Source organism: Pseudorca crassidens, chromosome 8, assembly GCF_039906515.1.
Source record: "Pseudorca crassidens isolate mPseCra1 chromosome 8, mPseCra1.hap1, whole genome shotgun sequence".
Taxonomy (NCBI): Eukaryota; Metazoa; Chordata; class Mammalia; order Artiodactyla; family Delphinidae; genus Pseudorca; species Pseudorca crassidens.
Window position 1 is genome coordinate 100,932,920 of NC_090303.1, and position 268,696 is coordinate 101,201,615.

The 268,696-nt window shown below is 58.5% G+C and overlaps 15 protein-coding genes across 53 annotated transcripts; 5 read left to right on the forward strand and 10 right to left on the reverse strand.

The window, feature by feature from the left end:
• Nucleotides 1-533: 533 nt before the first annotated feature.
• Nucleotides 534-33,598, reverse strand: KCNH2 (potassium voltage-gated channel subfamily H member 2). Of its 7 annotated transcripts, XM_067747419.1 has the most exons (16): nucleotides 33,258-33,592; nucleotides 31,944-32,000; nucleotides 30,262-30,492; nucleotides 14,783-14,947; nucleotides 12,998-13,441; nucleotides 12,193-12,404; nucleotides 7,398-7,826; nucleotides 6,512-6,899; nucleotides 5,984-6,183; nucleotides 5,243-5,495; nucleotides 4,057-4,250; nucleotides 3,712-3,811; nucleotides 2,811-3,083; nucleotides 2,548-2,734; nucleotides 2,036-2,213; nucleotides 534-796 (listed from the first exon to the last, which is right to left on the reverse strand). In XM_067747419.1, exons 1-16 carry the CDS (start codon nucleotides 33,331-33,333, stop codon nucleotides 668-670), a joined length of 3,516 nt encoding a protein of 1,171 aa, XP_067603520.1. In that variant the 5' UTR covers nucleotides 33,334-33,592; the 3' UTR covers nucleotides 534-667. The 7 variants fall into 7 exon arrangements, with proteins under 7 accessions (XP_067603520.1, XP_067603521.1, XP_067603523.1 ...); XM_067747420.1 differs by lacking the exon at nucleotides 31,944-32,000 and having other exon boundaries at nucleotides 33,258-33,590; XM_067747422.1 differs by lacking the exons at nucleotides 31,944-32,000; nucleotides 33,258-33,592 and adding an exon at nucleotides 31,403-31,566.
• A 13,569-nt stretch (nucleotides 33,599-47,167) lies between these two features.
• On the forward strand, nucleotides 47,168-65,375 carry NOS3 (nitric oxide synthase 3). Of its 4 annotated transcripts, none has more exons than XM_067747427.1 (26): nucleotides 47,171-47,363; nucleotides 48,633-48,750; nucleotides 49,053-49,201; nucleotides 49,414-49,576; nucleotides 51,140-51,231; nucleotides 51,324-51,465; nucleotides 51,666-51,805; nucleotides 51,909-52,083; nucleotides 52,575-52,676; nucleotides 53,189-53,383; nucleotides 53,509-53,582; nucleotides 53,759-53,903; nucleotides 54,143-54,247; nucleotides 57,083-57,150; nucleotides 57,751-57,867; nucleotides 57,971-58,145; nucleotides 59,896-60,028; nucleotides 60,156-60,234; nucleotides 60,350-60,537; nucleotides 61,060-61,232; nucleotides 61,869-62,079; nucleotides 62,169-62,256; nucleotides 63,273-63,394; nucleotides 64,211-64,359; nucleotides 64,727-64,921; nucleotides 65,009-65,375. In XM_067747427.1, exons 1-26 carry the CDS (start codon nucleotides 47,206-47,208, stop codon nucleotides 65,168-65,170), a joined length of 3,618 nt encoding a protein of 1,205 aa, XP_067603528.1. In that variant the 5' UTR covers nucleotides 47,171-47,205; the 3' UTR covers nucleotides 65,171-65,375. The 4 variants fall into 4 exon arrangements, with proteins under 4 accessions (XP_067603530.1, XP_067603531.1, XP_067603528.1 ...); XM_067747428.1 differs by having other exon boundaries at nucleotides 48,648-48,750; XM_067747429.1 differs by lacking the exons at nucleotides 57,083-57,150; nucleotides 57,751-57,867; nucleotides 57,971-58,145; ... (8 more) ...; nucleotides 64,727-64,921; nucleotides 65,009-65,375 and adding an exon at nucleotides 55,434-55,889 and having other exon boundaries at nucleotides 47,168-47,363.
• Nucleotides 65,376-65,463: 88 nt separating this feature from the next.
• ATG9B (autophagy related 9B) lies at nucleotides 65,464-76,423 on the reverse strand. The gene is given in 17 exon segments (XM_067745621.1): nucleotides 65,464-66,838; nucleotides 66,925-67,048; nucleotides 67,843-67,873; nucleotides 67,875-67,934; nucleotides 68,115-68,248; nucleotides 68,414-68,710; nucleotides 69,272-69,451; nucleotides 69,632-69,795; nucleotides 69,956-70,456; nucleotides 70,459-70,690; nucleotides 72,449-72,583; nucleotides 73,086-73,257; nucleotides 73,449-73,513; nucleotides 73,659-73,702; nucleotides 73,817-74,041; nucleotides 74,044-74,312; nucleotides 76,419-76,423. Coding segments are annotated over 17 exon segments (2,760 nt in total). The 3' UTR covers nucleotides 65,464-66,716.
• A 160-nt stretch (nucleotides 76,424-76,583) lies between these two features.
• On the forward strand, nucleotides 76,584-93,425 carry ABCB8 (ATP binding cassette subfamily B member 8). 5 transcript variants are annotated; one of them, XR_010945690.1, is made up of 17 exons: nucleotides 76,584-76,781; nucleotides 80,388-80,700; nucleotides 81,036-81,191; nucleotides 81,268-81,362; nucleotides 81,512-81,617; nucleotides 82,475-82,636; nucleotides 82,734-82,819; nucleotides 82,945-83,042; nucleotides 83,479-83,584; nucleotides 86,657-86,690; nucleotides 86,908-87,044; nucleotides 87,239-87,333; nucleotides 87,479-87,612; nucleotides 88,315-88,462; nucleotides 89,845-90,095; nucleotides 90,785-90,988; nucleotides 92,907-93,425. XR_010945690.1 is itself a non-coding variant. In XM_067747435.1 (16 exons), the coding sequence occupies exons 1-16, from the start codon at nucleotides 76,687-76,689 to the stop codon at nucleotides 90,908-90,910; spliced, it is 2,142 nt and encodes a 713-aa protein (XP_067603536.1). In that variant the 5' UTR covers nucleotides 76,584-76,686; the 3' UTR covers nucleotides 90,911-92,905. The 5 variants fall into 5 exon arrangements, 3 of the variants coding, with proteins under 3 accessions (XP_067603536.1, XP_067603537.1, XP_067603538.1); XR_010945689.1 differs by lacking the exon at nucleotides 92,907-93,425 and adding an exon at nucleotides 91,205-92,905; XM_067747435.1 differs by lacking the exon at nucleotides 92,907-93,425 and having other exon boundaries at nucleotides 90,785-92,905.
• Nucleotides 93,426-94,544: 1,119 nt separating this feature from the next.
• On the forward strand, nucleotides 94,545-100,096 carry ASIC3 (acid sensing ion channel subunit 3). Of its 7 annotated transcripts, none has more exons than XM_067747443.1 (11): nucleotides 94,545-95,389; nucleotides 96,117-96,267; nucleotides 96,461-96,588; nucleotides 96,924-97,125; nucleotides 97,220-97,276; nucleotides 97,379-97,526; nucleotides 97,830-97,921; nucleotides 98,210-98,289; nucleotides 98,391-98,462; nucleotides 98,651-98,709; nucleotides 98,805-100,096. In XM_067747443.1, the coding sequence occupies exons 1-11, from the start codon at nucleotides 94,856-94,858 to the stop codon at nucleotides 98,938-98,940; spliced, it is 1,659 nt and encodes a 552-aa protein (XP_067603544.1). In that variant the 5' UTR covers nucleotides 94,545-94,855; the 3' UTR covers nucleotides 98,941-100,096. The 7 variants fall into 7 exon arrangements, 6 of the variants coding, with proteins under 6 accessions (XP_067603544.1, XP_067603542.1, XP_067603539.1 ...); XM_067747441.1 differs by having other exon boundaries at nucleotides 98,828-100,096; XR_010945691.1 differs by having other exon boundaries at nucleotides 98,391-98,709; nucleotides 98,828-98,918.
• CDK5 (cyclin dependent kinase 5) lies at nucleotides 100,090-104,029 on the reverse strand. 2 transcript variants are annotated; one of them, XM_067747449.1, is made up of 12 exons: nucleotides 103,872-104,029; nucleotides 103,185-103,273; nucleotides 103,022-103,089; nucleotides 102,829-102,889; nucleotides 102,674-102,730; nucleotides 101,941-102,036; nucleotides 101,730-101,804; nucleotides 101,497-101,593; nucleotides 101,255-101,324; nucleotides 100,678-100,738; nucleotides 100,485-100,565; nucleotides 100,090-100,370 (listed from the first exon to the last, which is right to left on the reverse strand). In XM_067747449.1, exons 1-12 carry the CDS (start codon nucleotides 103,906-103,908, stop codon nucleotides 100,284-100,286), a joined length of 879 nt encoding a protein of 292 aa, XP_067603550.1. In that variant the 5' UTR covers nucleotides 103,909-104,029; the 3' UTR covers nucleotides 100,090-100,283. The 2 variants fall into 2 exon arrangements, with proteins under 2 accessions (XP_067603550.1, XP_067603552.1); XM_067747451.1 differs by lacking the exon at nucleotides 101,730-101,804.
• Nucleotides 104,030-104,268: 239 nt separating this feature from the next.
• SLC4A2 (solute carrier family 4 member 2) lies at nucleotides 104,269-121,922 on the forward strand. 3 transcript variants are annotated; one of them, XM_067747433.1, is made up of 23 exons: nucleotides 104,269-105,223; nucleotides 108,153-108,266; nucleotides 109,932-110,097; nucleotides 110,257-110,495; nucleotides 110,576-110,694; nucleotides 112,233-112,465; nucleotides 112,565-112,707; nucleotides 114,120-114,300; nucleotides 115,598-115,733; nucleotides 115,853-116,018; nucleotides 116,164-116,278; nucleotides 116,400-116,584; nucleotides 116,668-116,893; nucleotides 117,043-117,258; nucleotides 117,341-117,489; nucleotides 117,616-117,810; nucleotides 119,473-119,733; nucleotides 119,847-119,936; nucleotides 120,138-120,304; nucleotides 120,639-120,892; nucleotides 120,990-121,159; nucleotides 121,415-121,588; nucleotides 121,686-121,922. In XM_067747433.1, the coding sequence occupies exons 2-23, from the start codon at nucleotides 108,216-108,218 to the stop codon at nucleotides 121,764-121,766; spliced, it is 3,717 nt and encodes a 1,238-aa protein (XP_067603534.1). In that variant the 5' UTR covers nucleotides 104,269-105,223; nucleotides 108,153-108,215; the 3' UTR covers nucleotides 121,767-121,922. The 3 variants fall into 3 exon arrangements, with proteins under 3 accessions (XP_067603534.1, XP_067603533.1, XP_067603535.1); XM_067747432.1 differs by lacking the exon at nucleotides 104,269-105,223 and adding an exon at nucleotides 105,757-105,917; XM_067747434.1 differs by lacking the exon at nucleotides 104,269-105,223 and adding an exon at nucleotides 106,080-106,102.
• Nucleotides 121,923-122,011: 89 nt separating this feature from the next.
• On the reverse strand, nucleotides 122,012-126,661 carry FASTK (Fas activated serine/threonine kinase). Of its 4 annotated transcripts, none has more exons than XM_067747447.1 (10): nucleotides 126,467-126,661; nucleotides 125,248-125,670; nucleotides 124,573-124,752; nucleotides 124,314-124,453; nucleotides 123,269-123,482; nucleotides 123,008-123,167; nucleotides 122,702-122,793; nucleotides 122,504-122,618; nucleotides 122,316-122,430; nucleotides 122,012-122,223 (listed from the first exon to the last, which is right to left on the reverse strand). In XM_067747447.1, exons 1-10 carry the CDS (start codon nucleotides 126,546-126,548, stop codon nucleotides 122,116-122,118), a joined length of 1,629 nt encoding a protein of 542 aa, XP_067603548.1. In that variant the 5' UTR covers nucleotides 126,549-126,661; the 3' UTR covers nucleotides 122,012-122,115. The 4 variants fall into 4 exon arrangements, with proteins under 4 accessions (XP_067603548.1, XP_067603547.1, XP_067603546.1 ...); XM_067747446.1 differs by lacking the exon at nucleotides 126,467-126,661 and adding an exon at nucleotides 126,212-126,441 and having other exon boundaries at nucleotides 123,014-123,167; XM_067747445.1 differs by lacking the exon at nucleotides 126,467-126,661 and adding an exon at nucleotides 126,212-126,439.
• A 244-nt stretch (nucleotides 126,662-126,905) lies between these two features.
• On the reverse strand, nucleotides 126,906-129,472 carry TMUB1 (transmembrane and ubiquitin like domain containing 1). 2 transcript variants are annotated; one of them, XM_067747475.1, is made up of 3 exons: nucleotides 129,320-129,472; nucleotides 128,018-128,436; nucleotides 126,906-127,720 (listed from the first exon to the last, which is right to left on the reverse strand). In XM_067747475.1, the coding sequence occupies exons 2-3, from the start codon at nucleotides 128,404-128,406 to the stop codon at nucleotides 127,369-127,371; spliced, it is 741 nt and encodes a 246-aa protein (XP_067603576.1). In that variant the 5' UTR covers nucleotides 128,407-128,436; nucleotides 129,320-129,472; the 3' UTR covers nucleotides 126,906-127,368. The 2 variants fall into 2 exon arrangements, with proteins under 2 accessions (XP_067603576.1, XP_067603577.1); XM_067747476.1 differs by lacking the exon at nucleotides 129,320-129,472 and adding an exon at nucleotides 128,790-129,168.
• Nucleotides 129,473-132,410: 2,938 nt separating this feature from the next.
• On the forward strand, nucleotides 132,411-188,784 carry AGAP3 (ArfGAP with GTPase domain, ankyrin repeat and PH domain 3). 9 transcript variants are annotated; one of them, XM_067747455.1, is made up of 18 exons: nucleotides 132,411-132,775; nucleotides 161,585-161,643; nucleotides 161,903-161,990; nucleotides 162,174-162,259; nucleotides 162,405-162,546; nucleotides 162,955-163,089; nucleotides 163,234-163,361; nucleotides 164,990-165,148; nucleotides 168,606-168,698; nucleotides 173,135-173,239; nucleotides 179,663-179,831; nucleotides 182,768-182,887; nucleotides 184,386-184,523; nucleotides 186,336-186,490; nucleotides 186,574-186,664; nucleotides 186,843-187,065; nucleotides 187,637-187,892; nucleotides 188,047-188,784. In XM_067747455.1, the coding sequence occupies exons 1-18, from the start codon at nucleotides 132,451-132,453 to the stop codon at nucleotides 188,251-188,253; spliced, it is 2,679 nt and encodes an 892-aa protein (XP_067603556.1). In that variant the 5' UTR covers nucleotides 132,411-132,450; the 3' UTR covers nucleotides 188,254-188,784. The 9 variants fall into 9 exon arrangements, with proteins under 9 accessions (XP_067603556.1, XP_067603557.1, XP_067603562.1 ...); XM_067747452.1 differs by lacking the exon at nucleotides 132,411-132,775 and adding an exon at nucleotides 159,359-160,406; XM_067747457.1 differs by lacking the exon at nucleotides 132,411-132,775 and adding an exon at nucleotides 161,403-161,468.
• A 151-nt stretch (nucleotides 188,785-188,935) lies between these two features.
• On the reverse strand, nucleotides 188,936-209,567 carry GBX1 (gastrulation brain homeobox 1). The gene is made up of 2 exons (XM_067747474.1): nucleotides 209,027-209,567; nucleotides 188,936-192,595 (listed from the first exon to the last, which is right to left on the reverse strand). Exons 1-2 carry the CDS (start codon nucleotides 209,550-209,552, stop codon nucleotides 192,036-192,038), a joined length of 1,086 nt encoding a protein of 361 aa, XP_067603575.1. The 5' UTR covers nucleotides 209,553-209,567; the 3' UTR covers nucleotides 188,936-192,035.
• A 7,640-nt stretch (nucleotides 209,568-217,207) lies between these two features.
• On the reverse strand, nucleotides 217,208-225,064 carry ASB10 (ankyrin repeat and SOCS box containing 10). 2 transcript variants are annotated; one of them, XM_067747473.1, is made up of 6 exons: nucleotides 224,652-225,064; nucleotides 223,578-223,845; nucleotides 220,362-220,881; nucleotides 218,146-218,259; nucleotides 217,701-217,886; nucleotides 217,208-217,537 (listed from the first exon to the last, which is right to left on the reverse strand). In XM_067747473.1, exons 1-5 carry the CDS (start codon nucleotides 224,920-224,922, stop codon nucleotides 217,701-217,703), a joined length of 1,359 nt encoding a protein of 452 aa, XP_067603574.1. In that variant the 5' UTR covers nucleotides 224,923-225,064; the 3' UTR covers nucleotides 217,208-217,537. The 2 variants fall into 2 exon arrangements, with proteins under 2 accessions (XP_067603574.1, XP_067603573.1); XM_067747472.1 differs by lacking the exon at nucleotides 224,652-225,064 and adding an exon at nucleotides 224,006-224,461.
• Nucleotides 225,065-225,330: 266 nt separating this feature from the next.
• On the reverse strand, nucleotides 225,331-242,730 carry IQCA1L (IQ motif containing with AAA domain 1 like). The gene is given in 25 exon segments (XM_067745622.1): nucleotides 225,331-226,913; nucleotides 227,482-227,720; nucleotides 228,085-228,259; nucleotides 228,530-228,588; nucleotides 228,591-228,609; nucleotides 229,056-229,254; nucleotides 229,913-230,021; nucleotides 230,177-230,259; nucleotides 230,869-230,927; nucleotides 231,009-231,108; nucleotides 231,756-231,819; nucleotides 231,822-231,854; nucleotides 232,247-232,318; nucleotides 233,047-233,119; nucleotides 233,121-233,180; nucleotides 233,647-234,252; nucleotides 234,373-234,699; nucleotides 236,098-236,120; nucleotides 236,123-236,169; nucleotides 238,262-238,446; nucleotides 238,739-238,858; nucleotides 239,803-239,903; nucleotides 239,906-240,108; nucleotides 241,861-241,974; nucleotides 242,726-242,730. Coding segments are annotated over 25 exon segments (3,183 nt in total). The 3' UTR covers nucleotides 225,331-226,805.
• Nucleotides 242,731-243,146: 416 nt separating this feature from the next.
• Nucleotides 243,147-248,639, reverse strand: H2BK1 (H2B.K variant histone 1). 3 transcript variants are annotated; one of them, XM_067747480.1, is made up of 4 exons: nucleotides 246,701-248,639; nucleotides 245,751-246,403; nucleotides 245,360-245,526; nucleotides 243,147-243,418 (listed from the first exon to the last, which is right to left on the reverse strand). In XM_067747480.1, exons 3-4 carry the CDS (start codon nucleotides 245,489-245,491, stop codon nucleotides 243,182-243,184), a joined length of 369 nt encoding a protein of 122 aa, XP_067603581.1. In that variant the 5' UTR covers nucleotides 245,492-245,526; nucleotides 245,751-246,403; nucleotides 246,701-248,639; the 3' UTR covers nucleotides 243,147-243,181. The 3 variants fall into 3 exon arrangements, with proteins under 3 accessions (XP_067603581.1, XP_067603578.1, XP_067603579.1); XM_067747477.1 differs by having other exon boundaries at nucleotides 245,360-246,403; XM_067747478.1 differs by lacking the exon at nucleotides 246,701-248,639 and having other exon boundaries at nucleotides 245,360-246,674.
• A 140-nt stretch (nucleotides 248,640-248,779) lies between these two features.
• ABCF2 (ATP binding cassette subfamily F member 2) lies at nucleotides 248,780-264,130 on the reverse strand. 2 transcript variants are annotated; one of them, XM_067747463.1, is made up of 15 exons: nucleotides 263,973-264,130; nucleotides 263,113-263,314; nucleotides 257,549-257,761; nucleotides 256,884-257,066; nucleotides 256,628-256,799; nucleotides 255,485-255,580; nucleotides 254,420-254,522; nucleotides 252,763-252,858; nucleotides 252,476-252,595; nucleotides 252,299-252,388; nucleotides 251,817-251,927; nucleotides 251,107-251,169; nucleotides 250,772-250,900; nucleotides 250,084-250,287; nucleotides 248,780-249,402 (listed from the first exon to the last, which is right to left on the reverse strand). In XM_067747463.1, exons 2-15 carry the CDS (start codon nucleotides 263,270-263,272, stop codon nucleotides 249,265-249,267), a joined length of 1,878 nt encoding a protein of 625 aa, XP_067603564.1. In that variant the 5' UTR covers nucleotides 263,273-263,314; nucleotides 263,973-264,130; the 3' UTR covers nucleotides 248,780-249,264. The 2 variants fall into 2 exon arrangements, with proteins under 2 accessions (XP_067603564.1, XP_067603565.1); XM_067747464.1 differs by lacking the exon at nucleotides 263,973-264,130 and adding an exon at nucleotides 263,841-263,935.
• Between the last annotated feature and the right edge of the window lie 4,566 nt (nucleotides 264,131-268,696).

The window sequence follows — 268,696 nt, forward strand, 5'->3', positions numbered from 1 at the left end:
CTGCCATCCTGAATCCAGGACCACATGGAAGCAGGGCGCTCCGGAGGCCAGAGGTCCTGGAGGTGACTTGTGTCAGCCCCGAGAGAGCACCCCGACGGCACAGACTCCACACCCAGACGTCGGAGCTGCCCCTGCAGGCCCTGTGCACACAGACAGATCGGCCTGGATTCCCTCAGAGAGGCCAGTGCACCGGACACTATGAACGTGAACGTGGGGTACAGCGTGCTGATGGCGGCACCCTCCCAGCACCCCTGGAGTCTCCTCAGGATAATTATTTATTATTCATAGTCATCAGCATCTTCATTAATTATTCATATGATCCTTAATTATTATCCTTAACAATAAGAGCAGTAAATAGCAGAAAAGTCCTTGAGGTGCCTGAGGCCCAGGGCCGGGTGCCTCCGGCAGTTAGACCGGCTACTGCCCCCAGGGCAGTGAGGGGACCACAGACCCCCATCCACTGCCCGGCCCTGTCCCTGCCCCTCCCCCCCACAACGGGGCCCAGGGGACCGCAGGAGGAGATGGTCCCAAGGGCTGGAGGAGGAGCTGTGCCTTCCTATTCCTCTCCCGTCAGCGGCCAGGGCCTCCCGGGCAGGGCCTCCACAGGAGGGGCCCAGGCAGCGCACTGAACCCTGGGTGAGCCATGTGTCCACACTGGTCAGCCCCACTAACTTCCCGGGTCTGAGCCGTGTCTGTGCAGGGGCTGGGAGGTGAGGGCCCCCAGCTGGCCCGGCAGGGAGAGGCGTCGAGCAGGGCCGTCTTGGGGTAGCTCCTCGCACGCCATGAACTGGGAAACCTGCAAAGAAACCGGAGTGTGAGAAGCTAGAAGCCAAGGGGCAGGGGAGGGTCAGAGGATAGAGAGGGTCAGGAGACCCTGGCGACAGACAGAAGAGGCCTGGAGGGCACAGGAGAAGGGCCAAGGCAGACAGAGCACGACTCCCACCGGCTCTGGGAGAAACGCGCTCTGGGTGGGCAAGAGCCAGACCGGGCATCTGGGGGCCTCGGGAGCTTCTGCCTGACTCAGGGAGAGCCTGAGGCCACAGCCGCTCCCCTTCCCAGGGAACATGGCTGCTGGATTCAAACCCAATCCAGAATAAGGGGCCCTGAGCTGGCACAGAAGCTGTACAGAGAGAGAGACAGGGTTCTTTCCTCCAATCTAGAACTCAGGGACCTAGAAACAGAGGCAGGCGGGCGGCCAGGCCTCGGAAGGCCAGGCAGAGTACCAGGGCCGGCAGGGGGGGCTTTGTGGGTGCTGACGAGTCTGCTGTGAGATCCCTGCGGAGGAGGCTGTGAAGGGAGACTGGCACATTGGCTGACGTGGGCCCTGGTGTCTGCAAACAGGAGCAGATGCCAGAGGGAGGGGAGAGCAGATGCCAGAGGGAGGGGGGAGCAGATCCCAGGCCACCTCTTGTCGCCAGAGGAGCCCCATTCTTGAGACCCAGACACAGCTGTCCCGTCAGGAGGCCAGGAACACACGTGTCCACTTGGGAGAGGACAAAGGGCAACAGAGGCCCATCTCTGGCAGGAGGGGAGAGATGCGGGCCGGAAGTGCTACCCTGGGGCTTAGCCAGAGCCTTCAGGACAACCCCGCAAAGCGCTGAGCATGAGAGTCAACGGTTGGCAGCAGAACCTGACCCAGCGGGTATCAGTCGCAGCAGGGGCTTGGGACCCTATCCCAAGGGCACGCTGGCACCCAGCACCACCACCAGGCCCCTGGCTCAACAGTCCCTCCACCCACAGCCATGACACAGGCACCCTGAGTAGATATGGCCATTCAGGTGACACTAGGGGAGCGAATGCCACTCGGCCTGCTGGCTTCCTTGGCCCAGCTGTCTGGGGGCTTAGTTGGGGGCTCTCCTGCTGTGCTCTGTGCTCGCAGCTCCTAGGGCAGCCCTCCTCCAGGAGTACAGCCTGGGATGAGGGCAGGAACAGGGTGGGAGGCGGCTGGGGCCCAAGGCCAAGCAGAAAGGGCAGCAAAGCCGGTCTGGGGTGGAATCGGTGCAGAAGAGGCAGGGCTGGGGTGCTTGGAACTTACCTGAGAAAGCGAGTCCAGGGCGAGGGTGGGGATGGGGCTGACGGGCAGCAGAGGGGAGGTGGAGGTGGGGCCGGGCCCCGGGGTAGTCACAGCACTGTAGGCAGGCGGGACCAGCGTCACCTGCCTCTGCAGCAGCTGCAGGACAGTGGCCATGTCTGCACTCAGCCGGGTCTCCAGCCTGGGGCGAGAAGGAGGAGGACGCCCTGGGTCTCAGGGAAGTGGAGACACCAGTGACTGCAACTTCAGGACCACCCTCTGGACAGCCAACTGGTCAACCCCAGGTCCACTCTTCATTCTAGGTGTGGCAGCCCCTGGCTCGGCTCTGAACACAAGGAGAGGGTCAAGCTGCTGGACACGTGGACAGGCCTAGACAGAGCAGACACCCACTTCACCCTACAACACTGCCCGAAACCCACAGGCCACACTGCAGTATGCCCATGCCCCACCCCTACTAGCCCGCGCCCCTGGACACACACAGCCGGGCCCAGGCTGATCCCAGGGACCACCGTCACCTGTTGAGCTGCCTCTGGAGGGCATCCAGCCTGCTCTGCACATCGCCCCGGGGCCGGCGGCCAGGGCTGGAAAGAGGGATGTTGAGGAGGCTGGGGGCGGGGGCGGGGCAGCGAGGCAGCTCCTGGTACTGGTGGCCCCGGCTGTCCCCCCAGAAGCTGAAGATGTTGGACACTCCTGAGAAGGCGCCTGGAGCCAGAGAGCTGGGTTGAGGCTGGGACAGAGGCCACGCCCCGCCCGCCTGCCCAGGGGGCCCTCCCCCTACCTGACAGTGGGTTACAAGTGTCGCTGCTCTTCTCTCCATCCTCAGTCAGGGGGTCCCCACCCGGCGGCTCTCCGGGGGGCCTGGGGCTGGAGAAGGGCACCAGGCGGAGGGGGCTGGAGCTGCGGCCTGGGCCCTCATCCTCACTGCTCTCAGGGCTGGAGGGGCCGCTGGACAGGCTCTCCCCCCACGGCCCCCCCTGCCGGCCCCGGCCACTCAGCCCTTCCCCCGCCCGGCTCGGCCCCAAGGCCGACACCTCCCCTGGCTGTTCCGGGTCTGTGGGAAACAGAGAAGGGGCCTCAGAGCAGGCAGGAGGCACAGAAGGGAGGGGAGGGGAGGGGAGGAGAGGGGAGGGGACTGGAGCAGGTCTGGGAGACGACTATGGCTGGACGCCCTGGTTTGTCCCCAGTTGTTTCTTCTGCTCTCTTTCCCCCACTTTCAAGAGGACTGAGAACTCGAGGGCGGGACCAGGTCGTCTGTGACCACTGGCTGCCCAAGCACGGGCAGTGGCACTGCTGGGAGGGGCTCTCTGGGACCCCGGGCCCTCAGCCCCCGTGCTGGCCTCCTTGCCCTCCTTTGTCCTGTCTTTCCTCCCCTCATCAGTTCAAAGCAGTGCCCACCAGGACACCAGCCCTGTGAGGACCAAAGAAACTTAGGCACGGCCCTGCCTTGGAGGGTGGAAGAGGGCTTCCTGGAGGAGGCGACATTTCCAGTGGGCCTGAAAGGATGGGGTGATGGGGTGGGGGGCGGGACACTGAAGGTAGGACCGGAAGGTCTGTGTAGCCTGGGGGGAGCAGACCCGCCGGACCCCGCGCTCCGCCCTCAGCCCCGCCTCCTCTAGACCCCGCCCCCACCCGCCTCCCGGCTCACCTGGACCCCGCCCCCTCCCCTCCCCCCGCCTCACCCCTGTCAGTGCGCCTGCGGAAGGACAGCTTGCGTTTGCGTTGCCGGTGGAAGCCGCCCTCCAGCTCCGCGCTGCCGGGAGAGCCGGGGATCATGTTGGTCTGGAACCAAGAACGGTGTCAGGGCCCTTCCGCGCCCACCCAGCCTGCCCGGTCCCGGCCAGACCCCCTGCCGAACAGAGAAGGTGGGGTTGGGGGTGTGAGCTCTGCCCCGGGACCGGGGCTGAGGCTGGGACGTTCACAACCTGGTCTGACCCAGATACCATTCGACAGACAGGGAAACAAGCCCAGAGAGAAGGTCACACGGCGAAGGGGCAGCCACCCAGCATGCAGCGCGGCCCACTCACATCCCGCAGGTTGAAGGTGATCTCCAGGCTGGACCAGAAGTGGTCGGAGAACTCGGGGTACATGTCCAGCACCTCCAGCAGGTCATCCCGGTGGATCTTGTGCAGGTCACAGTAGGTGAGGGCCCGCACGTCCCCGTTGGACTTCCCAGGGCGCGCATACAGGTTCAGAGGCTCTCCGAAGATGTCATTCTTCCCTGGAGGCCACCGAGAGGGGGGCTCAGCCCCTGGGGCGGCAGCAGAGGCAGCGGGCACCTGACTTCCAGGCATTCTCACCCTGGCCGGGCGCCTCCCCTCAGTCTGGTCACCAACTGCCAGGCCCCAGCCCCCAGGGCCAGGGAAGCATCAACCAGCCCATCCTCCCCCAGCTCGCAAAGGCAGGGCGTGCGGGCCAGCCGGCAGCTGCCCGTGGCCCTGGCTTCCTCCTTGGGTTCTAACTCCTCTGGTACCCCCCAAAGCCCGCGTCCCAAACACCCTCCTGGCCAAACACTGCACCCCCATAAACAATGTTCTTCAAACTACAGATCAAACACAGTAGTGAATCAAGACCAGCATTCTGTTTACTGAAAGAAAACAGGATAGCACAGCTTAGCACAGCATAGAACAGGAAACACCAGGATGTAGTTAAGGCGACCGTTGTTTAGCAAAACTTTGGTTTCAGTTGTGTTTGGGGGTGTTTGTGGCATAAGCACGTATTTATGCCGAACCGAGAAATAAAAAATCTATAAAGACCCTCCCCCCCGTTGGCACATCTGCCCTGAGGTGTCCAGGGCCAAAGGAAGGACAGGCAGAGGGCAGGGAGTCCCAGTGCCCAGGTACACCTGCCCACGTGCACAGGTAGGGCAGAGAAGGAGCGTGAGGGGAAGAGCGGCAGGACTCCCTTTGCTTTCGAGGCGAAGGCTTGGTTGTACTGCCTGAGGCTGTACAACCTCCCTTCACTGTCTACCCTGGAGCATCTGGATGTGGTCCTGTTTTAAGGAACAAGAGTGTCACTGCCCGTGAGGAGACCCTGCAGGGAAGCAGAATCTGGAAACCCCCAGAGTCCTTTCCACCGACCCCTTGGAAGGCCTGAGCTTGAGTGAGTTAAAGGAGCCCAAGGTCCCTGTGGGTAGTCCCGGGGCCACAGCCCCTAGGGCTGTGTCCTTAACGGGCTGGGTGGGACCCCTCCAGGCCTCGGTCCCTGCCGTACCCAGGATGGCCACGACAATGTCGCCCCGCAGGATCTCGATGGAGCCCCGGGAGATGAAGTAGAGGGCGGTGAGCAGGTCCCCGGCGTGCACCAGCGTGTCCCCTGGCGGCGCGTGCGTCGTCTTGAACTTCATGGCCAGGGCCCGCAGGCAGCCCTTGGTGGCCCCTCGGAAGGGCTTGCAGTGCTGCAGCAGCGAGCGATTCAGGTGCAGGCAGATGTCGGCCTGTAGGCACTCGGGGAAGCCCTTCAGCACCTGCAGGCAGGGGGCAGCTCAGCATGCCCTCTCCCGGGACCCAACTCCCACCCCCACCCGGAGATCCAGCGGGGAGCACCAGGGCGTCCGGTATCAGGAGAAGGACCTGGGTGCCCACTCCAGCTCCACCCCTTCCAGCCGTGCACCCTTGGGGACGACGCCTCACTGCTCTAACCTCCACGTTCTAACGCGTGAGGCTCGGAGACCAGCTCCTGCCTGGGGCTGTCGTAAGGATTAAACACGATCACCCACAGCCTGGTCTAGCACCTGCCCCAAAGCGACCGTTCACCCAGTAAACGAGCTCCATGGGCAAAAGGAGGGTAACGTTCCTCTCAGGGTCCCGCCTGGCGCTAACTGGGACCACCTGAACCACGGGGGAGGGTGACTCTGGCGGTCTGAGACGTGCCCGCTACATCAGGAGGAGTCCCTACCATCACGCGGCTCCCTCCAGCCCACCATCAACCAGAGGCCAAGCCCAGCGGCCTCACCGCATTCATGTCGATGCCATTGGTGTAGGACCAGGCGTGCTGGAAATACTCCTCGAGGCGCTGGCGCAGCGGGTTGGGGATCTGGTGGAAGCGGATGAACTCACGCACCCGGAGCATCTGCGTGTGGTAGCGGGCCGTGCCCGAGTACAGCCGCTGGATGATGGCCGACACGTTGCCGAAGATGCTGGCGTACATGAGGGCTGGGGGCGGGGTGAGTGGGGCCGTCAGCGTCTGAGGGGCCCCGCCCACCCCTGTACCGGGTCAGCAGCACATGCAGTCACGTCTCATTGTAAGCACACACGCGAGATGCACAAACACAAAAGCCCAGGCACACACACCCCTCGGCTCTGCCCTGCGCCTCTGCCCTGGTGTCCCAGCCCCAGACATGCCATGTGGAGGCCCCTGGGGTCTCTAAGGCCCAGGGCCCCCCTCTGGCTCCTCTAACACCCACCCTCTCCTCTGTCTCGGGCCCTTCCCAGACCCCGGGCCCCTGGCTGGCCCCCGCGCCCGCCCCAGGGGTGCACTCACAGCCAATGAGCATGACACAGATGGAGAAGATCTTCTCCGAGTTGGTGTTGGGCGAGACGTTGCCGAAGCCCACGCTGGTGAGGCTGCTGAAGGTGAAGTAGAGGGCGGTGACGTACTTGTCCTTGATCGAGGGCCCGCCCAGGCCGCTGCTGTTGTAGGGCTTGCCGATCTGATCGCCCAGGTTGTGGAGCCAGCCGATGCGGGAGTCCATGTGCGGCTGCTCCATGTTGCCGATGGCGTACCAGATGCAGGCCAGCCAGTGCGCGATGAGCGCAAAGGTGCACATGAGCAGGAAAAGCACGGCCGCCCCGTACTCGGAGTAGCGGTCCAGCTTCCGTGCCACGCGCACCAGCCGCAGCAGCCGTGCCGTCTTCAGCAGCCCGATCAGCTATGGGGGTCGGCGGATATTCAGTGGGGGAGGGGGGCAAACGAGGAGAGGGGGCGCTGCAGTTCTCGCGGGACATCGGAGGCGAGATCCCCGAGGAGCTCTCCCCGGGACCTCCTCAAAATAAAAGCGCCTCCCACTCACTGGGCGCAGCACGGAGCCCATTCACCTTCGTGCCAGCTCTGTGACAAAGGGCTCACGGTTCCCAGGGCCAGAATGAGGAAAGTGGGGCTCGGAAAGGTGCACCCCCCCTCAGGTGCCCGGCCAGAGCTCCCACTAGCTTCCAGGGCACTTCCGTGTGGCCACTTTGGACACAGACACATTAGGAAAAGGTGAGCCCTCTGGACCGCTCCAGCTGGGGAGTGGCTCACATGGAAAGGGGAGCAGGTGCGGGTTAGCTGGGGCTCTGCCATGCGTCTGCCACCCTCCCTCTGTCCCCACCCACCCCTTCACCCCACCCCCCGCTGCCCTCCCCTTGCCCCTGCCTCCTTGCCAACCCACCTCTTCAGAGCCAGAGCCGAAGATAAGCAAGTCAAAGGGGATGGCGGCCACCATGTCGATGAGGAACCAGCCCTTGAAGTAGTGCACGGCGATGCGGCCGGGGTGGCTGACCACCTCCTCGTTGGCGTTGACGTAGGTGGTGCGGAAGTTGATGAGGATGTCCACAATGAACATGATGTCCACGATGAGGTCCACCACAGCCAGCGGCTGGCAGGCATAGCCGCAGTCGGGGGCCGGGGGACCCTCTTCCGTCTCCTTCAGCAGGAAGGCGGCCGAGTAGGGCGTGAAGACCGCCGTGTAGATGACCAGCAGCAGGATGAGCCAGTCCCACACGGCCTTGAAGGGGCTGTAGTGCAGGATGGTCCAGCGGTGAATGCGCGGCGCCTGCAGCTTGTACTCCGGCAGCACGTCGGCCCCCAGCGACAGGACCTGAGCCGGCAGGGAAGGTGCAGGTGAGGGCATGATGTCCAGCCAGGGTCTGGGCAGGGAGGACGGACCGTGGGGCCCTCCAGGGCAGGAGCAGCTAGCATCTCTGCTGGGCCCTCCAGAGCAGAGGCCACGCAGAGTAGGCGGGGAAGCCCACCTCAGACAAGCGGACACGGCCACTCACCAGAGCTCCTTCCCCACGTGGCACGGGACCTCCTGGCTGGCTGAGTCCAGGGCACCGAGCAGTAACACCCACAGTACTGCTCCCCACCAGCAGTACAGACCGATAGCTATGGATGTAACTCCCACCATGAGATCTTACCCACCCCCCCAAACACCACACACACACACACACACACACACACACACACACGTCCCACATAACTACAGTCTCTGTCCAGATAATGCTCTAAGGACTACAGCTTCCGGCCTGGGCGATGTAAATGGTGGTGGTCACTGCAGCTCCTTACAAGTCCCATTGCTGGTGGCCCAGGGACTGAGGGCCTAAATGTCCCCTCATGCCTCTGGCCCAAGGATACCAGCCACCCAGCCTCAGGCCCTTTGGCATCCCGGAAAGAGAGACCATGACACTCACTCCCCCTCCCTCCTCACCCTGGCCCAGGGCAGCCATTCAGAAGTGACCACCCAGCCCCGCACCGGCTCACCTCCTGTCCTGCCCCTTCATCACCCAGGCAGAGGCAGGCTCGCCATCCGGACCAGGTGGCAGCAAGTCACACCCCTCTTTCCCCCCAAGCCAAACTAGAGGAGCCGAGACCAGCTTTCTCGCGCTGTCCCAGGAGCCTCTGTCTGTCCCCCTGCGGCCTCCTCCTGCCCCTCAGAATCCCCAAACTCTCCCAGCCTGGCCCTGCCATCCCTGGGCAGCCAAACCCAAGGCCTCACCCGCCCCCTTGAGAGCCAAGTTTGCCGGCCCCGCGGGAGCAGCGCTAAGCGCCAGGGCCCCGCATCCTCAGGCCTCTGTGCTGGGAAGGGCCGTGGTGGGTGGAGCCGCAGACTCCCATTCATATTCAAGCTGGGGACCCCCTGGAACCACCCTCACCAGATGGACTGTGTGGAGACCGTCATTAGTGGAAGTAACCGGAAGTTAAGATGGACCATAGTTAGGGGTTTGGCCACAGGGGCTCCAGAGGCACAGGATGGGTGGGGTGGGCAGCTGGGGCCTAGGGCAGGAGAAGGGGCACGTGGCTTCTAGGCCCCCGCTTCTGCCCTGCCTTCAGCCCGAGCCCCTTGCTCCTTAAGGCAGAAAACATGGGCGGTGAACTTTCAGGGGTCAAGTGGGGACTGCAAAGGGCCCTCAGAGACAAGGAGGCAGGAGAAGGTTCCCGGATGGGGCTCCTCACCACACCTGAGAGGCCAGGCCCCCGGAGGCGGTGCTGAACCACACCTGACAAATGGGATCCTGCCCCCTACGTGAGTCCGCCCACAGCAGGACCAGCACCGCCCAGGACACAAGCACACATGCCGGGGGCAAGGCCAGGGCACGAGGCCCGGCCCCGCAGCCCTCCTCCTGTGGGGGCCGGCCGGGCTGCTCAGCTCTGCAACCACCAGCTCGCCACACGGCCTTGCCGGTATATAACCTCCCCTGTTACATAACCTGTTGTCACACAGAATACTGAAGCTCATTTAAGCCAAACCCCGGGCCTCACCTGTGGCTGCGAAGAATCCCCTCCCACACCTGTCCCCCAGCTGGGAGGGTCACAGGAGCCACGGCAGAGAGTTTAGGTGCTGGTGGTGGCGACAGGGGTGGGATTCTCAGACCCACCCGTGAGCCGCTTCCAACTCCCCGGGCCATCCTCCCTGAGCTGGCTTCTGGCTCTCTGCCAGAAGCCCCCCAGGGGCTGGAGACGTGGCTCCCAGGAGGTGCCCATAGAGTCGGCAGCCTGGGGGACCAGAGCGTAGCCACCAGCACCTCAGGCTGCCCCAGAAGAGGTGGACCCGGTGCCCGGCTCAGCCTGCCCTCACCACTCAACCAGTGGCCTCTGACCCCAGCCTCCTCGGGTCTAGCCCCCCAACCTAGACCCCCGAAGCAGCCCACGCCTCCCTCGCCCGCCGCAGGGTCCGCTCACGACACACAGAGCGCTGGAGGGGTGGAGCCCCTGCGCCTCTGTGCCAGGCCCAGCTGCTGCCCGCTGGCTGGGGGAGGTGGGGTGGGGGTGGAAGCCATCCTCTCCTCCCCCGTCTCCCCGCCATCCCCTCCGCGCACCCACTTCGCTCCTGTTCTCCCCTCTCCTCCTTGTGCGTTTCGAGCTAGAAGGCTGGGCCACGGAAGCCCAAGGAGAAGGGAAGCACTGGCAAGAAAAACACTGTTCACCTAGGCCCAGCGGGTCTGGAGCAGAGCGAGCAAGCCGGAGCCAGGAGTGGGACGAGCGGGGCCACAGATCCCAGGGCTCCCAAACCATCCTGCATCTCAGAAGCCCTCTCCCGGCCTGGAGCCAGAGCCCTCTGGGCCGCATCCAACTCGGTGCCCCCGCCCCGGAGGGAGGGGAGGGGCTGGGGCGGTCACCTACCTCCTGGGCCACCAGGCTGGAGATGCGCACGGCCCGCCTCACCCGGCCTTTCTGGGCCCTGGGCTGCAGAGCCCCTGTCCTGCTCGCCTTCCCCGCTGGGGCCGCCATGGAGGACTTGGCTCCCCCCAGCTTGCCTGCCCGGGGCCCAAGGGCCCAGCCAGCGCCTCACCTGCACCTCAACAGCAGCCTCGGCCCAGGCTGCGCCCCAGCCGCTGGCGGCCTGGCTCCCAGGGCAGCCTCTGGCACGAAGCCAGGGTCACTGGGGCTGGGCCTCGGGGCTGGGGTCACCCTGGCAGTGAGCGCGGACAGCAGCCCGCCTGGCTCAGGCCGCCCATGGCCCCCTGGTGCCGGCCGCGCTGCCAGGGTGCTGCGCTCTGCCCGCTGCCAGCCCAGCAGCGGCAGGGCACCGCGGTAGGAACCTCGGCTCCTCCAGCCGGCCCCTCCTCCTCCCAGGTCCCCACCCCCGCCCCGCCGGCACCGGGCTCCCGTGCCCCGCCCGCCGGCCAGAGGCCCCCTCCCCCGCGGCCCGCTGCTCCGGGCTCCCGCTGCAGCCACTCCCGCGGCCCGTGCCCCTCCCCCTCCCCCCGGCAGCCCGGCCTGTCACCGCAGATTAATGGTCTCCCCGACACCCCCGCCCCGCCGGTCCAGTGCCCAGCCAGCCAGAGTCAGACAGACACCCAGAGATGGAGCGACCGGCCGGCCACCAAAGAGCCAGGAGCACAGGCTCACGCTGGCGCGCACAGACCACAACACGACAGCACACGCTGTGGGCACAGGGGCAGGGCAGCCGGCAGGGCTCCAGGTGAGGACGAGAGAGGCAGAGGTGGGAGGGGGTGAGGCCGAGGCAGCCAGATATGGGGCCTAGGGTCGGGGGGAACGTTCTGGAGTCAAGGCCAAGGGGCCAGAGACCTGGCAGGGACCCAGAGAGCCAAGGCGGCAGCGGAGCGGGGCCAGGAGGAGGGCTGAGGAGGCCCACGGCAGCGCGCGGACAGCTCCCTCACTCGGGCGGCTCAGGGAGCCCAAAGGAGCTGGAGGGGGCGGTGGGACTGAGGCGAGCCAGGTGTGGCCCGGGAGCCCCCTCCGTCCCCGGCTTCTCAGTCCTGACCTTCCCCCGCCCCACCCCCAGGCCAGGACGGGAAGGAGCTGGGATGGACTGGGCAGTGGGGCTGGCTTGCTGCCAAGAGGGGGCAGGAGACCAGGCTGGCCCTGCCACTGGGCAGTGTTGGGCAGTGCCCCCCCCGGGGCTGGCAATCTTCTCTGGTCTGGAATTCGGGGACTTGACCCCTCTTGTATCTGTGCACCCAACTCCATACCCTCCCCTCCCGACTTGGGAAGGAAAACTCTCCTCTCCCATGGTCTGGGGACAGGGGTGGGCACCTCTAGGCCAGCCTGGCCCTAGCACCGGGTTCCCACCCTCTGCCTGGCTCATCACATTGGCCTAGAAGAATCAGGACCCCCAACCTTGACCTCTGTGGCCCCTTCTAACGGGAAACCTCCCGTTGGTTTGCCCCCAGGACTCTGTTGTGCCCCGTGGCCACCTTCTCCCACCCACCCTCACCCTGCCAGGTGCCCGGCCTCAACTGCCCTGTCTTCCCTGAGCCCCATCCACCTGTCCTCTGTATCTGCCCCTCCCGTGGGCACCCCCTCCAGTCTCCCTTGCTCCAGGATCTCTCTCGTCCCAGCTCTGAAACGCCACCCTCACCCCCAGCCGGCACGTCCGCCACCTTCAGGAGGCCCTCACTGACTGCACCCCTCCACCCCCCCTTCTGACCACAGTCCACTCCCACTCCACTCCCTCCAAGCTCCTCCCACGTGAGCGGAGAGCCAGCGAGCTGGACACCTACCTGGGTGACCTTCTCAGTGACATTATGGGTCCGCTCCTTTATCTTGGGGGCTATGATCTCCCGGTCGCTGGTGGGCGAAGCCAGGAAGGGGTCGCCCTTGAGGTCCACAAAGTTGAGGGTGATTTGGGGAATCTTGCTAATGGTGCGGTAGCGCACGAGGTCCGAATCTGATGTGGAGTTAAGCAGGCCGCTGCGCAGGGGGTGCATGGCCCCTGGGGTGGAGGGGAAAGGGGGTCAGGGTGGCAGGCAGGCAGGGGCAAAGGCCGTCAGGTCGACGACACAGAGCTGAGATGGAGACGGGCCCTGCAGGAGCCAGGCCGTGGGGTTCACTGAGGCCAGCTCAGGAAACAGGAGTGGAGTCCCTGAGAAACAAGTGAGGGCAGGCCCCTCCCCACCGTAAGGAAGCGCGCCTGACGCAGCTATGAGATGACGAAGGGGAAAGAGCCTCTATACGGGTCTGTTCAGCAGGCACTGGGAGCCTGCCAGAGGCCCAGGTGGTGGCAGGGACCCAGATGCCTCTCCCGCCTTCCCGACTCCCGTGGGCATCCCCGCTCCAGGCCAGCCTGGGAGAGCCAGCTTCTCGGGGCCAGCACCTGCTCTGAGAGTGGAAGAATGCAACGGGATGAATGCACGTTTAATGGAATAAAAGGCTACTTAATGGGATTAAGTAAGCGCTTAATAGGATTTCCATCTCCCAGGCACACAGGACAGGGCGGAGAGGGAGGAAGCTGTGGGCCTGGAATGGACAGGCCCGCGGCTGAGGACGCAGCCGGGCAGTTGCTGCAGGGGTGGGGCCGACCCTCACCGGTGCTGGCGTGGCGCGGCGGCGGGGGCAGCGCCCCAGCGCGCATGGCCTCGATGTCGTCGGCCGAGGAGGCGCGGCGCACGCTGGCGCAGCTCTCTCGGGAGCGCGTCCGGGCCAGGCTGCAGCTGGAGCCCGAGGCGTCAGGGTTGAGGCTGTGCGCCCGGGGCGACGGGTGTGCGCCGGGCGCGCAGGCGGGCGGCGAGCCCGGGCCCACCAGAGCGCGCCGCTCCTCCACCGGCCCGAGCCCCACCACGTGGTTGTCCATGGCCGTCACCTCGTCCAGGGCCAGCGACTCGCTGCTGGGCGCCGCGGGCGTCAGGTCCATGTCCACCACCACGGCCCCCGGGGCACCGGCGCCGCCTGCGCTACCCGGCCGCACCGACGAATCCCGGGCGGTCAAGGCCAGCAGCGCGGGCAGCTTCAAGCGGAAGGTCTTGGCGCGGCCTGCGGGGAGAGGGGAGGTGCGTGGCGTCAGCAGCCCGGGAGAGGGCCAGGCCTAGCAGCTGCAGCCCAGTCACCAAGGGGAGGGAGGAGGGAAAGTGGGAGCCCCGAGAGCCGCCGGCACCCCTCCACCCCCACTCCTACTGCACAGAACTCAAGTCTCCAGAAAAAGTCTAGAGTGCAGTCGTATCTAAGACTCCGCCAATAATAAACCACCATTTCTTGAGCCTCACATCACCGGCAGTCTCTACATAAACCACCTGTGGCTCTCACCACTGCACCCATCGGGTATCATTACCTCCATTTAGACTTGAGGAAATTTAGGCGTCAGTGAGTTATGTGATTTGCTGGAGGTCACACAGTAAATGGCAGGGCCTGCATCCACATGGAGGAGTGATGCCACGGGTTCCCGCCGTACCCTGCCACCTTGGAGGTGGTACCCATGGAACAGGTGGGGCCAGTGTTACTAATGCTGCCACTTTAGAGCTTGAGAAACCAAGAGGTGGTTTCTTTCGCCATGACTCTAAGGGAACATTTAAAATTAAACCCAAGTGGGGCTTCCCTGGTGGCGCAGTGGTTGAGAGTCCGCCTGCCGACGCAGGGGACACGGGTTCGTGCCCCGGTCCGGGAAGATCCCATGTGCCGCGGAGCGGCTGGGCCCGTGAGCCATGGCCGCTGAGCCTGCGCATCCGGAGCCTGTGCTCCGCAACGGGAGAGGCCACAGCAGTGAGAGGCCCGCGTACGGCAAAAAAGAAGAAAAAAATTAAACCCAAAAAGGCCACGCAGGGGGAGGAGGAGGTGTCTGAGCCTTTGAGTCATGGGGGGATGAGGTGAGGCCTCCACGCCTCCAGCCACAGGGAGGAGTCCCCTCACATCCTCTTCTCAAGTAGCCGAGGCCACGGCAGGGAGCTGACCCGTCCGGGAACAAGGACCAGAGAGAGAAACTTCACAGAGTTGAGTCCATGAGAGACGGGGCCTTCTCACGAGCAGAGGGGGCTGCCCCGAAGTGGCCAGGGCCATCTGGGAAGGGTGAATCCCCCATCCCTGGGGCTGGAGAGAGGGTCACTCCCAGGGGATGCTGTGGTGGGACCCCAAGCGGGTAAGGCTATGAAACCAGCCATGCTCCTGCCCCAGGGACCTGTGAATCTGGGCTCAGTCACTCCACCGCACCTGTCCATGCTGAGCTGGAGGGGACCGGCCGTGTCCCCCATGTTCCCTCCCCCACCCCTGAAGGGATCCCCTCCGCACCCCTTCCTACAGAGCGTTGCCCTCGGGCAGCCTCACGGCCCCAGGGAAGGGAAACCGTGTATTCCTGCACCAGCCCAAGAGCACAGCTGCACTTACCGGGGGCCAGCCAGCTGGTGGGCGGGGCACGGTGATTGGTGTCACGGTCTGGGGGCCCCACCATGTCCTTCTCCATCACCACCTCAAAGTTAAGGATGAACATGATGACAGCCCCATCTTCGTTCTTCACGGGTACCACATCCACCAGGCACAGGAAGCAGCTCCCTGCGAAGCGGAGACACGGCCACTGTGCGACCAGGCGGAATGGGCCCCCGAAACCTGAAGGGGCCTGTCCACTTCTGCCTCCCCCACGGCTCCCACACACAGTCCTGCCCCTTCTCACCATTGCCTCCTGCCCCACCCCCTCCTCCTGCCACCTGCCGGCCAGAGCTGCTTCCCTAATCCGGCCGCTCCAGCTTTCCGCTTTCAAAGCTCTCCCTTTCCCTCTGCTTGCCTTGGTTCTCCAGCCCTCTCTCCCGATGTGCATTCTCCTCACACTGCCTTCTGCTCCTTTCTTCCTGGGTTGCCTCACCTTTTTCCCTATCCTCTCGCGCTCTATCTTTGCTTTTCCTCATGCAAGGCAGTGCAGCCTGGAGGTTAAGCCCACAGACTTTAAGCCCAGGATCTCAGGGTTCAGATCCCAGCTCTGCTGCCTTGTCATTGATGCATTTTTCTTACGTTTTTAACCTCCCTGTGCCTCATTTTCCTCATCTATAAAATGGGAACGATGATAATTCGTTCCTCATGAGTTGTAAAGATTAAATAAGTCAACACGTGCCAGCTACCTAGGGCAGTGCCTGGCGTGCGCCGAACACTAGAGACAGGTTAGCCATCACTCTCTGTCTCTCTGTCTGTCTTTGCTCCTCTTCGTTCGTACCCAACTGTTGTGTCATCCACAAGAAGATAAGTTCAGAACTTGAGAGCAAGAGCTTCAAAACCTTTACAGCAATTGGGCATTGCCGCAAAACCCAAGCATGTGATTTTTGTATTTCACACAAGTATTGGTCTGTGACACGTTAGAAACAAAACTGATCCTTCACCAGAGTTGAGAGGCGCTGCTTCTAGATCTTCCATCTGTCTCTCGTCTTTTTCTCTGTTCTTGATTTTTTTTTCCCCTCCCAATGTCTCTCTCTGGCCACCAGGCCCCCTATTCCAGCTGCTGTCAGTTCACCAGGCCAATGTACCTGTTCCGCCTCTGCCTTTGAGCAGTGCACGGCCCCCACACCCTCCTCTCTGCTGATTTCTGAAAGAGACCCTGGTGCGCTCTCAGGCTCTGCCTAAGGCCCAGCTCAGAACCCCCGCCTCCAGGAAGCCCTCCTTGATGCAACAAGAAGGCGCATTAACATTCTGTTCCTCCATGGACCTGATGGGGACCAAGCATGTTCCTCATCTTCTCTTCCCAGGGCAGAGACTTCTTTCCTGGTGCTCATCTGTCTTCTCTGCACTGCCGGGTCCTAACTCACCAGCGTCTGTGTCCCCTCTGAAGGGCCTAGCACCCAGAACAACGCACCAGGGAGCAGGCGCTGGCCAGTGGTGTTGGTGATGGGGTGGGGCTAACGGCGGGGGAGGAGTCAAGGATCAGGGCTGGTGGAGAGGACATGGCTGGGGTGAACTGAGTCAAGGCCAACCAGCTGGAGGGGCCGACGGCCAATGAGCCCTGTGGGCCAGCCCTGGGAAGTGCAGCCGCAGGTCCTCCACAGACCTGAGAAGGCCAGGCTTAAAGGGCCTGATTCCTAGGAGATGCTGGCCGGGCTCCGGAGCGATTGCTATAGGGACAGGGCCGAGAGGGAGCGGCAGGGGAGCAATTCTAACTGCTGTGGGATTAATCTCGTGGAAGGAGATCCTCCGAAACCAACGGAAACAGGATGGCACTGGGATGAGGGGAGCTGGGCCAGGGCAGGGGCTGGCCAAGAATTCTCTGCCCTACCCCAACGCCCTTCCACTCACCGCGTCCCAGGCCCTCATGGCTTGGCCCACGGGACCTGAGCTGGGAGGCTCTTTCAGGGTCTCTTTCCAGTAGCTGCTCCTGTCCCCTGACCTCCAGCCTCTGACATGGCCCGGCTGAAACACTGCCGTGGTGTTGGGAGCTGCAGGAGGCCGGGCCCAGCTGGAGACCGTCTGGCACCTAGACAGCCCGCCTAGAGTTTATGCCCTAATATGGTGATGGCCGGCAGCAGCCTGAACAGGGACCGGCCCTCATAGGGACTAAGGAGAGGCCAGAGACCAGGAAACCGTAGCCCTGGAGACCCCCCCCCCCAACACCCACCCCCTGGGAGCCCAGCGATCCAGGCCCCTGGTCTTGGTTCCTCGCTGGGAAACTCGTCTCACATAAGTCCAGAGTCTGGAACCCTGATGAGCCCAACCCTGCAGGATGGCCTGGGGATCCTGCCCCCAGGGCACGGCCTCAGCATTCTGAACTGGAGGCCTCAACACCCCGGGCCCACTTCAGTTCCAGCTTCTCAGCAAGAGAGGCCAGAACTGCATTCTGCAGCCTGGACAGCCCAGGACCCTGACATCCCATTGTGCCCCCCTTCACGCCAGGCCGCAGAAACTCCAGATATAAGCCCCCTTACAGCACAGGCCCACTCCCGGCCCTTGGACACAGACACACACTCACACACGGAGCCCCCTTGGTCCTCTCCCTTGGTGGACATTCAAGGAATTTTCCCTTTCAAATAACCCTGTAAAAGCCCTTGTTATACCGAAAATGTGAACTGGAGCCCTGCCTGATGGCTGGGGGGAGGCGGGGTGTTAGGCTCCAGCTACTATTTTCGAGTGGCCACGAAAGGAAGGAAAGCGGGTAGCCCCAGGTCAGCCAGGGCTCCGAGAGGCTCTGCCTCCCGCCCATCCTGCCTGGCTGGCTGGGTCTTCCCTGAGCTGCCGTATCACCCACCCCTAGCTCTTCAGCCAGACCTGCCAGGGGACCCCATCCCATCACTGGCTGGAATTCTGGCGGGGAGGGGTCCCTGAGGGCAGCTGGAGGTCAGCAGGCCAGGGGTGGGGCACAGGGACAGCCAGAACTGAGCAGCGGCACATCGCGGCCTGCAGGCAGCGGGGCTGTGACCTTCACACAACTTCTCAGCAGAGAAGAAATGTTCAGAGTCAGTGTCTGGGCCGCCTCCCCGGAGCCCTGGGCTGGCACCGCACGCCGGGACCAGTGCCTCGCCCCCCATGAGCCCTGCTCCTACGTACCCCAGACCCCGCTCATCCATGACTCTGTTCCTCTCCTGCCTCCGCCCCGCCCCACCCCCGCAGAGCAGCTCCGCGGAGCAGAGGCTGACTTGAGCCCAGAGCTGGCGGAGGCTGCAGTTCCGCCGAGAGCCGCTCTGTGGCAGGAGCGGCCCGCGCTCCCGAGACAGCCGGAGTCTGGAGCGCCCGGGGAAGGAGGGAACGGGGAGCGGAGGGCCCCTGCCCGGCCCGCAGAACGGCTGTGAGGCTCCCGGGCGCGAAAGGGCGGGGCACAGGCTATGGAGTTAAGTGGCCTTTGCTCATTGCATCAGAATGACTTTGGGCGAGTCACCTGCCCCCTTCCGGCCCCAGGGAGCTCATCTGTAATACAAGACGATGACCATGCCCCACTGGGCTGGAGGGATGAATGACAGAACACTGTGAAGCCGGAGGGCCCAAGGGAGGTTTTTTTGTTTGTTTTTGCTTCTGTTTATTTGCGGGTTTTTTTTTTTTTGCCACGCTGCGCAGCTTTCGGGATCTTAGTTTCCCCGACCAGGGACTGAGCCTTCGCTCCCTGCAATGGAAGCGCGGAGTCTTAACCACTGGACCGCCAGGGAAGTCCCCCAAGGGACATCTTGGTAACTGGAGAAGGAGGAGAGGGAGAGGGCCCTTGGGGCAGCCTGGCTCACGTGGCTGCTGCTGAAGAACACCCGGCTCACACACCCCCCACCCCCCCGACCCCAGCCCCAGCTGAAGACATCCGGGCACCCAGCCTCGGCCTGCCTCCTGGGCTTGGGGCACCCTGGGCCCTGTGAGAATGAAGACCGGGAGAGGAGAGGTGGTCATGGATTGACAGCCCCACACAAGTACAGGCTCCTCTGCGCCTCGGATCCTAAGGGCCGCAGAGGTCATGCAGCTCACCACAGGCCACTGAGGAAGGGGCAGGGGGGCAGTGGGAGGGCCCCAGGGGACCAGGTCTGGCTACCTTCCAGGTGCAGCAGGTCCAGTTCCTCCTGACCCCGGGGAAGGGAGCATCTTCATCAGAACGCAACGCTGGCTTGCTTTCACCTGGTGCCAACCCACACCTGACAGTGCACTTGGGGCACCGTCCCTGCCCTGCACCCCAATTCATCCAGGGGCCCAAACCCAGCTGCCCACCTCTGGGAACCCCTGGCTGGTCTCCAGGCAGGAGCCGCCGTGGGCTTTCGCGGGGGCAGGCCTTATCTCTTGGGGCAGCACCGGGCAGGTGGGGAAAGGGAGGCCTGCGAGTGACCTGAGTGTCCTTGGACAAGCTCCCCAGGTCAGAATCTCTAGTGGCTCGTCTGCACACTAGGTGTCATCGAGTTCCTTTGCAGGGGGCTCTTCATCCCCCTGGAGTATTCACCGAGCACACGCACATGAAGCGTTCAGGGCCTCATGAACAAGACAGGCGTGGCACCCACCCTCACGGAGCCGGGGAGTCAACAGGACCCCCAGTTTGGAGTCCGGGATGAGTTGGCAGAGAGCGGGGTCCTGGGGAGCTGAGCCGAGCTGATCTGCCCCGACCCTCAGGAGACCTGGGCGATCGCTGTGTGACTGTGGGCAGGTCAGCCACCTCTCAGCTTCAGACTCCCTGTGGGTGCTGCAGGGACAAGTGACTTGTACTCTGGGTACCAGATGAGATGACAGATGGCCTTGTGGAAGCATTCAGAGCTGTAACGAGGCGGGGTGCCGGGTCCTTGCAGGGAAGGTGACCTCGGGGAAGCAGCCATCCTCGCCCCGGTCGCTGTCCTGCCCTGCTGGGGCAGGAGGCTGGGGCTCCAGTCGGCCTGTCCGCCCCCAGGCAGAGGCTGTCTCCGACGGCGGCGGCCCAGGGCTGTGCAGTGTCAGGTTATATTTAGCCTGGTGGCGGCGACAGGAAGATGCAGCAGGAGCTGCTCCTGGCCAGGGGCCACCGTGTCGCTAACGTCGCTCTCTCGGGCAGTGGGGACCTAAGGAAGGCCAGGGACACTACAGGCCCAGGGGACAGAGCGGGGGAGTCTGAGAGGCCAGCCAGTGAATGAGTGTGCACGTGTATGTTCGTGTGTGTGTCCGTGTGTGAGAGAGAAAGAGAGGCCAATCCTATCCCCATGGCTCCAGGAGCTGAGTGGGACAGACTTCCCCAGGAATACTCACTTCAGGGCTGGGGCTGGGGAGCCCCGATCCAGACCCCAACTCACACAGAAGGAGCATCTCCAGACAGACCCTCCACGAGCCCCTCCAGCCTAACACCTTCCCAGAGATGTATAGGGCCATACGGAGGGCCTCAGGGCCTCTGTGGGCCATCCAGGTGCCCGCCCAAACCCACTGCATGTGGCCTGTCTGTGCTACCTTTCCCAGGGGCCACTGTGATGGCCTCGGGAGAAGAGCTCTTTCTAGAAAAGCTCTGGGGCTCAGCCCTACTCGACCTCCTTCGGGGCTGCAGCCTCACAGTCCGTACACTGGGAGTCACAGCCCCGGGAAGGTGAAACGAGGCCATGTTTATTCGGGGAAAGCTTCCCTTACGGCACCGTCGCACTCCCCACCTCCCTGAGGCCTCCACACTTAGCCTCCCATCCCCGGACACGCAGGCTGGCCCCAGTGCCCCCTCCAGTGCACCCCAGCTTCACAGGCCCTCCCACTCCCCACGGCACCACCCCACTTCCTTCCAACTCCTCCCGTCCCTCTAGGCCCCCGAAGGACCCGCTCTACAAAGACTTTCTGGCCACAGGGACGTCTCTCGCTGAAAACTCCTCTAACACTGGCTCCTAATGAGAGAGCTAACTGTACACTGGCTTTCGGGGGAGCTTCCTCCCTCTGCCCAGAGCCGGAGGCCTGAGGCCAGCGTTGCGCTGGCTTCACGGGACAAACTGGGTGAACAGGTGTCCAGTCGATCATGGACTGGGGCAGGGACCTGCCCGGATGGCAGATGGGGACAGGGCCATCTCCCCACGCTTTAAGCTCCCTTTCAGATCCAGGGGCACTGACTGACTACCCTTTCAGGACAGGATTGGCCCATTTCAAATCCACCCTGAGTCTGGACAGCAGTCAGAACCCTCAGAGGAATGAGGTGGCGTCTTCTGCTGAAGCACTATTCAATCTAGTCAACAGCACGGAACACGGAGGCTGACGGCCCAGGAATCCGGGCAAGGGGGCTGGGGTATCTCTGAGCCTCAGACCCCTACCAGCCCTCTTCTCTGTGACCCTCACACAGCCGGCCACGGGCAGCAAGGGCACAAAGGGCCGAGGTCCGCTAGGGGACAGTGGGGGTCCCTGCCCTCCTCCAGGGCCCCGCAAGCTTCTAGAGTGCCGCTCCCACCTTGGCTCCCGGCGTACCCCAGAGGGCCTGTCCCATCGGTCACCCAGTCGGCCGCAGCTTCTCAATCATTAATCCAAAACTTGCAATCCCTCCCTGACTCACCCACCTCACAGGACTCCAGCAAATAAATACAAGTGCATGTGAAAGCCTGCTGAAAAGGCAGATGGAACGTTCCAACGTCAACGCATATGGCAATGACCCAAACATACACAGAGAAAACCAGCGTTATTCGCAGATGATAGGATCATCTCCCTAGAGAACCAATAAAATCAACAGATAAACAAGTAGAACTAGCTCATGAGAGACTTCATCCAGTGAGGCTGCCAGATACAAGATCAGCCCCCTCTCCACCAGCAGAAGGCTATTAGAGTAGGTAGTCAGAAATAAGATCTCTTTCGGGCTTCCCTGGTGGCGCAGTGGTTGAGAGTCCGCCTGCCGATGCAGGGGACGCGGGTTCGTGCCCCGGTCCGGGAAGATCCCACATGCCGCGGAGCGGCTGGGCCCGTGAGCCGTGGCCGCTGAGCCTGCGCGTCCGGAGCCTGTGCTCCGCAACGGGAGAGGCCACAACAAAGGCCCGCGTACCGCAAAAAAAATAAATAAATAAAATAAATAAATAAGATCTCTTTCATAATAGCAACAAACACTATGAAGTGGGGACTTCCCTGGTGGTCCAGTGGTTAAGACTCCATACTCCCAATGCAGGGGGCACAGGTTCAGTCCCTGGTCGGGAAACTAAGATCCCACATGCCGCATGGCATGGCCAAAAAAAAAAAAAAAAAAAACTAGGAAGTGACCAAGAATGCACAAGGTCTCTATGGGGGAGAAAAAAGAAAACCTTAAACTAATAAAGGATGCAGAAACCATCTGATAAATGGAGAGACGCTACAGACTCTCAGATGGGACAAATATTAGAAAGATGTCAATTCTCCCCAAATTAACCCATAAAACCAATCTAGTTCCAGTCAACATTCTGGTGGGGTTTTTCTTCCCAGGAACTTGATAAACCTTCTCTAGAGTTTGCAAAGGAGAAGAGAGGTCCACAAATATGTATGTCAACCTTTCAAAAGAAGAGCAGAGAGGGAAGATTTGCCTTTCCAGATACTAAGACATACTAACTGCCGTATATTTTTAATATGGTTTTGATGCAGGAACAGACAAATAGTTGGAACAGAACGGAGAGCTCCAAGACAGACGCGTGGATATACGGCAAATTAACCAGGGATAAAGGTAGCCCCACAAGTCAACGGAGAAGAACAGGCTGTTTACTAGATGTGTTGGGAAAATCGGCTCAGTACACAGAAAAAAACACACCTTGATCCCTGTTTGACACCACAGACAAAGGTAGGGTCAGGATGGATTAAAGACCCAACTGAGAAAGGTAAAACAATTAAGGTAACAGAAGAAAATGTAGACCTCTGCAACCTCAGGACAGTGAAGGATTTCTTAAACAAAACTTCAAAAGCATGAAGAAAGCTAAAAATCCATGTATTTGTTTGTATCAAAGTTAAGAATTTTTGTTGGATAAATTTGACAGACGACTGAAGGGGAGCAGATATTTACGAGCTCTTGATTCAACGGGGATTAATATCCAGCATACACAGTGGATATTTAACTGTATGCGTTTGTGTTTCTAGAATCAATAAGCCACTCTTGCAGATCAACAAGAACGAAAGACAGCAGCTTCATGGAAAAGTGAGCAAAGGATATGAGCACGGAATTCACGGGAAAGAAACATGAACGGCTGCCTACACGATGTTCGGACTCGCGTGAAATCAAAGAAATGCAGATTAAAGCAGAAAGATATCACTTCCACCTATTAAACTTGCAAAAATGAGAAAGGTGGATAACGCCACGTGTGGCCGGATTGCAGGGGAATCCCGTGCTCTGCTCAGGAGGGTGGCAACAGATGCAGCCCTGCTCAGGCACAGCCGGACAGTACTTGGTTGAATTAAGTGTCCACATACCCTGTGATCCAGCAGTTCCACTCCTGGGGAGAAATCCCAAAGACATCCTCACATGAGTCCAAAAGGGGCCAGGCATGAGGACGTTCACCGCAGCATCATTTATAGAGACAACCTGGAGGGCCCTCCCCAGGAGAGTGGACAGGTAAAACGACGGGGGAGCACACCAGAGAACACGGAGCTATAGGCTCAAGATCAAGGAACAAGCTGGCTGGACTTAAAGGCGGACTCCTGTGCAACAAAAGTGAACACCAGAATACAATATATAGCACATATCATTTACATAAATTAAACCCATATGCAGTCAGACAAAACACACGTTTTGCAAGAACATATGCAAGCAACACATTCACAGGAAGTACATTTGAATGGCTGCCTAAGGGGAGGGTAACGGGACTGGGGAGTGAGAAAAAAGGAAAAGGAGAAAAACCAATGAGAGAGAAAGAAGAAACCCGTAACACAAACACCCCTGGTTTCTAAGATTTGTGGAAGAAGCGGGAGCTGGCCCAGCAGAAGCCCGTGGAGAGAGGCAGAGAGGCAGGCCGGGGCGGAGCAGGGCACAGGGTGGTGGCCGTAGGGAACACGGATGCTGAGACCCTTGGTCAGCTCACTTCCTTGGTTGACTAGAACCTGCGGCCACATGGGTGACGCCCTGCCTGATGGCGAGTAGAATGCCAAGAGCCTCGGCACCCGACACTGCTTTGCACCCACCCTCTTATCTGCCGAACCTCTCCCAGCAGTACGTGGGAGGACAGGTGTTTTGATCCCACTTAGCAAATGAGGAACTGCAGCTCTGGGAACCCAAGCTAAAAGCCAAATTTCCTGGGGCTCTGAGCCCATCATGACCCCAAAGGGCCCTCTGGGGCAAGACAGCCTGTGCAGTGGTGTTCCGTGTTGGGCAGGACTCGAGTGGAAAGAGGAAAACTGGACTGGAGTTCCCACTCAGGTACCTGCCAGCTGGCTAAGACCCCTGAGCCTTTCTAAGTGAGTTCGGCACCTGTAAAATGATGGCGAGGAGGCCCCATCTAAGGACCACCTGCCACAAAGCATGCGTCCCAGCTTGCAAACTATAAGTGCAGTCACAGGGACTTCCCTGGTGGCACAGTGGTTAAGAATCCGCCTGCCAATGCAGGGGACACGGGTTCAAGCCCTGGGAAGATCCCACATGCCGCGGAGCAACTAAGCCCGTGCGTCACAACTACTGAGCCTGCGCTCTACAGGCCGCGAGCCACAACTACTGAGCCCTCATGCCGCAAATACCGAGCCCATGCGCTACAATTACTGAAGCCGGAGCACCTGGAGCCCGAGCTCCGCAACAAAGAGAAGCCACCACAATGAGAAGCCCGCGCAAAGCGAAAAAGACCCAACACAGCCAAAAAAAAAAAAAAAAGGGCTTCCCTGGTGGCGCAGTGGTTGAGAGTCCACCTGCCGACGCAGTGGACACGGGTTCATGCCCCGGTCCGGGAGGATCCCACATGCCGCGGGGCAGCTGGGCCCGTGAGCCATGGCCGCTGAGCCTCTGCGTCCGAAGGCTGTGCTCCGCAACGGGAGAGGCCACAGCAGTGAGAGGCCCGCGTACCACACACACACACAAAAAGTGCAGTCACAACAGTGAGGGTGCCAATGAGTGCAGCTGCCACCACACGCTCCTCCAGCTCTGCTCCCCCATCCAGCCCTCCTCCGTCCATCTATGAGGCAGGAAGGCTGAGAATCCCCAGATGCCTTCCCTGTACCCCACAATGTCCCCCACACGGCAGGGGTGGAAGACTTGCAGCTCTCTCAGTGGCCACCTCAGGCCACCTTCCTCTGGCCCCAATAGCCTCCCCATCCTCTAAGACCCCTCCCAGCCCTGGCATTCTATTATTCTAAGGCTTTTCACAGAGGGAGAGACCGAGGCCCAGAGATGGGAAGTGATTTATCCAAGGTCACACAGCAAGTCTATAACTAAACCAGAAATTGCTCCCAAGGCTCTGACTCCTGGTATAGGGTTTCTGCAACACAGCACACTGCCCACCACATTCATTCAGTCCTTCATTCAGCGGGAGCATGAACTGAGCTCCCACTATGCAACAGACACAGAGATACAACAGAGAACAAAGCAGGCCGCTGTCTACCCTCCCAGAGCGTCCAATCTAGTGGGGGAGTCAGACACGGCAGGCTTGCCCAGAACTGTACGTGAGGGAGATGGTGGGTTAAAGAGAAGACGCTGCCCAGCCCTCAAGGTGCTTCTACTCCAGTAGACACGCGACCAAAACGGAACGAAGTCCGTTCAAGGCCAACCACAGTGCACAGCGTGGAGATCTTTATGGGCCCCTGGACTAAGGACAGGAAGGGACTTTAGGGGGACAGTGGTTCATCCAGAGCCTCTCCCACACTCATCACCTGTCCCAGGTGTCCCTCTGTGCCCCCTCTTCTGGCCCTGACCCCATGGGCCCCTCCCCATGTCAGGGAGGAATGATTCTGTGAAACTCCTTCACACTGAGGGCGAGCTATTTCCACACTCCTCCCTGCTTACAGGGGAGGAGTGATGAGAAGAGAATGTCTTTTTTTTTTTTTTTTTTGAGAATGTCTTTTTAAAGAAAAAGTTTCGTTCTCCACCCAAGCTAAAGGTTCCCAAATAGAGGCATTTCAAGCACCCTCGGGGAAGATGTTTAATCGTGAAAGGACTTTCCTGGACCCCTTGAAGTCCCACCACCCTGGAAGCCACCACTGGGCAGAAAAGAGGCTGAGGCTCATCCGGTCTCACACCCCCATGCTGGCCCTCCTGCTGCCCACGGCCCCCCTCCCCAAGCCCGAGGCCACTGTCAAAATCTGCTCCCATCCCAGATGCCTCTGCACAAATATTTACATAGCTCCTCTCAGGGGCTACGGCAGACACAACACAGAGGAGCCACCCGCCCGACACTCTCCAGACCCCAGAGAAGCCCAGGAGCGGCCCACACCCTCGGTCCTGGCAGGCCCGCCCGGCCCCCAGGGTGGGGCTGGGACAGGAAGGCCCCATGCAGGCCAGGGCACCCTGCTCCGGCTCAGCTGCCCTCCCTGGAGCCACGGAGCGAAGGTGAGGCTGGGCTCGGACGCAGCCCCCGAGCCCTGCTCCTGGCCACCATGGTGCAGGTGTGCGCACCTGCCGGACTCCTGACCAGAAGGCCCGAGGTGGAGGGGCCCCTCGATGGCTTCCCCACTGCCCCTAAGTAAAGTGCTGCCTGTGTCTAACCTCACTCCTCCGGGGCTCACCCCGGCCTGCTCCATCTCAGGACACAGAGCACACGCAGGTACCAGCCTCCACTTGACCTGCCTGCCAGCCTTAAAATACCCAAGGGCTCCTGCAGCAGCCACCCTGCCTGATGGGGGCCTGGGGACCTGAGGATCACAGCTTGGAGGCGGCAGGGCTGGGAGGGGAGGAGTGGATGTCTGAGCTTGGAGCCATGATGGAGAAGGCGGTGGTGTGGGAGGGTCACAGTGCAGAGTCAGATTTCAGCGACCAGGGAGGAGGCAGTGAAATGGCCTGGGGTGTGTGGAGAGTCACTGGTGCCAGGAGTACCTGCGCAAGCACCTGGGAGGCTGAGGTCCGAGTCTGGGGACCACAGACCAGTGGGTGTGGGGTCACCTCTGGGGCTCTGGCTCCCCATGGGCTCTGGGGAGCACGCTGGCCCTCTGTCCCCACCCCTCCCCCAGCCCACAGCTCAGCTGTTGCAGCGGGGGGCCCTCTGACCCTGTTACCATGACAACCGGCCTGCAGCTGGAGTGGAGAAGCCAACAGACTCTTCTCTAGAGACACCCCCATCCCCACCCACACACAGGCTCCCAGGGACACAGGGACATGGAGACCAGGCCAGGACAGGCAGAGGTACGGGGAGCCAGACAGAGACTTGGAGATGGAGCCCAGAGAGGCGGGGGCCACCGGGGCAGAGGGAGAGAGGCAGGGAGGAAGGCTCGGGGGTACTGAAGGGGGGGAAGAAGACAGCTGCAGGGAGAGGGAGATGCAGACCGCGGGGGACAGAGCCGGCAGGGAGGCTTGAAGCAGAGACCACGGGCACAAGCGGCCGCTGAGCATGGCAGGGGCGGGGCAGAGAGGTGGGAACAAAGAGCAGAGAGAACACGAGGGCCAGAGGGCAGGGGACCTCCCGAGGCCTGGAAGAGGAGGAGAGCGTGTGAGGAGAAGCCATGGTGGAAGGGCCCGAAGCCTCCCCGGGGCAACGTGGGAATGCAGGTGTGCACCAGCATCTCTTCCTGCCGAGGCACGGCCCAGAGCCCCAAGGGGTGCCGCCACTGCCGGCCCCAGGCTGCGGGGCCCTGATCCCAGCTGCACCTTAATCCCAGGCCTGACCTGAAGGAGCACGGACACAGGGCCAGTGAGGGCCTGGCACCTCGCGTCTCTCCCTCCAGCCCACACCCCCCAATCTGGCCTCCCCACCTCCCAGCAGTCCCAGCAGCTAAATAATGGGGCTGTCTGGCTCCAGGCCCTGAGGCTGCACAGAGCTAGGCTAGAGGCACCGACACAGCACAGCTGTCCACGGTGGTGCCTGCCAGCAAAAGGCCCCGCCTCCTTCCCAGCCACCCACCTCCCTGGGGCTAAAGCCCAGGGACCTGCTCTGCCGTGGCCGGCCCAGGCAAAGACCCTGAGAAAGGCCTGGACAGAAACAAGAGGTGGCATTGGGCTTCCTCACATCTACACCCACACCCACACTCACACTCACACACACACACACACACCACACACGCACACGCACACACACACACACACACACACACACACCCCGCCCGGGTCAGGCACAGAGATCTGCCCAAGGGACTGAGCAGAGGGAGAGGGAGGGGAGGCAGAGGAAATCTGTCTGCACCCGAGGCCTCAAGTGCCAGGACAAGTAGCGGCCCACATAACCTGAGGGCCAAGGCCAGCCTGCTGGCCACCAGGAGACACCTGATCCCCATGGAAACTAGGTAAGAGCAGAGAAGGGGGCAGGCCGAGATGGCTGGCATAGGACCTTCTGGGTCACAGCACCATTTGGAGCAGTAACCTGGGGTGGGGAAGGAGCTTGAACTTGGGTGGGAGGCCTGGGTTCTAGTCCCACACTCCCTCCACTGATTCGCTGGTAACTTGACCTCTGCTTCTCAGTTTTTCCATCTGTAATTTGAGTGGGCTGGATTAAGTGACCTTCAAGGTCACCAAGATTCCATAAGAGCACCTCTGCAGAAGGGGTCCCATGGCCATCCTCTCCCAAAGGAGCCAGCCTGGGGCAGGAAGGAGGGAGGGCAGCTCCTCACACACACTACAGGGAAGACAGAATCACCCAGGCCCCTGCCGCCGAGGGGTCCGGCGGGCACACTATCCCAGAAGTAGAAACGGGCTCAAGGCAGTAACCAACTTGATCCGCATCACAGAATTTCTGGTGTTAGACCTGAACCCAGGACGTGTGTATTCACATTCTTCTCATGACACCAATGGTTTGCGAACTTTCAAAATAAAAGTGCGCGTAAAGTAACGTGCGGTTTAGAGACATAGCTGCAACCATTTTGCCTCCTTTTTAATACATGACAGCAGAGCAGACTGGACAGGGCTCTGATCGGACAGACAGGGTTCCATTCCCAGCTCTGCGCTCTCTACAAAAGTTTCTTAATTTTCCTGAACTTCAGTTTCCTCAACCACAAAATGCAGAAAAAATAGTATCTACCTCCCAGGGTTGTTGTGAAGATTCCATGAGATGATGCAAGTGAAACATTCGGCCCAGTGTCCAGCGCATAGAAGGCGCCCACTGATATTAGCTAGTACTAGATAGCCAGGCAGATATAAAAGCACATCTGCTCTGATGAAGGTTCTGGGGAGATATCAGTGAAGAACCAGAAAGGAGGCCCTGCCTTCAGAGTTTGCATCTAATCTCCCAGCCAGAGGCCCATTTGCTGTGAGCAAACCCTCTTCCACAGGTCCCCAGTGACTGTCCCCAACTCTGATTCTGTCCAGGGATCTCACAGCTGGGCACCCCTGCAAAAGCAGGGTCATCAGGGCATGTAATCCTTTGCAGCCAACCCTGAGCATAGCATACAGGGGACGTTCCAAGGGACAGGGCCAGAGGCACACGGGGGCTGCTGGCTCACTGCCCCCAGGAAGAGACAGAGAGCGCTGTCTACAGCAGGTAAGCTTGCTGTGGGCAGGAACCTCCTCTGTCTTGAGCACTGCTCCATCTCCAAGACCTTGCTGCACGTGGCTCACAGGGGTTCGGTAAATGCCCATCAGATACACACTGGTGAGCGACAGGGTTTGGGCACCGATGGGCAGCCCTGCGGCACCTTCCAGAGCCCCCTCCCCAGCCTTCTGATACCTGCAGGTACCCCCAAGCCCTGCGGCACTGCCCTCCCTGAGCAAAGGCCACCCCACCAGGGCAGGGGCGGTGTGGGAGCAGCCCCGCCCATGGCTCTGTTTATCCGCTCGCCGGAAGACAGCGCAGCTGGGCGGGGAGGCGGTGGCTGAGCAGACACCTGGCGCAGGAAGGGGTGGCGGGCGGGGCGCTCAAAAGATGGGACAAAGGGAACTGAGGTTGTGGGGAGAGGCACACACCTCCCGCCAGGTGCAGCTGAAGAGCAGAAGAGAGAGGGGGCAGGAGAGGGGCGGCAGAGAGCCAGCCAGAGTCCTGCAGCCCTTCCCCGCCTCGCCCTCAGCGACGACTCCCCAGACCAGTCAGTCACCTGGCAGAGGCGAGGGTAGCTAGAGGCCTTGTGGGCGGAGGTCGGCGCCCAGCCACCGGCCTGGACTTCCATTACCTCCATCCATGCACGCACCTGCCATCCCGGTGCTGCCGTCAAACTCCAACCCACCTAGCTCAACGTGCCCACATCTGCCCAGGGAGGAAGGAACCAGAGACTGCAGACCACAACCAAGCAGCCCCTTGGGCACCCCGTAAACCACCCCACCAGAGTGCTCGGGATAAAGAGAGCCAATATCCAGCCCGCGCCTCCCACCTGGCGCACCCCATAGGTCCCTGCTGAGATCACGCCCCCCTGCAACAGGCCGGGGCTCCGGCCAATCGCCGGCCGCCCCCACCCCACCGACCCCGACCCCACCCCCAGCCTTTCGGCCCCGCCCCGCCCCAGCCCGCGCCTACCATCTTTCCGGTAGAAGGCGATCTCCACTTTGCGCTCCTCCGCGCCCAGCAGGGCCTGCGCGATCTGCGCGGCGGCACGGCGCTGCGTGCGCGGCCCGTGCAGGAAGTCGCAGGTGCACGGTCGCTGCATCACCTCGGCCCGCGAGTAGCCGCACAGCTCGCAGAAGCCGTCGTTGCAGTAGATGACAGCGCAGTTCTCCACCCGAGCGTTGGCGATGATGAACTTGCGGCCTGGGGGGCGGGGATAAGCAGGCACGTGAGCGGGACCCCTGCCCCCAGGGTTCCCAGCCCTTCCCCGCCTTCTCTTGTCCTACACAGTTGCCCGCCCGGGGACTCCCCGCCCCAGGAAGCACAGCGGGCCTGGGGTCCCCAGCAGGGGACGAACGCAGCTGTGCCCCGACACAGGTGCTTTGGCCGGCCCGGCCCGGCGGCGCGCCCCCTCCCCCGCCCGGCCCGCGGGCTGGCTGCGTGGCTTCCCCCGGGCGGACTGCCAGCGGCCCGCCGCCCCCTCCGCGCCCGAGGCCGAGGCCAGCCTTGGGCGGGTGTCAGCAACGCGTGTCAGCAGCCGCGGCGGAGGGATAAACACTGGGCCTGGAGAGGGAGCCTGAGAAGGGCCAGAGATGGCGGCCAGCATTCCCTTTGCACCGCTCCGGCTTCTCTTCCTGACCCCCGCTCTCTAGACTGGGGGGCGCTCCCTGGGCACTCCTTACCCCGGGGACCCCTAGGAAATCACTCCCCCAAGTATCTGTGGACCCTGCCAGGTCAGTACTTCCTAGGACTTCTGCGACCCCTCCAAGGGCAGTCAGGAGCTGGGGAGTGGGCGCGTCAAAGAGGATGAGGGAAGAAGTACCACGTGAGCACCTACGATCCTTTCTCTCATTTAATACTCTGACAACCCCATCGTTATCCTCGTTTTGTAGATGAAGAAACTGAGACTCAGAAGAAGTTCTTGCCCTCATCTTGCAGCTTGTAAAAGATAGAGCCCGCTTTCGAACCTAGGCCTGGCAGCTGGTGAGGAATAAGCGGGGCACTGGCGGAGGCCCAAGGTCATAGGGAGCAAGGAGAGGGACCTGCAGCTCCAAACCCTGGCAACACCTGGAGCCCAGCCTGGCCTGAGAGAGGGGCCCACTTGTAAACAGACCCATGAAAGCGGCTCTCCAGGGATGAGGCCTTCCTCAGTTCGGCCCCCTCAAGGGGAGGCCCCAGTGGACCCACTGCAGCTAGACTTGGCTCGTTCCCTCCACACATGCCCCAAGAGCCAGGCTGGTGGGTGAGCAGCAGGCGGGCGGCAGCCCCAGCTTGTGTCAGGAGAGATGCTCTGAGGATAGAGGTTTTTATAAACACAGAAGTTTCCGGCCACTTTGGCCTTTCCTGCTGGGGCTTTGGGTAGCAGTCGGAACGCTGCCCTCCCCCTTCCTAGTGGGCATAGCCCTCGGGCTGCAGCCCTGGGCAATCACATGTGCAAGGCCCAGGCTGCTGCACCAGGATCTGGCCTCGTCCTGCCTTCCCCTCCCTTACCCTGGCCTCCAGGAAATTACTTTTTTGAAGTTGGGTCATCTTTAGGTCAGTTCCCCAGGCCCCCCAGAACTCTCAGGCAGCCATCAGCCCCACAGGCAGGGCTCCCTGTCACAGGAAAAGACTCCTGACTGGGCCCGAGGCGGTCCCTCGTAGCAGCCACATACCAGCCACGTACGCACCATCTTCAGAGAGGAAAAACCACCTGGGCCCCGCTCCCAGGCCTGGAGAGGAGAGTGAGTTTCTTCGAAGGCAGGCCCCACCCCTGCCACCCCCCCACCACCCCGCCTCCTTCCCTGAGCTCCTAGAATAAGCGAGACAGAAGGGACCTGAAAGGCCCCTCTGGCCGCCCCCTCCTTCCCAGATTCGGAAGAGAGTCACTCAAGGTCACGCAGCAGTCAGTGGCAAGGTGGGGCCAGAGGCAGGCCCCCAGCCTCCAGCCTACAGAGCCTCCCCGAGCCTGTGGGAGTGAAAGCCCCGGCCTCACTGCCCTCCACCACCGCAGTCTCCTCCCCCTCAGGATCACCCTGTTCCTCTGCTTCAGACAATGCTGCCCAGCGCACTGACCCCTCCCTTCCCCCACCACGGTCACAAGCACACGTTGTCCTGTGCTCACAGGGTCATGGGCAAGGAATGTCACCCCCTCCCAGAGCCCTTGGCAGTCACACCCACCAGGGCACATGCAGCCTTGGGGACAAACACGCATGCCAGGAGGGTGCAAATACCCACACACAGAACATTCACCTAGCCTGGGACACTTCTGGAAGGCTCCCCTACCAGGCCAGCATTAGGGCTGCTGTAGTCCCCATAAAGGGGCTCAGGACAGGAAAAGCAACAACATAGGGTCATCGCCTGGAGACTGTTAGGCCCCCAAAGGCCAGCTTCAGCCCTGGCTCCCTCTCACCCCAGGGCCCACAGTTCCCAGCCTTGTCAAGGATGCCTCCCCACCGCCCGTGCAGGGTCAAAGGCATGGATGACACACACACCACACACACACCCAAGAGCGTGTTAGGCACTGACCCTACGTACTTGGCTTGCAGTCTCCGGCAACACAGTCTGGACGGGCACATGCACGGTACTCTTCGGGGGCCCACAGTTTGGGCCAGATACATTCTCCCCTTCTTGCGTCCACACAGCCCCATTCACACATCCAGGCACCCAGAGTTAAGGATACCTGCACACTCCCATCCCACCTCCCTTCCCTGCACACTCAGGTTGTCACATACACACACTCCCCGATCCCGGAAACCTAAGCTGAGCTTCCTGCTGCGCTCCCCAACACCAGGCCCCTTGGCCCCAAGCCCACGGCACCCAGCACCAAGCCTTGACCCCGCGACCCCTGGCCAGCGCCTTGGGGTCACCAGCCCCCGTAGACTCACTAGCAGGACGCACACGGCCCGGGCACGCCCCCCCCATTCACACTCTGGAGAGCTCGGCCCGCCCCCAGAGCCCCCTCCCCGCCGGCCCCCTCCCCCACTCACTCTGGCCCTCAAACTTGCGGATGATGGTGTCCAGGAAGGTGTTCTGCGGCGCGACGTGGCCCCTCCGCACCGGCATCCTGAGCCCATGGGCGGGCCGGGCGGACCCCCACCCACCCCGGCCCGGCCCGGCCCAACACAGGCTTCCGGTGGCCCGGCCCGGCCGTGGTCCCCGCACCCCGCGGCCAGGCAGAGCACGGGCGGGGCCCGGACTGGGGTGCGGGCGCGGGGTCTCCGCTCGGCGCCGGCTCCGGACCGTGGGCCCGGCCTGGAGCTGCCTGAGCTCGGGCCGCCCGGCCGCCCGCACACCTGTCTGCCGGCCCCAGCCGAGCCGCGGGCCCCCCTCCGCCGCGTCTCCGCGCTGCGCTCCGCCTGCCCGAGCGCCGGGCTCCCGGCTCCCGCCCGCTGCGCCGACAGCCGCTCCGGCGCCAGCGGCTGGGGCTGCGCCTGCTGCTCGGCCCGGCCGCGGAAGGGTTAACGCGGCGCGCGCCCCTCGGGCTCCGGCCCCCGCCTCCCGGCTCCCTCCCGCCCGCCGCGCGCCCGCAGCGCCGCCCTCTCCCCCCACACAAGCCGCGCGCCCGCCCTTCCCATTGGCTGAGCCGAGCCGAGGGCTCCCCCGACCCCAGCCCCTCGCTCAGCCCAGGAGCCCCCGGGACTCGCGCGCCCCAAGAGGGGGAAGGGGCCCTTAGGTAGGGGAACCGTGAGGACAGGTGCGACGGCCGGCTTTGAGGCGGCCAAGGAGGAGCCTGGGGATTCCGCCCCCGCCCCGCCTCCCCCCCCTCCCCGCTGGAAGGACCGAGGGACCTGACTTGAAGGGAGAGGGCCGGTCCTTTATGCCCTGGTCCCCCACCGCGCCGAGCACGGGCTCCTACACACAGCTTGCGCTCAGTGCCCGCTGCAGGTGACACGGGCGAGGCCTGGGCCCTGGGAAGACGAGCCCAGGGTCAGGGGAGACCCGAGAAATGTGAAGGGCAAGACAATCTGGGGGCCTAAGGCCACCGAGATTTGAAATAAGGGTGGGTGAGATTTAGGAGGGGCACGCACCCAGAGCAGGGGCGCCCGCCACCCAACGCGCGCGCACGCACACAGAGCCCTCCCTGGGGTTACTCCAGGCCCTTCTGCCCAGAGCGGGACATTGTGACAGGAGTTTCAGCCTCCTAGCCTCGGGATCAAAGAGAGGCCTCTGAACGCGAGGTTCCAGCCTGGGGATCCCCTTGTGCGAACGGCCCGCCCTCCCTCTGCTGCGCGGGGCCAGCGGTGCAGGCCCAATCGGCGGACTCGGGGCCCTGCGGCGCTGCGGCGGCCCAGCCCCTCGGAAAACCCTGGCCTAGCCGCAGGCCCCTCCCCGCGGCCGGCTGGCTCACTCCAGCTACAGCTCCCTTATTTAGGCAAGGAGGCCTGAGGATGCTCAAGGGCAGGCAGGGTGTCTGCCTGCCGCCTGCCCACCGCCTGCCTGGGTCTGACTGAGGGTCTCCGGGGCGCAGTGTCCCCGGCCTGAGCAGCCAGGCGGGGCCTCAGGACGGCCAGGGCCGGCAGGCGAGTGTTGACAGCTGAGCTGGCCGGTGGGGCGTAGTCGGCAACTGAGCTGCCCCCCGCGGGTCCCCTCCCCTGCAGCCCAGATCAGAGACGGGCCAGATGGATGGGGCCATGTGGGGGCCCCTGAGGGTTTGCAGCTGCCTCTGTCCTTGGAGCAAGGGGGTGGGTCTTGTCACCGGGGAGAACCATCCTGGGATGCAGGGTGGGGGGGAGGGGAGGAACAAAGGGCAGAGAAGGAAGCAGAGTCTGGCAAGAGAAAGGCCCAGGGGAACAGGTCTTGGTGAGACCACCCTACCCAGACTTTCACCTTCCACCCAGGAGCAAAAAGAGCCAAACCCTGGGGCCAGATGGGGCGACTGGCCAGCAGATGACACCCCTTTTTAATTTGCTGGTGGGTGGGCAGTGACTCAGGGAGGCAGCCAGTGGGAGAGAAGGGGGTGGTTCCACCAGCTGATGCTAAAAAAGACCAGAGGCTCTTATCTGTACAGTCATCCCCTCGGCCGCTCCACCTCGGCAGCTTCCTCACTCACACTTCAAGACGCCCAGGCCTTCTGTGGCACAGACTCCCCTTCCCCTGTGACCTGGCACCAGGCACATCACCCGTCTGGGTACTGCGAGGAACCTAGCTGATGACTGGTCCAGCTCCTCCCCCGCCCCGGGACCACCCCTGGATGCTGCTTTGACTGCACTAAGTCCAGCGTGATTAACCTACGACTGGGGTGTCTTCCCCTCCAGGTCAAGGGATTGAGAGAGTGAGAAGGGGCCTGCAGTGAGAATGGGCATGGGAAGAGAGGCAGTAGAGAGGGGCATCTCATCTAGCCTGGCCAGCTGTCCACACTGAGGTTCCCATGTTCCCAGGACAGGCCTCTGCTCTTATCCCTCGGGGGGATGAAGGAATCAGAGGGACCACTGATCCTCCCAACAGAGAGGAGACTGGACACAGAGTAGCCCTCGTCCTGTGTATTCCCTCCCTCTCTCTCTCTCTCCCTCTCTCTCTCTCTCTCTCTCTCTCTCTCTCTCTCACACACACACACACACACACACCCCTCAGAAGTCAGAGCTGAATGCAGATCTCCGCCTTCCTGGAGGCTGAGGAGAGAGCCTGAAGGAAGCCTCACGGAGCCCCTCCCACAGCCAAGCCTGGGACAAGCAAGAGAGACTGTGAGATGGGGATGAGCTCCCCCAAAGGCATCCTTCGTGGGGCCACAGGTACCAGCCCCCAAGAGGTAACGGGCAACAGAGGAGCTGATAGAGAAGCCTCCCTGCCACCCCCTCCCCACCTCCACTAACCTCAGATCCCTCAGAGAGAGGAAAGTGCTCAACCTTAATACCCGAGCCGCCAGAACCCGCCCCGGCCCCGCTGGGGCTCAGTGAGCCATTTGCAGGAATCAGTCCTAGGAAGAGCTACCCCCACCCGGCCTGTGATGTGACTGTGGACTGTGATGTGACTGTGCTGAGGCAGCGGGAGGCTGTACCAACTGTGAGACCCAGAGGCACTTCCCAGCTCCTAGAAAGAGACAGTTTGGGGAGAAAAGCCTTTGGAAAACATCCTGCCCACCCCACTCTCCACTCCCGTTCAGTGTGAGGTATCCTGTCCTGGGAAGTGAAAAGGGATTGAAGCCTGACCCTGCCGGTGTACCCCCGAGGGATGGGCCAGGCAAGATGCAGCCAGAATGGGACCCAAGAGAGCAAGTGACAATCACAGGGGGCCAGGAAGCAGTCCCAGGCAGGTGGGCGCAGGAAAGGCAGCTCATGGAATGGCTCCTCAGAAACCCCATGGGGAAGAACGCGGGACCGCCCCTCGCTGTGCCAGGGGAGGCTTAGCCAGCACAGCAGGGCCTGTGAGAAGGAAGATGTTCTCAGAAATGAACTGGGGTTGGAGGAGAGGAAGATCAAAGAAACAGGATGTCTCCCCTCCAGAAGTGGGTACTCAGGGCTTGCTGAGAAGAAGAGAAGGGACGGAGGAGGGGGGACCCACCACAAAGCCCTGGCCAGGAGCCAGAGCTCTGTCCATTCGTGGCCACCTGCAGCTCCACGTGCAGTGATCGTGTCAACTCCCGGCCACAGGCAAGGGCTTCTCCCACCCACCTGATACCCTCCACTGACGGGGCTTTTCCCCTGCCGTGGTAATATCCAAAGAAGCAAGTAAGGCACCGGAGAACACCTAACTTTCAATTCTGGTTCTGCTACTAGTCGCATCTACAGATGTTTACTGGGGGCCTCATATGTACTGGGCCCTCTGCGAGATGCTGTGAGGGACAGGAGGGACGAGCCAGGGCCCCTCCTCCAGGGGTTCACAGAACACTGAAGCTCGGGAGAGGTGGTGTGCAGACAGAAGATGTGCCATCTGAGGTAAGCGCCGTGGGAGTGCGAGGAGGCGTTGATTAGTTTCCGCTGGAGGAGTCGGGGCGGGGGGCGGCCTTGTGAGGGGACAAGGTTTCAGAGCGAAGGTCCTTGAAGGTTGAGGTGGGACAGGGCAGAAGCACTGCAGGGGCGGGGACAACATGAACAAAGGCATAGAGAGCAGAGGATGGAGATCAGATCTGGGGACAAAACAGTTTGGTGTGGTGGCGGTGGGTGACAGGCTGGAGCCATGAGCAGAGGGCTGAGGAGTGCGGGTTTTCTTCTGTGTGCGAAGGAGCAGTGGCGGCAGCTGACATGTATTGTCCTTGAATATAGAAGTCATGTCTGTCTTTGCACAGATCCTAGCATATGGTCAGTGTCTAATAAAGGTCTGTTGAATTAATGAAATGTGCATGATAGTTTGGAGAGACTGAGGCAGATATAAGGTGTTTCAATCATCCCAACCCTCAACGACTTAAATCAATGACAGCATTTATTTTGCCCATGGGTCTGCCATTTGGGCCGGTTCCACCAGGACCTCACTTGTGTCTGCTCCACTCAGCTTGGGACTGAAAGGCTCATTCACTCACATTTGGTGTCTGATGCTGGCTGTCAGCTGGGCTCTCAGGACCGGGGCCAGAATGCCTACATGAAGCCTCTCCTCGTGGCTGCCTGGCTTCCTCACAGCGTGGTGGCTGGGTTCCAAGGGCAAGTGTCCCAAGAGAGGTCCAGGCAGCAGCTGTACCACCTTTAATAACAACCTACAAAGTCACACAAAATAACTTCTGCCGTAATCATGGCCCATCAGATTCAACGAGAGGAACATAGACTCCTACTTCTCAATGGAAGAGTGTCACTGACGTAAGAAAAGCATGTGCAATGTGATCTACTGGCGTGAGCATCTTGGAAAAATATAATCGGCTACGTGACGCTGTGCAGTAGTCCAGGGAGAGATGCGGGAGACGTGAACGAGGTCAGAGGTGATGGAAAAGGGCCCGTTTGTTGGGTCATTGTAGGAGGATCGCTCAATCTCACTTTCCTTACCTGTAAAATGAGGAGACCAAACAAGCTGATCTCTGAGATCCCTTCCAGCCCCAACAGTGAGTGATTCTTTAATTCTACACAACCACATCCTCCACCCATCAGCCGACTCTCCATTTTCCCTCAATACCCGCCTCCACCTCCACCTCCTACCTTTGTTCTCTGATCGAGGTGCCCTTGAGGCCAGTGGTTACTCCACAGATAGGACCCTGGTCCATCCTACCTGTTTATTTCAGACTAAAAATAAGTGGAGTGGGAGACACCTTAAGGGCAGGTGAGAAGACCAACAGACCCATCCATCTTCCACTCCACCCTGCCGTGTGCTCCTCACTGGAGGGTCTCTTGAGAACAGACAGACATACAGCACGGACTCCACCACAATCTAACTGGGGAGAGAGAACCAATGGGCATGAAGTGTCATGAAAACGATCTGGTGTGACACTGTGCTGCTGACAGTATGTGCAAGGGAGTCCAGAGGAGGGAGGGCTCTGAGTGGGCTGGGGAAGCCAGGAGGGCTTCCTGGGAATACTGGGCCCTCCTGGATTGTAAGAGTTTTCTCAGGCACAGAGGAAAGGAGTGAACATCTTCATAAAACGAGATCCCATAGGAGTCAGGTGTTGAGTTCTCACATCCATCTACTTACCCTCAAATGACAAAGAGGAGGGGCCAGTTTAAGTTTACTCTGCCTGAGAGCTTAACAGCTATCTGTCCCTTTGATTTAAGGGTGGGGCTCAGCCTTCTCAGACACAAGAAGGGACTTAAGCGAGACTCCAAAACGCAGCAAGTAGCAGAAGCTCCAGAATTATTATATAGGTACTGGTGGGGAGGGACAACCTGATTAAAAGGGGGGGGGAAGGGAGACTAGGACACTCGTCTGGAGGCTGAATTTTTCATATATTCTTTAAAAATAAGTATTTACAAAGCACCTACTATGTACCTGACACTGTTGTAGGATATAGTTGTGGTGGGTGGTGGTTGTTAAATAATGCCCTCAGTTTGCAGCACAAGTGCACTCTTTTGACGTAGATTGGGGGGTTATTTTAGAATGTCTTTGAGAGGCTGAAAAAAATTAAGGAGTAAACCACGCTTTGGTGCCACTCCGCCAGGGAAGCTGGCCCGGCAGGCGATCCCAAGCGCTCTTGGCTGCCCAGGAGCTCTGTCTCTGTCCAAGGTGCTGAAAGCCCTTCATGCCAGGCTCAGCAGGGAACGAGGGAGGGCAGCTCAGGTGACCAAGACTGGGGCTCTCCTCCAGACACAGTGAATTAGACAGTCACCCCAAACCATGGAAATGCTTCTGGAACTGGACAGCAGCTCCAGGAGGAAGCATCTGGTGAAGCAAGAGCTGGCTTTGCCAGTCGGTGCCGGGAAGCCTCAAGTCTCTCTTCCAAACGTCCAGAAGGTGCCTCCCTTCCTCACCTCCACACAAGTCATCAAGGAAAAGATATGAATCCTCCTCTGACCTTTACGCCTGCACCTCTCTCCCTTGAAGGCTTCTGTTGCTTTATGAAATATTAGAGGCAGAAAGAAACACTTTCATATTTTAGATGAGAAAACAGATTCGGACCAGTACAGGCCCTTCCTCAAGGTTGTGCTACAAGTGAGAAACAGAAGCAGGTCCCCCAGTTCTCAGTCAAGCAGTTTCCCCATCACGTACACCAGGCCCGGTCAGGGATCATATGTCACATATAACAAGAGCTAAAAGAAATTGAGAATTCAAGATTGTGTGTGTGTGTGTCTGTGTGTCTGTGTGTGTGTGTGTGTGAGAGAGAGAGAGAGAGAGAAGATGTAAGACCCAGAGACCTCTAGATATAGAGGTGGCTATGTCAGCTTTCCAGAACTATTCCTTGTTCATTCTGCTAAACTCATCAGGCAGAATTTAGAGCCTACCCCAGCTTGGGTGGGAGAGATGAGTTTGGGAATGCTAACCCAACACTAGCTCCATATCCTGAAGGGTATCCATTCCACCCCATGAATCATCAGCCAACATGAAGGACCAGAGAAGAGAACTCACATCCAACCAGGTCTCTCACTCCATCATCTCCCCAATCTACTCACAAACAACCATCCATCACTTTCTATGTGTCCCATGCTGTGAGGGACCCCTAGAGAAATACATGGCATACAATCCAGCCCCCGGGCCTTAAAAAGTTTGCAATTAGTTGGGAAGAAAAGATGCTTACACGTGAATAGACAATATTACAGCAGCCAAATACAAAGAACGGCAGCCAGTACGATGAGTCACATGGTCCTAGACCCCAAGCGTCAGGTAATGGTTCAGACAATGAACTCTTTGACTTCAGAACAGGTTGAGATCATTTTCAGTCTGGAAAGGGAAGGAAAGTCTTCACAATGGAGCAGGGCTTGAGAAGGACATGGCTGAGCTGAGAACAGCGGTCAGGACACTTCATCTCTGTCCCTCTGAAGGATATCAGTCCAGCGTGGGGCCTTCTTATAGGAAGAAAAAGCTGGTGAGGGTGTGAAAGTGACAGCAGAGGCCAGTCATGGGGCAGGGGCCCAGAATGTCCAGGAAGCCAGGATTCTGTCTTTCTCCCCTGGGGAAGAAAAAAGAAGGGCTTGGAGCGCTTCCCCTTCTGGGGAAGGGGCAGAACACCATCTAAATCAGGCTCCTCTAAATCAAAGGTGGACCAATTCCTGCAGCAGCCTAGACTAGAATTAAGGAAGCCAGACAACAGAATGAGGACCCAGGAGAGTCCCAGATCACCGTCAACAGCAAATATACCAGGAATGGCTCGTTTGCTGGTCATTGGGCATCAGGGGGCTTATAATTTGGTTGGGAATATAGGAAAAAAGACAACACAATGACTGAAGGTGTATCGGGGTTTGGAATCAGGGTCTCTCTAGCTCACAAATCAGTAGCAGTGATATAAAGTCTTCTCCTCCCACACTGGTTTGGAGAGAGTGCCTGCCCCTGCCCCGGGCACCTGAGAGGCAGGGGGAAGGGATTCTGCCCAGCCAATCCCCAGTGATGGTTGCTACAGAATTTCCATGCTGGGCACACTTTTTGCTCACAGCCCTAGTTCCCGAGAGACCAAGCACCACAGCAAACCACACCAGCAAACTGGGCCAGACTGAGGGACTGAAGGAGAGGAGGAGAGGGGAAGGGGGTAGGGCCCGTCGGACTGAGCCCTGACATCCATGGCCTCCTACACAGGGCCCCCCTGGCCTCACATAGGGCCCCCCTGGCCTCACATAGGGCCCCCCTGGCCTCACATAGGGCCCCCATGGCCTCACATAGGGCCCCATGGCCTGACATAGGACCCCCATGGCCTCCTACATAGGGCCCCCATGGCCTCACATAGGGCCCCCATGGCCTCCTACATAGGGCCCCCATGGCCTGACATAGGGCCCCCATGGCCTCACATAGGGCCCCCATGGCCTCACATAGGGCCCCATGGCCTCACATAGGGCCCCATGGCCTGACATAGGGCCCCCCTGGCCTGACATAGGGCCCCCCTGGCCTCACATAGGGCCCCCATGGCCTGACATAGGGCCCCCATGGCCTGACATAGGGCCCCCATGGCCTCACATAGGGCCCCCCTGGCCTGACATAGGGCCCCCATGGCCTGACATAGGGCCCCCCTGGCCTCACATAGGGCCCCCATGGCCTTCTACACAGGGCCCCCATGGCCTGACATAGGGCCCCCATGGCCTCACATAGGGCCCCCCTGGCCTGACATAGGGGACTCCATGTTCATCAACCGAGAAGCCTCAGCCTGGCCCCAAAGACTCCTCGCTTTCACTCTGGATCCCAGGAACAAAGGACATTTTCAAGTCCCCAAGGATGTGAAAACATTTATATCCACCCTGATGTTCTCGGTCCAAATTAGCTTTGGAAGGTCAGGGACCAGAAGGAGAGGCAGGTCACGGACTGAGCCCCAGGTCACGCTGCCCAAGGGTACATGCACACGCAGACACACAGACACATGTACATACACCCTCAGATATACACACACATCCATGCACAATCACGAATACTCATACTTACACACACACACACACACACACACACACACACACACACACAGAATGCACTCAGGGCCGCAGTTCAGAAGCAAGAGTCTAGACCTCAAGGAGAATCAAGGCCTGGAGACACCCAGGTTTCCTTCCGGAAGTTAGTGCCCTCCCCCCAGGAGCTCCCAGAGGTCGACGGTCGCTGTCACTCCCAGGGCAAGGTGTTGGGATTCTCCCATGACTTTCTTACCAGTCTGAGAGCCAGGAAGCAGAAGTCTCCAGAACAGGGCCCATGTGCCCTAGGGAGCTCACCTGTGGGATGGGGTGGCATCTACAAGCACCCTAACCACGACTCCCCAGCAGCTGCCAGAACTGCGTCCTCTCACGGGAGCCAGGGGGCACCTGCTGCCCACACCCCGGGCCCCGCTGGACGTGCTCCCTGTGCTTTCAACTCACCACACCCCTGGGGTCTGTGCAGAAGCAGGGGGGTTCCCAAGGGAAGGTCTGGGGGTGGGCTGGTCAGAGTCATCATCAGGAACTTCAGGCTTACGCAAACGAACCACTTCAGGGTCCCAGAGGGGTAGTGTGGACCCACCACCCGAGCTGGGCCAGAGGCACACACCACTGTCCCTCCAGCACGCTGGGTCTCATTGTCTGAGGGTCTGGGTGTCTGAGCTCAGGCCTCTGCTCCAATCTCTTGTCTCCAGCTCTCTGCTGCCCCCATGTGGCTTCCTCAAGAAAGGCCGGGCTGATTGACGCTGCCCCAGTGCCAGCCAGGAGCCCCTTTCCGACAGGCAACATCTTCCAAAGCCTGAGCCCTGAACACCCCAGACCCTGTCCAAAGCCCCTCCCCAAACACCCAGCCTCCGCCTTGCAGTCTGGAAGCTCAGCAAACCTCTCTGCTCCCAACAGGAGTTACATCCTGAGGAGGACAGGGGCCTCCCTGGGCCACAGAGGGCTACCCCACTCCCCTCTGCCTGCTTCCCGGCCTCCCTTCCCTCGGCTTCCCACCCAGGCTTGCCAGCAGGCAGGAAGGAAGCTGTTCATAGTGGGGAGGGTGGGGCACTTCCAGCTCACACTGAACAACCCCGGGTTGGGCTATAAAGAGCAAGGGCCTTCCGCTCCTTCCCCCTCCACCCGCCACCTTCCACAGCCCCTGCACACACCCCAGGAGCCAGGCCCTTCCCTCCCCCAAGGTCAGCGCATCCCCCAAGCCCTGCGCAGCTTCCTGCTCCAAGAGGGAAGTCAGGAGCAAGGCTTATTGCCTTCTGAGGGGGCAGGAAGGGCCAAGGGCCTGGCTACTCACCCACAGAACGTCTGTCACCCTCCCGGACCAGGACTGATGGGGCTGGGGCTGGGGGCTGGGCTGCCCCCCGCCCCCGCAGTGGCAGAAAACACCGCCACTGTCAGAGACGAAGGGCTGGATTCCGAAACAGATCCTCTGCTGGATTCCTTTCAACAGATTCCAGCTTGAAATACCATAATTTGAAATTAAAATTCTTGGGAATTCCCTGGCAGTCCAGTGGTTAGGACCCAGTGCTTTCACTGTGGGGCCCAGGTTTGATTCCTGGTCGAGGAACTAAGATCCTGAAAGCCGTGCAGCGTGGCTAAGAAAAAATTAATTAATTAATTTAAAATTCTTTCCTACCGGTGGAAACTTCAACTCTGCGGGTTTTGAAATTATTGTTTTTTCAGCAATTACTTTTTTTTTTTTTTCTGGCCATGTGGCATGTGGGATCTTAGTTCCCCTCAGTTCCCCGACCAGGGATAGAACCCCGCACCCCCTGCAGTGGAAGGGCGGAGTCTTAACCACTGGACCGACAGGGAAGTCCAGCAGTTATTCTTTAAAATGCAATAGCTAAGAAGAGCAGTCAGCCGCTGAGCCTTAATGCCCAGTGGGGATGGCTGGCAAAGAGAAAGGCAGGGCCTGGGGAAGGATGGGAAAGGCCCCATCCCAGAGGTGGAAGAGTCAAAAACCGTCGGGCATGCCAGAGTCCATTTTGATGAAAGTTAAGACACGCGGGGCAGCGCCCGCCAAAACTCCAGGAAAAGCGGCCAAAGGGAAACCTCCTTGTGGTAAGAGCCTCACCTCTGATTCTCTAGCTCTACTTTCTCTCCCTGTCTTCCTAAAATCCCTGCTGTGGCTCCCTCTACCCAGATCCCCACCGAAATTTCAGGGCCCCCTGGTCCCCGCCATCAGTGCAGCTGCACTGAACTGTCCCCAGCCTCTCTGTGGCCAGAGAAGGGCCCCTCTTGCCTCCTTCACCAGCCCACCCCGTGCCTTCTGCCCACCACGACCTGCCAGCCTTGCTGACTCCCTTCTCAGCGGCCCCTCTCCAACTGCCCCTGGAACACTGTTGCGGGCCCCCGGGGGGCTGCACACATCTGCAGCTGAACAAGCCGATATTCACAAAACACCTGCTTGGGGCAGGAGATGCAGGCCCGAGGAGAGCAAATGAGCAGAACTTGCCCTGTGCTTCCAGAGCACACAAGTTCGTCTGGAAGAGAAATCGGACAGGGCAAGCTGCCCGAGAACCGCCGCTGGGAGGAACCAGAGCAAGAGATATTCCCGTGGCCCGGGGAGCCTGGAGAAGGGGGCTGGAGGAAGGCCTCACAGAGGAAACATAGCGGGGCCGTGTGCTGGTCGGATCCTCCAGGAAGTACACCAAGAAGGAATTGGAAGCATAGGAGATTCATGCCTGCGAAAGATAACGGGGAGGGAGGGAACGCCTCTGGAACAGGATGCAGGTCTGACACCTGTGAAAGGAGAGGTGGGGGGAGGACCGGATGGGAACAGCCTCAGACCACAGGGAGCCCTGAGATGGTCTCATCAGGCCAACAGGAACGCCGCAGGAAGACCACCTGGAGAGGCCCCTGGCGGGCAGCGACGTGAGCCCACGTACCTCGGGGGCTCAGGGACTTTCTGAAGCCTTGGGGGAGCATGTGGTCTTGGGTTGGCTGCTGGGCAGAGTCTGAGGGCATTATACCTGCATCTCCTGCAGCAGGTCCTCCTGGGCTGCCAAGGCTGGGCCATGAGGAAGGAAAAGAAAGATCTCCTTTAGTCAGAAGGCTAAGGGAGAGGAGGCGGGGGCAGCATAAGCAAGGGCCCAGGGGCAGGAAAACACAAGGACAGTTTGAGAATCTGTGAGGAAGCCCATTTGTCTAGAACAGAGGGCATGAGTAGCACATCTGGGAAATTGAGGGCTGGGCCAGTGTGTTGACCTTGGTTTGAAGGTCTCAGGGGGAGCCAAAGCATGACGTTAGCCCTGATTTCGAGATGAATCTGGCCGTAGTGTGGAGCGCGGATGGGAGGGGAGACCCAAGGTCTGGAGTCCACAGGGAAGGGCTATGGTCAGTGCTGCAGGCGAGAGGTCGTGAAGACTTCAGCACCTGATGCTTGTTGCCACCTTGTCCCAGGGGAGGCCAGCCACAGCTCCATTAACTGGAATCCGGAAAAAGGAGTCATTCTCAGTCACGCGCGTGTTAGGTGGTGGCTGAATGGGAGCCAGAAGTGGGGTCTGTCTGCCTCAGCGCCTCAGGCATGGCGGGGAAGAGTACCTGAGAGCTAGGCGCCTGGCTCTCATCTCCTGCCTCCCTGAGAAAGGAAGGCGAGCGGGGTGGGGCCTTGGGCTCCAGGGCCATGGCGGGCAAAAGCCGGGATGAGCACAGGCCCTGTGCTTCTGCATTTCACCTGCCCCTTGGCTGACGGAGGGGCAGCAAAGTTTTCTGGAAGCCCAGGAGCTCAGGCTTGTCCGTGTCTACAAAGCCCCCTCACCCTCCTGCCTCCGAACTGGCAGACCCCACCTTCTTGGTGTGATCCCAGAGCTCCCAGCACGGCCCGTTCCTTCCGGCTGGTCCGCCTGCCCGCCCCCCACCCAGGCCCACACCAATCATATCCTCCACTGCTTTTCAAAGTAGTCCAGCCAACACAAATCTACATGTTTGTTTGTCTGCCGGTCTGCCTCTCCCTGTCTCTGCCTATCCCAGTCTCTCAACTTCCGTTTCTTTCTCACAGTTTCTCTTAGTCTCTGTGGTCTCAAATCCGCCAGGCTTGGATCCCTGTAGACCCAGAAACCCCAGCTCACGGCCTTTCTCCAGCCCCTAGATGGCTTAGAACTACAAACCCCAGCATGCACTACTCCTTGAGGTACCTGAAGAGTGCCCATGTGTACCACTTGCATTCTGGGAATTTAGTTTCCCTTCACCCCCACCACCCCCACCCCGCTCTTGCTAGGGCCCCAAGATTTCCCCAGTGGTCAGTCTCTGCCCCAGCCCTGACTGCTGGGTCTGTCTGCTGACCGACCTCCCCCAGGGAAGCATGCGTCACGGTATGACAGGGTGGGCGTGGAGGCCCTGGGTGGTAGCTTCCTGCCCTTTTGTGTCCCCCACTTGAGTCACAGGGGGCGGGGGTTCCAGGAAATTGGGGCTGGGATGGAAAGGGATACCCTAATGCCAGACCCAAGGACAAAGGGTCACGGTATCTTTGCTGAGCCTGTACCCCCAAGAACCCCCAAAGACTCAAAGGTAGGGGTCCAGGAGCCCTTAGATGTAGGGAAGGTGGTGAAGGAGGGCACCGGGGTGACCCTAGAGGTCCCTGTGGTCACTAAGAGCAGGGACTCGTCGCCAGCCACTGCCCCAGTGCCCCCCTTCTGTCTGACCCCTCAGGGCAAGGCCAGCAAGGGTGAGGTGGAAGACCTGCCCTCTGGTCAGATACCACAGAAGGGTCTTGCTGGTGCTCTGGCTAGCCCACCCCACCGTTCCCCTGCACCCCAGCTCCTGCACTCGGGCCCCAGGGGTCTGCCAGCACCTGGGTTCCCACTTATCTTCCCTCGTCCTCAGAGCGGAACCCAGGCGTCCGGCCCTCCACCCTCCGGGCCTGCGGGCATGGAGCCGAGGCTTTCGAGCCTCCCAGCCGGGCTTGTTCCTGTCCCATTGTGTGTGGGACAGGGGCGGGGCGAGGGCCCGCAGTGGAGAGCCCCCTCCCACTGCCCCCTCCCCTTCCTAAGGAAAAGGCTGAGGCTGTGCCGGGAGCCACAGAGCAGACGCGGCCGAAGCCGACATGGGCAACTTGAAGAGCGTGGGCCAGGAGCCCGGGCCACCCTGCGGCCTGGGGCTGGGGCTGGGCCTCGGGCTGTGCAGCAAGCAGGGCCCGGCCTCCCCAGCGCCCGAGCCCAGCCGGGCACCAGCACCCGCACCCCCGCCCGCGCCAGACCACAGGTGAGGGCTGCGGAGGCTGGGAACAGGCGGCAGGGGGGCAGGTCAAGGCCTAAAGGCCCAGCTTGGAAGGGCTGGAGCCTGCAGCCCAGGCAGGAGGGCCAGGTCGCCCACCCAAACGGCTGTCAGCGTGGACAGAACAAGATGGTCAGGGAGCCTCAGACAAGAGGCCGGGATCCAGGCCGGCAGGCGACAGGTGAAGGTCGGGGGTGAGGGTGCCAGCTCACCAGGTGCGAATGGCCAGGGTTTGAACGCCGCTCTGCTGCCAAGAGCTGTTCGACTTTGAGCAAGTTACCTAACCTCTCTGAGCCTCCGTTTGTACAAAATATGGAGATAGCAGTACTTGACCCCATGGAGTTGCTGTTAAGTTTCTAGTTCACGGCAAGACCGACAGACAGCCATGATTATTTAACAGGAGTGGAAAGGAGCTGGGGAGAGGTAGGTACAGGGACTGAGAGGACGGGGGAGAGACTGAGGCCCTCGGGAGGAACTGTGAAGAGAGAGCAGCTAGGCCCTTTTCCCCTGCTCCAGACCCCTCCTCCCACTGGCCATCAACCCCCAAACTGACCCTGCAGCCCCAGACCCCAGCAGGGGCGCCCCTGGGGCAGAGGTCCCTGGAGAGAGTAAGGACGCAGCCCGAGGCCAGGTGGGGTGACAGGCCAGCCGGGGTGGCCGGGCTGCAGGCAGCTCTGCGCGCAAGGGCGAAGGGGCCGGGGGCCTGGCCGCACAGGCGCGCGGAGGCCTGCGTCCCTCCCTTCCTCCCCGAGGCTGGGCTGGCAGCCCTGGGAGGAAGTGATAAGGCCTCTGAGGCCGGAGGGAAATCTGGGCTGAGGAATCCCTGCCGGGGCTTCCTGGGGCTCCGTCCCCTCCAGGCCGGGCTCATCTCAACCTCAGGGGGCTGGACACCCCACGTCCAGAGGAGGCAGTGGGGATGAGGACCCGGCCTCGGGCCAGGGCCTCAGGATCCCAGCGCCGCAGCCCCGGGAGCCCAGGGTCTGGCTGAGCGTCCAGAGGAGTGCGGCGGGCCTGGGTGGAGAAGCGGCAGCTCTGCCCGTGCGGCCCTTGGCGAGATCCTTCACTTCGCTGAGCCTCAGATCTCTCATCTGTAAACGGGGTGCAATATTGCTTACCTTCCAAGGCTGTGGCAAGGGCTGGGAGGAAGGGTGAGATAGCACGTGGCAAGCAAGCAGGCAATCTCTGGATACTCAGTGCTGGCAGAGAGGTCTCTGGGGCACGTCCAAAGGGTCACACGCTTCTCTCCCATGACCCCAGCCCGGCTCCCAACAGCCCCCAGCTAACCCGGCCTCCAGAGGGGCCCAAGTTCCCTCGCGTCAAGAACTGGGAGGCGGGGAGCATCACCTACGACACTCTGTGTGCGCAATCACAGCAGGTAAGGCCTGGAGCCCCCCGTCTCCCAAGTCAAGGTCAACGTGGCTGAGGCCCGTCCCCTCAAAGGGAGAGGAGACCGGGAAGAGCCTGACGAGCTAAGGAACGTGCACTCTCAGCCTCCCTAGCCCAGCCCAAACTCCCGGCTATTTCCAGTCTTGGGGGGTGGGGGGGCTCAACGCACACCTCCCGGGACCCTCCCTCCCTCTGCCCCAGACTCTGCCTCCAGGCCCTGCCCCCAGCCCCGATCTGGTCCTGATCTGATGCTCCCTGCTCTCTCGGCCACCACCCCCCACCCCGATCCAGGACGGGCCCTGCACCCCCAGACGCTGCCTGGGCTCTCTGGTGTTTCCACGGAAACTGCAGAGCCGACCCTCCCAGGGCCCTCCGCCCCCTGAGCAGCTGCTGAGCCAGGCCAGGGACTTCATCAACCAGTACTACAGCTCCATCAAGAGGTAAGCCCTCCCCCGAGACCCGCAGCCCACCCTCGGCCCTGGTCCTTCTGAGACCTAGAGGCAGGTGGCCCTTCCCCCAGGGCCCCTCGCATTCCCCCCATCCCGGTACCACGTGGGGCCGGAGCTCAACACCGCCACCCTCGCCAAACCCTCACCAAGCCGGGGGGCCCTCCACCGCCCACGGCTTCCTCTTGCTCCCTTCTCCTCCCCAGGAGCGGCTCCCAGGCTCACAAGGAGCGGCTTCAGGAAGTGGAAGCCGAGGTGGCGGCCACAGGCACCTACCAGCTTCGTGAGAGCGAGCTGGTGTTCGGGGCCAAGCAGGCCTGGCGCAACGCCCCCCGCTGCGTGGGCCGGATCCAGTGGGGGAAGCTGCAGGTGTGGCTGGCTAGCCAGCACCCAGTGCGGGGACAGGGGGACACAGGAGAGGAAAACATGGGTTGCGACGCTCCTGAGGCTTCCCGGGGGGTTCCCGAGCAGTGGGGAGACCCCGCCCATTCCCTCTACCCCAGGGGAGCCCACAGCCCAGCAGCTACCACCTGGTCGTTAAGCCCCATAGCAGCGCCTTGGCTGTCTGGGGGGGGAGAATCACCCAGATGGACAGAGGGACGCACTGAGTAGGTGAGGACAGCTGAGCGGTGATCCCGGGGGGTGGTACGGTCAGAGCAACAAGAGCAGTCTTCCAGAAAAGGCCCCCGGGCTTCCCTAGTGGCGCAGTGGCTGGGAGTCCGCCTGCCGATGCAGGGGACACGGGTTCGTGCCCCGGTCCGGGAGGATCCCACATGCCGCGGAGCGGCTGGGCCCGTGAGCCATGGCCACTGAGCCTGCGCGTCCGGAGCCTGTGCTCCGCGGCGAGAGAGGCCACAACAGTGAGAGGCCCGCGTACCGCAAAAAAAAAAAAAAAAAGGCCCCTGCTTGCCCAGCCCAGCGTCCTCACCCCAAACACACTGCTCCCTCCCAGTCCCCCGGAGCCTGGGCCTCACACCCTCCTTCACACACCCTGCCATGTGACTCAGCTCCCGTGGGCTACGGGAACAGCCTGTGGCCCGGCTCCACCAGAAGCGAGCCGACCCACAGGGGAACTGGATCCGTGACCTTGGCCTCCTTAGTTGTAACCGGACGCCAGAGAATTTGGAAGAAAGCCATGTGCGGAGTAAATCCCAAAGGAGGCGCAAATAAAATCAGAACAATCCTGTCTGACACTTAACAAAACGCTTGAAGTTGTTCAAAGCTCCAGCTCAACTCTGAACGCACCAGAGCTTCCGTATTTGACCCCGCTGTTGGCCCCAGGCCAGCCACTGTCACCGCTGCCCCTATCACCAACATGAGTCCCCTCCTCCCTGAAGCAGGAAAGGGACCTCCCAGCCCCTTGCTGGGACCTCCACCCCACCAGTCAGGATGACTCCTTGCTTCGGAATGTCAGGATGGGCAGAGTCCCCGGAGGCCACCTACTGCAGCCACCCCCCTTCCCATCATCAGTGTGCTCAAGGAGAGTCAGAAGACTGGCGGGGGCCACCTGCTTTTGCTTGAGCACCATGAGAAATGGGGAGCTCGCCACCCACACCCCCAGGCGGCATCCCCATCATTTGGTGCCCTGGCCCGATCATCAGTTTGACAGTGACTGGGTCCCTCCTCTGTACCAGGTGCCGAGTCAGCTTCCGTAGGGATGGGGAGACACTTGCCCCGGCGAGCAGATAAGGAACAGGCCAGACTACGCCGGGTGTGTGGGGTGCAGGGCAGGAAGGGTCAGTGTGGGTGCAAATGGTCAGGGAGGCTCCCGAGAGGAGAAAGAACCATGGTTCACAGCCTGTGACCCACCCCCCGCAGCCTTCGAAGGCTGCAGACAAGGTCACTAGTCCCTGCCCCGCGTCCTTGCCTTCCCCTGGGGCTGATACTCAAGACCCCTGTCTCCCTCCTGTCCCCCTGCCTCGGACGGCTCAGGTGTTTGACGCGCGGGATTGCAGCTCTGCACAGGAGATGTTCACCTACATCTGCAACCACGTCAAGTACGCCACCAACCGGGGCAACCTCCGGTGAGTGCCCCCCGCCCTGCTTGAGACCCCACCCCCTCCCCCAGGCACAGGCAGTGAACTTGGGCTCTGACCAGCTCTCGTCCCCACGTCAGTTCGGCCATCACGGTGTTCCCCCAGCGCGCTCCGGGCCGCGGAGACTTCCGCATCTGGAACAGCCAACTGGTGCGCTACGCGGGCTACAGGCAGCAGGACGGCTCCGTGAGGGGGGACCCAGCCAACGTGGAGATCACCGAGGTGGGCATGGGCAGGTGGAAACGGGGAGGCCAGCCCGAGGGCTCTGGGAGGAGGCCAAAGGGTCCAGTCAAAGAGCGGTCGGCGCAGCAGGGAGAGGAGACCTCACTGAGACGAAGGACGGGAGATGCCAAAGAAGCAGGTCCCTGAGGAGGGCACAAGGTTGGGCCCCTCATTCCCCTCTCCGGCCGCTCTGCCCGCAGCTCTGCATCCAGCACGGCTGGACCCCAGGAAACGGCCGCTTTGATGTGCTGCCCCTGCTGCTCCAGACCCCAGATGAGGCTCCAGAGCTCTTTGTTCTGCCCCCCGAACTGGTCCTCGAGGTCCCCCTGGAGCACCCCACGTGAGCACGAGAGGGGCCGGGACGGGTGGAGGAGAGGGCTGCCCAGGGGGTGGCCCGGTAGGCAAGGCTCCACAGGGCTGATCCCACGCCCTCACGCCCCCAGGCTGGAGTGGTTCTCGGCCCTGGGCCTGCGCTGGTACGCCCTCCCAGCAGTGTCCAACATGCTACTGGAAATTGGGGGCCTGGAGTTCCCTGCAGCCCCCTTCAGCGGCTGGTACATGAGCACGGAGATTGGCACGCGGGACCTGTGTGATCCCCACCGCTACAACATCCTGGAGGTGAGGACCTGTGGGGCGGGGGCCTTGGGAGCACGTATAGGATGTCGGCAACATGGAGAATCTGAACAAGGTCAGGTCCGGTCGGCCTCCCGACCTAGAACTGCAGAGGAGGGCTCTGGAACCACCAAGGTCAGGGCAAAGGGGGGCATGTACCTGCGTGCGAAGATGCAGTGGTTTTTCTGGGGACAGGAGCTGTAACTGTAACCTTTGTCCGTTTCTCAAAGCATATTTTGACTCAAAACATGGTAAAACCCGTTTTAGAGATGAGAAATGAAGGCCCGGGGCTGAGATGTGGCCGGCCCCAGGGTCCCTTTCTGCCCTGTGGTGCCTTTGCAGGCAGGAACCTGAATCAGCCCCAAGTGAAGCACTCAGGCCTCCTGCTGGCTACCCACCCGCCCTCACCCCTTCCACTCACGAGCTGGAGACAAAGATGTTCTCCACCCACCCTCCCCCGCCCCCTGCCAACCACTGCCGCGCACCCCTGCTCTCAGGACGTGGCCGTCTGCATGGACCTGGATACCCGGACCACCTCATCCCTGTGGAAAGATAAGGCAGCCGTGGAAATCAACTTGGCTGTGCTGCACAGTTACCAGGTACACAGGCCCCGACTGGCCAGGAGCACAAGGGATCGGGGCTGGAAGAGAGGGAGGCACTCAGAGACTGGGCCGGGGGTCAGAGAAAGCTGGAAGGAGTTCCCGAGTCTGAGCGCCACGGGGCGCGCCGGGCCTGTAGTCCCAGGCGCTGTAATTATGGGAACCTAGCTGATTAGTGCATGCTCGGTAATTCTGGCCCCCAGGGCATACTGGGTATTGCAGTTGGTGGGACCCACTGGATTCTGGAAACTCTAATTCCAGGACGAGGGCATGCTGGGCATTGCCATTGGAGGAAACTAGTGCCTGCTGAGTACTTCTATGTGGTCTCGAGAGTTTCGGCTCTTTGGGTGTGGGAGGCATACCGAGAGCACAGACTGGAGCTCCTTTTGCCTGCTGACCACGCGTGCCGCAGTTAGGGGCGACACTGGTTCAGGGAAGACGGTAGATGTTAGGTTTGGGGTGACGGAAGCGCAGGGTCTATGGGCTGAGTCTAAGCCCGTCCCTCACCCCAGCTTGCCAAAGTGACCATTGTGGACCACCACGCTGCCACGGCCTCCTTCATGAAGCACCTGGAGAACGAGCAGAAGGCCAGGGGGGGCTGCCCTGCCGACTGGGCCTGGATCGTGCCCCCCATCTCGGGCAGCCTCACCCCAGTCTTCCATCAGGAGATGGTCAACTATGTCCTGTCCCCTGCTTTCCGCTACCAGGTGCCCACCCCACTGGCTCTTGCCCACCATGCCAGCTCTGACTGAGCAGCCCCAGGGGCCTCCAGCCTTCTGTTCTCTCTCCTTACCTCTCCCTCCACTCCCGCCCCCCCATCGCTTCCCTGTAGCCAGACCCCTGGAAGGGGAGCACAGCCAAGGGCACCGGCATCACCAGGAAGAAGACCTTTAAGGAAGTGGCCAAGTAGGTTCCCTGGGAGTGCTGCCCTCCCTCCCACATACCCAGACCCTCCCCCCATCGCCAGCAGTGGTCTGGGCACTCCACCCCTCCACACCCACCAAGACCTTGCTTGGGTCACGCACCTGGGGAGGCCCCGTCTCTGTGCGCCCGGGACCCCTTCACCCCACCCTTGCCCACAGTGCGGTGAAGATCTCTGCCTCACTCATGGGCACCGTGATGGCGAAGCGAGTGAAGGCGACGATTCTGTACGCCTCCGAGACCGGCCGGGCCCAGAGCTACGCACAGCAGCTGGGGAGGCTCTTCCGGAAGGCCTTCGACCCTCGGGTAGGACTGAGCCCAGAGGGCAGGGATCTGAAAAGAAGGGGGGTTCTGCCCCCACCTTCAGACACAGCCTGGAGAACAGGAGAGGGTCACAAGGCAGGGCCCACGAGGAACCCCGGGATCCTCAGGGGTTCAGGGGTCGAGTCGGGGCCTGAATCTTGCCCTGCCAGGAGGACTAGAATAAAAAGAACCAGAGCAGCGCAGCACAGCTCCCCAGGACATGGTCTTCTCCTTGCCCACAGGTCCTGTGCATGGATGAGTATGACGTGGTGTCCCTGGAGCACGAGACGCTGGTGTTGGTGGTGACCAGCACCTTTGGGAATGGTGATCCCCCAGAGAATGGAGAGGTGAGGCCTGCCAGGAAAGGGGCCGCTGGGAACGAAGGGAGACTCAGAATTGGAATGGCTGGGCAGGACCCCCAACCCCATGATGGAAAGTGGAGATGCCGTGAGAGTAGGAGCATGGACAGTCCACTAGGACCCAAGGGCCTGCACAAGCCACACTCCAGGCCCACCCTTGCGGCTGCCCCCCGCCACACACACACACAGACACACCTGCTTAGCTGGGTCCCCAAGTCATTTCCACTATCAGAGCAAGTGTTTAATACACGGAAGGCACCTCCTGGCTGGCCAGGCACTGACAAATGGGAAAGACGGCACTTAAAGCGAGATCTCAGCTTTGTCATTTCTTCTTCTCTTAACAAAAGAAAAGAGCACTGCTCAGATGCCAACAGAGATTAGGAAACTTCACTTTCTGAACAAATCTTGAAAGGAATAAACTGGAGTCCCACCACTGAATCCTTTACCGTTAATCACTGTCCTTCCTGCTTCTCTGTCTCTGGCCGTCCCCAGGAACATTCATTTCTGGAGCCCCTATCTGCTTCTCTTTCTAAATGCCTTCTTAGCGCTAAGTACCTCCTCAAGTCCCCTAGAGCAGAATGCTCATGGAAGCCTTCTCCCCTGCCTCGCTGCCCATTCAGCCCTGCTTCTGATCTCCCTTTTAAAGAAACTAGAGTCACTACGTTTTTTTAGTATAAAAGTAATAGTTACCTCCATGTGACCCACAGCCCATCAAGCCAGAGAACACTTCCATCACTTAGAAAGTCCCCCTTGTCAACTCCCCAAGTCAATCCCCCTCTCAATCTCCCCACCAAAGGCGACCACCGTCCCGATTCCTGTCACCTGGTCTAGAACATCATAGAGAGGGGAGCACGGTATTCTGGCTTCTTTCACTCCCCCCCGCTTTGGAGGTTCATCTCGCTGCCGAGTGACTCAGTGGCTCATTCCTCTCCATGGCTGAGCCACGCCCATGGCACGAACAGTTTATTTCTCTCCTTCTCTGCTGACAGACACCTGGGCCGTGTCCAGCGCTTGGCTATTGTGAATAAAGCTGTTATGAACATTTCTGTACAAGGCTTTTGTGGCCTTATGTTTTCATTTCTCTTGGATAAATACCTAGGAGTGGGACTGCTAGGTCAGTGGGTAGATGTTATGTTTAACTTTTTTTTTTTTTTTTAATGAAACTACCGTACAGCCAAAGCGATTGAACTGCACCCTTAAGTTCCGTGCGTTTCAATATGTGTACATTCTACCTCAAATGTTTCTAAAGGGAGCAAACCCAGGAATTTGCCCTACAGAAAATGGTATATATTTACTAACAACACAAACAAGAATATTTAGAGCAGCACCGTTCATGATATCCCCGCGCTGGAAACAGTTCAAATGACTCTCAGCCGTAGAACGGATAAATACATCGTGGTCTATTGAAACGCGGTGCAGCCATGAGGGTGAACAAAATACAACCACACACAACAAAATACAACCACACCCAACAAAACAGATGAGTCTCAAACATCACGCAGAGGGAAAGAAGCCAGACACGAAAGAATCAGACCAGGGGACTCACTTTGTATCAGCTTCAGGAAGAGGCAGAACAATTCCGTGGGCTTTTAATCAGGAGACCGGGTGGTTACCCCAGAGAGGGGGTGGGGAGTGACTGGGGTGGGGTGACACCAAGGTGACTTCTAGGACGCTGGTGACGTTTCTTGATGGGATGCTGATGACACAGGTAGGTTCAGTTTACGCAAATCTGTAAAGCTTTGCATTTATAAGGTGGGTGCTTTTCCTTATGTACATTACACTTCAAGAAAATGTTCAAGAAATAAACTTAAGGTCGTCCATGCTAATTACGGTGAACCTGTAGGCTCACCGTCTAAATGCGTCTACGGTTAACCCTAGGATATTGTGGCCTTGCCGCGTTTTGGTTTTTCCTGTGTAAAGATTGTCGTGTGTGGTTCTAAGCTATGTCCGTGGCAGCATATGATACGGCCCAGCTTTCTAGAAGATATCAGTGCCACTAGGGATCAAGGCAGTGCAGGGAGACTGAGAGCCATTTCCCACCTATCAGATTGGACTGGTCACATCCAGTGTGGACAGGACTGAGGAAAGAGCATTCCTCTATCCTGATGCTACAGGACCATCTGACCACGCCACCAAGCTTTTAAACCCTCTGACTCAGCGGTTCCACTTCTAAGGACTACCCTACTGAAATATGCGAAGGAGGAAACAGGTGTATATGAGTGTTCCAGCATTGTGCCTAGACCATCCAGATATCCCCAGGCAGGGGGAAGTCTCCATGGTACCTACAAATGATGGGATGCTGTGTAATCATTCGAAAGAATGAGGTCTGGGACTTCCCTGGAAGTCCAGTGGTTAGGACTCTGTGCTTCCACTGCAGGGGGCCCGGGTTTGATCCCTGGCCAGGAAACTAGGATCCCACAAGCCGCATAGTACGGCCAAAAAAAAAAAAAGAATGAGGTCAATCTTGGTGTGTTGACCTGGAAGGATATCCATGATAGGTTATTGACAAAAAGCAGGTAAACATAATAGGATCCCATTTTTACTTTAAAAAATAAACTATAGAAAGTTTAACATCTGTCCATGGTACACATGCCTTGGGGGATGAGACTGGAGGGAAGGGAAGGGTAGACTTTCTCTTCTATTACTTTACACGCTTCTGTAATGTTTTCAAAAAGCCAATACCTCTCTTTTGAAATGTTCAAAACAAATTAAAATTTAAGGTCATAAATAATAATAACAAGGGCCAGTCCAGTGTAGAATGAAATTTTGTATAGTTTGAAATAAAACAAAACTAATTGTGATGCCAACGTTTGCCCTCGCCAGAGTTTTGCGGCAGCCCTGATGGAGATGTCGGGCCCCTACAACAGCTCCCCTCGGCCAGAGCAACACAAGTGAGTAGGATGGGAGTTTTGGGGGCGGGGGGACAGGGAGGCATCTGGAGACACAAAAGGAAAGGAGGGGGCTTCCCTGGTAGCACAGTGGTTGAGAGTCCACCTGCCGATGCAGGGGACGCGGGTTTGTGCCCCGGTCCAGGAAGATCCCACATGCCGCGGAGCGGCTGGGCCCGTGAGCCATGGCCGCTGGGCCTGCGCGTCCGGAGCCTGTGCTCCGCAACGGGAGAGGCCACAGCAGTGAGAGGCCCACGTACCGCAAAAAAAAAAAAACAAGGAAAGGAAAGGAGGTCTAAAGAGTTCTCCCACGGCTCCACACTCATTTTCCCAACGAGCTGGAGGACAGCTGAGCGGGGCCTCAGGACACCCTCTTCCTTGCGACCCCCCAACTCCAGGCCCCGGGGCTCTAAGGGGCCGTCAGTCCTGAGGTCTCCTTCAGAGACAGGAGGGGAGGCAGGGCCTGGAGGCTCAGAGACCCCCTGGGGCCGCAGCCCCGATCCCAAGCCTGTTCCGGAGACCCTGAGGCTGTCCCCTGGCCGCGTCTGGGCCCCGCCTGGTCTCCAGTCCCCTGTGACACCCCGTCTCCCTCCTCTCTTGCAGGAGTTACAAAATCCGCTTCAACAGCGTCTCCTGCTCAGACCCGCTGGTGTCCTCCTGGCGGCGGAAGAGGAAGGAGTCCAGTAACACCGACAGCGCAGGGGCGCTGGGGACCCTCAGGTCCGGGGAGGCTCGGCTAGGGGAGCCGCGGGGGAGGGGAGCTGCCTGGGCCCCGGGGAGCGGGGGACGAGGTGGCCTCCGCTGACGGCTCCCTGCACCCCAGGTTCTGTGTGTTTGGGCTGGGCTCCCGGGCGTACCCCCATTTCTGCGCCTTTGCTCGTGCGGTGGACACGCGGCTGGAAGAGCTGGGAGGGGAGCGGCTGCTTCAGCTGGGCCAGGGCGATGAGCTGTGCGGCCAGGAGGAGGCCTTCCGTGGCTGGGCCCAGGCTGCCTTCCAGGTGAGCCCCTGGGCCCTTCCCGACGTCTCGCTCCCGCCACCCTGCCCCCGCAATTCTAAGTCACTCCAGCCTGGACATCTGCTCCCGAGACCTGCCGTACCTACGGAGGCGGGGCCCTCCCCGATGCCCGGACTCGTTGGGTTCTCTGGCCCCGTCCTGTCCCTCCAGAATCCACCCTCGTTTTGCCACTGCACAGCCAGCCCTTCTGGCTGAGTCCCGAGTGGTGAGGGACGACACGGCCCTGACAGCACGGGTGGAGCTGCTAGGGCCTCTGCAGGCGCAGGCCGCAGCCTCAGGCAGGCACGGGCTGCCCGCCCCCTCCCCCACGGGCACAGAGGGAGGGGTGCAGGGCAGGATGGAGGGAGAAGGGAAGGATCAAGAGAGGGTTAGTCAGAGGCGAGGGCTGAAGCTGAGGAACTACAGGAAGTCAGAGGCTAGGCAGGTTTGGGGCCGCGCCTGGACTGGAGGGGGTCCTCGGCTAGGGGAGTACAGGAGGGGCCAGCCCAGGGCCATGAATTCCTAAGCCTGGGCTTCCTCCAGAGCAGCTCTGCCTGGTCTGCGGATCACTCCTGGAGCTGAACGGGCCTCCTTCTCGCAGTCCTAACACTGCTCCAGGGCAGCGCTGGCCCCGCCAAGGTCCCCAGGCTTGAGCTCAGCGGGTCTGGACTGATGGGAAGGAGGCGGGCATCCCAGCAGGAGGGCCGGCCAGCACAGGTGCAGTGTTTGCTGGGGAGAAGAAGAGGGAATGGGAAACAAGACTAAAGAATCCAGACAAGGGAATCGGCAGGAAGCTGGGAGTGGGACAGGAGAAGGGAGGAGAGGGCATGAGGCCGGGGACACCACTTTAGAGACACAGGGCCGACGGGAGGAGCATCCAGCCAGAGCAGGAAGGCTCTGAGCTAAGCAGGGTGGGAGCAGTGGGGGTAGGAAGGAAGGGAGGGGGCCGGGGAAGGAAGGAAGAGATATAAGACTTTACACACACAAAAGAAAGATTAACGCACTGGTGATACGGGTGGGAGCAGCCCGTCATGGGTGAGCCCTAGATTTCAAGCTGATGGCCGGCGAAGCGGCTCGCCAGGCTTGCACCTGAGCAGAAACAAATAGGATACACACCCTCCCAGGGGTCCTGCCCCAGGGGCCCCCTCTAGCCCCTGGTGTGCAGTGCGGGGGAAGACAGACCAGTCGGAGACCCCTCCCAAGGCCACCGGAATTCTGTGCCCACTCCAGGAGCACCTAAAGGCTTTATAGAAGCATGTCATTATCTTCAGCAGACCCTAAGGAGGTGTAAAGACAGGGAGAAGGAGGCCTGCAAGCTGTTAAGTCTAGGAGTGAGAATGTGAACACAGGTCTGAACGCGTAGATGCGTTCGCTGAAGCTTCCGGTGCCAAGCTCTGCGTTCCTTGGGACACAAGATTAACATTCACCAGGTTAACTAACGAGCGGACGTGACAAAAATACATGCAAAGGAATAGCTAACACAGCAGCCAAGACACGAAATGGGCTGAAGGACACGATGCCATCAGTCTCAGCCTCCGTTTCGGTTCCACTCTCCCTCCTGCCCCCGGGGCTGCCTGTCCCACAGGTGCAAGCCTGAGACGGGCGCCTCTGCTCCGGCAGCCCCAGGAATGGAAGGTGGCGACGGGCCCCAGCAGGCCCAGCTCCATCTCCCGCATCAGCGCCCCTGAGCTGCTCGCCGCCAGGCCCTCCCTGGTGGCCAGAGGGCCTCAGCCCTCACCTCCTCACCCCCCAGGCCTCCTGTGAGACGTTCTGCGTGGGGGAGGATGCCCAGGCCGCGGCCCAGGACATCTTCAGCCCCAAACGGAGCTGGAAACGCCAGAGGTACCGGCTGAGCGCCCAGGCCGAGGGCCTCCAGCTGCTGCCAGGTGCGGCCCTGATTTCACCCTGACTCTGCTGGACCCCCAGCTCCCCCTGGGCCCAGGACCGACTCACTCAGGGGCCAGGCCAGGGTCCCCGGCTCCGGCTCTGTCTCATCTGTCCCCCGCCCCGCAGGCCTGATCCACGTGCACAGGCGGAAGATGTTCCAGGCCACAGTCCTCTTGGTGGAAAACCTACAAAGCAGCAAGTCCACGTGAGGAGGACCAATTGGCCCCACCACGCCGGCCCCCGCCCCTCGCGCCCCAGACCCTGGCTCCGCCCCCCTCCTGCCCAGCCCTCCTATAACTGCCCCCTCTCCCCACCCCCAGCCGGGCCACGATCCTGGTGCGCCTGGACACTGGAAGCCAGGAGGGGCTCCAGTACCAGCCGGGGGACCACATAGGCATCTGCCCGCCCAACCGGCCGGGGCTCGTGGAGGCGCTGATGAGCCGCGTGGAGGACCCGCCGCCGCCCACCGAGTCTGTGGCAGTGGAGCAACTGGAGAAGGGCAGCCCAGGTGAGGGGCTCCATCCCTCTGGTCCCCAGGGTCCCCTCAGGTTCAGGATCTGGTGGAAGGGGGCCATCTCCACTCACAGGTGCTGTGCCACCTCCTGACGGGCTGGCCTTGTTGCTGGAAGGTCCACTGAGGGCGGCTCCCTTCTCAGAACTCCCTGACACCCCCCCCCCGCAGAAGGCCACCCCTCCCTCTGGGCTCCTTTCAAAGGCTTCCCCACTCCACCCACCCCCGACAGCCTAGCCCGCTCTGTAGCTGGCATCAGGTCTACCTCATGCTGCACCAGTTCCTGGAGTTCAAACAAGCTGGGTGGGGAAAGGCAGGAGCCCTCAAACACACACACACACACACACACACACACACACACACACTCACACTCAAAGGGGCTGCCCATACAGGCCCACCACCACTGTTCGAGGGCCAGGCCTCTGATAAGACACCGTGAGGTGGTTAGTCCCCCTGTACTCCCCAGGCAATGCAATTCCGGCTTGGCCCCTTCCTCAGAGCACGCTGTGCCCCCCCCAGGTGGCCCTCCTCCCGGCTGGGTGCGGGACCCCCGGCTGCCCCCGTGTACGCTGCGCCAGGCTCTCACCTTTTTCCTGGACATCACCTCCCCGCCCAGCCCTCAACTTCTTCGTCTGCTCAGCACCCTGGCTGAAGAGCCCAGTGAACAGCAAGAGCTCGAGACCCTCAGCCAGGTGGGGGCCACCCCAGTGGGGAGCAGGGGCCGGTGAGGCAGGACGAGCCAGGATGGGAGCCCACCTGGCTATCGTGCTGGGGCTTTAAGACCCAGCTCTGGAGTTCCTACTCATCTCTGAATTCTCTCGCCTTAAAGAAGCACGGAGGGGGCTTCCCGGCGGCCCAGTGGTTAGGGCTCTGCGCTTCCACAGCAGGGGGCGTGGGTTCAATCCCTGGTGGGGAACTAGGGTCCCACGTGCCGCACGGGGCAGCCAACAGGATGGAAAAAAAGCACGGAGGCCTCCCTGGTGGCGCAGTGGTTGGGAGTCCGCCTGCCGATGCAGGGGGCGCGGGTTCGTGCCCCGGTCCGGGAAGATCCCACATGCCGCGGAGCGGCTGGGCCCGTGAGCCATGGCCGCTGAGCCTGCGCATCCGGAGCCTGTGCTCTGCAACGGGAGAGGCCACAACAGTGAGAGGCCCGCGTACCGCAAAAAAAAAAAAAAAAAAAGCATGGAGAAGGTGCTCAAGAAATGTTTGTTGGCCTGAACTACTGAGCGGGGAGAAACCCCAGGAGGCTCAGCTCCGGAGGGGTCAAGAAGGGAGGTCATCACGCAGGGCTAGCTGGTTCCAAGCTCACTGCCCCCTGCCCCCACCAGGACCCCCGGCGCTACGAGGAGTGGAAGTGGTTCCGCTGCCCCACCCTGCTGGAGGTGCTCGAGCAGTTTCCATCCGTGGCACTGCCTGCCCCACTGCTTCTCACCCAGCTGCCCCTGCTCCAGCCCCGGTACTACTCGGTCAGCTCAGCACCCAGCACCCATCCAGGAGAGATCCACCTCACAGTAGCTGTGCTGGCATACAGGACTCAAGGTGAGGCTGGGAAGCAGGGGCAGGACCAGGAGCACACCGTGACCCCGGGATGGACCCCTCACTGGCCCCCTCCCTCCCCAACCCCCTAGATGGGCTGGGTCCCCTGCACTATGGAGTCTGCTCCACGTGGCTGAGCCAACTCAAGGCTGGAGACCCCGTACCCTGCTTCATCAGGGGGTAAGTGAGCACTGCGGGGGAGGGGGGCCGGCGGGGCACCAGGAAGAGAGTGTCTGTCCAAGCAGGGGTGGCAGAGTGCGTCACGGATGGCCGAGGACAGGTGGAGGGATCGGCAGGCAGTTGCACAGGGTGAGGGTAGAAGCTTTGGTGAAGGTGTGATTGGGAGCAGGGACGCCCCACTTAACATATCCAGGACGGGGCACCCACTTCACAACTCTGGCTAAGTTTGGGGCCTTTCACTAATTTGGACTTAGGGTCCTATCTTGAAACTGCAGTTCCCAGAGACGGGGCTGGGATTCGATCCAGCAGGCCCTGTTGCTTTTAGACGGTGTACGGTGTCCCTCCCTACATCTCTGGGGTCAGTCTGATGTTGGCAGGCAGGGTGCTTGGGAACTGGGCCCCATCCGCATTTAGTCCGGGGAGAACTGGTTAGGTTACCACAGTAACACTGAGCACTGGAGGAAAGGGAAGGATCTCAGGGTACCCCTCCCTCCTGCTGTGTTCAGAATTGCCCCATCCAGCACCCAGGAGCTGGAAGTCTCAGGTGGGACAAAGAAGTGTTCCCAGGATGGTACCAGCTAGGCCTAGTGACCCAAACCCATCCAGCAGGCTAAATTACAGATAAACTGCCAATCTAGTGAGTACAAACCAAATGCCAATGTCGAGGCTATGGTTTAAAACAAAGACACTCAGCGAACCCATGATGAACTAAAAGGCTGTCTGTCCTTCCCTCCCCCATACTTTCTATATCTCCTGAACTGAAACACCAAAACATTCTTCAATTCAAATTTAAGCTTTATTTCCTTTGACCCAACCTCCAGAAACCACAGGTCCAGGAAGTTTCTGCCAATCAGCAGAGTTCTTTTATTAAACACTTTGCGTTTACTGTGAGCTAGACACAAGCATTAACTCATTTTCAGCGGAAGTTGAGTTCTCCTCTCCCAACCCTGCTGAGGCTGATAAGAATGGGGGATATGGGGAAACAAAGTGGGCCTGATGGAGGGTCTCTTGGCTAGGGCTCCCTCCTTCCGGCTGCCGCCTGATCCCAGCTTGCCCTGCATCCTCGTGGGCCCGGGCACTGGCATCGCCCCCTTCCGGGGATTTTGGCAGGAGCGGCTACACGACATCGAGAGCAAAGGTGAGGCTGGGGCCCAAGGGAATGACTGGAAGGCAGGAGGGAGTCACACAACTTAGGGGCACAAAAGAGCAGGGGGCTAGAAGGCAGGAACCAGGTAGGAAAGAGGGCAAGGAACAGGGCCACAAAGGTGAAAAGAATTTTATTAGACCAGGGGGTCGGAGGCCTAGAGGCAAGGGCAGTGCCCTGTTGGTCTGGCTTCCTGGTGCCCAGCACAAAGTAGTGTTGGATTGGATTAACAACAAAGGGAACCCGGATGTCTGGAGAAGATGGGGCTGGGACTCAGAAGACAGATATGCCCCAGGTGGACTCTGGACTGTGTCAGAGGTCACTTAGGTGTGTCTGAGACCCAAGGAAGCTACAGGGTGTTCAGTTTGGGCATGGGGTGCCCAGGGGAGCTGGTAAATCAAAAGAAGGGAGCTTGTGACTAAGAGGAAGGTGTAGAGGGCAGGAACTGAAGGTGTGGGAGAATATGGACTTAGAGCAGGGAAGGGGCCAGACAGTCTCAGACTGCAGTGTTGGATGGTTCAAAGGGCATGGAGTCAGAAGCCCCAAGCGTAGCACAGCGTCACTACTGGCCATGCCACCAGAGGGAAGTCACCATCTCCTGTGACCTTCGGCTTCTCTGTGAATCAGCGTCAGGCAGGATCTCTGTGAAAGCATCCCAACCCTCCTAGAGGCCAAACAGCTGAGTGGTTGTTTCTGCCGTAAAGGGTGGGCCCCTCAGCCTGGGTGAGGGTAGCCAGTGGGAGGGCCAGCTAGGGCTGTGTCCCCAGGAGGGGGTTGGGGGGCTCTCCCAAGCCGCAGTCATGCTTGCAGGGCTGCAGCCTGCCCCCATGACCTTGGTGTTCGGCTGCCGGTGCTCCCAGCTCGACCATCTCTACCGCGAGGAGGTGCAGGATGCCCAGCAGCGCGGGGTGTTCGGCCGCGTCCTCACCGCCTTCTCCCGGGAACCCAACAGCCCTAAGGTGCGAGACCCTGAGGGGGCAGGGGTAACCCAGGGCGCCTAGGCCCAGGCCCAGGCCGGCCCCGCCCCAGGCCGGCCCCGCCCCCTGCAGTGCGCACCCTCCGCTCGACCCAGTGGCGCTCAGACGCCCGCCCCCACTCGGCTCCACCCTCGTGCCAAGGCCCCTTTGGGTCTCACCCACCCTCACCCATGCCCCGCCCCTTACTTGTCTCCGTCCCTTGAGACCCCACCCCAGCGCACCAAGGCCCCACCGGGTGCGCTGGGTATCTTTCCCGCACCCAAGACCCGCCCTGCCCGCTCCCCCCGGGGCCTGCCCTTCCCTGCCTGGTGCCCCGCCGGGGTCTGCCCCTGACCCCGCCTCCCCTCAGACCTACGTGCAGGACATCCTGCGGTCGGAGCTGGCTGCTGAGGTGCACCGCGTGCTGTGCCTCGAGCGGGGCCACATGTTTGTCTGCGGCGATGTCACCATGGCAACCAGCGTCCTGCAGACGGTGCAGCGCATCTTGGCGACAGAGGGCGACATGGAGCTGGATGAGGCCGGCGACGTCATCGGCGTGCTGCGGGTGCGGAGGGGCGGGGCCGGGGGCCGCCCCCACTCCCGCTGGCAACTCCGACTTGGGTTTTGATCTCCCGCCCTCTTTCCCCTCCAGGATCAGCAACGCTATCACGAGGACATTTTCGGGCTCACGCTGCGCACCCAGGAAGTGACAAGCCGCATACGCACCCAGAGCTTTTCCTTGCAGGAGCGGCATATGCGGGGCGCAGTGCCCTGGGCGTTCGACCCGCCCGGCCCAGACACCCCTGGCCCCTGAGAGCCCTCTTGCTTTCCGCTTCAGTTCGCGGAGAGAGGGGCCGTCAGACCGGAACCAGCCACCTCTCCCTCCCCTCCGAGGTGCCGTCCCACCTCTGTCCAGAGTCTGCAGAGACTGGCCTGATTCCCCGGGAATATCTCTTTCTTTGTCTAGGTCTGTTTCCCTACCCTAGGTCTGAGTAAATCTGGAAGGCCGTCTCCCAGCAGTGGTATTCCAGAGCCCTTTTGTGTTATTTAGGTGAATTTTAGATTCCCCTCACCTCTCTCGGAAATATCTTATCTTGAAGCCTGATCTCTAAATCATTGAAATATTTATTACTGACGATTCACCATAAGAGACCAGATCAGAAGTTATGAGAGCTACTAAGATGCCTAACCCAGCGCTGTCAATCACAGTTACAGAATGAATGACAAGCTTTGTCTTTGAACCCGTGCAGACAGTGTGGAGATGGTAATTCTTTGACAGGGAGTCCTGGAGAACAGTGGTGGTCTCCAGCCAATCACGGGCAGTTCTTCTGTGTTGCTCCCTGATCTGGACTGAGAAGCAGGTGCAGTCGTCAGCTGACAGGAGTGGGGATTCCAGGACTAAGGTCGCAAAGCTGTGCAGCACAGCCATGAGCAAACTTTACTGCTTGTTTCGGACAGGACAAGGGGCCAGACCCGCTTCCTCAGATGTCACGCCAACGTGAACTCCGAAAACGTCAGGCCTCTCTAGTCTTCCCACCCCCAGTCCCCATGCCCTTCCGCAAGTCCCATGGGAACCTAAAGTCCAGATGTGTCCAAAGAACCTACTGGGGCTTCCCTGGTGGCGCAGTGGTTGAGAGTCCGCCTGCCGATGCAGGGGACGCGGGTTCGTGCCCCGGTCCGGGAGGATCCCACGTGCCGCGGAGCGGCTGCGCCCATGAGCCATGGCCGCTGAGCCTGCGCGTCCGGAGCCTGTGCTCCGCAACGGGAGAGGCCACAACAGTGAGAGGCCCACGTACCGCAAAAAAAAAAAAGAACCTACTGCCTTTCGGGTCCAGCCCCTCATGGCTCCCTTATGTGCAGCTTGGCCTCCATCTTGGCTCTGCCCTCCAACGTGAGGTCACTTGGGTACTTCTCCCCAGGCGACCACTCCAGGACAGATAGTTGTCTCTTAGCCCCTCCGTGTGAGGACTGTCTCTAAGACATGTTTCCCGATGCCTTGGGCATCTCCTCTCCTACCCTTTCTCTCTTCTCCGGGGCGAGTTCCTCATTGACTCCCAAGTTCCGCCCAGCTAAAGCATCCATGGGGGTCTTTAAAGAGGGCTCGGCGTGCCCTTCCACTCTACCTCGTCCGATCTCCTGTGGCTGGAGAAGAAGCCAGGGAACCTGGGGGAGGAAAAACACTTGACAAGCAGTCCAGGGGTTTAGGTTCCAGAGATGACCATCCCCACCACCCCAAATTCCCACCACTGTTCCCATACCTCTGAGTCTGAGTCCACCCAGTGTCCTACTCGTTGCCCTGCCTCCACCCCAGTTAGACAATACTGGCCGTGAGCAGCCCTCTCAGTCAGTGGCCTGGCCTCTCAGCTAGTGGCCTGGCCAGCCTCCTTCTGGGTGTCTGTGGGCTCCTGAAACCCTCCAGCGAACAGATTCTGGGTCCTCTGGGTTCTCCACTGCTGTCTGGGGCTGGAAGCAGGACTGGAGCCTGGTGAGAAAAGCCATCAGCTGGGCAGTGCCATGATACCTGCAGTTCACCCAGGGTCTGTCCCCCACACACCCTGACCGCCTCACCATCACTGGACCAGGATGGCTTCTCCTCGTCCGGCGAGAGTGTCTGCGGCGGGCTGGCCCAGGGCCTGGACAGGGAGAAGGCTGAAGCCTCGCCCCACAGTTCCTGCTGCTGCTGCCGATGGAGCTAAATGGAGAGAAGAAGAATGAAGGGCTCCCTCCGGCCCTGCAGCCTGAGGCCCCGCCCCCGGGCTCGGTGCAGAGGGTGCTGAAATCTCCTCCCCCACGCTCAGCTTGGAGCCTGTCCCTGGCTGTGCGGGGCTGTGGTTTGGTAGGAGTTTGCCTGCCTCACTAAAAGCAGAGCTGCGTTCCACCCCCAGCTCCACTGCTTGCCATCTGCGACCTCGAGCTAGTCACTTCACTTCCCCTAGCCTTAGGGCCCTCATTTGTCAGATGAGGACAATGGGGCTTCCCTGGTGGCGCAGTGGTTTAGAGTCCGCCTGCCGACGCAGGGGACACGGGTTCATGCCCTGGTCCGGGAAGATCCCACAAGCCGCGGAGCGGCTGGGCCCGTGAGCCATGGCCGCTGAGCCTGCGCGTCCGGAGCCTGTGCTCCGCAAAGGGAGAGGCCACAGCAGTGAGAGGCCCTCGTACCGCAAAAAAAAAAAAAAAATGAGCAGTGACTAGCCAGTGGGCAGGGCCGTTGAGAGGATCCCAGGAGGGGAGTGCGAACACCCACATGTCCTCGCATCCTCGCCCAGTGTCCATCGGCATGAAACCTGCACCTTTCTTTCCCTTTCTGCCCCCTCGCCCTCCCTTCGTCTTGTCACCAACAAGGGCCACCTCTTAGTTCCCCTCACCCTCTTCTGAACTGTGTTCTTTCCTGTTGGGTAAATTCCTTACACTCCAGCCCCTCCACACTCTCCATTTTGTTCAGCTGCTTTCTCCCCGCATTTCTCTTTCTGGCACCCCTCTACTCACCTGGTGCAGGTAAATGGCGTGGAGACTCAGGAGACACAAGCTCTGGGAGCTGGGCCCGCTTCTGGCCCCCACTGCCTCCTGGGGACACACAGCTAGAACAGAGGGCACAGTGGATGAAAAAAAGACAGGTCCCCCCGTCCCCAAATGCCCCAGGGAGGGCCAGGCTTCACCTCCCCCTTCTGGTCACCCCCGCCCCCATGCCCCTGCACCCTTCTCCTGGAGGATCAACCCCACCAGCCCTGCTCCCTGCGTCTCAGTCCCCCACCCCTCACCTTGAGTCCTGGGTCATTCGGGAAATGGAGGCCAGGAGGCTGGCCGTGGCTGCAGCTGGGCAGGGGACTACGGGGCTCAGGTCCTGGGGGGGCACGAGGGGCTGCATGGAGAGGTTGGCCGGGAAGGCCTCCGGCTGGGCGCAAGAGAAGAGAGGGTCAGAAGAGAGGACAGGAGGGGAGGCGGAGGTCTAAGGAAGGCAGGAGAGCGGGCTGAGCTAGTGAGTGGGTTAATACAAGAGGTGAGGCAGAGGGGGGAGGGGCCGGGGGGGAGGCAGCAGGGCAGGCAGGCTTCGACTCACCAGAGGGGAGGAAGAGCTGCTGAGGATCCCAGGGCTGGGGGGGCTGCGAACCGAGCTGGCGCCCCAGGCGGCTGCATCTTGTTGCACCCGGCCTCGAAGGTGCCCCAGGAACTTGGAGCTGTGGCTTGGGGGGCACCGTTGTGGATGAACCAGGGAGAACCTCATCAATGAGAGCTCAGTCTTCCCGTCCTCAGCCCGCTCAGACAGTGAGGCCTCTGTCTGTCCCTCTTTTTTTTTTTGGCCGTGCCACGTGGCTTGCGGGATCTCAGTTCCCCTACCAGGAATGGAACCCAGGCCCTGGCAGTGAAAGCACCAAATCCTAACCACTAGGCCACTGGGGAACTCCCGTGAACACCACTTTTATAGCTGTAGTGGGTGCCACCTGGGGTAGGCAGGACAGGAAACACTAGCCCCCCATTCCTTCTTTCCAGGTGAACTGGAAAGAATGGGGACTAGCTCAAGAACACCCAGAAACACAGCCTCAGAACTGGACCCGGGTGCAGACTCAGCACTAGGATACGGCGGGACCTCAGTGTTTTGCCAAACCTGTTCACACTGGATACCAGGGCTGGCCTGACTCCAGCCCTGTCCACTGACCGAGACGTTCCCATTTACAGGTGTTATGACGTGCTGGGAACTCTGGTAGGGCTCTACACATGTCATCTCACGTAATCCTCATAAGAGTCCCACGCACTGTCCTCATTTGACAAATGAGGGCCCTAAGGGGAAGTGAAGTGACTAACTCGAGGTCACAGGTGGCAGGCAATGAAGCTGGGGGTGGAACCCAGCTCTGCTTTGAGCGAGGCAAGCAAACTCCTACCAAACCACAGCCCCGCACAGCCAGGGACAGGCTCTTACCTGAGGGTGGCCATGGCGCTTCACATCCATAAGGGCAAAGGAACAGATGTCCCCAACCGCGGCCACATCTACAGCGAAGTGACGAAAAAAGTCAATGATCTCCAAGGCGCCAGGGCGAAACCAGAAGAGCAGAAACAGTGGGGCGAGGACAGGGGACAGGAGCTCCTCCGTGAGGGAGACCTGGGGAAGCAGGGCTGAGGCTAAGAAGGGGTTGCTGAGGGCAACCAAACTCGCCAAGCAGGAAACCTCCAACGCAGTCATTCCCCGACGCCCGGGAGGGCCAGCCCTGAGCCCCTCTGTCCCCAGACACCGCGGGCAGCCAAGCCTCCTCCGCAGCCCCGCTACGGGCGTGACCCTCACCGCTCGGTGTTGCAGCAGCCGCGCCATCTGCCGGTAAGAGCTGGTCCTGCCGGCAGGGCCGGTCTCCTCCGGGAGGTAGTGCGTGTGCGCCAAGGCCGCCGGCAGCAGGATTTGCGGCGAACGACCTTGGCCCTGCCCGCCCGGAATGAAAGACCTAGAGGGCGGGATGGGGATGGAAAAGGGGCCTGCCGTTTAGAGGATGTGCGCCTGGGATGCAGGGCTGGGGGGCCACTAGCGGTGGAAGGGGTAGGGATGCGCGGGAGGCTCAGCCCCAGGACAGAAGAATGCCCCTCCCCGGACATCTCCCCCATCGCACCTGGCCACTGGCCACTATCCCGAGCGCGGTCATGGCGGTGAGCACGTGCTCCACGTAGAGCACATCCTTGTCGTAGACGGTGAGCACGAGCAGCGCGGCGAAGAGCGCGCCGGCGAAGAAGACGAGCTGGCGGGCCAGCAGCGCGAGCACGGGCGCGGGGGCGCGCAGGAAGGCGGCGGCGGGGCGGGAGGCGCGGGCCAGGCGCGCGCGGAGCTCGTGCGGCAGCTCGTTGAAGTGGCGCAGCTGCTGGCGGACCAGGCGGGACCAGCGGCGCGTCGCCAGCGCGCCGGGCTCGCGCCGCAGCAGCTCAGCGCGGCTGTAGAGGGCGTGCAGCACTTGCCAGGCCAGCACCAGCGGGCTCAGCGCCAGGTTCACGGCCGCCAGCAGCAGCACCGTGCGCCGCCAGCGCGCGGCCAGGGCGGCCCGCCGGTCGCTGCGCTTGTAGGCGTCGGGCAGCTCCTAGCCGCCGCGGAAGAACGAGAAGGGCCCGCGGGAGAGGAGCAGATCGAGTTGGGCGCCAGGCCGCAGCTGAGGAAGGCCGCCCTGCCTCCCCGGGGCACGGCGCGGCGGGCCGGCAGCAGGCCCTTGTTGGCCAGCGCCACCTGGTAGTTGGTGTAGCGCAGGATGCGGTGGTGGGCGTCCAGCTCCGTCAGCGGCCTCGGCTGCCCGCACAACCCTCCGCTCCTTTGCAGCGCCAGGAGGCGGGACTGCACCTCGGCCCAGGGCACCGAGCTGAGCTCCTCCTGCGGAGAGGGGACGCCTGAGCGCCAGCCACCTGGATTCCTCTCCACGGCGATGCCCAAACTCCCCGTGACCAGAGATGTATCCCCGCCGTCCTCACCCAGTGTCTCTCGGGCACGAAAGCTGCCACCTTTCGCTTTCTGCCCCCTCGCCCTCCCTTCGCCTTGCCACCAACAAGGGGCACCTCTTAGTTCCCCTCACCCTCTTCTGAACTGTGTTCCTCGGGCCCCTGCGCCTCCTGAGGCCGTGAGTCATGTGCTTCCCAGGAAGAGCTCATAAACCAACTCTACATGTATCTGAGCTCAGCTCCGTAAGAGCAGGTTTTCCTGGCCACCGCTCGCCCACCCGTGCCCGCAGCCCTACACATACAAGGTACATCAGAGCTGCAGGTAACAAGGCAGTCTCTTTCCCGTTCCTGGGGTACCAGCCCGCTGGGCCCGGAAGCCCCCAAACTTTTACCTCAGCATGCTTTGAGACACACACACACACACCCCGCCCCATCCCACTCGAACAGATTAACCTTCCTAAGACAGTGGCCTTGTCCCCGTCGGGGTGGAGGCTGTCAGATCTCACTTGGAGCTCATCTGCAAACCTCATTTTAGCCCAGTTTCACCCAGCCTCCCCAGTCCAGCTTAGTCAAGTCCCTCCAGGCCAGCCTCTCCAGTCCATCCCAGGGTCTCCCTTTCCCCTGGAAGGAAGAGGGGAAAGAAGGAAGGAGAAAGAGGGGTCAGGCACCTCCTGGAGGAGCAGTGGTCCAGCTCCTCAGCTTCCCTGCCTCCATCCCCAGCCCTCGCGACTCTTTCCTGTGCTATGGCTTGTGCTTCCATACTCAGGTGGGCTTTCGAGAACCTCTCCCCTTTGCTGCACAGGAGGGCTGTGTAAAAGTCTCTGCACTTCTGAGAGGAGCAGAGAAAGCTGGCTGCTGAAAGTAGCCTTTGCGCCGTGCCTTAAAGAGAGAACTTGGGGGGCTTCCCTGGTGGCGCAGTGGTTGGGAGTCCGCCTGCCGATGCAGGGGACGCGGGTTCGTGCCCCGGTCCGGGAAGATCCCACATGCCGTGGAGTGGCTGGGCCCATGAGCCATGGCCGCTGAGCCTGCGCGTCCGGAGTCTGTGCTCCACAACGGGAGAGGCCACAACAGTGAGAGGCCCGCGTACCGCGAAAAAAAAAAAAAGAAAGAAAGAAAGAACGTGGGTACAGAGCCAGAAGGAGCATGAGCGAGATGGGGAGGAAAGAGCAAAGCGTGACCAGGGACAGTGAAGGGGCCGACGAAGTAGCTTCCTGCAAACAGGGGCCAGAAAGGGGGGTGGGCTCTCCGACGGGCCTGAACACTCAGTTGCAGGCTGGTGGGTCAGTCTCCTTTCTGCTGCCCAAAGATGCGCATTGCTTCCCCTGCCCCCTTCCTGCCTGGGGTTTGGAATGCCTCCCCGCCTCCTATCCTCCCCAGCCCAAGCCCAGTTCCTCCTGCTCTGGAAAGTCAGGTGACTGCCCTTCCTCTAAAGACCCATTGTTTGGACCACAAGCACGTGACTGTGCATCATCTTCCATAACCATCTACATCAACTAAGCTCCACAACAGGAAGGACCTTGTGTTCTAAGGGGCAGTACCCCACCTCCTAACATTATTCGGGGCCAAGGGTAGGTGTCTCTAAGGGCTTCTGCCCTCTTCCCAGTGGATCCTTCTGTCAGTACAGCTCCCTACTCCTTCCCACCCTCCGCCCCCTGACATGGCACGCCTCCACAGACACGCTCACCCAACTCACTGGGGGGATGTGCAGGGCCTCCCTGGAAAACACCTGGATGTCCCAGCAGCTGAAGAGTTTGCAGACCGAGCGAAGCAGCTGGAAGAGCCAGACGGCAGCCGCCAGGATCAGCAGGAAGACAAGCAGGAGCGGATCCTGTGCCAGGCGGGACAGACGGAAGAGAGAAAGCAGCGGCCCCATAGCAGGGGAGACCTGGCTTGGGGAGCAAGGGGGTCCTGGAGAGGGGACACAGCCAGACCGGTGGTTCTCAAAGTGTGGGCCCTAGGGGTCCCCAGACCCTTGTGAGTGTCTGCAAAGTCAAAACTTTTCATATAATATTAAGGTTTTCTGCCATTTTCATTCTCCTTCTCCCAAGAGTACGCAGTGGCCTTTTCCAGCGGCTACGTGACATCACGGTCAGTCGATGGAATGTATGTTTGTCCGTTCTTAGGGACAGCTTTAATCTCTAACAAGGTGGATCTAGATAGGATTCTCATCAACAAAAGGTCTCGGGAGTTGGGTTCTCAATCAATTTTAAGTGTATCAAAGGTGGCCTGAGACTAAAAACTTGGAGAATGGCTGATCTAAACCAAGGAACAAAAGGAGGGGAGGCTTTTGTCTTTGTCGGTTGCTCTCCCCCATCACCTCCCCCACCAGCTGTCACTCACCGCTGGGCACACTGGGATGAGGGTAGGTTAGCATCTGACAAGGTCACTTTGCTGTGGAGCGACCCAGGTCTTGTTCGGTTTTTTGGTTGGTTGGCAAAGAGAACGCTGTAATCCACGCAGCGAAGAAGGAAGGTTGTGAAGGTGACAATGAAAATGAATCGTCTGGGACAGGAGGGAGTGCAGTGATGAGGCCTGCGGGCTGGGAGGGCTCCTGCCCCAGCCTCTGGGCCCGCCCGGATTAACCCATCCTGCTGAGCCCCTAGGTTGCCTGGGAAGGCACTGGAGGCCCAGAAGCAGCAGGCACTACTGAGGAAGCAAGGGGAAGAGCTTGGAGTCTGGGACAAGCATCTCACCCCAGCTGGAAGACATCCTCCAGCAGGATACAGGCAAAGCCACTCCTCTGGTGGTAGCTGTACATGTGGCAGGGCGTCAAGAATTAAGCCTGAGGCATGATGGGCCTTTCCTGAGGACGCCGACTCCTCAGCCCCCAAGTCCCCAGCCCACTGCCTCCCTGTCTCCCTGTCTCCCGTGCCCCTTCTGCCAGGCAGAGCACAAAAGGATATCTTAGTGAAGAAGCTGTCCAGGTTCTGGACGTGGTGCCAGGAGCCTGGGCACAGAGGGGAGAGCGTTGGGACTCACCTGCCTCCGTGCCCTCAAGCCTCTGCCAGAGGCCCAGCCCAGGGGACACTCTGGAGCCCTGAGGCCCTCCCCAGCCCCTCACCTCGGAGCCCTTCAGGCACGTGAAGCAGGGGCTGCTGCCCCTCCCCATGGAGGGCTGAATCTTGGGACCCCTCAGGGTCACAGTCCTCCAGCCTCTCAGAATCCTGCTCAGGGATCAGAGGGCCTCTCCGCAGCCCAGGAGGGTCCTGGGGGCATCGGCATGGGGCAGGGGCAGGGTGGGAACCCCAGGAATGGGGAGCAGAGATGGGCATCATCGCGGGCCGGGCTGCGTGGCGGGGGTAGCGGGAGTGGGGAGGGTACTATAGCGAGGCTGAGAAGCCCCTGGGGCCTGCACCGCTGGGTAGGGGGGCCCCGGGGCTGAAGGAGGAGCTGAGGAAGGCGTGCTTTTTGTGTGAGGTGCAGGGGCCAGAGAGAAGATGGAGACCCTCCCTCCCCCAGGTCCCCGACCCGGAGGAGGAGAAAGAGGAGGCAGTGGCACGGGGAGGAGGGGCACGGATCCACGCCCCAGTTGCCCCCGGTCCCCACCCCCCGCCCATCTGCCTCACCATCAGGCCAGCGGCATCTCCTGAAAGCTTGGAAAGATGGGAGCTGCTGCTGTTTCCGAAGAGGTCTGCGTTGCTGAGCGGGGACTTCAGCAACCAGGACGGTGACAACAACAGCCCGGTGACCCAGTTGGGGCAGGCCTCAGGCGTCCCAACTCGCAGTCACCAGCCCGACCACCCACACCCCTTCCGGGGCAACCCGCGGCCAAACCTCTTAGGGCCCCGCCTCCATGCCTGGCAGGGCAATACCTGGAGAGGCAGGAGCAGACTAGCGGCAGATGGAAGGAGATCCCCCCGGTCCCACCTTCAGACCCCCAGCGGACTTAAAACGGGAGGCCAGAGAGCAGAAGCCGAGAACAAAGACAGAAAGAATCTAGTTAGGATTATAGGGCTATGGGGCCAAGATATACATCTTTAGTTTCTTAAAACCTTATCTCAGAATAAAACAAAACAACTTATCTCCCCTCCCTATATACACACACACAGAGTGATCCACAGAGAAACACTTGAAGACCAAACACAAAAAGAAAAAAAGGAAACGAGAACGGCTGCATGTTTTGCTTGTAGGACAGTGCTAAGGAATGGAAAAGGGGAGACCGTCTGACTTTGCAGCCAGGGTGGGGGAGACTGAGAGGGAGCAAGTGAAGGGAGGAGAGGCAGTTATTTGGGACGAGAGGTGGTTCTCGGAGACTTTACAGTAGGAAAGTGGGGTTCCTTGGAAGCTCCAGTATGTTTGCTTATTTATCCTCTTGAAACCCCCTCTACCAAGTTCTGATCCAGTTTTGGGAGCCCCCTGAGATGCATCAGGGCTGACCCAGCAGAGGGCAGCTGAAGGTCAGGCATTTGGAAGGGCAGGTAATTTGGGTGCCCCAGGGATGAGCTGACTGAGTTGAGTTCCTTGTTGCCACCTCAAGGAAGAGGCGGAGGCCCAGGCAGCTGGTATGGTAGCTTGTCCAAGGCCATTCTTGAGGCCCTGAATCATCAGGTTTCCTACTGAAGTCCATTCCTGAGGTGCTGACTCAGCCACCCATGTGTCAGGGCCTCCAGGGCTTAAGCCCAAGCGCTGATGTAGGGACCAGTATCCAAGACATGGAAACAGAGGAACAGAGTACATCCCAGATTGCCCACTGGAGGAACTTAGAGGAGGAACCTGTGCTTCCTTCCTGGGAGGGGAATTGTCATGGTAGCTCAGGACTTGCATAGTTTTATCCCCGCGCAGGAGGCAGAGCTATGAAAACAAGACTCCTGGTGCCCAAAATGGAATCCCACACTGCAGAGGGGCTAGGAAATTCCCATGATCTCTCTGAGACACCTGTCAAAATCAGATATGTGGGGTTTCCTCTGGTCTCTCCCCAGCCTCACTCACCCTGATATTCCACCATACTCACTTTAGGACCCTCCCATACAGCCTCCTCACCCAGCCCAACCTCAGACTAATCCTGACACGTTTTCCTACCCAGTTTCACTCCAGATTCATCGATGAACAGCCTCCCTACCACCGGCCCCAATTCACGTCAATTTATTATTAAGGACACTCTTCCCTGCCAGGCATTTGGAGGGGAAGGAGGGGACGGATGAATGAGACAGAGCCACTACCCAAAAAGAAGTCACAGCCCAGAGGGGAGGCAGCTATGCAAACAAGTAATTACACAGAAGAAATAACTAAGAGTGAAACAGAGGTGTAAGAGCTGTGCGGTGGCAGCTTCAGGCACAGTCAGCCTAACTGCGGTAGGAAGGCATCTGTGGGGGAGATGGATTTAGGGTCGCGCCAGCGGTTCTAAACCATTGAGTAGGGGCAGCTTATCAGAATCACCAGGGGTTTTTTTCTCCCAAATATATGTGGCTGCCGTCCCCTGAGCTCTGACTCGCCTAGGAGAGCGGGGTGGGTGGCAAAGCACGTGCACATGTTTTGAAAAAACTCCAAACGGTTTTTGTCCCTTAGTCTCCCAGAACCAGCGGTCTACACTCCCTGGAGACTCCGGAACATCTAGAGTCCGCCAGGAGCGCCCATAAGAGAATGACCCGGAGGTCAGCAGCTGACGCGTTACTATGGATACCCCAGGGCGGGGGGACGCACTCTGCACACCCTCAAAACATCACCCCATAGCCGACTCGGACGGCGTGCACAGGGCAGGGCCCGCCCGGAAGTGGGGGCGGGAGGCAGGTGACTCTCTGCAATCACAGTCCCAGAAGGGGGGGCTAACAAGGTTTTCTCCAATCACAGCTTGCAATGAAATTGATGCTTCTTTCCACCAATCATCGCCGAGTCGCGAGGGGGTTGTCGGGATGGGGGCCGGAGCCAACATGGAGCCCTCAGTGGAGTAAGGGTGAAGCTGCCGTTGCCGGCTGCTCCTTTTCTACCCCCACCATGTTGGTGCACTTATTTCGGGTCGGGATTCGGGGTAGCCCCGTCGCAGGCAAGCCACCACTATCCCTCCGCTTCCAGACATTCTCGGCCGTCAGGTAAAAAGGGACAAACCTACTGGGAGCGCGGGCCATTGACCGGCCGGCAGGGCGTGGGGACCGCCGGGAGATGGAGTCCCAGGCTCGCGCAACGCCTGCTGGGAGTTATAGGCCGGCCCGGCCCGGGGTTGAATGTCACTGCCCCGGGGATTGGCCTCAATTATTTAGAGCGAGACCTAGGTGCCAGCAGGAGGCTCGGCGCGTCTGTATCTGCATGTGTGCTGGACGGAGGGGGCGTTCTGGCCGGTGACCACGCTAGGTCTCTTCCCACCAGCGGGCGCCGTGCTGCACAGGTGTCGGGCCCCCGTTTCCGGCCCCAGTCCTCGTTCTTGGAATTGGTCTGGCGATGTGGACAAAAATTATTAGTGTCCGGAGACATTTAGTATTGCTGTTGTTCCAAAAATTCAGTGTGAACTGAACAAAAATGGTTACTAAATCGGGATAGTTTCAGCAGAGATAGTCAATTTGGTAACGCGTATGTATGTGTTCTTGTATGCTCTATACACGTTCGTCTCAAGAGAGAAAGACACAGGTGGGAAACGAACATGTACCCTGAAACTGCCACTCCGCTGTAAATGCTTTATGAGAAGCGACTGATGCCTTTCTAATCCTGGAGTGAAGAACCCGAGAGCCAGGCAGGCAGCAGATTCGTAGGGGCGGGTGGATGTGAGCTTGTGTCCTTTGGAAAGCCCGTCTGACTGATGGAGGGCGAGATGGGCGGAGCTGCAGCTAGAAGTACCGGTGCTGGGAAGTAATCTGCCAGTTCTTGGCAGTGACCAAGCACTGCTTAGACCTTAGTTTGGAGAAGATGAGAAAAGCTGGAAAGTGGCCATGGTAAATTATTAAAAGGCTTGAAAACAGTCCTTAGGAAAAGAGTAAGGGTGTCGATGTTTTTTAACCAGAGCGAAACTCCAGAAGAGACATCAAACAACGTTTTACTATTTGTGTGTTCATAGTGTAGTGTTTTTAAAACGTCAGGTCACAACACAATAGTTCATGAAGTGAATTTAGTGAGTCTGAATCATTTAAAAGTGAATATAATGGAATATGTGTTAAAAACAAAGTAGGGGGACTTCTCTGGTGGCGCAGTGGTTAAGAATCCGCCTGCCAATGCAGGGGATATGGGTTCGATCTCTGGTCCGGAATGATCCTACATGCCGCGGAGCAGCTAAGCCCCTGCACCACAACTACTGAGCCTGCGCTCTAGAACCCATGAGCTACAACTACTGAGCCCACATGCCACAAGTCCTAAAGCCCGCATGCCTAGAGCCCGTGCTCCACAACAAGAGAAGCCACCGCAATGAGAAGCCTGCGCACCGCAACCAAGAGTAGCCCCCGCTCGCCACAACTAGAGAAAGCTCACGCGCAGCAACGAAGACCCAATGCAGCCAAAAATAAATATATTAATTAATTAATTTTAAAAATTAGGGAGGGAATTCCCTGGTGGTCCAGTGGTTAGGACTTGGTGCTTTCACTGCCGGGGCCCGGGTTTAATCCTTGGTGGGAAAACTAAGAACCTGCGAGCCGCACAGGACAGCCAAAAAAAATGAGGGGAAGTACTGTTTTGTGAAGCATTTCAGTTTTCTGTGACATTGTGCCGGATCGCAAAGCAAAACATATTTGTTACTGTTACCCACAGTAAGTCTAAAGCTTTGCAAACGCTGCAGCAGCGAGTCAGGGCAGCTTGTTCTGCATTTCTAATGAGAGCATGTGCTCAAGAAACATAACCATTTGCTGAACACTGTTATGTACCAGAGCTCTGCTAAGTGCTCGGGATACGGTGGTGAATAAGATAGGGCTTCCCGCCATCAAGGAATATATGGTCTAATGAGGAAGAGGGGCATTTACACAGGGCAGAAGGACATTGAGCTTCTCCGTTTATATTTTGGATAGATATAAAGTACACAGTGGAAGACAGGCAGGTGGATGGGGTCGGGGGAGGTGTAATATAGAGTTGGCAAGAAGCCCAGGCCTCCCTAAAACAAGGGAAGGATGAGATGGAGTGTGTAGTTAGGAGGGTCTGGAAATATGAAAGGCCATCATAGTAAAGAAGAAACCTTTCATCTATTTGTTTTTTAAAAGCCTCTGCTCATCAATAATCTCATTTGGATCTTTGATCGTCCTACCATATACTCTTGGCCAGATAACTTATGCTTCTAACAGGCCTCCCTATAGCCACTCCTGTCATTCTCCAGCTCACTCCCCTCTGCAGTGATCTTTAAAATGCAATTATGGGGACTTCCCTGGTGGCGCAATGGTTAAGAATCCGCCTACCAATGCAGGGGACATGGGTTCAATCCCTGGTCTGGGAAGATCCCACATGCTGCGGAGCAGCTAAGCCCGCGAGCCACAACTGCTGAGCCTGCGAGCCACAACTACTGAAGCCCGCACACCTAGAGCCCGTGTTCTGCAACAAGAGAAGCCACTGCAATGAGAAGCCTGTGCACTGCAAGGAAGAGTAGCCCCCACTCGCAGCAGTGAAGACCCAACACAGCCAAAAATAAATAAATTTTTTAAAAAAATTTTTTATTAAAAAAATGCAATTATGATTATGGTCCTCGTTGCCCTCTCAAGTCCAGGTGTTTTAAAAGGATGGTAATGGCTCCCCCCACCCCACCCCCAGCCTCCAGCCTCGGCAAGCTTTGTCGTTAGTCGTTTGTACCCACACGCACACTAAAGCTTAACTACCGCAGTGTAGTTACTCGGTCTGTACCGTTCACCCCCTCTTCCTGTTCCACAGAGCAGGGCACTGACGCACAGTAGGCTGCGGCCCTATGTTGCCATCTGCAGGTACCGGAACTGCAGGAAAGGGGTGATCTTGGCCTATCCCAAGATGACAAGATACGTTATTTGGATTTTATTTCTTTTTCTTCCTTCAGCTGACAGAGAGGGAGTCTGTCACCCTTTCCTTCCTTGCCTTGTCACGTAAGCGCTCAAGGCCAGGAAGGAGACAGGGCGATGGGATATATAATAAGCTTCCGACCAGTGGTCAGAGACTTGGGTCCAGGCCTGGCCCTGCCACACATAACCTTGGGCTCATCACACATGGCAGCATAGGATGAGCCTGGATTCTGGAGTCAGACAGCAGGGCTCCTCTCTTGTCCTAGTTCTGCTGCCTGGGGACAAATGATTTCAGCTCTCAGCCCTGCAGGATTTTGTCATCTATCAAGTGAGAATACTGGCCTCTCCCTCCCAGGGATGTGAGGATCAAACAGAGTGGACTGATGACTTGGTGAGGTGGGGGGGCACTGTCCCTCTCCGAGCTGCATTCACTGGGAACTTCTGTGTTCTCCACTGTAAGAGGAGCGCCGTCAGCTCTGATGTCCTGTGATTCTGAGAGAGCAGGGGTTGGAGACGGTCACTGGCTGGGGCCCGCCGTCTGAGAGGCGAGCCAGGGAGAACACCTTTACCACTCGATTGCTCTCCACTGGGCGTGTTCATCTCAGAAACCGAGGTTGCTTCAGAGCCGCCCTGAGAAGGGCAGGGTGGGCCGTTGCGAGAGGAGCTGCTGCTCTCCAGAGGGCTGAGCCGAGAGCTCGGCCGCTTTGTTGTTCAGCTGGGGGCCAGCTGGGCCCTCGAGCCCTCAGTGCCCTTCTCTCCCTGCAGGTCCCGCGATGGCCGCCCCAGCTCCTGCCTCCTCGGGGCCGTGGCCCGGCTGCAGCCCCAGCTCCGGGCCTGCCTCCCTCGAGCCCCCCCAGCTCCCAGCCGCAGCCCCTCTGCCTGGCTCTGGGTTGGGGGAGTCCTCCTGGGCCCCGTGATCCTGAGTAAGTGCCCCCGCCGCGGCCTTGTGGCACTCTGTGAGGCAGAAGCGGCCCCTCCGGCCCGCTCCGGACCCCGTGTCGTGGAGCCCCGCTTCAACTGGAAGCTCTTCTGGCAGTTTCTACGCCCCCATCTGCTGGTCCTGGGGGCAGCCATCATGGTGAGGTTTTCTCCCGCCCCGCCCCACGCCAGGGACAGGGAAGAACCCAGCCAGGGGTTCGCAGAAGCCCCAGCCAGAGCCGCCTAGGGACAGCTTTCCTGCCTGGCCGAATCTCAGAGGAGACCTCGGGAAGCAGCGGGGCTGGGGGTCACCAGGAGGACCTGCACAGGGCAGCTGGGTGAACAGGGTCCAGGGGTCCCCTGAGGCTGGCAGCTGGGCTTTAACTCTCCGAGAGACACAGGAGCCCCCAAAGCGTGGGCAATAGTGGGAGAGGAAGGGCCGGGGTTAGGGAAGAGCGTGGTCCCCCTGTAAACGTCTGTCTCCCACCCCCCAAGCTGGCACTGGGCGCAGCACTGGTGAATGTGCAGATCCCCCTGCTTCTGGGTCAGCTGGTGGAGATCGTGGCCAAGTACACGAGGGACCACGTGGGCAGCTTCCTGACTGAGTCCCGGAACCTCAGCACCCACCTGCTCATCCTTTACGGCCTCCAGGTACAGCAGAAGGGAGGGCCCGGGGGCCGCCAGCGGAACTGCGCGGGCGCCCCTGAGATCCTGGCCTCTCTCCCAGGGCCTGCTGACCTTCGGGTACCTGGTGCTTCTGTCCCGCATCGGCGAGCGCATGGCTGCGGACATGCGGAGGGCCCTCTTCAGCAACCTGCTCCGGTACTGCCAGCCTCGGGATGTGGGGTGCAGTGGTGGCGGGGACCAAGCGGCCCTCGGGGGGGACTGGTGAATGCCTAGGGGCGGGGCCTCATACTGAGGTCGTGTCTCCCTCTTCTCCCCCACCCGCTGCCCCCGTGTCCCACTGCCAGACAAGACATTGCTTTCTTCGATGCTAAAAAGACAGGGCAGCTGGTAAGCCGATTGACGACTGACGTGCAGGAGTTTAAATCATCCTTCAAACTCGTCATCTCCCAGGTCAGCGCCCAGGTCCCCCCACGCTCACTCACACGCGCATGCTCCCTAGTGCGGATGCAGCAGGCCAGTCCTGCCCACCCCACCCCCCGCCCCACCCTTGGGCCCTGCGCCCAGGCTCATGCCGAAGCGAGAAGCCTGCTGTCTGGTGAGGGTGCGGGTGAGGGAAGAGGGACGTTCACAGCAGGAGGTGCCACGGCAGCGTCCGGGGTCGAGACAGGCTGTTTCTCTCCCATTCTGAAATCCTACGTCCCCGGAAAACCGTCCCAAGAAGGAAGGCTCAGATGAGCCTGTCCTGGCCCAGCTTGCCCAGAGCAGAATCACCACCTTGCCCCCGGAATGCCGGGCACGCCGGCAGGAGAGGGCGCGATGGCTTTCTGCTCTGTTCCTGATGTCCTCTCCTCTTCCCCCCGCGTTGTCACTGACCCCTAGCCGTCCCTGGGCGGCATCACCAGGCAATCTCTCTTTTTTTATTTTTTGGCCGCGCCTCATAGCTTGTGGGATCTTAGTTCCCCGACCAGGGATTGAACCCGGGCCCTGCAGTGAAAGCACCAAGTCCCGACCACTGGACGGCCAGGGAATTCCCCAGGCGATTCTCTTTCTGTTCAGTTTCTAGAGCAGAAGAGAATAAAAGCGGGATTTGTCCCGGGGGAGGATGCCTCGGTCCGCAGGCATTCCCCTCACGCCTGCGCATCAGGAAGGGGTTACGCTCTGTGACCAGTGGACTGTCGGTTGGCCTCCCGGGGGTCAGACCTATGGCCTTGGCCTTGTGAGTGGAGAGCTAGCTGTAGCCAGCTGACTCTTGCCGAGTTCCCCACATCATGTTGCTGATGCCAGACGCCCTCCTGTCCGCTCCCCAGGGGCTGCGCAGCTTCACGCAGGTGGCCGGCTGCCTGGTGTCCCTGTCCATGCTCTCCACGCGCCTCACCCTGCTGCTGATGGTGGCCACGCCTGCCCTGATGGGCGCTGGCACCCTCATGGGCTCAGCTCTCAGAAAATTGTCTCGCCAGTGTCAGGAGCAGGTACCAGCATTCCCGCCCGTCCTCTTCTCTGCCCTGTACTCCTCTGTCACCCCTCCGTGTCTCCATCCCGGCACCCTGACTCCTGGACTCCCCACAGGTCGCCAGGGCAACGGGTGTGGCAGATGAGGCCCTGGGCAACGTACGGACCGTGCGAGCCTTCGCCATGGAGCAGCGGGAAGAGGAGTGAGTGCCGGGTGGGGGTGGAGCCCAAAGCGGTGGCAGGGGGGCGGCCTCCCCAGATGCACCTCCCCCCACCCCGCGTCGCAGCCTGCCTGCTTCCTGAGGGCTGGGCTCGGCTTCTGTCGCAGACGCTATGGAGCGGAGCTGGGGGGGTCCCGCTCTAAGGCAGAGGAGCTGGGCAGAGGCATCGCCTTGTTCCAGGGGCTCTCCAGTATCGCCTTCAACTGTGAGTGAGCGAGGCCCTACCGGGGGACCTGGGCTGTGGCTTGGGCTGAGCTCGGAGGAGCGAAGGACGGGTCCCAGCAGGGCGGGCGACGGGCGGCTCTCCACCTGCTCGAGGTCCTTCACATGTCTCTCGAGGGCCAGTCAGCCGGCCTCTGGAGGCTGCTGCCGCCGGCAGGCAGTGGGCAGGGAGACCCAGTGTCACAGCCGAGCCGTGTACAGCGCGCTGCTGGGCCGCCCCCAAGGGAGCCGTGGAGGTGCCCCCAACCCACTCGTTGCCAGATGACGAGACAGAGGCAGAGACCACTCAAGTGACTTACCTGAAGTCCAGTCAGTGGGGAGCACAGCAGGGACTGGCACTGGGGACCAGCACGTGGGCCAGGCTCTGTCCTCTGCCCTCCGCTGCTTCCTCCTTGAACCCCTGTCCTTGCCCCACTCAGGCATGGTCTTGGGCACCCTGTTTATTGGGGGCTCCCTCGTGGCCGGACAGCAGCTGACGGGGGGAGACCTCATGTCCTTCCTGGTGGCCTCCCAGACAGTGCAGAGGTGAGTGTGGGGCCGTTCCCTTTCCTAAGGGGCCCAGCTGGGCCAGGGGCCGGGGGTGCCAGTCTGCTGCGGGGACAGCTACCAGGTCCCCTGGCGAAGCTCAGGGCTGGGGATGGGGAGCCCCTGCCTTCGTCCAGAGCCCGCTCGGGGCTCCCAGCAGCCCCTGCAGCCTAACTCGCTGACCGTACACTCGGAAACGCAGTTGCCATCTTCGCCTTCCAGACAATTCTTCGATGAGCCTTTTTTTTGGTCCTTTTTTCTTTTTCTTTGGCCACACCACGTGACATGTGAGATCCTAGTCCCCCGACCAGGGATCGAACCCATGCTCCCTGCGGTGGAAGCATGGAGTCTTAACCACTGGACCACCGGGGAAGTCCCAAGCCTTTTTCTTTTTCTTTCTTTTTTCGTGGCTGCGTTGGGTTTTCGTTGCTGAGTGGGAGCTACTTTTAGTTGCAGTGCACAGGCTTCTCATTGTGGTGGCTTCTCGTTGCAGAGCACGGGCTCTAGGCACACAGGCTTCAGTAGTTGTGGCTCGCGAGCTCTAGAGCGCAGACTCAGTAGTTGTGGCGCACGGGCTTAGTTGCTCCGTGGCATGTGGGATCTTCCCAGACCAGGGCTCGAACCCATGTCCCCTGCATTGGCAGGCAGATTCTTTTTTTTTTTTTTTTTTTGCTGTATGCAGGCCTCTCACTGTTGTGGCCTCTCCCATTGTGGAGCACAGGCTCCGGACACGCAGGCTCAGCGGCCATGGCTCACAGGCCCAGCCGTTCCGCGGCACGTGGGATCCTCCCAGACCGGGGCACAAACCCGTGCTCCCTGCATCGGCAGGTGGACTCTCAACCACTGCGCCACCAGGGAAGCCCGACACGCTTTTTAAGAGCTGGCCTCCCACCCTCTGCCTGACCTTCCCCTGCAGGTCCCACCCTGCTGGCTCACTGGATCCCATCTGCCCGCAGGCACCAGAGCTCCCCGCTGGCTCTGCCACAAGAGTGCCCAGGGTGGGCCTGCTCCCCTCCCCTGTCCCTTCCAAGCTAAGTTCCTAGCAGCTCCTTCTGCTGTTTCTCCTCACTGTTTCCCCGCCATATACCATGTATACCAAAACACATAAAACATAAATACGTGTTAGATAAACAATTACAGTAAATATGGTAGAATAAATAATTGAAGAGTGGGGGGGCTCCCCTGGTGGCGCAGTGGTTGAGAGTCTGCCTGCCGATGCAGGGGACACGGGTTCGTGCCCCGTTCCGGGAAGATCCCACATGCCGCGGAACGGCTGGGCCCGTGAGCCTTGGCCGCTGGGCCTGCACGCCCGGAGCCTGTGCTCCGCAACGGGAGAGGCCACGACAGTGAGAGGCCCGCGTACCGCAAAAAAAAAGAAAAAGAAAGAAAGAAAGAAATACAAGTTAGATAAGCAATTACCGTAAATATGGTAGAATAAATAATTGAAGAGTGAAGACCTGTGTTAGCAACCAGCCACGTCCAGAAGATAGAACATCAGCTCAGACGCCCCTCTGGGTCCCTTCCTCGTTATTCCCGACGCCGACGGTCCTTGTGTCATGGCTCTGCCCCGTGGCTTACCACCTGTGCGAGTGTCCGCCGTTTCTTCCAGAATCCCTCACCATCAGCCTTATTAATATTGTTCTGGGCAGAATGGAGCTAAGCTGGAGGCAGGCAGGTAGAAAAGACTCCCTTTCTCAGCCCCAGACCCAGCATTCCACAAAGACCAGATACCACCCATTTCTGCTCAGTGCTTCCTAATCTGGGCCCATTCAGACCCTCTCTTGTCCTGGGCAGCCTCACCCCTCCTTCCCGCAGGCCCAGGAACTGATCCCTGGTGGCCTTGGGACTAAGAAGGTCTGGCTGTTCCGAGGTGGAACTTGGGCGGCCCCCTGCTGCCCCTCCCCCGGTGCTGACCCAGACGAGCACCACTGGCTCCCTTCACGGTCACCCTACCGTGCTCAACGGGGCAGGGGCAGGGGCAGAAAGTCTCCCCCGGCGGACGGCAGCCCCCCGTCCCAGGCCTGGCCCCGCTCCCTCAGACTCGCCTTGCCCTGGGCCCCTCCCCTTCATGGCCTGCGTCCAGACCCTTTCCTTTCCTCCCCACTGCACTGCCTAGCCCGTTGGCAGAGCCGTGTCACAGACTTCAGAGAGCCTGTCTCGCAGGCTGCTAGGTGCTAGGTGGGGCGGCTTCCCCAGCCACAGGCCTCGGGCGCAGACTAACTTGCTGTCCTGGCTCTTCTCGGGAAGTTCTCCGGGCGTTTCCTTGCGGGCTCCCCCCCTCCCCCACCCCCAGTGCTGGGAGAAGTGAGATCCTAGGGAGTCAGTCTTGCCTCCTCTTCTCTTCGAGAAGAACCCGCATGCACAATCGGAGACGCACAGTCACGGGCTGGCCTGGCCCGTGACTAAGCGGGGGGCCGGTGACTCAGGAGTAGTGACTCACCTTCCTCCTAGCACGGCAGCCCCGCACGACGATGAGGAGGTGACCCACCGTCTGGACAGATGGACACTTGCCCCTCTGCTCACACAGGGCGGAGCCCGTGATGACATGTCCTCAGGGAATTTTGAGTTCCCTCTGTGGTCCAATGTCTTCTGTTTCCTTCTTTCTCTAGAAGGAGTAACATGCTTTTTTCCACCTTCCTTAGCCCTTGCTTCCCCCGGGAGTGGACAGCGCTAGGTCTGACCCCCTTGGTGGGCCTCACAGCCCCTCCCTGCAGGCTGCGGGCAGCGTGGAGTCCGGCCCCGCCGCGCCCTGCGCCTGCCTTCCCTGTTTCCTCCCTGGAGCCCGGCCCTCAGGTACTGATGACTGTCAGCCCATCCGGGCCAGGAGGGAGCGTGGCCCTGAAAGGAGAAGTTACTTGCCAGGAGACCTCCCCGGTGGTGCCGGATTCCAGGGCGCCTAGGGCCCCAGTTTTCGGGAACTACCTCTGCGTTTGGCTTCCGGCCGCCTGTTTCCTTGCCTCACCCAACACGTCCCCCACGCAGCTGAGACCCAGACCTGCCCCTCTGGCGCTGGCCTGCCTTCTCTCAGGCCCTCCTCATCCCCCTCTTTCAACCCTCCTCTTTTACTCGCAGGTCCATGGCCAACCTCTCTGTCCTGTTTGGCCAGGTGAGTGGCAGAGCTGGGTGGGTCCAAGGATGTGGATGCGGTGCCTGGGCTGGAATCCCGTCAGCCACTGATGTCACTTGTGTGCCGTGGGAATTGGGTGTCCGGCGGAGGGGATACGACAAGCCCCTCCCCCGCCGCCAAGTGGGAGTCCAGGAGGTGCTGCCCATTCCCTGGGACCCCATGCCTCCCTCACGCAGACTTTAACCCCCCTCCCCAGGTGGTGCGGGGGCTCAGTGCAGGCAGCCGGGTCTTCGAGTACATGACGCTGAGCCCGCGCATCCCACTGTCCGGGGGCCACTGCATCCCCAGGGAGCACCTGCGCGGCTCCATCACCTTTCACAACGTCTGCTTCAGGTTAGCGTCAGTGCTGGGCGCAGGGGTATTTCTCTGCGGGTTGAGGGCAGGAGAGGGAGCCTGTCTGGGGACCTGTGGGTCAATGTCTCCCTCTAAGTAAGCCCCCCTTGGGGGTGCAGGGAGACTTTGGGAGGGACCCGGGCAACAAGGGGCCAGGAACCCGGTCTGACTGAGGGTCTCTTGGTTCCTCCCAGTTACCCCTGCCGTCCCGGCTTCCAGGTGCTCAGAGACTTCACCCTCACGCTGCCCCCGGGCAAGATTGTGGCCCTGGTGGGCCAGTCCGGGGGAGGTAAGAGGAGCCCGCCACCCTCCCACCTGTGACTTCTCCCTGTGGGAGCCACTCAGTGTGGAAGGAGGGGCCCCTCCACTGCCACCGGGGGCGTCCCTGTCCCGGACATGCTCCAGAAACCCATGCCCCCCTCCCGAACCCCCAGGAAAGACCACCGTGGCTTCCCTGCTTGAGCGCTTCTACGACCCCACGGCGGGCATGGTGACGCTGGATGGGCAGGACCTGCGCACCCTCGACCCCTCCTGGCTCCGGGGTCAGGTCATCGGCTTCATCAGCCAGGTGCCTGCTTCTCTCAGTCCCTGCGGCCTGGGCCCCTCCCCCTTCCCAGCCCCGTCACCTGCTGCTCTCCTGGGGGCACGGGGGTGAGCTGGCTCTCTTCACCAGTCCCCAGCGTTCACTGGGGTCCCAGCGACTGCAGCTCTGCCCTTGGAACCCTGTTCCTCGATGTAAAAGGTCCAAGCAGGTGGAAATGGGGTGGCCGTTTTAGGATCCCTGGGTTCTGTGGTGTCCAGAAGGTCTGGACACCCACACGGTGTTGCTGGGCACTGCTGGTGGCTCACCCACCAACCAAGGCCCCGCAGCCCCGCTCTGAAGCTCTCAGCCCCACTGCTTTCCCAGCGAGCGTCCACCTCCCCCCACCCCCCATGTGTGGATAGAGGGCGCCCTTTTGGCAGGAGAAAGCCAAATTTTAAAACCCTTCCCTGCCCATCTCCCCAGAGACGGGGGACCCTGCCGGGCCAGCTGGCCTTGCTCTCCCAGCCGCCTTCCCGCTCCCTTTCTCAAGGGGCTCCATGCCATGCAGGAGCTCGGCTTCTTCCCCCTTTGATGGACCTCTCTGTGTTTGACCTGTAACTTTGAACTGCCCCTACCTGCCCTCCAAGTGGTCCTGTTCTGGCCGAAACAGCTTCTGCTGATGCGCCCCTCAGAGGTTCAGGGCAAAATCAGAATGTTTCCGGTGGACCCTCCACCTCCCACCCCCAGGAGCCAGTCCTGTTCGGAACAACAATCATGGAGAACATCCGTTTCGGGAAGCTGGACGCCTCCGACGAAGAGGTTTACGCAGCTGCCCGGGAAGCCAATGCACATGAGTTCATCACCAGCTTCCCCGAGGGATACAACACCGTCGTGGGTGAGTTCAGAGACAGCATCCTGCTGGGGTCCGCGGGGCCCACGTGCGAGGCTGGGATCCGGGGGGCAGGAACACAGTCACAGCATCGGGGAAGACCAGACAACAACCATGGCCGAGTGGGACAGAGGCGACTCTGGGGGGACAGGGGAGACGAGGCCCATGCAGTTCAGGCACAGGCAGCCTGCAGGGACAGGAGCGTGACGGAGGGCAGGGGCACAAGTGATCCGTGACGTGGGGACTCTTCAGAGCTCGCCACGTCAGCACCCAAGACCTGACCAGAAGCAAGGGGGTGTTACCTCCTTGTAATTGTTTATCCTTCAACGAAAGGTGCTCCCCTGGCTCTCCGTAGGGGTGGGTTTGGTTGAGCCAGTCTGTCTTCTGACTTACCCAGAAGAGGGCTCTGGTGGTTCTGGAGCGTTGCAGCGTTGCAGCACCGCACTGGAGTCTTCGCAGTGCGGCCTGCACTTCGTGTGCTCCTCTCAGAGGCCTTTTTTTCAGCCTTTGGGCTCATGTTTATCGTCCAGGGTCTCTTGGCTCTGTTGCAGAATGTTCCAGCATATCTCACGGCACAGGCATATCCAAGGTTCTCAACTCCTCTCGAAACCTAGTCCTGAGCCTGGCTGAGCTTAGCCTTCCGAGTGGCGCCCCCTCTGTGGGTAGCCGTCCTGCGTGTTCCGTGTTACTCACTGCTCGGATTCCTGCGGACCCCGCCCTGACGGGAGGAGCCGGGCCCACTCCTCTTTGTGCGCGCGCATTGTACCCCTGACCCCGTGCACTCGCGGGCTGCCCGGGGCTGCAGCCTGCCCCCCTGCTCTGTGACTGCAGAGTCACCTGAAGCTCTCTTTGGCAACCAGGCTGCCACCTCTGCTGTTCTCTGTGGGCATTTTGGACCCCAATATGGTCTTCCCAGAATGCCCAGGTGGGTTTTGAATCCCACTGTTCTGCCACCCCCTACCCCACCGCAGGAGTCACATCTGGATCCTAGATGTCCCCACAGCAGCAGAGAGCCAGGAGGCCAGGAGAAGGCGGCTAGCGCTGCAGGGCCAGGGCAGGGGGTGGGACCCAGGCCCGTCATGGCTCCGAGCCCCTGCCCTGGTGTGTGGGTGGAGCTCAGTGACACCTCTGAGCATCCCTGAGCCCCGCTGCGTTCACGACCCGTCGTCGTGTGAGTGCCTGTGCACGTTTGCACGGGGACGTGGGATCGTGGTGCCGCCAGGCATCACCCTGCCCTCAGAGGCAGGACGAATGCGCACAGGGCCAGGGCAGGGCCCTGAGGGGCCAGGCGGGAAGCGCCAGACGGCCCCGGTGACCATCTGCAGGGCCGCCCCCGAGTGCAGAGCTGAGCGCCACTCCAGGCCCCGCCCTATCCCCTCCCTCCCCAGGCGAGCGGGGCGCAACCCTGTCTGGTGGCCAGAAGCAGCGCCTGGCCATCGCCCGAGCCCTCGTCAAGCAGCCCTTAGTGCTGATCTTGGATGAGGCGACCAGCGCACTGGACTCGGAGTCTGAGAGGCTGGTGCAGGAGGCCCTGGACCGCGCCAGCGCTGGCCGCACCGTGCTGGTCATCGCCCACCGGCTCAGCACCGTGCGTGGGGCCCACCAGATCGTCGTCATGGCCCACGGCCGGGTCTGCGAGGTCAGCTGGGGCCCGGGGAGCAGGTCAGGGGGCTGGCACGGCTTCAGCCACGGACACAGTGGGACGGGCGGCTCAGCTGAGCTGTGTGAGGGTCTGGCCTGGCCCTGGGGCCTTGGGCTCATAGTCTGAAAGCAGCACCCGTGTGGATTCAGGAATTCCTGCCCTTTGATAAGCCCTGGCCTCTCGGGGCCCCAGCTTCTTCCTCTGTCCCCTGGGGTGGGGCAGTGAGTAGAGCTGCAGCGTGGCTCCCAGGATCAAAGGCGAAAGTTCTCAGAGAAGTGTTCGCTGCTGGGGGAGGGGCCCAGGGGCTGAGGCACAGAAGAGGCCGCACCAGGGACCCTGATCAGGGCCCAGGCAGGAGCAGCCCAGAGGCTGTGTCTGCAGCAGGGCTTGGGGGCTGTATGGGGCCCGGCTCACAGCCCCCTGGCCACTCGCGCTGGGCGAGGGGCACTGGGCCTTGTAAGAAAGACAGGGGGACCCAGATGCTCTTCCACGATCTAGCTCAGCTGACAAATACAGATGCGCCAGTGGCAATCCGTAATCAGCTGTGCTTTGGTTTCGTACTCGCCTCAGGACTGACGCTGGCTTAGGTGAAGCCGTGCCCAACGGCTCATGAGAAGCTGGCCCTCCAAGGGCTCTGAACTCTGAGCTGGGTTGGGGTGACCGTCTGCCCCTCTTCCTCTCTCCAGGTGGGGACCCATGAGGAGCTCCTAAAGAAGGGCAGGCTCTATTCGGAGCTCATCCGGAGACAGGCCCTAGATGCCCCGCCTCTTGAGACGCCCAGGGGCCACGGGAAGCAGCACCCCAAGTCCTGAGAGGTCTGGTCACCGCCGTGCATCCGTGCCCAGGGCCAGGGCTCAGCTCAGGCGGGATCCCGGGCACCGAGCCCCCAGGTGGGCCAGCATGCGGGGGTGGGGGCTACTGCCATCGCTCCCCTGCTCGCAGCGAAACCCGGGCCAGGCGCCGGGCTGGGGGACGTTGGGCGCACTCCTCCTGCCAGAGCTGAGAGCCCCTGGCTGCACGGCGGGCCCCTGCTCTGTCCCCTCCCTTTGCCAAGCCCTCCCCGACCCCTCTCCCAGCCCTGCCGAGCCTCCCCCTGTACCCGACAGGCTAAAGGTGTGCAGGCCGCAGCTGCAGGGAATTTTCACAAGTCAGCACCGGGGGTGGGAGTAGGGACTCGCCCCAGGATTCGTCCCACACCAGTACCAGGACCTCGGCCTCCTCTGCGGAATCCCGACAGGCCTCTCAGGGCCCTGCGAGAAGGCGCCCACCCACTGAGCCAGCCCTTCAAACCCGCAGCCCACATCTTGGGAACAACTTCCCTTCCTTCTCCTTGTGCCTTTACACAGTCCTTTCTCTAGATTGTGCCCTCCCCCCATCTAAACAGGACGGGGGCCTAACAGGCCCCCTGGCTCTTGGGGAGGGCGAGGAGGGGCGGGCAGCTGTGGTCTGATCCACAAGAGGTTCTGCCCCAGCCCCGTGCACCTTGAGCCCGTCATCCGGTGAGATTGTGGACCGCCACCCTCTATGTGAGGACACTTACCTCTGAAAGGGACAGAAGAGGACATGCACCCCAAACTCCAGCCACGGGGGACGTCCAGTGCTAACAGTCACCACAGCACTGAGGAGCAGCTGATGCTAAGCCCCTTGGGCTGACAGAATACAAAATCCGTCCGGCAAGGAGCGGTCCCTGCCCGACCGGCCTCCCTGGCGTGGTCAGACGGGGTCCCTGGAGCAGGTGGGACCAGAGCCTCACTTTGAAAGAGGATAGGCCAGCTGCCCAGGTGGCACAAGCCCTGTGACCCCAAAGCTGTGAATGGGGTGGGGCTGGACTCTTGTCCGCTTCTGGGGACCTACGAGCAGCCAGGGTTTGCCCCCAGCCCTGGTCAGCTCCTAGAACCGGGCACCCCTCCTGCCTTGGTTCTGCTCGTGTCACATCCCACCAGGAAACCTTCCCCCTTCACAGCCACGTCTGGGCTGAAGACTCCATCATGAGTCCTGCACCCTGGCTTGAGAAAGAGGGGCCGCCCATGCTGGACCTTCAAGGCCAGCCAGACCTTTTGGATTTATCCCGTGGCATAGAAGGACGATGCCATGTTTCAGGGGTTGGCAGCAGGGGCAGCTGTGGCTGGAGGCCAGCCTGGAGGAGGCTGCAGCAGCTCAGCTGAGAGTGCCCACAGCCTCTTCTGGGTGTGGTTTAGGACCAGGTGCTACTTTAAGGAAATATCCCAGGGCCAAAGCCACCCTGGTTTCATGCTCTGCTTTCTTAATGATGAGAGGTCGCACCCCAGGGCAGGCCTGGCCCGGGAAGCAGAGCACGGGCTAGCTCCAGGTCGCTTTGCCACTAAACGCCTCCCTAGTGAGGGCAGCCAAGGGCAGGCCTCAACTCCCCGGCCGAGTCCACGCTGGCCTGCCTGGCCCCTCCCGGCCGAGGCCAGCTCGTGCTCTACCAGCAGCAGCCGCGGCCTCCAGCCACCCAGACGTCTTCTGACACCAGATTCTAGGTCTCTCCTTACCCCTGCAGGGTGGCCTCTCCAAATCCTGCCCCCCCCCCCGCATCCCCTCTTTAGGGAAGTGGTGAGATCCATGGCGAGCCCTGAGCTGGAAGGCCCTGCGGTCAGCTGCACACTTGCTGTGTAGCCTTAACCTCAGCCTTGGCTCCTGCAGCTATTCCACGCAGACCGTAAACCTAGCTGCACTTAATTTCGCGAGCTTCTTTTAAGAGTTTAATTAGAATAATCTGTGGTAAAGTACTTAGCCTCAGAAGCTGGTTACGTCTGTGCAATAAACCCTGTTATTCACTCCTTCAAGGTGTGTGTTCATTAAGCACCTGCTGTGTGCCGCCCTGTCTGCCGGGGTGGGGGCGGTGAGGACATCCCTGCCCCCGTGAGACCTGCGGCGGTCTCATCAGGAGGACGGACAGGAGGCCAGGCGATCACAGCGCGACGTGATCATGTTCAGTTGGCGAACTACGTTCCACTCACTGCCGAGAGCCCATGGACCCTCGCCTATAATGCTTTGTGGAGGGGCACGGAGTAGAAATAAATTGCAGTAAATAAATTAGTGGAGATAAATCTGCTTTCTCTCAGGCCTGCAGTGCAACTCCCAGCTCCACGGGGGCGGGTGAGCGTTTAACCAAACGCAGGGCTTGACGCCAGTGAGGAGCAGCCCTGACAGTCCTCCGCGACAGCGGCAGCGCTCTGCAGCTGCCTCCCATCCCTCGTACCTTGGATTAGCAAGAACCCCGAGTCCCGCTTGAGGCCTTGCACACTGCAGCTCTGCCTTTCGGAGATGTCCTCTCTAGCCCCTGGGAGTCCGCCCCAGCCCGCCCCAGCGTCTCGGCATCTCAGTCAAATGCCCCGGCTCCGCCCCCTCAAGGCCAGTGTCGCCATGCTGTGCTAGGCACTGTGGCCCAGGGCACTCCAGCCGGTTTGGGGGCAGCGTCTCTCCTCCTTTAGAAAAGCCCCCATGCAAAACAGGCACACTCCATGTTATGATGGGAGCGCACAGTGGTGTAATGCCTACGGTGGGGAATTTTCTGCTATCAAATTACCCATGCAGTTGCCTCTTCTTGACCCAGCAGTTCTATTTCTAGGAGTTTATGTCTGTACGATGTTACTGAGAGCACCACTGTTTGTAATGGAAGACTGGAAACCCCCAGTGTCCATCAACAGGGGTGTGGTTATATAAATGATGGTACATCCACATAAATGAAATGCTACGCAGCCACTTAAAAAATGAGGACGTTTTCCAGGTACTGGATACCACATGGTCTCCAGAATGTTGTCAAGTGAAAAAAGATGTGACATCATAGGGCATCCATGTTACCTGGGAGGGCATCACACGGGCACCCGTGTTATACTTGAAGGACGACAGGTGAGCCCACAGTCATTGTGGCACAGGCCAGCCCCCCAGACACGAGGGCCTGAGCATGGGGAGGTGGGAGAGAGGGTCACTGGGGACAGACCACCTCTGCACGTGGGGCCGGAGGAGACCCTGGCACCCAGAGTAGGCCGGGCCGCTGGGGGCTCAGAAGAGTCTGCTGATGCCAACTTCCCACCACTTTCCAGCCTGGTCAGGAGCCCGCTCCGCTCTGCGGAAGAGCAGATGATCTCGCGAGAGGTTAGGGGGACGGGCGGAGAGGGCAGAGGACGGGGACGGGGCCAAGGGTCAGCGACTGACCCTCAGGCCCGACATACGGGGGCTGCAGCTGGGGACCTAGAGGGCCCCGAGGGCACCCCCGGCCCCAAGTTCTCTCTCGGCTCCCCTCAAGCCTACCCGGGATCAATGTGGCTTCCTGCTGGCGCCTCTGGTCTCCACAGCCAGGCCTCCCCCCCGATGCTGCACTAATGGCTCCGCCTGGGGCCCCAGGGACCTCCCCGCCCCCCAGGCTGCTCTGCCAGCCCCCTTGCCCCCTCGCCGCTGAAACCCAATCCTCTGCTGCAGCTCCGGCTCAGCAGAACCGCCTCCAGCAGAGCCGCCCTGCTTGCCTCGTCGGCCGCACCCTACCTGCTCTCTGCCTCGGAGCCCCCAGCCCAGCACCGCGCCCAGCAGAGCCACAGCCAGGTCCTGGAGGAGGCCGCGCTGGACCGGCCAGGCCAGTACCTCCCCACCCTCTCCTCTCCTGGCCCGACACCCGCGTGACCCCTGCCTGACCCTCCGAACCCCCCTCTCAGCCCCTCCAGTCCTCGGACCAACCCTCTCTTCTCCAGGTCCTAAGCCTCTGTAGCTTGGTTCCCCCCGCGCCCTGGGCTCCGGCCATGAAGCGCCCCTCAGGGCTGGAGGAGGCCCAGTCGCCGGCCTCAGACATCCGCGTGTTTGCCAGCAGCTGCTCGATGCACGGCCTGGGCCACGTCTTCGGCCCGGGGGGCCCGATGGTGCGCCGGGGGCTGTGGACCACAGCCGTGCTCCTGGCACTGGCCACCCTCCTCTACCAGGTGGCTGGGAGGGTGCGCTACTACAGGGAGTTCCACCACGAGACGGCCCTGGAGGAGCGTGAGAGCCGCCGGCTCACCTTCCCGGCCGTCACCCTGTGCAACATCAACCCGCTGCGCCGCTCACGCCTCACGCCCAATGACCTGCACTGGGCCGGGCCCGCACTGCTGGGCCTGGAGCCCACCGAGCACGCCGCCTACCTGCGTGCCCTGGGCCGGCCCCCCGCGCCGCCCGGCTTCATGCCCAGCCCCACCTTCGACGTGGCCCGGCTCTACGCCCGGGCCGGGCACGCCCTCGAGGACATGCTGCTGGCCTGCCGCTACCGAGGCTGGCTGTGTGGGCCCGAGAACTTCACCACGGTGAGCCGGCTGCCCGATCCGTCCAGCCAGGGGCCCGGGAGCGCCAGGCGGTCCCTGCCGGGCCTTGCCGACCCACACTCCCCCAGAGCCAGGGAACCTTAACAGCCATGCTGGGGGATCCTTTCCTTCCCCACCCCACCAGTGCCTTTCTGTTCAGCCAGGAAGCTGTCCTCCTCGGGCCCCTCCCTGCTGCTCAGCTGGACTGCAGCATGCAAGGTCACGCCTCCCAGCCAGGGGCACTCACCCCGGCTGGCTCTGGGCCCAAGGTCTGGTCTGTGGAGAGCCTGCTCCTGGGGGGTGGGGGGATCTGGTGTTCTAGGGCAGGAGACCCTCCTCTCTGCCAGGGGGAGGGTGCTGGTTTCCCCGCTGCCTCTTCCACATGCTGCCAGACCTGAAGGGGGCAGCTGGGCCCCTCTTCCTCATGCCAGTCTCCAAAAAACACTTGCCCTGCAGGCTGTGCCCTGGGCTGGGGGCGGAGGTGGGAGCGAGGAACTGGAGGGTCCAAGCCTGTCCTTTCCTGTGGGAAAGGGGCAGGGTTAGCTGGTCACAGTGCAGCGAGGGTCCAGCTACATGTGCCGGTTGAGGGAGGGTCTCGGGGCATTAAGATGTGGGCTTCAGTGTTCAAAGAAGAGACCCAGATAGAGGATGGGGCGGGAGGGGTCCCACGGTGCTCGCACTGAGCGCCTGGTTCCCTGGCGAGGTCTGCCACGTGCCTGCCCTGCCCCAGGTCTTCACCCGCATGGGGCAGTGCTACAGCTTCAACTCCGGCGCCGAAGGCGCAGAGCTGCTCACCACTCCCAAGGGCGGCATGGGCAACGGGCTGGAGGTGCTGCTGGACGTGCAGCAGGATGAGTACCTGCCCGTGTGGAGGGACACGGGTGCGGGGCGCACGGGCGAGGCCGGGGAGTGGCAGGTGGGGTGCAGAAGGCCCTGGGGAGAAGTGGAGGTGCGGGGGGGCCCCAGGCCTGTCCTTTCCCATGGGAAGTGGGTGGGTTTAGTTGGTCACAGCCCTGGGGAGAGGGGGCTGCAGGAGGGGGCCTCTTGGGACTCAGGGTCCCCCCTTCCCTGCAGAGGAGACGCCGTTTGAGGTGGGGATCCGAGTGCAGATCCACAGCCAGGAGGAGCCGCCGCTCGTTGACCAGCTGGGCTTCGGGGCGGCCCCTGGCTACCAGACCTTTGTGTCCTGCCAGAAGCAGCAAGTATCCTCTCTGTGCCTCCGAAACCGGGCCCCGCCCCGCTCCTGAGCCCGCGCCACCTCAGACCCCAGCCCCAGCTCCTCAGAACCGGGCCCCGCCCCCTCCTGAGCCCGCGCCACCTCAGACCCCAGCCCCAGCTCCTCAGAACCGGGCCCCGCCCCCTCCTGAGCCCGCGCCACCTCGGACCCCAGCCCCAGCTCCTCAGAACCGGGCCCCGCCCCCTCCTGAGCCCGCACCACCTCGGACCCCAGCCCCAGCTCCTCAGAACCGTCCCAGCGATCTCGCGTTCTACGCGGCCCCCACTTCTCCCAGAGCCTCCTTAACTTGTCCGCCTACAGCTGAGCTTCCTGCCGCCGCCCTGGGGTGACTGCAGCTCTGTCTCTCTGGACCCTGACTTTGAGCCGGAACCCTCCGGTCCTCTGGACCCCCCCAGGCCCAGCCTAGGCCCCAGCCCTCCCTATAGTCTAATAGGGTGTCGCCTGGCCTGCGAGAGCCGCTACGTGGCTCGGAAGTGCGGCTGCCGAATGATGCATATGCCAGGTAAGGGGCTGGGGGCAGCGGAGGAGGGGGTCCGGGGAGGCGGGGAGGCCCGGGGGGCGCCGCTCCTGAAGCTGTCTCCTCTGCCCCCGTGCAGGCGGCGCGCCGGTGTGCAGCCCCCAGCAGTACAAGGACTGTGCCCACCCGGCGCTGGGTAAGGGGCAAGCGTCTTCCGCATCCCGTCCCCACCCCGCTCTACCCGCGACCCCGACGCCGCGGGGTGGGCGGCCCTGACCCAGGCGCCTGTGGCCCGCAGACGCCATGCTGCAGAAGGACGCGTGCACCTGTCCCAACCCGTGCGCCAGCACGCGCTACGCCAAGGAGCTCTCCATGGTGCGGATGCCGAGCCGCGCCGCCGCCCGCTACCTGGCCCGGAAGCACAACCGCAGCGAGGCCTACATCGCGTGAGCCGTGCAGGGGGCCGGGGGCCCGGGGCCCCGGGGTTAAGGCGAGCACCGAACCTCCGGGCCAAGCCTCCGTGCGCAGCGCCCAGGGATGGGACACCAAGCTACACATCATTACCGGGCTCGGGGACTCTGGGCAAGCTGCTTAACCTTTCTGACACCAGCTCTTCCGAAAATGGGGACAGTGACACCCCTCCCCAGGGCTCATGAAAGGACTCAGAGACCAGAGAATGGGGCACCTGTTCCTGCCAGCAGCTGGCACTGGGGGCATCCAGCGAACACTCTTGGCCTCTCTTCCTCCAGGGAGAACGTGCTGATGCTGGACATCTTCTTTGAGGCCCTCAACTACGAGACGGTGGAGCAGAAGAAGGCCTACGAAATGTCGGAGCTGCTCGGTGCGTGCGTGCACGCGCCTGTGCGCGTGCGTCTGTGCATGCGTGTGCGTGTCTGTGTGTGCGTGTCTGTGCGCGCGTGTCTGTGCATGCGTGTGTGCGTCTCTGTGTGTGCGTGTGCATGCGTTGTGTGCGCGTGCGTCTGTGCATGCGTGTGTGCGTGTCTCTGTGTGTGCGTGTCTGTGCGTGTGTGCGCGTCTGTGCGTGCGTGCGTGTGTGTGTGTGCGCGTGCAGGCAACCTGCGGCCTGGGGAGGTGTGGGCAGAGCTGACAGGTGACCCGGTCTCCACAGGTGACATTGGGGGCCAGATGGGGCTGTTCATCGGCGCCAGCCTGCTCACTGTCCTTGAGATCCTGGACTACCTCTGTGAGGTGGGTGGGCCTGGGCTCCAGCTGTGGGAGGCGGGCAGAGTCACGCCGAAGGATCCAGGGGTCAGGTATGCGCTGGCCACCTCCAGCACTGCTTCCCCCAGGTGTTCCGGGACAGAGTCCTGGGATACTTCTGGAACCGAAAGCGCTCCCAAAGGCACTCCAGCGCCAACCTGGTAATAGCCCCCCCCGCCTCCCCTGCCGTCTCCACCGTGGGTGCTGAGCCCCTCCTCCTGAGTGTAGAACACCCCCCCACCCAGCTGAGAAAAAGTGATGGGGGAGGGGCGTGCAGTGACCTTGGCTGGTCTCTGGGAGGGAGCATCCCCGCTGCCGCCACCCCCAATCTCTGATCCTCCTCCCACAGCTTCAGGAAGGGCTGGGCAGCCAACGAACCCCAGTTCCACACCTCAGCCTGGGCTCCAGGTAACAAGAAATGGCCCCCTAAGGTCAAGGGAGACGGGGCAGTTCCAGTCCGGAGGGCAGGGGCAGGGCAGTGGGTGAGAGGCCTCCCATACCAGGGCCATGGTCCGTGTCTCCCCAGGCCTCCCACCCCTCCCTGTGCCGTCACCAAGACGCTCTCTTCCTCTCAACGCACCTGCTACCTCGTCACCCAGCTCTAGATGGGGCGTCTGCGTCTTCAGGGCCGCACCCTGACATCCTGGCCATGGCCAGCCCGCAAGTGTCTGTCCACCTTCACCCCAAATAAAGTTCTAGTGCCTCAGCCTCAGCTGTTCCACTTACAGGCAGACCAGCCAGGCCACAGTCAGCCCTACTCGGGCACAAGACCTCTGCCAGCCATCACCCAGCAGACATGATGTCTGAAACGTTAACCTCCAGAAATATCTCGGCGAGAGAATAGTAAGCGGCCATGGGTCACTTGAACCTCAGTGTGAATGAGTTTGTCAAACCGACATCTCAGAGTGAATGGAGCCCAAAGCCGGGTGTGAAGGCAGAGGCGGCGGTGCTAGGACAGCCGCACTCGGGGTCCGATCAGGGAAGGGCTGGCAGAAGGCTCTGATCCAGAGCCCGGCAAGAAGCGGCGGAGCCGGTGGGGAGAAGCTGGCGTGGCTAGCCCGCTTCCAAGAACACAAGCTGCTGTCCTGTCTTAGGCATTCGTGACTTTCTCACACTTGGGACCGAGTGTCAGCCTGCCCGCCCCGCACAGGAACCGCTCCTGCTTCCGCAGCCTTTGCACAAGAATTGCAAGCCCCAGCTTGGGGGGGGAGCCCAGGCCCTCCCTTCCCACCCCTGCCAGTAAGCACACGCCCAGGCCCGCTTTCTCAGCTCCTTCTCGGCACCCTAAATACTGGAAAATGACAAATAAGGGAGCCGGGGAGGGGGTGCTCCCAACCACCGCTTTGGGTGCCTCCTGTCTCAGCCTGAGGGCCTGGGTGTGGGGGGCGTGAAGAGGGAAGTGGCAGGGCGGGTACACGTGGGACAAGAACCATAAAGAAAGGCCCGGCTCTTTTCTCCGCATTCTGGTAGAAGCCCATCCTTGCTCTCAGACACTGGGAGCCTAACGCCTCCTGGGCAGAGAAAGGGAAGGGCACGAGCACATACGCACACATGTGGTGGCAGTGCCTAAGGGTAAGGGTCTGGTGCAGACCTAAGGGTAAGGGTCATAGCCTCCAACCCCCAGCCTCCAGCCACTCAGAGTAGCAGAGCCAGGGCCGGACAGCTGGGTTGTGTTGGAGCTGGAAGCAGGGTTGCAGAGGGTGGGGAAGCGAAACAGAGCCTCAGGCCCCCCCAGCACCACACCCCCACCCCCCGCCCAGAGCCACTTTTCCAGCACATCAGCCAGACTGTGGGAAACGAGCCAATTTATGAAATTAAATAAAGTCCACGGAGGGAGTGAAGAACACGGGTTAGGGCACCTCCACCCTGGTTGGGCCCAGCACAGCTGGAGCTTGGCACACCGTGCATCCCTGCCTTTCCTCCCCTCCCCAGAGGGGGCTTAAATAGGCCAGGCCCCAGCCTGGCCGCCGGGGGCCTGGAGCCTAGGGGGGGCAGAAGTCGGAGAAGTAGGGGTGCTGCAGGGCCTCTTCTGCTGAGATGCGCTGGACCGGGTTACACTTCAGGAGGTTCTGGACGCACAGAAGAAGGCGAGGCAGGTTCACGCCCAGAGCCCCGCGCTCCCCGGGTCCCTCCCGACAAGTGCCCCGGCCCCAGCCCCGCCCCCGTACCCTGCCCTTGGTCACCTGCAGCAGGTCCCTCCCTGTGGCACTGAGCTTGGGCACGACGTTCACCAGGGACGTTGTGGCTGGGTACATCGGGTAGGGCTGTGGGGGGCAGGGTGAGTCAGCCGGGGGTGCGGGGGCCCTGGAGGCTGCTAGGGCCAGGACCTAAGGGGCGCCACTGACGAACCATGCATGAGCCCATTACCCGTCACACCTTATAGTCCGGCAGCTTGGTCATGGCGGGCCACTGCTCCTCGGTCGGTGTCCCCAGCAGCGTGTCCACGGGGTCAAGGATCACTCAGGTGGAAAGGGGCAGGTGAGGGGCTCTTCCCCTGGGGAAGGGGGATTCCTCATACCCACCCCTGCCCCCCTCACTTTATCCCCCAGCTCACGACAGAAGGCGGCCCCCGGCCCACGCGACCCTCAGACGCAGTCCCAGCTGCGTGCCGTTTTCTGCAGGCCAGGTTCTGTATAGCCGTTAACGACTTTGACCTAAACCCTGAGGTCCATGGTCCTGATGAAGCGGTCAGCGGTCCCCCACTCTCACTAATCGTCCCCCTGCTCCTTTTGGCTCCTTCAGTCTAAGGATTCGGCTCTCAGTTGGAGGAGTGAGCCCTCCTTGCCTGCAGGCTGCAGGCTCTCCAGCTGGCGGCGGGCACCCTCTGCCCTCAGGAGAAGCCCTGACCAGGCCTAGCCCAGCCCACCGCCGCCCTCCCTGCCTGCACTCTGAGCTCCAGGGGCTTCCAGATCCCCTCCCAGAGGGCCTGAGGTGAAGGGAGATGGAAGAATATCGGAAGATCCTCTTCAGCTGGTCATCTACGTCGTTGCCAGGAAACAGGGGCCGCCCCGCGTTGGCCAGCTCTGGGAGAGAGGCGGGGGGCGGGGGTGACAGGCGAAGAAGCGCCCCCCACAGCCCTGCCCTGCCTCCTCCCCACCCAGGGGCCCCACTCCCTTCCCCAGAGGGGACCCTCCAGACCCTCTTTGTTCACTCAAACGGGAGACGGAGTTGCCCCCGCAGACCCCGGCGTGTCACCTGCGAAGATGCAGCCCGCCGACCACATGTCAATGGACGTGGAGTACAGCTTGGCCCCAAAGAGGACATCCGGTGGGCGGTACCACAGCGTGACCACCTGGAAAGGACCCCACCACAGGGACCCCCAGTTTGAGGGCTGGGGAGGAGAGCGCTCAGAGAGGAGTCCCGGAGGAGCTGAGGGATGCTGGCTGGGGACTCCCTCCCTCACCCCCACTTCCCGCCCCGCAGCTCACCTCAGCTGAGTAACAGCGAACAGGGATCCCAAAGGCGCGAGCCAAGCCGAAATCAGCCAATTTCAGCTCCCCATTCTGAGGGGGAGGGGGAGGGGCACGGAGAGGGGCTCTTCCACAGTCTGAGGGCAGCCCCCCCGCTCCCGCCTTCCCGTCCAGCTCCCCTCATCCCACGCCAGCCTCCCTGAGGTCCCGTCCTCTCGCCCAGAGGTACCCTGTTTATGAGCAGGTTCTGAGGCTTCAGGTCCCTGTGTAGCACGTTTCGGCTGTGACAGAATCCCAGGCCTTTTAGCAGCTGGAAGAGGAACGACTGGGGGAGGGGCAGGGAGGAGTTCATCGAACCGTCTTGAAGCGGGCCCAACGATGGGTCACGCTCCCCTCTGCTTTGCCTTGAAACCCCAGCAGTCTTTCAGCACCAAGCTCGGCCCAGCATCACTCCTTCATTATCGAGGACCTACTTCGTTCTTTGCTGGGTACTCGAAAGGTGAACGGGGGCCCCGGTCCCCACCTTTCCAGAACTGACAACTTGGTGGGCCTTCCTACCTTTCCAGCCCACACTGATCTCTCCCCTACCTGGCCTCCTTTGAACACGAACATCATAACCAACAACGTATATGCTGTGCTGTATTATTATTCAGCACTTCTTTGCCCTGGAACCTGGGCCTAGAACAGTGCTTGCCACACCGCAAAGCATTCAGTACGTATCTGTTGAATAAATGAATCTCTCTGAACCTCATTTTCCTGCCTCTCAAATGTAAATCCTGTCCCTGACATCAGAGTGTTCCCTTCAGGTCAAAGCGATCACGTGAAAGTGCTTTTGCTAAGATGGAAGCTCTCGGAGACAGAACCAGGGTTTTCTCCTCCCCTCGTGCCCCGAGTGTCCCCGTGCAGGGCCTGAGAGCACGTCCACTGAATCCGGACGCCAACCCCAGCCCCAGTATCCTCACCTTCACAATTTCAGGATCTAGGTCACCATTGCAGCTGTCGAAATACTTCTTAAGGTCCTAAAAAAGGAATGGGGGTGGGGGATGGGATAGAGTTTAACCTCAGTCTGGGTCCCTATATCCTCCCAAGGCTACTGTCCCTCAAGTCCCCCTTTCACCTGGTCACAGAACTCAAAAACCAAAGTCAGCTTCTTGTCGCTGTGCAGGACGTCGTGGAGCCTAGGGAGAAGCGAGTGCTCAGCCAGGCAGCGCCGCAGGTCTGCACCTACTATCCCAGTGTCAGCCCAGCCCATCTCTGAAGCCCCCACCACCGGACCACACAGGCAAGGAGGACCCCACCCATCTACACACCTGACGATGTTTTTGTGCTTCAGCTCCTTGAGTAGGCAGATTTCCCGAAGGGCAGAACTCGGCACTCCCTACACATTGGAGGGGGCCAGGTGGGCCACAGTCACATCCCACCCAGCCTAGGCCCTCAACCCCTCCCTCCCTGGCCCCAATACCCCAGTCCTACCTCATCATCATCATCCAGCCTCACCCGTTTCAGAGCCACGATCTCATGAGTCTCCCGGTTTTTGGCCTTGAACACTGTTCCGTAGGTGCCTAGAGGAAGGAGGTCAGGGCTGAGGGAAAGGATGGGGCACCCTTCCCCAACCCAGGCGGTCCCTGCCGGGAGAGCAAGCAGCGTGGGGGTGTGTTACTTCTGATGCCTGGAGAAGTGGGGGATGTGGCAGGGAGGAGCCTGCAGATGGCTCAAGGGTGTCTGCAACAGGGAGAGGCTGCAGCTGCTGGGTGAGGAGGTCTACAATAAAGGCCGAGCTTCTGGAGGGTCTGAAAGTAGGGAACAGGGGTCTGGGAGAGGAATGAGGGCCGGCAGGAACGCTGAGGTTGGAGGTCTGCTGCGAGAACTGTGGGTGAGGTTCTGCAAGTGGCGCTGAGGACAGGGGTAGGATATGCAGCACGTGCAGAGGTCGGAGGCGGGTCTACAGGGGTGCTAAGGTTGGGAGGGGGGGCGTCTATGGGAAATGCTAACGGGGGAGGATTGGTGTCTGCAAGGAGTGTTGAGCTCAGGGCCAGGGCTGCAGCCAGTGCTGAGGTTGGAGTCTGTGGGTATTGCTGACGGTACAGCAGCCCGGGATGCAAGGAATGCTAAAGGGTCTGCAGAAAGAGATCTTGCAGGAACATCTCGTGGTCCCATTACCTTCCCCAATCTTCTCCAGCTTCTCGTATTTCTGCATCGCGGCAGCCGCGCGAGGACCCTTGCGGGCCCTGGGTTCTGAGACTCCGGGCCCGGCGTTGCAGAGGAGGCGGCACCCCAGCCTCCGGTCCTGCCCCGCCCCACTGCCTGCGCATGGGCTTCTCGGGCTTGTAGTCCTAGGGCGCCAGGTTTCCCAGTAATGTCCGGGGCCTTAGACAACAAGAAGACTACAACCCCCAGCAGGCTGCGCTCAGGCGCTCTGCAGCACTTGCCTCCCGGGACTCCTGTTCGACCGCGGAGTCAACCCTTGGACTTCAAGTCCCAGGAAGCATCGCGTGTCCGTTTTCCCGGCTCCCCGCCGTCGCGCGCGGCTCCCAGTGTGCCCTGCTAGTGTTATTCCTTTTCAGCGCTTACAACCTTCTTTTGAGAAGGACCTCTCCGGGACTACACATTCCAGAAGGCAGCAGGGGTGGGGGTAGGGCGCTTTCTAAGGTTTGGGTTTTTGCGGCCTGCATCCTGAGCCCAGGTGGCCCTGCTCTGCCCCGGTTGATGATATTGAGGTTCCATCGACTCCCTGACAATCTCAGCACGGGTTTCCACCTCTCCCTAGGCCATCTGGTGACCTCAGGATTGATTGGGGAATGGCTCTGAGCCATATCTTGCTGACGATGACTTCACAGGGACCAGCTGACCGCAGGGCTGGAAAGAGAGGCAGGTGTGCCCCAGTGGAGACTGGATTCACCAAACGCCAGAGACTCCTCTCTCCTGTGAGACCCGTTTGTCGTCTTGGAGCCCACCCAACTCCAGCCTTTCGCTACACTCTGATATCCCGAGGCAAGCTGGCTGGACACTGGGAGGGTGTCCCCACCCCCGGCAGAGCCCGGACCCACTGGAGTCGGCCAGGGTGTGGCCGAGGGCTGGCAGGTTGGTTACTGCCCTCAACAGACAGAAGGACAGGCAGAAGCTACGCTTGAAGCAGCTTTGACCTCATCCCTTAAGGAGTTGATTATAGATTTTTCTTGCGGCTTCTCTCTGTCTCATGACTGCATTCTTGAGGGACGTGACCTGGATGATAACTGCCCCAAACAGCACTCCTCAGCGCCGGAACCAAAGTTGGTGCTAAACATTGGTTAATTAACTCGTTTATATCTGAACGTTTTCTGCATACACATTACAGTGCTTCAGCCGGTGGCAGACTAAAGAAGCGAAACGTATATTCCTTATCTGGAACAAGTTATAATTTATTAGAAAACCAGAAGTACACACAGATATCTTTAAATGACAGGTGATGACTATGAATAGGGTTCGAGAAGGAAGGTCACCGCAGGGAATCTCTCCGAGGCAGAATTTCCCCGGTTCGTAAAGTCTAAGTTCAGGGTAATGGGCATCCATCCCCCCCATCACCCCTCTCGCGCTCCCCGCCCCCCCCCCGCTCCTGTCCCTGTCCTCCAGGCAAAGACAGGGGCTTTCTTGGAGGCACTGGGGAAACTGCGGGTGGGAGGCGGGGGACGCCCGCGGCCGCGAGAGAAGCTTGACCCCGATGCATTTATATTTCAACTTCCTCCGCCTCGAATTTCCTGATCATCTTTGTGCCTCCTTTTTCCTGCCTGGGATCCCCAGCATGAGGCGGGCCCCTTTCCGCCCAGAGGTGCCTAATGGGGCCAAGAAACGACGTCCCCGGGGCGTCCGTGCGGGGAAGCCTGGGGCGGCAACCTCGCTGGGCAGCGCCGAGGGACAGCCGGGGCGGCCTCCTCGGCGCTGGGCTCCCAGTGCAGGGCCTTGCCTGGGAGCGCGCCTCCGCCCCCGGGTCTCGGCCCCCACTCCGCGCCTCCCAGCCCGCTGCGGCGGGGCCGCGCACGGTGCGCCAGGGGGCGCGCACGCAGGGGGCTGGCCTGCCTGTGGCGCGGGGGAAAGTTGAGTTGGGAGAAGTTGGGAGCGACGGGGGCGCGCCCCAAGGTGGGCACGGGGGAGTCGTCGGGAGCGCGCGAGGGCTCCAGAGAAGGGGGAGAGACCCCGAGACCCCTGCAGCACGAAGTCCAGAGGAAGCGGGTAAGCGGAGAGGTGGCGGAGGGGGAGGGCCAGGGCCGCGGAGGGAGGAAGGGAGGGGAAAGGAAAGGGGGGAACTCGGCACTCGGAGCTGGGAGGGAGTGGAAGTGCAGGAAAGGGCGGAGACTGGGGCGCGGGGAAGCGAGGTCTTGGGGAGAAGGATGGGGAGGCGAGAGGAGTGATTGCTGGTAGGAAGCGGGATCCAGGGTCCGCTTCTTAGAGTTCCCTAAAGCGAGGGTGCCGCGCCCCCTGCCACCCAGGAGGGGGTACTCTCTGGGAGGCGCCGCCGGCCCTCCCAACTCCTGGACGGACTCCAAGACGACACCCCTCCCCTTTGGTCCCCTACTCTATCCTTCAGCCCGTCCAGGGTGCCCTGCCTAGGTGTTGCCCCAAGCCTCTGCCCCCGATCTCGGGGTTGGGAGGCGGAGCCGGGAAGGGGTTGGCGGGTCAGGTCAGGACAAGGGGTCAGGCAGAAGAGGGAGCAGCTGGGTGGGGATGGGAAAGGCGAGCGCGGAGAGTTCGACCTAGCTCCTGGGGGGCTGGCTGGGTGGGGAGCTCTGTGCTGGGTGTTGGGGGCGGCGCCGCCTGAAATCCAGGGTCCACTTTTCCCTCCTCCCTTCGCTCCCCAGTCCCGCCAGGCCCACATCGAAGAGCTGTGGAATGTGCGAATTCACCTGGGGGGTGGTTAATGCCCCCCAAGGGGGTCCGGAGTGCTAATCCCTTGGGCAGGGGAGAGTTGCTAATCCTCCGGGCCGGTCGGGGCTGGTCCCCGGAATGTGCCCCCAGCCCGGATTATCGGCATCGATGCTCTGGACAGAGGCTGCTTTGTGTTCTGGGATGGTGGGGGCGGGGGCGAAGGGGGGGCGGAGGTAAAGGGAGGAGGGGAGGATGGAGGAGCGCACTGAGGGCACAGCCTGGAGCGGGGCGTGTGGCGCCGGCAGGTGCCGGCACTCCTTCCCAGACCGGGTTTCCTCCCCCAGCACCCCTCTCCCCCGCACAGACTTGCCCTGGCGGAGGGCCTGCTAGGGGGAGGTGAAGAGGGCAGTCAGCTGAGTTGGAAGGCCGGCCAGGAATGTGTCGCTCCGGGCTCCCCACCCCGGACTGACCCCCAGACCTACATTGTTTGACCCTGCACTGACCTGTCTTACCCCCGAGTTGGCCCTAAATCCGGTAACCCTGATCCCCCAGTGACACACTGGGGAGCTTCGGTACTTTTGCCGTCGCAGAGCCTTGGGTGTCCCCAGCACTGCCCCCACTAGGAATAGGTACCCCAGTTGGCACTGGTCGGGTTCCCTAACCGCAGCTCTTTCGCTGCCCTCCCCCCGCACGGTGTCCTCCCCAGACACCCCTACAGTCACGGTCAGGAGGGCGTCAGCCCTGCCACTCAGATTTTCCTGGCCCCAGGCTTGGGGAGGGGAGGGATTGGACGGCTCCTGAGGGCAGAACCTCGGAGTTTCTGTGCCCACCCTCTTTCTGGTCGTCACGTGCCCCTCCCCCATTATAAAGTCGTGCCCGGCCTGTGCCTGCCAGCCTCCCTTCCTCCCTCCCACTGAGTGAGTGGAGTTGGGCTCCTGCCCCTCCCCCAGGGAGCCTCCCCCCCACTTCGGGGCTGGGCTTTTTTCAGAGGAGGGGGGCCCATGAACAGCCCCGTTGCTTGCTGTTTTGGGCTCTCTCCAGAGCTCTCTTTCTCCCTTCCTTCATACGCCCATCGTCTCTGTCTCAAGGGGTGTCTCACTCCCCCCAGTACAGCCCTCTCTGGTCTCAGCCCGCCTCAGTGTGCCGTGCCACCGCTCCCACCGCTCCCGTTTCTGGCTCGGCCTCTCCTCCCTGCTTCCTCTGTCTCCCCTCCCTGATCGCTGCTTTCTCTCCGGGTCTGGGCCTTGACTCCTGTCTGCCTTTTTTTCCCCCCAGCATCTCCCACCCCCGGCTCTCTCCCCCTCACTCCGCTTAGTCCCTTGGCCCTCTGTGGCCTCCTGTGCCTCAGTGCTTGCCTCTGTCTCTCTTTGTTCCTCTCTTTTCTTCCCATAAATAACTCTCTTTGCTCCCCCCACCCTCCAAGGGCCGCTCTAAGGCCTTTCCTAGTCTGGGAGGATCCTGTGCAACCAGGAGACCCCTCGTGGCCGGCGGGCTTCCGTGAAGCCCCGTGCCCTGCCCTCCCCTGGCTGTGCAATGTTGGGGTGCCCCTGCAGGCCTGGCACCTCTCTCATGCAGTGATTGCTCCTCCCCCGCCCCCCCCAGGTTATGCCGCCGCCTTGTTGCCCTGAAAGCCGCAGCTACAGCGAGAAGGGCTAGGATTTGGCCATGAGCAGCGCCCCCCGGCGCCCCGCCTCGGGCGCAGATTCCTTCCGCACTGTGAGTATTGCCCGCTGCCCCTCTGTCCCTCTCCACCATCACCCCCGGGGCTCTGGCCAGGGTGCGGGTCTGTGTCAGACAGGGGCGTGTGTGTCCGGAGAGGCCTGGGAGGGGAGCCTGTGAGGGACTTGGGAGGGGCACCGCCATCCCCGCTCCGGGCCTTGCGTGGGGCACTGGGTCTGGGACAGGTGTCCGTTGGGGGGGTGGGTGTCAGACAGCTTCTGGTCCTAGGGAGGGAGTTGAGGCTCTGTGTCCTGAAGACCCGGGTTGTTGTTTAGCCTCAGCGAGAGAGGAACTTTGGGAAGCCTGGGTCTCTAAGCCAGCGACCCCCCCCTCTGACTGGGTCTCATAGGCGGCGCCGGTCTGCTGCAAGGTAGCTCTGGGCAGACCGCTGCACCCCCGGCCCCACGTGCCACTCAGCCCCGCCCCTCCTGGCCCCCACGTGGCCACCGCCCCACGTGTCCCCCTCCCATCTTCCTGGGAAGGCTAATGATTAACCCCAGTGCCATAATCAGCCCGTTATTGGTCACCTTGGCCCAGCGGGGCACGTGACCAGGAAGAGGCGCCGGCTGGTCCCCTCCCCCTCCCTCCCGAGTTCACCCCTGCCGGCCATGGACTTCCTCCTTCAGCCTCAGGTGCAAGGGGTTCTTGACCCTCCTCCCCCCACCCCGGGCTAGCCCGCGTGCTAATTCTGGTGAGAGTGAGGCCCAGTGCGGGGGGGAGCCGGGCTAGAGCTGCAGAGGTGGGCTGGGGAGAAGCAGACTCCTCACCCCTGCATCTTCTCCTGCCCAGTATCCCTGCCACCCCCAGCTGCTCGTGACCCCACCTCCGAGACTCTCCAAGGCCCGCCCTTCTTCCCAGCCTACCTCCCCCTTGCTCTTCCTTGCTCTGGTACCCCTGCCCTTGGAGATCTCGATGCCCTTCAAGTCCAGAAGCTCTCGAGCAAATATTTAGCGGTGCCTGGAGCTGAGACGCCCGGGCGGGGCGAGGGGGAGGGGGAGGGGTGTGGGGGGGGTTGGACCAAGGCCGTGGGCTGGGCGGCCGGCTGCTCAGCTAGGCTGAGCTCTCCAAAGCGCCAGGCCACCGCAGTCCCGCCGCTCCTGCAGTATGACTCAGGTGGGGGGGAGTGAGGGTGGGGGCAGGGCGGGGCCCCGCAGCGGCTGAGGTCCCGGGCTCCGGACTCCCAAGGGGAAGCGCCGCATCCCTGTCCAGGAGCTGGGCTCTAGTTCGATTCAGACCAAGCCCGGGTCAGGTAGCACAGCCGCCTGCAGAAGTTACTTTTCGGGCTCAGTCGCCATCCCTGAGCACAGGGGCTGCGTTCACTACTATCAGCCGTGTGAACGGCCCAGATCACACACCCGACCTTGACCTGCGGGCTGGACACAGCATTTCTGCTGAGGCTTCCAGGGCAGACGCTTTCCACATGCCCTAGAACTGACTGGAATGCGCCCAGCCAGTGTCCTGAGAGCCCGGAACCCGGGGGACGGGCCGCTGGGCGGTGGGTGCCGAGTCCCGAGTCCCTGGCACTCGAGGGGAGGGCAGCCGGGGCTGGGGGTGGTACTGGACTCTGCCGCTAGGCGGGGTGGGGTTTCGAGGAGCGTCTCCCGTGCGTGCGTGCGTGCGTGCGTGCGTGCGTGCGTTCTCACCGCCCGTTCTTTTTCACAGCCGGAGCCAGAGAGCCTGGGCCCTGTGACGCCAGGCTTCCCAGAGCAGGAGGAGGATGAACTTCACCGCACCCTGGGCGTGGAGCGGTTTGAGGAGATCCTGCAGGAGGCCGGGTCCCGAGGAGGGGAGGAGCCGGGCCGAAGCTACGGGGAGGCAGACTTTGAATGTGAGGGGGCTCGGGGAGGCGGAGCGAGCGGGGGGCAGGGGTGCTCTGGCTGCCAGGATGGAGCCAGGATGGAGCCGGGGGCCTGGGGGGGGCACTGGGGGCCGGCCAGCTGAGCGGGGAGCCGTGCCCGCCGGCAGCTAAGCGCCCTCCTCCCTGCAGACCACCGGCAGTCCTCCCACCACATCCACCACCCGCTGTCCACCCACCTGCCTCCCGACGCCAGGCGCCGAAAAGTACCCCAGGGCTCAGGACGGAAGCCGCGCAGGCGCCCTGCAGCCTCCCCGACCGGGGAGACCCCCACCATCGAGGAGGGCGAGGAAGAGGAGGATGAGGCCAGTGAGGCCGAGGGGGCCCGGGCACTCAGCCAGCCCCCTGCGTCCACACCCTCTTCCGTGCAGGTGAGCGGGGGCAGGGCTCCTGGGGATGTCTGCGGTACCCCTGGCCTGGCCTCACCTGCTCATACGGGTCCCTGTTCTAGTTCTTTCTCCAGGAGGATGAAGGTGCGGACCGGAAGGCGGAAACCACCAGTCCGTCTCCCCCTCCAATGCTGCCCCACCACGAGGCAGCTCCCCAGGCCACCAAAGGGGCCCAGACTGGGTAAGTGTCCCCAAACAGGGACCTCCCGGGCCGGCACCAGCGAGTTGATGTGGGGAACAAAGCAGGAGCCTTGAGGTCCTCAGACAGGTTCAGAAATCCCAGTCCTGCCGCTGCGATTTGACTTTGGGCGAGTCACAGTGTCTGAGCCTGTTTTCCCATCTATAAACCAAGAATAATAGAACTTTTCTCGCAAGGTGGTGGTAGGGGTTAAAGGGTGGTGTGAGCGGAAGTTTAAGTATGGGTCCGCCCGGCACGGAAGAGATGTGTGGTCTAAGTCGTCTTCTCCCACCCCCTGCCATCCCCCGGCCCATGGCTTCAGGTAGAGCAGCGTCAAACCCCGGATCAGGAACTGGACGGGTGACCTCCACGCACCCCCGGGACCCCAAGGGTGTGAGAGCAACAGGAGACCCCCTCTTGCTCTTGGGGAGCTAGCTGCCAGTCTACCCTGCTTGTGGTCTCATGAAATGGTATCAGAACAAGTTACTGTGCCAGACGACCTGGTTCAGGTGTAGTGTCGGTACCAGTAGGTGATTGGAGTTTGGGGTTGTTAGCCAGAGAAGCTTTCTTGGAAGAAATCACTTTGAACTGGGTCTCAAGGTCACTACTGTCACCTCCCTGTTGGTTTCTGGGTGCCAGGCAGTGCGAAGGACCCGGGGAAGTGAAGGGCGGATTGCCCCTCCAGGGCGGCACAGGCTCGCTGGGGAGATAGCACAATGTGGATGGAGCTGGGTCCGCGTTGGCCGTCTGCACTGGGGGCGCAGGCCTGCAGGTGGCTGGACGGCCAGGAGGAGGTGGCGGAGCCCCAGAGAGAGCACAGCGTTGTGCTGGAAAAGTGGGTCAGATTTGTGGGCAGGGGTGCGAGCAGAAGTGAGGGCACGGAAGGTAGGTGTAGGTGGAGAAAGCCTGGCAGAGGAGGGACTTGTCATGGGGGCTTGGAGCTGTGGGAGGTGAGATGTCGGGAGAACGGTTTGGAATGGTGCGTCAGGGACAGGGACCCACTGGCAGTGGCAGAGAGAAAGGAGGCATCGCAGCTTGGGGGACGGGAGCAGAAGCTGGAATCTGTAAGGGACGGGGGTTCATATCCTCCTTGACTGTTGGGTAGGGGTGGGGTGTCTACAGTTTCAAAGGCCCATTTCCATGTACTTTACTCCATTTGGTTAGAAACACGGGACCCTGTGAACCTCGAGTCCATTGTTAGGGGTGTGCCTGGGAGGGGAAGCAGGTCCCACTCTGGGTACTTTTCCGGACTTCACTCTCCCCACACCTGGGAAGGCTGCCCTTAGCTCCATTTTGCTGCTGAGCTGATGTTCCGGGTGGCTTGTGTGATCGCTTGGGGGGCACAGCCAGTAAATGGTCGAGCCGGATTTAGATGCGGCGGTCTGCTTCCAGAATCCTCTTTTACATCCGCACCTACCGAGGGTGGGGAGCGAAGAGGGGTGAGGTCCAGCGGGGTCCCCTTCCTGGGTCCTTCCTGTGTGGCTCCCGGCCGAGGGAGAGGGGCCAGCCTTCTCAGGCTCATGGCTGCTTTGTCTGTCCAGAGCCCTGGTGGAAGAGGTGGTGGCTGTGGCCAGTGTCACAGCGGGAGGTGATGACGGGGGTGCCTCTGGGCGCCCCCTGGCCAAAGTGCAGCCTGGGCACCGCAGCTACAATCTGCAGGAGAGGAGACGCATCGGCAGCATGACTGGGGCTGAGCAGGCACTGCTGCCCCGGGTCCCGACGGACGAGAGCGAGGCCCAGACGCTGGCCACGGCCGACCTAGACCTCATGAAGAGTGAGTGCTGGGCCTGGGCCAAGCCCGGAGCTGCTGGGAACGAGGGTGGGGGTAAGAGGAAGGGGCGCTTGATCCTGTCCCTCCACCCCCCACCCACAGGTCACCGGTTTGAGGACGTTCCTGGGGTACGGCGACATTTGGTGCGGAAGAATGCCAAAGCGTCTGTGCAGAGTGGCCGGGAAGGGCGAGAGCCTGGCCCCACCCCTCGGGCTCGGCCCCGGGCCCCCCACAAGCCCCACGAGGTAATTTCTCCGCTTCACGGTCTTGCAGCATCTCCCCATCCGTCTTCTTACCACAGCCCCCGTCCCTTCTCAGACCTGCGGTTATCTCGAGCGCCAGGGTTGCCATGTATGGTTTTGAAGGTTGTACACTGCACAAGAGTGCAATATACACATCTTCAAACAGCATTGATTTTTTTTTAATTGAAATATAGTTGATACACAATATTGTTAGCCTCCCGTATACAACATAACGATTTAACATTTAAGCATATTACGACATGTGTACTACGGTAAGTCTAGTAGCCGTCTGTCCCCAGACAGTTATTACGGTATTACCTGCAGTTGCTGGTGTGGGCCTTACGGTTCTGGTTCACATCTTAGACAGGTCGGCTTCCCTTTCATGCCCGTTTTCTGGCAGCTGGCAGCAAGGTGTTTGAAGACCGTTTGGGCCAGAGGCAGCTCCGTGGAGCAGCGTGTTTCATTTTTCAGAATCCAGTCACCTCTGTGCTCATCCAGTCCTCCCGTAACCTGTGAGGATGATGGCCCGGGCGGCATCATACATCGGGGGCAGTGACTGGTCAAGGCCACTCAGTTACGTAGCGATGTTGCCCACCTTAGACCTCAGGGCTCTGGTCCTGAACCCTGACCCTCCCAGTGGCTATTTTTGGTAACCTTTTTATTGCGGTCGAACAGACACGGTAAAGCACACTCGGGTTAAGCAGACGGCTCTGTGACACTCTGCACGTGTAAACACCTGGCCAACCCTACCTAGATATAGGACATTTCCCACACTCAGGGAGTTCCCTCGGGCCTCTGCCTAGTCACCACCCTCAGAGGTGACCGCTCTGCGGTCACTCTCAATTAGTTTTGCCAGTTCTTGAATGCATATAAATGAATCCTACAGAATTCCAATGTAGGACTTCCCAGGTGGTCCAGTGGTTAATACTCCTCACTTCCCATCGGTTCGATCCCTGGTCAGGGAAGTTCCGCATGCTGCGTGGCGAGGCCAAAAAAAAAAAAAAATTCCAGTTTGTGTGTGTGTGTGTAGTGACCATTCATCAGACGGTTACTAAGAGTCATATACTGTGCTAAATGTTTTGTATACTTTTTTTTTTAGCTCCCATTAGAGCCCTTTTATTATTATCATTAGTTCAGTTGATTTACAATGTGTTAGTTTCAGGTGTACAGCAAAGTGATTCAGTTATACGTACATGTATATCTATTTTTTTCAGATCCTTTTCCCTCGTAGATTATTATAAAATATTGAGTATAAATCCCTGTGCTATACACTAGGTCCCTGTGCTGTACTCTAGTAACGGGGGTGGTATTACTCCCATTTCACAGACGAGGGACAGTCTCAGATGGGTTAATAACTCGCCCAGGCTCCATGCCTGTGCCCTCCGTCCTGCCATGCCCTCTCATCTCACCCCAAGGTGTTTGTGGAACTGAATGAGTTGCTGCTGGACAAAAACCAGGAGCCTCAGTGGCGGGAGACGGCGCGCTGGATCAAATTCGAGGAGGATGTAGAGGAAGAGACAGAGCGCTGGGGGAAGCCCCACGTGGCCTCCCTCTCGTTCCGCAGCCTCCTGGAGCTGCGCCGGACCCTGGCCCACGGTAACCCACGCCCCACCCCCTGCCCATCGTCACCCCAGGAGTTCCCTTCGCCCGCCAAGCCCGTTCTCTGAGGACCACACGGTCCCACGTTTGTCTTGAGCAACAGGGTGTGTAATGTCACCAGAGCCCAGGAGGGAGCATCTCCTGTCATGATATCACCTGTCACGATGCCTGCCGTGCCTCAGGCTCTGTCATTGGGTGACTGCAGGGCAGGACTGACCCTCTCCTCTTGCCTGGCATCTTCAGCAAGCAGCTTCTCTAAGTGATACTTTCAGATAACGGAAGCTGGTATGTTTTGGATGCTACAGTGTCGTCAAACAGTTTTAGTGGAACGCTTTGGGAAATTCTAGAGACTCTGGGGAACGTGACCTAACCTGTAGCAGGGCTGTGTAAACGACTGCGTGAGCGCGGATGCAGGATTCGCGAGCGCTGTGTCTGATGTTCTGCCGTTTGCTCGTTTCCTCCTTCCTGTTGGGGAATCGCTCCCAGCTGCTGTCAGCAGGCCTGCTTCTAAGCAGCTGAGGACTCAGAAACCTGCTGTCAGAATTATTTCCAAACTAGCAGAAACTAACTCGGCTCTGAGTGAGGCTTGAGGGCTTGGGGTAAGGCGCCGAAGTGCGGGTGCTTTATCGCCGGGCTTTGCCATCTTGGTTTCGGCTGCTCAGGGGGCCTTCGGTTCTGTTGGGTCTTTAGTTCTGTGTTCCTGTGAGTTGACCTTGACGGAAAAATGACCTGGTGACTTTTCAAAGGACCTTCATTTCTATATGAAATGGCAGCTCAGAGCAGTGACGGGGTGGAGAGACCTAGAAACTGTCCTTGAGCAGCTGCTAGACTTGGAGGGGGACGTGTTCAGATGGCTCCAGGGCTGCCATGGGGACGAGGCCGCAGACCGGCTGTGTCACGCTCCAGAGGGCGGAACTAGGGCCCTAGAGTGAAGTCAGAGGATGCACTTGCTGGCAGTGAAGAGCAGTCTAGGCCGAGGGGGTGGCCTGGGGCACTTCCTGCTGCGTGCTTCCCGGAAGGGGCATCTGGGCAGGACCCGGCCCCGGTGGCCTCTCTGATGGCAGGGGTTCCCTGGCCTCTGCTGAGCCCCACAGGCATTCCTGCGGGGAGAGGGGGGCTGGAAGAAATGGGTCAGAGAGGCCGTGGGACTTGGGCCTCAGGCAGCGCTGGGCCCTGCTCACCGAGCCCTGGCCGCACTTACTTGACTGCCCTCGCTCCCGCTCTCCCTCCCTCCCATCCCCGCCCTTGCATCTTGCCTGGGGATGAGGGCCTCTCGCGGTGGTCCTTATTCCAGGGGCTGTGCTCTTGGACCTGGACCAGCAGACCCTGCCTGGCGTGGCCCACCAGGTGGTGGAGCAGATGGTCATCTCTGACCAGATCAAGGCCGAGGACAGAGCCAACGTGCTGAGGGCCCTGCTGCTGAAACACAGGTGAGGCACCGCCCGCCACACCCTGCCTGCCCGCGCCCAGCGCCCGCCCATGCCCAGCGCCTGCCCATGCCCAGCGCCGGCCGCCGGCCCTCCTCACCTCCTGCCTGCTGCCCCACTAGCCACCCGAGTGATGAGAAGGACTTCTCCTTTCCCCGCAACATCTCGGCCGGCTCCCTGGGCTCCCTGCTGGGGCATCACCACGGCCAGGGCGCCGAGAGCGACCCCCACGTCACCGAGCCTCTCATTGGAGGTGTTCCCGAGACCCGGCTGGAGGTGGAGCGAGAGGTGAGGGGAGAAAGTGACCCTGCCTGGGTCAGGTCCAGCCGCCACTGTGGCTCGGGCTGCAGGACCGCCAAGCGAGTCGGGCGGGAACGGGCGGGGCCGGGGGTGGGGGGTAGCCAGGCTGAGCTCTGCTCTCCTGCATCCCCAGCGTGAGCTGCCTCCTGCAGCTCCTCCAGCTGGGATCACCCGCTCCAAGTCCAAGCATGAGCTGAAGCTTCTGGAGAAGATCCCTGAGAACGCCGAGGCTACGGTGGTCCTTGTGGGTATGTGGGGCGAGCTCGAGGGGCAGGGTACGGGTGGCCGGGCCTGCCTCGGGGGCGCCCCTGCGCTGGGGGCCGGGAGGCGACTGCTGCTCCCGTGCCCATGCCGGCTGCACGCCCCCAGGCTGCGTGGAGTTCCTCTCCCGCCCCACCATGGCCTTCGTGCGGCTGCGGGAGGCAGTGGAGCTGGACGCGGTGCTGGAGGTGCCGGTGCCTGTGCGCTTCCTCTTCCTGCTGCTGGGCCCAAGCAGTGCCAACATGGACTACCATGAGATCGGCCGCTCCATCTCCACCCTCATGTCCGACAAGGTCAGCTGCCGTCCAGCCCACCCAGCCTGGCCCCGGCCCGGCCCCCGTCCCGCGTCCTCACTAGCCCCGTCCCGCCTCGGCAGCAATTCCACGAGGCCGCCTACCTGGCAGACGAACGGGAGGACCTGCTGACGGCCATCAACGCCTTCCTGGACTGCAGCGTGGTGCTGCCGCCCTCGGAGGTGCAGGGCGAGGAGCTGCTGCGATCCGTCGCTCACTTCCAGCGGCAGATGCTCAAGAAGCGAGAGGAGCAGGTCCGGCTGTTGCCCCCGGGGGCTGGGCTGGAGCCCAAGTCAGCCCAAGATAAGGGTACGGGCCAGTGCAGGCCGGGGGCCAGGTCTGGGCTGCCGGCTGGGGGCTTGGGGGTTAGGCCGGAGGGTGGTCTGTTGTACACGGAGGAGAGCGGGACGGGAGGAAGAGGGCTGTGACGGGCGCCCTGACGGAGGCCCGGGTTGCAGCGCTCCTGCAGATGGTAGAGGTGGCAGGTGTGGTGGAAGACGATCCCCTTCGGCGGACAGGCCGGCCTTTTGGGGGCTTGATCCGAGATGTGCGGCGCCGCTATCCCCACTACCTGAGCGACTTCCGAGACGCGCTCAACCCCCAGTGCCTGGCCGCCGTCATCTTCATCTACTTCGCGGCCCTGTCTCCTGCCATCACCTTCGGGGGGCTGCTGGGTAAGGAGAGGCTTCAGGTCGTGGTGGGGAGCGCACGGGTCCCCCCGGCCGCCAGCCGCTGAGCTGGCTCTTGCCGCCCTAGGAGAGAAGACGCATGACCTGATTGGAGTATCGGAGCTGATCATGTCCACGGCAGTGCAGGGCGTGATCTTCTGCCTGCTGGGGGCCCAGCCGCTGCTGGTGATCGGTTTCTCGGGGCCCCTGCTGGTCTTCGAGGAAGCCTTCTTCTCGGTGAGGGGCCACGGGCTACCCGGGCTAGTCCTTCCTGCCCAGCTCAGCTCCCCGTTCTCTTCCCCGAGCACTCCCGCCCCGTTAGCCTGCTCCGGGCTCCGAGCCTGACTGCCCACCGTGCCCCAGTTCTGCAGCAGCAACGACCTGGAGTACCTGGTGGGCCGCGTGTGGATTGGCTTCTGGCTGGTGCTGCTGGCCCTGCTCATGGTGGCCCTGGAGGGGAGCTTCCTGGTGCGCTTCGTCTCCCGCTTCACCCAGGAGATCTTCGCCTTCCTCATCTCCCTCATCTTCATCTACGAGACCTTCTACAAGCTGGTTAAGGTGGGTGGGCCTGACGGAACCTGGCCCAGGAGGGGCCGGGCTTTGGGACTGGAGGGAGCCGGGGGCGTCCTGCCCCTTTGTTCTCTGAGCGTGAGGCCGGGCTGCCCCATGGAGCCACGGAACCTAGGCTGGTCCTTCCTGCTGCCCCCACCCCTTCCCCGCCCACCCTCCCTCCCTGTCACCAACATATACATCAGAGCTTCAGATCAGTCTTAAAGACTCACTTTTTTGTTTTTTTTTTAAACTTGCAAATACATTCTTGCAAAAGTAGTATGCGTGCTTCACAGCATATAAGACGTATATTTCACAGTATCTTTTGTGAAATAAATTTTCAAAAATTTAAGATGTGAAAAGGGGGATCCTTATGAGCTTACTCTGCAATTATTTCATTACCTGTGAGGCTGAATATCTAGGTGGATGGCTCACATATCTTTAATAACGAAGGTAATATGTGCTTTTGTTTTTTTCTTAATAACTTTATTTATTTATTTATGGCCGCGTTGGGTCTTTGTTGCTGCGCGCGGGCTTTCTCTAGTTGAGGCGAGCGGGGGCTATTCTTCGTTGCGGTGCGCGGGCTTCTCATTGTGGTGGCTTCTCTTGTTGCGGAGCACAGGCTCTAGGCGCGCGGGCTTCAGTAGTTGTGGCTCGCAGGCTCTAGAGCGCAGGCTCAGTAGTTGTGGCGCATGGGCTTAGTTGCTCTGCAGCATGTGGGATCTTCCCAGATCAGAGCTTGAACCCATGTCCCCTGCATTGGCAGGTGAATTCTTTTTTTTTCTTTTTAATATATTTATTTATTTGGTTGCATTGGGTCTTTGTTGCTGCATGCGGGCTTTCTCTAGTTGCGGCAAGTGGGGGCTACTCTTTTTTTGTGTGGGGGGCGGGGAGCTACCCTTCGTTGTGTTGTGCGGGCTTCTCATTGCGGTGGCTTCTCTTGTTGCAGAGCACCAGCTCTAGGTGAACGGGCTCAGTAGTTGTGGCTCGTGGGCTCTAGAGCGCAGGCTCAGTAGTTGTGGCTCACGGGCTTAGTTGCTCCACGACGTGGGATCTTCCTGGACCAGGGCTTGAACCCGTGTCCCCTGCACTGGCAGGCGGATTCTTAACCACCGTGCCACCAGGGAAGCCCCTGTGCTTTTGTTAAAGCGGCGAACAATCCAGAATGTCAAAGGGAAAGGCCCCCAAGGTGACAGACAGGGTCACGGTCTGGGCATCAGACCCACGTCTGTGTCTGTGTCAGGATCAGGAGAAGATGTGCCCCCGAGGTCCACCACGCTCCCTGTGTCGCTCCTCCAGGCCTGGCTGGAGCCTCGTCTGCAGCTGCTTTCCCGAATTAGATCAACCCCTCTTTTTTTTTTTTTTAATTTTTTGGCCATGCCGGGTGGCATGTGGGATCTTAGTTCCCTGACCAGGGATCAAACCCACACACCCCCTGCATTGGAAGCTCAGTCTTAACCACTGGACCGCCAGGGAAGTCCCAGACCAGCCCCTCTCTTAATTGCTAGTTGTCTTGTGCTCACATCTGGTCACCTCGGTCATTTTCTTAATCAAGACAAGCTCTTTGAGGGCAGGCCAGCCACCCCCAGCCCTACCTGTCCCACTTAGCATATAGCTGAGTCCCGGATGTCTCACCAGTTAAGCTGATAGAATCCTTTGTCCTCTCCCCAGATCTTCCAGGAACATCCCCTCCACGGCTGTTCAGTCTCCAACAGCTCCGAGGCAGACAGTAGCGAGAACGCCACGTGGGCTGGGGCAGCAGAAGCAGCCACGCTGGGGCCGAGGAATGAGAGCTCAGCCGGGCCGTCCAGGCAGGGGAGGCCCCGGGGCCAGCCCAACACCGCCCTGTTGTCGCTGGTGCTCATGGCTGGCACCTTCTTCATCGCCTTCTTCCTGCGCAAATTCAAGAACAGCCGGTTCTTCCCTGGCCGGGTGTGTGGGCTGGCGGGCCCGAGGGAGGCGAGATCTGGGGACAGGAAGGGGGGCGACTCGGAGTCGGGGCTGCAGCGAGGCGTGGGGCCTCTGAGCACGGTGCTCGCCCACAGGTGCGGCGAGTGATCGGGGACTTTGGGGTACCCATCGCGATCCTCATCATGGTGCTTGTGGATTACAGTATCGAGGACACCTACACCCAGGTACGGCGGAGCGCGCGCAGCAGTGAGGCGGTGCTGGACTCTGGACGTTCCCCTCCAGGCCCCCGAGTCCAGAGCTGCCTCTAAACTGGGCAGACACCAGGCCTTTCCCACAGCACGCCTTCGGCGTCCACCCTGCCCAGTGCAGCTCAGGGCACTCCCTCCAAGGTTCACCTGCCCCTGGCCCCACCCTCTGCCCCGCAGAAGCTGAGCGTGCCCAGCGGAATCTCAGTGACAGCCCCAGAGAAGCGGGGCTGGGTCATCAACCCCCTGGGGGAGCGCAGCTCCTTCCCCGTGTGGATGATGGTTGCCAGCCTGCTGCCTGCCATCTTGGTCTTCATCCTTATCTTCATGGAGACACAGATCACCACGTGAGTGGTCCTGGCATAGGCGGGGTGCCGTGCAGACGGCAACCGCCTGCTGCGTGGAGGGGCTGGAGCCCCCGGCAGGCTGGCTGCTGGAGTTGACTTTGTAGGCAGCAGAAAATCCCACTGACGTTTGCTCGGATGGGCACAGTACGGGCTGGGAGCTGTCCAGGAGGGTGGGGAGGGCCAGATAGGACTCAGTTCTGTGATGGGACCCTCGCCCTGACGGAAGAGGCAGGGACCATCAGGTTCCAGAAACAGAGGTGACTGGGCACTCTGGAAAGACACAGTTGTCTGCCAGGCTGGGCCCGGGGCTCAGTGCGTGCCTGTCTCCGCCCAGGCTGATCATCTCCAAGAAGGAGCGCATGCTGCAGAAGGGCTCCGGCTTCCACCTGGACCTGCTGCTCATTGTGGCCATGGGCGGCATCTGTGCCCTCTTTGGCTTGCCCTGGTTGGCTGCTGCCACCGTCCGCTCCGTCACGCATGCCAACGCGCTTACTGTCATGAGCAAGGCTGTGGCGCCCGGGGACAAGCCCAAGATCCAGGAGGTCAAGGAGCAGCGGGTGACGGGGCTGCTGGTTGCCCTGCTTGTGGGTACGTTCACCTCTTGCGCCCAGCCTTCCCGGAGGGGTCTTAGGGCCACTGGGGTAGAGAGCCCTGGGGCCAGCTGTTTCTTCTCCTCCTCCCCCAGGCCTCTCCTTGGTCATCGGGGATCTGCTCCGGCAGATCCCCCTGGCTGTGCTCTTCGGGATTTTCCTGTACATGGGAGTTACCTCCCTTAACGGGATCCAGTTCTATGAGCGGCTGCACCTGCTTCTCATGCCACCCAAACACCACCCAGACGTCACCTATGTCAAGAAGGTGAGACCTGGCTCGGAAGGGCCCTGTGCCTCTGCCCCCTCCTGGTCTGTGTGGGTCACCCTCCAGCCCCCCATCTGCCCACCCTGGCCAGCCCTCATTCAGCCCGTGCAGACCCAAGGAGGCGCTTCCATCCCACCCCTGTGGAGGGGAGAGGGGTCGTCGTCCTCTGGATGTGGCAGGCCTGATGGGGACTGGGGCGCTTGGAGGCTGGAGAGAAGCCTGGGCTCACCTGTCTTGCCCTGCACCCCCCCCCAGGTTCGGACCCTCCGTATGCACCTGTTCACAGCCCTGCAGCTGCTCTGCCTGGCCGTGCTCTGGGCCGTCATGTCCACGGCTGCCTCCCTGGCCTTCCCCTTCATCCTCATCCTCACGGTGCCGCTCCGCATGCTGGTGCTCACCCGCATCTTCACCGAGCGAGAGATGAAATGCGTAAGGCTCCCGCGCCCCTCCCCACCCCACCGGCCCCACCTCGGTCTTGCCAAGGGGTCGCGCTCAGCACCAACCTTCCGACTCTGCCCCACCACAGCTGGACGCTAACGAGGCAGAGCCGGTGTTTGATGAGCGGGAGGGCGTGGACGAGTACAACGAGATGCCCATGCCTGTGTAGCTGCTACCTGGATGGACAGCCGAGGGACAGATGGACAGAGGGAACAGGGGCTGGGGGTGCTCGCCCCGTCCTCCTCCCTCCTCATTTTTATTTAAGTGAATAATTTAAAGTCCCCTTACCAGCGCCCCCGCAATAAAGTGCTTCGGCCCCCACCTATCCCCGGCCGCGTGTGTGTGTGAGCCGGGTTTGAATGGAAGAGAGGTGACGGATTCCAGCCCGCTCTGTCCCAGAAACGAGATGTGCAATGGGGAAGGAAAGGAACTTTAATGACAAATCAAAGCAGAGGGAGCCAAAGTGCAAACTGTCCATCCCCCGATGGGGGGGCCATCCTGAACCCATGTGCACGCCCTCACCCCCCTTCAGGCCCCCAGCGGAGGCCCAGGGCCTGAAGCTTCTGCCTCAGGTAGCTCTTGAGCTGGGGCAGGCCTCTCTGTGACTCCAGTTCCTCGAAGGGTAGCTGCAGGGGGAGAGGGTAGCAGGTTACCCCAGGGCCTGGCTGGCCAGGGGAGGGGTACTAGCTGAGTGTGTGGGCGTGGGGAGGGCTCTCACCGGCAGGAGCTGGTAGCCCATCAGGCCCAGATGCCGCTCCCGCAGAGCCCGTGAGCCCAGCAGCACTCTGCCATCCCGGCAGAAATGCCACCGTTCCCGCAGCATCAGTACCACCCTGGAGGAGAAGTGACTGGCTCAGAGCTGCTGTCTATGAAGGCAGGCGAGGCTCTCCCACCCTCTTCCCTTACCTTTGGGCAGGGTCACGGGTTGTGTAGGGACAGGACCGGGGAGGATACGGTAGGAAGGGGTCCTGGGTTCTCACGGGGAGCACAGCACCAGAGCTGCTGACACAGAGCAGGAAGTCTGCAGGGCATGGAGAGAGAGAGCTGCTGGCCTTCAGCGGAGGCTCCGTGTCCTGGCGAGCCGCTGGCCCACCCGGAGCTCACCTGTGCAGTAGCCTGGAGGCACGGTCAGGTCCTGCCGATACTTCTCCTCCCCCAGCAGCTGGCGCAGCCCCTCGGCTACTATATCCTTGTGACTGAGGGGGAGAGGAACACCGGTATCAGGAAAGCCCCCAAGACACTTGTTCTAGCTCCCTCCTGCCTAGTTCCACGGCCCTGGGAAATGCCTTTGCTGCTCCGCTCTGACTGCCTAGGGCGCAGCAGCACACACAGAACATGGTCCCCCGGGTTGGCCTACCCCGTGCTTCTTGCGGGCCACTCCCCTCCCCTCCCCAAAGCTGCCCCATCCACCTGTACTTGCAACGGGCACGGTCGGTGATGAGTGGCTGGGGGAAGATGGGCACTTGTTGCCTTCGGGGAAGGCGGGGACCCCGATATCCTGGGAGCTCCAGCTCCACGGCCGTGTCTAGCAGGGAGAGGTAGCGCCGCACAATCAGGGCGTGAGGGGTGCCTGCAGGAAAGCAGGACAAGGCTTACTGGGTTGCAGACCCCCACCCTGCTTCCCCTGCCCACTGGCTCCCCGGGACCCAGCCAGCCCTCCAGTCTGCGCACCACTGATGTGGCTGATGAAACCTGGGGAAAAAACAAAGTGCAGGGCTCGGAAGGGCAGGCACCGCAGCTGGCACAGTGACATCAAGATGTTGACAGTTGCCAGGGGGGCCACCCCTGCTTCCCGAGCCAGGATCCTCTCAAGGCAGGGCATGAACTGCTCTTCCAGAGGCAGGTAGTTCAGTCGCCCAAAGGGCAGGACCAACTTCTGTACCACCTGCGGAGCAAGGGCAGCCCATCACCCAGCGCGAAGCGGTTCTCCAGTATCCTTTACAAGCTGGACCTCAGGGAGGCTTGGCCTGCAAGCTCACAGCATCACCATAAAGGCAGGACAATCCCTCTACACACACACCAGAAGCTCAACAGGGTAAGCACTGCTTGAGCTCCACGCGATTAGTCTTCAAACAAGCAGAGGAGACGTGGCTGTGGGTTCTGTCCCTGAAGACTTAGCAGAGTGGGATCAACCAAGTTAAGACAGGGGCTGAGAGTGTTTGCAGGGCTTCCCTGGCGGCACAGTGGTTGAGAATCTGCCTGCCGATGCAGGGGACACGGGTTCGAGCCCTGGTCTGGGAAGATCCCCCATGCCGCGGAGCAACGAGGCCCGTGAGCCACAACTACTGAGCCTGCGCGTCTGGAGCTTGTGCTCCGCAACGAGAAAGGCCGCCATAGTGAGAGGCCCGCGCACCGCAATGAAGAGTGGCCCCCACTTGCCACAACTAGAGAAAACCCTCGCACAAAACGAAGACCCAACACAGCCAAAAATAATTAAATAACTTAATAAACTCCTACCCCCAACATCTTCTTTAAGGAAAAAAAAAAAAGAGTGTTTGGAGAAGTGCAGACAACCCAGGCATACATGCTGGGGAGCTGGACAAGCCAGCGAGGGTGTGAGCAAAGGTGGAACCCCACGGGAAAGAGCAGAGAGCCTAACTGGGTTGTCTGCTGCAGATAGAAGCAGCCAATCAGGCTGGGTGGGGGTTAGGCCTGCCAGGTGTCTTAGGATGGGATGAGTAGGAGAGGAGCATGGGAAGGTGGGAGGTAATCCCACCTTGCTGTTGAGCTGGGCTTCCTGGGCCACCAGGAAGTGGGCAATGGCTTCCAGAAGCTGGGGCTCCCGCAACCGGTGGCGGGCCAAGTGCTGGGCCAGGAGCACCATCACGTGGGGCGTCAGTTCCTCTGGCCTGGCCTCTGCAAAGAACAGCTCATCACACCGGACCCTCAGGTCAGACCTCAACTAGATTCCACCAGACACCACCTGCCTCCGCCTCAGCTCCCCTCCTCCCATGAACCTTAACCCCCTCCAGCACCTGCCAGGCTGCGGATGAGGTGATGCTGTGGATGCCGCTGGAAGCGGGGGCAGCTGAGAGCAGCTTCCAACCTTAGCCCACCGCGAAGGACAGGCTGCAGAGGGGGAGGTGGCTTCGGAGGGAGGCGGAACCTTTGCTCCTGCTCCAGGGCACACACCAGGGGCCCATCTGATGGGAAGCCTGAGGAGGAGAGGGTCAGAGGAGGCAGTCCTAGCAACCGGGAGTTGCTCTGCTCTGCTCCAGTCCTGGTTTAGTTAATGAATCCCCAATCCTTCTCATCTCTGTTTTCTGGGCTGGAAGGTTTGCTACAGAGCACGTGGAAACACTAGAGAAATGTGAGATATCACGTGCACTAAGGTATCAGAACAGTCTGTGGGGAAGGCCTTATACAAAGAAGGCAAGTGAGTTCTCATCTCTTGCCAGTGGTAACAAATTGCAGGGGCTTCCTAGAGCGCTGTATTAGAAGGGACCTGGGGTGGCACCCTAGCTAAGCTGCAGCACCTGCTGCTTGACTCGTGATGTCTGCCACGGATACAGGGGAGCAGCAGCAAGTGTGGCGGCGTACGTGCCGTTCCTGGCAAGCCCGAGGGGTGCGTTCTGTCAGCGATCTCGGGTCCTCTGCTGTTTCTCTATTCTTCCGTTAACGCCCACCCACCCCCCAGACACCGTCCTCACCAAGTAAGACTGCAAGGTGCAGACACACGTGGATGGTGTGAATGTCAAAGGAGGGGCAGTTTCGGATGATGAGCTGACTCAAGTCCTGAAGTGTGGCCTGCTCCACAGGAGGGGGTCGTGGCTGAGACCCCAAGAGCTGGCCCAGGCGACGGAGTGCCACAGGGTAGTGGTGGGCGCGCACCTTGGTGGGGTTCTGGCCCAGCCAGCGCAGCAGCTCCCCAGGGCTCCTCGCCTGTTCCAGAAGCCGCTGCAACCCCTGCACAGGGCCTGCATGGGGGGCTCCTCCAGGAGGCCGGTCTCCCCATTTGTTGGGCCCCAGACAGTAGGGCTGTACTGGTGGGAGCAGCAGCAGGCCAGACAGCCGAGCACTGGAGGCCTGGGCAGAGAGCAGGACTCGAAGCATGGAGTTGGGTGATGGAGACCCTGAGGGGTGGCCCAGAAAAGGGGGTGAGGTATTCTCCAACGGTGAGAAAGACCAGCTATCTACTCCTCACCTCGCTCCCCATCCGGTGGAGCCTGGGGTCAGAGCAACCCTGACTCATGTTCACCCTTCTTTATGACTGCTCTGCTCCACTTCCCAACCCGCCCCTCTCTGCCTTCTTCCATCCTCTGAAACAGCAATCGTAATCCTTCAGTGTGCTCAGCGTAGGGATATTTACAAAGCAATTCCACATGCATTATCCCCTCTCGTCCTCCTTACAGGCCTATGAGGAGGGAGGCAGGGCTGGCATTACCTCGATTTCACAAGTGGAGAAACCAAGGCCCAGAGAGGCGAGGGGGTTACGTTAAGCCCGAGGTCACGAATCTGGTTAGTGGTCGCGCCCAGCCTGGAGCCCAGCTCGCCGCGACGATACGCCCTCCCGACCACCTCCCCCTCCCGCAGGAGGCGGCGGCGGCACAGAGGGTGGAGCGCGGGCTCCGCAGCCGGACGGTCCTGGGTTCCATGCTGGGTGCTCCCACTTACCAGCTGCGTGACCTTGGACAAGTGGCTTCGTCTCTCTGCCCAAGTCTCCTCGCCCGTGAAACGAGAACGCAGGGCCCACCTTGGAGGGCGCCCGTGGAGCCCGAGGGCTCAGCTTTGCCATGGCGCGGAGTCGGCGGTGTCAGGGCCCTCCCCCAACGCCCACCCGGCCCGGGGATGCCAGGAGACCGTGGGCACGGTCGCCAACACCAACTCCCGCCGCCCTCCCGCGGCCCGCCCCGCAGGCACCACCCCTACATGGCTCCCCAGGCCCCGCGCAGATCGCTCCCTCGGTCGGTCTCGGGGCCCGGGGACCGAGCTCCCCCCGCGGCCTCCTCATCAGGGGGCCACCGAGTCCGCCATCTTCCCAGCAGCCCCCGGATCGCCGCCCAGACGCCAACCGCGGCACAGTCCTCGGCCAGCAAAGACGTGGCTCCCGTCAGTCCCCGCGCGCCAGGTCGCCGCGCGCCCCGCCCCCTGCTTCCGGGAAGCTGCGCGCGCGGCGATGGGGCGGGGCCGGGGCGGGGCCAAAGGGCTAGGGGGCTGAGGCTGGGATGAAAAGGTGACGGGGAGTCAGCGGCCGGGCTGGGCAGGTTGGGCAGAGCGAAGTGCCCGGTCGGCGCCCTTCATGCCTTGTCTCCCAGTGGGCAAGAGCTCCCCGGCCCCCGGGCCCGCACACGCAGACATACACCAAGGGTGAAAACTTCACAGTTATTTAATCTGCACATGTTCCAGAGAACCCCTTCCACCCCTCCCAGCTCCCCTTCTCCGGCCCCTCAGTCTTTGAGTCCCTAAATCAGCCCAAGGAGCTGTCAGGGACTAGAGGTGGCTGGATTCTCAGGCAGAACACTAAGAAGGGCCCAGGGGCGTGGCCCGGCTCTGCCCAGGGCCCAGGCAGCGACAGCAGCTGTCTGACCCGGAGGAGCCGACTGTTGGTGGGCGCTGAGGGCCAGCTGCCCCGGGGGGCGGCCCAGAGCCGTGGAGGTCGCAGGGAGGGGCCTCCGCTGGCCCCCGGAGTGCTCTGCGGCGCAGGGCTGGGCTCCAGGGTAGTGGGAAGAGGCAGGTCGGAGAGGCAGGCCTGGGCAGACAGCAACTCCCACCGTGTCGTGGGGAGCAAGGTCCGGAGGGGCCAGCAACACTGCCAAGGGCCCGTGGAGGCACTACGGGCGGTACATGGCAAAGGCCAGGAGACTGAGGAGCAGGGTGAAGCCGGCCAGACCCAGAGTGGCGGTCAGGGGAAAGAAGGGCCGGTACTGGATCTGGCAGTACCAGAGCAGCAGCAGCAGCAGAAGCAGCAGGGGCAGCAGCAGGCTGCCTACTTCCAGCCCGGAGGGGCCTGGCTCTGACCCCGGTGGGCACGGTGGGTGTGAGGGACCCACCCGAGTGGACACGTGGCAGTGGAGAACACAGTTGGGAGGGAGGTGAAGGCTGCCCAGGGTCTGGGTGTCGTCTCCTAACAGTTGCCCTTGGTAGATGAGTCGCACGTGCTGTTCCCGGCCAGGAAATTGGGTCCTGAGGAGAGAGCGACCTGGGTAATAGAGCAGGTCTCAGGCAATCCTGGCCCCTTGCCCGGAATAACTCTCCCACCCTCACCTCTGTCCTCCACCTACCACCCAAGTCAGGGCCTCTAAGGGGGCCCCTCCTGCTTCAGGGGAACAATACGGTGTGTGATTTGGGGGCCTCAGTTCCCTCATCTATAAACGGAGGGATAAGTCTCAGATACTGATATCCTCAGTGGCCCTTCTAGGTCTGTGATCATTCCCACCCCACTCTTTAGCACTTTATTCCTGTCCTCTCTTCCCGGCTTACCTTTTCAGGGAGCCAATGGTGTCATGGGGCCAGGCCCTGGCCACCTGCTCTGAATCGTTGAGGAATTTCAGCCGAAGTACTAGGGGCTCCTGGGGGGAGTCTGGAGGTGGCGGTGTTGCTGGGAGCCCCACGCCAGGTTCTGGCTGTGCAGCCTGACCTCTGTGTCTCAGGCTGGGGGTCTCAGCTCCTGGGGCCTCCCCTCTGATGCTGTCGGTGACCGCCATGGCTTCGCTGGGCTGTGTCGGTGCTGGGGTCCCTGACGGCTGGGGCAGTGGATCAGCGCCCTCGGCAGTGTGTGTTGAGACCCAGGCGAGAGCCAGCACCAGAAGGCAGGCAAGCACCGCGAAAAGGATGGTCACCTCATCACCCACCCCTTCGATCAGGGCCATGGCACCTGCCTTGCCCGCTGCGCTACCGAGCTGGAGAGGCACAAAGAACCCATGAGGGCCTGGCTCACCCGCCAGGAGCCCTCTGAACTTCGGGGGCGCTCCTGACCCCACCCCACCACAACTCTCCCACAGTCCTCAGACCTCTGCCCACATACCCGAGCCCCACCGTGGGACACGGACCGCTCTGACACCCAGTTACCCCAAACTTGCCCCACGTACCCCTTCCCATCACCAAATCCCAAGTCCTAATTTTTTGTAACCTGAGATCAGGTCTTCAACCAGCTGCCCAATTCACCCAAACCCTATTCCGAGGTCAGGGCCTTGACCTTCTAAGCGACTCTCCCCTAAATTCAACCTCCACCAAACTTCACCCCAAAGCTTACCTATTCTTCCCGTCTAGGTCATCCCAAAGTTTATCTACTCCTTCGTCTATTTCACCCCAAGCTTATCTACTCTTCCGTCGCTGAAGTTTCTCCAAGGGGGAAGAAAAAGGTCTCTCCACACACACACCTCCCGGTTACCATTTACCCAAACCCCGACCCGCGGCACGGGACCGCTTCCCAAGGCTTCCACACGCCAAAAGTCAAATTGCGCCCTTTGGCAAACTGGAACCTCCGAGGGCTGCCACCCCCCACCCAACTCGGCCGCTCCTGGTGCACTCAAACCCCACCCCGAGGCGGCCCGACCCCGCGCCTCCTCTGGAAGCCTCTCCAAACTCAGCCTGCTGCAGGACCCCAGATCTCGGCCGGGAATCCGAGACTTCGCCCTCCCCACCCTGATCCTCTATCACCCCTCCCATCTTCCCGCCCCCCACACCCACCCCCGAGTGGCGGGAGGGCGATCCCGGGGCGGGGCGAGCGGGGGCCAGCTGAGGTGGCGGCGGGGTGGGTACGGTCAAGGCGCAGGGACTCACCGCCTGGCTCCGCCAGCCCCATAGCGGACCCTCAGGCACTTCCGGGCGGGAGGTGGCGAGGTCGCAGACACCTGAAGGCACCCCCCGCGCCTTCCCCGCTGCCGCTGCGCCGCCGCCGCAGCCCGGAGTATTGTGGGTCTTGTAGTCCGGCGCGGTGAGCAGTCCCCGCCCTCCGCCCTGCGGACCCACGTGCGGGCTCGGCTGCCCGGTCTCGGTGCCCGCAAATCGCTGAGGGGCTGGTGGGGGCGTGTCTGGGGGTTGTTCCAGTCCGCAGAGGTTTTGGGCGGCAGCAGCATCCTCCCCCTACCCCTCGGGCAGCCAGGGCATGTATCACTCCAGAAACTAACGTCAGTTCGTCAGCTGGAGCGTGTCAGAGCACCGGTGTTTCGAGATGCAGCCTTTGGGGAGCTCAGGTGGACCCTACCCCGGCCTACTCTTAAGTCAGAGTGGACGCCGGAAGGCATCCTGGACCCTCCAAATTGACTCTTCAGCCCAGAGCCCAGTAGCCTTGGGCTGCCCCACCAGGCTGGCTGAGGATATCCATCTTCAGGGCTGGCCACCGCAGCTTGGGCTGCCTTATTTACCTGGTCCCCTCCTCCACTTTGCCCCTGTAAGACTGTGCAAGAAGCATGGACTTTGGAACCTGGCACAAATGCTGATCCCTTATCCCGTGCTTATCAACTATATGACCTTGTGTGCGTTATTGAATCTCTTTGAACCTAAATTTCTTCGTTCCTAAAACATACCTCATAAGACAATTGTAAGGAAAAAATTAGGTGTTTTATTAAACAAGTGTGAAAACTATGTAGGGGATCTGTCACACAGCAGATATTTGTTCACTTGGTATTAGAACACTTCCTCCACCCAAATCTGGCCTCAGAAATTAGGTATTTCTAGAGTATTGCTGTACAGGGGTTGTTGAGCCTCGGCCTGGCCCGGGCCAGTTAATTTCCATGGGTTTTCCCTCCCTCTGGGCTTCTATAGCCACAGAGAGGCACAGAGATCTTACATCCTAGACTGTATAGACCAGTCTTGATTAAAAGTAATGCACCCTAGTGTTCTGATAGCAAATGCTTACTTGTGGGAGCAAGCACTCCAAATGTTGCCTTGGGACAGTCAGTTTAGATTTATAATATAAAGAACTAACTTATTTCCAGTTCCTTCCTTCCCATTTATTCATTTATTCTAGAAATATTTTTTAAATGTATACTATGTGCTGGGCACTGGGTGAGATGCTGGGAGTACAGTGAATCAGACTCTATCCCTGCCCTCTTGTCACTCATATACTAATAAAGGAGACAAGTAGCCCACCAGTGCTAAAACAGGAATGTGCTGGCTGCCGGGGCAACATTTCTGAGGGACTCTTTACCCTCAACAGCTCTACTGGGAGGTACCTGGTGCAACTGCTTGATGTCAATTCTAACTAAGCTTCTAAAAGATATGTTAGATATTGCTCTTAGACTTACAGAACATAGGGTAGGTGATTTGTCCAACCACTATATTTTGCAGATGAAGCCCAGAGAGGGTGCAAGACATTCTGAAGGTCAAGCAGGTACGTAGAACCCACATCCCTCAGGAGTTTGGGAGGCCCCCGGTGTTGATTAGCTCGCACCAGCTTCTTTGGAAGGTACAAGAAACTTAGGAATGGTGACTGGGTTGGTACTGGGGTAGAGTTGTGTAGGTAGCTGAATGGTGGGCAACTTTTTGCTGGGAAAAGACCCAGCTTGGCCTGGGAAGTGGAAGGATATGTAAAAAGGATGACTGTGCCAGAGGACATCGGGGTGTAGCCCTGGCAGGCTGATTGGCTGGGACCAGTGCTCTGCAAATGCCCCCTCTTATGGGGTTCAGAAAAGTTGGGGGGGTGGCTAGCAGAACTGCATACAGCTTTAGCAATGGGGATGCAGAGGAACTAGGACGTTGAGGGAACTCCCTGGCCCCAGGAGTGGACAGGAACACAGTATAGACAAGGGAGAGAGGACAAAGAAAATTGAGACAGTCATGTGGACTCTGGTGCGTGTCTTGAATGGGGTGAGTGGGAAAGAAGGCATAATATTTGATTCCTTTCTCTTCTTCCTTCCCCCTTTCAGTGGGGTCCAGCTGTGTTCACTGGTCCTCTCCCGGTCCGGCAGTGGGTGTCTTCTTGGAGAGGCTGGAAGATAAGTGTGGGGACGTTGTTGTTTAAAGTGTCATTTCCAAGGGCCCCGCAGATGAAGCTCTCCTCAGGAAGAACTGGAAATAGAATCCGGGAATCCAGATTTCCAGCCTAGCTGCTGCAGCCGGCAATGGAGAGTCCAGGCAGGGCCCGAGAGAGAACCCTGGGTCGGCGTGGTCTCTAGGGTTGACCTCAGGGCCCTGGGACAGGGGAGCCTGTGCCGCACTGAAGGCAGGGCGATGTAAGGGAGGCGCAACTGGGCCTGGCCTGGCGACCCTCCTCGGCCAATCAGCCGCGTTCATCAGTACCCTCGGGCGCAGGGCACTGTGCGGGCGCTGCCCAGAGATCGGACACCCCACCCAGACCAGCGCAGGGAGGCGAAAGCGACAGCCGGGGCCGGGAGGGGGGCAGTGCAGCTGTCCTCTCGAAGCGAGGGCCCCTCGCGGCGGGTGTAGGTGGGGCCTGGAGAGGAGGCGGAAGGGCCGAAGCTGGGTGGGAGGGGCCCGGCCGCCGGGGCTGGAGCGCGCGGCTCGGGGGTGGAGGCTGCAGAGCCAGCGAGCAGAGCGAGGGGCGGGGGCGCTGGGGCCCGCGCGCAGGAGGGGCGGGGGCGGGGGCGGCGGGGAGGGGGGCTCGGGCTGCGTGTGCTGGAGCCGGCGGGGGCGGCGGTGCGTGCGCATGACGCGGGGGGAGGGCCCGGGCCGCGCGCTCCCGGTCCCGTTGTTGTTGCCGCTGGAGGCTGCTCCCAGGCAGCGGGATCGCGGCGCCGGGAAGCGCCCGGCAGCGGTGGCCACAGCGTGCGCGGCGGCGCCTCCCGGCCTCGGCCCCCGGCCCCCGGCCCCATGCACTAGCCCCGCGCCGCCGGCTCCTTAGTCCCGGCCCCGCCAGCCCCGCGCGCCCGCCCGCCCGCCGCCGCTGCCGCTGCCGCCGCGCCGCCCAGGGATCCGGCCGGGCCCGCCTCGGGCCCCGCGGCTCCGGAACCATGAACTTCCAGGCGGGCGGGGGGCAGAGCCCGCAGCAGCAGCCGAGCCTGGCGGCGCCGGGGGGCGGCGGCGGCGGCGGCGCGGGGGGCGGCGGGCAGTTCGGCGGCGCAGGGCCGGGGGCCGGGGGCGGCGGCGGCCCCTCGCAGCAGCTGGCCGGCGGGCCTCCCCAGCAGTTCGCGCTCTCCAACTCGGCGGCCATCCGGGCCGAGATCCAGCGCTTCGAGTCCGTGCATCCCAATATCTACGCCATCTACGACCTGATCGAGCGCATCGAGGACCTGGCGCTGCAGAACCAGATCCGGGAGCACGTCATTTCCATCGAGGGTGAGCTGAGCCGGGGGCTGCGGGAGCTGGGGCGCGGTGGCTTCTCCGGCGCCGGCCGGGGCCTTTGCTGGCCCGTTCCGGCCACGCTCTCCCCGTTGGGGGTCCTCGCGCGCCTGAGGTCGGGGCTACGCGGTTTGCTGATCGCTGGCGCTGCATAGCCGGCGGCCAGGCTTCGCCATTTCTCGTCCGGGAACACTTTGGGGCTGGGGGCAGGTCCCGTGCCAGGGGACAGGTTTTCTGATCTTAGTGCTCCAGGGCGTGAGGGTGGTGTCGCTCCGGGGACGGGTGCGCTCGGAACCACAGAGGTTCTGGGGTCCAGAGGCCAGGTCTGGTCAGGCATGGCCGGGTAGGGTGGGCGCGGCGGAGGGCCTCGGCGGGCCGGGAGGTGGGGCCGCTGCCGGAGAGGCGTCTCAGCCGCTGTCCCGGCCCTGCCCGCAGCGGAGCGGTGGATCGGAGCCTCCCGTTAGTGGATGGCAGCATTCCCGGGCCCAGCGCCCGCGGGTCCCGGAGGGTGGCGCTCGCCGAGGCTCGCTCTCCCGACGCACACCCTCCACGCTGCCGCGGCCCGGCGGGCGCGGGCCAGGCCTGGCGCGGGGCTTGGGCGCCGGGGCCGCGTGGGAAGCCCCGGCCGGGCCAGCGGCGCGTTCGCTGGGTCCCCCGCGCGCCGGGCACCCGCCGCTGCTCTCCAGGGAGCCGCTCGAGAGGCGGGCTCGGGGCTGGTGGGCGCTGACCGACCTCCAGGGACACAGCGCCAGGCGTCGGGGACTAGAACCCCGGGCCACTGAGCTGCCCAGCGCTCCTTTCTCTAGGCTCTCGGGCCCTGGACTTCGGCTACTGAGGGGCAGAGGAAGTGGGTGCACGCTGCTGGCAGATGTACCACGACCCCGGGTGTGGTGGGGACGGGCAGCACCGGCAGACACCCCAGCGGCGTGGTGACCTTTGAACGCATGTGGGGCAGATGGGCCTGGCCCTGGGCCATCTGCTTCCTCCTCCGGCTCCATTTGCAGGGGGGCGCCCGCCAGCAGGTGGTGGGCTCGGAAATGCGGGCAGAGGGCAAGGCCTTTTGCTGGTGACTTGGGGTTGTGGGCAGGGCCCTGTGCAGTACTTGGGCCTCAGAGTTAGGGCCGCACTCCCATCTTTCTCTCATTGCGTGAGGCTCTTGGGGGTGTCCTTCACCTGAACACCCCGTTTCTGCTTTCAGAGGTCCCCGTGGCTGAGGAAGGCATAGTTGGTCTTTTGGGGGTAGGGGAACGCAGTTTAGAGCTGGGGTCCTGCTCTTTTCGTGTAGCATTCCCGTCTGCCTTCTTTCTGTCCTTTTCCCAGCTCTCTCGCATCGCATCTCTTTCCTCTGAAGGCTGAGTTCACTGTGAACTAATTAGGTGACAGAAAAAAACTCGTTAGCATGGATCTGAGTAAATGGCCTGAATCATCGGTGTGGCTGGGGACCAGGAGATGGCATTTGTGTGAGCCAGGGGCCCCAAAGAGAGGAGATGACCAATATTTCCTCCTAGATCTGAAGGGGTGGGGGGTGGGGGGAAGAAATGCCATTCCCTGCAGCTTCCCTGTTTCCCCAGAGGAAGTAAGTTCCTGACCAGCACCAAGATGCCTCCCCCACCCCTCACAGCCCCTTTTGGAGGGAGTGGGACAGCCCCAGGAGGGGAGGGATGGCGTCCAGAGCAGGGAGAGGCAGAATTGGCCGGATTCCACGTCTAACTCCCGCTTCCTTAACAGTACCCCCGCCCCCCGAGCTCAGGAGGTCTCTGGCCCGGCATCTTCCGTGATGTGGAGGCCAGAGTTCCTGGGACATACTTGGGTTTTCACCCCCATCTTGAATTCAACACGATAGGCGGAATTTCCCCTTAGAGCCCTCCCCCGTGACCAGCTTCCCCATTGCGATTTGGAAGTACCCCACATTCCGTCTGCTTAGCCTGGAAGCTTGGTATCACCATTGCGGATCCTGGGACCCAGTGTTTCATTGTCACCAGGGCCCAGCTGCTCCTCACACATCCGTTCCCAGCTCTCCTGGTCCCTACTTCCCTGCTCTTTCTTGGCAAGACCTCCCACCTCTTTCTTCTTCTCCCCTTTTTTTTTCCAGCCTCTCTCTTGGAACCCATCTTTATTACCCACCTCACCCTTGCTTTCCCACTCCTGTCGCCCCAGCTTTTCTGCTGTAGGCAGGCATCAAAAAAAAAAAAAAAAAACCCAGAAAACTCCTTCTCCGATTTCTGCCGTATATCCTTCCTCTCCCCATCTGCCAAACCATATTGCCGCCGTCCTGCAAAGCGGCGTCGGCACCTTCTCTCTCTGTGGAGGGAGGGCAGCAGCTTCTCTGGCGGGCGTTTCCCTGCTCACTCTCTGAGCCTGACCGAGGCCCCTGCCAGGGCCCAGCGGACTTGGGTCGAGACTGTTACATAAACACATTCATCGCCTGGGAGGCTGATCCTATGTTTACTAGGGGTGAGCCTCTTAGGGGAAAGGGATGACATTTTCCTAGTGTGTAAGAAGCCTCATTCAGTAATACTTTAGTGAAGGGTGCGTTTGAGCTTTGAAGGTGACTGCGGAGATGCGGTCGGGATGCATTTGGGACTGAGGAAGCGTGGTGGCACCTTGCCCTCCTGTATTCTCTCTGTCTGCTTCTGTCAGCCCCTCTCACCCCGTGGCCAGGGCAGGAAGAAGCAGAGGAACTTTGAGCTTTCCTGTGTTTCAGGACAGGATCTGGAGGGAGGGAGTTCCTTTTCCCACCAAAGTCCAAGGAAAGAGAAAACCTGTCCACCCTACGGTCTTAAGGAACGAGCGGAATGTCACCAGGAGCTGGGACGGAGGCATAGACAGCCTACTGCGTGCGGAGCCCTTGAGCCACTCTCACCTCCCTGGTGGGTACACCGAGGCTCAGAGGAGCGAGGGACCTGCAGCGAGGGGTGCTCCCGGGGCTTGCTCGGGTGTCCTGGCTGTGTCCTAGAAAGAGGACACGAAGGAACCAGGCCTTGGTCCAGATGGGGGACAGTCTGGGCATACAGAACGCAGGGGTGCTGGGCCAAGTGAGCCGGAAGCCAGGATGAGGTGTTGGGAGAAGCAGCCCTTGGGGTCCCAGCAGGTGGCCTGGAAAGGCAGGCTTGTCCCTGAGTCGATGTGAGCCCGGGGAGGTCTGCCCAAGGGGAGGCCCGCATGGAGGGCCTGGAAGCGGACTGTGGCCCCGGGAGGCTACTGCTGCGGCAGGAACCCGGCTTTGTCAACTGGGTGACTTGTTCCCTTGGCCCTTGGTTTTCCCCCAGGGGTTTTTAAGCAGTGAAATTCCTCGGAGAGGCACCGTCTGCCTGCCCCTGTGGGCTCCGGGCTTGGTAACATTCTGAAAGGACTCAGGTAAAAAGAGGTGCGGGTTTTCCTGTCTGGTTCAAAATTAGGCTGAAGAGAGAAGGGGGTCCGGACCTGTGGGCAGGGCAGTCGGAGGGGGCAGCCTCAGCATCTGCAGGCTTCCCTGCAGGCCTGCCCAGGGCTCTAGAGTTTGTCCCCTGTTTCGTCTGTGTGCTGTGACTAGATCCCAGCAACAGCGCTCTGATGCAGAGAGCAGAGTGGTGTGCGTTTTGGAGACAGAGAAGCCCTCTCCTGAGCTGATTCCCTTCTGCCTGCTCCTCGGGGTGGGCGTCCCCCAACCTGCTGCTAATTCTCGCCTGTGGGACTTGCTCAAGTCTGCGTTTCTGAGGCTCCCTCCCGTGGGTTCGGGATGGGGGCCCAGGGATCTGCATTTGTAACTTCCCCGGCCCCTTCTGGGAATTAGCTGGTTTGGAGAATGAGTGCCTGGTGGGGGACTGGTTATTTAGGACTTTGCACAGAAGAGCTCTAGGAGTTCTGAAAAAGAGGATATCAGTGTGGGTGCCAGTGGCCTGGGAAAGCTGCGTTTGTTCCAGATACATTTATTTAGCGCCTACTGTGTGGTCCAGTCGCATCTAGCGCAGTGGAGAGCAGGAGGGGAGAGAGGGGGCTGAGCCAGCGCTCTAGACCCTGGAGGTGAATGGATCAGCGTGTAGGAGGTGCCAGAGGGGGGATTGGGAGTGGCAGGAATAAAGGCCGGGTTTTAAGAAAAGCAGGGCGGAGATGAGAGACTGGGGAAGCCTTGTCAGGACCCCAAGCCTGCGGGAACTCGGGCAGCCTCGAGATGCAGCCTCCCCACCCCCCACTCAGTCCTCCTTCACTGCGCTCCAGCTCTCTGCCAGGTGGAAGGCACCGTATAGATAAGACGGTCCTCGCTCGTCAACACCCTGTGGCTGGCACATACCCTAACTTTCCTCTACCAGTTATTTCTTTAACTGAATGTGTGCCAGGCGCAGGGTCTGAGAGGTGCTCCGTGCAGAGGGAACAGGTTGGCAAAGGCGGCAAGGGTCGGGGTTCGAGGAACAGCAGGCTGGTCTGCGTGCCTGGAGCGTTGAGTCCACGGGGGACAGGCGGGAGGACCCTGGTTCGGGAGTTTTGAATGCTTTATCCTGTATTAATTCACTTACACCTCACCTTGTTCCGGAAGACCATACGAGGGTGACCCTTAAGCCTGCAGGAGATGGGCTGTCACGAGAGGGTTGAAGTAGAAGCCAACCGGCAGGTCGTATTTGAGAGCCGGTTGCATTTGAGAACTTACTCTCTGTGCAGTGCCGGCTGGATCAGAGGGAGAAGGCCACGGGGAGAGCAGGCAGGAGAGGTGGATTAATGAGCTCTTAGTGTCCACGCCGTACATTTGACTGTGAGCCCTCCCTAGCAGCTGTCAGCGGGCCTCTGGCCTCAGAACCTCAGGAATGGAGGGGGAAGGAGGCCCTAGCTTGGGGGAGGCAGGCCCGGGGCCCTGAGAACTCCTGTGTCTCTGCCCAGCATCTCCTGAACACCCACTTAGGTCCCTTTGGCTTGCCCCCATTCTCTTCTTAATATGCAGGTAACTCGAGATTAGTTGAACCAGAGAGCATTCCTCCTGACGCCTAGCCAACTTCCACCACGCAGGCCAGGGGTGAGGGGCAGCTAATTTTGGTGCATGGAGCTGAGCTCTAGGGTTATGGAAGCGGGAAGGGAGGGGACCGGGATCTCCTGCTTTGAGGATGGGGACCATGGGCTGCGCAGTGTTCCACCAGTTAACATTCCTCACCTGCCTGCTGGAGATGGTCACGAGGCCTCTGCAATCCTTTGCAGTCTTCTCCGGTTTGCAGGTATCATCTCCATTTTGCAAATGAGATCTCCTAGGACTGAGACGGAGTCACTTCCCAAGGCCGCACAGGAGCGGCACAGCCGGGGACTCTGCCTGGTTTTCCACCTCCAGGCCTCGTGCTCCTCCCCTCACATGGATGGGCCGACTGAGCTTTGCTGGGCCAGGCTGGACACCCAGTCAGCCCTTCTGGGTGCCTCTCAGGCAAGGTTTTGACCTCGAGTTGAACTTTTGGAAGCTTTTAGAGTATCACTTAAGGGTGACCCCGAGCTCTTCTTTCCTGCCATGGTTTTCTTCTGAGTGTCTTGAATCCCCAACTGGCTCTTGGAGGGGGGCTCTCCCTTCTATGAGCAGCATGGCTGTTGTGCGTAGGAGAAAGATGCTTGGTCAAGAAACACTCCAAAATATTTGAACATTTAAAAAATTTAAGTATATGTTTATTTTATTTTTTTTAATAACTTACTATTTTTAAAATTAATTAATTTTTGGCTACGTTGGGTCTTCATTGCTGCGCGTGGGCTTTCTCTAGTTGCGGTGAGCGGGGGCTACTCTTCGTTGTGGTGCGCGGGCTTCTCATTGCGGTGGCTTCTCTTATGGAGCACAGGCTCTAGGTGCACGGACTTCAGTAGTTGTGGCTCGCGGGCTCTAGAGCGCAGGCTCAGTAGTTGTGGCACACGGGCTTAGTTGCTCGGCGGCATGTGGGATCTTCCCGGACCAGGGCTTGAACCCGTGTCCCCTGCATTGGCCGGTGGATTCTTAACCACTGCGCCACCAGGGAAGCCCCTAAATATATGTTTAAATGACAAAAATTATGCATGCTGGTTATAACACATTCAAATGTGGAAAGGAAGTCGAAGAAATGTGTGTGCCCCCCACCCCTCTCCAAGGTACCTGCTGTTGTCTGTCTGTCTGATGGGTGTCTTTCCCATCTGCTTTCTCTCCTATATATATCTACTGTCTACTGCTCTATGATTGATGACACTCTTGGCGTTTTACAGCGAAAGTGGGACTTCTGTGGGAAATACTCCACTGGGAGAAGGGGAACCAGAGTCTCAGTTTCAAGAAAGGCATCTGCGTTCATGCACCCGTCTGGCAGCTCCCTGCGGGGCAGTTGGGATACCTGGGTTCTCATTCCTGTTCTGCCGCCGACTGGCTGTGAGAACTCGGGCAAGTCATAAAGGCGCCCCCAATCCCCCCGGCCGGTTCTCCTAGAACCCAGTTCTGGTTTCATCTGCACAGCTCTCTGTGACCCCGCCTTCGAGCATTTGGATCATCTCAGTCTTGGGTCCCTGGTCCAGGGAGGGCAGACTCCATTCAGTGGGAGGTTCTGAGGCTGCCTTCTTGTGCGCAGCATATGACACGCGCTGCCTGGGAGCCCTCCAGGAGCTGGTCATCGCCTCTGTTCCTGAGTTTCCTCAGGTAAGGAGGAGGGGTAGTGACAGTGTGATGGAGTTAGGCGCGGTGGGTGCCGACAGCGGTGCCTGGTACAGAGCGAGCGCCCAGTGCGTGCTCGTGGTGAGCTGAGGGGCTGCGTGCAGTTGATCCAAGTCTCCTGGTACCTAGATCTTTTCACACTTGTCTGATTATTTCCTTTGGACAAATTCCCAAGTGGGAGAAAACAGTGAGGCCATCGGGCACGCACGACCTTTTGGGGACTTTCTCTGTGCGCCACACTGCCCTGCAGGAAGGCCCTTCCCGTTTCCCTGGGGCAGAGACTGCCTTTTCCCTGCCCACCCTGTCCACTTGAAAGGTGAAGAGAAATGATTTTTGTTGTTGTTTTATCTTGTGTGTATCTGATCACTAGTGAGAGTCAACATGAAACATAATGTTTTTGGTTGTTGTATTTTGTTGAATTCCCGTCATATCCTTTATTCATCTTCCTCGTGGTTTGTTACTCTTTTTCTTAATGTGTGTAAGATAGTTTTGTTTTTGTTTTTGTTTTTTTTGGCTCTGCGCCACGTGGGATCTTACTTCCCCCACCAGGGATCGAACCCACACCCCCTACAGTGGAAGCGCAGCGTCTTGACCACTGGACTGCCAGGGAAGCCCCTGTGTAGGACAGTTTTAATATGCAAACATATATCAGGCATACATTGCCGATTGCTGGAGGGGAGCTGGGGTCTTGATCTCTCTGGCAGCACTCTGGCCCTCCCGGGGCCCTGGGCACCAAGGTGAGTGAGCCCACAGCACATGGTCCCAGAGGGATGTCTATGCCTCTGCTGTTGTCGTGCCTGTTTATAGTGTGTATTTTCTTTCTCTTTCTTGTTTGTCAGCACCCCTCCTTGCCACTGTTGGTGCACCCGCCCACAGCAGTTTCTCTTTTGCCTTTTAATTTGTTGCTTTGCTGGCTTGCGAACCTGGAGCCCAAGCTGGTAGAGTGGGATTCGAGCCCAGTCATGGCCTCTCCGTGTGTGTCTGTGGGTCTGTGTGTGCGGCAGGGCTGGGAGGCCGGGAGAGCTGGACCCCACTCGGGGCTCCTGCTCTGCTCCTGGTGGGAGCTCCCGGCCCCTCCTCTGTGTGTGGTCTCTTCCAGGGAGGGGCAGATGCACTTCCCTGCCCAGAGAACTTTTTTGGTTAAACAGACCCTAGATGAAGGCCCTTTGCTAAGAAGCACTGTGATGATTTGGTGGCTTTCAGTCCCTCTGAAGCCCCACTCGTCCTGGTTATTGCTTCTAGACTCTTCTAGACTGTTTTGGCCTGGATGATGTGGTAGGATGGAGCCTGGTGTCATTCCTTCTCTGTCACAGTCTGTACAGGGTAGTGGGTACACCCGGCTCTGGAGCCAGGCTGCCTAGATGTGCATTCCTAACACTTAGTAGTGGTGTAAGCTTTCTGTGTCTTGGCTTCCTTGTTGGGTGAGTTCCGTAACCTTTCTGTGTCTTGGCTTCCTTGTTGCTATTATGAGTTTAACAAGCACCCGTCTCATTGTGTAGGTGTGACAGTGAAGTATATTAACGCGTGCAAAGCTTTTAGACCAGGCCCGGCCCCTCGGAAGTGTTCACAGGGGCTCCAGCCTTTGCAGGGCTGCGGAGAGGACTCAGGGAGGGAGTGTCCCTCGTGGCACCTGCAGCGGTGGCTCCCCAGTCATGCTCCCTGAACCCGAGCGGGCGAACGGGAGAACCTGGCGGGGCAGAGTTTGGGGTAAGTTGGTTTAGCCTGGCAGGCCCCAAGGAGGGGTGCCAGGTCCGGACTTGTCTGACGTTCCAGCTGATTGCAGCAGACCCTGGACCACAGCTGGTCACAAGGAGTGTGTCACACAGGCACCCAGCATTGCTTTCATCTGATTGCTTGCCCGTCGATTAAAGTATTTCCTCTTAATTCAGCACCAATTACACATGTGAGTCATGTGTAAATTTAAATTTTCAAGTAGCCATATTAAGAAAGCAAAAAAAAATTATCTTTAATAATGCGTTTTATTTAATCCATTGTATCTGAAATATTATCATTTCAATGCACAATTAACAAATTAATATAACGGGGCTTCCCTGGTGGCGCAGTGGTTAAGAATCCGCCTGGTTCGATCCCTGGTCCGGGAAGATCCCACATGCCGCGGAGCAACTAAGCTCGTGCGCCACAACTACTGAGCCTGTGCTCTGGAGCCCGCAAGCCACAACTACCGAAGCCCGCGCGCCTAGAGCCCGTGCTCCGTAACAAGAGAAGCCACCGCAGTGAGAAGCCTGTGCACTGCAAATGAAGAGTGGCCCCCGCTCACAGCAACTAGAGAAAGCCTGCGCGCAGCAACGAAGACCCAACACAGCCAAAAATTAAATAAGATAAATAAATGAATTAATTAATATAACAATTTTTAATGAGACATCTTACATTCTTTTCTCAACTAAGTCTTCAAACTGTGTTTCACCCGCTCAGTGCCTCTCCATTTGGACTGGCCGCATTTCAAGGGCTCAAGAGCCGTGCGTGGCCAGTGTCTCTGGTGTTGGAAAAACAGCTCTAATTTTAGCCTATAAGGTAACAAAAGAATTCCTGTTCGTTGGAAAAATTGAATACAGAAGTATATCCTTTTGGATTCATCTTTCTAAAGTATCATATTAAAATTTTTTAAGTAACGTGCCTTTCACGTATATCCTGCCGTTTTCACTCAGTCATTCAACAAACACTCCTGAGTACCTGCTCAGGCCGTGGTGATGGGTAGCAGATAAATCTATTTAGAAGGGTTACTGAAGTCACAGTAGTTTTTTGTCGCCGTGGATTTTCTTCAAACCCGGAAGCACAACTACTGCTGAGGGGGCTCGGCCCCGAAACGTGTTCCCGTCCAGAGGTTCTCAAGTTCTGGAACCGAGGTTCACACGGTTTTGCTCAAGGCGGAAGGTGGGGAGTGAGCCCAGACCCCGCTCTTTTGCAAGAAGCTGGAGGAGAGGGCGCGTGTCTGTTGGGGATCACGTCCAGGCTCTTGTTAGTCAGCGTCTTGGTTGAGAATGGGTTGCCCACGGGCCCCAGCGTGGATCACGTCCAGGCTCTTGTTAGTCAGCGTCTTGGTTGAGAATGGGTTGCCCACGGGCCCCAGCGTGGCTCGCGTCACTTGGGTTTGGCGGTTTCATCCCACGTGGCTGCCGCTCTGCCCTACTTACGTCCCCGCCCGCCCCCTCTGCATCACAGCCCGAGGATAATCCTGAATTAGGGTGAGGGGAAGGGAGATGGCAGGGAAAGGCTCTTCCATCTGCTTGGGGGCAAGGGCCGGTGGGCCCGACCGGGAGTGGACGTGCCGGACAGCGAGCCTGTTGCTGGGCAGAGCTCGTGTGAACAGCACAGTCCGTGGACTGGCTGGCCTCTGCGTATCCTCCTGATGCTTGATGGACTAAAGTGCTGGATTGTGAAGTGCAGACCACCAGGGAATAGGGTGCCGATTATGTAGGCCGGCCAGCCGGCCAGCCGTGCAGACTGTAAGCCCAGCCCTCGCTCTGTGGACCAGAGAGGGTGGAAGCCACCTACCAGGGATTCAAGGTCACTGCTGAGCAGCAGGGCGGTGAGGCCCCGGGCCTTTGCACTTCACCGTGGTACTCTCCTTCCAGCTCACAGGAGAGGTGGGCCGGGTGATCCCCCGGCCATGTCCCCTTCAGCCGTGACCCACAGTCAGTTGTGCCAGGATGTGTCACCAGCAAAGTCACAATATTCCCCTCACCCCATCCTGGTGTCTTAGGCAGGAGCTGTTCTTTGGAAGCTTTTTTTTTGGTTTGTGTTTTGTCTTTACGCTGAGTAACGTGTATATAATAGCGAAAATGTCGTAAACGTACACGTGCTCTCTGAAAACACACGGCACAGAATAAGGCCGCTCTCAGCCAGCAGCCTGGGTTGGCCTCCTTGCTCTGTCTCTCAGTTCACTTCCGGGCCCTGAAGTAAGGAGACCTTCCCCTCCCTGCTCTGCTTGGAGATGAGATGTTTGTGGAGCCGCCCAGGAAGGAGCATCCTGTGGTGCTGCGTTCACCAACTCGCTCTTGTTAACCTTTGTCCGGGGAGCCAGCAGGGAAGCTGCCAGTGGGCTGGGCTGGGCCGCTCTCTGCCTTTAGCAGGCCCTTGGTGACTGACATCTTGGATGGGATGTCCTGAGGCCCCTCCAGCCAACCCAGAGAAGACAGAGCCCATCACCCTGCAGAGCTCTCATTCTCTCCCAGGCTGTCACTCTCGGGTGTCGGGGGGGCGGGGGGCGGACACGCCATCCTGAAACTGTGTTAACAGGCTCTCACCTCCCTTCCTGGGTATCCCCCATCCCCTGCCGGCTGTGGCCCTTGGGCCTCGCTTCTCTCAGTGGGCCCTGAGCGCACGGCAGCCCCTCCAGGGCCATTACTTCCCTTTACCTGCGAGAAGAGCTGGGATCTAAACCTGCCTCTGTCCAGCTCCATCGCCCACCTTTCCCGTTCGAGGCTCTGGTCTGTTGGGTGTCCCTCCCCAGCCCCTAGTCTCCCCTGGCCTGGTCCCTCGTGGGGCCTGGAGCAGTGGGTGCTCTCCTCCCACCGGCCCCAAGCTGGTGCCGGCCTCATCTGCTGCTTTCCTCCTGGACACTGAGCCCATGGCCAGTGGGCCTCGGGCCCCCAGCCCAGTACCAGCCTGGCAGGTACCAGTGACCAAGAGCCCCTCCCTGCTCTGTACCCAGCCCAGGGGCCCTGTTGGACCTGGAGGTGGCTCAGGGAGCCCTCGCCTGTATCACACTGCTCCGTCCCCTCCAGGGCCACGGTGCTGCCCGTGGGGTCCCCTCCCAGCCCGCTGGCCCCGAGCAGCCAAGGGCAGGGGGCTGTGAGGCCCCTGAGGTGGAGCTTTGCAGCCCCCAGAGCAGGGTGGGGCGGGGGCTGTCTGTGGAGGGGCCTAACTTCTCTCTCTGAGGCCCGTGCCTCCCCGCAGAGTCTGGGCCGCCAGCTTGTGCCTCGCCGGCACTGGGGTGACCAGGAGGAGGGGCGGTGCGTGGAGTTCTCTGGCCTCTTCCTCCAGGGCTCAGAGCTGGGCCAGAGCTGCTAGGTCCCCGAGAGCAAGGTGTCTTGCTTTCCGGCGTGTGCTTCTGACTGGTCGCCCTAAAGCCCGCGACCTGCCCGGGGAGAAAGCTGCCCTGGGTTGCGGCCCCGGGAGGCGGCCACGTTCTGCCCCAACTGTGTGACCCTCGCCTGGCGACAGTGGGTGTGAGGCCAAGGGAGGGACACCGGCCACCACCTGGGTCTCTCCCATGGGTACAGGGGGAACAGGCCCCATGCAGGTTCAGGGCAGTCAGTTGTGTCCACGCTGGGGGCACCAATGGCATAGATACGGAGACCCTGACCCAAGTCCAAACAGCTTAACACAGACCCACTGAGGGGGCAGGGTCCCCAGGGGGCACGGGAGAGAGTCCTTCCCCTCTGTCTGCAAGAGAAAATCCGTCCTGGAGAGTGAGGGCTGGGTGGTCCAGGCGGAGGCAGCCGTGTGCAGCCGTGGGGTGGGGGGAGGAGCGGGGAGGCCCTTCGGAATTCTGAACTGGGTGCCTTGGGCATTGCCACTGCCTTTCCTTCCAGGGTGCCCCCTGAACTCGATCAAGGGGAACATTGATTTCTGCGGCACGCGGGGGTACAGGTCCCAGTGCTGCCTGGTGCAGCCCAGCTGGGAGTGGGCTGAGTGGGGTGTCCCTCTGCTCCAAGCAGGAGAGGATGGGCCGGGTGATGCTGAGTTGGCACCGAAGAAAAACTGTATTTCCGAAAGAGCGCGCCGCACGCCAGGGCCTCGATGGGCTTTCTACCCAGTGACCCAGCGTGGAGGGACGTGGGGGGAGCCCTGTGGCGTACCTGGCTGCTTTGATAGGCACCGCGAGACGCTGTTTTACCAGAGTCGTGATTTTATTATGAAAATTGCTGGCGTAGCGTGTTTTTAAACTATTCAAATGCGCCACCCCACACTCCAGCACTTTGTTTGTGCTGCAGACATCGCGAGATTGACAGCTCGTGCTTCAGGTGCCAGGGAGCCGCAGGGTTCTGAGCGAAGGGTGGCTGCATCTCATCTGGCATCTCAGAAAGAACTCGAAAGAATAGCTTTCTGTTAGTGCTTGCGTGCCAGGCTCTGCCCTCCGTGCTTGCTTGCCATTCTCGAGACGTTCCTGGGGTGTTATCATCCCCATCTTGAAGATGAGGAGACTGACGCACCGAGATGTAGAGGAATTTGCCCGAGGTTGGTCGCCTCACAATGGCAGAGGCAGGACCCGGACCCGGGGAGTCCATTCTCAGATTCTGTGTTCCGAGCCGGCATGCGCTGCTGCACCACGAAAAAGATACAGCTCTTAAAAATACAGAAGAAAGTTAAAAGTGTATTGTCTAATCTTGGGATAAGAGGTATCCCCTTAAGCCAGACAGGAAACCCAGAATTTATAGAGGGAAAGACAGACAGATTTTTCCCCAAGCCTTTTTTTTTTTTTTTTTTTTTTTGCGGTACGCGGGCCTCTCACTGCCGTGGCCTCTCCCGTTGCGGAGCACAGGCTCCGGACGTGCAGGCCCAGCGGCCATGGCTCACGGGCCCAGCCGCTCCGCGGCACGTGGGATCCTCCCGGACCGGGGCACGAACCTGCGTCCCCGGCATCGGCAGGCGGACTCCCAACCACTGCGCCACCAGGGAAGCCCTCCCCAAGCCTTTCGTTTTGAAAAATGACCACCTTGAATGATTCTTAGTTAACATTTACCCCATTTGCTTTCCCTCTGTTTCTCACACACACATATTTTGGCGGAGGTGATGGGCAGTAGTTGTGGACGCTTCCCGCCAAGCACTCCAGCAGGCATGTCCTACGAACAGACAGTCCTTCTACATAACGTAGTACCAGTGTCACACCTGAAAGGATGAGCGAGAGCTCTCAACCATCGTCGACTAGCTCATCCATAACCAGACGTCCTCAAGTAACCCCCACGTGCCTTATATAATAACCTCTTTGTTTTTCCAAATCAGGATGGGATCAGGACGGCACAGGATCCATCGTGATGCTTTTCCCCATCACACAGACTCTTTTTTTAATATTTTAAAAAAACGTATTGAAGTATAGTTTATTTACAATGTTGTGTTAATTTCTGCTCTGCAGCAAAGTGACTCAGTTATGTATAAATATAATATAAATATATTCTTTTTCTTATTCTTTTCCATTATGGTTTATCACAGGATAATGAATATAGTTCCCTGTGCTTTACAATAGGAGTTGTTTATCCATCCTATATATAATGGTTTGCATCTACTAATCCCAAACTCCCAACCCTCCCTCCCCCACCCACACCTCCTTGGCCATCACAAGTCTGTTCTCTACGTGTGAGTCTGTTTCTGTTGCGTAGATAAGTTTGTTTGTGTCATGTTTTAGATTCCACATATAAGTGATATCATATGGCATTTGTCTTTCTCTTTCTGACTTACTTCACTTAGTATGATCATCTCTAGGTCCATCCATGTTGCTGCCGATGGCATTATTTTATTCTTTTTTTTATATAAATTATTTTATTTTATTTTATTTATTTTTGGCTGTGTTGGGTCTTCGTTGCTGCACGCGGGCTTTCTCTAGTTGTGGTGAGCGGGGGCTACTCTTCGTTGCGGTGCGTGGGCTTCTCATTGCGGTGGCTTCTCTTGTTGCGGAGCACGGGCTTTAGGCGCGTGGGCTCTAGTACTTGTGGCACATGGGCTCAGCAGCTGTGGCGCACGGGCTTAGTTGCTCCGTGGCATGTGGGATCTTCCTGGACCAGGGCTCAAACCAGTGTCCCCTGCAATGTCAGGCAGATTCTTAACTACTGCGCCACCAAGGAAGCCCCTCTTTTTTTTTTTTTTTAGTACATCTTTATTGGAGTATAATTGCTTCACAATGCTGTGTTAGTTTCTGTTGTACACAAAGTGAATTAGCCACATGCATACATATATCCCCATGTCCCCTCCCTCTTGAGCCTCCCTCCCACCCTCCCTATCCCACCCCTCTAGGTCATCGCAGAGCACCGAGCTGGTCTCCCTGTGCTGTGCAGCTGCTTCCCTCTAGCTCTTTTACATTTGGTCGTGTATATATGTCAATGCTACTCTCATTTCGCCCCAGCATTCTTTTTTATGGCTGAGTAGTATCCCATTGTATATATATACCACATCTTTATCCATTCATCTGTTGATGGACATTTAGGTTGCTTCCATGTCTTGGCTATTGTGAATAGTGCTGCTGTGAACATAGGGGTGCGTGTATCTTTTCGAATTATGGTTTTCTCAGGGTACATGCCCAGTAGTGGGATTGCTGGGTCACATGGTAGCTCTATCTGTAGTTTTTTAAGGAACCTCCATACTGTCTTCCATAGTGGCTGCACCAACTTACATTCCCACCAACGGTGTAGGAGGGTTCCCTTTTCTCAACACCCTCTCCAGCATTTATTATTTGTAGACTTCTCTTTTTTAATATAAATTTATTTATTTATTTATTTTTGGCTGTGTTGGGTCTTTGGTGCTGCACGCAGGCTTTCTCTAGTTGCAGCGAGCGGGGCCTACTTTTTGTTGCGGTGCGCGAGCTTCTCATTGCGGTGGCTTCTCTTGTGGGGGAGCACGGGTTCTAGGCGCGTGGGCTTCAGTAGTTGTGGCACGTGGGCTCGGTAGTTGTGGCTCACCGGCTCTAGAGCACGGGCTCAGTAGTTGTGGCGCACGGGCTTAGTTGCTCCGCAGCACGTGGGATCCTCCCGGACCAGGGCTGGAACCCGTGTCCCCTGCGTTGGCAGGTGGATCCTCAACCACTATGCCACCAGGGAAGCCCTGTAGACTTTTTAATGACGGCCACTCTGACCGGTTTATCACACAGACTGTTGAAGCGTCTGGGGGCAGTTTTCCTGTAGAAGGTTGCGCTCTGATTCGGGCGCTGAGGCTGCTTGGTGTTATTTAACTTGTGCCTGTATCCCGCCTGCTGCCTATGACCTGAAGCGAGCTCAGGGGCTTGATGAGATCCAGGTTAAACCCTTTTGACAGGAATACCTCCTATTGTGTCACATCAGGCCCTGCTGTTAGTGATGTTAAGGACATAATTACCAGATGTCCTAATCCTGAAGGCCCATTGCCTCCCCCTTTGTAATTCATCAGTAATCTGTAGGGTGAGACTTTTGCGCCTTGGAAGTAAACTGCTCCCCACAACTTTCAGTCAGTGGTTTTCAGTGCCTCAGTGATCGTGCCTGAATCTGTTCTGTTGGGGCTGCCACGTGGTGATTTTCTCATCTGGACATTCCTTCCGCAAGTCTTAGCTGGTACTCTTCTGTCAAGAAGGCCGCCCCCACCCCCTTTGCCTTTTTTTAGGAACACTCTTGTTTCATGGATTTTTGTTGTGGTTCTTATTGTTCAGATGTTATAATCAATTATAAAATTAACAGATTTAATTACACTTTTGTAGAATAGAGTAGGAGAATTTGCTTGCCATGTACATATGCCAGATAAATGGTTAAGATGCCTATTATCAAAGAATTCCTCTAAATTGTTAAGAAAAAGGTTTTTAAAACCCCAAAGGCAGGGACTTCCCTGGTGGTCCAGTGGGTAAGACTCCATGCTCCCAATGCAGAGGGCCTGGGTTCGATCCCTGGTCGGGGAACTAGATCCCGCATGCATGCCGCAACGAAGAGTTAGCATGCTGCAACTAAGAAGTCCGTGTGCCGCAACTAAGACCCGGTGCAAGCAAAAAACAAAACAAAACAAAAAAACCCAAAGACAAGTGGACAAAGAATAGGACCAGGCAGACAATTCAGAGAAGAGGAAATGGAAATTGTTGATGACCATGAAAAGATGCTTAGCCTCAGAGTCATCAGGGAAACACAGATCTGAAGAGCAAGGTACTGGGTTCCTCGTTCAGTAGCAGAAAGTGAGCTGATGACTCGATGCTGGTGAGAGTGGCGCAGTGGGTGTTCCCATATGTTGCTGGTGGGGGAATGGGGGGGCAGTGAATTGCTGCCTCCTATTTGGAAAAGTAATCAGGCATTATCCATGAACATGAAAAATTCATATTTTTCTTTGAACCCAACTTTTCTACTTTGGGGCATGTAACCTGTGGAAAGAAAACACATAGGTGGGACTTCCCTGGTGGCGCAGTGGTTAAGAATCCGCCTGCCAATGCAGGGGACACGGGTTCGAGCCCTGGTCCGGGAAGATCCCATATGCCGCGGAGCAGCTAAGCCCATGCGCCACAACTACTGAGCCTGCGCTCTAGGGTCCGAGAGCCACAACTACTGAAGCCCACGCGCCTAGAGCCCGTGCTCCGCAACAAGAGAAGCCACCACAATGAGAAGCCCGCGCGTAGCAACGAAGACCCAACGCAGCCAAAAATAAATAAATTTATGAAAAAAGAAAAAGAAAGAAAGAAAACACATAGGTACACAGGTGTTGATTACAGCCTTGCTTGCAGAGGTTTAAAGACAAAAAAGGAAGCAACTTGAATGGCCCTCAGTAGGGCAACGGCTGGATGACGGATGAGTGAGGCCTGTACCCAGGGATTGGGGAGGCCTGCTAGCGTATTGTGTTAGCAGCGGCTCCTTGCTCCCAGGCCGGGCATTGTGGTGAAACGCTAAGTCCAAGTCCTAGCATTGGGGCTTTGGGGACGGGAGGGGACACTCATTCTGGAAGCTTCCATGTGAAGGAAAGGGAAGGGGGCAGAGGATCAAAAGCAGCTTTCCCAGCATGTTGTGAATGTGCTTTTATACTGTCAAATATAATTCTAAAAAGAAGGGCAAAGTGCGTGTTTATTAGACGAGTCCCAGCCCACTTTCTTCTTTTGTGTCCCGCGCAGAGCTGGAGTTGGAAAGCTGTTGTGAACCCCAGTCAGGCTGTGTGGTGACCCAGAGCCGCTGCAGGTGTGGAGGCTCGGGGGCCTTTGGGGGCCCGGATTCAGCCGGGAGAGCGCAAACCCACGCGTTTTTCTGGCGAGCCATTTCTTCCCTCACCCAGCCCTCATCCCTAGGTGAAACACTCTTCTGTTTCTTCTGTTTTCTTTGTAGTGTATCCTCTATAAACATTTTAGGAAACAGGGTGAAATGTACATTTTGCAGAAAAATAGAGGCAGAAAAAAATCACTGCAGGTCCTAACCGCCAAGTTGGCCTCTGTCCTCATTTTGATATGTTCCTTTTTCCTTTTTTATTTATTTAATTAATTAATTTATTTATTTTTTTGATATGTTCCTTTTTCCCTGCGTTTATTTACCTGGGTCCATGTTACGTACAGTTTTGTATCTTGCTTTTTAAAAAAAAAGATCACAAGTATTGCTGCTGTGCTGAGTAAAAAAGTCTCTACAGATGTTATTTTATTATTTACTTATTTATTTGTTCATTTATGGCTGTGCTGTGCAGCATGTGGGATCTTAGTTCCCCGACCGGGGATGGAACCCGTGCCCCCTGCAGTGGGAGGTGGAGGCTTCACCACTGGACGGCCAGGGAAGCCCCTGCAGATGTTGTTTTAAGTGGCTGCATGATGTCCCACCATCTGGAGACACTGTCGCTTACTCCCTTGTTTCCGTATTGGTGGACACTCTGGTTGATTTCACTTTTTTGGAAGCTGGACTTCTTTGGGCCTAAACCTTTGTGTCCACGTCAGACGGTCTCTGTTGGAGTCCCTGTGGCTAATTTAGTACGAGGGGCAAAGGGCTGAGCTGCTGGGGAGGGGGGTTGGGCACATGCACGCTTGCCAGCACTGGGCCTCACGGACACAAAAGTCATGTTAAGGCTTTGGTAGGTGAGAAGTGGAACTTCATTTTTATTTTATTTTATTTTTTTTTATTTTTGGCTGCGTTGGGTCTTCATTCCTAGTTGTGGCGAGCGGGGGCTACTCTTCGTTGCAGTGCATGGGCTTCTTATTGCGGTGGCTTCTCTTGTTGCGGAGCACGGGCTCTAGGTGCGTGGGCTTCAATAGTTGCAGCACGTGGGCTCAGTAGTTGTGGCATGTGGGCTCTAGAGGGCACAGGCTTCAGTAGTTGTGGCTCGAAGGCTCTAGAGCGCAGGCTCAGTCGTTCCGGCGCACGGGCTTAGTTGCTCCGCGGCGTGTGGGATCTTCCTGGACCAGGGCTCGAACCCATGTCCCCTGCATTGGCAGGCGGATTCTTAACCACTGCGCCACCAGGGAAGCCCTGGAACTTCATTTCTAATTTCTGTTTCTTTGAGTCCCAAGTGAGAGCGAGTGATTTCCACGTGAATTGGCTGTTTGTACTTTCTTTACTTTGTCAAGATTTTATTTATTTTTTTTAGCGACATCTGTGTGCTTTGCATGTATTCGTGATATTAACCCATCAGCATAGTCCCATTTTTGTCCACGTGTTGATTTCCCTTTAGTTATATTTCTCTTAGGTTTTTTTGTGGGTTTTTTTTTTACAATTTTTTAAAAAATCGTTCAGGACCTTATTTTTATGCAGTGAATCTATCGATCTTCTCTATCCTTTAAATCCAGGAACCTTGTTGCAAACTGTGTCCTGCCTCCCCCTCTCCCGGGGTCCAGCACAGCTTCCCCTGCGGCTCGGCTGTAGCTCCTCGCAGACTCCGCGGCCAGTGGGCTTCCCCGGCTGCCCGGCCAAGCTGTGCAGGGCTCAGCGAGGTTGGGGCGAGGGCTGGTGGCTGAGGTCTGAGGCCTCGGGGAGGAGGTGGGCTGAGTGAGGCCGTTGCACAGAGGAGCACAGGTGAAGGTGCCGGGAGGGGAGGTGGAGAAGACCCGCCCACGTGGGGTCTACAGGCTGTGGACGGGCGTTTGTGAAGATGGTTTGCAGGGACCCCTCCACCTCTGCCCTGTGTGTCGTCCCCACTGCCCAGTTGTTGCTGACGGGCCGGGGACCCTTGCTCTCTGCGCAGGGGTTCTGCTGGGGGCTCCTGGTCGGCTCTGCCTGTGGCGTAAGTTCGAAGCACGGCAGCTCTGCACACGGCCTTGACCTCTGCGCCCGTCTCATCTCGCAGCCGAGGGCTGTGGGGAGGCTGCAGTCGGCCACGCGGCCTCCGGGGCTCCCTCCTGGGTGGCCTCCCTTGAGCGCCCATGCGGTCACCAGGGTTCCCTGACGCCGTTTCACAGCGATGGTGTGGCCCGGGGGCCCAGGCCTGAGAGCTGACGGGCCGGTGGGGTGGTGAGTCCTCAGGCTGAAGACAGATGAGAGTAGAATTAAGAGGAAAGCTGGGTCCCTGATGCCTCTGAGGTCGCCCGTGCAAGGTCTCTCGCCGCCGCAGAGATGCGCTGCGTCGCTTCCTACCTGCCGGCCGCCCTCGGGGACAGCACCTCCCCCAGCGCCAAGGACATCAAGAAGATCCTGGACAGCGCGGCACTGAGGCGGACGATGACCGGCTCAACAAGGTCATCTGTGAGCTGAACGGAAAGAACAATTGAGGGCGTCATTGCCCAGGGTATTGGCATGTTGGCCGGCGCGCCCGCTGCCGGGGCTGTGGCCATCTCCACTGCCCCAGGATCTGCAGAAAGACGAGAAGGGGGAGGAGGCCGAGGAGTCAGACGATGACGTGGCATTTGGCTTGTGCCACTAGAGTCCTGCTCCCCTGCAAATACAAGCACCCTCCCCCACCTTTTTTTTTTTCTGGCTGTGCCACGTGGCTTGCGGGATCTTAGTTCCCTGACCAGGGATCAAACCCGGGCCCCCGGGCCCTCGGCAGTGAAAGAGCGGAGTCCTAGCCACTGGACCACCGGGAATTCCAAATAAAACCCTTTTTACATTAAAAAAAAAAGAGGAAAGTCTGAAACTCAACCGCCAGGCGCCAAAGCTCTGATTGCCACTCCCAGTCGCTCTGTGACGCCGCGGGAGGGCTGGTGGGACTGGGAATGCTTGCTGGTGTTGAGCAGAAGAGTGTGCAGGTGGACCGGCTGCATGGGACGGGGGTAGCCCTGTGCCCCCAGGGGCCTCATCGGGTTGTCCCCGCCCCACTCCAGTCCTTGTGTGGCCCAGGCAGCGCTGGACAGTGGACCCCCTGCGGGGGGAGGTGGGAAAGGTGTGTCTCACAGTAGGAAATTAACTGTCACATGTTGCTGGGTACCTGAAGGGCTCAGGAAGATGGCAGTCGCCCAGGGAAGTGTCTTCACTGCGGGAGGGTGGTCTGACCTCAGGCCCGGGCTGGCTGCTCTGGGCTCTGTCTAATGGCATGAACGTGAGGTGTGCCGAGGGTCCCTCAGCCCCAGACAGCGCCCCTTTGGCCTGTTGAGGTGGCTTCTCCTTTGTGAATGCCATGCGTACCTAGCAGGGCTGGCTCATGAACCAGTGTCAGCCCCTCGTACTGATTCAGGGCTGGGAGAGTGGGATTTCGGGGCAGGAGTTTGTTTGGAAGGTGGGTGACGAGGAACCTTGGGGAGTCTTTTGGGAAGGAGGTTCCCTTGCTGGGAAGGGCAAGGCTGGGCCGCCCCGATGTGGGTACCAGGGCTCAGCAGGCCTCAGGGCTCGGGGCCAGACAGGTGGCCTAGGTTGGAAGGTCAGCTTCAGCCACCTACCAGCCCTCACCTTAGGCACGTTACTTGGCCGCTGTGCCTCAGAGTCCTCATCTGTAAAACGGGGAGATTAACAGTACCTTTCAGGCTTCCCTGGTGGCACAGTGGTTAAGAATCCGCCTGCCAATGCAAGGGACACAGGTTCGAGCCCTGGTCCGGGAAGATCCCACGTGCCACGGAGCAACTAAGCTCGTGCGCCACAACTACTGAGCTCACGTACCACAACTACTGAAGCCCGCGCGCCTAGAGCCCGTGCTCCGCAGCAATGAGAAGCCTGCGCACCGCAAAGAAGAGTAGCCCCCGCTCGCCACCACTGGAGAAAGCCCACGCACAGCAACGAAGACCCAACGCAGCCCCCCAAAAACCAACCAAACAAACAAAGAAACAAAACAGTACCTTTCAGGACTTCTCTGGCGGTCCAGTGGTTAGGACTCCAAGCGTCCACTTCAGGGGGCACGGGTTTGAACCCTGGTTGGGGAACTAAGATCCCGCATGCCGCGAGGCGTGGCCAATAAATAAATATTTCTTTAAAAAAGAAGACCAGTACCTTTCTCAGAGGGGTTAAGTGGTTTTGTGTGTGTGAAGTGCTCTGAGCAGAGCCTCTCATGTTCAGGAAGTGGCCATTATTATCGGGTGACCAGTGCCGTCCCCTGTGGCTGCTGCCTTGGGTGTATAGGGCACCAAAATGGCTCTGCCGTCCCCAGGGCTGGCCGAGTCTGGCTCTGAGCCACAGGGGCAGGTATCTGTGACCTTTCTGTGCCCGGGAGCTCAGGCCCCCATGAGGTGAGAGCCGATTAGATGTTAGCATCTACAGAAGACACGAGGTGAACTGGGGACAGTGAGAGGAGGCCGGGACGTCCAGGAGGGCTTGTGGTGGCAGCGGGCCTGAGCTGAGTGCTCACCGACGACTCCCGCCGGGCTGGCGGCGGGGAGGGAGGTAGCCTCCACGTCCAGGCCCTGCTGGTGTCAACCTGGGTCTGGCCTGAGAGGTGTGTGGCTTCCTTTGATGGGGAGCCCATCCAGAGGCCTCCCGGGGTCTGGGCACGTGTGTTGGATGCTCGGGGCAATGGGCAGGCTTGGCCTTGCCAGTGGGGCAGAGCCCTGGGCCTCAGTGTAGGCCCTGGTTTCAAAATTGATGATGGGAAATCAGATGCTTTTATTTATTTATTTGAAACTTTATTTTATTGAAGTATAGTTGATTTACGATGTTGTGTTGATTCCTGGTGTACAGCAAGGTGATTCAGTTACATACGTACATATATTCTTCTGCACGTTCTTTTACATTATTATTATTTTGGCCACACTGAGCAGCATGTGGAATCTTAGTTCCCCGACCAAGGATTCAACCCGCACCCCCTGCAGTGGAAGCGCGGAGTCTTAACCACTGGACCGCCAGGGAAGTCCCTCCTTTTACAATTGTTTATCACAGGAGATTGAATATAGTTCCCTGTGCTATACAGTAGGACCTCGTTGTTTATCTGTTCTATATAAATAGTTTGCATCTGCTAATCCCAAACTCCCAATCCATCCCTCACCCACCTGGAATTCAGATGCTTTTAAACTTTTGTCCATTAGACTCTCAAACTACCTGTCTTTGTTCTTAGTAGTGTACACTGACCCTCAGTCCCCCTTGCCCTGAGACCCAGAGCTTGTGCATCTGTACTGGGGTTCCCAGGTGGGGGCACAGCTCCTCCGTCTTACAGCAAAAACGGCGCAATTATTTGAATACTGTGTTGTCGTCCCTTTATGAAACTATTTGACTTCTGTAAGAAAGATGAAGCAAACTTTCATTAGCCTGTTGATGCTGCTGATATGGAATGAAGGCATTTTCAAAGCCTGTTGGACTGGAAGAGGCAGATTTTTAGCTCATGGGATTTGGCCGGACCGTTGCTCAGTTTTGAAGGTAGAGAACAACCTTTAAAAATGGATGAGGGCTTCCCTGGTGGCGCAGTAGTTAAGAATCCGCCTGCCAATGCAGGGGATGTGGGTTCGAGCTCTGGTCCGGGAAGATCCCACATGCCGCAGAGCAGCTAAGCCCGTGTGCCACAACTACTGAGCCTGTGCTCTAGAGCTCGTGAGCTACAACTAGCTGGGGCGCACAGTTCATGCTCAGCAAAGATGCACGTTCATTCATTCATTCACTCGTTCATTCACAGAATCATTGCACACCACCTGCGTGCCCTGCCGAGTTCTAGCGGGGGAGCATTAAACACACCAGAAAAATATCCCAGAGGGATGAGTGTTAGACGAATATTGTGACAGCTGCGGACAACTCCTGAAACTTGTAAGGAGGCCGGTCCTGCAGGCCGCCCGTGTGAGTGGCGGGTCGTTGGCGGGGGCAGCCCAGGGTCTCTGCGGACTCCCTAATCCCCAACCCGGTGACCTGCAGAGAGGACAGAGCTTGCTAGAGACCTGCGGGCCTTGCGATCCTCCGGGTGTGACACTCGTCGCCTCCCTCAGCTCAGTGATCGAAGGGCTTGGCCAACCCGCGTGGCCACTCACCGCCGGGCCACTGCTGGGGTCCTTACCGCCTTGCTCGCCGCACAGCTGGAGGCCACCTGGCTGCAGGAAGATGTGTTGCTGCCACCTTGTGGGCAAGAAGATGCCGACCGGCGTCAGAGGGCCCTGCGGCTCTTGGGACCACTCTGGCGGTGGGAGGAAGCCGCAGCCTTTGGCTTCCAGCAGAAAGCCAGCCCCTCCTGGGCTCTGAGAAGGACCTCCACAGGCTCTCTGCGGCTGCTGCGTGGCCTCACCAGGGCGCGCCTCGAAACTTATCAATGGATCACCCAGCAAATATTTGAGGGAGACTAGGTACAAGGTTCTGTGGGATTCCTGCGCCAGAGGCCGCCCTTCTTTTCCCCCCGCCAGTGCACCGCTTCTGTGCAGTGCCTCACAGCTCATGCCTTTTTTATGCAGGGGTCTTCCTCTTTCTCCCTAGACACCCTGGGTTCAGCAGTGCACCCCTGCTGCCCCAGGCCACAGCTGCATACACAGGCGCCCTCCTCTCTCAGGTCCGAGCAGCCAGTCCAGCTCAGCCAGCTCTAGAGTCGGCCCTTCTTCTGATTTGCCTGCGCTCAGAACAGAAGGGGGTGCTCAGTGCTCAGCCTCTGCGCGCTCAGCCTCCAGGGAAGCGTGTCCATCCTCACCCAGGATGCACGCTGCAGGCATTGCGAGAGAGTGCGTCTTTAATTCCCCCAGAAGCGTCTGTGGGGTCTCACCCCTACACGACAGGTTCAGCCTGGTGTTTCTGATGACCTTAAGAGTCAGAGAACTGACACGAGGGCTAGTTTTATGGGATTTCTGTACGGTTTACGTGGCCCCAGCCCGATGCTTTTTAGGATCGTCCTAGTTTCCTTTGGGCTGTGTTGAGTAGTAAGCTGTTTGTCACATGTCTCTGGAGTAGAATCTTGCAGATGGAACACAGAGACCTTGTCCCTGACCCGGGCGGGGGTGTGTGTGTGTGACACCAACAAGGAGACAGGTGTGTGCCTGCACCGATCTCCTTTCTGGGGTCTTTGGCTGATGTCCTGGGACATTTATGTGCAGGCAGGTGCCCTTCTCTGTCTAGTTTCCCTGAGTCAGGAAAGGTTTCTAGGAAGCAGGAATAGGAAGGAGGCAGCCCCATGAGGAAGAGGAAGCTGTCCCAGGTTTGGGATTGACCCAGTCTGAGCATTTCGCCTGGACCGATTCTGCAGGTACAAGGGGAGTCAGGAGCTGGTGTGTCCTCTGAGAATGTGGCATGTTTTTTCACCTCCTGGACTGGGCACTGCTGCATGTCCTGTAGCCTGTGTGTGTGTGTGTGTGTGTGTGTGTGTGTGTGTGTGTGTGTGTGTGTAACTGGGGGCCTTTTACTCTCCTATCCCAGCCTGCTCCTCGCCCCCTGAGGCTAGCCAGTTGGGTTCTGAAGCAGCCCATCCCCTGTTCGGCACCTTGTCCCCCGTCCCCCCTCAGTCCCCACTTGTCTCTGATAGCTGCTGTCCTGTGCTTGCATTTTCATTGGCTTGGGGGGAGGGTTTGGAATGAGCAGGCTTCTTCTCTGGGGGAGGGGTAATCCCCTACGTGTGTGTGAGAGAGGACAGAAAGACAGATACGAAGATAGGGAAGTTCAGCGTAGGAGACTTAAACTTGGGAACGTGAGTCAGGATTCCTGGGTTGCATTCCTGTCTCCACGCCTGAAGGAGCCTGGGAAAGGCTCTTCTGCAGGAGCGACTCTTACGTGGGGGTGTGCATCCCGGAGAGGAAGAAGTCATCCTCGTTGTTGTTAATAACTAGTCCCAGGAAAATACGTAATCAGCCCCGGGGGCCTCTCCAGGCCTGGGAGATCCAGCCCAGGACTTGGGAGTTTCCAGCTCTGGGTTCCCCAGGAGCACCTAGGATGGAGAGGCCCTGCCTTTCTCAGGCATTCCCCCACCCCAGCCCCCTCAGGAATGTGCCACTTTTATCTTGTGCTTTGCTTCTGACCAGGACCCTGGAATTCTAAAGCTGAGAGGGACAGGAACGTTGGGAGTTGGGTTGGACTGGGGGTGGAGGAAACCTGGGAGTATCACGTCTTTAAACGAAAGGCAAGCCCCACTCATCCTTGCCACCTGCCTCAACTGGTTTCTCCTGATCTGCTTGGGGTCCTTGTGGATTATGGTAAACTGGCTCATCTCCAGCGCCTTGGAGAGGACTGATGTATACACTGCAGTGGAGAGCACAGCACGGCAACTACCTGCCCCCTGCCCCCGTCCTGAAGTCATCCCTGCATTTACTGTCTGCTGCAGCCCACACACGTGAAATTCACAGGGCATCGGTGCTGAGCGTCAGGCTCCAACCAGCACTGCAGTCTGAAGTTTCACCTCTGCACAGCCACTGGACAGGAGGTGAGAACCAGCCAGCGGGTGGAGGCTGGAGACTTCAGGGGCTCAGAAGTGAGTCACTCGTCCAGAACTGTATGGTCCAGGTCCAGAGGTTCTCTTTCTATTTTCTGCTGCCCTTGGGCAGGACAACACTTAACCTACTACAGATGATTTTATAATCTCCAGGGAAGAAGACAGCCTCGGTCATTAACAGAAAAGCTGACTAAAACATACAGCAACTCGGATTTGCGAGTTTCCCAAGCTAAGACAGGATTGCCTCGTAGAGGCTCCCTACTTTCCAGATAAGGAGACTGAGGCCCGAAGTCGGCATAACTCCTGACTCATAATTTAGGCTTTCACTGACTCCCACCCTGGTGGGTCACCTTCTGGTTCTTCCCTGGAGAAAGAGCAAATGGCCTGCTTCTCTCCAAAACCGAACTCAGTGTGTGGTGTGCCGAGGACTGTTACTTATTTGGCCTGCTCTTAATGACATCTCCTCACCTGCCTGCCCCAACCGAGGAGGAGCCCTGGGCTGGAATTTCCTGTTTTCTCACGGCTCGGGGGCTGCCCCAGCAGGCTGGCTCCCCTGCGGCCGCCGTTCCTGGGTGTTCCAGGCCAGGCTTGCCACGTCTCTCTCGGTGTTGGGCTGGCTCCCGGCCTCTCCAGGTCTGGGCTTGCCGGCTGCGAGGTGGAGGCGTTGAGGGACTCAGTCGGCCGACACCAGGTGCCCAGAGGCCGGAGGTCAGTGCGCCTCGGCCGCGGCCCCGGCCCGGGCCCAGCCCCGCGCCCCTCACCATGGGCCTGGCCCTCGCCCGCGGGCCCTGAGCATGGAGCGGGGCTGGCCGCCAGGGGACAGCCGCAGCCGGGAGCGGCCCGCCGCCTGCCGCCGCGCCCTCAGCGTCTGCGACTCGCTGGACCTGCACGGCGCCCCGGCCGGCCGCGCTGCCTCCGCCCTGTGTGCCGTGCGCGAGCAGCCGGCGCGGCCGCAGAGCGTGTGCTCGGGCGGCCCGGGGCCACCGGCCGCTGGCGTCCGCGGCCTGCTGCTCAGCCTCCTGCGCCCGCGTCTCGGCCGCCGCGGCCCCCCCGACGGCCTCCCGCAGGCTCCCCGGCCCGCGTCCTCGGGGCGCCCCGGCTCGGCCGCGCCTAGCCCGTCGCCCAGCCCCGCGCCCAGCCCCGCGCCGGCCCGGCGCAGCCGCCCCCGTGGGACCCAGGCGCCGCGGCCCACCAGCATGACGTTCCTGGAGGTGAACCGCCTGGAGCTGGCGGCCGAGGCCGAGGGCGCTGGCGCGGGGCTGGGCCGCGCGGGCAGCGCGGGTTTCCTGCGGGGCGCCTCGCTGTGGAGCAGCCAGCGCTGGCAGGTGCTACGCGGCGGCGGCGGGCGCAGCTCCCCGGGCCCCCGGCGCGGCCTGTCGGCGCTGAGGAAGAGCTTCAGCTTCCGTCTGCGCCGCGGCCAGGAGATCCGGCGCGCAGAGTCGGGGCTGCTGCCCCGGGCGCGCACCCGCAGCGACGGCGACGCCAGCTCTCTGGGTGCCTTCTCCAGCCGCCGCGACCTGCTGCTGGGCGCCGCGGCCCCGAGCGCCGCGCCAGAGCCGGGCCGGCCCCACACTGCCGCCGGCCTCTGGAGGCTGCTCACCAGCCGCTTCCGCCGGAGGGAGCCCGCGCCCGCGCCCTCCGAGCCGCTGTGGAGCCGCCGGGCGGCCGCGGACCCTGGGCTCCTGGGCGCGCCAAGCGGTAAGGGGGAGAGCCCCGGCCTGCGTGGCCTCCCTGGTTGGAGTCCGGGGTTGAGGGCGGGTGTGAAACAAACCGGAAACCTACCTGGGAGAGGCGGGCGTGTGCCTTGTGGGCCTGGGGGCTAGCCGGGGCTGGCCGAGTGGGATCGGCGCCGGGCAGGCAAGGCTCTGGGGTCGCCGGTGGGTCTGGAGAAGGTGTCTGTGGCAGAGGTGGCCTTCCAGGTGGGTCGGGGCAGGACCTCCCGCCCGTGGCCCTAGCGTGGTGGAATGAGAGCGGGTCGGAAGGGCCCCTTATCACTTTGGGTGCCTGAGGAGTTGGGGCCTGAGAGGGGAGGGATGGAGACGCACTCGGAGCCAGCGGGCTCTGGGTGGGAGCCTAGAACAGCAGCATTTCTAGCTCCCAGGCGAGGCTCGAGCCCTCACCTCTAGCTGCCTGTGCAGATGAGTTTGGGGAATGCTTGTGGACCCGACCGTCATAAGCACTGTTTGAGACAGCCTGGGGAGGGGGAGCAAGCCCAGCCAGAGAGGCTGGCCCAGGCCCAAGCTGCCCGGAGCCGATCGCAGGATGTCCATTACAACCTAGAGGATAAAGGAGAGGGGGGCTCTGCGTGGCTGGAGCCCGGCGAGCTGAGGATGGACTGGAGAGGAGGAGCCCCGGAGGTGGGTCTCTGGGACACAGAGGGTGGTGGCCTCCTGCCCAGGAGGAGCTTGGGGATGAGGGCCGCTCCCCATTGGACCTGCCTCTCACAGAACAGGGCCAGGTAAGGGCTCCTCCCTCTTCAGCCTCCAGGAATGCGGTAGGTGGCCGCACCCTGCAAGGGTGAGCTGTTCCTACTCGCAGCAGAAGCTGCAGCCTTGCCGCCCAGCTTGGGTCTGGCTGAGACCCACTGGAGGCCTCTCACCAGGTGGGGGGCGGCAGGCCGAGTGTGGCTCGAGGTAGCAACTACGCCCCTTGATGTAGCAGTAAGAGGAGGGATCGGGGCCAGGCCAGTGGAAGTGGGGGCTGGCATTGCTCTGTCCCAGCTGCGCAGAACGTTCCTGCTGCTTCCCAGGAGACCAGGGCGTGAGTGCTGTTTTCTGGCCTTGGCCTGTGAAGGGGCAGCGTCAGAGGCAGCAGGTGGTGGATAGCAAAGGTGTGTGTCCCACCCCAGTCCTGACAGGCGGCCTTCTCTCCCGCAGACTCCTTTGTGAACAGCCAGGAGTGGACCCTGAGCCGTTCGGTGCCGGAGCTTAAAGTGGTGAGTGAGGCCCATGGGAGGCCCAGGCAGCCCAGGGGCTGGGGGTGCGGGCTGGAGTGGTGGGCCGGTGTTGCTTCCCCCGCTTCCAGTCCCCTCCGTCTCTAGGCTTGGTCTCTCCCGTCACCCCTCTCTTCCCTGTTTCTCTTTGCTCGCCCATCCGCAGCACTGGCCCCTCTCCTTGCTAACGTATCAGCCTTTCCTGCCCCGTGTCCTCCGTCCTGCCCTCTGACCGCAGCTCTCCCGCCTTCCTGTCCCGCAGGGCATTGTGGGGAACCTGTCTAGTGGCAAGTCGGCCCTGGTGCACCGCTATCTGACGGGGACCTATGTCCAGGAGGAGTCCCCAGAAGGTGAGCGTTACGGGCCGGCCTTAATGGCCGCCGTCCCTCCTTCCGGTTGTCTGTGCGGGGGCTGCAGCCCTTGGCTTTCTCAGCGCTCCCGTCTTCTCTGTTGGAAGCTGTGGACTTCTTTTCTGCTTGGCCCCCGTGGGCTCGCTCTTCTGGTTTTGGGCCTGACCGTGAACTCTGTCCTAGGGGGTCGGTTTAAGAAGGAGATTGTGGTGGATGGCCAGAGTTACCTGCTGCTGATCCGAGATGAAGGAGGCCCCCCTGAGCTCCAGGTGATGCCCCTGCCCCCAGCCCTGGCCTTTGGTGCCCCTTTCTTGAGGTTCCCAGTTGGGACTGGGCAAGGTTGCGTGTGGGGAGAGGGGTACGCAGTTCGCCCGTGCCCAGGTGAGGGTGGTAATTGTGCTCGGTCCCCCCTAGTTTGCTGCCTGGGTGGACGCGGTGGTGTTTGTGTTCAGCCTGGAGGATGAAATCAGCTTCCAGACGGTGTACAACTACTTCCTGCGGCTCTGCAGCTTCCGCAACGCCAGCGAGGTGCCCATGGTGCTGGTGGGCACGCAGGGTGAGCGGGCCAGCAGGGGTGAGGCGGGGGCTCTGGGCCCCCAGGTGGCAGGCACGAGAAAGCCTGGCTGCCCCGTCCTCCTGGCGCTGGACCAGCCCTTTCGTGTCGCCCTAGAGCGGGCGCCTCCTCTTTGCCCCGTACGCACTGGGTCTTCCCCAGCTAAGATCCTGCCATCCGTGTGGTGGTCGTGTCCACATTTTGAGATGAATAAACAGAGTGTCTGGCTCGTTCCCACTCAGTGAGTCGGTGGCAGAGCTGGAACGAGGCCCAGACACCCGTATTCTCGTGCTCCGTGTCGTCCGCTGCCCGGGCTCTTTGCCCAGCCACCCTCTGACCGAACGGCCCACCGGCCAGCAGCCTCAGCTTCTCAGCAGGCTGAGTCAGTCCCCACTCTCCCGTCTCCAACAGACGCCATCAGTGCCGCGAACCCGCGGGTCATCGACGACAGCAGGGCCCGCAAGCTGTCCACAGACTTGAAGCGCTGCACCTACTACGAGACGTGCGCCACCTACGGACTCAACGTGGAGCGCGTCTTCCAGGACGGTAACTCGGCGCCAGGGACGTCCCCCAGAGGGGGTCAGGCAGGCGGGGGGTGGGGGGGGTGGGGGGGGGGTGGGGGGGTGGCGGCTCTAAGCTGGGCTCCTCGCTCCTCCCCACATGGGTAATTGACTGTGCTGTCCCCTGCAGTGGCCCAGAAGGTAGTGGCCTTGCGGAAGAAGCAGCAGCTGGCCATCGGGCCCTGCAAGTCACTGCCCAACTCTCCCAGCCACTCGGCCGTGTCCGCTGCCTCCATCCCGTCCGTGCATATCAACCAGGTGCGGGCAGCCTCCCCCCGCCCCCCGCCACTGCACGCCCCGCCCGCCGCGGCCCTGCCTCCCATTCTGTCTGTCTGCCTGCCTGTCCCCACCTCGTCTGGTCTGCCGCCTTGCAGATGGTTTGAAAGCACTGGCTCGAGTTCCCTTAGCCTGCACGACTGGCCTGGCCTCCTCTGTACCCCGTGGTGACTGCCTTCCCGCTAGTTCCCGTCCCTGCTCGACACTCTCCTTGCCCCGCAGCTCTGCAGCAGCTGAGGCCGCCTAAGCATTTGCTCTGGTCACCCACGTTAGCGCTATCTCAGTGCCCGCTTCCCGTGCAGCCGTTCTCAGGAGGCTCTGAGCTGAGCTCGTCCCTGCTGGCCCTCACCTGCTGGCCCTTCTCTCGGTGTTTGCGTTTAGAAGGGCAGCACTTACCCGCAAGGGCCAGTGGCATTTGTGACGTGTGGGGTAGTGGGGGTGTTCTGAGCCGGGTCCTGCCAGGGTTTCTCCTGTATTACCACTTGGACACCCGCCCACTTCCTGGGCCTACTGCCTGGTTGTTTTTTGGCCCTTGGCAGGCAGGCCAGTACTTGCATCTCCCCGCTCAGTCCCTGCTCGGCGGAAAGCCCTGGGCCATCACAGGTGTGCGCGCTGAGTGGTCAAGCCGACAGCCACTCCTTTACTTCTGCTAAGGGCCATCGTCTTTCTGAGGCCCCCTGGCCCACCAGTGTCCTGATGACAGCCTGATGACTTTTCCAGAGAGCCCTCCCTTTAGCACTTTAGACGGCGTCAGGGCTTCCCCTGTAAGCACTCCCCCGTGGAAGAAAGGAGGCACGGAAGGTCTTTCTTCACTGTCTCTGAGCGGCGCTGCCTCGGCTGCAGAACCAGCTGTGCACGGGGGCCCTGCCCACCGGGGGGCAGCAGCCCAGGTGTCTTGCTCCCTTTGTACGGGTTAGGATTCGAGGAGGCTGCCAGGGCAGGACACGTTCTCTATTTAGTGATCATCCGATGGGCTGTTAGCGGGTGGCCTTGTCAAACTGCGTTTCCCGAGTCCTGGAGTGGAGACTGCCGAGCACCTGCTGTCTCTCTGCGGAGATCCTCTGCCGCCGCTCCCTTACCTGCTGCTTCCTCTGGAGCAGTCTTAGCTTAGCTGTTCCGCTCTCTGCCCCGGCCCTCCTGTATCCTGTACCCTGTCACCCACACTGCCTAGAAGCAAACCTCATCCTCCCCTTGCACTCTGAGGCCCGCCCTGGCCTCCTGCAGCCTTGCTCTTTGTCACTGACTTGGGGAGCTCATCCAGGGTGACCTGCCACCTCGCGTCACACCCACCTGTGAGCCAAGACTCCACAGTTCGTTCTCTTCTGGCCTCTGTCACTGACTCCAACCTGCTAGCCTTTGCCTCCGATTCAGCTCCCGGGCTGACCCCGAATGGCCCCTGCTGGGGCCCTAGTGGGGCAGCCCAGTGTGGTGACCACCGGGTCCTGCTGGCCTCCAGGCCGTGCTTGGTACCACCTGTAGGAGCTAGTGGCCCCTCTGCTGCCCCACGAGCCCCCGGCCAGGTCTCCGCACCGCAGGCTTCCCAGCTCCTGCCTGCCACCCGCCCCTGCGCCCCTCCCGGAGCCGCCCTCAGCAGCCCTCTCTGTCCTTAGGCCACGAATGGCGGCAGCAGCGCTTTCAGCGACTACTCATCCTCAGTCCCCTCCACCCCCAGCATCAGCCAGCGGGAGCTGCGCATCGAGACCATCGCTGCCTCCTCCACCCCCACACCCATCCGCAAGCAGTCCAAGCGGCGCTCCAACATCTTCACGGTACGTGCCCGCCCCTCCCGCCTGCCCGGCCGCCTTCACCAAACGGGCAGGGCCGAGCCCCCAGCCCCCGGCCAGGAGGGAGCAGGCAGGACGATGCCACCTGCCGACCTCCATCCCCACTGACGCGCGCCTCTTCCGTCGGCTCCTTACCGGTGCCCCCCGTCCACACCCAGACTCTTCCAGACTCTTCCTCCGAGCCCACGGGGCCGCCCTCAGCACATGCACACAGACCCTCCTCCCGGCCGCACACACACACCCTCCCTCTCCCCGACCTCGTAGGGCTTCCTGGCCAGCTTGAGGGATCTCTGGACGCGTCTGCTCTAACTCTGAGGCACCCGTGATTCCGCAGTTGTGGACTGAGGCCCCGAGATTGTTTGCCTGAGGCTACAGGAAGCGTTTGCTGGCAGAGCTAGAATGAACAGGGCCCAGGCCTCGAGTCCACCTGCCCGCTCTTTTCATTCTCCCACGCTTCCCACCCGCTGCGCCATCGGCCTAACGAAGGCTTAGCTGTCTTTCCCCAGGCCTCCGTCTCCTGATTCCCTGCCTCGGTCCCCCCACAAGCTCTTCCTCTCCCCCTCCCCGCAGACCCCAGCCCCAGGGTCCCGTGTGCCTTCCGCCGTAGGGGCCCAGCCCGTCAGCTCTTAGGTGTCCTGAGCCTGCATCTGACACGCAGTGCCCATCCCCAAACTCACCGTCCAGCTGGGACTTGGCTGGACCATTCCGGGAGTCTTGGGTCAGACACAGGTGGGTGAGCTGCCCGTGTGGACTCTCAGGAGATCGCCCTGTCCTTCTGCGTCACTCCACCTGCCTCTTTCTGAGCATCAGGGCGTGGCTGTCAGTCCAGCCCACCAGGTCAGGCCCCGGCCAGGCTCTCAGGAACCCCGTCCACACAGAGCCAGTGCTCCCCAGGCCTCGCCCATTCATCCTCGCCTCCGCCTGCCTGGCGCACTTCTGCCCAGTCTGCCTGCCTCTGTCCGCCCCGTGCCTGCCTCGCGCCCTCCCCGGCCATGCTGACTGACCCCCTCCCTGCTGCCAGTTGCTACCGTGCGTCACAGCCGTCCCGCCCCCAGCCCCCAGCCCCAACCCTGCCTGGACTCGCAGCTCCCTGTCTCCCGTGCACGCCCATTGAGACGCACAGCGCCTTGGGCTGCCTGCTCACGCCCACGCCTCCTGCTGCTGCCGCTGCTGCCGCCGCCGTAGAGCCCGTGGGCGACCTGTGTTTGCAGTGACTGCTATCCACGCCCTCGGCACCTGCTCCCTGACATCCAGCCTCAGTCACCTGCTCCCTCTACACCATTCTTCACCTCTCGCCTTCCTCTGCCGCTGGTCCTGCACCACCCCAGGGCACGCGCTCTTCCCTCTGCCACCCGCCCGGGCCCAGGGCCCCCTCGCCAGCGCCTTGGCGCTCCCCGCGCTCTGCTGCCTGCTCTGCGGAGCAGAGCCCGCCTCGCCGCGCGCGTCCTGGGCACAGCCGGCCCCGGGCCCTTTCATTCTCTCCATCTTCACCGTGGCAACCTTATTTTTTCTTTCCATTGTTTCCATGGTGACCTCACTTGCGCCATTGTCCCCAAGGCAGCCTCAAGACGTGTCCGTCTCTAGAGGTGCATCTCGGGACCTCCCCTTCTCATCATCGCCGCCGGGGCCACCCCCTTGCCCTCCTCGTCCTCCCCAGCAGGGCCACGCCTGTTCTGTGGCTGGCGCCCCCGTGACTCTCCCGCTGGACGTGGCCGCTGGCATCCCCCGTCTCCCCCATGACTTCATGTTACTCGTTTTGTTGCCACTCTTGCCTGGCTTCCCGTCCTGGGGGGGCCCCCTCTGGGCTCCCAGGGATCCTCTGCTGGTTGGGGCCTCTCTGCTCACCAGCCTGGCTGGGACAGCCTGCGCCCCACTCCCCACGACCGGCTCTTCTGTCTGGGGACCCGGTGGCAGCGGCCCATCCACCTTCCTCCCCCTGGGCCGAAGGGGCAGAGGCCGTGGCACCCAGGAGAGGCCCGGGGCGGGTGCTGACGGACGGTGGAGCCGCGGGCGGTGGCCCTTGGCCTGCCTCTTCCCGCTCCTTTGGCTGTGCTGCCCCCGCGCTGCGGCTGCGGTCCTTTGCCTCTTCCTTGTGCCCTTGGCTCCTGGCAGCCCGGGTGAGCAGGAGGGTGTAGGGCCCGGAGTGGAGAACACTCCCCGCTGACATGGACTGCCCGGCGCCACCGCTGCCGCCGCCTGCCCGCCCCCCGCACCCTCTCCCCCTCCTCTTCATCCCGCCGCCGCCGCCTCTCCCCAGCCGCCTGGGTCTCTGCCCTCACCAGTGCTGACCGACTGTGCGGGGCTTGAGTATAACTTGCCAAAATCTTTATTCTTTCGATATTTGCAGATATGTGCCACTGTTTCCAACTTTTCATCAACAAAAAGGCCTTTCCAACTCCTTCCAAATTAGAAGACCAGGTGGTGACACACAGCACCTCTGGACATTCTCCCCTGTGCGGGGCCGGAGGCGGGCCGGGCCCTGGGACTGCTCTCAGATGAGAAGCGGCCGCCGTGCTCCCCACTCCAGAGACCCACAGGAACCTTTGTAACTAACCCCCACCCCCAGGGAAGGCTAGGAACGCCGGAGCCCGCGGCTGGGGGCTGCCAGGGACCAGCCCTGCTGGACGCGCTGCGCCAGGCTCGCTGCATGGAGAAGAAGGGAGCTCGGCCCACGCCCGGCGCCGGCCAGCGACGAGGCCCAGAGGCCGGGGCGTCCGAGCGCCCGGCCGGCCGGCGGTCCAGCTGCTCCTGGGGGAGCTCCCCCGCCCCTCCCCTCCTCTGCTCCTTCCTGCATGGACTTCTGCCGTTCCTGCTCCGCTCCGGACGCCGCAGCCACGCCGCGCTTGCCTTCCCCTCTCTTGGCCTCCCATTTCCTAGGATCCGCATTCGGGCGGGCTCTGCCCCAGGAGCCCGGCAGGGGCGCAGGGCCTCTTCTGGCCTCTCTCCTCTCTCTCTCCATCCACTGTGCCCCTCGGGCTACGCCGCCGTGCTCGGCGTAACGTGCCATGTGGTGTCTGTGCCGCAGACGGGCCGCTACCCGCTCACTTCTGGACTTTGCTCTCCCTGGTGGTCATGCCCTGTGCTCCCGGCCACGTCCCTCAGCCCCACCGTCCACCTCTCCTCGCCCCTTCCCGTCTCTTACGCCCCAGCCCCCTGGGCTGCGCGCTCCTCACGCCCTCGGTATCTCGTGTCCTTGCTCTTTTGTAAGGGGCGGGCCCGGCCCAGTGACCTGTGCTGCTCTGTATGGTGCCGTGTGTAAGAATAAACCCGTTGGAATACTCGTGGTCTCATTTCCTTCCCGGTCCCGCCGCCCCGGCCCCGCCCCACTGCTAGGGCCCGCCCAGGAGGAGGGAGGACGGGAGGGCTGGCGGGGGATTCCAGGTGGGCTGCTGACCCCGCAGACCCTGGGCCCCTTTAACACGCCTCTTCTGTTCTCTTCCAGTCTCGAAAGGGTGCCGACTTGGACCGGGAGAAAAAAGCCGCCGAGTGCAAGGTGGACAGCATCGGGAGTGGTCGGGCCATCCCCATTAAACAGGTCAGCACTCCCTTCCCCTGGGGCTGGAGAGGAGCTGAGATGAAGCCCAGGAAATGTTAGATGATGGTTCTTTTCGGGGCCTCTGGAAGATGGTGAGAGAGGCCAGCGCCCTGCCCCTGCCAGGCCTGAATCCTTAACAAGGAGAGTTCTCCTGCAGAGAAGAACTCACAGCACAGCGGGGAAGGGTGGCCGGAACCCTTACGCTGCCAGTTCCTCCTCACCACCACAGGGAGGCAGCAGAGAGCCGCCTGCCATCCTCAGCAGCACTTCGCTGGTGGTGGTTCTGGAGGTGGGCGGCCCTGGAGGAGGGTATGGTCTCTCTGGCCTCCCTCCCCTCCTCCCAGAAAAGAGAATTCTCAAAAGAGTACCCTGAGGAGTACGCGTTGAAGGGCTTACCGAGGCCTCTTCCTACCCTGGGTTCACTGGCCCAGTCTTACCGTGTGAGCCTCTGTTTGTTTGTAAAGATGAAACTTAGTGGAGGGGCCACGTCCTGGTAGGGCCTCTCCCTCACCTCCTTCCTGAGTCACTGCCTGGCAGGGCTGGGCCACCCGGTGTTGGATCCTCCCAGACCTCCTGTCGTGGGTCTCTCTGCTGGAAAAAGATGTTGAGTGATGGAGGGGTCTTTGTGCAGAGTTGCTGGTGTGCTGGGCAGGCAGGGCTCTAGAACTGCTGAGCCGGCCTGGTGGTCAGTCCGCTGTACCCACAGGATGCTGCGCTTGGCCCAGATCTTCTTGGGAGCCGGTGGTTAGAGATGCTGTGTCCACGAGGGCTGTGATGTCAGTTTTTGACCACAGAGGAGACTGGTGTGGCTGGAGCACCTGAGGTCAGCCTGGCCAGGGCCCTGTGGTCAGGTTTGGCTCTCCAGGCTGGGGCTCCTGGAGCCTGTAGGTAGTGTGACCAGAATCCTGGTGTTAGGGATGGGGGTTTCCACTGGGTTTCAGGAAGGGTTTCGGGGCCCAGAGAACACAGTGAGGAGCACTGTGTCGCCCCGCGCCCTCTGTGCTTCAGCCCTCCCCTGAAGTGTCACCACAGTGACGCCCAGCAGGCACTGCTCTAGGTGGGTCAGCCTGCCCGGGGGCGCGTGGAGGGCCTGGGAGAATGGCAGTGGGCACTCTCCTCCCCGTCCCTGTGTGTGTTTGGGCACAGAACTGGTCCATAAACCTGTTGATGGTGTGATTGAGTGTCTCTGGGGCCGTGCTGACCGAGGCCTCCCACGGGGCCCTCGCCAGGCCAGGCAGGGGACTGTCACTCCCCGCTTTGGGGCGTGTGCTCTGAGTACACACACATGCGCATGTAAACATTTAACAGACAACGCTTATCCCCACCCCCCCGCCCGTGCTCTGAAATAAGTTAGCCCCAGACGCCCCCTTTCCTGTCTGGGGTCGGTCTGATTTATCTGCTCCCTGAGTCCCCCACGTGGACGGGAAGGCGGGGCTGTGAGGTGGGGGGTGAAACCCGGCCAAAGGGGTCGGCTAGGGTACTGGAGTGTCACAGGCCCCGAACCTCAGGGACACTCCGGAGGAGGCGGCACACAGCCAGGAAGCTGCCCGCTGGAGGCAGGTGCCTAGCCGCGCCGACCTCACGGGGGCTGGGGGCGTGCCTGCCGTTGGGACCGCGCGTCCTTCCACCACTCTCCCCTCTCCGGGCCAGTGGCCATTCCTTGCGCGCTCCCCTCCCCCCCCCGCCCCCAGGGCCGGGCTAACCCCTTTCCCGCTCTCCTGTCCCGTTCTTCTCCCCATTCCGTTCCTCTCCTCTCCCCCCCTCTGCTCCTGCTGGGAGTGGAGATTGCATTTCAGTTGCCATTTGCATTCCCAATCAATCCGGACTCCGCAATTAAGCCGGCTGGCGGAGCTGGGAGGGAGGCGGCGGCAGGAACGGGTCCTCTGGGGGCTGTCGCCTCCGCACCGCTCCCATTCCGCCCCAGATTGCTTCCTGCTCCGCCGTGCGCAGCCGGCCGGCCAGGGAGGGGAGCAGGAACCCCTGGAGCTCGCTCTCCTCCCTCGGAACGGGCTGTGACCCGGACGGAGGCGCCGGTAGGGCAGGGCGGAGCGGGCCGGGCCGGTGAGAGGCGGGCTGAGCCTGTGGGCGCGGGTCAAGCCCCAGCGGCCGAGATCCCTCCTCCCCCGCCCCCCTCCCGGCGCTCCTCCCACGCCCCCCTCCCGGCGCTCCTCCCACGCCCCCTCCCGGCGCTCCTCCCACGCCCCCTGCTAACGAGCGTCAGAGCAGCGTCGGAGCGTCATTACCGTCGTCCGCGGCGCCGGGGTCTCCTCCCGAGAGGGGCCCAGGTGACGGAGGAGGAAGAGTTCTGGGTAGAAAAGGGCTTCCCGCTTACGCCGGCCTCTTCTGCATCCTGGCTCCTGATTTCCTGCTGGGGGCGGGGAGCGGGCCCTGTAGGTGGGTCCGCGCTTCCGAGGAGACTGAGGCCCAGACAGTGACACGACTTGCTTGATGTTAAGAGCTAGTTGGTGGCAGAACGGGGCACGGAGTCAGGTTTTCCTTTCCCTTGACCAGGAGGGAACCTGGTGAAGATGAAGGGACAGAGGAGGGAGGGCGGGCTCAGGTGTGAAAGGTTTGAGAACAGAGGCCCTTGGGGAGCAGGTGGGAAAGGAGGGAGTGAGATGGGGCGCAGGCGAGCCAGCCGTGGCGGCCACTCCCAGGGGAGCGGGGTGGGCCTGGGCCGCCTTCTCCAGAGTCTGGCCGGCAGTCCTCAGGGCCGTGGTCCACAGTCAGGGGAGAGGCGGCGGCTGAACTGTTTCCACGTTCCTGGCCTGTGAGGGGATGGCTGCCACGCCCAGAGGCTGGTCGCCAAGGCTCCTTCGCGGACCACGAAGCAGGGGCCGCGGTGGCCTGGGCCGTTCCAGCCGACCTGTCGTCTGCTGAAGGTCCCGTTCACACCCTTGGTCTTCAGAAGCTCTTTGTGAGGAAAAGGGGGCCAGATAGTAGCAGCAGTGTCCTTAGATGGCCTACGACTCAGTGGCCTGACTTCCCGCAACTGCACCTGTCTTTGAGGGCAGGAGGATGAGGATAGGGGAAGGGAGTGGGGGAGCAAGGATGTGAAACACCTGTGATGTTATCGCCACCGCAGTCCCTGTTGTGGGGAGAGATGGGGCGGGCATCCCAGCCCACCTATTTGTTAACCTCATCCCCCTAAGGGCCGAGCCTTCCAGTAGGAAGCCTTAGCGGGGTAGGGGGCCATGGATCCGGGGTTTACCCCCCGCCCTCTCTCACAGTGAATCTCTTGACCCCCATTTCCGGCTTGTCTGAGGGCACGGCCCTCCCCTCCTGTAGGAGAGGTTGGCACAGGGGCTCTGGCAGCTCCTCTGCGACCTGCTGGGACTTGGCATGCTGCCCGCTCTCGCCCAGCCGGGGCAGTCCCGCTGTGAGGGGGGGCTGCCCCCCAGGAGTTCTGTCTAGGAATGTCCAGGGAGCACTGCCTCTTCTCAGCCCTCCCGAGTTTGGGGAGGGGGCCCCACAGGGGTGATGCCGGTCCTGGGGCACCTGCCGCCTGTGCACGTCCGTGTCCCGTCCCGACCTGAGCTCCATCTTTGGCCGTTCTCCCGTGCTGTCTGCTGTTTCCAGGCGAAAGCCAGTGGGTGAGGGACCGTCGGGGGTTGTCATCAGGGGAGGGCAGCAGAGGCCGTCTGGGGTGTGGGTGGAGGCCTCGTCTGCCTCGGTGAGGTCCACCCCCCACTCGCAGCACCTCCGACACCGCACGGTCTCGGCTGGCTCTTCCCCCGCCCTGTCCACCAGCTGTTCCCCAAGCGTCTGCTGCATCCCAGGAGTGTCGCAGTGCTGAGGGTGTCGAGGAACAACACGCCCAAATCCCTGCCCCTGGGGAGCCCTTGTTCATCCTGGTGCCCATCTAACCTCCACGCCCAGTGTCTTATCAGCTCACACGGGAGATTTGGGTGCTGGGCTGTATGGCTGGGTCTTCCCACTGCCTGCCTTGGGGGAGACTGGGCCATTCTGGGGACAGTTAGGGGCTTTTCTGCTCTATTTGGGGCTGCCACATAGGGTAGGAGGCCCGGGCCCTCCTGAGGTCTCTGTGCTGTGTTCCACCCCATCCCTGGAGACGGTGGGTGGGAGCAGCACTGCTGGGAGGCCATCTAAACCCCTGCCTCCCGTTGCTGACGTAGTTCCCCAACCTGGGGGAGAGGACACCCCCCTGCCATGGGACAGTGTCCATGGTAACTAGAGAGGTGGGCTCCAGGCTGCTTCCTGAGGACGGTCAGGGGCAGCCGAGTTCCATAGATGGGTTCATCCGCCTGGCTCTCCCTGGTTCAGTTTTAGTCCCGTGTGGCCTCTCCATGCAGATAAGCACAGTGACCCGGGAGGACGGGGGGCGGAGGATGCTGTGACCTGTGGACACTGAGACCTTCTTCATAGCTGTGACGTGTGGGCCTGGCTTCTGTCTCTGATCCGGCCTCTGTCTTCAGGGTATCCTGCTCAAGCGCAGTGGCAAGTCCCTGAACAAGGAATGGAAGAAGAAGTACGTGACCCTGTGTGACAATGGGCTGCTTACCTACCATCCCAGCCTGCACGTGAGTCTGGGGGGCCGTGCCTGGGGAAGGCTGGGCGCGGAGGATGAGAAGCGGACGTGGAAGGGCTGACTCCAGGTCCAGAGGGAAGCGACCTTAGCTCGGAAAGACCTTTCCTCGAGAAAGGGCCTCGCTTTGGTGGCTTGGGAGTTGCACAGACCCTGAGACCCAGGCCCAGGCTGAACACTGCACGAAAGCTCACTCCCTTTCATTTTTTTTTTTTTAATATTTATTTATTTTTGGCTGTGTTGGGTCTTCGTTGCTGCGCGTGGGCTTTCTCTAGTTGCGGCGAGCGGGGGCCACTCTTGGTTGCATTGCGCGGGCTTCTCACTGCAGTGGCTTCTCTGGTTGCAGAGCACGGGCTCTAGGTGCACGGGCTTCCATAGTTGTGGCACGCAGCCTCAGTAGTTGTGGCTTGCGGGCTGTAGAGCGCAGGCTCAGTAGTTGTGGCGCACGGGCTTAGTTGCTCCGCGGCATGTGGGATCTTCCCAGACCGGGGCTCGAACCCGTGTCCCCTGCATTGGCAGGTGGATTCTTTTTTTTTTTTTTTTGGCGGTATGCGGGCCTCTCACTGCTGTGGCCTCTCCCACCGCGGAGCACAGGCTCCGGACGTGCAGGCCCAGCGGCCATGGCCTCTGGGCGCAGCCGCCCCGCAGCATGTGGGATCCTCCTGGACCGGGACACGAACCCGTGTCCCCTGCATCGGCAGGCGGACTCTCAACCACTGTGCCACCAGGGAAGTCCCGGCCGAGCTCTTTGGAGTAAACTCACCCCTGGGGACGGTCACCTCTGGGCTAGGCTGGTGTGCGAGTCAGGTGCTACATCCTATACTCTAGTTGTTTTAAGAGCTGGATTGGGCCCGTTCACATGGAATTGCTCAAGCTGGGGGGGTCGGTGTTGCCAACAGTTGTGTCTCTGGGAGCTGCACCGTTGGGGTTACGCCTGGGCTCCTGGGATGATGCAGAGCGAAAGGGCAGTTAGGCCAGGGCTGCTGGGGTGGCGGGCCTGCACAGGCCCCCTTGGGAAGAGGAGTGTCGGGGGTACTGTTGGTAGGGCAGAGGGGTCTGGAAGAGTGTGGCCGATGCCCGGGGAGGGGCTGGGCACGGTGACGGTAGCGTGGCCCCCGTGGCCGCTCCCCCACCCTTCCTCCCTCCCCTCCCCTCGCTGCGTGGCTCCAGCGCACAGCTGTCCCCAGCATCCATCTCTGTCACCACCCTGCTGTGGGGCTGATGAGTTCTCCCGTGAAGCCCCTGAAGCGCAGCACGTGGGCTGGCTCCACCCCCGGCCCGGAGGCCCCAGGCCTGCCTCCGAGGGTCCCTCGCCGGCCTTTGAATCTGCACAAGGTGTCAGGGGTCCCCGACCTGAGACGTGCTGGGGTCCACGGTTCGGCCATAGCTCCCTCCTGAGAGCACCGCCCAGGACGGCTGAGAAAGCTCCCAGGCCTGGTTTGGGCCTTCCAGTGAGGCCAGAGCCCAGCCTGGCCCTCGGGGTGTCTCTGGACCTGGCCCTTCCCCTCAGCTCAGGGCCTCTTACTCCACAGGGCGGGAGCTGGTACCATGATGCTGGGGCTGAGGGGGTTACAGACGAGGGGCCACGGCTGGGGGCCCTTGGGGACTCAGCACAAAGGCTCCTGGGTGCCGTCCTCTCCCCGGTTCTGGCCTCTTCCTCGCCCAGGACCTGGTCCCGCTGCTGAGTCCACGCAGGACAAGAGGCAGCAAGGCTACTGGCAGAGCCCTGACGAGAGGCGCCGTCCGTGTCTTAGGGAGCGGGGAGCATCTGCGGGTGCAGCGCCCCCGGCCAGAAGGAGCAGGACCACAGTGTTTCCCAGCAGAGAGGGTCTGGGCCCTCCTGGCTTCCAGCGTCCACAGCCCTGGCAGGACACACGTGGCCCTGACCAGGCACCTCCTGGCTGCTGGGCTGGGAGCTGGCCTGTCTGAGGCCTCCGTTTCCCCACCTGTGTGGCAGTGGCCTTCACCCTCCTCTCTGCTGCATCCTTACCCGTTTCTCCTGCTTCACGCTGCCCCCGGCTGGGCGCACTGTGCCCCCTGCTGGTCCCATGCCCCCCCAGAGGAAGGAGGAGAGGGATGGGAGCGGGGCCTCGGCACAGGGAGGAGAGTGCCCGGTGTTGTGTTCGGTTGTGGTTTCAGAAGGGAAGGTGAAGGCCTGAGGGATTGCTGTTTTTACAACAACGTAACAAACTGGAGAGCAGAGGCTCGGTGGGGTTTGCCGGATCATCAGTCACCCAGCCAGTGGCTGGGCTGTGACTTGGCCCATGACTTTGAGCGTTGCCCAGAGTTTCCTTTAGTGCCAGGAGCGCCTGCCTTCGGGGCTGCCTGCGAGTCACTGGAGAGTTACCACTGGGGCAAGTAGGGTGGCTGGGGCAGCCGGCAGCCCACGCGCCCGGCACGGCTGGGCGGCAGACGCTCTCGGAGTCCTGTCCAGCGCTGTGCTGCCCGTGAGCTGAGTGTGGCTCAGTGTGTCGGGCCCGGGACAGGGTCTGGCGGCAGGCACTTCCAGGCTGCTGCTGCTGTCTTGCGAGGTGAATCGAAGAGGCTGCCGCCTCTGCTGCCCCCCCACCCCCACCCCACCCCCCCCCCCCGGGGCCGCAGGACACGGTGAGGAGGTTGAGAGCATGGCCTCCCCATCCGTCAGCCCCTCACTGGCTGCCCTCTGGCTCCGGGGTCAAAGTGCACGTCCTTTCCCAACTCACCACCTGCTGGATGCCCCGAGCAACCAGCACGCGCAGATGGCGGCCTCCCTGCCCTGTAGACGCTTCTCATTCAGGAGACACGAATCAGATTCGAAACCGTGGTGACAGTGAAAGCACGTGCGCGGCCCCGGGGGCCTGAGTTCCCTCCCAACAGAGGCCGCTGGCCTCTCGGTTTCCGTCCTTGGTGGCCGCTGCCCTCCTGTTGCTATAGCTCTCCCACCTCCGTCCCCCCTTTGCCGTGTTTTCCAACCTGAGCAAGCTTCCCAGCTGCCAGCAGTGAGCAGGGACCCTCCGTCCCCGGAGCTGCCCGCTTCCCTTGGAGGCGCCAAGGGAGCCAGAGAGGAAGGCTCGGCCGGGAACTCCTGGCCTAGCCCGGCCTTGCCCAGGAGACCCGAGGGCAGTGGTGCTGGGGACCCGCCTCCCGACGGGGGCTGGCGGGACGGGCCGGGCTGCAGAGGAAGGGCTGGTGGGCAGGCCTCGAGCCTCACGCCCAGCCCCTGCCTAGCCCCAGAGAGCCCGCCACAGCCTCTCCCGTTTTGCAGCCAGCGAAGCCATTCACACAATCACCTTCTGTTAATTCTATCTGCAACATCAATTAAATTGTTTGTAGAAACTAATTGAATGTGGCTTAATCACACATCTTAATAGCTTTCCACACTCTGAACTCGTTGTTAATTCCAGTAATAAAACGAGATGAGAACGCTGGCTGGGTAATTAGCGAGGAGGCTGGGGAAGAAATTGCTGTTTGATGGTGGGTAATAAAGGCAGCCGTGGTGACCGCTCTCCCACCGCCACTGCCGAGCCCCCGTTCTGCTGACGGAGGGAAACGCCGTTGCTCTGCCCCGGACGCCCCGTCCCTGCTGCTGCCTTTTGAGCTCCTGCCGCACTCTCCTTGGGGCCGGGCTCCGCCTCTGGGCCCGGGCCTGCAGCTGGCCGGGTGCTGGCCTGCTCCCCACACCCCCCGAGCAACCAGTGCCCGTCCGAGGTGGTCGGAGATGCAGAGTCCGGTGCTTTCCCCTTACGTTGGTTGCTGGCTCCTTGGCCCTGAACAGAGCCCCTCCGTGTGGCTCTTTTTCTTGGCCTGGGGTCAGCTTTTCCCGGCGTGTCCCAGCCTGGTTATCCCAGGGCCGTCGTGGGGCCTGAAAACTGCTGCAGCTGCTGTGACCTCCTTGTGAACTAGAGCAGCCCAAGCCCCTCCCCCAGGAAAGGAACTGCAGCTGTGCCTTCGGCCCAGCCAGCTGTTGACAGTCGTCTGGAGCCGCTGAGCTAAGATGTGACCGTGTGCAGGGTCCTGGGTGCGTGCGGAAGCCGAGTCGGTGGGCCATCGGGCCTGGAGTGAGGAGGGCCAGGAGGGTGGCGTCACACGGTGGATGCTGGGCCGAGAGCAGGACCAAAGGGCCAGCGGCCACCGGGGGGGGTGGGCCAAGTTTGCTGGAGAAGGGACCAGGGGGACGGAGCTCTGGCGGCGCTCGGCAGAGCGGGGGTGAGAGGTCGTTGGAGGAGAGGGGGTCCTCCTGTGGGTGGAGCCCACCCTCACCAACTTCTCAGTGATGTTGTTCTGTGCTTCTGAGACATGAAGCAGACCCCCTCGGAGCGGAGGGTGCCTGAGGCCAGGCACCCGGCACTGTCCCTCACGCAGGACTAGGTGGTGGCCGGAGGGCACGGACGCAGTGCAAAGCTGCAGGGAAAGGAGCTCCTCCCCTCCGGCTAGCTGTGCCCTTATTGTCTTTCTGGAGGGCCATCTGCCTGTGAAGGTGTCAGAGCTGCTTGGAGAGTAAAGAGTGAGTACAGGCCTGGCCAGGCCTCCAGGAGCCGGGCTTGACTGGTGAGGCCAGCATGCTAGTATCGGCGGTGCCCCGGCCTCCCCACGGCCCTCCTGCTATAGTCCTGCCACAGGCCCTCGCGCTGGTCCCCTGATGACCCGCCCTGTGGTGAAGTCCAGCCCGACGCAGAAGTGCAGGAGCAGGGCTGGCGCTGGGTGCTCTGTTTCCTTGTTCTCACTTCTCTTCCTAACGGGAAGCTCCCACGTTCTCTTGGCTCCTCAGGACCAGGCGACCCTTTCTCCTTGATGTCCTCTTGCTCATTCACAGGGTGAGGGCAGCCCCTGAGCCCCTTGCCAGCCCGCCCGGGCCCTGCTTCCCAACAGGCAGCACTCCCCATCGGCTCTTTTGAGCAGAGGACATTGTCCCTCTTCCCTGAAGCTAAACGTTGAGAAGGTAGGAGAACACCTGGGTGACCAGGAGTGATGCTGCAAGTGGGTAGGGTGAGAGGGGTGGGGCCTGGAAGGACACGAAGACTCCATCGAGCCTAGACGCTCAGGGAAGCGCCCTGGGTGCAGAACATCCCAGAGGCGCCCATCCCGAGTCTGATCGGTGGAATTCTGTCCGAAGTTAAATTGGTACCACTGGCCCAGCTTCTGCCCCTGGAAGGAGCTTTTGCCACATTTTACAGAGGACGTTTGCTGGGAACTGCCCCGGAACTCGCTGGTGCCAGGGGCAGGGAGGCAGGAGTAGGCAGCCTGGAAGGACAGATCAGAGCAGCAGGGAGAGCGGGGCCCAGGCCAGGCGGGCCTTACGGCAGGCAGCCAGCCAGAGGGCAGGCAGGGCTGTGCTCTGCGTCACCCACCTCCCGCGCCCCCCGGCCCCTCCCGGTGCCACTCCCTGGGGTGGGGTGGGGCGGTCCCAGGCCGAGGTTGAGACAGCAGATGGTGGGGCTCGGCACCCAGTGGCTCCCACCCTCAGGGTCCCTCCCCACTCATCCACTTCCAGGGCCCTATCAGTACTGACTTGAAGGCAGGGTTTGCTCCTGGGCCGAGGAGGAAGTTTGCCTTCCGTGCAGAGCCTTGGGAGCCCAGAAAGCCTGGGCTTGAATCTGGCTGTCACCCGCTGATTGTGTGACCTGGGGCAGGTTAACCTTTGTAAGTCTCAGTTTCTCCACCCGCAAAGTGGGCATCGTAACACCGTCCTCCTAGCTGTCGTGACGATCCCGTGAGGCGGTGTAAGAAATGTAGACGCGATATACAGCTGTGGCTCAGTGGACGCCTGGCACGTGGCTGGGTGGGCGATGTGATGTTGTCAGTGGTTGTTACTGTTCCTGCCGTTGGGATACTCACTGGTATCTGTGGAACCGCGGACTTGTCTCAGTATCCCTAAGAACAGCGGAAAGAATCAAAGGCTTCCCTTTAACTGTTCAACAGATATTTATCGTCAGGTGCCGTTCTAAGGACTGGGGGCTGCTCTAGGCTTTATAAGTTCTCAAAGTCCCAAGTGGTGGTGGGAGCTTCTGAAAGTAGGGCTGAAGTCCTTGGTGACCAGCCACCCGGGGCCCGGGGCAACCCAGTCGTCCACATCCCACGGAGCCTGTCGGTTCCTCTCCTCGGCCACGTGCCGTCTCTCCCTAAATCCCATCTTGGTTCATTCAGTACGTGGCCTCCTTTTCGTTGCCTCCTGAGCCGTCTTCCCTAAAGGAGCCCCGAGCCTCAGATCTTGGCTCTCCACCCTCTGTCGCCCCTGCCCCGCTCCCGGCTGCGCCCCGCACCGAGCCGCACATGGGCAGCCTTGGAGGTGTGCTGTGCGCGCCACAGAACTCGGGCTGTCCCCCTCCCCCCCCAGCAGCGCGGGGGAGAGACCCAGGAGTTGGGAGGGTCAGAGATGAGGTGCTGCCTAAGAGTGACCCGTCCTAACGAGTCTTCCTCTGTCTCGTCCACGTGGCCCTAGGACTACATGCAGAACATCCACGGCAAGGAGATTGACCTGCTGCGGACCACGGTCAAGGTGCCAGGGAAGCGTCTGCCCCGAGCCACGCCGGCCACGGCCCCCGGCGCCAGCCCCCGGGCCAACGGGCTGGCCCTGGAGCGGAGTAGCGCGCAGCTGGGTGGCGGAACAGGTGAGGGGGCTGCTGAGGTGGGAGGGGGCGTGTGGCTGCCGTGGCCCCGTCTGTCTGGGCGGGTGGGGCGCGCCGCGACGGGGCCCGGAAGGGAGGCGTGTGGGGCTGCACCCCTCCCCAGCCAGGTCCTCAGGGCTCCACACACGCCGGCCACCCGGTGTCTTGCTTCGGGGTCCGCTCAGCCAGCGCAGTTGCCACAACGCTGCCCTCGTGCGGTTAGTAGAGGTGGCGGCCGGTGGACCGCCTGGCAGGTCAGAATGGGGACAGATAGCCTCGTGCTGACAGGTGGCATCAGCGTCGAGCCAAGGCAGGTGATGGTGGGGACACCGGGGCCCTCTGGCACCAGGGCCACATCTCAGTCGAGTTTGCCGGACGGGCAGGGAGGGAGGCGGGAGGGGACAGAGCTGCCTGGGGCGAACCTGGTAACCGTCCTTAGGTCTGCAGTGAGAGGCGGGGGTGGGGGTGGGGGTCTTTGCTCAGAGAAGACTGAGTTTAGAGAGAAGCTGGAGGCCGAGCGGACTCTGCGCCGTGTCCAGAGAGGTGGAGCCTCCTGAGTGTGCGCCTTGTTGGAGGTGAGGGCCCTGAGACGCCGGCACCCCGCCCTGCTGCGTGTGCCACCACTGCCTCCCAGTCTGGAGGCGCTGCGAGGGGCGGGTGGCGGGCACTGACCCCGCTGGCGGAGGGGTGCTGGCTGCAGTAGATCTGAAGTCGAGACTATCCTCCCCATGTTGTGTGGATGAGGAAACAAAGGTTCAGAGAGGTTAAATAACTTGTCTGTAAAATCCCACAGGAAGTGGTGGAGCTGGGTTTGAACCTGCGCGTGCCTGACTTGGGAAGCTATGTTCTGTCCTCTAAGCCCTTGAAATAGACAGAGAGGGAGCTAGTGGACGGAGGGAAGGAAGGAAGGAAGCTAAGGACAGAAAGACAAGAAAGATGGGTAGGGTGCCAGGAGCGGCCTGTGGGGCTGCACTTGGGGGCGGGGAGGCGGGTCCTGGGTGTTCTGCGTGGGGGGTGGGCAGGGGGGGGGCCGCTGGGGAAGGGAAGGGCCGGGGCGGGGCTGGGGACCTCGCGGAGCTGCCTGTGGACTGGCTTGGGGTTTCTCAGATGACACCAGAGGGAGCATGGAAGGGGAGCCTTTCCTTGCAGGCAGGCAGCAAGGGGAAAGCTAGCTGTTCCCTCAGAGGAAGGGAAGCCCTAAGACACTCTGTCCTGTCACATTCCCGGTCCCTGAAGAACTTCACCTGGGGAGCGTTAGTGGTGCGTGGAGAAGGGGGTGCGCGGCACACTCACCCACGTAACTGCCAGTACCCGCAAACGCTCGCCGACGTCCCTGGAACACGTGGCCAGGCGCCACCGGAGCCGCGTCCCCTCCACCGCGCAGCGACCTCGCACACACTCACACATGTCTCCGCTCACCGGGAGATGTTAACATCTCATTATCTTTGTTACTGTAATTACATTATCCGCTGCTTTATGCAGAATTATTCTCCGAGGACTAATTGATGGCTCCATGTTTAATTCATTAATCATTAGCATCAAATTCGACAATTACAGTGCACACTGATTGTGGGATTGCAGGCGTAATGAGGGGAGAATTAACAAAGAAAAGGGAAAGCGCTTTCCCTCTCTCGGGGTTTTGGGTTGGGGGGCTTGAGGAGGACCTTGGGCCTGTGCTGTCTTTGGGTGGGGCTGGGGGGAGGGGGGCATAAGATCTGGAACCCGGGGCGCCGGGGGAGATGGAAGCAGGCGAGGGGTGGCGAGAAGCACAGCATCTGAGAAGTTAAGACCCTAGGCTGCTCCCCTGGAAGGTTTCCTGATGGGGGTCGGTGCGGGGGGACCCCAAGAAAGGCTAAGTTTGCAGGGACCTGTTAGGCAGGGTGGGAGGAGCTGGCACGGTTGCCACACGTATGTTAACAAGCACTTAACTGTGTGTCTGGTCCTGCCTGGGGTGTTATGACAGATACAAGAGAAACACAAAACCTGCCCCCACCATTCAGTCTCGTGCTGTCCCCGGAGCGAGCCTGTTCCTTTACCTTCTAGTGGCTTCCGCGCGCATCTTCCTGTCCCTTGGATTCCAGAAACTTGACCCCTGTGCTTGCGGGGCTGGTCGGGGCCTGGTGTCGGCCGCTCGCCCCTCCCTCCGGCTTGTTCAGCTTCAGGGCGCCGTCTCTGCCTGTCACTAACTCTGGGCACCTGGCCAGCTGCCCAGCTCTCAATGCAGACCTCCCTCGGCCGTGGCCTTCTGGCCTCAGGCCCCACCCTGTCTCAGGTCGGCTGAGGTGAGAGGGCAGTGTCGCTGTCCACAGCTGGCCCTGAGGCCCGGGGGCCGCTGCCACCATCTCCCCATGGGTGACTCGGGCCCGGGGAGGGCGCGCACTGCTGCCCCCGCCGCCCCGGAGCCTTCGGTTCCCCTGGCTCTGCTGTTCTTCCCCGATGGGAAACGAAAGATTAATTTTCTCCAGCCCCAGAGGATAATTACTAATACTAATTAGACATAATTACTTGAATTTGATACACTTATTCCTCGTCAGAACGGCAGCAAAGCTGAGGCACGGCAAATGGCATACGTGGCCTGGAACGGGGTTCGGGGCCTGGCCAGGAGGGGCAGGGGCTGGGATAGCAGGGGAGCAGCTCGGCAGTGATGGGGGGCTGTCCCACTCACCCAGCTTCTAGCTCCTGATCACAGGGAGGGGACAGAGGTGTGGACCCTGGTGTTCATGGAGACAAGGGGGGGGTGTGAAGTCTGGGCCCATGGGAGGCCTCCAGTTCTCCAGTGATCCTGGCCCGGTGCCTGGTGAATCCAGGAGCCCCTCATCCTGGGTCAGTATCCTGCTGGGATTTCTCAAGCTCTGCCTGTAGCTGTACTTTCAGGCAAGTCTATGGGTGCCCTTCCCCCGGCCTCCCCTCCCAGTCTGACCCTTCCGCCCCCCCGCCAGGTGCCCCCCACTCGGCCAGCAGCCCAGCCTGGGCCGGCCCGCGCCCAGAGGGGCTGCATCAGCGCTCCTGCTCTGTTTCCAGCGCCGACCAGTGGAGTGAGGCCGCTGCCCTGCCCCCAGGTATGCAGGACCCGGTGAAGCCGCAGCGGAGGGCAGCCGGGGAGGCTGAGATGGGCAAGGGGGCGCGGCGGAGCCCTCCAGGGCTTGTGGCAGAGCCAGTGCCACGCCTGGGGCATGGAGTTGGGGTGGCTGCCCCTGTGCTGTCCCCAGGCCCGCGCTAGCGGTTGGCGCTAGAGACCCTCCCTCTGCAGCTCCCTGCCCGCCCACCGCTGTCCCCAGGCGGCGCTGGCGGCGGTGTCGCATCCCCATCAGCCCCCTGCGCCGCCAGTTCATCAGCCTCTCCGCGGGGGTGTGGGGGGGTCGGAGGCTGGGGGCTTGAAACACGTTCTGAAGGCGGCAGCTAGCCCGCGTGGAGAGGGGTCCCCGCAGACAGGATCAGGGAGCTGTCCGGAGAGGTGCTTTCTTCCCCGCGCTGCCCCCATTGGCTGAGGCCCCACCCAGTCTGGGTGGTCGAGAACTCTCCCTTCCCACCTCCGCCTGCTCTCCCTGGCCTCGTGGTCTTCTTCCCTTCATCAGCGTCTGTGCCTCGTCTTCCCCTTACTTCTTCCCCCGCCTCTGCAGCGAGCACCTCCGCGCGCTCTCCTCACTCACCCGTAGCCCCACATCCCTCAGCAGTCCTGAAGGCTAGAGGGAAATGGGCGCAGCCCGGCCCTCCTCTCCTAAGTGAGGGTGTGAGAGGGAGGAGACTCCCTGGGCACCGGGCACACTGCTGCTCCCGCGTCCCTCCTGCTGGGCAGCAGCGCGTTAGCTCTCCTCCCCGACTTGCCTCCCAGAGACCCTGCCCAGGCCCGCATCCCAGCAGAAGCGCCGGCCCGGCCTGAGCTCTGACAGCAGGAAGCGGCTGGGCGCCCACGGCCCCGGGCCTGCGTCACCTGCCCGGCCAGGCCCAGGCCTCCGGCCGGTGGATGTAGAGGCCCCAGAGGGCAGCCAGGGGCCCTTCCCGGGTCACCGTCCTGCGGCCTGTGCTGGCCTTGGTGGGGCCCCTCTGTTGAGTCTGGCAGGCGGAAGGCAGGGAGGGCGGGCGCGTGTCTGCCTCTAATGAAGTTTGACATTTAGTGGTGCGCGTCGGGCGGGGTGTGGGAGACGGAGCTTGATTAGCGCGCTCTAATTGACAGTAATTAGGCAGCTCCCTGATTGTTTCTAATTCTGCTATTAATTGTGAGGAGCGGGGAGTGTGATTGAGGATAAATTTGGTGCGGAGCTGCTGGCTCTCCAGCCCCCGGCCGCCTTCCGCCCTCCAGGCTGCAGAAGCCGGTTCCCTCCGCACCTTCACTCTGCCCTGCCTGCGGTTCCCACACGCTCCTCTCCACCCTCCCTTCCTCCAAGGCCGGGGGCGCCTTGGGGCCTGTGGGCAGAGCCCTCCTGGGGTGCGGACAGGGCGGGAGTGCCCCCCTTCCCCCTGCCCCGGCTGCAGTTCAGGGTGGAGCCCCCAGCACCCCGGGCAGGGCCTGTGCTGGCCCCTCCCCTCCCCCACACTTCTCCACCTCTCCCTCACCAGCCAGTGGCCCAGCCGAGGTGCTCAGTTCCAGCCCCAAGCTGGAGCCTCCCCCATCTCCCCACTCCAACCGGAAGAAGCACCGGAGGAAAAAGAGCACCGGGACCCCCCGACCAGACGGCCCCAGCGGTGCTGCTGAAGGTTAGGGGGACCCGCGAGGGAAACGGGGCACAGGAGGCGGGCAGCGGGCCTTGGGGATAGTACCTGAAGGGTCCCCCTTTCTGTATTAGGTTGAAAGCACTCTCTAATAGTAATTTCCAGTAAAATCAGCTCCACCGCTTCTGGTCACCCCAACCTGGTATCTTAGAAGAGCTCTTTCTTCTGCCTAACTTAGCGCCTTCCTGTGAAAACGCGAGCTTACTTCTTTCATTCTCACAGAAGGTAGAAGACAGCAGGCCGCTACTCGCCCCGCAGCTCTTCCCAGGGGGTGCGGGCAGGACCCGTGTTTTCTGTGTCTCTTGTGTCACCCGTTGAGTTTAAGCAGTGCTAGGCGCGAAACAGGTGCTTCACACGCGTGCGTGTTCGGCCGAGCCTCTCCTTAGTCGTCTTCAGGCTGAGGAATTCCAGCTCCTCAGCTATTTTTCCACAGGTCCTTTCTCGTAATCCCTTATTAATCATAGCGCTGCTTCTCTGATCTTCCCGAGTATCTTCAGAATGTGCCTCTGCTCAGTGGTTGGAGCGTCCTTGCTCCTAAATAAGGTTAACCTACATGGGTGCACAGTTGCTGGTTTATACTCTGATGGTCAGGGTTAGGGGCGTGGCTCGGTGGGGGCGATCATCTCTTAAGGGAAGGAGCCACCTTTCCCAGCCAACCGGTGACACAGGGGTGCTCAGCGCTCACGGCACGGGGTGCACCTGTACCAGGGAACTGAACCCCACAGACTGTCACCGTTATGTAGTTCAGAGATGGTTGGAAGTGAGGTGAGGTGGAATGGTGGAGCCTGGGGAAAGAAAGGTACCAGTTTCTCTACGAAGACAGTTCCGTTAAGGGCGCCTTAGAGCAGGAGCCCACCAGGAGGACTTCCCTTGGCGGGGGGTGGGGGTGGGCGGGGAGGGCATGGCCAGTGTCACTGGGGCGGGAGGCTGCCCTGGCAGGACGTGTGGTCTCACTTGGGCCTCCTCACAGGCACCTGTCTCTCCAGCCGCACGACACACTCGCACTGCTTGTTAGGAACCGTTCACCCACGGGGCGGTGACCGGCGGGAGGGAGATCCACGTGACCGTCTCCTGGGGGGCCTGGGGGAGCAGAGCTGGGAAGAGCTTCACTGCACTGCTTGGGAAGTGTCTGTCACTGCAGATGTCCTCAGGTTCCTATCTGCTCACACATCCGAGTTAGTCTGTGGAGGAAACCTCTCCTCCTCTCCCCATCCCCTTGCCCTCCCTGCCTGCCTGTGCCAGGGTAGCGGGGGAGGGGCCCGGCTCCCAGGAGCCCCACGCTGACGCCGTCAGGAATATTGGGTTTAATGAGCTGCAAAATGAGGCGGCTGCAGCTGACATGTACGGATGGTGCCCACCCCCGCCTTCGCCGCCCCCCCCAGCACCGTCTCCTAACGCCCCATCACATCCTCCAGATACTCAGCTCTGCTTTCCCCAGGAAGCCACCCTCTGCTTTCCAGACCCATTCCCAGCAGTGCCAGGGATGCCAGAGCCTCGCTTGCCCACCTTTTTCTCCCAGGCTCCGCAGGCGGCTAGGACGGAGGTCTGGGGGCTCCACACGGCGCTCTGCCCCCGACTCCCCGCGAGGTGCCCTGGAGAGAGCGGTCCTCGAGGCTGGGGTGGCTTGTCCCTGCACGTGCGAGCCGGCAGGGGCCCTCTGCCCTCACGCCGGCGCGCGCCCCTGTGCCCGCAGAGGGGGAGGAGCCGTTGGAGTTCGTGGTGGTGGGCGTGTCCCTGCACGTGCGAGCCGGCAGGGGCCCTCTGCCCTCACGCCGGCGCGCGCCCTTGTGCCCGCAGAGGCCGAGGAGCCGTTCGAGTTCGTGGTGGTGTCCCTCACCGGGCAGACGTGGCACTTCGAGGCCTCGACAGCAGAGGAGCGGGAACTGTGGGTGCAGAGCGTGCAGGCCCAGATCCTCGCCAGCCTGCAGGGCTGCCGCAGCGCCAAGGACAAGGTTGGCCCGGAGGCCCGGGTGGGGTGGGGTCCCAGGTTGGCCTCGCGACTGACCAGCCACCCCTGCGTCTCCCCCCGAGGCAGACTCGACTGGGGAACCAGGACGCAGCTCTGGCTGTGCAGGCCGTGCGCACCGTCCGTGGCAACAGCTTCTGTATTGACTGCGACGCCCCCAGTGAGTGCCGGGCCGGCGGGGCCGGGCTTGTGGGTGGCTTAGAGAAAGCGCGACCAGCTTTGTGGAGGAAGCGCTGCAGGAGGCCTCTCGTAGGCCGAGAACAGCGGCACGGAGGGCTTTCCTGGTGGTCTCCCTCTGGTTGCCCATGGGCTTCATCTTGCTTCCTCTCCGCACCTAGATCCAGACTGGGCCAGCCTGAACCTGGGCGCCCTGATGTGCATCGAGTGCTCGGGGACCCACCGGCATCTGGGGGCTCACCTGTCCCGGGTCCGCTCCCTCGACCTCGATGACTGGCCACCTGAGCTGCTGGCCGTCATGACTGCGATGGGCAATGCCCTGGCCAACAGTGTCTGGGAGGGGGCCCTGGACGGCTACGCGAAGCCAGGGCCCGACGCCTGCAGGTGAGGGCGGGGGCCCTGGCGCTGGCCGGCAAGGGCGGGGACGTGGGCGCTCCTGCCAGGTGGGGAGAACTGGGGGTGGGGCCGGGCAGCTGTGACAGGGCTGGAAGGGTTAATTAAAGCCCGGCGTTGCTCTGCTTGGCAGTAGGCCCCTGGGGGTGCCCCTCCCCCTCCTGTCACTCAGCGCCTCACAACAACGGGCCCTTTCTCAGCGTTATCAGCAGGTCAGGGGGCCAGCGGGAGGCGCATGCGCAGGGCCCTATCGCTCTGTGGCGCGAAGGCCACGGCCTGAGCTCTGAGATGGGGAGAATGGGTGGTAGATAGGGTCGTGCGTGGGCCCCCAGTGTGGGCCCCCGCCTCCTTTGTTCCTGCAGGGCCAGATAAGCTGCCACCGCCCCCTGCCGGGAATCTTCCTGCCCTCTCGGCCCCCAGGGGCCTCCCCCGGAGCTCTCTTCCACTTCTTCCACACCCTCTGTGCCGCCCGCTGCCCCCTGACGCCCCCGGGTCCCTCAGGCTCGCCTCTGCGGCCCCTTCACCCCCGTGACCCCCGGCCCGGCCCCTCCTGTGCTCGCAGAGAGGAGAAGGAGCGTTGGATCCGGGCCAAGTACGAGCAGAAGCTCTTCCTGGCCCCGCTGCCCAGCTCGGATGTGCCGCTGGGGCAGCAGCTGCTCCGAGCGGTGGTGGAAGACGACCTGCGGCTGCTGGTGATGCTCCTGGCCCACGGGTCCAAGGAAGAGGTGAACGAGACCTACGGGGACGGGGACGGGCGGACGGCCCTGCATCTCTCCAGCGCCATGGCCAACGTCGTCTTCACGCAGCTGCTCATCTGGGTGAGTCGGGGCTCCCGCCCCGCAGGTGCCCCTGACCTCCCTGACGTCCTCCTCACCCCAGCCCTCTGAGAGCCGCCTCTCCCTTTTCTCCCCGGGAACCCACACCTTTCCCGCCGTGTCCCGCCAACCGTGCCAACCGTGCTTTCTTCTGCAGTACGGGGTGGACGTGAGGAGCCGGGACGCCCGGGGCCTGACCCCGCTGGCCTATGCTCGCCGGGCCGGCAGCCAGGAGTGCGCAGACATCCTGATCCAGCATGGCTGCCCCGGGGAGGGCTGCAGCTTAGCCCCGACCCCCAGCAGAGAGCCTGCCAACGGCAGCAGCACCTCCGCTGAGCTGCACCGAAGCCCTAGTCTCCTGTAAGGCCCAGGAAGAGGGCAGAGGGGCCACAAGGACTCCAGGGCATGGGGACCCACCTCCCTACGGGCGCTGGGAGAAACAAAGACACAGAGACTGAGAAGCAGGGACACGCGGAGAGGAGGAGGAGCAGGAGACGGGAAGAGCCAAAGGGAAGAACTAAACGGGAGACACAGAAGGGTCCGAGGAGACGCCAGGCTTGGAGCTGCAGCGGAGGGGTCGGAGGGGTCTGGCCCCTGCCCTCCGGCGCCACTGAGAAGGGACAGGACCCTTTGGCGGTGCTGTGAGGAGAGGGGAGCAGGACCTCGCCCTCCTCCAGGTTCCTGCCTTCTCGTGCCGGCCCCCTGGGAGCCTCCTCCTAAAACGGAGCCTGGGTGGGGCAGACGCTGGGGGGAGTGACCTGCGAGTCCCATGTAAATGTGTACATTGGAATATTTATGTTTGTGTACATATTTGGTGTGTGTGAGATGTGCCAATAAACCAGACTGTGTGTGTGGGGCCTTCATCTCCCCTCTCATCTCCCTGCCGTTCCGAAAATGCCCCTCTCATCTCTCTCTTCTCCTTTGTCCCTGTCCTCTCATCTTTGCTGTACTTTACTTTAGGATACCCCATCCACCCCCCCCCACCCCCGTCCAGGAGGCAGGCTGGAGGCTAGGTGACCACCCCCCCCCCCAGCCTCCTACGTGCGTTTCTCTCAGCCCTCTCTTGCCAGGAGCGTAGTTGAGTTTCTCAGCAGCACCGGGAGGAGGGTCGAGCCTGCCAGGAGGAGGGTCGAGCTCCGTGCTCCCCACTCGAAGCTTCCTGCTGCTGCCCCCCTGCCCTGCCGCCTCCACCCTCAGAATGGCTTTCTGTGGGTCTCCTCATTTTCATCAGTATTCTGTCCAGTGACCTCACAGCACAGCTGAGTTGCCCACGGTTCACCCGCAGAGAGGGCAGGAGCACAGCCCCCCTTCCTAGGTGTCTGGGAACCAGCCCCACAGCCAGGGGTTCAGGGAGCCACGCGGGTCCGTGCCCAGGGGGGAGAGTCCTGAGGACGGGATGGGTTGAGTGGCAGCGCTTCTCTGGGGAACTCATCCCTAGGCTTTGCGTTTGAGGAGAGGGGAGGGGGTGGGTCACCGACAGCAGAACAGCCCCCTTGGCAACCCCTTGCCAAACTGGAGGCAGAATCCAGAGCTTCTGCTTTTCCCTCCGACTATCCCTTAGTTATTCTAGAAATAAAACCTGGGAGAAACCCCTCTGTACCTGTTCTTGAAGGGTGAGAACTGCTAAGTTAGGGTCCCTACTCCCTAGGGAGCCCGTTGCTTCCCCCGTTTCCTGGAGCTGCTCTGCTGGTGGCCCTTGTACATTGGGTGTGGCGGGCTGGCGCTCTGCACGGCCCTTGCCTGTGTGTAGGGAAATCAGCCAAGTAAAGCTATTCAGAGAGGAAACCAGATTTTACTGTCTTGGTCCTTTCGCCAGGCTGACAAGAGCCTTAAACAAGGATGAGGGCAGAACAGAGACAGGGCCATGGGTGTGTGTGAGACTGGGCTCCTGGGCTCAGAAAACACTAGCAATAATCACCTCCAGGTTCCCCAAGGAAAAGAAGCCCCTTGGGTGGCTGAAGGCTGCCTGGTATAGTTTAGGAGGCTTCAGAGGTAAATGCAGGACAAACGGGCAGATGGAGGCCTTGGTCTTGCTAGTTCTCCCCGCCCCCCTTCCCCTCACTGGGGGCAGAGCCAGGGGGCCTCGGCTCCAGCCCAGCTAGACGTGCGGACCCACCCGGATTCCCGGCATCAAGACAGCCGCTCCTGGGATCCTCGACCTCTGCCTGGCTTCTCTCCGAAAAAGAATCTCACCCTGTAGGTTCCCCATGTGGGTGAGTCAAAGGTAGCAGACAGCCTTGATCTAGATCAGGAATGGGGCTGGTCTGGACTACATGTTTTCAGCCTGATTCTCCAGCCTTGCTGGAATTTAGCCAAAAGATAGCGAGGACCCGGCTGTGTGTGTCCCAGCCAGGGCGCCGTGCCACCATTGCTCGTGACCAGTCACAGCTCCAGGCTGCGTTCCGTTTGGTTGCCAGAACCAGCTAGGAGGAAAGAGCTGCCAGGGAAGGGCCGTCTCGGTCTCACTGGAAGAGGCAGGCAATAGACGTGAGCAACTAGACAGCGGCTGGCTTGCAAACCAGGAATGGGGAACCGCAGCAAGGTGCCCTCTGACGCAGGTGAGGAAGCTGGCCGGGGGCTAGACTGAGCTGGACTTCCCTCCCCTCTCTGACCTGGCCTCACTCACAGCCAATTTTTTTTTTCTGTTCTACTCCACCTCTCCTCCCAACTCAATGCAGGTCCTGTTTCTTCCCAGGAAGCCCCGTTAACCACGATACCGACTTCAGCTGGTTTCTGTGGTAACTCTGTCCCCCCGATGCCTGTGCGGCCTGGCTCCACAGCTGGTCCAGGATGGTAGCCCGTCTGTGAAGGTGGGGGAATGGCAAACAGCTTCAGCTTGCCTCGTTTCCCTCTCGGTCTACTCTGTTTCTTGCAAGTGCCCCTGAAGCCTCATGTCTGTATGTTTACTTCGTCCACCATTAACGCTGTTCCTTAATCTGCTCACAGAATTCCAACCCCCAAGCCTCCTCCACAGCACACACCCTTCCAGAGCCGTCAGACACATTCCTGCCTCGTCCAGGTCGCAGTGGGCCCTCTCAACCAAACTCATTTTATAGCAGAAGAGGACTTGGGATCCCAAGCTTCGTAAACGGTGCAATGGACGGTGGGGCCGGGGGTGGGGGGAGACCACAATTAATGCTGTTAGAGCACTAGAAATGAGTCTTTTTACTCCAGGCCCTGATGTCTGGAATATCAAAGAGCAGCAGAGATGGACTGAGCTGCCATGTCCTCTACACGGGAGAGGATCTATTAATGGGCTCCCAGGTGATGGGGGTGAGCCCCCGGCCGGCCCCAGTCCCTCACACGACTGATAACCTCCACCTACTTAGACACGGCCAGACACGCCCCATCTAAGTAAGCTAGGGTCAAGTACTTCATTTCCCCTCAGAACACAAAAGGGAGTGAACCCTCTACCTGAAGTCTGCAAACTCTTGCAAAGAGCAGAAAACAGAGATGCAGAAGCTTGCCTGTTTAATGGGAAAGAGAAAAGCGGTGCCGCGTCAGGAGCGTGAGAGCTGGAGGCGGGGACGGTGGGCAGCACCTGCGGCGGGAGAGGACGTTAGTGGAGGTAGATTACAGGAAAGACAGGTGGGTGCTGAAGGGTTTCTAACGGGCTAGTGACAGTTCCACTTCACTTCTTTGCGCGTCCTGTACTATAGACAGGCGAGGCGGTACCCACCCTGGGACAGTGAGACGGAACCAAACTGGCTGAGGATGGAGGAAACACACAAGCTCCCCAGCCCCTCTCAGGGGTGCAGACAGACAGAGGCAGACAGCTCCATATATACAAACTCCACACAAAATAAATAAGGAGCCGCCATCAGCTTGGCTAGGCCTCACCCCAGCTTCCTCCCACCCCCGTCAGAAGCGATTCCAGGGCGTCAGCCAGGAACCTGCCGAGCCCTAGGGGTCCAACTCAGTCCCAGCAGCTCCTCGACAGGAAGAACCTAAAGCCCCTTTAGCCCTGAAGCCCCAGTCCTGGGGGTCTCTGGAGTGGCTCAGGGCCAAGTGCCAGGAGAGCCCCCCTAGAGCTACGTGAATTGCCGACTGAGCGCCGTCCGAGGGCAGAATCACAGCGGGAGCCCCTCTGGTCCCCAGGACCCTGGCCCAGTCTCCGAGCAGACTCAGGACGTCCCCGGGAGCCCCTCAGGGCCGGGCGCCCTGCTCCATCTGCTGGTGCTGGCTCCGCGCCGCGAACCTGCTGACGTGCACGGGTATGGGCACGACAATCTTGGGGTTTCTTACAGGCTCCCCAGAACGGCTGCCCCCATTGCCAGCTTTGATGCGCTTCCACTTGGCCCGCCGATTCTGAAACCAGATCTTGACCTGCACCTCACTGAGCTTGAGGGCGTGGGCGATCTGGGAGCGCTCGGTCAAGCTCAGGTATTTCTTGCAATGAAACTCCTTCTCCAGCTCCAAAAGCTGCTCGCTGGTAAAGGCTGTGCGGCGCCGCCGGCTTTTGCCCCCAGGAGCCGCGACTCCCGCCGCCGCCGCCGGCGGCGCCCCCTCCTCAGCTCCAGTCCCCAGGCTTCCCGTTAGCTTCGCTTTGGGTCCCAGGAGGGCCCCGGGGCCCCCTGCAGAGCTGTCCAGGAAACCGTCGTCCTCGCTGTCACCGCCCGAGCCCCCTTCGTCCTGCTCGCTGCCTGCTGGGTCTCCCGCCGGCGCCTCCGGCTTCTCCTCATCCGAGCTGTACACCTTCCCCTCGGCTGGGGGGAGTGAGAGCCAGCGGGTGGGGGAGAGGCGGCGAGGAGAAGGCGGACAGGTTGGAGGCGGCACGTGGAACCGTGGCCAGGCGTGGACCGCACGACAGCGGGAGGAGACACACACGTGGAGGGGATGAGACGGGGCGGGAGGGGAGACATCCGGGGTGGGGGGTGGGAAGAGGTTCGGGAAGACAAAGAGATGGGAAGAAAGGTATTAACCAGCACAGACTTCACTCCGCAAAGTGGGGGCGGCAACGGGCATGGATCAGAAAAGCACTGTCCCCAGGACTGTGACACCGCCACCCCCCACCCCTGCGGCCTCGCTTCCCCTACCCGCTCCCTTCCGGCCCTCTCCAGACCCACACCGAGGGCTTGCCACTCACTGACGCCCCCTCCAGACCCCGACGGCGCAGCCGCAGGCCAGAGGGAAGCAGTGCAGAACCTGGCTTGGGGTCCTTTCAGTGGCTAGAGGCAGGAGTGAGCAACGTTGGGGAGTTCACTTTTGCAGGAGAGAGGGGGAGACCACAGCTGCAGCCTTTGCTATTCTCCTAGGACTCCTCGCTGGCCTAGTGGGAAGGGATACGTGCTCACCTCTGTTCCGCGCCTCCCTCCCTTCCCTCTTCCCTAAATCTGGAATCTTTTTTTTTTTTTTTTTTAACCTTTTGGCCGCGGCGCCGCATGCCATGTGGGATCTTAGTTCCCCGACCAGGAATCGAACCCGTGCCCCCTGCATTGGAAGTGCAGAGTCTTAACCACCGGACCGCCAGTGAAGTCCTGGAATCTCAGAATCTCATTTCCAGATGGAAACTTCAGGGTCATCTGAGTCCCTCCCCCTGCCGCAATCGGGGTCCAAGAAGTGTTGCCCACGCACCTGCGAGTCAGGAGGTTTCTGTACCCACCTCCCCAATTCTCCTTTACCAGACCATCCAGCCCAGAGCAGGGAGCCTGCCCCGCCGCACGCCACCTTATCAGTTGCCGGATTTTTCGTCCAATTACTGAGCCCTCCAGGACCCTTTCAGTCCTTCTCCTTAACTTTAAAAAGACATCATCTCTTTTCCACCCTCCCTCTTTCCCAGCCAAGGTTGCTGAGAAGCACGAACAGCTGCTTTCTGCCCAAGTTCAGAATCCTGAGGACCCTGAGCTTGGTGTCAGTGAGGGACCTGGAGGGAGTATGGAAGGAGGAGGGAGAAACAGAAGTTCAGCAAGGGGGGGTACAGAGAGGAAAATGGAGAAAGAAATCTTGACTCAGCAGACTACTGAGCATTCGTGATCCCAGGCATATAAACATTTTCATCCATACATAATTCTAAAATTTAATTCAGCCACTGGTTTTCATCTTATCTATTGACACTTTTGTCAGGACTGCAAATAATGCATTACGAAGGTTTTCAGTGTTTGAGTTTTACAAACTCCCTTGTTTTCTGCCCAAAGGACCAATAAACAGTGGAGCAACAAAAAGTCAAAAGAAAACCAACCAGTAGAAAAGAGAACAAAACAGGTAATCCGTAAACTGAACAGTCAGCTCCTTACCAGTGGACTTCACTGTGTAAAGGGGGGAGGACTTTGCAGACGTGGCGGTACATCTATCCACACCACCACATGTCACGTGTACACTCCTAAGCACACTCTGAGGTTGAGACTATAACCCAGAGCTAAGTGACTTGGGGCAACAGTGAAATGCTTTATAAGAGAACGGGGCTGTGCACGTGTGTGCGCGGCTGGACGGCATCCCAATGCTCAGAGCTTGGCTGGAGCTCCTCTCTAAACCCTGCCATCTGCCTGCCCCCCTGCAAAAACTGCTCAGGGCCTCCAGGACCAGCCCAGTCACCTTCAGTTCCCTTCCCGGACCCCAGAGCTGTCCTTTCCCCTCACGGATGCAAGCCACACCTGTTCCTTTTCCTCAGGAGCCACGTTTGTGTTATTTTCCTTAGAGGCCAGTGTTCAGGCCCTGCCCAGATCACCCACCTCCATCTCAGTCAGTGTTCTCATCTCACACCCCAGGGGTATCTTTATGCCTGAGCCCCTGCCTCTTCTTGGAGGGCTTCATGCTTTATCTGACCTTTGCAAAACCCACGTGGCGCACCCTGGTTTAGCCTCACCCAGACTTCCCACGCTGTCCCTGCTCGCTGCTGCCACCAGCAGGTGGGCTTCGTTCGCTAGCAGCCCACCCAGGCTCCACTGGCACCCAGCTCTGTGAGCTGTCAAGAGATACATCCACTGCCACTGTCCACAGGTGACGTACCCCTCATGATGCTCGCCTCCCACCACCCCGGGCTTTCTTCCTTATCTAGCCAAAATCTGTTTAATTTCTGCAAGATGCAGATCCTTGGGTTCCCCTTTCATGTCATTAAGGGCTCTTTCCCACACCATTTTCCTCTTCCCCAGGACTCAAGCGTAACGTATCCCAAACTGAACTCCTGAGACTTCTCCTGAGCCAGTCCTTCCCCATCTGAGCCCCCGTCTTTCCCATCTCGGTTAATGGTAACTCCGTCTTCCGTGTTGTTCAAACCAGACCTTCACTCTCTCGCACCGCCCATGCCCGACCCGACTTCTCACCGCCTCCTCTATGTCCAACTAGCCCGAGTCACCCTCGTCTCTTACCCGGTTCATCAACATTTTCTCCTGCTTCTGCCCCTCCCCCCACCCCTGCCCCAATTATTCTTCTGTTTGAAACACTATATTCTTCACCTAGATTTTTGCACTGACTCATTCCCTATGTCCTTCAGGTCTTTATCAATGAGACCTTCTCTGATCATCCTTTTTAAAATTAAAACTCCCAATACTCCCGACCTCCCTTCTCTGCTTTACTTGTTGCTGTAGTATGTGTCACTAACTTTATTAACTTATTTTATTGGCTGTCTCTTCCTATTAGAACATAAGCTCCATGAAGGTAACCATTTTTTATTTTATTTATATTTATGGCTGTATCCCCAGCATCTAGAAAGTTACCCGCACAGAGTAGGCACTGCATAAATATTTGTTGACTGAATGAAAGAAACTATTGCCAAGCACTTTTTCCCTCTCCATTTCTGTCCCTCCTTTCTCAAGCCTCTCCTATAATATTCCCTACAGCCCTGCTCCCTCACCCCAGCTCTGGGCATAAGACATTCTCTCCATGAATATTATTCTACCCACTTTTCAGTGTGCCCTCTGATCTCACATTCGCTGTAGAGGAACCCATATGTGGTAGGAATCTATAGGATCTTATGCTAAAGGAAATCAAGAACAACCCCCAACATCATTACTAAATCCTCTAACTTTTAATTTCTGATTTTTAAAACATGGTTTTCAGTAAACAGTAACAGAAAAAATAACAAAAGCTTGTTACAACTCAGCCCAGTGTTGCAATACTTTAAACAGCTGCTAAAAAGGCAGAAACTGGATTTCAGGGCTTGAAGGATGAAATCATTTAGCACAGCTCCAAGCACCCAGGGGGCGTCCAATAAATCTAAACTGATGATGACCGAGATGAGGTTCCCAGGTTCCTCATCTGGCAGGGCCCTCCTGAGATCAAACCATCCATCCCTCTGTCCTCAGACAGATTCCATAAAATCAAGCCCACACGAGTGCGCCACCCCCAGTGCCGCTTTTAAAGCCATATAAGAAGCACAGGTCCACAACCTCTCTCAGTTACCTGATCCCGGTGGGATCCTGAGTGGCAGGGGCAGAGTGCCCCCCTGAGCCTTTAGAATCATGACATTGAGGGCGCCGATAAGCAACTCTTCTAAGGAGGTGGGGGCGGGGAAACAGAAGAAAGCAACCGACGGGGAAAACACAGCTCCGCTCTCAGAGGAGAGGGTCCGGGGCCGTCAGTGAGGCTGAGCGGGAGGGAGAAGGAAAGGCACAGCAGGAGGAGGACTGGGGCAAGAGGGGGGCAGACACAGCGGCAGAAGAAGTAGATGATGAGTCAGAGAACCTGAAAGGGCTGAAAAGTTTAGGGAGAAAACAGAAAAACACCGGGGCACGGGGGGAAGAGAGTAAAAAGCTTTCGGAAAAACCCCAACACGCCCTACATTTTTCCACCCTGAACAGTGATGCGTCTGCAGCCCTGCTGTTTGTTCTCTGCTCCACCGACAGATGGAGCACTTTAGAATGCAAGGCCCAAAGTGACGGAAGCTACTGTGAGGGCTCCGACGAGCAGCACGGCAGGTCGACCCTTCACAATACAGCGATCCTGAAACAGCTTTACTGTTTTCTCATGAATGAGCTAAAAAATAAATGCAAACTCTTTTCTTTTATCCAATTCATAATGAATACTAATAGTAAATATACTCAAAACAAAGATGGCGCCTAGAAAAATGGTTTTGGCTAAAACTTGACAGAAGCGCATCTTGTTGATAAAATTTCTATTTGTAACCTTTGATTTAGAATAATTGGACCTGGTAGATATAATGTCCATAAAAGTACATTTCTAACTGCAGATGCTATAGTTGATTGACGTGAAGAAAAAAACTTGATCAACAAGACGTAGAAAATTTTCAATGGGAAATAATGATCCTGATGAGAAAAATTCTAGCAAAAGGAAAAATGTTTAACTGGAAACAATTTTACTGTGCTAGGTAGGTAGGTAGGCCAAACGGACAGGTTCTGTCCTTTGGGTATGAAAATAACATTATTGGTAATGTAAGAGTACATTGTTTTATATATAAAATAGATAATCAATAAGGACCTACTGTATAGCACAGGGAACTTTACTCAGTACTCTGTAATAACCTGTATGAGAAAAGAATCTGAAAAAGAATAGATATGTGTATACGTATAACTGAATCACTTTGCTGTACACCTGCAACTAACACAACATTGTAAATCAACTATACCCCAAGATAAAAGAAAAGAAAAAAAAAAAAAGAGTACATTGTTTTCAGCTTGTTCCCTGTGGGTAAGTCTACAGTCTGTGAAGACTTTGGCTTCTGTCTAGGGGAAATGACACTGAAGCAGACTGGTTATTAGGAAACATGCAGAGTTCTCCTGGTAGATGCTATTATCCTAAGAAGCAGAAATCGCAGGGTTTGAACCATGATTACTTATAGAGTCCACTCCAGGGGTGTCATTCCACCCCAGAGAGAAGCACTCAGCCTCCAGGGGCACCCTTGCAAGGGGCTTTCCTTCCGAGAGGAAAAGAAGCCCTAACTTGGTAACGAGTCAGGTCAGACTGGGGAAGAAATCAAGGGCAAAAGAATCCGTGGTAGGTATTCTCCAGTAGAAAGAACAAGTAGCACCAGACTCCTACCATCTAGAGAGGGCGTCTGCGGCTGAGGTCACCAAGGATGCTGGGCCTGGGTAGTGGAGCGGAAACCACCCCCAGGACTGGAGAACCACTTTAGACAGAGCCCCTGTGCCATTCGGCCCTCACGCAGCCTGCTGTGGTCCAGCTGACATAAAACACAGTCTTTATTACGCACTGAGGAGAAGCCTCTCCCCCATTACACTCAGTTCTGACTTCTCTTCCCTCCATTTAAAGAGCCACTACCCTCACACACCCCAAACCACTCTCCGGACAACTACCCAACTTCCTGAATACAGAACCAATTTGGGTGGGGTAAAAAAGTGGGAAAAAACCCAGGTCACCCCTCAAAAAAGAGGCATGTCTGCCACCACCCTCATTGCGTCAACACGCCCAGTGCGTAATTATTTCTTTGTTTCCTTTGGAGACGGTCCTTTCTCCCGTCCTTGATGGCAACTAGCCCACTTTCAATGTGCTTTTCATTCATCCTCATTAATTTCATGCCCACATTATGCTACTACTTCTTCCTATAATTTTAGGTACAAGAAGGAAAATTCACTTTCTCTCTCTCCCATTTCCCCATGACTCTTCAGCATTCTTTACTCCAAATGGACAGGAGAACTTCCTCTACATCACTCCCACCTTCATGACAAGTTCATGGCGACTTCCCCACCGCCCCAAGCTCAGAGCTCCTTTCATGGCATATTAACATCATCATTGCCAAGAGCACCCTTGTATGACCTTTAACTTTCCCAAGCACTCTCACAATTATTCCTTCATCTTTGAGCAACTCACTGAAGTACAGCTGACCTATTAGTAGTAGTAATGGGAGGTTAGTAACCTTATTTTCAGGTGAAAAAACTGAGTTTCAAAAAGATGAAATGGGGCTTCCCTGGTGGCACAGTGGTTAAGAATCCGCCTGCCAATGCAGGAGAGATGGGTTCGAGCCCTGATCCGGGAAGATCCCACATGCCGCGGAGCAACTAAGCCCATGTGCCACAACTACTGAGCCTGCGTTCTAGAGCCCGCGTGCCACAACTACTGAGCCCACATGCCACAGCTACTGAAGCCCGCGTGCCTAGAGCCCGTGCTCTGCAACAAGAGATGCCACCACAATGAGAAGCCCGTGCACTGCAATGAAGAGTAGCCCCCACCCGCCGCAACTAGAGAAAGCCCGGGCATAGCAATGAAGACCCAATGCAGTTAAAAATAAATAAATAAATAAAATAAATAATAATAAAAAAAGAATCTGCCTGCCAATGCAGGGGACACGGGTTCGAGCCGCAGTCTGGGAAGATCCCACATGCTCTGGAGCAACTAAGCCTGTGCACCACAACTACTGAGCCTGCGCTCTAGAGCCTGCGAGCCACAACTACTGAAGCCTGCGCACCTAGAGTCCATGCTCCACAACAAGAGAAGCCACTGCAATGAGCCGCCCATGGACCGCAATGAAGAGTAGCTCCCATTCGCCGCAACTAGAGAAAGCCCGCGTGCAGCAACGAAGGCCTGATGCAGCCAAAAATTTTTTAAAATTAAAAGAATAAAGATGAAATGATTTCTCCCAGGCACACAGCTAGGCACAGAGCCAGGTCTGGAATCCTGGTCTCCTAAACCTCCAATCAGTGCTCTTCCCATCCTTTCCAGTACAATATCTTCTCTTCCCTCCACCTGCAGTAGAAGCCCTCCCCAGATGCCTCATCAGACAAGTGGGCTTCCTCTCAAACCCGGTTTTAGTTTAGACCGCATCCCTTTCACTTATCACCCAGAGCTCCAGCCTAATCATCAACATCTTCCCTTACCTTTCGCGGAGAAGATTCTTAAAATCACCACAGAAGAGGCCTCACTCACCAAACTCCACCTTTGTCCTTTCACAGGCTATTTTTCCCATCATTCCCAAGACAAAATTCCCTTCAAATCTTTCTGCTGTTTCTTCTGTCATTATTTGTTTGTATGATGTAATCTTACCAGTCACCTTTTTTTTTTTTTTTGCGGTACGCGGGCCTCTCACTGCTGCGGCCTCTCCCGTTGGGGAGCACAGGCTCCGTACGCGCAGGCTCAGCGGCCATGGCTCACGGGCCCAGCCGCTCCGCGGCATGTGGGATATTCCCGGACCAGGGCACGAACCCGTGTCCCCTGCATCGGCAGGCGGACTCTCAACCACTGCGCCACCAGGGAAGCCCATCACCATTTCTTTTATTTAGAAATGTATTTTCTCATTTAAAGAATAATACTGCCCATTTATGGAAACAGTTTTAATACCGATCTTCTCTAGCTTCTGCTGTACAAGCGCCTCTCACCCCTCAAGGACAGCTCTGCCTTGTCCAGGAGTCAGCCTCACTGAGGAACAGACATCTTCCTCCCACCGGCATCTCTGCCTGCCCTCCGCATTACAGAACCCTCTCAGAGCCTCACTCCCAGTATCCAGCACTCCTGGCACTGCTTATCGAGCCAGGGAGAAGGCTTTCCTCCCTAATACTGAAAGGGAGTTAAAGGCACATTCTTTTCTTTGTTTCTGGTTGATAGACATCTGTTCAGGGTTTGTTTTTGCCTGCCCAGCACCACTTACCCGCCTGTTCACTGATGGCATCCCCTTCCTTTGGCCACTGCTCCCCATCAACTGCCCAGTAGAGGGGGGCTGTCAATTGCATTTCTCCACCTTCACGACCACAAGGACGGTGACCTGGAGCTGACCAATCCGCACATCCGGTCTCTCTGGGGACTGGACTCGAGCTAGTGAGTCAGCTGTCCTAGGATTCTACACGTGCTAGAATTCACTGGGGTCCTGATCTGGGATTATAAGAATTTAGCGCTGCTTATGCTTGTGTCCTCCCCTTCCTCTCATCAGGAGAAAATGAGGCAAAGACAAGAGACAGGAGCCAGACTGAGAGCAAGAAAAAAAGACCTAACAACACTGTTTGCATTTTTGGATCCACGTGAATCAATAAATGCCCATTTTAGCTTAATTTAGAGCTGAGCTACTGTCACAAGCAACCCGAAGAGTTCTGACTGCGGACGCTGCTCTAACTAGAAGGGACAGTACTCGCGTGACTCCAGGGAGGGTAAGCCTCCCCACCTCGCTCCCATACCAATCCCATCGGAAATAATTTTTCCAAAAAGAAACCCAGGTCATCCCTCAAATTAGTCATGATAATGCCGCCGAAAACTTCACGAGTCTGAAATGTATCTGGACTTGAAAAGATCTCCATAATCCATCCAGTGTGAATTACTTTAATCCAATAGCTGTGCTCCTAACGCTGAGCTGAGATCAGATACCTGAGGGAACAGGAATTCTGAGGAAGAAAAAAGGAGGGGTGTTTTCTTGCTTGTTTGGGGTTTTATGTTTGTTTTAACAGAGAGAAGGGAAGTACAGGCCCCAGTGGGACACAGAAGAGCTTTGGGCAGCCATGTCCACAGAGTGTCTACACAGAATGTCTACACAGAGTGTCTACACAGAGTGTCTCACCAAAATGTGAGACAGGAAAACTGAAAAGAGGGAGAAAGAGCTAAAGACAAAACTCCAACTCTACCCGTATTAGGTTCACGCAATGTTCTCTCCCGGCAAGTCCCATACAACCAGTCCTCGGAACACAGCGCTATTTCTAATCTGCCCTTTTCAGTACAGAGAGTGCCACCCATCATAACTCCTAGTAAAGAGGTCTTCCCCAACTTAACTCCCAGGAAAGCTTAATTCCCATCCATTTCCAGTACACGGACAACACAGGATTTCTTGCACACCTATTACTTTAGGATGCTGGACAAATATCTTCTCATTTAATCCTTAACTCTGTGAGGTAAGAACTGTTGCCCTTATTTTACTGGTGAGAGAACGGAGACTGCAGAGGTTAGTATTTTGCTGTAGATCACGAAAAGAGTGGTGCCTAGATCTGCATCCAAAGCCTGCGTTCGTTCCTCTGGGCGACACCACATCTCTTTGTCAGCACTGAATGAAAAAGAGACCGGAACCCACCGTCACCCTATCATAACTTCTGTACCAGATGGAGAAATAATACAGAAGACCAGGAACTGATTTCACAGCACAAGTCTTCTTTTTGGGCACTGCTTCCTTCCTCACCACGTCAACTCCGTCACAATCGATCCCCAGTCTCTTTGGCCTAGATAAGATCTACCCCCGCCTTTATCAAATGTTTCTCTCATTCAGTATGATGGCTGTAAACGGCCAGAGCTCAGGTAACACCATCTGGATCCCAGATGATGAGGCCTTTTCCATCCTAAAGCCCAGCCCTGAATTCATCTCAAGATGTAGGCATCCCAGGCGCCTCCTCGTCAGTGACCCTGATAACTCAGCGCTGAGAAGTACAGAATCTCTTCTCCCAATCCCTTTGCTCAGGATGGCTTTTTTTTTTTAAGGGAACAATTCATTAATAAAAGTATCCTTACAGATAAAAACAGAATTGTAGAGCTGGAGCGACCTTAGAGATCACCTAATTCAAACCCCTAAGTTTACTGATGAGGAAGCTGGGACACACAGAGGTGTGATTTGGCCAAGACCAATCAGTTCCATATGCCCAGTATCTGCGCATAATTTATAGGATAGTTTTCACCTATTCCAGCACAAGGTGCTTCTTCCCTTCCCTCTTGGGATAGTGTCATCCTCCTCCCTCCTAGTACACGGCTGCATCACTTCTCTTCCCATTGCTTCCAATACAGAGTTCCAGCTTACCCAATACTTCTACTTTAATACCACTTCCTCCATAATTCACAGTCAAGAAATCCATCTCCCATTACCCCCAGTGCTTTCTCCTCATAACCCTAGTCTCTGTTAGTCCCGGCAGCCCCCCCCCCCCCGGCACTCCATGCCCCGCCCCCAGCCCTCCCCCCTACCCCCCCCCCCCACATTTGCTTCTAATACAGACTTCTCATTTCATCACTGGAAGAGTATTCCTTTCCCTTCCATGATGGGAAGGGGATGAAGGCGCTGCCTCATGACTACCTGCCATACAGTGCTGTCTCTTCCTACTAACACTTAATTCAACTCGTGAAGGTCACTCTCCTATCACTCCAAACGCAAGCATCTCTTTCCCCTAGCACTCTCCCAATCAGCACATCAAAACTTCTTCCACATTACTCTAAGCTGTAACTTTCTCCCAGCATGATCGTATCGCCAGTGAAAAACCCCAACCTCTTCTCTACCACTCCCGATCCAGGCCTCCTTTATCACCGTCACAGCCGTGGGCACCACCACGGGCATACAGCGCTCTGTCCTTCTCACTGTTTCAGATGAGGGGTTTCCTCTGTCCGGCCCCGGCCTGGGGCATTTCCCATCCCCTCTAGGTAAAAGTTCTCCCCCAGCCAACTCTTTCCTTCTCATCGTTCCCATTTAAGCTTCTCTCTTTTTGTACATCTACCCCACTGCTTCTCTCATTGCTCTTTCCTAATCCCCAATCCGTTTCACTGCAAAGATCCTCTTTCCCCGTTATTTCCAAGGCAAAATCCTTGCCTGTAGCTTCCCACTGTATTGCATTGAGAGTAACATTACTGTCAGTGCAAAGCACTTTGCTTAGATTATGTTCCTCGTTCTTTCCAATTAAAACATTTCCCCCTCATTATTCCAATTACTGCCTCTCTCCCGTTATCCCCAGTACCGACTATTCATGCCCATCACTCTGAGTCTAAGGATTATGCTCCTACCATCTAGAATCTGTACCTCCATAGCTGCATTTGTCACAGCAGAGACCCCTCTGTCTTCCAACCCTCCCAAGTGCTACCTTCACTGTGGCACAAGGCATCTCAGGATCGCATTCCAAACCTCCAGGAACGTTTTCCGCTGTCATTTCTGAGATCTCTCTCTCTCAACCAGGGTCTCTTTGGCAGCCTGACAAGGCCTGTGAACCCCTTCTTGGAATAATGCTTTTAGGTGCATAACATAAAACACACAGGATTACATTAGAAGCCAATTACATAAAATCTAGTTATCAAATATTTTAAATGCATTTGAGAATAATTTGTGTTTCTTTCCTAAATCATTAAACAACAAGATGTCACCAAAGATTGTAAATTTCTATGAAAATATCTGTGATTTCTATTGGTGACAAAAATCTCAGGTACTGGGGAAACTACCATGGTTTCTGGCCTACCTTCATAATTACAGGAGGTGCCAAATTTTAGTGAGAAGTTAGTAGAAATAAAGATGTAATTTTTTTCCCACCCATAATTAACAGATCTCCTCACAGGAGGTCCATGGAGTCTGTGTTAACAGCCCGACTAAACACTGAGTCTAGAGAAATAAGCTTTAATTCTATGAAAGTGAAAGGAACATTAAAAATCATCTGAACTGGGCTTCCCTGGTGGCACAGTGGTTGAGAGTCCGCCTGCCGATGCAGGGGACAAGGGTTCGTGCCCCAGTCCAGGAAGATCCCACATGCCGTGGAGCGGCTGGGCCCGTGAGCCATGGCCGCTGAGCCTGCGCGTCCGGAGCCTGTGCTCTGCAACGGGAGAGGCCACAACAGTGAGAGGCCCGCGTACCGCAAAAAAAAAAAAAAAAAAAAAAAAAGAAATCATCTGAACTAAAGCTTTTATGTTACAGGTGAGGAAACTGAAGCCTAGAGAAGTTATAAGACTTTGAATCTCCTGTAGTGTTTTAAACAATACTAAGGCCATAACAGACACACAATAAACGTTCCCTGAATTGAACTAAGTGGCTTGGTAAAGTTGTACAGCTAATGATTGACAAAGTTGAGACCTGGACCCATGTGTCACGACTTCTAAGTAGACGTTCCTTCCATCACATTAAGTTAATGCAATATTTGCCTTTCTATACGTGTCAATGGAGCAATCGCTCTCCCTGTTTACTCCTCCTCAAAATCTCTAGGAAAACATGCTCTCCATCACTCCCAAGAAAAAGCTCCCTCCTGCTTCGAACAACAGAAGTCTCTGATCCCATGTCACATTACCCCTTCCTGTTTTTCTCTCATCAGTAAATATATCTTGACAGTCATAATGGACACCTATTCAGAAATTGATGGTCATCTACAATGTTCGCTAGCTATAACCGGCGCTTGACTTACAGCAATCAGCATTCAGATATCATGCTCCCAGGAAGTTTCCCTAGTCTCCTCGCATGATTTCCATTATCATTGCCAATCTCTCTTCAGAAATTAGCACATCTTTTTCGGTTTAGTTTTAAAAAATAATGTTCACTACACTGCCATCTCCCAGCTTTGTCCCATCGTGTTCTCTTTTCTATACCATCTCAACCACAAATGTTCTTTTCTCCACCATGCTCAGTACTGGCATTATCTTTCATATCAACCTCTCACTGGATTTGTACCGTCAGTCCAACAATTACATATGGAGTGTCCACCATCCCTCAGCTCTTAACTATTTGTTTTCAGGCAATCCAACCCTCTTCTCCCTGAATGAATCACTGCTCTAGACACCTGCAATTTAAAGTTTTCTCCTGCATTTCTCCAAATGGCCAGCTCTTTTCATCATTCCCCAGCACACAGCATCCTCTTCACCTGTCCTCTCTGTGATGTGTATTCACACCACATCCTTAAGTTAACTTTGATAACTGTCAGAGCTCACACACACCTTCACACACAAGATCATCTCTCCCTGTCCCATTCAAGGCAGAATTCTCTTTTTTCCTGTCATTTGGGGCTTACTGCTCTCTTCTCTCCGTATTCCTAATACACCAAGGACTTCACTATCCACCCATTTCAAAGCTCCTTTTCCCTCATCACTTTCACGTGACTGTTCTTACAACTCTCTCGATCTGATACGTCGAATATGGTCCACATGCGGCTATGGACCACCTGAAACAGGGCTAGTTTGAATTGAGATGTGCTGAATGTGTAAAATACACACTGGGTTTCAGACTTAGTATGAAAACAGGATATAAAACATCTCATGAAAGTTTTTATATTGATTAATGCTGAAATAATATTTTGGACACGCTGGGTTAAATAAAATATACTGTGAAGTTAGTCTCACCTGTTTCATTTTACTATTTGAATGTGGCTAGCAAAATTATTTTAATTACATAAATGACTTGCTAGACAGCACTACTCTGGGCGCTTCTGTTGATTCATACTCTTAAATCTTCCCTACTAATTCAAAATTCTCTGTTATCACTCCTCCTAGGACACCTCTCCCAGCTACCCCCACTGCTCCCCACGCCAAACCTAGAATTATTTTCCACATACCATTCTCAATACCTTTTCTACCCCATTATTTCTGTACACAGTATTTCTTTTTGCCTGCTAATAGAGCTTCTACCCCTGCCATCTAATCATAATAAAGTTCTGTTTCCTTCTTCATCAGTTCTAGTACGGTGCTATCTGTCTCAACTCTCAGAAAAATTTTTAGAAATAGTCCTTCTAATTCCCAACAAAAAGAACTTTGCTCACCGTTCTCCAAATTGGCCTATCTTCACTATAATTTCATTAAAAGGGCTAGTAATTGTAAAACGCTAGACAAATGTAAATTAATAATTTCAGACTCATGTCACCCATTCAAACTAGGACAGCAATCCTTCCCCTGTCATTTTAAAAATGTCGTTCCTTCTCCAAACTCTACTATGTTGAGGTTTCAACCCCTTTATTCAATCTGAGAACTCTCTCACTTCATGCTAAATACTCTAATACAATTCCCCAGATGGAGTGTTTGTTTTCCCACCACTTTCAGCATGCATGTGTCATCACTCCCTAAACTGATGTGATGTCTAACGTTTCTGGAATTGCCATGTCTTTTCTTGACTACGTTAGGGAAAAATCAAGACTGGGAAGGTGGACGGGAGCGGCGAGGAAGGGTTGAGAGTCTGCACTGAGAGGGATAAGAAGCTGCGGTCACAGAGAAGCCCTCCCACTCATCATCCCCTTCGAATGTTCCTTCTGACACCTCTCCTTACTGCTCAGCCCCGCAAGCCCCACTGTAAACCCTTTATGTGTATCTCTTCCCAATGGATGATTGCCTTCACGCCAGCACCTCTCAGAACTCTTCCTCTGTAAGGCCTCCTTCCCATCGTTCCTAGCAAAGAAATTCCTTGTCTTTACTCCAAGGACGAAGTACAATCTCTTTACTGCTTCCAATATTCCCTCCAGTGATGAAGATCTTTCCTTCAGCATTCTCTATATATAACTTCCAGTTTCTTCTCACTCCCAGTATTGAAACACCTTTTTAAAAAAATTACTCCTAGTGTTGACACTTTCCCTTCTTTCCTACTAGTATATGTATTTAGTTCCTTCCTAATCCTCTCAAGACAGAACTCTTTCACATACACACACACTTCTGTTCCAGAAATACTGTTCCCTTTTCGTGTCGCCAACGCTAGAAATCCCTTGCACATGCCTCTTCCAATAGGTGGCCCTCTCCTTTCTCATATGCTCTTTGGATAATCTGGGTATACAGCTCATTTGTTCATCCTTTCCTCTATTCTATTCCTCAGTATTTCTCTTCTGTTCTTTTCCTCTGTTTATTCCTTTCTCTCTCTCTCTCTCAATGTCTGGTTTTACTGCCAATATTCTATCTGCTTCAGAAAAGAGCCCCCATTATACGAATGGGTCAAAAGAAGAACTGAGGGGAACCTGAAAGAGTAGGACACGTTGCTTGTTCTCCCATGGTCTGGGGATAATCCCCCCAGCTCCCCTCCACTGGGGTGTCTTCCTCTCTCCTCCTGCTCAGCTCATCTCTTCCTCGGGTGTCTGCTTCTCCTACTGCCTCCAAAGCCATCCCTCTGACGCCTGCCTCGCTTCCCTTTCTGCCTTAGGACCACCCTATTCAAAACATCCCGCTGATCTTTTCCTCTTCCCATCCTCCTGCCAGCTGCCCCTCCTTCCCTCCACTCTGGCCCCTTTCATCTTGTGGGCATCTCCTCCCACCTTCCAGTTGCTGCTCTGTCATTTCCTTTGGGTCCTCCTCAGGAGATGCTGCTTAGACGTCAGTCACTGGCTCCTCCTGGTCCAACCAGGTACAAAAAAACCCAACAGCTGAATCCCCAAAGCCAAAATGCCCAGGGCTAGAGGGGCAAAGAAGAGGAAGGCGGACTCTACAGCAGCCCTTGGGGTCTGAAAGAGGGCCCAGGAACCTATCCTCAGGAATTGCTCTCTGCTGGCAAAGGACAAAAGGGCTCTTGGCTTTCCTCCCTGTCTCCACTAGAGTCAGCCCCCAGGCCTCCTGGGTCACTTCCACCTGCTAACCTGGTTAAGCAGAGGCAGGTTCATCCTGCCGCTAACGAGCTTTAAGCTCTTCAGGATCGCCACACTTGCAGGCAGCCCGTTTTTTCTTAAATAGGGCCCACCCACCAAACTGCGTAAGCTTTGGCTCTCAGCACACCTGAATCTGCTCCTGGATGGCGGAAAGCTTTTCCAGCTTCTGGAGGTTAAGGATCAATAGGGAAGCCTGTTTAGATTGATTCGCAACAGGGTTCAGTTCGGAAACACCTTGCCTCTATTGAGAGGGAGTCCTCCTATGGAGGGTCCAGGATTCCTGAATATCTCTTAGCTGAATCTCACTGGTTCCAGAATCTTAGCTGGATTCTGGACTCCAGGCCTTTGGGCCACACCCAACTCAGCCCAGCCTGTAGCCTCTCTCTTGGCCTCCCAGTCAACCTTGGTCCAGCAGTGCTAGGCCCCCTGCTAGCTAATGTTCCCTTAGGACCCCTACTTGGTTCCTCAAGGCTTAGCTCTAAATCTGCCAATAAAAAGTGACCTCTACAACTGTGAGAGAAAGACAGCCACCCTCACCGTCAGCACCACTCTAAGACCCTCCCTCTGCCCCTGCGCTCACAGAGCCCGTTTGCGGTCAGTACAATCGTCTCTTCAGAAGCCCTTAATGAACTGACAGCTGCCCCACTGTACCCTCACCCAGGGGTCTTGCTGGTGTCCCCAGGAATCCCACACTGGCAGCTTCTCTATTCCCAGCAGAGGAGAAAAATGAAGGGATTCTGAAAAGGAGACGCAGGAGCTGAGGCTGGAGGACTAGACTGCTGGGAGGAAAGGCACTGCTCTGGCGGGAGCGATGGCAAGTCTCCGGTGAGGCTGCAGGCACTCTGGAGACGCGGCGGGGCGGCGGTGCTGGGGTCTATGGGAGCCGCGTCGGCAGCGGAATTGGAGGTGGCTCCGCAGAACCCGCCATCCGGGGGTCTGGGATTCCAGGGCTCCAGGCAGGTGCCGAGACTCCGAGCAGGCGGCTGCCTGGGACTTCCAGGTGAACGAGCCTCCCGCCCGGCGCCCTGGTCGCCCGGCACTTACCCGGCAGACTTGGGAAAGTCTCTGAGAAGTGCAGAGGCGGGGGCGGTGCGGGATCTGCCACTTTCTCCCGGGCGGGCAGCAGCTCTTCGGCTTCCAGCGCGCCCTCCGGGCGTCGGCCGCCCGGCTCGGGGTTGTTTCTCGTGGCAGTGGCGGCGGCGGCGGCAGCAGCGAGCTCCGGGGGCCCGTAGAAGGCGTCGGGCGGCTCCGCGAAGCTGGGCAGCGCGGTGGTCAGCGCCACCATCGAGGGCACGGCCTGGCCCAGCCCCGCGCAGAAGGTGTTGGTCAGGCGGCCGGCAAAGGAGGCTAGCGGGGCGAGGGGCGGGAGGCCGGCGGGCAGCGGCGCGGGGGCCAGCGCCTGCGGCAGCACGAGCGGCCGGTAGGGCATGAACATGGGGTAGCCAGTGTAGAGCAAGTGGCCCGAGCGCGGCGGCTGCGGCCCGATCAGGGAGTCGATGGAGAAGGCAGCGCCCGGGCCCCCGCCGCCGCCGCTGCCCCCGGGGGCGCCCCCGCCTCCGGCTCTCTGCATCGTGCCCGGAGCTGCGGCCGCCCCAGGGCGCTCCCCTCCGAGCGCCGCCGTGCGCCCCGCGGCTCGGGCGCCCCACGCGGACACGCAGGGCTCGCTCCCTGGCTCCCGGGCCGAGGTGCCGGCGGGGCGCGGGCTCGGCGCAGTGTGGCTCCGGCGCCGCGCTCCCTCTCTCTCTCATAAGGAGGGAGGGGGCGGGCGAGCGGGAGGGCTGGGGGTGTCGCCCTCCGGACTCATCCATCTTCCTCAAATTACGCTTCACTTCCTCCCTCCGCCCGCAGCCGCCGCGCCCGGCTCCCGCTCCCTCCGCAGAAGCCGTTCCCAGCGGCCCGGCCGGCCGGCCCGGGACCCCCGCCCGCCCCCCGCAGCCCAACCAACTATTATTAATGGAGATTGATGAGGCCGGACACGCCGCTTTGTGAAAGTTTGCGGCCGACGAGAAGGCAGCGGCAGCTGCTGGGCCGGTGCCCCTCCCTCCAGCCGGCCCGCCCCCCACTCTGCCCACCCAGCTCTGGGCGTGGACTGGGAGCTGGGCCCGGCGTGGACCGAGCGCGGGGCGGCCAGCGAGGAGAGCGCAGCGAGGGCGCGGCGGCGGCGGCGGCGGCGGGCGGGCGGCCGGCGCGGCCGGACCACAGAGACCCCCGCCCCGGGCCGCCGCCCTCCGTCGGACTCCGGCCCAGTCCCCCAGCGTGCCCCCCGCCCCCGACGCCCCCTCCCCGGCCCCTGGGGCGGACGACAGGGCGGGCCCGAGAGCAAGGCGCGGCGGGCGGACGGGACCTCGGCGCCCCCCGGGGCGGCGAGGCGGGGACGGCAGGGGGCGCGCTCCTCCGCGGCCGCGGCGGCTCTGGGCCCCTCGGCTCGGACCCTTTTCCTCCTCGGTAGCCCGCATTCACACTCTCCCCCTGGTGCCTCTTGGCATTGGCCTTTCCTCACTCCCCCTCCGTCGCGCACTTCCTGAGTCCCTCACTCTGGCCTCTGCGGGTAATTTCCTCGAGTGCCCTCACTATAAGTCAAGTACTTACCATTCCTCTCACCCTTCTCCCTCCATCTTCCTCCCACCCTTCCCTTTCCTGCCCTCGTTTCTATCCTTGTTCCTATCTGATGATTCCCATTTCCCACTCCCTCATTTCTCGCCTAAATCTGTATCTCTGTCTGTCTGTCTGTCTGTCAGTCTGTCAATCTCGGTCGCCCTCCCTCGCTCTCTCTCCCTCTCTTCCGCTATTAATTTCCCTGATTGGCTCCCCGACTCCAGCGCCGCTGATGAGCCCTATTCATTCCCGGGCCTGACACTCTCGACCTGCCCTGGCTGATTGCTGGGGGCTGGCCCCAGGAGCGCTGATGAGCCCCAAGGGTCAGCAGCGCTAATTAGCCGCTAATTGCAGATGACTCTGCTCACCTCCCCCATTCTCCGACACAGAAATGGCGGCGCCTTTTACCCTCCCCGTCCTCCTGATTCCCAGAAGTAGACTTGTCAATCTGGAGGCAAAAGTCATGGGCACTTTTGCTTGATAGCAGCCTCAGGTCAGTGGGCAAGAAAGACTTAAGACAGGCAAGTCAACAGAAGAAGGGTGACCGGAGCTTCAGGACGCAGAGCAAGCTGGCCAGCTAAATGAGGGTCATCTGGTCACTGGGAAACTGTTATGCAGGCGGGGCCAGGGAGAGCCAAGCAAGCTGAAATGAATAGCCAGGCAAGTTTAGGAAGAGGCAATCTAAACAGAAGAAGTTATTTGGTTTAGGTGAGGAGGAAAACCTACACCAGAGTCTCAGCGTTCCAAGAGAGAGCGGGGCAGGTAGGAACTCTGCATCTCGGTGACCTCTGTTCACATCAGGAGTGTTGTGTTGGCCTGTGAACACCACTCATGTCAGGCTGACGTATTGAAGTCAGCACCCTGAAAAACACTGTCACCAGAGTGGGACAGAAGAGGGTGGGACCCTAGAAGGAAACCTTCTTTGGTTATGCTTGACTGACAGTGCATCAGAGAGGTAAAGGGAGAAGAGGGTGGTTTCCATGCAGTCCTGATCTATCTTGGGCTCTACACTGAACTCAGTGAAACTTCTGAGAGACAAGTCTGGTGGGAAGATGGCTCCAGGGAGAAAGAAGAGGTGCCTTAACTCAGGTCTGGGAACAGTATCCTAAAGGACCACGGTAACCCTTGTCCATCCTCCTAAAGATATTCTTCAGAACCCTTTGTAAAACTAACCAAGCATTGCACGGTACCAGTATGGAAGACCAGACTTCAGAACTGTATTGTAGGGCTTCCCTGGTGGCACAGTGGTTGAGAGTCCGCCTGCCGATGCAGGGGACGCGGGTTCGTGCCCCGGTCCGGGAGGATCCCACATGCCGTGGAGCGGCTGGGCCCGTGAGCCATGGCCACTGAGCCTGCGCGTCCGGAGCCTGTGCCCCGCAACGGGAGAGGCCACAACAGTGAGAGGCCCGCGTACCGGAAAAAAAAAAAAAAAAAAAAGTGTATTGTAGGGACTCTCCTGGTGGCACAGTGGTTAAGAATCCGCCTGCCAATGCAGGGGACATGGGTTCGAGCCCTGCGGTTTGAGCCCTGGTCCGAGAAGATCTCACATGCCGCGCAGCAACTAAGTCCGCACGCCACAACTACTGAAGCCTGCGTGCCTAGACCCCGTGCTCCGCAACAAGAGAAGCCACCGCAGTGAGAAGCTCGCACACTGCAACCAAGAGTAGACCCTGCTTACCACAACTAGAGAAAGCCCGTGCACAGCAACGAAGACCCAACACAGCCAAAATAGTAATAAACAAATAATTTTTTTTAAAGTGTACTTTACTTAAAAAGTGAGAGGTCGGTACTCGGTGTGATGGCTTTACAGTGTTGGGTACATAATAGAGGCTTACTGGCTGGAAAAGTTACCAAGGGAACTTCGGGCCACAATCACTGAAATGAAAGCTGTATGAGCGGTACCACCACCAATCAAATAAAGCTGAAGGAAGAGCCATTTTTAAAGCAACTGCATTCACTTTTTGCATAGGTAATAAAATCACCTAGTACAAAATTCCAAAAGCTCAAAAGGATGTTGAAACACCTCCCTCCCACTAGCCCCCCCAGTAAAAGGCCACTTTAATAGGCCTGCCACTCTTTGGTGGGATAGAATGGATCATGCATTGTCAAGGACTCAAGGTTAAAGACCCTCTGATCTTGAAGATGTGTGTCACCCAGTTCAAGCCAAGAGCTTACTGCCCAGAACTATACTCAGTAAAGTGGAATTCTCTGCGCAAGCTGGCACAGAGAGTACAGGCTTAAAGCTTGCTGCCAACAAATCTCAGTGGGCCACCAACTCTGAAATGAGGCACGTGAGACCTCGGGGACTTGGTATTGCCCTGGTGGTGTGTGTTTGTTAGGTACTGTATTTTATAATCCATTTTCGTCCTGGATCTGTCCCCTTGCCGTGCTGGGGTCATGAAGTGTAACTTCTGCACAGTCCTTGACATTCAGTAGCTAAACTAGAATAAAACCCTCACATACAGAGTGGCAACTGAAGCAGCCCATTTCCTGTCCCTGCCCCTTCATGGACCATGGAACTGAGGCTGCATGGTAAAAGGAAAAAAGCCTTAGCTGGAGTAAAAAGACCTGAAGTTAAGTTCCTATTCTAACCCCTCTCTGGGCCATGTGACCTTGGTCCCTTTTTGACTTAACTTCTCCAACCACAAGAGAGACAGCAATTAATATCTACTCTGCCTTGTCAGACAGCCAGTGCAAGGATCAAGTGAATATGAGGAAATAACCTTCCAGATGAGTCCTTCCTGCACTAAACTGACAAAGAACAGCAGGGCGGTCAATTATGGAAGTTCCCCAAGTCAGTGGCTCTCCAGTGCTTCTTACTCTCCCATCAGTACCAAGGACAGAAGCTGTCACCATAAACCTGAACAGAGCTGGCTCCTTTCTTTACTGAGAAGAAAACTCTGCGGTTCTCCTACTGAAACCCTGAACAGGCCCATGTAGGTAAGCACCTCCCCTCACTGTCTAAAATGGAAGGCTACAAGTGCTTCTTTAACTGCCCACGTGCTGGCTTGTCCCATCTCACTACTCCACCAGTTGGGGAAATGCTCCTACAGAGGAATTTTATTTTGAATCTACCCTCTCTGCTTGCGCCTATGTCGACCCCATCATCTGGCCTCCCCTTCACAGACTGGAAACCAGCACCCAGAAAGAACGAAGTATTCTTACGTCAAATCCAAATATACCTTCGCCTCACTCATTGGCGGGACAGTGTCCACTTACGGTGGGGAACGTCGGGCTCTGCCGCGGGTACCCTCTGGTGGCAGCAGCGCGCAACTGCGTCACCTCGAAAGAGGTGTGGAGTACTGCAGCGCCCCCTGGCGTTAGTCTAGGAGACGCGCCGAGGGCAAAGGAACACCACCAGGTGAGCGGTCCAAGGGCGAGCCCGCTGGGCGCTGCAGGGGACTTAACTGTGAGTGCACTGGTTGGGCAGGGGGATTGTACACGAGAGTCTTAAAGTCTAGTATGCACACACGTAGGTTCATGTATGTTGGTTGTATCCAGGTACTTGAACCGTGTGTATCGTCTTAAATGTGTGCCGATTGTGTGTGCGCACGTGATACACGCGGGTAGGTTGGTGGTGGGGAGGTCCGCGCCTCCAGTGCAGGGCGGAGTCCTCACGGAGGCGTGAAATTGGTTTGGAGCAAACACATTACGGAAAGCAATTACCGGGGAGAGGTTCTGGGCCCGCGGGGACCCGCAGCCAGGAGGCTGAGGAGGAAGCGCCCTGGCTTGTAAGAGTGTCTGGATGTCTAACCCCAGAAGGGACCTTCCTAACACTGCCTTGCTAAGGGGAGAATGCGTGAAGTTGGGCAGCAGCCTCTCATATTGACCACTCCATATTGCCCTTCTCCTCTTAACGCCCTCCCTCCTTAAAAAGGCATCTGGCAAGGAACCAGTGCTCTCCAGATATGGTCAGAAACACTTCCCCCTTCTAATCACTCTTGGAGAGGCCCCCCACCTTCTGTGAAGTCTTCCCAGGCCCCCGCCCCTATCCTTGTCTTCCCCCTCAGGCCCTCAGCTCCTGCTACCACATGTCTTTTGCATTCACTTCATTGCCCCCTTGTATTTGAACTCGTTATTCACACACCTGTTTCTCAGACTACATGGAAAATTCACTGAGGGTGGGAGCAGGTCTCATTCATAGCTGTGTATCTAGTGCCTAAACCATGGGGCTCAGCAAACGCAAAATGAATGACGTGGATGGGAATTAACTAGAATTTCCATCAAAATGCATAAACAGGACTTTCTCAGGAAAGTCCTCCCCTTGAGAGTCAGGATTCTCTTGGGACAGAGCTTTAAACATTTTTCACATGCAAACACATGCATTTTCTCCCTATTTATATCCCCAGGCCTGTCCTTATCCTTGAATGCCAAATTCATAGATCCAAATGACCATGTAACACAGCTTCTTTGAGACGTCTAACAGGCAGCTCCAACTTTACATCTCCCAAACAGACCTTCTGATTCCCTCACCACCTGCCCTCTTCTCATCTTCCCCGCCTTAGTAATTAGCACCACCATCCATCCAGTTTTGCTCCACCAAGAAAAAGGGGAGGGGAGTCATCCTGCATTATGCTTTCCTTCAGCCCCCCACATCCACTCTATCAACAAGTCCCACTGAGGGACTTCCCTGGTGGTCCAGTGGTTAAGACTGCACTTCCACTGCAGGCAGCAGCGGGTTCCATCCCTGGTCCAGGAACTAAGATCCCTCATTCTCGCGCGGTGTGGCCAAAAATAAAAACAACAACAACAAAAACAAAAAAACAAGTCCCAATGAGTCTCCAGAAAGAGTCCCAAGTCTCACCTACTGTTTCCCATCTTTGCCTGGACTGCTCCAGTAGCCTCCTAACTGGTCTCTGATTCTCCCTCCCCCCCATCCCTCCCTTCCCCTCCCCTCCCCCAAGCCACTCCGCAGCCAGAGCCATCTTTGAAAACAGAAATCAGTTCATGTCACTCCCCTCTCTTCCCCACTCCGCTCACACGGCTGGTTCCTCCTTGTCATTCAGGCCTCAGGTTAAATGTCACCTACTCAAAGAGGAGGCTTCCACGTCACCTGAACTCAAATAGCTCCCAGTCACTCTTGGTCAATCACCGGGGAATTCCTCTGCGAAGGGCTTATCACTCTGCTACTTTCCCATCTGTTTGCTTAGTGTCTCTGTCCCCAGTAGAGTGAACTTTCTAGTGGGGACCAGAGAGACAGGCCTTTGTGTCGCCGGCGCCCAGGCCACAGGAGGCACTCAAACCTCTGCTAAACAAACGAATGGCCAGGGGGGCATTCTCCCCAGGACCCCGAGCTGGGATAAGACGGGGCTCCCCGGGGAAGGCCCCAAGCAGTGAGCGGAACCACGCGTGACTACAAGCCCGGCCAGAAGCCGCTCCCCCACCCCTGTCTCTTCGCCTGCGCCCACTTCCCCTGTGAGGTGGGCCTGTGGGGACTGGCCCAGCCTGGAGCGTCTACAAATGAGGGGCCAGGCCTCGGTCGGCCCCCACTGCTTGTGGGCCTGGGCTCCAGGTGCAGCCCCTCCCGTCGGGCGGTCCCATCCTCGTCGCGCGCCCCGCGCCCCCCACGTGGAAGCCCAAACGGGGCGGTCAGCCCAAGGCCTGTGAGGCCAGGTGGGAATCAAGGTCCACTCACCTCCGCGGCCCTCTCGATGCCCTCGCGAGCTCCGCGCGGTCGGTCTCGCCCAGGCCCCGCCCCCGCCGCCTCGCACCCTCTGGGCCCCGCCATTTGCCGCCTCGCTCCCAGCGGCTGGTGGGAAAGTTGTGAACTCCGGCGCGTGCGCACTCTGGGGCCCGGGGAAATCCGTCCGGCGACCCCTGACGTCACGGATCACAGTGCACTGGATTGGCTGCTCCGTGGCTCCGAGCAGCTCCCCCTCCCTCCAGTGGTTGCAGGCTGCCTCCTGGGTGGCGGGGCGCCTACAAGTTCTTAAAATCCTGGTACTGCAAAGACCCTAAGGGACTCTCTCCTTGTCTCTTGTTTTACACATGCAGAAACTTGGGCCCAGAGAAGGGACGAGACTTCTGTTCCACAAGTTAAGGGCAGAGCTGGGACTAGAACCCAGGGGTGTTACCTCTCAGCTCAGTGCCTAATTGAAGGAGCAGTTACGGGAGAGACAGGAACCAGGTGTGCTTCTGGCGCTCCCTGACCTACAGGACAGGCAGTAGGTAGAGTTGTTGTGGTTTTTCTAAACCTGGGTCTTTCACTCTCACCTGAACTGTGGTTACCCTGCGGTGCTCGCTGGCCTGTGCACCCACCTTCCCGTTGTCTTCCTGACCCTCACCTCACTGCCCAACCCCAAGGCTGCCTTTACCATCCTGCCCCACTGTCTGCGCTGCCTCATTCCGCAGCGGCTCTGCCCTACACAAGCCTCTTTGCTCCCCCCGTCCTCTGGCCCCTGTCCTTTGGCTGGCTCTCCTTCAGCCCTTTTCTGATACTATCTCACCTGGTGGCTATTCCCCCACAGCATGGGCCAGAGGGGCAGGTCTGCCTGGGGTCCCTCAATAGCTAGTGGATGCCATGCAGCTGGCACCATGGGGTAGATCCAGGGAAACTCCATATATCTGCCCATCTCGAGTGCCCTGTGGGCCAGCCAGCTCAGAGGAAGGGCTGTTGGAGACAGCACCGAGTAACAGAGGCCTGGAGATCTTTAATGTGCATACAGGGTTTGGACAAGCTGGAGGGGGCCTCAGGGGACCCCAAGAGGAGTATCTATCATTTGCCATGAGTCCCGGCTCTCTGTCCATCAGATGTCACCTGGCCACATGGCCCATCTGCCTCTCCTGGTGGGAATGATGACATCCACATCTGCCTGTGGAGCTGGACCTCCTGCTGAGAGGGCCACCTCCACCTGAATCCGTTCAACTCAGTCCTGAGTTCCAGGTGCTGTGGGCCGTGGGCTGACATCCCCTAGGGCATGGGGCATCTGCTTTCAGACTCTCTCAAAAGGCAGTGGACATCTGGAAGGAGAGATGTGGATTCAGAGACGTCCGGTGGTCTGGGAATTTGGGTGGTTCTGTCTAGGGCCCTGCCCCCAACTCTTCTCTTGACTCCGACCCATTCCCCCCACTCCCCCACCCCAGCCCCCAATGGCTGGGACTGTCCACAGAGCCCAGGGCTCACCTAGTAGAGCACATCCTCGAAATCCAGCTGCAGGTAGCGGAGCAGGCGGGCTGGCAGGGGCAGGCGGGGCAGGGCATGGGGCAGGCAGGCCGCCAGGTGAGCACGGAGGGCACAGCGGCTCAGATGCTGCAGCGATCTGGGCTGCCTCACCAAGGCCAAGAGGGAGGAGTAGAAACGGTGGTACTTCTGGGGGCAGAACGAGGGTCTCAGAAGGAGTCTTGGACACGTGGCACCTACTTCTCCTAGCGAGGGGAGGCTGGTGGCCAGTGGGTCTCCAGGAGCCTCTTAGAAGTAGGGAGTGCTTCACGTGTTCCCAATGTGAGTTTTCTTTTTCTGAGTAACTTCTGTGGGGCGGAGTGGGGGGACCCACAGGGCTTCCCTTTAGGCAGTAGAAGTCTCTTGGGGCAGGCTGAATGAGTGTGTGTTCAGGGTCCTAGAATCTGACCTGCAGAGTTTCAGGAGGCACCAGGCCCACGGCCTCCTCGGGAAGCTGCATGATACTGTAGGTGTTCATCAAGACCTCAATGGTCCGCGGGGACGTGCACCAGCGCTCCAGCACCTGCAGGGGGCAGAGCTGCGTCAATGCTCTAGGGGTTACCACACACAGCTGGTACCCTGTCCGTCCACGCAGGATGGCCAGCCAGCCAAGGAACAGCTGTTGTGGGTTGAACTGAGTCCCCCAAATGGTATGTTGATGTCCTAATCCCAGTACCTATAAATGTGACCTACTTAGAAATAGGGTCTTTTCAGATGTCATCAAGTTAAAAATGAGGTCATTGGGGTGAGTCCTAATCCAATATGACTTCTGTCTTTATGAGAGAACACAGACACACAGGAAGAATGTCATGTGATGACACAGGCAGAGATTGGAGCGATGCATCTACAAGCAAGCCAAGGATTGTGGGAAACCACCCGACATTAGGTGATAGGCCTGGGACAGGTTCTCCTTCAGAGCCTCTGGAAGGAGCCAACCCTACCTAAACTTGGATTTCAAATTTCCAGCCTCCAGAGCCGAAAGGGAATACACTTCTACTGTTTTAAGCCACGCAGTTTGTGGTACTTTGTTACGGCCACGACAGGAAACGAGCACAACAGCTACTAGCATTTCTATCGTGCATAATTTATGCCAGATATTTTCTTAGCACTTCACGTGCGTTGACTCTTAATCCTCGTCCCTACAAGGTTATCCCCATTTTACAGACATGGGAAGCTGAGGCACAGAGAACTTAAGTAACTTGCCCAAGTTGTAGTTCCAGCAATGCAAGCCTGGAGGTGTGGCCATAGAGGCCTCCTCGCAGGGAAGGGTTCCTCACTGGAGGACAGGCACCCCAGCCAAGCCTGGAGCAGCTGCAGGTTGTGGGAGATGAATGCCGACTTTCTGATCGCTTGGGATGTCGTGGAGGCCAGATGAAGGGACGAATGGGGCACTTTGCCGTGCCAGCCTGTCCCCAAGGCCGTGTGGACAGAACACGGCTTGAGGGACAGGCAGTGGGGTCCCAGGAAATCCATTTGCTGCTCTGCCTCCTTCTCCCACCCCTTCCCCGAAGGGGAAATCATTAGCTGTCAGAACCACTGTCAGATTACAGGGAATTGCTCGTCTCCTAATTATCTGGTGTTAATAGGAGATTAATTAGTGTTAATTGTTGATTTTCTTGTATTTTCCCAAAGGGGAGACCAATCTGCCGAACTCTCGGGCTGTTTAACTATTTGGTCTTGCTTAGGAAACTAGACAGATGCTTCTAGGTTTATGAGTGAAGAAGAGAGGCAGGGACAGCAGGGAGAGTCCAGGACCCCACGGGACTGGATGGTTCAAGCCCGGGGGCGGGGCGGGGAACCTGCGCCTGCTGCCCTATACCCATCCTGACCCAGCTCCTTGGAGAACGAGGGTCCCCACCCCAGGTCCAGCATCCTCCGTGATATTATAGAGCCCCTCCAGACACGGCACAGCATGGATAGTGTCCCCTGCCAGTGCCTCGGTAGCACAGGTCTGCAAGCTGAACCCACCTCGGGGGATATTAACGTAAAATAAGACAGAAATTGGAAATTGACAGCGAAAGGTGTTTTTCTTTGGTGCCAGGATAGCAGCTGCTGGTCTCGGTGGTGTATGTTCTGCTAAGCTCTTGGAAACAAGGACCATGTCCATCTGCAGATGGTCAGGAGGCCTTGAACCTCATGACCCAGGCTTATCACTCTGCCCTGGGCAAGCGTCTCCTGTGCCTGGAGTGTCTCATGTTCAGGGTCCCACTGCCAGGGGGAGCCTCCTAAATGCTTCTTTCATCAGCTCTCTCCGCTGATGAAGAAACGACTCCCTGCCACCCTCATCAGTCCTGGCTCCTTCTGTCTTTTCAGCTCCTTTATAATCTGGCCCCAGTGCCCTCAGTCTCCCTTCATCACACATACATGCAAACACATACGCACGTACAAACACGTTATATGCATACACACACAGTGTATATACGTGTGTGCACGCACACACGCATACACCCCTCCTGCCGGTGTGCTGTTTGCCCCCCGTTGGGCTTTGCTTACATGATGAATGAAAGACAAAGTACTGACCTATGTGCCCAAGTTTGGAGCTGCACCCAGAGCAAGATGGAGCACAGGTCTGGGTCTCCCCGTGCCCTCGCTCTCATTGCCCTCCCTCGGGCCCTAGCCCCGTACCTTGGGGAGAGCCCCAGGCCACACGCGGACGGCACCGTGGTTGAGCAGCGCCCGCACCGTGTGCTCGGGGCCCTGGGCCAGGGCTGCAGCCGGGCCCTGCAGCGCGTAGTGCAGGGCCGTGTGTCCCCCATAGTCCATGGCGTTGGCACTGACGCCGCAGGACAGGAGCAGCTCCACGACGTCCGCATGGCCTCGGCGACAGGCCAGGTGCAGGGGCCGCCGCCTGTCCTGATCAGCAGCGTCGGCGTCGGCCCCGGCCGAGAGCAGCAAGCGGCACAGCTGGAGGCAGTGGGCGGTGGTGGCCTCGGCGTCAGCGGGGGACGTGCAGCGGGCGTCGCAGGCGGCCAGCAGCGGGGTCCAGCCTTCAGCATCGCGGGCATTGGAACATGCTCCCCGATTTAGAAGCAGGTCTGCCAGCTCCACGTGGCCCAGCCGGGCGGCCACATGCAAAGGGGTCTCCTCCTCTTCTTCGGACCGACCATCCACTTTTGCTCCAAACCTCAGGAGCAGCTCTGCACACCTAGTAAGGGCGAGACGGCCGAGGGGAGGAAAACGGGGTGCAGACCTTCACCCCTGTGTTCCTGCCGGTCTGAGCAAAGCAAACCTGGGGGGACCCTTGGGTGGCTCCTGGTGCTGTCTGCTCCTTCCATCCTGGCTGGCACTGGGCATCCAGCAACATCCTGCAGCATCTTTAGTGCCCTCTCTCAAGCCAGGGCTCTGCGTGCTGGGACGGGAGGAGGAGGGGGGAAGGGGACGCAGAAGTGAGCACAAATGGAAACTGGGGCAGTGGGAGAAAGACCAAAACCAAAATCGGCCGCCAGATCTGCTCCAGGATGGTCCTCTCAGAAGACTGTGTACGCCTGCCAAGATGTGTGCCCTTAAATTCAAGGCTAAGGGAACTTAGCGTCTTCGAGTGACACTTTCCTCATCTATAGAATGGGGATAATTGCTGATACCTAGACCGAAGAGGTTGCTGTGAGTGGCATATAAGACAATGCCTGAAAAGCTGTCAGCATGAGAGTTCATAATGGCCTCGTTGGGTGGGGACAGTGGGTGGCATAGATGGTGGTGGATCGTGGGGGCTCATTATATTATCCTGTCCACCTTTCTATATGTTTGAAATTCTCCAAAATAATTTTAAAAATACACTTGCTTATTCAAAAAAGGAAGCAATGATTGTCACAAAGTGTGATCTCAGGGAGCCTGGGCTGAAACACGGCCAAAGAATGTGGGATTGCATAGAACAGCATCGTCCAATCAGTGGCCACCGGCTACGTGCAGCCACCGAGCCCTTGCAGGACGGCTAGTCCTGATGGAGACCTGCTGTGAGTGCAAAATACACACCAGTTTTGAAGACTTGGTACAAAAAGAGAATGTAAAGTGTCTCATGTGTTCTTTTTATATTGGTTCCATGTTGAAATGATGACATTTTTTTTTGTTTTTGCGGTACGCGGGCCTCTCACTGTTGTGGCCTCTCCCGTTGCAGAGCACGGGCTCCGGACGCGCAGGCTCAGCGGCCATGGCTCACGGGCCCAGCCGCTCCGCGGCATGTGGGGTCTTCCCGGACTGGGGCATGAACCTGCGTCCCCCGCATCGGCAGGCGGACTCTCAACCACTGCGCCACCAGGGAAGCCCAATGATGACATTTTGGATACATTGTGCTAAATAAAATATATTATTAAAATTAATTTCACTTGATTCACAGATATTTATACACCCATGTTCATAGCAGCATTATTCACGATAGCCAAAACATGGGAGCACTCTAATTGTCCATCAATAGAGGAATGGATAAATAAAATGTGATCTATACCATGGAGTATTAGTCAGCCTGTAAAAGGGAAGGAAATTCTGTTGCGTGCTACAGCCTGGATGAACCTGAGGACGTTATGCTAAACGGAATAAGGCAGTCACAATAGGACAAATACTGTGTGATTCCCCTTATCAGAGGTGCTGAAAGCAGTCTGATTCATAGGGTCAGAAAGTAGACGGTAGTTGCCAGGGGCTGGGGGGGAGGGGGAGGGCGAGTTATTGTTCAAAGGATACAGAATTTCAGTTCGGCGAGATTAAAAAGGTTCAGGCGTTGGATGGTGGTGATGGTCGCACAACAATGTGAATGTACTTAGTGCCGCTGAACTGTGCACTGAGTAATGGTTAAGATGGTAAATTTTATGTGACGTGTAATTCGCCATGATTTAAACATGAATTTCACCTGTTTCTTTTTCATGCCTTGGTAGGGCTACTAGAAAATTTTAAATTACATACGTGGCTCATGGTGTATTTGTATTGGACCACGCTGATGTAGAACACATCTCCAACCATAACACGAGGAAGTCGGTAGAATCCTCTGAGGGCCGATGAGGCTAACAGGAGGAAGAAGGTCCACGAAAGGGGGACCCAAGGATCAAAACTGTGGCACCATTCAGGGGCAAGATGTGAAATTTGGCAGGTGTGTCGTCAGTAGAGAGAAGGCCTCTGTCGTACATACAGTTAGTTCATAGATCTGCCAAGGCTCCCTTTTCCGGGCTTCCAGATTCATCAAAAAATTATGAGGACTCATTCTCCAAGGTCCCCTCCACATAGGGCACAATTATTTGGGTCACTGTAAAGGAATGTCCTCTACAGTAAATAATACATTATTACATTTAGGTATAGCCATTGGTTTCTTGTGAGTCTGGTTAGCTGGGCTCAGTCCCCGAGCCCATTTATCTGAGGGTGCCTGCCAATATGGAAACGCCAGACCTGCCAAGCTGAGAACCAGACCCTGCCCTCAAGGACCACCACAGGCCCTAACTGGGGGCCTGCTATCCTCGACAGCCTATCTGGATCACTGGACAGTCAGTTCCCTGAGGGCAGAATCGTGCCTTATTTACTGCTGTACTATGCACGGTGCCTGGGACATAAGCTCAGAAAAATGAAAACTTTACACCACTTCCCCATAAAGGAGCCACAACTTCCCCCGTGCCAGCCACGCAGCCGGGCCCTGCTACAGCCCTCCTCCGGCCCTGGGGAGGCAGAAGCTGGTGCAAGGACAGGCCATTCCAAAGCTCACCAGGCCAGTGGTAGGATGGCTTGGGGGGAAATCGCATCCTGACTCCCACCTGAGCCCCAGCTCACCAGGCCTGCCAGCCCTCGACGCGCTCCCTCATCCTCCCTGCGCTCGTCTCTTTGCCTCCCCTACGAGTGGAATGGGGGTTGAGGCGAGGGGTCACTCACTCGAGGCTGCTGGCCGCCCCGCAGAGGTGCAAGGGGCGCTTCCCATCCTGGTCAGGGATGTTGGGGTCGGCTCCGGCCACCAGCAGCACATGCGCGCAGGCAGCGTGGCCTGCGGCACAGGCCTCGTGCAGGGCGGTGCGGCCCCCAGGGGCACTGTCTGGCCTCGCCCTCCGCCTCAGCAGCAGCTGCAGGATCTCTGTGTGGCCCCGGCTGGCCGCCACGTGCAGTGGGGTGGTCAGCTCCTCTTTGTACGTCAGCGACCAGAGTCCTAGGGAGAGACGGGACCTGGGCCTCAGACCCTGGAGGGAGGCAAGGAGTTGCCAGGCAACGAACGGGGGAGGTGGGCGGAGGCCAGGAAGAGGGAGCCCAGAGCTCCTTCCCCAGGCTTCCCTCTCCCGCTCAGACCCCCCAGTGTCCCTGGCCCGTACTCAGAGCACGGATGTTGAAGCGGAAATCCCTCCATCGCTCTGGGTCGCTGGTATCAAAGATGGAGTCCGCAGCCAGGCCGGTGCTGGAGTCGGCGAGGATGCAGGAGACAGAGCCCACATCCCCGGCCAGCACCGCCTGCCAGAAGGCCAGGGCGGGTCCCGAGGCCGCGCGTGTGACGATGGGTCTCGGGCCTGCCTCCCGGCGCTCGGCGGACCCTCCGCTGGGCTTCTCCACCAGCCTGGCACAGAGGGCATGTCGGTCACCAGGGGGCTCGCCGTGCTCCCTGCACTCTTCTGGGGACCAGCTCATGAGGGCAGCGTGGGAGCGTGGGGGAAGGGGGCTGGGGGCTCGGGGAGGAGAGGTAGGGGCCAAAGGCAGAGAGGAGGAGAGGAGGAGGGGACAGGAACGGATGCAAGGAGAGTGTCTCCGTGTGTGGAGCCTCGCCTGACCTGGCCCCTGGGCTCAGCCGGAGCTATTCTAGGCTCCGCATGACTTCTCTCCCGGGCCAAGGTTTAGGCAAGCCTCAGGGTGGGAGAGAAACAGCCCGGGAGCACACTTCGTCCTCAAGCACCTGGTACCTCTGCGCCTGGTGCGGTCCGCCCAGGCCCCCCGCCCTCAGCCCCGTGTCCCCCGGCCGCCCCTCACCCCTCTGGTGGCTGATCCAGCGAGGCTCGGCCGCCCAGCTCTCCAGCAGCAAGTCAGCTGTGCTGTGCGGGGGGAACAGCTCCTGCAGCCGCGCCAGGTCTCCCGTGTACAGGGCGTTCTGCAGCGCCATGTCCCGGCACAGCAGCGGCGAGCGCTGAGGGGCCTCCCGGGCTGGGCAGGACCGGGGACCCCAGACCCGGCAGGCTGAGGCCGAACGGAGGCACCCCAGATGGTGTCCCCAGTGGGGAGGGGAGCTCCTTCTCCCTGGCATGGCCAGTTTCAGGGAGAGAGAGCCCAAGCGGCAGGACACAGGGCGATGCCGCTGGCGGACTGGGTGGGCAGGTGCTGGGCCCAAGCCAGGCGCAGGTCCGGTGTGGGAGGGGCAGGGAGCACACAGAGGCCACGCCACAAATAGCCCTTGAATAGCCCAGACATCCTAGCTGTCAGCGGCAGGGAAGGAGGCGTCAGTCTGGGGCTGGGAATTAGGGTGGAGCCCTCTGACCCTGAGCTGCATGCAGCAGGGTTGAATGGACCACCCAGACCTGGTGTCCAATCCACAATTTCAGAGGTAAAGGAAAATGGAGCCCAGAGGCGGGGAGGGCTTCGGCCAAGGTGTGACACCTTGTTGCAGGGGTGGGAGTGGGGATGGGGGATGGGGCTTTCAAGCTGCCCTTTTCTCCCTCGTTCTCATCTATCCTGTACTTCACCACGCTGGCCTCCAGCGGCCGGGGCTCTGATCCCACAGGGAGGGCGCGTGGGTACCAGATAATTTCTCCTGCCTTCCCAAATGCCACCAATTAGCCCCACACCTTCCCACTTCCAAATGCAAGGGAGGGGGACAGCAGGGACCAACAGCAGAGAACACCCCACTCTGTGAGGAATCCCCTCCAGGGGTTCTCTGGAAGACGGGCTTCTGTGCAGGGGAAAGAGGGCTTGGCCTCCAGGCAGCCCACCTCGGTGCTGACCCCCCTCTCCCTGGGTGGCCCCAGGGGCTCCCGTGGCATCGCTACCTGGAGAGTGAGGAGGAAGTGGCTCTGCCCATTCGGGCACCTTAGGGTGGAGGATGAGACTACTCCCACCTGGGGAGGTGAAAAGGGGACAGGGGAGAAAGGACATTCAAAACCCAGCCCCTGGGGACCACTGCCCAGCACAGGGCCTCCTTGCACCAACCCAGCGGTCTCCCCTCACCTGGTTCTCATGACACGTAGAACATGCTTTGACCTCTATTCACACATTCCTTACCTGGCTTCTTCGGAGAGAACTCTGGGGCTCCCAGCCCTCGGTGGCATGGTTGTCCCCTGCTCCTCGAGTTCCCGGACTCCAGCTCCCACAACAAGGGGAGCCCGCGGGTGGACTTCCACCAGGGGCAGGAGGCTGTGACCCCTGCAAGCCCCCCGCGGGTCAGAGCAAGCAGTGCAGAGCTTGGGCAGGTAGGGGGGGAGGGGTGGTGTCCAGAGGAAAGCGGTGGAGCATTCGCATAGAAGGCACTGGATCTACCCGCAGCCCTTGCTGTGGCCACAAACACCTGCCTTTCCCTACAGCCTTTTTCCCTAGAACCTTCTCTCCCCACCTTACCCCACCCAACCGCTGCCCCAGAGCCCTCACCTCCCCGACTTCCCAGAGGCTCTTGTAGAAATAACCAAACCCTAGAGTAGAAGGGACCTTGTAGATTAGTGGATCCAACCTCTCCTCACTCCGCAGTTAGGGAAACTGAGGCCCAGAGACAGGAAAGTACCGTGCAAGACCACAGGAGGTTCGTGCCAAGTGGGGCTAGAACCAGGGTCCACTGGCGCCCAGACTCTGGCTTTTTTCTTTTTCCATACTTACTACAGACCTTCTCTCTCCACTCTCTCCTCTTTCCCTTTGTCTTTCTTTTCTTGTTTTTCTCCCTGAAATACCTCGAGGAGGAAGAGAGCTGGGGAGACAGGACAGTAGAATGACAGGAGGTGAAGACCCAGGTGGGGTCTGGATGGGAGGTCAGGAGAGGCTGGGCGTGGGCAGGGGCACAGAGCCAGGGACGGGAAGCACGGAGATGGGCAAAGAGAGCAGGTGCCCGCGCCGTCTGGCCGTTTATCCCTCTGCCCCTGGCCCCTTCGCCTGTGGGGTCCCCCCCCCACCGTCCCATCGCTAATCTCAGGCACTCCGGCCTCAGCATCACTTCCTTTTCTTCTCCTCCTTTGCCAGCTTGGCTTCCTTGGCGGCGTCTTGGTCCTTGATGAGTTTCATCCTCTTCTCGCCCAGCGGGGTCTTGAAGTACCAGTCCTGGTTTGGAGGCAGAGGAGGAACGGTAGGTGCACTGGCTCTGACCCTCGGCTCTGCTCCCTGGCCCTGCCCTTCCCTTTAGACGGGTCTGTGTCCTCAGCTCTCCTCTGGGGTCCTTGTGTCCTGCTAGACTCGTGGTTCCCCTTGCTCTTCACCAAATACTCTAGGCCAGCGTGCCAGCCACTGTCAGGGGCGAGCCCCCCTCCCCTGCCCTGCAGCCCTCTCTCCGTGCTTCCACGGCCATCCCTGGGGGTGGAAAGGGATTCAGAGGTGGGGACGTGAGTAGCTGCTGGTGCAGGAACCAACCAAGGGCTCCCAATATGCAGGTGCCGCTCTCGGACTCCCCCCTCCCCCCAAGTCGAGGAAACCAGGTGAGACAGCCCTGCCCACCTGTCTTTCTCCTGATTCTTCTTCCCTTCCCAGCTGAGCTCCACGGGGAGCAGAGGCGGGGCTCCAAAGTGGGCTGTGAGCCTGGGGCTTCAGAGGACCGACTCCCTAACTGGTGCTGGCCCTCAGCCCTCCTCCCTGCCTACCCCTCCCCCCACCCCATCCCCACCCAAAGCCCCACCTCCAGGGACTCCTCCTCCTCCCTGTACACCGGGTCCAGCTTCGCCAGGTGCCGCAGGATCTCTGAGGCCACCAGGGGCCGCTTGGACAATTACAGGAACCGCCGTTCCGTCAGCACTGCTTGGATGGCTTGGAGAACGCAGCCAGGTGTGTAGCCATCGGCCACCTTGGCCAGGGCACTGATGTCCAGGCTCTGGGTCACCTGGACCCCCTGGGCCTCTATCATATGCTTCCAGAGCACTGTGGGCATGGGGGGAGGACACGGGGCAGGGAGAGGCAGTGGGCGCTTCTGTCTGTATCTGGAAAGAGCTTGTGCTTCTGGAGGGCGGCCCTACGTGCAACCGCGCCTCTCCTCCCAGGAAGGTAAGGGTCAGCCTCCCCTCTTAACCTGGGAAAGTGAGACTCCAAAGACTAAAGTGGCCTGCCCGTGTCTACAGAACCAGGCCAGGACCCAGACCGCTGGGCCGCTTATCCAGTGACACTTCCAGAACCCCTGGCTGTGGAGGTGAGGCCTCAGAGCAGTGGGGATGGGAAGAAGCGGGGAGCTTCGGCAGGGGCGGCCCCTCGACCCCTTCTCTTCTGTCCCCAAGTCCCAGGGCCTCACCACAGCGAGAAGCATAATCGGGCCGCGGCAGGAGGATCCGCTCGTAGGTGCGGCACAGCCCCTTCATCTCAGGCGCCTGCGGCCGGTCAGTGGTCCCGATCAGCTTTGTGCGGTCTCCAGGATTCAGCAGTCACAGGGCCTTGGTGAGGTCCTTCTTTATTCGCTTGGGGTCCATCTGCTCTGGGGAAGGAGGGGAGGTGGGTGGGGACACAGTGACATTATAGGGGCTTCTAATTCACAGGGCACGTGCCCACGCTCCGCCTCACATGGACCCTGGGGGAGCAGACGGGAGGACTGTCAGTCCTGCTTTAAGGATAAGGAAACAAGGCAGGAGGAGGACAGGGGACTTGTCCAAGGCCTCACGGCGGGTGAGGTTTGGAGTGACGTGAACAAGCCCACGCTCGCCTGTCCTGCCCACGGGCTCTGCCCAGGCTCCCTCACTCACCTCCTTGTCTTTTTTTGGGACTCGCTTATAGAAACTCTTCTCCGCATTCCCAATCCAGAGGGCTGTAGGTACCGAGCCAACTGGACAGGTCAGAGAATAGAAACCTGACATTAGCTGTCCCTGGGGAAGGGTCACCTCCCCATCTGGTCCAACCCAGGGTCAGGGCCAGCCTCGGGCAATGGCGGACCTCAGAGCTCCAGCCTCGCTTCCCACATCCTGCGAACCCCACCTCTCAGCCCCTTGTATACCCATCATATCATCACAGCAGAGTCCCTGCCCTCGCCGGGCTCGGGGGGCTTCGTGTGCAGCCTCACCTCTGCCATGAGAAGAAACTACTCTTCTCCCCACTTCCCCTCACCTCCCCCATCCCTGGGGCTTCAGGAATCCACGAGCCTCCAGCAGGGATTGGTAGGGAGACCTCACCAGCTCCTGAAACTACACCAACCGGGCAGCTGGGTGACCTCCTGAGCCCACCCTGCTCTGTTGTCACAGTCTGAGAAGTAGAAATGCCGTCGGGGACCCAGACCTTAACGACGATATGCACCCACGTCTGCACCCCGGTCTTGCCGGGACATTTGCCCTGCAGGTTGCCAGGTGACAGGTCGAAAAGGTTGGCACTGGTTTCCGTGCACACGGCCTTGACCAGCGTCTTCTTCCCCATGCCCGAGGGGCCCACCAGGAGGATGGAGCAGATGAGGGGAGCCATGAAGTGTATGTCTGGGGAGTTTGAGAGAGGAAACGGGGGGCTGGCAGGGGGCCGGCAGGGGGTCAGGGGTGGAGACGTTGTGTCAGGTGAGGCCAAAGGCCCCAGGCTGGGCAGGACGAGGTTTGGGTCCTGGCGGCACTGCTTTCGCCTAGGGTCTGGGCGACGCCCCAGGCATGCCCTCTGTGGGAGGCGCCCTGGAGGAAGTCCAACGGTGTAGCAACCATGATTCCAAAGAGCTACACGCGGTGTCAGGAGAAAGCCCTCCACCTCCTCCCAATGGCCCTTCTGCTTCCTATACCATCTGTTTTCACTCCTGGATTTTGAAGGGATGGAATTAAAGGGCACGTGACAAACCACTTCAGAAAGATCTGGCCTCTGGTGTTTATAGGGGGTGGGGGGCTGGTCTTCGGGGAATGGGACAGACTATGGGACGTCACTTGGGATTGAGCGAGGGGCTGGAAATGTGGCCCCTCAGCAGGTCGAGGGCCCACATGACTTCCAGGACAGCCCAGTCGGGGTGTGACCTCCAGCGGGGCCCGGGGAAGGCGGGGGGAGTCCGACATGAGTTCATGGCACTGGGATTAGGAAGCCCAGGCTGGACACGCCTGCCTCGGCCACCCTACCCTGCACCCAGCCTCCCCGAGAGCCACCTGCCCGGCACTGGCTCTTGCCTTTCACCAAGCCGCAGAACCCCATACAAGGCCACATTCTGTCATATGTCAAACAGGGAAGGCATAGGCAGCCTGTTTGCCAAATTCAGAGTCGATCCAAGACAGAGGCAGTCACCTGGGGGACAGGTGGCCCGCTGGTGAGTGGCACCCACTGGGGCAGGGCACGCGAGGAGAAGCGTCCCTGGGGAGGTGGCAGTCGGCTGCGGGGAAGGCCATGGCCAGGGGCACCATTACTTAACCTCGGGAGCAGGCGCTGCGGAGGGCTCTCACCAACATAGTCTTTCAAAGCCGGTGTCTTGCACTTCTGTAGAAGGCCAAAGATGATGAGTTCTTCAAACAGGGAGTCCACAGACCTGGCAGAGGATGGCGCAGCGGGGGCCCCGAGGAAAAGGGAAAGGGACACAGAGATGGGTTGGGGCGGTGCTGTAGGCATGAGGAGAGGGGGTAGGGAGCCCTCCTTCCAAAGTCCTGTCGTCAGCCATCTCCAAAGGCCCAACACCGGCCCACTGGCCCAGAAGGCAGTTTGCCCCAGGTGGGTGCTCTGGGGGTTGAGTGGGGTGGAGAAGGACCAGAGCCCTCTGAGACCCTCCCTCTAAAAACCCAGTGTGGGTGACACATGGCCCTCTTCCTAGAAACCACATTGAAGATGTACATGCTCCTGGGAGGGACGGCCATGAAGGCAGCCAGCGCCAGTGGGCTTGCATCACCAGAGAGGTGAGTAGAAAGCGACCTCTGGTAAGCTCTGCGTCATCACTTTCAAAGCACTTTTTTGTGCTTCTGCTTTATCCTCACAGCTATCCCGTGAGTTTGGTAGGGTAGGTACGTGGTTAATGAGGGCAGGGGATCAGAGAGGTTAAGTGACTTTCCCCAGGTCACACAGCAACAGAACCAGGACCGGAAGTCAGATCTGTCCTGGGCCAGGGCTCGCTCCACCACCCCTGGTGAAGTGCAGGGTCTGCTACCTGTCTGGGGTCAGATCTTTTTCTTTCTTCCTCTTCTCAGGTTTCATGCCCACCTTTTTCTGGTTGAAAGCAAACACACAGGCAGTTGTCTTCTGTTCCTTGCCTCCCTGGTGTGTGCCCTTCCTTGTGCCAGCCCTGGCCCCTCATCTTGCCTTCGGAGACTTCGAAGATCTCCCCTCCTCCCTGACCGCGGCCAGCCGCAGGCTCTTCAGCTCCTGATGCATCAGCTTATTTACCTGGGGGGACAGCAGGGGGTGTGATGGGGCGACCAGGGGCTGGAGAGGACAGGTAGGAGGGTGAGGACTGAGTCAGGGTGGAGGGGCACCTCAGGGAAGAGCCAGACAAGCCCAGTGAAGGCAGCGGGGCAGGGGGGTCGTTCTTTTGGAACCCTCAGCCCCTGCACCCCAACTCTGATTCACACCTCACGCCTGAGCCTTGCTCTCAGCTGGCATCAGTGTGGGGAGGAGCCCCCAAGATGGAGTCGGTCAGCTTTCAGTTCCAGCCCCAGATCCACTCTTTAAAGTCTGTGTGACCTTGAGCAATTTCATGACCTCTCAGCCTCAGCTTTCTCATGTATAATGTCAGGAAAATCACGGGGCCTGCCTCACGCTTTGTTGGAAAGATTGTGTGAGTGGATGCTTCCAGAGTGCGCGGCACAGGGCTGGCACGCCTCAGGGAGCCCTCAAGTGTCAGTGAGGAGGGTGGAGGGTGTGACCCCGGGCTCAGAGCCACTCCCATTCCCTCACGTCAGGGTTGCATCCACACCCCAGGGAAAAAGGGTGACCAAGGAGAGGCAGAGGAGGATGAGGACCGAGATGGACCAGACGGAGCCCGGACTGCGCGGGGCAGGCAGTGCGTAGAGCGTGCTGCAGCGGGTGGCGGGCGGGAGGCTGGTCTCTTGCTCCACTTCCTTCCTCTTCTCTACCTGGAGGATCTCAGAGTCAAAACTCTGGGATGTAGGCTATCAAATCGGTTCTTCCACAGATCTGACCGTGGAGAGGTTGGAGTGCAACGGAGTGTCAGGGTTCCAGGTGCACACACGCACTCACACCCACATGCACAAATAATCTCACACGTGCGTACACACGCGCTGGTCCACCTCTCCTCACCGAGCTGCCTGACGCTTCCACCCAGACCACGGACCAAGGCCTGATCCCAAGGCCTGTGGCCGCAGGATTCAGACCCAAACGCATAATGCCCCCAACCCAGGGAATCACACCTCACACCCCTCTCCCCTTTAGCCTTCTCCCCTTGGCCTCCACACCCACACTCACACTGCCACCTCATGATACATGGCACAGGTCCACTGTCCCCAGGACCAAGGTCACCCCAAGACCCCACAGGCCTGGTCACTCTTCCCCAGTCCCTCCTCTCTCACCTGTGTACTCCTCGTGTCCGGCATTAATCACAGGGATGGGTTTGGAGGGCAGTACTCTCAGCATCGTATCTGCTTCCTAGAACAGAAACATCCTTCGGCTTTTTTTTTTTTAAGATTTCTTTTTTTCAAAAATTTATTTATTTTTGTTTATGATTTTTGGCTGTGTTGGGTCTTCATTGCCGCGCGGGCTTTCTCTAGTTGCAGCAAGCGGGGGCTACTCTTCATTTGCGGTGCGCGGGCTTCTCATTGCGGTGGCTTCTCTCGTTGTGGAGCACAGGCTCTAGAGCACGTGGGCTTCAGGATATGCGGCTCATGGGCTCAGTAGCTGTGGCTCACGAGCTCTAGAGCGCAGGCTCAGTAGTTGTGGCGCACGGGCTTAGTTGCTCCGCCGCATGTGGGATCTTCCCAGACCAGGGCTCGAACCCGTGTCCCCTGCATCAGCAGGCAGATTCTGAACCACTGCGCCACCAGGGAAGCCCTAAAGATTTCTTTTGATGTGGACCATCTGTAAAGTCTTTATTGGGTTTGTACAATATTGCTTCTGTTTTATGTTTTGGGTTTTTTGGCCCCGAGGCATGTGGGATCTTAGCTCCCTGACCAGGGATCAACCCCACACCCCCTGAATTGGAAGGTGAAGTCTTAACCACTGGACTGCCAGGGAAGTCCCCCATCCTTCGGCTTTGACCCCCTCACCTCTACGCATCACAAACTCTGGCCCTGATTCTCCCAGGACCAGCCTTCCCCTGGGAACTCTCTGAGCTTCTGTCCCTGCCCACCTGGTCCATGAGTCCAGGCAGTGCCTTACCCCTTCCTGGTCATTTCTCCCTTCCTTTTCTTCTTCTTTTTCTCTTTTTTCTCCTTTTCTTTTCCCTTACTTTTCTTTTTGTCCTTTTTTTTTGCTCTCCTGGACCTGCACCTCCAGTTCCATTTTCAACTGTGATAAACAAGGGAAGATGTTTCAGAGAAGACGACAGGGATTTGATAGGAGCAAGAGAACCAAGGGCCTGAGCTAGGGGTGGACCCAGGACTCCAAAGGCCCAGCGTCACTGGTGGGATCCATGCACTGAGAGTCCAGACACTTGACTGGGGTCCAGGAAGAAAGGGGTGCAACTGAGGGAGTGCTCTGCTCAGAGCTGCTGCTCTCCCAGCCCACAGGGGCCTGGAGCCACGGTGCTCTCACCAGACATGTTTCCTCTCGCTGGCTAAGAAGCCTTCTCCAGCTTCTTCTGGGTATCCCCTCCTCCCCATGCAATCACACTGGCTACGTACATCTCCTCCACCACATCTGCCTCTACTGAGGGTGGCCTCACCCCCTGCCACCCTCAGCTTACGCCCAGAACTCTCTGTAACCTCAGATTCCACCTACCATAGAAAGTCTTCTATCCCCAGCTCCACGGTACCTGTTCTGGAGTCTTGTCTGCAAAGATCAGGTAGGATCCGCCTAAAGACTCATGTGGATAATCAGGGAATCGGCCAGTAAAGGCACTGAATGAACGTAACATGGTTGGAGAGACAGATGGACGGATGGGTGGATGGATGGATGGGTGGATGGATGGATGGGTGGATGGGTGGGTGGATGGATGGATGGATGGATGGATGGATGGATGGGTGGACGGATGGGTGGATGGATGGATGGGTGGATGGGTGGATGGATGGATGGATGGATGGATGGATGGATGGATGGATGGGTGGACGGATGGATGGATGGATGGACAGATGGATGGATGGGTGGACGGATGGGTGGATGGATGGATGGACGGATGGATGGATGGGTGGATGGGTGGATGGATGGATGGATGGATGGACGGATGGGTGGATGGATGGGTGGACGGATGGGTGGAGGAACAGAAGGATAAATGGATCGATGAATGGTTAGATAGACGGATGGCAGAAAGGGTGGGTGGATGAATGGATAGATGGATAGAGGGAAGGATGGAGAAAGATGAAGGACCAGGGAGATAGAGGGAGAGAGGGAAGGAGTGGATAGTTACAGAATAGAGGGGAGACTAGTCAGGGGGCGTCCCTGGATGCTTTTCCCATCTTATTCTGGCATTTTCTCTGCCATCTGGGGAATGGGAAGTCACGTGTGGTGCTGTTCCTGTAGGCTGGGGGCCCCAGGTTTAAACCAAGTGTGTCAGCAGCGTGTCGGGGCGTGTGGGGGGATGGTGAAGAGAATCCAATCTGGACCAAAGGACAAAACAGAAGTGGGGTTCAACACTGGGATGAGGAGGGAAAGAAGGGCTCAGGGTTGGGTCAGCTGAGGCTGATGGCACTCGGATTTGCCCCTTCATTTTCTCTTTCATGTCGGGCCCCTCCGTCTCCCTGAGGGCATCGTGGGTCTTCACCACGGCCGACTGGAACTCCTTCTCCGTCTGGAGGAGTCTCCGGACATCCCCCCTGAGGCTGGCCTGGGACATGACGTCCGACTGCTCCGCCTGGCTGGACGAGGGGAGCTGGGGACGTGCACGGGGAGACAGAGGGGCTCAGGGGTGGGAGTGGGGAGGCCCGGCCCCCGGCACACAGCCCCGCACAGGCGAGGCCTCGCGTACACACCCACACGGAACAGCGGGCATGCCTGCAGCAGGAGAAATTGTGTTTGGAGCCTGAAACTCGTCTGCGTAAATTACTCTGATAATGAGTTTGCTAGATGCATCCGGGCCGGCCCCGCTGCCCGCTCCCCCCAGCACACCCTCCCCTGTGAACCTCCGGCCCCCCCCCCGCACCCCCTCCCCCCGCCCGGCAGCCGCTCTCGCAGCCACTTTCCCGCCTCATTGGCTCCCAAATGTATTTTAAATATCTCTCTGCGCAGAGACAATTACTGAAAACGCTGAGCTCACATGTTGATGGGCCCGGGCGGCCGGGCTCATTCCTCACCCACCGCCGTGCCGTGGCCCCCTGCCCTTGCCCCGCCAAAGCCCAAGCCCGGCCTCCCTCTGCCTGCTCTGGCCTCCTGGGGGTCTAGCTCTCCGGCCCCCCAGTGAGCTCGGACCTCCACTCCCACGCAGCTGCCACCCGGGCCCCTCCCTCCTTCTAAGCCGCCGTCCGCCCTCCTTGGAGCAGCCATCCCAGCCCTTGCCTCCGATTCCTCTGCCCCCCCAGCCCATGGCCCTCCCCATCAGCCTTTATCCGCTGGGCTTCTGCAGGCTCTGCCCATGGCCAAGCCCCCGCTCAGGGATCAGGCCTCTCACCTCTATCATGGGCTTGCTCTCCTAGGTCAGCAGAGGTTAGCTGGGGGCAGACCATCACAGAGCAGAGGACAGACGAGGTTCAGGGAGCGGGGTCTGTCCACCCTGCCTGGACACGCGCACCCCTGCCGCCCACACTCCCCGGCACGCGCATTCACGCTCCCGGCACCTCGTTCAGACTTAGCCATCCTGCCTGCAGAGCAGAGGAGAGAAGCAAGTCTGGGGCCCCCAGAGCAAGTGGCCCACTCTGGTGTGAAAGGGGTGTGTCCTCATCCCAACTCGGCCTCCCGTGCTTCTCCCAGAGGCTGCAGGAGCCTTGGCGGGGCTCCCACTGGCTTTGCGGCCGCCTCCCTCTGCGGGACCCACTCACTGCAGCCTCTCCTGCCAGCTGGGGGCATGGAGCAGGGGTCCAGATGTTTGGGGCTACTATTCCTCACGCCGCCCCACGTGTGAGTTCCTTCCAAAGGGCTCCAGAGAGGGAGGGGCGGAAAGGGATGTGGCCTGGCAGTGGCTTCGTGGTTCTCCCTCAACCAAACCCGGAAGGATCCCTCAACCAGGGACATTGGCCCCAGCCTGGTCCCCCTCCGCTCATGCCCACCCCAGTCCTGAGTGGACGGGGGTGTGGGCAGGGAGGGGCTGTACAGGGCCGGGGAGGGGGGCACTCACCATGCCGATGAACTCCATCTCGTCCGCCGGTCCTGCTGAGTGCGTTTCCTCTGCTGGTAATCTTTCCACACCCAGGGATACATGCGCCCAGACACTCCCCATACTGCATTTCTGCTGAGATGTGAGGGGCAGAGCTCTGGGGAGGGCACCTCCAGAGGACAGCTCACTGGCAACTGCCCCCCTGAGCAGGGATAGCCCAGAGCGGGGTGGGGCCCGTCTGCACCCAAGGTGTCCAGCTCCAAGGCTGTGTCCCCTCAGCACCCCATGCCCCGGAATCCCCTCCTTCTCATCTCCACCCTCTAACCTGCTGTATCTTTTGAAGCACAAATCAGAGTTCAAGTACCATCTTCGCCGAGAAGCCCTCCCTGATCTCACTTCTCAGAATCCCCCCAGCATTTGGAAGAAATGCTTGATTCCACCCAGGCACGTAGACGTGGGGCGCTGTAGGAACTGTGCAGCTCCCCTACATCTTGGACACAAGGAAACTGAGGCCAGAGCCGGGACATGGCCTCTCCCAAGTCCAAGGGCTGTTCGGTGCAGAGCCGAGACCAGGGCCAGGTTTCCTGACCCCTCACCCAATGCTTCTCTCCCAGGCTGCCGGCCACTCTCGGACCCGTGGACACCCCAGTGCCATGGGGTGAAGGGTGGGTGCTGGGCAGAGGGGGCCATGGCGTCGCCCTGGTAGTGTCACTGAGACAGGGCCTCGGTGAGCAGGCTCTGCGTCCAGGCCCCCGTCCCACTTCGTCCTCCTTTTCCTGTGACTAGCACGGGAAAGGCCCCCGATAACTAAGGGCCTCTGATGAGTGTAGTGGGGAACCCGGGGCCTGGAACGCAGTGTTTCCACACCCTTGATGTCTGACAAAAGGGACAAGAGACTTGCTTTGGCTCTCAGGGGGAAGGGAAGCTCTAGCTTTGGGGCTGACCTTCCTTCTCCAAAGGCTTGCTTCCACGCTTCCTGAGGGCGAGGACCCCCTGCTCAGCCATGGGGCAGCCGGACCTGGGTACAGTCACTCAGATGCAGGGAACTCAGGCTGGGGTTCTCTGCCTACTGATTTATAACCTAAAAATCTACCTCATTTGGAGAGGATGTCTGTTCTCAGGGCTGCTGCTTGTTAGTTGATTGGTTTGCTTTTGCATTTGGGGGGGAAAGAGTTCTAAGTTTCCTGTATTGGACTAGGAAACAGACGCTTCTGAGGCACTGGGACTTGAGAGAGAAGATGGGAGAGGAGATTGATTTAAGAGAGAAAGATCCAGCAGCCCTAGGTCAGCAGTCCTGGGCCCTTTCTGCCCTGGAGTTTTCTAGGCAGCCTCCAATCTCGTCAAGCTGGTAACCACTACGGCCCAGAGTGAGCCGGCTTAACAGCACCCTTGGGGGGATGCTAGAGGGGCCATGCCCCCGCGCCAGGGCAGACAGCAGGGCTGCCAGGTGACACAGGAGAGTCACGCCCGCCAGGACAGTAGGAAGGCACGGAGAAATCTAGAGACAGAGCTGGGTTTTCTGTAGTCAGGTGGGATGGGGTGTGATTAACGTAAAGGGTGACCCCAGGTGGCACAGGCCCCAAAGACACCGGGACCTCATCCGTTCTCGATTTCGTTCATCATGTTTCCTTTTGCCTCAGCAGGCTCAGGATACATTTTAGGGACTCATTTTTAACAGTCTTAAAAGCTTTTGGAATGATCGTCTACTCTGTTCTGCTGCTGGATTATGGATCTTTCTCCCCTAATTTTTTTATTTTTATTTTTGTATTATTATTATTTTTTAATTTTTTGGGCTGCGGTGCAGCTTGTGGAATTTTAGTTCCCTGACCAGGGATCGAGCCTGGGCCTTTGGCAGTGAGAGCATGGAGTCCTAACCCCCGGACTGCCAGGGAATTCCCTTTCTCCCCTAATTTTAATGGTCTTTCTGTTTGGGGGGCTTTTATGGTACTCCACTTTAAGTCCTTTTGGGGATAAGATGTAGAATAAATAATAAACAAATAATAGACATGTTTATTGACTGATGAAGGTCTCTAGCTTAATATCTAGTTATGGGGCAACAGAGTCCAAGCACCTACATTTCTGTCATCAATTGCTGAGCCAGGCAGGCTTCCTGGAGGAGGCGACTCTACCCTGACCTTCCTCCTGGGTGTGGGGAGGGTGGGGGTGAGGGCGGTGGGGGGTTACCTTCTGTATGATGATCGCTGCTTCGTCCTGACTGAACCTGGGCCGCCCTTCCTCCCGAATCTTTCAATCTCCCTCCTCCTTTTTCCGAATCTCTCACATGAAGGTGGCTCGAAGCCTGCCTTGCCTGGCCCTCTTGGCCCTTTGCAGTAGGATTATGGCCTCCGTCTGGGGTAATATTGGAAAGCTCTGGCCAGAGCAGGGGCAAAGGAGGAGGAAATGAGGGAGGGCTTGCATCCAGGCGGGCAGCTGGGAGACCAGCCCCCAAAAGACATCCCGGGGGTAAGGTTTTCCCAGAGCATCTAGGTGCACAAGTCCTGTCCCTCTACCTTGGTGTTGGAAGGTTACAAGGAGCATAAGAGCAGCCATGAGGAGGCCAGGGATTACCCAGAGAGCACCCAGAGGTGGGCAAAGTGCAGGGCAGGGCCTCTGTGTCCTGAAGGGTGGCAGCTCTGTTCCTGAGGGCGTCTCCCTGACTTACCTCCTCGGCGAACACTGGCTCTCGTCTGGACAGGAGCTCTGCCAGCATATGCTCTCGCTCCCTCAGGATGCTGGACCACTCCAGCTGGAAGTATTTGGGAATTGGAACCTCCAGGTCTGCCTTTGGGGCAACAGGGGAGAGGGAGATGAGAATAAAAATCCAGACCATCTGGCCAATCCCTTACCATTTTCAGCTGTACACACAGACACTGGGGCTCTTTTCTTCCATCCTAGAGCTCTGGGGTGGGAAATGTCCAGGCTATGGGCAGGTCCCCCCAAGAGCAATCCCTCTCTTCCCTCACCCCCACCATGTGGCCAGAGTTGAATTCTGTAGGATCATGGTAGGTAATGGGCAATGGTCCCAATCCTGGCTGTGCAGCTGAATCAACTGGGAATCTCTTAAAATGCAGGCTCCTAGGCCTTGACCACAGCAGAATGGCAGGGCCTGGAGAATGTTTGTTCTTTCAAGTCCACAGCTGAGTCTGATGCAGCTAGCTGGGGAAACTTGGAGACTGCCTTGGACGTGGACCAGTGAACCATGACCTTGGGGCGGACTGGAGGCCGGTGCAGAAGCTCTGTGCTCTGGAACTTGCTGGTGCACACACATCGCCTGAGGGTCTTGTGAAAACGCAGGTGCACAATACTGTAGTGGGTTCGGGGTGCAGCCAGAGGTTCTGCATTTCTAACAAGCTCCTAGGCAATGCTGGTTCTGCTGGCCCACCGACCACGCTTTGAGGAACAAGCCTCTGGGGGACTCTCTTCACCAATCCCCTGCAGTTGAGTTCATGGGTCCTCCCAGCCAGGCAGAGCCTCCAGCCTGACCCTCCGGCTACCCCCCAACTACCTACATGCACTTCCCAAACCCCATCCTCTGATCTGCCCTGCCCTCCTTCCCTTGCAGATGTCCCAATGCCAAGGGTATCTGCAGGAGGTCCAGGTCACCCCCACCCCCAGCTGGCTGGGGTGTGGCTCGCTTCCACAAGGAGTGGGAGGTCCAGGCTAGCCCTCCCCCCATGTCCCCGCCCCCAGCTGGCGCGGGCATGGTTCTCGCCGCAGCCGGCCCACCTGGGTGAGCTTTAAGTCCTGCAGCGCTTGGTCCAGGCAGTGGGTCTCGCACAGGTCCACGCGAACCAGATGGTCTTTGAGCTCCAGCACGCGGCCCGCATGCCGTCCAGCAGCCGTCACTGCACCATCTGGTCACAGAGGGTGTCGAACCAGCGCAGCAGCCCCAGGTAGTACAGGTAGAGCGAGGAGAGCCTGTACTGGAAGGACTGCCGCTCCTGGTGGGGCATGGGTTCCAGCAGGGGCTGCTTTTGGCCCAACAGCTCTTGCAAGATGAGGTGGGAGGAGTCCCAGAGGCGCTGGTAAGCTCTGGAGAGGAGGTAGCCAGCAAGGGATGCTCTGAGCCCCAGAGGAGGGGGGCCGGCTGGTAGGGGAGGTGGGCTCCACAGAGGCTTTTGAGGACTGTGAAGTCGAGGTTCCAGAAGGTGTGACGTTAAGGTTACTCACAGTCCCGAGGTGGAGTTCAGTGAAGTGAGGGGCCCTCAGGGGGAGTGAGAGGGTAGTTACAGTGAGCACCCCCTGAGGCTTAGAGAAAGTGAGGGACTGGGGTCCCTGGGGATAAGCCAGGAGGATGGAGAATGGGCACGGCCCTTAGGGCTCCTGCTAAGGAAGTGGCCCGTCGGAGTCTGCAGCTGGTGCCCTCCAGGTGAAGGTGCAGCCCAGGGATGCTGCAACGGTCTAGGGTGGTGGGCGGGAAGGGGGGGTGAGGGATGAGTGTAGAGCAGGGTCCCTTCCCCAGAGCAGAGCCCTGGTTCTGGAATTAATAGTCCAAGGGGGCTTCCCTGGTGGCGCAGTGGTTGAGAGTCCGCCTGCCAATGCAGGGGACGCGGGTTCGTGCCCCGGTCCAGGAAGATCCCACATGCCACGGAGCGGCTGCGCCTGTGAGCCATGGCCGCTGAGCCTGCGCGTCCGGAGCCTGTGCTCCGCGACGGGAGAGGCCACAGCGGTGAGAGGCCCGCGTACCGCAAAAAAAAATAGTCCAAGGGAAGCCTGACCACAGGCAGGGGAGGGCAGGGTCGCTGTGTGAACGTCTGGGGCCCAGCCAGGACTGGCCCACACAGGGGTCCCTCTCCCCACCAGGCCTTCTCCCCACCCAGTAACCCCAGCCTGAGAGTCAGGGACGCACCTTGCTCTTTGTTCTCCCATCACTTCACTCACCCTTCAGTTGTGGTGCTCACTCTTCACACTGCCCTTTGTGAGCTGGTCCTGGAATCCAAAGAACTGTGGCTCCACCCGGACTCTACCCTGCAAAGCCAGAATAGCCCAGTTTTAAGAGTTCTGTCCCATTGTCCCAAAGTTCTAAGGTTGCGAGGGGAGGGGGCTGCAGGTACAAGACCAGGGGACACTTAGAGGATGTCATGGAGGCAGCATGCTTGGGGACACCGGCTCCCTGTTAGCAAGCCTTGACCAGGGCAGAGTGTGGGTCAGCTGTGGCTACCTCCCTCGTGAGCATCAAATGAAAGAATGGGCTTCATTTGAGGTCACCCTGTAAACTGGGAGGCTCTAGGTGGATAGCAGTCCTAAAGGCGTTACTCCAGCTGTACCTCTCAGCTGGAGACCCTGTATTCCTTACTCTCTCTCGTATGTTACTGTACCAGGCACACGGCCGCCGTGAAAGTGCTGAGTCCTAACCACTGGACCGCCAGGGAATTCCCCACTCTTCCCCCTTAAAGTGAGAGCACAAGCACGCTTGTTTCCCTGGGCTCTGACGGTAGTTCACTTGGTTCGAGTAAGCTATACCCTCGTAAAGAATGACATTGGGAGTAGTGGGTGGGACTCAGTGGTGTTTGGGGCTCATTTTGAGCCCTCTGTGGGTTTCCCCATCACTGCTCCAGGCTCATGAGAAGGCTCTTTGGAAAACACGAAACACAGCAGCAGCCTGGCCCTGGTCAGCGGGGGTGATCTTTTAGCTCAGTGTCCAGTAGGGACTTATGAATAAGTCATAAGTCATATGTCACTTATATATAAGGCATGGGGCAAAGGACAGTGGGAGGAGAGAGGCAGCAGCAAAGAGCAGCCCGAGAGGAATTCTCAGGCATAATGCACCTGCAAATTAATTACCCGAGGATGTTGTCGAAATGCAGGGTCCGATTCTGCACTCCGAGCTGGGGCCAAGATCCTGCATTTCTAACAAGGTCCCCGGCGTCACAGATGCCGCTGGCCTCTGAATCACACCTTGAGTGGCAAGGTGTGAAACACAGCGGGAGTGGGGAAGAGCCGAGGTTCCTGGGCAACGTCCCCCGAGCCTGCCCCTTTCTGGCCGTGGGACCAAAGTGTGGATGATTTGTTCTCATCTCTCAGCATCTCCACGGTAGGCTTGACATAGGAAGAAACACGTGTGAAGTATGTAGGGCCACACTTCAGCCATCATTACAGTGAGCCTTTTCAGTACAAGAAGCTGAAATTACAAAGGGAACGTCAGGGATTTTGGACTGTTCACTAAACCCCACCCCTTCACCCCAGTGCCTCAGAGGCTGAATGAGAAGGAAAAGGCAAATGTGGCCACGTGTTAAGTGATGAATCCAGGTGCAGGTCATACATGTGGTCATTGTACATTTTTGCAATTTTTTTCTACGGATTTGAGATTTTTCAAAATAAAAGTGGGAAAGAAAAGTTAGGAGTCTCAAAAACATTCTCACCAATTTGTTCTGAAGTTAAGGGGAAGAAAGCATTAGGGGGAATAAAAACATCTTAGAGATCCCAATCGGCTATTTAGAAGCTGGTTTGGGCCTTTCATTTCTGTGTCTTGAAGAATAGACCTGTGTAGCCCCTGTGCCCGGCACAGGACAAAAATTATGGTGTGCTGGAAACGGCATCACAAAACCACGGCCTGCAAGAGTAACACGCATGGAATTTCAGGCCCAGAGAGGGCATGATGGAAACAGCTAGCAGTAGACCCAGGATTCTAATCCAGACCAAGTCGTACTTCATCTCACTAAGAATGAGAACGTTGTACATTTACATGTACACTCACATGTCCCTCACGGCGCCCACCCAGAAAGCAGTTTTTTGTTGTTTTTTTTTTTGCGGTACGCGGGCCTCTCACTGTTGTGGCCTCTCCCGTTGCGGAGCACAGGCTCCGGACGCGCAGGCTCAGCGGCCATGGCTCACGGGCCCAGCTGCTTTGCGGCATTTGGGATCTTCCCGGACCGGGGCACGAACCTGCGTCCCCTGCATCGGCAGGCGGACTCTCAACCACTGCGCCACCAGGGAAGCCCCCAGAAAGAAGTTTTTAAAGGTCTGAATAAGTGTTCTTCCACCTTGGGAGCCAAAAAAGTGATGACACCCTTGCCCCCCAGCACACCTTGCCTTCACCTATCCCTTTTTCAAATCACCACAGCACGAGGGAGCAGTTCACCCTTTATTAAGGTTGGGCCCCAGGTCACTTGGAGCTGGTGTACTTGGTGACGGCCTTGGTGCCCTCAGACACAGCGTGCTTGGCCAGCTCCCCTGGAAGCAGCAGGCGCACGGCTGTCTGGATTTCCCGGGACGTCAGTGTGGTTCGGCCCGAGTACTGGGCCAGCCGGGCGGCCTCGCCGGCCAGCCGCTCAAACACGTCGTTCACGAACGAATTCATGATGCTCATGGCCTTGGAGGAAATGCCGATGTCGGGGTGCACCTGGAGAAGCGGCAGGACCAGTCGATTAACACAGGGGCTCTGCCCCAAGCCCCAGCCCCAAGCTGGGGACTGCAAGGCCCCTTTACCAGCCTCTTTCCAGAGGCCGAGAGACATGGAAATAGGGATTTATTTTTTTACTACTATATTCAAGCTAAAAAAAAAAATTTCTCCCAACTGCAAGAGATAAGCAATGCTACGTCTCTTTTTTCATTTAATGCATTTGCAGAGTGTTCCATAGTATGGACGAATCATAGTTTATATTATACATTCCTCTCTTAATGGACATTTAGGGGTTTTGTTTTGCTATTACATTGTATTATAATAAATATGTCTTTGAACAGTTGTGTGAGCACAATGAAGGTTATTCCTAGAAGTTCCTAGAGGGCTCGTGCACGTAACTTGGTAAATTGTGACCAAATTATTTTCCAGAGAGGACACTCATAGGACACAATCTCAGCACCAGACTAGGGGTGAGGAGACCTGGCTTCTGTGGCTGTCCCATGAGTCACCGTACGACCTTAAATACAGCACTTTCCTCCGGGCCTGTTTCCTCTTCTGTCACAGAAGTTTTTGAACTAGGTGACCTCCAGTAAAACAAATGGTAGGGATCTCGTAACAGTCCTAAAACGTGAGTAGGCGGATTTTTGCTTCTCTGTAAATGAGAGGCAGGTCAAGCCGGTGGTGGCCACAGAACTAAGCCCGGGCCCCCGCTCTGCCCACCGCCTCTGGTGCCCCGGACGTGACAGTCAGAAACCTGGGCCTGTACCACGTGGGCTCAGCCTGACCCCTGCGTGCTGTCTTCACATCCTGTCCCCCTCAGGGTCGCAGAGGAGGGACAGTGGCTCACCCCACCGCACGGGGGACACGCGCGGCAGCCCAGCCCCGCTCCAACCCTCCCGGCACGAGCTCTGAGCCGAAGAGTTAGGCTAAGCTGCCGGGCTCACTGATAACCGCTCCCACCCCCGCTTTCTTCAGGACACGGGCGTCTTCTCTGCTGCTGCCCTTTGGCCGGTCCACATGGGTGCCGGGCCCACCCCAGGAGAGCATTCCAGAGACCCGGGGATTCAGACCGGAGACAGGCTCCAGTCTGCGGTCTCACCTAACAAGGGGTGAGGCTCAGGGAGGTTGGGGAGGCGGAGGGCAGGCAGCCCAGACACCCCTCCCTCCTCCCGGCCCTGGCTCTGCTGAGCAGGGCAGTGTTTGAGGCCAGGTTGCCCGGGATCCTCTAGACACACCGCTTGGGTACATGAGTGCCCCCAAATGCCTGCCAGGGCGAGAGTCCCAGGAGTAGGTGCCTCTCACAGGTGCACTGGGAGAAGCAGAGCACACGTGTGGGTTAGGGTGGGACTAACCCCCCAGAGCCAGGGGGACCAGACGTCCGCTGCTGTCAGGTCATGGGACTCAGTCACCCCAATGAGCCTTTATGCACCTGGGGTTCCTTATCTATAAGGTAGACCAACCCCTTAGCCCCCCAAAGACTGAGTGCTGCCCGTCTGGAAGGCTTCCCCAAGGCTGTAGTTCACACGCACCGTCTCCGCGCTCTAGCCACCAGTAACTAGTATCCTCACTCTAGCCACCACTAACTAGTACTTCTCGTTGTGCCAGCGTATGTTTGGCACCTGGTCACCTTCAGCCCGGCACTTTTTTGTGGTCTTCCTTTAACTATGTCCCACCTAATGTTCCGCTTAATAATCTGGTCTGTCCAGAAGCCTTGTAAGCCTCTGGACTGTGGTGGGAGCATGTTTGAAGGGTCTCCTGCACATCACAGGTCAGGACAGACACTGAGCGGTTGCGGGGACCTCCGAGATTAAGTGCCACCCCCTCCAGAGGGGCTCAGGGGCCTCAGTGCCGCAAGTAAACTGCGCCCCGCGCTCTCCGTGCAGTGCCCTTTCCAGGCTTTTTTGCCAGCGCTCCTCACACGCCCCTAGCTCCCGCTCTCACCTGCTTCAGCACCTTGTAGATATACATTGAGTAGGTTTCTTTGCGCCGGCTGCGCTTTTTGGACTTCTTGTCTCCAGAGCTCCGGCCCCTCCGGCCCCCGGACTGCTGTGGCTGTCCATGCTCAGCGCTCATCGTCCCGGTCCTCCTGGTGGCCTCCTCCTCCGCTCCTTGGGTGAACTTTTAAGAAGTCAGCTGCCCGCCAGGTGGGGCTGGGGGCCAGCACCTGGGAGCGGGGGAGGGGCCTGGCCCAACCCTACCCTGAAGGCGCTCTGGGTTAATCCACAAAGAGCCTAATTGCTCCCTCCTCTCCCCCAGGGATTTCCTGTCTCTGAGTAAGAAGCCCCCCACCAGCCCCCTTCCCCACACTATCATCTCCCATTGTATTACTCACCGTCAGAGTTCACGCCCTGCACTGACGGCAGCACCCGTGAGCTCACTCTCGTAGCTGAGCGCTGGGGTCAGGAGGGGCACAATGCACTGCACCCCCCCCCCCACCCGCCGCGAGGGCCCTACAACACAGCTGGAGAGACAAGACTGGTTCACACGCAACAATCAGGGAAGAGAGAAAGGGCAAAAGTGTGTGGAACAGAGAGCTCAGAGAAAACTTAGGGCTACAGCGGCCACAGAAGGCTTCAGGGAATAAATGAGGATGTGAAGCTGGTCTGGTAGGATGGGTACCATTTAACTGGGGAGAACGGAGATTTTAGTTGGGAGGAACGGAAGAAAGAAATCAATGCGTGTGGTTACAGGGAGGCTTGGACTGAAGGCAGAAGATGGAGCCCAGGCTAGGTGGAGGCGGCAGGAAGCACAGCTGGGAGGGCCTGACAGAGAGGGCGTCCGGGCGGGAGGACTGGAGGAAGCGGGGCGCTCCCCGTGGGAGCAGGTGTCATGGGGTCCCTGTGGAAGTCAGCCGCGAAGGGAAGGGAAGAAAAAGGCGCTGTTGCATGGAGAAAGTTGTCTCACTTGGCACCTATGCGTGGGCGAGTATTTCAGGTTCTTGAACGCTGTGATTAAAGAAACCAGGAGCAAGGTGACAAGTCCGGGCTGTGGGGAAGAGGGTTTTCCCAATCAAGAGGTGGGGAGGGAGTGAAGACGAGCATCACCTGTCTGGGGGAAGGTGGGCCTGAGCAGCCGCCGGCTCACCAAGCCCCCCTTTTCCCAGTTCCAACGCCCAGCTACAGCCCAGGGTTTGGAGGACCAGGAGGGCAGTTTTAAATCCAAAATAAGGCCCTAATTTTACGTGTTCATAGAAATATGTATTTTGTGGGATTTTTAAGCATTCTTTTTTTAAATATATGATTTTTTTTTTTTTTTTTTTTTTGCGGTACGCGGGCCTCTCACCGATGTGGCCTCTCCAGTTGCGGAGCACAGGCTCCGGATGCGCAGCCTCAGTGGCCATGGCTCATGGGCCCAGCCGCTCCGTAGCATGTGGGATCTTCCTGGACCGGGGCACGCACCCGCATCCCCCACATCGGCAGGCGGACTCTCAACGACTGCGCCACCAGGGAAGCCCCTAAAAGTATAAATTTTTATATAATTAATTAGTTTATTTATTTTGGCTGCGTTGGGTCTTCGTTGCTGCATGCAGGCTTCCTCTAGTTGCGGCGAGCGGGAGCTACTCTTCGTTGTGGTGCGCGGGCTTCTCATTGCGGTGGCTTCTCTTGTCGCAGAGCACGGGCTCTAGGCACGCGGGCTTCAGTAGTTGTGGCTCGCAGGCTCTAGAGCACAGGCTTAGTTGCTCTGCAGCATGTGGGATCTCCCAGGACCAGGGATCGAACCCGTGTCCCCTGCATTGGCAGGCGGATTCTGAACCACTGCGCCGCCAGGTAAGCCCTTAAGCATTCTTAAAAAATCTTGAGACTGCCTTTTTTTCTGGACAAGCTGATAGCCTATTATGTCTGTTCCTCTGGTTCTGAAGCCCTCCCATCCCTGGAGACCCCAACAGACTTCAACGGGGTTTCTTAACATACCCAGACCCTCCCTTGGCCAAAGTAGCAGCTCTCATCTGTTCACATTATCCTCCTAACCAAGTCTCTGGATACTCAGGACAGACTGACAAGCCATTTTTCTCTGGGCCCCACCTGAGGCACAAAGCAGCCAAGCCAGGCCCCTTGGGGTCAGAGGGCGGAGTGGGAGTCCTAGTCTCTTCCTCCAGCCTCGCAAATCTCAGACTCAGCTGCAACTCCTCACCTGCTACTCTGTTCCCTCTGCCCAGGGCAGCTCTTGGACTCCACGGCCATCTGAGATCCTACTCACCTTCCAAGTTAGAGCACCAATCCCACCTTTCTGGGCATCTACTCACGAGAAACTTCCCTCCCTTTTACAGCCTTCGGTGTATCCCACTCAGTCACAATTTAACATCTGCTTTACGCCCTTTCTGTCTTACTGGCTTTCCCATTAGATCGAGAGCTCCTTGGGGATTTAGACACCACCTGGGACTTTTTTTGGTCTGTTTCACATAGTCTTAGATGTTCCGTGATGGGCACTGAAAAATCATGGCTGCGTATGTTTCCCCACAGGGATGGCTGCTGAGGTTTCAGAGATGGTGTGATGAATCCACATCGGTAAGGCTAGAAGCCGGGTGGCACAGAGGCTGGAAGTGCTATTAAAACTCAGACGGGCTATGCAAAGTCCTGGCTTGGAAATAAAACAGATATAGCGCTAATGAAAATTAAGGTTGTGGACAGATAAAACGATAAAACTTCCTATATCCCACCAGGAACGGTAGTTCACAAACATCAGTGTGAAAATGCAGACTCCTGACCATTTCTGCATCTCTCCCATCCCACCAACCGAAATCAATAGGCCTGAAGCCCAGGAATCTGCGTTTTTAACCAATGTCCCAAGTGTTGTACAGGCAGCAGCAGCAAAGCCTCAGACCACTCTGAAAAACATGCTCCGGGAGAGCAGTTCTCCAAGTGTGGCCCCCAGACCAGCAGCAGCAGCATCACTTGGGAACTTCTTAGCACTGTTAATTCTTGGTCTCACCCCAGACCTACTGAACCAGAAACTCTGAGGCAAGGCCCAGCAATCTGTGATTGAACGAGACTTACAGGTGATTCTGATGCATGTTAATGTTTGTGAACCATTGGCCTAAGAAAAGGCACAATTTCACCTTTCTTTTTCTTTTGGCCGCACCACACGGCATGCAGGATCTTAGTTCCCCAACCTAGGATCGAACCTGTGCCCCCTGCAGTGGAAGTGCAGAGTCCTAACCACTGGACCACCAGGGAAGTCCCTGAAAAGGCACAATTTCAGATCAGAAGGGAAGAGAGTTCTTCCAGTGCCTATGGGCTAGTCCTCAGGCTGCATCCAGCCCACCGACTCCTGCCCTAGCTCGTGCTGAGGGAAAGTGAATGTTGGCACTGCAGCAAGGAGTGGGAGAAGGGCCTAGAGACCCATGAAGGAAGACAGGGACCATGGCTGCTTCTCTCTTTATTGGACGCTTTGTAGATGTCACACAGGTCTAAAAGTTACACCATTAAATAATTATTTAAAAACCGACCAGGATTAAGGCCCTGGTCCAGAGCTCCAAACCAGAAGCAGAAAGGAACAGGGGTGGTGGGCTGGGAGGTATTCCTCCAACATCCCCAAACCCAGAAAACGAGGATCCTAAGCTCTTTCACAGGCCAACCCAGGGCACAGGCCCTTGGGTTAACACTCAGATGCCTCTGGCTGCATCACTATCAGGGTCAGAACCAGCAAGGAGCTGGCAGGAACAGCCAGCCGAGTCCAGACATGGACAAAAGTAACTGGAAGGACAGAAGACGGACAGGTACTGTCCAGCTGTAGATAAGATCACAGAGTGCAGCTAAGGCAGGTGGGGGAGGGGCTGGGGAGCAGTATTGCAGCAATGCAGGAGTGTGGCCCCAGGGGCTTGGCCCAGCCGGCCGGCCGGCAAGGGCTCACACGTTGTGGGTCCTCCTGGTGAGCTGGGGCTCCTCGCCCACTAGCTTGGACTTGAGGTGCTCCTTGTAGGCCAGGATGTCTCCAGGCCACTTGGTGATTGTCTGCTTCTCACAGACCCAGATTTCTTGTGCAACCTAGAAAGCAAATCCTAGACTTAATAATCCTGACCAGTATCCTTCCCATCCCTGCCCAGGAGACTGTCCCCAGGGGATTCTGGGAAGAAAACCCCATAACCCCCCGCGCAGGCCCACAGCCAGCTCAGTTTCGCTACTTAGGTCTGGCCTAACCCAAGGGCACCGTAACCAGCAGGTTTTGGAGCCTTCCAAGCCAGGACCTGCCGTGTCACCCCTATTTCCAGTTCCCTAGCAGGAACGCTTCACTCTCAGCTTCCTTTTCTCCACCCCATCTTCCTGAAAGCTTCAGCGAAACGACCAGCAGCTTTGTCACTGATGACTAGCAGTAACCCTCTGTCTAACCCAGAGTCTCCCTAGTATGATACTACTTCTAGGCTGAAGAATCTTGGAACCACAGAAGCAGCACCCTGTTCTCTACCCAACTCCCTTGCCCATTTTGGCCAACAATGCCAAGTAGGCTAACAGCCCCAAATAGCTACTGAAGAATTCAAGTATTTCCACTAACGCTTTCTAAGTTTCCCAAAGAACCGTAAGATCTGGCCCTGTCCACCCTATGTCCTGAGCCCACTTTCCAAATACAGTCAACGTGAATTATGTGCCCTCCGCGTGCTATGACGGTGCTCTACCCAACTGCCTCTGAGATGCCCTCTGCTCTGCCTCCCACCCAGCCAGGAGCCTCACCTGCTGAATGAGTCTGAAATCATGGCTGACCAGCATCATACCACCCTCAAAGTCATTGATGGCGTCTGCCAGGGCGTCGATGGTCTCGATATCCAGGTGGTTGGTGGGCTCGTCCAAGAAGAGCATGTGAGGGTTCTGCCACGCCAGCCAGGCCAGACACACTCGGCACTTCTGCCCATCAGACAGGTTCCGGATCGGGCTCACCTGCGTGCAACCGGCCAGTTATAAAAGCTGGTGTCGCCCTCACCACACATCGCAACTCACCTCTCCCCATGGCTCCTCTGTCGTCACCGTTTCACGGAAAGCAGGGCTCAGGAAGACCCAAGGTCACACAGCAAGACGGTGGCATAGCTGCCTGTCTCTCAAGACCCAAAAGGGATACATCTGGAAGCCTGAAGCCCTGTCTTGACACAGAATCTTAATAAAATGGAGCAATCCAGGGGACCCACAGTTGGGATCTGAATCCAGGAACCTGTGTGCTAGGTTTCAGTTTCCCTTGCCTTTAAGCACTATGGCTCAACCTGCTAGTCAGGGGGGCAAGGGCACGTCAAAGACTGGCACGCTATCCTCGCCCCTCCCCCGAGACCTAAGTGCTCCAATGCATAATAACCCAGAGCAGAGGAAAGGCGGACCATCCGGCCATAGCCTCCCAGTTACCTGGGGTTCGTCCCACACCCCCTCCACTGACCTGCTGTTTCCCGGTGAGACCATATCGCCCAATGATCTTCCTCATTTCTTCCTTCTCCTTGATCTCTGGGTAGCATTTCATCATGTACTCCAAAGGCGAGAGGTCTAAGTCCAGCTGCTCTTGTAAATGCTACAGGAAAAAAGGGACCCACCCAGATGTGGCTGGTGTCCCACTTCCAAAGGAAGCCTGCTGGGTTTCCTGCCGAGTACCTCTCTACCTCTACCTAGGGACCTGTTCAAGACTCCAGAGGCTACTAGGAGCTGACTTGGTCACATGCAGCCCCATTCCCACACCCTGGGTAACTCCCCGCTCCCCACTCCCCGCCAGGACTATACCTGATGGTAACGCCCTATCTTGACATGAGAGTGTTTTCGGATCATTCCGTCTGTGGGAAGTAGCTAAAAAAAAAAAAAAAAAAAAAAAACACAGAGTAGAAAGTGGAAAGATAAGCACACAGAAAAGGAACCCCGGTCAGAAGCAGACATAGGCAGAGAGGGGAACAAACACATGTTCGCACTGAACGAGACTCATACAACTTCCTGAACTGAATCTACGCCACCACCTCACGAACTGCTATTCTGGCCACTCCAAAAATACCTAGGAAGGTACTGAAACAGGTGCTTTCAAGGGAGGCACAGACACACGCCACACCATCTACTGAGTAGCCGCTGGATTACTGTACGGCGCACCGACTGTGTAACAAGGGGCTCGGGTACAGGTCCGACATACGTTTTCTACAGCAAGAGCATACTTCTCAACGCACAGGCGTTTCTGTGTTCTAACTGCTCTGAATGAAACCACGGAAAGATGCTGAGAGCATGCATGTGTTCTCCCTCTCATCCACGCTCTCACACACACAGACTCCCCCCGTCAGGTTTCTCTGAGAAAACTGCCCCAAACTTCAGCACTACCCAGTGAGACCACACGCCCCAGAGGACGGCTCGCTCAGGCCCTCTAAGAGCAGTGGCCCCTGCCTCCCCTCCCTCTCCCGCAGACGCACCAGCATCCAATCCTGGAAGTCCCACGCCCCAGCGTGGCACCATACCTCTCCAGTTAGCAGCTTCAGAAGAGTTGACTTCCCTGCTCCATTGGGCCCCACCAGAGCCACTCGTGTGTCGAGATCGATACCAAATTCTAGATTGTTGTAGATGCAAGGCTGAGGTGGGTGTGAGAGAGAAAGGGATACGGGGCTAGGGTGCTGATCAGTCTGACTGGCAGACTCACCCCGCTGAGTCCCCAGTCACCGCTGGAGGAGGTGGGAGTGAGGAGGGCGGCAGCTCTCACGGCAGAGCCCAACCCACTGCCTCCACCCACCAACCCAGCTGAGCAGTATTCCCTCCAAGTACTTGCGGGGGGGCTTCTACTCTAAGTCCCTCAATTAGGCGCCCCAGGCTGCCACACCTGAAAATTCCCCAGCACCGCATGGGTTAGCAGGCGTGCTCAGCAAAGAACAGGAGACTCTTCTCAGCAGCTGACACTTACCTTGGAAAATGCACCCCAGCTTCCCAACTGCACCCAAGTACTCACCCCATCTTTTGTATACTTGAAGCTGACATTTTGCACCATAATAACGGGGGGAGGGATCTTGCCACATGGTGGGAAATAAAATGACAGTGTCTAGAAAAAGAGAGGGCATTTATCAAGTCAGGTCCTCTCTCATCCACCTCACCTTAGGCCGCCTAATTCCACCCAGTCACAACCTACCTTGTCACTCACGACCCGCTCTGTCAGTCCTGATGCCATCATTTTCTGTAGCGTCTTCTCCTTGCTCTGGGCCTGCCGGGCCAGCTTGGCACTGCCATGACCAAACCTAGCGATGTAGTTCTGAAAGAGACCAGAGAGGGGGCCAGGAGTACGGGCAGGCACCAAACAACTCATCTTAACTGCACGGTAAAAACTGCTGACAACGTCTTCTCTAGCAGCCCCCAATCCCCACACACCCTCACCCAACTGGCCCGGAGAATGCGAACTCGGCTCTACGATCGCCCTACCTTCATGTGTGCAATCTGATCCTGTTCCCAGTGAAACCTCTTCATCTGGTTCTCTTCCAGCTCCAGCCGTGTCTTCACATACTGATCATAATTACCCTGCAGGAAAGTGCACCAGGCGAGACGGGCAGCTTTAGCCTCGGTCCTGGGTTCTCACTCAGGGTTCAGGGGGATGTGACATGGCATCTCATTTGGCCCTGGTTGTAAGACTGTGCAGTAAGGGGACTTCCCTGCTGGCGCAGTGGTTAAGAATCCGCCTGCTAATGCAGGGAACACGGGTTAGAGCCCTGTTCCGGGAAGATCCCACATGTCGCGGAGCAACTAAGCCTGTGCGCCACAACTACTGAGCCTGCGCTCTAGAGCCCATGAGCCACAACTACTGAAGCCCACGCGCCACAACTACTGAAGCTCACGCGTCTAGAGCCCGTGCTCTGCAACAAAAGAAGCCTCCGCAATAAGCAGTCCGCGCACCGCAACGAAGAGCGGCCCCTGCTCACTCCAACTAGAGAAAGCCCGCGCGTAGCAACGAAGACCCAATGCAGCCAAAAATAAATAAATAACTTTAAAAAAAAAAAAAAGGATTGTGCAGTAGGGAAAGAGGAAGTGCATTAAAGAAGCATATCCTAATCTAGAACCTGAGGTCTTCTAAATTGTGTGCCTCTCATTCTTAGCTTAGCCACAGCAGGGCTCCGGATCAAATCCTCAGGTTGGCCATAAAGACACCCACAGCGTTGGCAATAGCCCTGAAAACCACTGTCAAACAGATATCTAGAGGCTCACAGCCTTCCAAGAGCACCTCTTTCTACTCCCCATCCCTAGAGACTGAAGCCCCCATGCAGACTACAAGAACTTCCTCCAGGTGGGAAGACATCAGACCCATCAGATTTAGGACCTGGCAAACCCTGCACTATGGGCTGCCATGGTTTCTATCTGCAAAAAACTAGACTCAACCTAAACATACATCGAAAAGGGTCTGACAAATGACTTACACAATAGCCACACAATGAAATACTATGCAGTCACTGGAAAAAATGAGCATGATTTATATATACTCATACGGAAAGCAGTCCAAGACAAATTAAAATTTAAACGCAACCTACAGAAGAGAATGATTAAGATTACAACTGTGATAAGTATACGTGCAATTTTCTACAAATGCTACTTGCAAGTACATGTGAAATTTCTGAAAGACTATGTAAGAAACCTATTAATACTCCCATGGTGAGTACAACCATGAATAAAGAGAACTTCTGGTTTTCATTTTTTGATATGTTTTCTGAAACAGAAAAAGTGTAAAGGCAAGGCAGAAAAGTGGGCTGTTGAGATCCTGGCTCCCCTTCTTCATGGAAGGAGAGAAGGAGGGGTACTGTGCTGGCTGCCACTGCAGAAGGCAGAGAGCAGCAAGGCCTGCCTGGGCACCACGAAAGTCAACCTCTTTGCATAAGGCAAACATACACCATATGCACACGCTGCCAATCCGTGGCCTATGGCCTGAAAGCAATTACTTTGGGACCAAAATAAACAGGGTGCAGAACTCCCTGTCCACGTCTTTTTATAGCAACAGGTAGAAAAGGACTGCTAAGTCTATTTTCTTTTAAAGGAGAACTTCAGGGAATTGGTAAGCACAGAGGTTACTGTGGAGAAGCTGGGGCCCACTCACCGTATAATACTTCAGTTTCTTGTTGTGCATGTGAATGATGTTGGTACAGACACCATTCAGAAAGTCCTGGGAATGGGAGACGAGGACCAAGATGCGCTTAAAACTGCAAAGCCAGAGAACCAGTCAGGGGGGCGCTCAGAACGGTAGATGGTTCACAACAGGTGGGCTGAATGTCAGGCCCAGAAAACCTTCATCCTCTCCCATCCTTACGCCTAGGCATCCTTTAGATTTATTCTCCAATTCCCAGTTCTTAGCACCTAAGCCACCAGTGCACAATCGACCCGTAAGAACACTTTGATGCCTTTCAAAGTATGGTGAGACAGTCTGAGTTTCCTCAGACTTTTGTTCTAATTTTCCTTTTCTTTTTTCTTGATAGGTAAGAAGTGGATTTATTTAGAGAGAAACACACTCCACAGACAAGAGTGTGGGCCATCTCAGAAGGCGAGAGCAGCCTGTTCTAATTTTCAAAAGAATGGCAGTAACAGTGATGGTAAAATCAAAAGTGTATGCACACAGGCACCCATAAACGCATCTAAAATCACGGGTGGGAAGAACTGGAATAGGCACAGTAAAAATCACCAGCTCGGCTTTTTAAAGAAGGTGCCAAGTCATTGCAGAGACCATGGAAAGCCTTATTCCAGAACTGGGGCAGTATGCCAGGTTATCTGGCTCTCCAGCCATAGGACCACTGCTATATGTGCTATTTTTCTCTTTGTCACTGCATCATGATCTTAGATGGGAATCCCCGTTTATATGATATATATATATAAATACAGTTAAGAAAAAATATTGTCTTTAATAAAGACATTGTATTTTAAATAATGGGAAAAACCAAAAAAAGTAAAACAAACAAACCAATCCACATATTTCAGACTAAACAAAAACAAAAAGGCCTGCCCTAAAGATGCTTACCACCTTCTCAATCCGGCCTTCACTCTGGCCCCACTTCAGTCCACTTCTCACTGCTCTAATATCACTGTGGGTCCTGGGCATCCATCTCCCTGGGACTCTGCTCAACTCCCCCTCCAGGACCCGCCCACTTCCACCCCAGCCCCGCCCCCTTACGTCTTTAGCTCTTCTTCCAACCACACACAAGCGTCGAGGTCCAGGTGGTTGGTGGGCTCGTCCAGGAGTAGCATGAAGGGCCGGATGAAGAGGGCTCTGAAGAACAGGAAGGAGACAGAGCCACTTCAGTGTGATGGGTGCTACGCAGGAAGGGACAGCCTGCCTGCTACCTGCAGTTCTGGTCAGGCCTGCACGGAGTCCTGAAATCAACTCTAGGCTCTAGACCTCGGCTCTAGACCTCAGGGGAAAGGTGAGAACTAGGAGAAACCAGAGACGAAGAGTGGGGGTTAAAGGGCAGGAAACAGCTGAAAAGCCGAGGGAAGATGCTGAACTACAAAGTATTCAGGTTAAACCGAACTGGTGGGGTTGCCAGACTCCAGCAAGGAGGCCAAAGAATGTTCTTTTCTGAGGTGGCATCTCAAGACAGGAGAAACAAGGGGAGAGCGCTGGGTCCGCACGCGGTCACCACCTCCGCAGCGCTTGTTAGAAAGATTTCTGGACATCCACCTCCAGCATTCTGACTCCAGCACAGACAGAAAAGGCTAGGAAATCTGTAGTTTTAAAAGCTCCCCAGGTGAATGCGAGGCAGCTAATCCTTGCTGGCACGTGAAACCACGGCTCTTACGTGCTAAGGCACAAAGCAGCTTTGCTAAAGCAGTTATCAAGCCTCACCAATGCCCTTGGCAGACACTGGTTGGGTAAGCAACCACCTCTTTAACTGGGGACTTTCTGGGGGCTTGGTGGGGGAATGATGATCTACAGATACTCATTTTGGGTCCAGGTCACAAGAGGGTAAGAAGGACAGATATCCTAACAGCTGTCTAACATTTTATCTTTAAACAGCAAGAATTAGAAGGACTGAAGCACAAACAACGGTGGTAGAGGAGTCAAGAGGAAAGAAAGAAACAGATCTATTCTACCATTCACCTAGGGCTGGTCCCTGTGCAGGAAGTCCAGCAATGACCATTTCAGTCAGGAAGCGCACTCCTTAGCTCAGGTATAGCACCCCCGCCCCCCACACTGTCAATATTTGGCACTTACTGACCATCAACCCTGTTCTAAACGGTTCCACTGGTTTAGAACCCTGTTCTAAACGCTGAGAGAGATGGGGTGCTACAAAGGGTCGAGGAAGGAGAGACTCACCTGGCGAGGGCAACCCTCATCCTCCAGCCCCCACTGAAGTCTTTTAGCTTCTTGCGTTGCATGGCAGGTGTGAAACCCAGTCCGTGCAAGATCCGTGAGGCTCTCATCTCCGCCTTGTCAGCGTCCAGCTCCTCCAGTCGCTCATAGAGCTCTAAGAGCTTCTCACACTCCGCTGCGGACAGTGCAAGGCCCGTGAGGCTCCTGGGCCTTTCCCGGGAGGAAGCCCACCCCCAGGGCCCTGGGTCTGGAGCCCTACCATCCTCGTGAGCCAGCCGTTCAGCCTCCCTCTCCAGCATGGCCCGCTCTGTGTCGACTTCCATCACGCACTGCAGGGGCGTCTTGTCACTAGGGGGCATCTCCCGAGTCAGATGGTAGATGTCAATGTGCTCAGGGATGGGCACTTCGCGTTTCCCAATAGCAGACAGCAGCATGGACTTCCCTGGGAGGGGCAGGCAAAGCACAGGAAGAGAAGTGGACGCTCAGCACAGTTCTGCCTGTCGTTCTCCTACATCAGCCCCTCCACTCCAGCCAAACCACGACCTCATCATTGTTTGCGTACTTTCCTTCCTTTCATTCATTCAAATCCTATGACTCCCCCACCCCTGCCCGCATCCTCGGGACACCTTCCCTCCAGTCCTTGTCCCAGCCCTCCTCTGTGAAGTCTGTTCATCTACAGCCGCCTCACGCACCGCTACTCCCGCCCCTCCCATCCACTTCTCCGGCACCTACTGTCTACAACTACTCACGTGGTGCTTATCACACGACTGCTCTGTATTGCTAGTTCCTCTTCCCTGGGCATACCTGGTCTCCCACCCATACTATAAACTCCTTGCTTTGTAATAGCTGTGCTAAGTAAATACTTGCTGAGTGACATATGAGCCAAGGAGAGATACCTCCCGCCTCACTTTCCAAGGGCCTCACCAATTCCATTTAAGCCAATGAGGCCGTAACGACGGCCTGAGTTTAACTCCAGTTTGGTGTCACTGAGCAGCTCTTGGCCATGGAAGGTGAGGGAGAGGTTGATGACGTGGGCATCGGTGCTGTTGGGGTGGGAGGCGAGCACGCCCGTGACAGCTCGAGCAGCAGCTTTCCTCATCTCAAAGTCCTCCAGCTCCTTGGTCAGCAAGTCCACTTCTGGGGACAGAAACAAAGCAGTTTGGGAAGAGGGCTGTAAGACAGACTGGCTCTTATACAAAAAGGCATGTCTTAGAGCATCTGGATGGCTCAGTCAGTAGAGCATCAGACTTTTAATCTGAGGGTCCAGGGTTCAGGCCACTGTCTGGGCATTTGTGGCTTTTGCCCTTCCTTAAGTTACCAAATATTACCATACAAAGATCCAAAGGCTGAAAAAGGCATGCCCTGAAGGACCTGGGCTCAAGATCAGGTTGAGATGACTCAGATGTTTCACAAGCTTTAAACAGGGTGTACACTGCATACAGATCTGCCCTGGTATCCTGCTTCCATGGACATTTTTTACTTTGTAACTTGTCCTTTTAATTCTAACTTTCCTTGTTCTAAGATGATATAATGCATGGTAGGAATGGCTAGAACTCCAAACTGTCCTCCATGAGTATGTGTTAAAGAATTAGTCCCAATGCCCAAAATAAAGCAGATGCTATAGAGGTGCAATGCTCCTACTCCACGACCTAGAGCTTCCAGATGGCGCTTCCAAGACGCTATGCTGCCCAAAAGGGACCAGTATGAGAAAATGCACAGAGGGATCAATGGCAGGCAGAGCCAAGGCTGGGAAAACCAGAAGTTCCAAGTCTGGAGGGTTTCAGAGACGCAAACTGACCATGAGACAAGAGACTAGCTGTTCTGCCTTTGTAGCTTTGCAGGCATGACTACATTATCAGGCTGGGAAGAACTATTAATATATGGCTAACGTTAACTGGCTAATAACTGTTGAGTTTACTCTGTGCCTGGGACTGTACTACATTATCATTCCCCATCTAATTTAATCCCCATAACCCTTATAGGATAACACTTAGGACCCTCCTTTTATAGATGAAGAGGTTAAATAATATAGCCAAGGTCAAAAAGGCTAGTGACCCAGAGTTTGAACCAGGCTTTGTCTGACCCCAAAGCCATGACCTTAACTATCTCACTATACTACCTCTCCGTAAAGGACAAGCTCCCACAAAGTATTATTGCAAGTGGGACAGAAATGGGGGTAGAGGGAGTCTTGGTAAGCTTCTTCCAAAAGAGAGTAAGGTGATCTATTAACCTTTTCAGGAAGGAGTCAAAAACTACACGAGGATCCGCTACCGTGACAATCTTCTAATTTTATAGTCTTTGTTACCCTTACCCGTTTTCCCATGGTAACCTTACAGTAGAACACCTGAAATAAGAAAGCCCATGTGCTTGTCCTTAGCAAGAGTAAAGATGGAGTAGAAGGGGGAAGAGAGCTCGGTGCCGTCCTCAGACAGGCAGGCGTGGGGAGAGCAACTTCAAGAGGGTGATGGTTAGTCTTAGGTCACTCTCCGAATACCCCATCCTGTCGGGAGATTACCACTGCTGGTGCTATACCCACCCTGCTGCTGAACCTGCTCTGCCTGCAAGAAGTCAGAACCGAGGGCAGGGACTGTCCTGCCAGACAGCTGGCAGTCACTCTATGTCTACCTCAGCTTCCAGTACAGTGTGTTATACGTAACTGCTTGATGAATGCGGGCCTACCTCATTTTATTGCACTTTGCTTTATTGTGCTTCACAGATATTGCAATTTTTACAAACTGAAGGTGTGTGGAAACCCTACGTCAAGCAAGTCTATCAGCACCATTTTTCCAACAGCATCTGCTCACATCCTGTCTCTGTGTCACGATTTCAAACTTTTTCATTATTATTACATTTGTTACAGTGATCTGTGATCTTTGATATTACTACTACGACTCACTGAAGGCTTAGATGATGGCCAACATTTTTTTAGCAATAAGGTATTTTTAAATTAAGGTACGTACATTGTTTTGTTTTATTTATTTGGCCGCACCACATGGCTTGCAGGATCTTAGTTCCCCAACCAGAGACTGAACCTGGGCTCTCAGCAGTGAACGCGCAGAGTCCTAACCACTGGACCGTCAGGGAAGTCCCCATACATTGTTTTTTTTAGACATAATGCTATTGCATACTTACTAAACTACAGTATAGCGTAAACATAACTTTTATATGCACTGGAAAACCCCCAAATTCATGTGACTCACTTTACTGATACCACAATATTGATATTTACTTTATTATGGTGGTCTGGAACTGAACCCACAATATCTCCAAGGTATGCCTGTACTTTCAAATGGAGGACAAATTTTTTGTTTTGACTGATGAGAGGAATTTAAAAAGTCTCTTTTCTACACAGTTGAGTTACCAGGCTTCCCACAGCCCTGCTTTGTGCCAATCCCTGTTCTAGATGTTGAGAAGATGTACAGGGAGAAGTTGATGCTCTAGATCAGGAGTTCATAAACTTTTTCTTAAAGGGCCAGATGGTAAATATTTTAGGGTTTACAGCCCAAGTGGCAAAAATCAAAACTATTATGTAGGTATACACATTACCATTTGAAACGTAACCACTTAAAAAATGTAAACCATTCTTAGCCTGGGGGGGGGGGGTGGCTTAAAAAGAGGCTGGCCAGATTTGGCAAACTGCCTGTTTCTGTAAATAAAGTTTTATTGGGACATAGCTACACACATCATTTACATATTGTCTACTGGCTGCTTTCCACTACAATGGCGAAGTTGAACAGCTGTATCAGAGACCATATGGACCACAAAGCTATAAATATTTACTATCTGGATCTTTACAGAAACAGTTTGCCAGTCCTTGGTCTATATCTCTGCTCGGACAAGAAGATCAAAATTAAGGGAAAGCTATACAGCCAACCCTCTACATCCACAGTTCTGCGTCCACAAATTCAACCAACTGAGGATTAAAAAAAAGAGTTCCAGAAAGTTCCAAAATTTGCCACACACTGGCCATTATTTCATAGCATTTACAATGTATTAGGTATTACAAGTAATCTAGAGATGTGCTAGGTTATATGCAGATACTACATACACCATTCTCTGTAAGGGACTTGAGTTTCTGTGGATTTTGGTATTCACAGGGGTCCTGGGACCAATCACCAGCAGATACCAAGGCTCTACTGTATACCATTTTCTCTCGATCTCTTCCATTTTACAGCATCTATGACCTAAGTCATCTCCTGAGCTTTAAAATTAAGACTTAGATGGGGCTTCCCTGGTGGCGCAGTGGTTGAGAGTCCGCCTGCCGATGCAGGGGACGCGGGTTCGTGCCCCGATCCGGGAAGATCCCACATGCCGCGGAGCGGCTGGGCCCGTGAGCCATGGCCGCTGGGCCTGCGCGTCCGGAGCCTGTGCTCCACAACGGGAGAGGCCACAGCAGTGAGAGGCCCACGTACTGCAGAAAAAAAAAAGTAAGACTTAGACCTCACTGTCCTAGCCTACAGCATCCCACAAAACAGACTCAAAAAGTAAGTGAATGGCACTGAATAAATGCAGAAGGGATTCTGGAATAAACTTCATCAGAGAGAATACTGCAGATTTCACAAGCAGCCCCTTTCTTTCATTCCCCAAACAAGGGGACCAGCTGAACTCTAGTTCCTGTCTTGAAGAGTCTCACTTTCTAAAGAAGGTTGAACTGTCTGCCAGAAGTCGCTTTCTTTGATATTTATCTTAATCTTTCCGTACCTCACTACCTAAAGAAGGCCATGTGGCAATGGTAACAGGTAAAGGCTGGAGAACAGTGACCTGCAGCATTAAGTAATTCCAAACTCAGAGAAGAGAGAGGACCCAGTCTTGGGAGAAGGAACAGATGACCCATTAATTATGAAAGCAGAAATGACCCTGGGTCCCTGGTAATAAGAAAAGTTTTGAGAGAGCTGGAAAGAAAACCAGATTTCATATTTCAGAAGAGTAGCTCCCTGAGGAAGCAGGGTGAAAACCAAAGCTCCCTTATTACTATAGCTGGGTTCCCCCTGAGAAATTCTGGTTTCCTAAGGAGAAAGGTGAAGAAGAAATTTGTAATGGGAACAGTGGACAATAGTCTCAGAGTGGGATTCAGTTTTCTATTTTTCCAATCCATCCAGAAAGTACCTACAGAGCTGATGATAGATACTTCTTGACCATTGTTCCTGAGGACCTAGGGGGAACCCTGTCTACTTTACAGATCACAATTCAGCCTGCTCGTTCACTCCTATCATTCTTCACTTCCCATTCCTCCACCACTCTGGCCAGGAAGAAAACTTCCCCATGGCCTGACTTTACTGCACTAGCTTTCTCTCATAATTCTTATTTTGGAGACAATTCCTACCATTCAACTCTCTGCTCTCAATCATTTTTAACTCTCCCTTTTCTGAATTCCTATCTGTCTGTTGTAACTTGCATTAGTAATTCTCCTCTCCTCTTCAAACATTTACCTAGTATCTCTATCTGCAAGGCTGATCAGGCAAAAAAGATATATTACACAAGACATGGTCTCTGCACTCAAAGATCAAGCAATTTAGACGAAGAAACAGAAGGCACAACATAAAAAGGTAACACTAGGACTTCCCTGGCGGTGCAGTGGTTGGGACTCCACGCTTCCACCGCAGGGGGTGTGGGTTCCATCCCCTGGTTGGGGAACTAGGATCCTACATACCGTGCAGCTCGGCCGAAAAAAAAAAAAAGGAACACTATAGATAGTACAGGGATATAGTGAATGGCAATATTATTGAGGTCAGGTTTGATTGGGAAAGATGTTACCATCCTGAGCTGGGCCCTGAGAGAAATGTCAAATGTAGCTAGTACAAAAATTGTGGTATTAGAACCTCAGTGTGTAAATGGACAAATGTGGTGACTATTCAAGGGACAACAATAGTCGATGGAGACGACCTGTTTAGAGTGTCTTCAGGGGTGCAAGGAGGAAGGCTGGGATAGACTGCCAAGGGCCTGGGATATTCTTTATCACACACTGCCCTGTTTCCCCATCTAGACTGCAAGATATCAGACAGCAAGGCGCTCTTATAGTGCCTGAGTTTCCAGCACAGTGTCTAACACTTGAGAAGTGCTCGTAACAGAAAGGCATCTCTCTCCCAGAAAAAACCCATAAAACAACTCATGTGTTTCCGTCTTGTCGGTACAGCCACTACCGCTGGGAGGACAAGGGTATCATGTGGTGAGGAGCCTGGCACACTGACCTTCATGTGTAGAAATGGAAATTAAGAAAGGGGCAGGGAACTGACCTTCTTCTCCAAGTCTAGAAGACAGAGCAGCAAGGCAGCACAACCACTCCCATATTTGCTTGCCACTGAGTATGTGAGAACTCTGTGTTCAGTTTCCTTGATCAAGCGCCAACTCTACTGGTTTGGTTCATCATGAAAAGTTTCATGGCCCCAGATACACTCTCCAGCGCCCCCAGCATCCGGACTGTGACTCCAGCCGGGGCGTCCTTTACGTCCGAGCAACCATCCCAGGGACCCACCTCTCCCTCAATTCACCTGTGGTCTCTTGGCCATTGGCCTCCTCATTTTTCTCCTCTGCCACCTGTGGCTCTGTGACAGCATCTCCGTTTTCTTCATGGCCTTTTCTGGGCCGCTGTCGTGCTTTGGCAGCTTCCTTCTTTTTGGCCGCCTTCTTCTTGGCCAGGTCGGAAGGCATGGTGATGAACCACAAGGGCACGTTACTGTTCTTTCAGGAAGCCTGAAGGAAGGCAAACACCCCCAGGTTCTAAACTTCCGCAGAATGCCTGGGCCTGGCTCCATCCCTCTCAGGAACTGCCTAGCGAGCCTGTGATCCCAGCTCCGTCCCAGACTAGTCGCTCCCAACTCTGTCAGGATCTCTCAAGCCAATTCTGATCCTCGGCCGCTCTTCTAATCTCAACAGCTCTTCCCTCGGGCTTTGTCCACCAATCCCCACGGACTGCCTCACTCTGGAAATGCTCCTCCTTTCGGGGCCTCCAGTTAGGGCCCGGGTTCGGCCCCTCGGCACAGGTCCCGGTCTCCAGTTTCCCCACAACTTGGCGCTCCACGCTCCAGCCGGCCGCCTCACTTTCCCGGGCTTCCTCCTCCTGTTTGCCTCCGGCCTCCTCCCCGTCGTCCCCCTCCACACCAGCTGGCCGCCGGGTCCAGCTTCTTCCCGGGGAGCCCTCGTGCCCCCCCGCCCCGTGAGTCCCCTCGGGGTCTCCTCACTCGCCAACCCGCGAACCTCCCCAGCCCCCGCCCGTCACCGTCTCTCCCTTGGCCCCTTCTTCTCCCGCGCAGCCGCCTCCATCCCAGCCCGGTCCTTCCTCCCTCTTCTCGTCTCCCCTCCCCCTCACCGGCCAGCACCCTCCCCCCCAGCGCCCCTTCCCCCAACTCACTGGGCCTCGCCGCTCGGCCTCTGTCGCAACAGAGCAGCTCCTTGAGCTCCTCCGCGTGCGGCCGGCTCACTACCCAATCACGGCCTCGCGCGGCTCTCGTCGCGCCGCCGCGTAGACTCCTGGGAAGTGTCGTCCTCCAGCCGTGGCTGCCGAGCCTGAGACCCTCCTCGAGAACTACCGCGGATTCCAGGGGCCTCGCGGGCCGGCGCGACGTCATCAGGATGCGCGAGGCTGGGGAGATTGGAGTCCAAGAGCCTTCTGCCAGCGGCTTGCTGCGGGAACTGGAAACTGCAAATCCCAGCTGGCTCCTTGGATAAGCGGCTGGACCTCCCAGGCTACCCTACCCCGGGAATAGCTGAGGAATTATGCGGAGATACGGGGTTTATAGGGCCGCCCAACCAGCTCAGACAGCAGGGCAAGCGACTACACTTCCCGGCAGGCATCAGGCAGGAATGGGTCGAAACAATGGGGGAACGAAGAGGAGGGAGGAGGAGGAAGCGTGAGCCGGCTGGTGAGAGGGACGGGAAGACGCTCACGGGAAGACGGGAAGACTACGAAGATGATGCGAAGAACAGAATTCCTTCATGAAAGAAAGGTGTCCTCGTTCCATGAAACTGAGGTTTTAGAGGCTGGTCCAGTGTTAACCAAACTTTAGAAGGTGCGGAACGTTGTTCCTGAACCGTGGCTGCTCAGCCAACCCACTCCAGAATTGTTAGGTTTCCATCCAAGCCATGTAAGTTTGATGGGAAGAGCCCTGAAGTAAAAAACAAGACCTCTTTTCTGAATTTAGCTTTATCGTCATTTACCAACGCGATCTTGCCCGTTACTTTTCCTTGCCCGTTACTTTTCCTTGCCCGTTAACTTTTCACTGTTTAAAATCCATCACAGACTTCTCATAGCCTACAGTGCAAAAACCAAATGTGGAGTCTCAAATACCTCTCCAGGCTTCTGACCAGGCTTCTGACCAGCAGTGCCTCCGGCAGTGACACGGCTGGAGGGAAGCAAAGGAAGCTGTTACTCCCTCTGAGCACATCCTCCAAAAGTAGCCCCCCCTGACCCTTTACAAAAGTGAGCCCAGGGACTTCCCTGGTGGTCCAGTGGGTAAGACTCTGCTCTCCAAATGCAGGGGGCCCAGGTTCGCCTTCTGGTCGGGGAACTAGATCCCATACGCATGCGCAACTAAGACCCTGTGCACCCTAAATAAATAAATTAAAAAAAATTTTTTTTTAAAGTGAGCTCGCTCCGTGCCCCCCCCCCCCACATAGACCTAGTTTTCCTCCTCAAAGTTGATGCTCCAGTAGGCTCTACTTACTTGCATTTCAGAAATAAGCCATGCCATTTTACACCACACGCCTTTGAGCACGCCTTTTCCTAGAATACCCTCCATGAATTAAGTGCCTACTCTGTCCGACTCAGAGCTAGATGCTAGAGTTTCAGTGGTGGTAAGTCATTCCCGGCCCTCACGGAGCTTACAATTAAGAATGCCAAAAAATTGTCGCTCACCATCTGGTTCTAGAATAATGAAGTCACTAGCCACTGCAGTCACTGACCTTCCACACACCCTGAAAGGAGTTCAGGGCCGAGATCAGGAATGAGGCACTCTGTGCTCTGGGAAAAACTGGCAGAACAGGCCTTCAGATATTTTCTGGAGAAGATTTTATGAGCCCAATTTCTTGCAACTCCTCATATCTAGAAAAACACTAAAATCATTAACGGAGGCATTTGCTCCTTGTGACTAGCAGTAACCTGCCAAAATGTGTGCTTGATTACAAATAGCCCCCCTTCAGTAAAATCATATATATACTGACGTCCTCCACCTCTTCAGAGCAGTTTCTCAGAGCTATCTGAGAGGCTCCTAGGCTATAGTCCTCATTAGGCCGCAAATAAAACTTAACTCACAACTCTCATGTTGTGCATTTTTTTTCAGCCGACGAGATGGAAAATTTTAAAAGGACACAGATCATGACATTCAGGTGATAAGTGCCATAGGGGCAAAAGCATTGTTTTAGGTAAAGAGATATACAGACAATAGTCAACTGCCTGCAAAGCCCTTCGAAACAAGGAAGTTATATATGATTGTGGATCACATAAAATTGCTTATCCAAGCATCTAGCCTCCTGGGAGGTCTACAACATGCCTGCCTCTTCCAGCCTCGTTAAAATGCGTGGTCACAGGCAGGTTTCAGGTTACAGAGACCTAAAATTAATTATACTCTTTCATTTATGCCATCACATTTAATCCCCCCAACAGAAGCTAAGGTGGGTATTAATAGCATTTTACAGATTGGAAATACAGGCACGGCGCTGTTAATAAAACAGCACTGCTGAGAGGAAACACGGCCAGGCTTGAAGCTCAAATCTTCCAATTCTGGGACTCCAGCTCTGTAAAGTGACTTGAGACGGCAAGGGCTAACCAGTTCCTTCTCTGACTCCACCTATCAGATCCATGATTTCCCATGAATTGACTGTTGCTGGGCAAAGTCTCCTTCAGCACATCAAGAGTGGCCTAGAAAAGTAAGAAGTTCTGCCATTCTCATCCAGGGTTTAGTTCTTTTGCAGGGAACAGACCTGGGCATGAAGGGAGAAGAAACGGGGAAATAAGAAGGAGAGAGGGAGGAGAAAAGGACTGGCTAAATATGAACAATTACAAAAGATCAGTGCTGGAAGCAGGAAATGAAGAGTCCAGACTCTTCATTTAAAATATGAAGAAACTGAGACCCAAGGGAGGAAATGTCTCATCCAGAATTACCTAGAAACTTAGTAACTGAGAAAGGTCTAGAACTTTGCTGTTCAGTGTGGTAGCCTCTAGCTAGATGCGGCTACAGAACACTTGAAATGTGGCTAGTCTGAACTGAGATGCGCTGTGTGAGATAGGCATTGGCTTTCAAAGACTGCACGTGGAAAAGAAAAAGAATGAGAAGTATCTCAATTTTTTATATTGATTACACGTTGAAGTGTTAACATTTGGGATATATTTAATACTATAAAATATATTATTAAAATTAATTTCGCCTGTTTCATTTTGCTTTTTAAAAAAGTGTGGCCACATGAAAAGATGCTCAACATCGCTAATTATTAGAGAAATGCAAGTCAAAACTACGATGAGGTATCACTTCACACCGGTCAGAATGGCCACCATCAAAAAATCCACAAATAAGAAATGCTGGAGAGGTGTGGAGAAAAGGGAACCCTCCTACATGCTGGTAGGAATGTAAATTGGTGCAGCCACTATGGAGAACAGTATGGAGGTTCCTTAAAAAACTAAAAATAGAACTACCATATGATCCAGCAATCCCAATCCTGGGTACATATCCAGAAAAGATGACAACTCTAATTTGAAAAGATACATGCACCCCAATGTTCATAGCAGCACTATTTACAATAGCCAAGACATGGAAGCAACCTAAGTGTCCATCAACAGATGAATGGATAAAAAAGATGTGGGGTATATATATATATATATATATATATATATATATATATATATATATATACACATATATATATATATATGAATATTACTCAGCCATAAAAAATGAAATATTGCCATTTGCAGGATAAAAAAATGGGGTACATATATACAATGGAATACTACTCAGCCATAAAAAAGAATGAAATAATGCCATTTGTAGCAACATGGATGGACCTAGAGATTATCACACTAAGAGAAGTAAGTCAGAAAGACAAATACCATATGATATCACTTATATGTGGAACCTAAAATATGACACAAATGAACTTATCTATAAAACAGAAACAGATTCACAGACATAGAAAACAGACTTGTGGTTGCCAAGGGGGAGGGTGGGTGGAGGAGGCATGGTTTGGGAGTTTAGGATTAGCAGATGCAAACCCGTATATATAGACTGAAAAAACAACAAGGTCCTACTGTATAGCACAGGGAACTATATTCAATCTCCTGTGATAAACCCTAATGAAAAGGACTATGAAAAGAATGTATATACATATATATATATATAAAACTGAATCACTTTTCTGTACAGCAGAAATTAACACAACACTGTAAATCAACTATACTTCAATAAAATAAATTTTTAAAAAATATTGCCATTTGCAGCAACATGGATACACCTAGAGATTATTATACTAAATGAAGTCAGACAGAGAAAGACAAATATCATATGATATCAGTTATATGTGGAATAACAAAATGATACAAATGCATTTATTTACAAAACAGAAACAGGCTCACAAACATAGAAAACAAATTTATGGTTACCAAAGGGGAAAAGGGTGGGAGGGATAAATTAGGAATTTGGGATACACACCACTGTATGTAAAATAGATAAACAACAAGGACCTACTGTAGAGCACAGGGAACTATATTCATTATCTTGTAATGACCTATAATGGGAAAGAATCTGAAAAAGAATATATCTATATCTAAATGAATCACTTTGCTGTACGCCTGAAACTAACACAACATTGTAAATCAACTTCATATACTTCAATTAAATAAATACTTTAAATTGTGGCCACCAGAATATTTAAAATTTACATATGCGGCCCATGTTATATTTCTTTCTTTTTTTAATATTTTTATTTATTTATTTGGCTGCATCAGGTCTTAGCTGTGGCACGCGGGATCTAGTTCCCTAATCGGGGATCAAACCCCAGCCCCCTGCATTGGGAGCTTGGAGTCTTAGCCACTGGACCACCAGGGAAGTCCCTCACATTGTATTTCCATTGGACAATGCTGGTCTG

Bases quoted from the DNA above. Each gene is read 5' to 3' on its own strand.
- ASB10 (XM_067747472.1), bottom strand. From the start codon at position 224,315: ATGAGCTGGTCCCCAGAAGAGTGCAGGGAGCACGGCGAGCCCCCTGGT. The intron at 223,846-224,005 runs GTACGGGCCAGG...GTCTCTCCCTAG, and splicing joins CTTCAACATCCGTGCTCTGA to GACTCTGGTCGCTGACGTAC. The intron at 220,882-223,577 runs GTGAGTGACCCC...CGCCCTTACTAG, and splicing joins GGGGCGGCCAGCAGCCTCGA to GTGTGCAGAGCTGCTCCTGA.
- TMUB1 (XM_067747475.1), bottom strand. From the start codon at position 128,406: ATGGCCCTGATCGAAGGGGTGGGTGATGAGGTGACCATCCTTTTCGCG. The intron at 127,721-128,017 runs GTAAGCCGGGAA...CTCTCTCCTCAG, and splicing joins ACCATTGGCTCCCTGAAAAG to GACCCAATTTCCTGGCCGGG.
- ABCF2 (XM_067747463.1), bottom strand. From the start codon at position 263,272: ATGCCTTCCGACCTGGCCAAGAAGAAGGCGGCCAAAAAGAAGGAAGCT. The intron at 254,523-255,484 runs GTAAGGGGGCGG...CTGGCTTTGCAG, and splicing joins TTGGAAGAAGAGCTAAAGAC to TTTTAAGCGCATCTTGGTCC. The intron at 250,288-250,771 runs GTCAGTGGAGGG...GGTTGCACGCAG, and splicing joins GTCTCACCGGGAAACAGCAG to GTGAGCCCGATCCGGAACCT.
- GBX1 (XM_067747474.1), bottom strand. From the start codon at position 209,552: ATGCAGAGAGCCGGAGGCGGGGGCGCCCCCGGGGGCAGCGGCGGCGGC. The intron at 192,596-209,026 runs GTAAGTGCCGGG...CACTCCCCCCAG, and splicing joins GACTTTCCCAAGTCTGCCGG to CCGAGGGGAAGGTGTACAGC.
- NOS3 (XM_067747427.1), top strand. From the start codon at position 47,206: ATGGGCAACTTGAAGAGCGTGGGCCAGGAGCCCGGGCCACCCTGCGGC. The intron at 51,232-51,323 runs GTGAGTGCCCCC...TCCCCACGTCAG, and splicing joins ACCAACCGGGGCAACCTCCG to TTCGGCCATCACGGTGTTCC. The intron at 53,583-53,758 runs GTAGGTTCCCTG...CCTTGCCCACAG, and splicing joins ACCTTTAAGGAAGTGGCCAA to TGCGGTGAAGATCTCTGCCT.
- KCNH2 (XM_067747419.1), bottom strand. From the start codon at position 33,333: ATGCCGGTGCGGAGGGGCCACGTCGCGCCGCAGAACACCTTCCTGGAC. The intron at 13,442-14,782 runs GTAAGTGCAGCT...CTCTCCCCGCAG, and splicing joins CACCAGCTGGCTGGCCCCCG to GCCGCGCCAAGACCTTCCGC. The intron at 2,214-2,547 runs GTGACGGTGGTC...TTCTCGCCCCAG, and splicing joins CTCCAGAGGCAGCTCAACAG to GCTGGAGACCCGGCTGAGTG.
- ASIC3 (XM_067747438.1), top strand. From the start codon at position 94,856: ATGAAGCGCCCCTCAGGGCTGGAGGAGGCCCAGTCGCCGGCCTCAGAC. The intron at 97,922-98,209 runs GTGCGTGCGTGC...CGGTCTCCACAG, and splicing joins CGAAATGTCGGAGCTGCTCG to GTGACATTGGGGGCCAGATG. The intron at 98,463-98,650 runs GTAATAGCCCCC...CTCCTCCCACAG, and splicing joins GGCACTCCAGCGCCAACCTG to CTTCAGGAAGGGCTGGGCAG.
- ABCB8 (XM_067747435.1), top strand. From the start codon at position 76,687: ATGTTGGTGCACTTATTTCGGGTCGGGATTCGGGGTAGCCCCGTCGCA. The intron at 80,701-81,035 runs GTGAGGTTTTCT...CCACCCCCCAAG, and splicing joins TCCTGGGGGCAGCCATCATG to CTGGCACTGGGCGCAGCACT. The intron at 88,463-89,844 runs GTGAGTTCAGAG...CTCCCTCCCCAG, and splicing joins GGGATACAACACCGTCGTGG to GCGAGCGGGGCGCAACCCTG.
- CDK5 (XM_067747449.1), bottom strand. From the start codon at position 103,908: ATGCAGAAATACGAGAAGCTGGAGAAGATTGGGGAAG. The intron at 102,890-103,021 runs GTGTGTAGATGG...GCTTCTCCCTAG, and splicing joins AAGCACAAAAACATCGTCAG to GCTCCACGACGTCCTGCACA. The intron at 101,805-101,940 runs GTACCTCTGGGC...CCTCCCCCTCAG, and splicing joins AGAACCTGCTCATAAACAGG to AATGGGGAGCTGAAATTGGC.
- SLC4A2 (XM_067747433.1), top strand. From the start codon at position 108,216: ATGAGCAGCGCCCCCCGGCGCCCCGCCTCGGGCGCAGATTCCTTCCGC. The intron at 117,490-117,615 runs GTGAGGGGCCAC...ACCGTGCCCCAG, and splicing joins TCGAGGAAGCCTTCTTCTCG to TTCTGCAGCAGCAACGACCT. The intron at 119,937-120,137 runs GTACGGCGGAGC...TCTGCCCCGCAG, and splicing joins TCGAGGACACCTACACCCAG to AAGCTGAGCGTGCCCAGCGG.
- AGAP3 (XM_067747452.1), top strand. From the start codon at position 159,503: ATGGAGCGGGGCTGGCCGCCAGGGGACAGCCGCAGCCGGGAGCGGCCC. The intron at 161,644-161,902 runs GTGAGTGAGGCC...CCTGTCCCGCAG, and splicing joins CGGTGCCGGAGCTTAAAGTG to GGCATTGTGGGGAACCTGTC. The intron at 163,090-163,233 runs GTAACTCGGCGC...TGTCCCCTGCAG, and splicing joins GGAGCGCGTCTTCCAGGACG to TGGCCCAGAAGGTAGTGGCC.
- FASTK (XM_067747445.1), bottom strand. From the start codon at position 126,332: ATGGCAAAGCTGAGCCCTCGGGCTCCACGGGCGCCCTCCAAGGTGGGC. The intron at 125,671-126,211 runs GTAAGTGGGAGC...GCCACCCCTCAG, and splicing joins TGTCCAAGGTCACGCAGCTG to GGTCTCCATCACCCAACTCC. The intron at 123,168-123,268 runs GTGCGCAGACTG...GCTTTCCTGCAG, and splicing joins TTTCATCAGCCACATCAGTG to GCACCCCTCACGCCCTGATT.
- H2BK1 (XM_067747480.1), bottom strand. From the start codon at position 245,491: ATGAGCGCTGAGCATGGACAGCCACAGCAGTCCGGGGGCCGGAGGGGC. The intron at 243,419-245,359 runs GTGAGAGCGGGA...CCGCTTCTCCAG, and splicing joins TCTACAAGGTGCTGAAGCAG to GTGCACCCCGACATCGGCAT.